A 284239-nucleotide genomic window follows, 5' to 3' on the forward strand; every position below is an offset into this window, starting at 1 on the left:
TTCTTAAACAGACACACAGGACCAGTCTCCACTTCCTGTTCTTTCTTAAACAGACACACGGGTCCACACTGCTTCCCAAATGGCACCCTAATCCCTACATAGTTAATTACTTTTAAACGTATCCCTATGGGCCCTGGTTAACAGTAGTGAACTATATAGGGAATAGTAGCCCATTTGGGAAGTAGCCTCTCTCTCTCTTTTCATCTGACTGTTTGCTGTTTGACCTCAGTCAATATGGGTGTGACATGGCCTGGGATATGAGAGGATTGGCAAGCACACGTACCTACAAGTGCACGCCCGCATAGACACACCTAAGTGCAAGTACCCATGCTCTGCACACACACACACACACACACACACACACCTACCTGTAAGTATGCACAAACACGTACGCACACAAAAAACACTTTATTTATGATTTATTTTTCATAATATATATTTTTTTAAGAATCTATGGATTACAGCGGAACATTTCTGGGAACAGTTCATCAATCAATTGATCAATTGTCTCCTTTATCAGCGATCAATTGCACTGCTGATTGACATAAGGAAATACTAGAAAACCATCCAGTTTAATTCAGTTTGACTAGCGGTGGTTCAAGGGACAAAAGAAAAAAGGCTAATATCTGAGTAGAAAAATGCACATATATATCTCATCTGAAATCATAATCTCTAAAACTCTACAGGAATTTGAAAAAAAACTCTCAAGATGTTAATTCAAGTTGGCTCGTCATGTTGTTCTAACTGTGCTATTTAATCACATACATATTCAGCGTCGCATGAAAAAAAAAAAAAAAAGATACCATTTTTTTTGTTCCCGATAGAACACCTTTCTCTACGTGCCCACTGATCCTGTGTATTCAGGTCAGGACAATAACTTCTGAAAGAGTAGCCTACCTAGAACCAAGTTAGACAACGCCCCTGAATGTCTACGCCATAAATTTCACCCTATTCCCTATGTACTGGGGCCTCTGGTCAAAAGTAGTGCACTATAATAGGGAATAGGGTGCCTTTGCCCATAGGACTCTGGTCAAAAGTAGTGCACTATATAGGGAATAGGGTGCCATTGCCCATAGGACTCTGGTCAAAAGTAGTGCACTATATAGGGAATAGGGTGCCATTGCCCATAGGACTCTGGTCAAAAGTAAGTGCACTATATAGGGAATAGGGTGCCATTTGGGATGTATTTGACATAAATGCTAGTAACATAGATGATATGTATAATGCTATTTTAGGACGTGTGTAGACAGAGTCTTGCTGGATGCAGTTGAAAGAGCGGCCAGCCACAGCTGCTGAGTTGCTGCCGTGAGACTAGCATTGAACATGAGCCAATCGCAATGAGGGTGAAATTATACAGTGAAGCATTGGCTATGGTATGAAGAACAGTATTGGCTGTGGTATGAAGAACAGTATTGGCTATGGTATGAAGAACAGTATTGGCTGTGGTATGAAGAACAGTATTGGCTATGGTATGAGGAACAGTATTGGCTGTGGTATGAGGAACATTTTCTATGCTATGAAGAACAGTATTTTCTATGGCATGAAGGACAGTATTTTCTATGGCATGAAGGACAGTATTTTCTATGGTATGAAGGACAGTATTTTCTATGGCATGAAGGACAGTATTTTCTATGGTATGAAGGACAGTATTTTCTATGGCATGAAGGACAGTATTTTCTATGGTATGAAGGACAGTATTTTCTATGCTATGAAGGACAGTATTTTCTATGGTATGAATAACAGTATTTTCTATGGTATGAAGAACAGTATTGGGTGACACAGCACTGCTGGAATGATGGAGCTGATAACCAATAACAATGAAGAAACTGTGTTACCCCTTCCAAAACACACGATTTTTGTATATACACCTGGATAGGTGCTGTTTTACAGCAGTAGTACAGCTCGCCTGGAACAAATTCAGGGTAAGTGCCCTGCTCAAGGGCACATCAGCAAATGTTTCACTTTATCATCTGAAGTATTTGAACCAGCAACCTTTCAGCTACTGGTCCGACACGCTAACCACTAGGCTACCTGCCACCTTGTTTTTACAAACTGTCCCCTGTTCCCTTTAAAGTGCACTACTTTTGACCAGGACTCTGGTGCCAGTTATGAATAGGGTCCCATTTGGGACGCTTATAATATATCATAACAAAGGTTTTGTTTCAAGTTTTGAATGGGATCTCTTGAATCTGAGAGAGTAAAGTTGGACAGTTATTCAAAGCAATACAATTGTAACTGCTCCGTTTCAACCAAAGCTCCTTCACAAAATACTATATTGTTCAATTCCTATCGATTCCAACAAAAAAAAGTATTGCAAAAGATTATAGAGAAACAAGAGAGAGAATTTCTTCAAATTTTTTATTTTTTTCAAATGTATATTTGAAACGCATGTATTTGAGTTTCTTTACTCTCTAAAACTCTGTTATAAATGTATTTTGTTGGGGAACAGGACCATGGTGAAACCACCCTGCCCAATCATAACAAATCCATAGATTAGGGCCCAATGAATCAATTTCAATTGACTTATTTCCATATATGAACTGTAACTCAATAAAATCGTGAAATTGTTGCATGTTGCGTTTTGTATTTTTGTTTTGTATCATTTGAATGTCCCGGATTTAGTTTACTATGTTATGTCCCCCTGAGTCAAGTTGCATTGGATGGGCAGAGACAGAAAGGGAGACTACGGCCACTCCCTTCTACACCTCCCGTTACCTCCCGCCCTCTATTCCTCCCTTTATCCAAGACCAGTAGCCCTACCCGTTCGCATGTCCAACCATTCTGCATCGCCCGGAGCAACAGCCACGCAGACTAGAAAAAAAAGGCAACACGCACTCTCTAAGGGGAGAGAGTGAGAAGGGAGGGGAGAGAGAAAAACGCCCTGGACACGGAGGGAGACTCGGGTTGATAGAGAAAGACAAGTATTTTAGAAGTGAGAAAGAACGTTTGATTGGGAAGAAGAAGACGTGCTTTTATCGACTGCTGGGACAGCAGGAGGGGAAGAGGACATTGCCAACGATGCTCAAGTTGCTGTGTTGAAGTTGTTGCAGCTCAGACTGCTCAGGTAAAAACAACAATTTACTTTTGTCATCACAATTTTAATTTAGATGATTTTTAACATTTTATGATGGTGATGGTATCATATCTGGTAAACTCCCCCAAAAAGTTATAATGCATATGTTTAAATGACGTGGCAATCGTGCTGTTTTAAAGCTAAATTGACATACCAATTTTGAAAATATGAATGATAGTCTTTCACCACAGTAACTGAAGAGGAAGGGTGGTGGTCCGCGGTGCTACTTTGTTTTCTCGTTCAAAGTTCTGTAACGTAGAACACGAGATGAAGTGGGTGTGTGTCCCCACCCACATGAACGGTGACATGGGTCTCACTTCTCATTTCACTCTCTGTTACGGTGCACTAAATACAGCTGACTGGGGTATATGAAGCGACGCCACTCACGTGAAGGACTTACATGCCAGACTAATTTAAGTTTCCCGGGGATGTGTTATACCATTAAAAAAAAAAAAACTTGCAAATGTACTGCCTAGTCCGGTTGTGATTTCATCTCAGCAACGTGGATATTGATATTCTTATCCTAACCCTGCCCTGCACGCAGTAAAGAAAAAAGAGAGTTGTTTAAAGAAACCGCCCCAAACATCATCATTGATGTAAAACCTGTCAAGTTAAATGATATTTGTTCTATTTGCCTCTAATCTATCAAGTCGAGTGTTTGTGTTGAGTATGAGTAATTATTTGCTAAGAAATGGCTATCAGTAAAGGCAGTTCGCCATAAAGCGTTTTAAGATCGCCTACAGACTTGGGTGTGGATTCTACTCTCTTACAAGTCCTTCACCTCCTCCTTCTTCTGGTTCAGGGAGGCGCACCAAGGGAAGAGAGAGAAAAAGAATTGCACACAATCTGCAATCATGTACAGAAGTCTTAGAACAACATATTTATAACCCATCTTCACGAAACCAACGGGTTTCAGAGTGTAATATAGTAACGGGTAATATAGTATAACAAAAAACGGTACATTTCGAATTTAGCAACAAACAAAAAAGTTTTCTCAGTTTAACGTGTTGACATGGGTGGAGTTTTACGGACTTTCTCGCTCGCAGTTTTAAGTCGATTCGTTTTATCCTGGGATTCTAGCCAGGGTGGAGAGAGAGAATTTAGGAGGGTGGGTGGGGTATGGTAATGGAATGTAGTGGTTAGGAAATACTTACTAATTGAAACCAGGTCTGAGGAAAAGAGGGGAAAATAATCAAGACTCCTGCAGCTCATAGAGACATCGTTTAAAAACAAATATCGAGCTCAGAAACGAAGATACAGAATGTGTTTGAATAACAGAACAACTACGCTGTTGTAACTTCAGGCGTGTATTAACCTTGAAGAGTTATGATCAAACGAAACAGACACGTTTTTCTTTGTTTCTTCATCACAATAGACATAGATAGAGATGTAGCGACATTGATCCCTCAAACATTATGCTTTGTAATAGTTGGGTGGAAATTCATATTTTTAAAAGCTTTCCCTTCCCCCTTCTGCCACACCCTGGCCGACGTTCTTCTGTGAAACAGCAAGGAAAAGAATAGCGCTCTCCCAGAGAACACTCGCTATAGGATGTCACCAGAGCCAGCGAGCTCACACAGAATGCCTTAAAGCTGTAAAAGAATAGCGCTCTCCTAGAGAACACTCGCTATAGGATGTCACCAGAGCCAGCGAGCTCACACAGAATGCCTTAAAGCTGTAAAAGAATAGCGCTCTCCTAGAGAACACTCGCTATAGGATGTCACCAGAGCCAGCGAGCTCACACAGAATGCCTTAAAGCTGTAAAAGAATAGCGCTCTCCTAGAGAACACTCGCTATAGGATGTCACCAGAGCCAGCGAGCTCACACAGAATGCCTTAAAGCTGTAAAAGAATAGCGCTCTCCCAGAGAACACTCGCTATAGGATGTCACCAGAGCCAGCAAGCTCACACAGAATGCCTTAAAGCTGTAAAAGAATAGCGCTCTCCCAGAGAACACTCGCTATAGGATGTCACCAGAGCCAGCGAGCTCACACAGAATGCCTTAAAGCTGTAAAAGAATAGCGCTCTCCCAGAGAACACTCGCTATAGGATGTCACCAGAGCCAGCGAGCTCACACAGAATGCCCGAAAGCTGTAAAAGAATAGCGCTCTCCCAGAGAACACTCGCTATAGGATGTCACCAGAGCCAGCGAGCTCACACAGAATGCCTTAAAGCTGTAAAAGTCTAACGTTCTCCAATTGTTCCTGTCGAAGTGATGGGCTGTATGGTCGGTCAAGTCACACAGTGGCAATGTGTAACTTTTTGGGCAACCCTACCGAATTCACATAGATATTTGTGCTATAGATCTGTCATTGGGGCGGCAGGTAGCCTAGTGGTTAGCGCGTTGAGCCAGTAACTGAAAGGTTGCTGGATCGAATCCCGAGCTACAAATCTGTTGTTCTGCCCCTGAACTGGACTGTTCCCTGGAAGCCTGTCATTGTAAATAAGAATTTTTCTTCACCGACTTAAATTATTATTTTTTTAAACAAAATCATTCAACTTGAAAGCAAGTCGTAGATCTGTTCTATGTGTGCTATTTCTATGCTGCCAGTTCTTAAGTTTTGTTTTTGTGTCTTTAGGTTTTTGTAATTGAGCTTAAAACAGCTGAGAATACTATATATTTTGTGATGGGAAATATATTTCACAGTGATTTTAGATAGCACAAGCAATTTCTCAAGCAAGAATTTTGCAAGGTCTGTCTGGGAGTGGTCTGAGTGGGGAAGGGGAAACTGAAAACTAGCTGTTATTGGCAGAGAAATGTGGAACCGCCTGGTGATGTCACCTGGCAGGCCAAAACGCCATCCCAACAAAATAGGCTGTAATTTTTGTCCATTTTTTCCCCAACAGCTCTAACACTAAACGGGAATTTTCACCATTTTCACAAATTCACAATATTATTCCAACCCCATAGTGTGGCGACACAGTAAAATCACATTTTTCACTGTATTAGACCTTTAAATGTAAACTTTGTTATTATTGTGAAGGTATGTAAAAGTATAGCCTATACACTGTATTCAGTGTTTTGAACAGTTAATTTGACTCGGTAGTTCTTGTTCAAAACAGAGAATATAGTAAGTGTCAAATATGGATTGGAAAAAAGTAAGCAATAATTTAAGAAAACCTCAGATTCAGAACAGAGCCTTTCGTGACAACCCCCTGACATTGTTATTTACTCATGTGTTCTATCTATCCAGTGGACATGGAATTCGTAGAACACTCATCATTGTATTCCAACAAGCCTGCCACCACAGCTTTCCTCTGCCAACTGTTGATAGCAGAGGAGAGGAGTGGCATTCTCACTGTGCCAGTGTGAGATGGAAAGAGCCCAGACTCTCGCACACTTCCTTTTTACATTTCCTCATCACGGGCCCATTCGAAAGGGGGAGAGAGAGGGAGAGAGAGGGGGGAGGGAGAGGGGAGAGAGGAGGGAGAGGGGGGAGAGAGAGAGAGAGAGAGAGAGAGAGAGAGAAGAGAGAGAGAAAACTAAAAGATAATTACTTGACACATTGGAAAGAATTAACAAAAAAACAGAGCAAACTAGAATGCTGTTTGGCCCTAAACAGAGAGTACACAGTGGCAGAATACCTGACCACTGTGACTGACCCAAACTTAAGGAAAGCTTTCACTATGTACAGACTCAGTGAGCATAGCCTTGCTATTGAGAAATGCCGCCGTAGGCAGACCTGGCTCTCAAGAGAAGACAGGCTATGTGCACACTGCCCACAAAATGAGGTGGAAACTGAGCTGCACTTCCTAACCTCCTGCCAAATGTATGACCATATTAGATACACATATTTCCCTCAGATTACACAGACCCACAAAGAATTTGAAAACAAACCCAATGTTGATAAACTCCCATTTCTACTGGGTGAAATTCCACAGTGTGACATCACAGCAGCAAGATTTGTGACCTGTTGCCACAAGAAAAGGTCAACCAGTGAAGAACAAACACCAATGTAAATACAACCCATATTTATGTTTATTTATCTTCCCTTTTGTACTTTAACCATTTGTACGTCGTTACAACACTGAATATAGACACAATATGACATTTGAAAGGTCTTTATTATTTTGAGAATGTCTTGTGGAACTTCTGTGAGTGTAATGTTTACTGTTGCTTTTTATTGTTTATTTCACTTTTGTTATTATCTCCTTCACTTGCTTTGGCACTGTTAACATGCCAACAAAGCCCTTTACATTGAAATTGAATTGTGAGAGAGAGAGATTTTATTTTAACACTTGTATTCATCTCTGTGTCTGATTGTTCCCTGGGTGTTTTAATTGTAGATAATTGGGCCATTTAAGTCATTGATTTGATTTATCACATAGATTTCACACCTGGTGCCCTGAAGCAGCCGTCCGTCCATCAGAATTGGTGAAATAAGGACTAGAAGTGTACAGTAATACGTTATTGATCCCAACTTGGGAAATTGTTGGCTAAAAGCTCCAATATTGTGGGGGTTTTCCTCCCCCTCTGTGTAACTGTAAACCCATCTAAAAAAATCTCTCTTGACTCATGAACTTACGCTACATATACATGAGTACACTGAGAATATAATACACTGAACAAAAATATAAACACAACATGTAAAGTGTTTGTCCCATGTTTCATGAGCTGAAATAAACGATCCCAGAAATGTTCCATACTGCACAAAAAAGCTTATTTCTCTGAATCTTCATTGACAAACATTGGCAGTAAGAATGGCTTTACTGAAGAGCTCAGTGACATTCAACGTGGCACCGTCATAGGATGCCACCTTTCCAACAAGTCAGTTCGGCAAATTTATGCCCTGGTAAAGCTGCCCTGGTCAAATGTAAGCGTGGTTATTGTGAAGTGGAAACATCTAGGAGCAACAACGGCTCAACCGCAAAGTGGTAGGCCACACAAGCTCACAGAACGGGATCGGCGAGTGCTGAAACGCGCAGCGCGTAAAAATCTCCTGTCCTCGGTTGGAACACTCACTATCGAGTTCCAAACTGCCTCTGGAAGCAACGTCGGCACAATAACTGTTCATCAGGAGCTTCCTGAAATGGGTTTCCATGGCTGAGCAGCCGCACGCACACCAGCCTAAGATCACTATGCACAAGCGTTGGCCGAAATGGAGTCTGGAGCAGTGGACTCTGGAGCAGTGGACTCTGGAGCAGTGGACTCTGGAGCAGTGGAAACTGGAGCAGTGGAAACTGGAGCAGTGGACTCTGGATCAGTGGAAACTGGAGCAGTGGACTCTGGAGCAGTGGACTCTGGAGCAGTGGAAACTGGAGCGATGAATCACGCTTCACCATCTGGCAGGCTAGGTCCCTTAGTTCCAGTGAAGGGAAATCTTAACGGTACAGCATACAATGACTTTCTAGATGATTCTGCGCTTCCAACTTTGTGGCAACAGTTTGGGGAAGGCCATTTCCTGTTTCAGCATGACAGTGCCGCCACGCACAAAGCGAGGTCCTAAAAAAATTGTTTGTCAAGTTCGGTGTGGAACAACTTGACTGGCCTGCACAGAGCCCTTACCTCAGCCCCATCGAACACCTTTTGTGATGAATTGGAACGCCGACTATGAGCCAGGCCTAATCGTCCAACATCAGTGACCTGAGCGAAGACCCAAAGTCCCTGCACCAATGTTGCAACATCTAGTGGTAAGACTTCCCAGAAGAGTGGAGGTTGTTATCGCAGTACCGGGGGGAGCATTAATAACTCCTTATTAATGCCTGTGATTTTAGAATGAAATGTTTGACGAGCAGGTGTCCACATACCTTTGGTCATGTAGTGTATTTTGCCATAATGAACTGTAGCAATGTTCATGACAATAATGATTTAAAAATACCTCTTTCAGACTGAGTGATTGTACACAGATTTCCAGAGAGCCACTCCCTCCTCAGCCCTCCCTGCCTAGCCCTTCCTCCTCCCCCATCCTCCTACCCACTCCCCAATCTTTCCCCCTTCCCACTTACCTCCCCTCCTTCATCCCCACTCCTGCCCCATTCCCCACTCACTGCCACCCCATTCCCTCCCTCACCACCCCCCCCACTCTCACCTCCCTACTCCCTCCTCCCCACCCTCTCCCTCCTCCTCCCCACTCCATCCTGCCCCTTCCCACTTACCTCCCCTCCTTCATCCCCACTCCTGCCCCATTCCCTCCCTCACCCCCACCCACTCTCACCTCCCCACTCCCTCCTGCCCCTCCCCACTTTAAACAATACAAAACATTCATATACAAACGAGAACATACAGATGCTCACCAACATCCACAACATCACCTCTGCCCAGACCCACCTGCTCACACCCCTCATCCACAGCACCCACACCCCTCATCCCCAGCGCCCACACCCCTCATCCCCAGCGCCCACACCCCTCATCCCCAGCGCTCACACCCCTCATCCCCAGCGCCCGTATCTCTCTCCGCCACATGGCCTCAAACTGCACCATTTAGTTTCTCTCCGTCGCCCACAAGCACTTTCAACATTTAGATATTAAAGTATTTGACCTTTTCCATTGTGTTAACGATGGAGGATTTTAAGTATCGAACCAACCTATCGGGTACCTCACTGCATCCTCATACACCATGTCTTGAAATATGCAGAAAGAGAGAGTTACACTGAGTCCGCAAAACATTAGGAACACCTTTCTACTATGGAGTTGCACCCCCTTCTGCCCTCAGAACTGCCCATTTTGCCCTCAGAACCGCCCCTTTTGCCCTCAGAACCACCCCTTTTGCCCTCAGAACCGCCCCCTTTGCCCTCAGAACCGCCCCTTTTGCCCTCAGAACCGCCCTCTTTGCCCTCAGAACCGCCCCTTCTGCCCTCAGAGCCGCCTCAATTCGTCAGGGAAATGGACTCTACAAGGTGTCGAATGGCATTCCACAGGTATGCTGGCCCAGGTTGTCTCCAATGCTTCCAACACTTGTGTCAAGTTGGCTGGATATCTTTTGGGTGGTGGAACATTCTTGATACACACGGGAAACTGTTGAGCGTGAAAAACTCAGCAGCGTAGCAGTTCTTGACACACTCAAACCGGTGCGCCTGGCACCTACTACCATGGCCCATTTCAAAGGTACTTAAATATTGTGAGTTGCCCATTCACCTTCTGAATGTCACACATACACAATCCATATCTAAAGGCTTAAAAATCATTCTTTAACCTGTTTCCTCTCCTTCATCTACACTGATTAAAGTGTATTTTACATATTTTAAATCAATAAGCTTTCATCTGGGTTCACCTGGTCAGTCTACGTCATGTTCCCAATCAAATCAAATCAAATCAAAATGTATTTGTCACATGAGCCCGAATACAACAGGTGTAGTAGACCTTACAGTGAAATGCTGAATACAACAGGTGTAGTAGACCTTACAGTGAAATGCTGAATACAACAGGTGTAGTAGACCTTACAGTGAAATGCTGAATACAACAGGTGTAGGTAGACCTTACAGTGAAATGCTGAATACAACAGGTGTAGTAGACCTTACAGTGAAATGCTGAATACAACAGGTGTAGGTAGACCTTACAGTGAAATGCTGAATACAACAGGTGTAGTAGACCTTACAGTGAAATGCTGAATACAACAGGTGTAGGTAGACCTTACAGTGAAATGCTGAATACAACAGGTGTAGTAGACCTTACAGTGAAATGCTGAATACAACAGGTGTAGGTAGACCTTACAGTGAAATGCTGAATACAACAGGTGTAGTAGACCTTACAGTGAAATGCTGAATACAACAGGTGTAGGTAGACCTTACAGTGAAATGCTGAATACAACAGGTGTAGTAGACCTTACAGTGAAATGCTGAATACAACAGGTGTAGGTAGACCTTACAGTGAAATGCTGAATACAACAGGTGTAGTAGACCTTACAGTGAAATGCTGAATACAACAGGTGTAGGTAGACCTTACAGTGAAATGCTGAATACAACAGGTGTAGTAGACCTTACAGTGAAATGCTGAATACAACAGGTGTAGGTAGACCTTACAGTGAAATGCTGAATACAACAGGTGTAGTAGACCTTACAGTGAAATGCTGAATACAACAGGTGTAGTAGACCTTACAGTGACATGCTGAATACAACAGGTGTAGTAGACCTTACAGTGAAATGCTGAATACAACAGGTGTAGTAGACCTTACAGTGAAATGCTGAATACAACAGGTGTAGTAGACCTTACAGTGAAATGCTGAATACAACAGGTGTAGTAGACCTTACAGTGAAATGCTGAATACAACAGGTGTAGTAGACCTTACAGTGAAATGCTGAATACAACAGGTGTAGTAGACCTTACAGTGAAATGCTTACTTACAAGCCCTTAACCAACAGTGCAGTTTTAAGAAAGAATAAGTGTTGAGAAAGTATTTACTAAATAAACTGTAGTAAACAATAATTTTAAAAAAAATTTAAAAAAAATAAAAGAGCAACAACAGTAGTGAGGCTATATACAGGGTGTTACGGTACAGAGTCAATGTGGAGGCTATATACAGGGTGTTACGGTACAGAGTCAATGTGGAGGCTATATACAGGGTATTACGGTACAGAGTCAATGTGGAGGCTATATACAGGGTGTTACGGTACAGAGTCAATGTGGAGGCTATATACAGGGTGTTACGGTACAGAGTCAATGTGGAGGCTATATACAGGGGGTACCAGTACAGAGTCAATGTGGAGGCTATATACAGGGTATTACGGTACAGAGTCAGTGTGGAGGCTATATACAGGGGGTACCGGTACAGAGTCAATGTGGAGGCTATATACAGTGTGTACCGGTACAGAGTCAATGTGGAGGCTATATACAGGGGGTACCAGTACAGAGTCAATGTGGAGGCTATATACAGGGTATTACGGTACAGAGTCAGTGTGGAGGCTATATACAGGGGGTACCGGTACAGAGTCAATGTGGAGGCTATATACAGTGTGTTACGGTACAGAGTCAATGTGGAGGCTATATACAGGGTATTACGGTACAGAGTCAGTGTGGAGGCTATATACAGGGGGTACCGGTACAGAGTCAATGTGGAGGCTATATACAGTGTGTTACGGTACAGAGTCAATGTGGAGGCTATATACAGAGGGTACCGGTACAGAGTCAATGTGGAGGCTATATACAGGGGGTACCGGTACAGAGTCAGTGTGGAGGCTATATACGGGGTGTTACGGTACAGAGTCAATGTGGAGGCTATATACAGGGGGTACCAGTACAGAGTCAATGTGGAGGCTATATACAGGGTATTACGGTACAGAGTCAGTGTGGAGGCTATATACAGGGGGTACCCGTACAGAGTCAATGTGGAGGCTATATACAGGGGGTACCAGTACAGAGTCAGTGTGGAGGCTATATACAGGGGGTACCAGTACAGAGTCAATGTGGAGGCTATATACAGGGGGTACTGGTACAGAGTCTATATACAGTGTGTTACGGTACAGAGTCAATGTGGAGGCTATATACAGGGTATTACGGTACAGAGTCAGTGTGGAGGCTATATACAGGGGGTACCGGTACAGAGTCAATGTGGAGGCTATATACAGTGTGTTACGGTACAGAGTCAATGTGGAGGCTATATACAGAGGGTACCGGTACAGAGTCAATGTGGAGGCTATATACAGGGGGTACCGGTACAGAGTCAGTGTGGAGGCTATATACAGGGGGTACCAGTACAGAGTCAGTGTGGAGGCTATATACAAGGGGTACCAGTACAGAGTCAATGTGGAGGCTATATACAGGGGGTACCAGTACAGAGTCAATGTGGAGGCTATATACAGAGGGTACCGGTACAGAGTCAATGTGGAGGCTATATACAGGGGGTACCGGTACAGAGTCAGTGTGGAGGCTATATACGGGGTGTTACGGTACAGAGTCAATGTGGAGGCTATATACAGGGGGTACCAGTACAGAGTCAATGTGGAGGCTATATACAGGGTATTACGGTACAGAGTCAGTGTGGAGGCTATATACAGGGGGTACCCGTACAGAGTCAATGTGGAGGCTATATACAGGGGGTACCAGTACAGAGTCAGTGTGGAGGCTATATACAGGGGGTACCAGTACAGAGTCAATGTGGAGGCTATATACAGGGGGTACCAGTACAGAGTCAATGTGGAGGCTATATACAGGGGGTACCGGTACAGAGTCAATGTGGAGGCTATATACAGGGGGTACCAGTACAGAGTCAATGTGGAGGCTATATACAGGGGGTACCAGTACAGAGTCAATGTGGAGGCTATATACAGGGGGTACCGGTACAGAGTCAATGTGGAGGCTATATACAGTGTGTTACGGTACAGAGTCAATGTGGAGGCTATATACAGGGTATTACGGTACAGAGTCAGTGTGGAGGCTATATACAGGGGGTACCGGTACAGAGTCAATGTGGAGGCTATATACAGTGTGTTACGGTACAGAGTCAATGTGGAGGCTATATACAGAGGGTACCGGTACAGAGTCAATGTGGAGGCTATATACAGGGGGTACCGGTACAGAGTCAGTGTGGAGGCTATATACAGGGGGTACCAGTACAGAGTCAGTGTGGAGGCTATATACAAGGGGTACCAGTACAGAGTCAATGTGGAGGCTATATACAGGGGGTACCAGTACAGAGTCAATGTGGAGGCTATATACAGGGGGTACCGGTACAGAGTCAATGTGGAGGCTATATACAGGGTGTTACGGTACAGAGTCAATGTGGAGGCTATATACAGGGGGTACCGGTACAGAGTCAATGTGGAGGCTATATACAGAGGGTACCGGTACAGAGTCAATGTGGAGGCTATATACAGGGGGTACCAGTACAGAGTCAATGTGGAGGCTATATACAGGGGGTACCGGTACAGAGTCAATGTGGAGGCTATATACAGGGTGTACCGGTACAGAGTCAATGTGGAGGCTATATACAGGGGGTACCAGTACAGAGTCAATGTGGAGGCTATATACAGGGGGTACTGGTACAGAGTCAATGTGGAGGCTATATACAGGGGGTACTGGTACAGAGTCAATGTGGAGGCTATATACAGGGGGTACTGGTACAGAGTCAATGTGGAGGCTATATACAGGGTGTTACGGTACAGAGTCAATGTGGAGGCTATATACAGGGGTACTGGTACAGAGTCAATGTGGAGGCTATATACAGGGGGTACTGGTACAGAGTCAATGTGGAGGCTATATACAGGGTATTACGGTACAGAGTCAATGTGGAGGCTATATACAGGGGGTACCGGTACAGAGTCAATGTGGAGGCTATATACAGGGGGTACCGGTACAGAGTCAATGTGGAGGCCATATACAGGGTGTACCGGTACAGAGTCAATGTGGAGGCTATATACAGGGGTACCAGTACAGAGTCAATGTGGAGGCTATATACAGGGGGTACCAGTACAGAGTCAATGTGGAGGCTATATACAGGGGGTACCAGTACAGAGTCAATGTGGAGGCTATATACAGGGGGTACCAGTACAGAGTCAATGTGGAGGCTATATACAGGGGGTACCAGTACAGAGTCAATGTGGAGGCTATATACAGGGGGTACCGGTACAGAGTCAATGTGGAGGCTATATACAGGGGGTACTGGTACAGAGTCAATGTGGAGGCTATATACAGGGGGTACCAGTACAGAGTCAATGTGGAGGCTATATACAGGGGGTACCAGTACAGAGTCAATGTGGAGGCTATATACAGGGGGTACCAGTACAGAGTCAATGTGGAGGCTATATACAGGGGGTACCAGTACAGAGTCAATGTGGAGGCTATATACAGGGGGTACCCGTACAGAGTCAATGTGGAGGCTATATACAGGGGGTACCAGTACAGAGTCAATGTGGAGGCTATATACAGGGGGTACCAGTACAGAGTCAATGTGGAGGCTATATACAGGGGGTACCAGTACAGAGTCAATGTGGAGGCTATATACAGGGGGTACCAGTACAGAGTCAATGTGGAGGCTATATACAGGGGGTACCAGTACAGAGTCAATGTGGAGGCTATATACAGGGGGTACCAGTACAGAGTCAATGTGGAGGCTATATACAGGGGGTACCAGTACAGAGTCAATGTGGAGGCTATATACAGGGGGTACCAGTCCAGAGTCAATGTGGAGGCTATATACAGGGGGTACCAGTACAGAGTCAGTGTGGAGGCTATATACAGGGGGTACCAGTACAGAGTCAATATGGAGGATATATACAGGGGCTACCAGTACAGAGTCAGTGTGGAGGCTATATACAGGGAGTACCGGTACAGAGTCAATGTGGAGGCTATATACAGGGGGTACCGGTACAGAGTCAGTGTGGAGGCTATATACAGGGGTTACCAGTACAGAGTCAGTGTGGAGGCTATATACAGGGGGTACCAGTACAGAGTCAGTGTGGAGGCTATATACAGGGGGTACCAGTACAGAGTCAATGTGGAGGCTATATACAGGGGGTACCAGTACAGAGTCAATGTGGAGGCTATATACAGGGGGTACCAGTACAGAGTCAATGTGGAGGCTATATACAGGGGGTACCAGTACAGAGTCAATGTGGAGGCTATATACAGGGTGTACCAGTACAGAGTCAATGTGGAGGCTATATACAGGGGGTACCAGTACAGAGTCAATTTGGAGGCTATATACAGGGGGTACCAGTACAGAGTCAATGTGGAGGCTATATACAGGGTGTACCAGTACAGAGTCAATGTGGAGGCTATATACAGGGGGTACCAGTACAGAGTCAATGTGGAGGCTATATACAGGGGGTACCGGTACAGAGTCAATGTGGAGGCTATATACAGGGGGTACCGGTACAGAGTCAATGTGGAGGCTATATACAGGGGGTACCGGTACAGAGTCAATGTGGAGGCTATATACAGGGGGTACTGGTACAGAGTCAATGTGGAGGCTATATACAGGGGGTACTGGTACAGAGTCAATGTGGAGGCTATATACAGGGGGTACTGGTACAGAGTCAATGTGGAGGCTATATACAGGGGGTACTGGTACAGAGTCAATGTGGAGGCTATATACAGGGTGTTACGGTACAGAGTCAATGTGGAGGCTATATACAGGGGGTACTGGTACAGAGTCAATGTGGAGGCTATATACAGGGGGTACTGGTACAGAGTCAATGTGGAGGCTATATACAGGGTATTACGGTACAGAGTCAATGTGGAGGCTATATACAGGGGGTACCGGTACAGAGTCAATGTGGAGGCTATATACAGGGGGTACCGGTACAGAGTCAATGTGGAGGCCATATACAGGGTGTACCGGTACAGAGTCAATGTGGAGGCTATATACAGGGGTACCAGTACAGAGTCAATGTGGAGGCTATATACAGGGGGTACCAGTACAGAGTCAATGTGGAGGCTATATACAGGGGGTACCAGTACAGAGTCAATGTGGAGGCTGTATACAGGGGGTACCAGTACAGAGTCAATGTGGAGGCTATATACAGGGGGTACCAGTACAGAGTCAATGTGGAGGCTATATACAGGGGGTACCAGTACAGAGTCAATGTGGAGGCTATATACAGGGGGTACCGGTACAGAGTCAATGTGGAGGCTATATACAGGGGGTACTGGTACAGAGTCAATGTGGAGGCTATATACAGGGGGTACCAGTACAGAGTCAATGTGGAGGCTATATACAGGGGGTACCAGTACAGAGTCAATGTGGAGGCTATATACAGGGGGTACCAGTACAGTGTCAATGTGGAGGCTATATACAGGGGGTACCAGTACAGAGTCAATGTGGAGGCTATATACAGGGGGTACCCGTACAGAGTCAATGTGGAGGCTATATACAGGGGGTACCAGTACAGAGTCAATGTGGAGGCTATATACAGGGGGTACCAGTACAGAGTCAATGTGGAGGCTATATACAGGGGGTACCAGTACAGAGTCAATGTGGAGGCTATATACAGGGTGTACCAGTACAGAGTCAATGTGGAGGCTATATACAGGGGGTACCAGTACAGAGTCAATGTGGAGGCTATATACAGGGGGTACCAGTACAGAGTCAATGTGGAGGCTATATACAGGGGGTACCAGTACAGAGTCAATGTGGAGGCTATATACAGGGGGTACCAGTACAGAGTCAATGTGGAGGCTATATACAGGGGGTACCAGTCCAGAGTCAATGTGGAGGCTATATACAGGGGGTACCAGTACAGAGTCAGTGTGGAGGCTATATACAGGGGGTACCAGTACAGAGTCAGTGTGGAGGCTATATACAGGGGGTACCAGTACAGAGTCAATATGGAGGATATATACAGGGGCTACCAGCACAGAGTCAGTGTGGAGGCTATATACAGGGAGTACCGGTACAGAGTCAATGTGGAGGCTATATACAGGGGGTACCGGTACAGAGTCAGTGTGGAGGCTATATACAGGGGGTACCAGTACAGAGTCAGTGTGGAGGCTATATACAGGGGGTACCAGTACAGAGTCAGTGTGGAGGCTATATACAGGGGGTACCAGTACAGAGTCAATGTGGAGGCTATATACAGGGGGTACCAGTACAGAGTCAATGTGGAGGCTATATACAGGGGGTACCAGTACAGAGTCAATGTGGAGGCTATATACAGGGGGTACCAGTACAGAGTCAATGTGGAGGCTATATACAGGGGGTACCAGTACAGAGTCAATGTGGAGGCTATATACAGGGGGTACCAGTACAGAGTCAATGTGGAGGCTATATACAGGGGGTACCAGTACAGAGTCAATGTGGAGGCTATATACAGGGGGTACCGGTACAGAGTCAATGTGGAGGCTATATACAGGGGGTACCAGTACAGAGTCAATGTGGAGGCTATATACAGGGGGTACCGGTACAGAGTCAATGTGGAGGCTATATACAGGGGGTACCAGTACAGAGTCAATGTGGAGGCTATATACAGGGGGTACCGGTACAGAGTCAATGTGGAGGCTATATACAGGGTGTACCAGTACAGAGTCAATGTGGAGGCTATATACAGGGGGTACAAGTACAGAGTCAATTTGGAGGCTATATACAGGGGGTACCAGTACAGAGTCAATGTGGAGGCTATATACAGGGTGTACCAGTACAGAGTCAATGTGGAGGCTATATACAGGGGGTACCAGTACAGAGTCAATGTGGAGGCTATATACAGGGGGTACCGGTACAGAGTCAATGTGGAGGCTATATACAGGGGGTATCAGTACAGAGTCAATGTGGAGGCTATATACAGGGTGTTACGGTACAGAGTCAATGTGGAAGCTATATACAGGGGTACCAGTACAGAGTCAATATGGAGGCTATATACAGGGGGTACCAGTACAGAGTCAATGTGGAAGCTATATACAGGGGGTTAAAGTATAGAGTCAATGTGGAGGCTATATACACGGGGTACCAGCACAGAGTCAATGTGGAGACTATATACAGGGGGTACCAGTACAGAGTCAATGTGGAGGCTATATACAGGGGGTACCAGTACAGAGTCAATGTGGAAGCTATATACAGGGGGTACAAGTATAGAGTCAATGTGGAGGCTATATACACCGGGTACCAGCACAGAGTCAATGTGGAGACTATATACAGGGGGTACCAGTACAGAGTCAATGTGGAGGCTATATACAGGGTGTACCGGTACAGAGTCAGTGTGGAGGCTATATACAGGGGGTACCGGTACAGACTCAATGTGGAGGCTATATACCTGGGGTACCAGCACAGAGTCAATGTGGAGGCTATATACAGGGGGTACCAGTACTGAGTCAATGTGGAGGCTATATACAGGGGGTACCAGTACAGAGTCAATGTGGAGGCTATATACATGGGGTACCAGCACAGAGTCAATGTGGAGGCTATATACATGGGGTACCAGCACAGAGTCAATGTGGAGGCTATATACAGGGGGTACCAGTACTGAGTCAATATGGAGGCTATATACAGGGGGTACCGGTACAGAGTCAATGTGGAGGCTATATACAGGGGGTATCAGTACAGAGTCAATGTGGAGGCTATATACAGGGTGTTACGGTACAGAGTCAATGTGGAAGCTATATACAGGGGTACCGGTACAGAGTCAATATGGAGGCTATATACAGGGGGTACCAGTACAGAGTCAATGTGGAAGCTATATACAGGGGGTTAAAGTATAGAGTCAATGTGGAGGCTATATACACGGGGTACCAGCACAGAGTCAATGTGGAGACTATATACAGGGGGTACCAGTACAGAGTCAATGTGGAGGCTATATACAGGGGGTACCAGTACAGAGTCAATGTGGAAGCTATATACAGGGGGTACAAGTATAGAGTCAATGTGGAGGCTATATACACCGGGTACCAGCACAGAGTCAATGTGGAGACTATATACAGGGGGTACCAGTACAGAGTCAATGTGGAGGCTATATACAGGGTGTACCGGTACAGAGTCAATGTGGAGGCTATATACCGGGGGTACCGGTACAGAGTCAATGTGGAGGCTGTATACAGGTGGTACCAGTACAGAGTCAATGTGGAGGCTATATACAGGGGGTACCAGTACAGAGTCAATGTGGAGGCTATATACAGGGGGTACCGGTACAGAGTCAATGTGGAGGCTGTATACAGGGTATTACGGTACAGAGTCAATGTGGAGGCTATATACAGGGTATTACGGTACAGAGTCAATGTGGAGGCTGTATACAGGGGGTACCAGTACAGAGTCAATGTGGAGACTATATACAGGGGGTACCAGTACAGAGTCAATGTGGAGGCTATATACAGGGGGTACCAGTACAGAGTCAATGTGGAGGCTATATACAGGGGGTACTAGTACAGAGTCAATGTGGAGGCTATATACAGGGGGTACCGGTACAGAGTCAATGTGGAGGATATATACAGGGGGTACCAGTACAGAGTCAATGTGGAGGCTATATACAGGGGGTACCGGTACAGTGTCAATGTGGAGGATATATACAGGGGGTACCAGTACAGAGTCAATGTGCGGGCGCACAGGTTAGTCGAGGTATGTGTACATGATGGTAGAGGTATCAGGTAGCCATTTGGCAAGCTGTACAGGAGTCTTATGGCTTGGGGGTAGAAGCTGTTAAGAAACTTTTTGGACCTAGACTTCGTGCTCCGGGAACCGCTTGCCACGCAGTAGCAGAGAGAACAGTCTATGAGTGGGTGGCTGGAATCGTTTGCAATTTTTAAGACAATCCTCTGACTGGTATAGAGGTCCTGGATGGCAGGAAGCTTGGCCCCAGTGAGGTACTGGGCCATACGCACTACCCTCGGTAGTGCCTTGCGGGTAGGAGCCCAAGCAGTTACCGTACCCGGCAGTGATGCAACCAGCTCTCGATGGTGCAGCTGTATAACTTTTTGAGGATCTGGGGACCCATGCCAAATCTTTTCAGTCTCTTGAGGGGGAATAGGCATTTTCGTGCCCTCTTTACGACTGTCTTGGTATGTTTGGACCATGTTAGTTTGTTGGTGAAGTGGACACCAAGGAACTTGAAGCTCTCAACCTGCTCCACTACAGCCCCGTTGATGAGAATGGGGGTGTGCTCGGTCCTCCTTTTCCTGTAGGCCACAATCATCTCCTTTGTTTTGATCACGTTGAGGGAGAGCTTGTTATCCTCTCCCCACACCGCCAGGTCTCTGACCTCCTCCCTATAGGCTGTCTCATTGTTGTCGTTGATCAGGCCTACCACTGTTGTGTCATCAGCAAACTTAATGATGGTGTTGGAGTCGTGATTGGCCATGTGGTCATGGGTGAACAGGGTGTACAGGAGGGGACTGAGCACAAACCCCTGGGGAGTGCAGTGTTAGGGATCTGGGTGGCAGATGTGTTGCTACCTACCAACTGGAAGCCCATCATCCAGTTGCAGTTGCAGTTGCAGGTTTTTAGGGCACTATGGTGGTGTTGAATGCTGAGCTGTGTTCCCTTTGTCCAGGTGGGAAAGGGCAGTGTGGAGTGCAATAGAGATTGCATCATCTGTGGATCTGCTGGGGCGGTATGCAAATTGTAGTTGGTCTAGGGTTTTTGAGATAATGGTGTTGATGTGAGCACTTCATGGCTACAGATGTGAGTGCTACGGGTCGGTAGTCATTTAGGCAGGTTACCTTGGTGTTCGTGGGCACAGGGACTATGGTGGTCTGCATGAAACATGTTGGTATTACAGACTAGGTCAGGGACAGGTTGAAAATTTCAGTGAAGACGCTTGGTCAGCGTGTGCTCGGAGTGCATTACCTGGTAATCTGTCTGGCCCTGCGGCCTTGTGAATGTTGACCTGTTTAAATGTCTTACTCACACCGGCTATAGAGACTGTCACCCGGAACAGCTGGTACTCACACAGTAGTCCGGAACAGCTGGTGCTCTCATGCATGCTTCAGTGTTGCTTGCCTCGAAGTGTGCATAGAAGTAATTTAGCTGGTCTGGTAGGCTCGTGTCACTGGGCAGCTCGCAGCTGTGCTTCCCTTTGTAGTCCGTAATAGTTTCCAAGCCCTGCCACATCCGATGAGCGTTGGAGCCGGTGTAGTAGGATTCAATCTTAGTCCTGTATTGACGCTTTGCCTGTTGGATGGTTCGTCGGAGGGCATTGCATGATTTCTTATAAGCGTCCATGTTAGAGTCCGTTAGAGCCGTTAGAGTTCCACGGCTTCTCGTTGGGGTATGTATGTATGGTCACTGTGGGGGCAACGTCATCAATGCGCTTATTGATGAAGCCAGTGACTGATGTGGTGCATTGAGGACAATGCCGTCTGGAAGAATCCAGTCTGTGCTAGCAAACAGTACTGTAGCTTACCATCTGCGTCATCTGACCACTTTGGTATTAAGCGAGCCACTGCTACTTCCTGCTTTAGTTTGAGCTTGTAAGCAGGAAGCAGGAGTATAGAGTTATGGTCATATTTGCCAAATGGAGGGTTGAGGGAAAGCTTTGTACGTGTCACTGTGTGGAGTAAAGGTGGTCTAGAGTTTTTTTTCTCCTCATGTTGTAACGTGCTGGTAGAAATTAGGTAAAACTTATTTAAGTTTCTCTGCATTAAAGTCCCTGGCCACTAGGAGCACTGCCTCCTCGCTCAGCCACGACTAGGTGAAACATAAGATATTACTGTTTTTAATGTCCCGTTGGTAGGATAGTCGGAGCTCATCCAGTTTATTATCGAATGATTGCACGTTGGCTATTATAACTGATGGTAGAGGTGGGTCACCCACTCGCTGTCAGATGCTTTCAAGGCACCTTGACCTACGACCCCTATATTTCTGTCTCTCCTTCATGCGAATGACGGGGATTTGGGCCTTGATTGGTATCTGAAGTAAATCCTTTTATTTTTTTTATTTTTTTTTATCCTCCATCTCCTCCAGCACCATTATACCCCCTCCTAATGTCATGTTCCTAATGTTTTGTACACTCTGCATTTTGGTCAGTCCAATTTTTTAAATTTAAATTCTGTTTTGGAAATCAATGTATTTCCCATTTATAGTTTATATGCCAATTTATTGGCGAATTCACAAAAGCTATCCAAGGATTGTTCCATAGGGTTGTGTTTTAAGGGAGTGATATTGGTTCTTGTTGAATATGTTTCATTTGAAGTTGTTAATGTTCTTTATCATTTGAAAATAGACAAGTGAAAAGATTCTGGGGATGAGCATGCACATCTTCAATATGTACCCATTTTCCCCCTTTAGTGCATTTAACTAAGTTTATTTCTCAAGTTAAAGCCCTGGGTGGTGAGCAGATACAATTTCAAGTCTGGAAGGTTAAAACCACCTCAGACTTATTAGGAAGATGTAAAACCTTCCTTTATATTCCATGAGTTTTATTTGTATGCATTACCGTGTATACATTACCATGTATACATTACCATGTATACATTACCATTAACATACATTACCATGTATACATTACCATGTATACATTACCATGTATACAGTCCTTATCTGTTGATGTATTTTGATGAGCATTTGGAAACAAAATGTAAATCATTTCAATAAAATGATTTATTATTGATCAATGTTATGCTTTACGGTTTGAGGTTTTTCACACCATGCACTGTAGAAGAATCACATTGGCCTCTGTCGATCTACAACATTTTCACATTTGCTTATACAAAACCATATGCAAAAACAAAGGGGGGAGCAAAACATTGAGACAATTCTGTTTGATAGCATTGGGATAATTCAGTATGTCTATTCTCCTTAGCTTAGGTTGTGTGTCCCAAATGGCACCCTATGCACTTCATAGTGCACTACTTTAGACCAGAGTCCATAGATCCTTAACCAAATCTTGCCACTCACCAGTATTTAATTGTTTGTTGATTAGTGTTCTTTATCACGAACCACTTTTCAATCTATTCTTGATAGTTGTCTTCAATCAATCAACTTAAGTTCCTTTCAGATACGAGACTAACTCTCTAAGTGTTTACCAGATACGAGACTAACTCTCTAGGTATTTACCGGATACGAGACTAACTCTCTAGGTGTTTACCGGATACGAGACTAACTCTCTAGGTGTTTACCAGATACGAGACTAAATCTCTAGGTGTTTACCAGATACGAGACTAACTCTCTAGGTGTTTACCAGATACGAGACTAACTCTCTAGGTGTTTACCAGATACGAGTTTAACTCTCTAGGTGTTTACCAGATACGAGACTAACTCTCTAGGTGTTTACCAGATACGAGACTAACTCTCTAGGTATTTACCAGATACGAGACTAAGTCTCTAGGTGTTTACCAGATACGAGACTAACTCTCTAGGTGTTTACCAGATACGAGACTAACTCTCTAGGTGTTTACCAGATACGAGACTAACTCTCTAGGTGTTTACCAGATACGAGACTAACTCTCTAGGTGTTTACCAGATACGAGTTTAACTCTCTAGGTGTTTACCAGATACGAGACTAACTCTCTAGGTGTTTACCGGATACGAGACTAACTCTCTAGGTGTTTACCAGATACGAGACTAACTCTCTAGGTGTTTACCAGATACGAGACTAACTCTCTAGGTGTTTACCAGATACAAGACTAACTCTCTAGGTGTTTACCAGATACGAGACTAACTCTCTAGGTGTTTACCAGATACGAGACTAACTCTCTAGGTGTTTACCAGATACGAGTTTAACTCTCTAGGTGTTTACCAGATACGAGACTAACTCTCTAGGTGTTTACCAGATACGAGACTAACTCTCTAGGTATTTACCAGATACGAGACTAAGTCTCTAGGTGTTTACCAGATACGAGACTAACTCTCTAGGTGTTTACCAGATACGAGACTAACTCTCTAGGTGTTTACCAGATACGAGACTAACTCTCTAGGTGTTTACCAGATACGAGTTTAACTCTCTAGGTGTTTACCAGATACGAGACTAACTCTCTAGGTGTTTACCAGATACGAGTTTAACTCTCTAGGTGTTTACCAGATACGAGACTAACTCTCTAGGTGTTTACCAGATATGAGACTAACTCTCTAGGTATTTACCAGATACGAGACTAAGTCTCTAGGTGTTTACCAGATACGAGACTAACTCTCTAGGTGTTTACCAGATACGAGACTAACTCTCTAGGTGTTTACCAGATACGAGACTAACTCTCTAGGTGTTTACCAGATACGAGTTTAACTCTCTAGGTGTTTACCAGATACGAGACTAACTCTCTAGGTGTTTGAATCACATTGGCCTCTGTCGATCTACAACATTTTCACATTTGCTTATGCAAAACCTTATGCAAAAACAAAGGGGGGAGCAAAACATTGAGACAATTCTGTTTGATAGCATTGGGATAATTCAGTATGTCTATTCTCCTTAGCTTAGGTTGTGTGTCCCAAATGGCACCCTATGCACTTCATAGTGCACTACTTTAGACCAGAGTCCATAGATCCTTAACCAAATCTTGCCACTCACCAGTATTTCATTGTTTGTTGATTAGTGTTCTTTATCACGAACCACTTTTCAATCTATTCTTGATAGTTGTCTTCAATCAATCAACTTAGGTTCCTTTCAGATACGAGACTAACTCTCTAAGTGTTTACCAGATACGAGACTAACTCTCTAGGTGTTTACCAGATACGAGACTAACTCTCTAGGTATTTACCAGATACGAGACTAAGTCTCTAGGTGTTTACCAGATACGAGACTAACTCTCTAGGTGTTTACCAGATACGAGACTAACTCTCTAGGTGTTTACCAGATACGAGACTAACTCTCTAGGTGTTTACCAGATACGAGTTTAACTCTCTAGGTGTTTACCAGATACGAGACTAACTCTCTAGGTGTTTACCAGATACGAGTTTAACTCTCTAGGTGTTTACCAGATACGAGACTAACTCTCTAGGTGTTTACCAGATACGAGACTAACTCTCTAGGTGTTTACCAAACTGGAGAGTCTATACGGCTCCTTGGCACAATCAGGTACAGAGATCCATTCAGTGACGATGATTGTAGTTGCCTAACATGACGCAACCAAATGAAGAAAGAAAGAAAAGTGATTCTGTTTTGTTTCTGGACCCTGTGCTGACATGCTCTGAGTTTGCAGGCAGCACACAGAGAGGCTGGGTAGAGTGAGTGGAGGTCATTTCTTTGGAGTTAGTCACTGTGGGAGAGGTACAGAGGAGAGACTGGGCTCCGGTCCAGCTGGCCTGACAGCGCTATCAAGTAATGTGTGAGACTGGAGCCCAGGGTGGGGCCTGCTCAGCCCTGTAGAGCACAGCACCCAGCCCAGAGTGGGGCCTGCTCAGCACTGTAGAGTATAGCACCCAGCCCAGAGTGGGTCCTGCTCAGCACTGTAGAGCATAGCACCCAGCCCAGAGTGGGGCCTGCTCAGCCCTGTAGAGCATAGCACCCAGCCCAGAGTGGGGCCTGCTCAGCCCTGTAGAGCACAACACCCAGCCCAGAGTGGGGCCTGCTCAGCCCTGTAGAGCACAACACAACACCCAGGCCTGTTGCCTAGCCCATTGGTTGCTCTCTTAGCAACCTAGCAAGCACTGAGAGGCTAGGGTGTCTAACCCTGTAGCCTGTTGCTACAAGCTCTTAGCAAGCAAACAACCTTCACTGAGACAGGACTCGAGGCAAGGTGGGGCCCAGCCTCGTAGCACAGCACTGCACCGCATAGCACCCAGCCCAGGGTGGGTCCTGCTCAGCCTTGTAGAGCACAACACCCAGCCCAGGGTGGGTCCTGCTCAGCCCTGTAGAGCACAACACCCAGCCCAGGGTGGGTCCTGCTCAGCCCCGTAGAGCACAACACCCAGCCGTTTAGCCTGTTGCCCCCACTACTGTAAGTCTCTCTGGATAAGTGCACCTGCTAAATGATGTAAATGTAAAAAAGCTAGCACTGCCTGAGGTGGGACTTGTAGCCTAGCCCGTTTCTCCATTCCCTTAGCACGTAAGCTAGCACTGAGATGGTGGTAAGACTGGAGGCACATAGAAATCAATCTATTTGTTTGACTGACTAGAACGGGGAAAATTTGACAGTACACTCATGGGTACAATCAATATTCTAGTCAGTCTAATTCCCGGCCCAGGCCCCATGCCCCACACTCCCTTTAGCAAGCTAGCTAGCGCCTCTCCTCTGTGTGCACTGCAGTGATTGTGATCATTAAAACAGTAGTGTTTCCTTTTATAAACCAACCTGAAGCAGTGACTTTGGTGTTTCTCAGAACATCTCTGTAACTGTTATTCCAGTCGCGTTGCTTTGCCTAATGGTGCTTTACCATGTAGGTGTGACCAATAGTACACAGTGTTTTGGATTTGTGACGCCCGTGTAACAAGTCAATGCCAAGTCAAGGTTGACATGTTCCTATGTTAATTAATAGCAATCGTGGCAAGAGCCCATTTATGTGGTCAGGAAATGTTTCCAAACAGACATAAAAACAACCAAATGCAAATCAGATCAACCAAATCTTACCCAAATCTTCTTAATTGAACGGATTCCAGACAGACGCACGTTTATGGAATTCCTTGAGACTCACCGTCTTACCTATGGTATGATGTTGATCTCCCCCCTTGTGACAGGAGGCAAATTAATACAAATGAATGACAGCTGTCATACCCTGAGTCTCTCTATGCAAACACAGTGACAATCCAACCTCGTATCGCTTGGCGTTTATCACTACTGGCCTATCTATTTCAGTAGCCGGGCAACCAACTAGCTAGCTACGCCAACAATAAAAGCAGTAAGGATAGGAAGAGGTTTTTAGCTTGGTGGTGGTGTGATGAAAGACCTTTTTTAATGAGGGTTTGAAAAGAGAGAAACACTTGTTGGATCCGTTAACCAAACTCCTAGCTCACAGGTGGCTATTCGCTATAGACAACAACATGTAGCTATGACGCGCTTGGTTTCTGCTCTTCTGCAACTTCAAACGGGTAAGCACAAACGGAACACCGGAGTGATAGATAACTATAAATCTAGCGAAGATGCAGTTTGTTAACACAATGCAAATTTAACTGTTTTATGGGTCAAAGGTTTGTGTTTGGAGTTGATCCTAAAAACCGGTTCATCCTGTTTTAAGTAATACATCAAAATCCTGTAAAGATTTTCCCCTTTTCACCGTTTACTAAAACTTTTACTTCTGTTTTTCAACTGCCAGTGAAAGAGTCTGTAAACTGTAAACACACAGTTATTTTCTGTAATTTTCTTGGACGTAAAGAACAGTTCAGCTGTTCACCACAACAAGGGAGGAGGCAGCAGACTAATGACAGTTGTTCAAAAAAACACAACTTGTCTTTAAAGAATTTGACTGTGTGGGGGTGGGGGTGGGGGGGGGGGGGGCAGGTTGTCACTAGTCCATGCCTGTCTGTGAGGAATCCAGTCCACCAGTTGGTGTTTTTGCTCAAGAGGAAAGACTCTTCTTTGTTTCACAGTACCCTCTTCTAGTCAAAGTGGATACCTTCAAACGTAGATAGGAATTGTGAACTAAGCCGGATGGAAGGCACTTGACATACAACGTACCAAGGTTCAGCTTTTTACTGTCGAGACAAATGGCAAAGTTTAATTGGAAAATATCAATACCAAAGCAGTTGGCTAGCATAATGCTTAAACAATTAGATCTTTATTATTGACTTCAAGCTCCAAGCTTAAAGGCACTGCTGAAAAGGACCATTGTCATTCAGGAAAACAGAATTCTCCAGATACTTTATGAATCATCAATCAGATATTTCTTCATCTTCAGACATGTGCTAGTACTGTGAGATCCAAACATATTGGGACAGTAAGCAGGTTTCCATCCAACCTTTTTATGTATATAAAGTACATGTGGGATGAAAAATGTCCCGACAGGCCTGATGGGAAACAGAAAAAGGTTCAAAATGTCGACAAAACTAAATACGCTTAGACAAGGTGGGATCTTTATGTGTTAGTAAAATTAATTATGCGAGAAATGTCGTTGGAAATATATACACTACCGTTCAAAAGTTTGGGGTCCTTTACAAATGTCCTTGTTTTTTGAAAGAAAACCACTTTTTTTTTTGTCCATTAAAATAACATCAAATTTATCAGAAATACAGTGTAGACATTGTTAATGTTGTAAATGACTATTGTAGCTGGAAACGGCTTATTTTTAATGGAATATCTACATAGGCGTACAGAGGCCCATTATCAGCAACCATCACTCCTGTGTTCCAATGGCACGTTGTGTTAGCTAATCCAGGTTTTATTTTCAAGCTAATTAATCCAAGTTCATCATTTTAAAAGGCTAATTGTTCATTAGAAAACCCTTTTGCAATTATGTTCGCACAGCTGAAAACTGGTGTCCTGATTAAAGAAGCAATACAACTGTCCTTCTTTAGACTAGTTGAGTATCTGGAGCATCAGCATTTGTGGGTTCAATTACAGGCTCAAAATGGCCTGAAACGCGTCAGTCTATTCTTGTTCTGAGAAATTAAGGCTAGAAGGCCAGGATCACATATACAGTGCCTTGCGAAAGTATTCGGCCCCCTTGAACTTTGCGACCTTTTGCCATATTTCAGGCTTGCACGCCCAATTTTTCAGTTTTAGATTTTTTTCAAAAAGTTTGAAATATTCAATAAATGTCATTCCACTTCATGATTGTGTCCCACTTGTTGTTGATTCTTCACAAAAAAATACAGTTTTATATCTTTATGTTTGAAGCCTGAAATGTGGCAAAAGGTCGCAAAGTTCAAGGGGGCCGAATACTTTCGCAAGGCACTTGTATGAATAGTATATGTTTCCAAACACTTCTAAATGAATGTGTATGATTATGGATAATGAATTGTGAATAATGATGAGTGAGACACCAATATCACCCCCCCCCCCCCCCCCAAAAAAAAATGTTAACCTCTCACCAATACAATAAAGCGAGGTTAGTATGTGTGGGGGTACAGAGATGAGGTAGTCATTCAAAAAATAATGTTAAACACTATTATTTGAACATTGATCTATGTAACTTATTATGTGACTTGTTAAGCAAATCTTTATTCCTGAACTGATTTAAGTTTGCCATAACAAAGTGGTTAAATACTTATTGACTCAAGACATTTCAGCTTTTCATTTGTAATTAATTGGTATATATTTCGAAAAAGATCATTCCACTTTGACATTACGTGGGTATTGTGTGAAGGCCAGTGACAGCCCCCCCCCAAAAAAAATCTCTCTATTTAATCCATTTTAAATTGAGGTTGTAAATAAACAAAATGTGGAAAAATTCAAGGAGTGTGAATACTTTCTGCAGATACTATAACCTCCAGCGAGACGCTAACTGTTACATTAGCCTCTAAGGCTAGTCGCTAGTTGTTTCTAACATGTTAATAGACGTGAACTGAGAGTGAATCTTGGCTAAACGTATTAGCAGACACATGCAGACATCAGAACTAGGCCTAAGGCAGACAGCAGCTGGGTATGTGAGGTCTGTGTACAAGCCAAGGTGTTGACTCCCCAGGTGGAGCAGTCTAAGTAAAGGACCTCGTGACTGTTTTTTGTTTGAGACTGTTTTGGTGACATTTGATAGTCCAGCGATGTGTTCAAGTTGTGGTTTGAACATACTAGTGTTGCGTTGGGAAAACTGAAATGACCCAGCTGTCATGCGTCGCGTCTTTCTGGTTGTGTTGAGTGATCTGTGGTACATATTTAAAATGGTGTGGCTGCCTGCTATGGTCTGCCACATAATTCACATTAAGATTTATGTTTATATATTTACCCGCTGGGCAAAGACCTCAGTTTAAACGTCTAGTTTTGACTTATATTTGGTTGAGTTGTCCACTAACGTGAATTTAATGTGAAATCAACAAAACATTTCACCATGTCGCTGGATGTAGGGTAAAAGTTAGGCGGGAAAAAAAGACGAAATGCTTTGATTTACTTTGATGACTTTTTTGCAAATTGAATCAGTTTTCCACATTGATTCAGCGTCGTCACCAATGTTCCCTCTAATTTCTTTCGGCACTGAGAAAATGAACAATGTTGATTCAACCAGTTTGTGTCCAGTGGGTATTGGAATCTAGAATCTCTCTAGGCTGTAGGCTTATAGAAAGAAACACCCGTCTACTAACCACAGGTCCTGGCAATCATCATTACCTACACCTGTTCTCCTTTACTACACACAACCAGTTTGTGTCCAGTGGGTATTGGAATATAGAATCTCTTGCTCCACCTGTACCACTTTCAGTATTTAGATGTGTTGAAAACATGCTTGACTCTTTACAGATGAGCTGATACAGTATATATACAGCAGTATGTGGGCACCCCTTCAAATTAGAGGATTCGTCTATTCATCAGCCACACCCGTTGCTGACAGGTGTATAAAATTTGAGCACACAGCCCATTCTCTCTTAGGTGTAGGTCCATTCTCTCTGAGGTGAAGGTCCATTCTCTCTGAGGCAAAGGTCCATTCTCTCTGAGGCGAAGGTCCATTCTCTCTGAGGCGAAGGTCCATTCTCTCTGAGGCGAAGGTCCATTCTCTCTGAGGCGAAGGTCCATTCCCTCTGAGGCGAAGGTCCATTCTCTCTGAGGCGAAGGTCCATTCTCTCTGAGGCGAAGGTCCATTCTCTCTGAGGCGAAGGTCCATTCCCTCTGAGGCGAAGGTCCATTCTCTCTGAGGCGAAGGTCCATTCCCTCTGAGGTGAAGGTCCATTGCATTGTTATGAAGACACAATCAGAACACACTGAAGATGTGTGACCTAGTCATGTAGATATCCCTGGAGCAGTAGCATATTAAGGCGGGCATAGGTTTTGAATTGGTTTCTATGTCTGTCCGAAAGCCATGAATGAATGTGTGTTGACGTTGGTTGTTCTCTTGTGTGAGTAACATATGCAAGAGAGACGTGTGGACGTGAGAATGAACCTAACTAGTCGATCAATCAATGTGATTAACTCCTATTCCTCTTCTCTCTCCGTGTGTCCCTTTGTTAACAGACAAACAGGAAGCAAAGAGACAGAGCCCTTGGCCTTGCTTGAGCAATCCAAAGTACGTAAGTGTCCTTCATTCAAAGATATAGTCCTCCAAGATGTTGACCACAACACGACACGAAACACATGTTACTGTAAACCCCCTTAATATGAAATGGCCAGTCAAGCCCTGCCAGTCAAGCCCTGCCAGTCAAGCCCTGCCAGTCAAGCCCTCCCAGTCAAGCCCTGCCAGTCAAGCCCTGCCAGTCAAGCCCTGCCAGTCAAGCCCTGCCAGTCAAGCCCTGCCAGTCAAGCCCTCCCAGTCAAGCCCTGCCAGTCAAGCCCTGCCAGTCAAGCCCTGCCAGTCAAGCCCTCCCAGTCAAGCCCTGCCAGTCAAGCCCTGCCAGTCAAGCCCTGCCAGTCAAGCCCTGCCAGTCATGCCCTGCCAGTCAAGCCCTGCCAGTCAAGCCCTGCCAGTCAAGCCCTGCCAGTCAAGCCCTCCCAGATTACACTGTTTTAACTGTTGGTAGTAGCAGCTGTTGCAGGATCATTTTTTAAAACTGAGGAGTCAAGGTCGTAAGTCTAAGGAATACCAAACCGCCAAACCGTACGCAAACAATGTCGCCAACAAGGGAGGAAGGAAAGAGGCGTATGCAGAAATGTTCTGTGGTCAGAAAGAGGCGGGTTAGCTAACTAACTGGTTAGGAGCTGCCATTGTCAGAAACCAGAAGCTTTCTGGTTGGGTGGTCTCGTGTTCCCTGCAGGCCTTCACTCATAGCACAGTTACACAGCAAACTACAATGATGTATAACGCTCATCTCCTTCCCTCCAATTCCTCCCCAATTCTCTTCTTTGATCCTTTTGTGGCCACATTTTTTACTCTCATGTCTCCATTGAGCACATTTTGATGAGCTCATCGTTTGATTAGAAGATGTTTTGCAGTCAAGGCACAGAGAGACACAAATGGAAGAATGTTGTTTGATTGTTGTTGGTTTTTGTTGCTTTCTATCACTGCTTGTCTGTCGAATGATTCCATGACCACAACAAGTCTTGTTCACAGTTTTCTTTATCACTCAACCTGGTCATTTGACTTTACATAACAGCAATTATACAATTGTCTCTCTCTCTCTCCCTCTCTCTATCTCTCTCTCTCTCTCTCTCTCTCTCTCTCTCTCTCTCTCTCTCTCTCTCTCTCTGTCTCTCTCTCTGTCTCTCCCCCCCCCCCTCTCTCTCTCTCTCTCTCTCTGTCTCTCTCTCTCTGTCTCTCTCTCTGTCTCTCTCTCTCTGTCTCTCTCCCCCCCCCCCCCCCCCTCTCTCTCTCTCTCTCTGTCTCTCTCTCTCTCTGTCTCTGTCCCTGTCGCTCTCTCTCTCTCTCTGAGTCTCTCTCTCTCTGTCTCTGTTTCTCTGTCTCTCTCTCTCTCTGTCTCTCTCTGTCTCTCTCTCCCCCCCACCCCCCTCTCTCTCTCTCTGTCTCTGTCCCTGTCTCTCTCTCTCTGTCTCCCCCCCCCCCCCTCTCTCTCTCTCTCTGTCTCTGTTTCTCTGTCTCTCTCTCTGTGTCTCTCTGTCTCTCTCTCTCTGTGTCTCTCTGTCTCTCTCTCTCTCTCTCTGTCTCTGTCTCTCTGTCTCTCTCTCTCTCTCTCTGTGTCTCTCTGTCTCTCTCTCTCTCTCTCTCTCTCTGTCCCTCTGTCGCTGTCTCTCAATTCAATTCAAGGAGCTTTATTGGCATGGGAAACGTGTTAACATTACCAAACCAAGTGAGGTAGATAATATACAAAAGTGAAAATAACAATAAAAATGAACAGTAAACATTACACATACAGAAGTTTCAAAAAAATAAAGACATTACAAATGTCATATTATGTATATATACATTTAACAGTGTACAAATGGTTAAGGTACAAGGGAAAATAAATAAGTATAAATATGGGTTGTATTTACAATGGTGTTTGTTCGTCACTGGTTGCCCTTTTCTCGTGGCAACAGGTCACAAATCTTGCTGCTGTGATGGAACACTGTGGTATTTCACCCAGTAGATATGGGAGTTTATCAAAATTGGATTTGTTTTCGAATTCTTTGTGGATCTGTGTAATCTGAGGGAAATATGTGTCTCTAATATAGTCACACATTTGGCAGGAGGTTAGGAAGTGCAGCTCAGTTTCCACCTCATTTTGTGGGCAGTGTGCACATAGCCTGTCTTCTCTTGAGAGTCATGTCTGCCTACGGCGGCCTTTCTCAATAGCAAGGCTATGCTCACTGAGTCTGTACATAGTCAAAGCTTTGAGTCAGTCACAGTAGTCAGGTATTCTGTCACTGTGTACTCTCTGTTTAGGGCCAAATAGCATTCTAGCTTGCTCCGTTTTTTTGTTAATTCTTTCCAATGTGTCAAGTAATTATCTTTTTGTTTTCTCATGATTTGGTTTGGTCTAATTGTGCTGCTTGTCCTGGGGCTCTGTGGGATGTGTTTGCGTTTGTGAACAGAGCCCCAGGACCAGCTTGCTTAGGGGACTCTTCTCCAGGTTCATCTCTCTGTAAGAGATGGCTTTGTTATGGAAGGTTTGGGAATCGCTTCCTTTTAGGTGGTTGTAGAATTTAACTGCACTTTTCTGGATTTTGATAATTAGTGGGTATAGGCTTAATTCTGCTCTGCATGCATTATTTGGTGTTCTACGTTGTACACGGAGGATGTTTTTGCAGAATCCTGCATGCAGAGTCTCAATTTGGTGTTTGTCCAATTTTGTGAAGTCTTGGTTGGTGAGCGGACCCCAGACCTCACAACCATAAAGGGCAATGGGCTCTATGACTGAAGTATTTTTAGCCAGACCCTAATTGGTATGTTGAATTTTATGTTCCTTTTGATGGCATAGAATGCCCTTCTTGCCTTGTCTCTCAGATTGTTCCCAGCTTTGTGGAAGTTACCTGTGGCGCTGATGTTCAGGCCAAGGTATGTATAGTTTTTTTGTGTGCTCTAGGGCAACGGTGTCTAGATGGAATTTGTATTTGTGGTCCTGGCCACTGGACCTTTTTTGGAACACCATTATTTTGGTCTTACTGAGATTTACTGTCAGGGCCCAGGTCTGGCAGAATCTGTGCAGAAGATCTAGGTGCTGCAGTAGGCCCTCCTTGGTTGGTGACAGAAGCACCAGATAATCAGCAAACAGTAGACATTTGACTTCAGATTCTAGTAGGGTGAGGCCGGGTGCTGCAGACTTTTCTAGTGCCCGCGCCAGTTCGTTGATATATATGTTGAAGAGGGTGGGGCTTAAGCTGCATCCCTGTCTCACCCCACGGCCCTGTGTGAAGAAATGTGTGTGTTTTTTTTGTTGCCAATTTTAACCGCACACTTGTTGTTTGTTTGCATGGATTTTATAATGTCGTATGTTTTACCCCTAACACTACTTTCCATCAATTTGTATAGCAGACCCTCATTCCAAATTGAGTCAAAGGCTTTTTTGAAATCAACAAAGCATGAGAAGACTTTACCTTTTTTTTGGTTTGTTTGGTTGTCAATTAGGGTGTGCAGGGTGAATCTTCTCTCTCTCTCTCTCTCTCTCTCTCTCTCTCTTTCTGCCTCTCTGTGTCTCTCTCTCTCTTTCTGTCTCTGTCTCTTTCTGTCTCTCTCTCTCTCTGAGTCTCTCTTTCTCTCTCTGTCTGTCTCTCTCTCTCTCTCTTTGTCTGTCTCTCTGTCTCTGTCTCTTTCTCTGTCTCTCTCTCTGTCTCTCTCTCTGTCTGCCTCTCTGTCTCTTTCTCTGTGTCTCTCTCTGTGTCTCTGTCTCTCTCTGTCTCTGCCTCTGTCTCTCTCTCTCTCTCTCTCTCTGTCTCTCTCTCTCTCTCTGCCCCTCCCAGTACTCCCTGCCAGGAATATGTCAAAGGAAAATACTTCTCTAGATCATAAAGCATTGTTCCAGAAGGGGGAGGGGGAAGGGCACATTACACACATTTGATGTTATGAAACCTCAAGGACTGTTGTAGCAATAGAGAGTAATAGGAGTGAGAGTTGGGTGTGGTGTGGCCGTAGGTTACTTTTTAACGTGAGAGATGAGATGAGGGCGGGACGTAGAGAAGAATAATGAGAGCTGTATAACCCGAGCCGGGAGCTGTTGGTTTCTCCCTCCATCTGCTTTTGTAAATAACTCCTGAGTGCCAACAATAATAATGGGGCTTGTTTGAGAGTTAGGGCAGCATAGTTTTCATGGGTCTCTCATATCCTGAAAGTCTCTAAGCAGACAGAGATAAGCTCTGAAACACATGGGAAACAGTCATTGCAAAAGCAAATGGGACATGATGCAGAGTGTTTTTGTGTGGCTTTATTGATGATTTCTAATTCATCTGATGAATGCAATGCACATGTTGGTGTTTGGGTGTTCGGGCTCTCACATGGCGCGGGGTGTTCAGGCTCTCACATGGCGCGGGGTGTTCGGGCTCTCACATGGCGCGGGGTGTTCGGGCTCTCACATATGGTTTCGTTGACTTTGAGAATCTCACACACAGACACAAGCACACACACACACACACACACACACTCTGTATTGTTTGTTTCATTTACTTAGAATATATTTTGGTCGCGATACTAAGGGCCCTGTTACTAGCTAGGATCCGTTTTAGATTGTGTAATTAGCTAGCATGCAGTGTCAGTTGACCTGATGTCACGCGGGACTAGGTGCGTGAGGGAAGAATCAGCAGAGAGTTCCACAGGAAGAGGTGCACTTTAATCTGGCACAAAAAGCAATGCTCACAACACAGGGACCAACCCACAACACAGGGACCAACCCACAACACAGGGACCAACCCACAACACAGGGACCAACACACAACACAGGGACCAACCCACAACACAGGGACCAACCCACAACACAGGGTACCAACCCACAACATAGGGACCAACCCACAACACAGGGACCAACCCACAACACAGGGACCAACCCACAACACAGGGACCAACCCACAACACAGGGTACTAACCCACAACACAGGGTACCAACCCACAACACAGGGACCAACCCACAACACAGGGACCTACCCACAACACAGGGACCAACCCACAACACAGGGACCAACCCACAACACAGGGTACTAACCCACAACACAGGGTACCAACCCACAACACAGGGTACCAACCCACAACACAGGGTACTAACCCACAACACAGGGTACTAACCCACAACACAGGGTACTAACCCACAACACAGGGACCAATCCACAACACAGGGACCAACCCACAACACAGGGTACCAGGTCCAGAACATGAACACACCTAAATAACACACACACGTAACACAAGAATAATCCCTTCACAAAACAAGGGCGGGTATATGCACTTTAAATAAGGAAGCCCATCAGGCACACACAAATAGACACAGGTGCAACTAATAAGACAAAACAAACAGACAAACGAAAAAGGGATCGGTGGCGGCTCGTAGGCCGGTGATGACGACCGCTGAGCACCGCCCGAAACAGGCAGAGGAACCAACTTCGGCGGAAGTCGTGACACCTGAGTGCAATTTGATCTTCATGAGTTAATTAGATCACGTGTCTTTGATGAAAAGCACCCTGTAGTGTACTACTTTTGATGGGTCCTGGTCAAAAGTATTGCACTATGTAGGGAATAGGGTGTCATTTGGGATGCGTCGTTGCCTTGTTAAAGTCACTCCCTTTAGCTGGACTGGCTGTGATGTTGTGTTACTGGAGGAGTTGAAAGCTTTTATGATACTTATATGTCATAGAGTACCTGTAGTATGATTCACAATACCCCCCATAAAATATAATGTATAATCATTCCCCTGTGGTCAGGTTCCCCCCTCTTTCTTGAAAGTGACCAAACAACTGTTAAAAAAAGCAATCTTCAAATGTCCTTGGATTTCATGCATTCAGCAATATTCCCAATCACAAGAGATCAAGGGTTGTGTCCCAAATGACCCCCTATTCCAAGGTCTATTTATGAACTGGTTTTAATTGGACGACATTGGCCGAAAGCTGGGGAGAATAATATATTTACATTGCATTCTATTGAGTCTTTTGGGTGGCAGGGTAGCCTAGTGGTTAGAGTGTAGAGGAGGCAGGGTAGCCTAGTGGTTAGAGTGTAGAGGTGGCAGGTAGCCTAGTGGTTAGAGTGTAGAGGTGGCAGGTAGCCTAGTGGTTAGAGTGTAGAGGCGGCAGGTAGCCTAGTGGTTAGAGTGTAGAGGTGGCAGGTAGCCTAGTGGTTAGAGTGTAGAGGTGGCAGGTAGCCTAGTGGTTAGAGTGTAGAGGCGGCAGGTAGCCTAGTGGTTAGAGTGTAGAGGTGGCAGGTAGCCTAGTGGTTAGAGTGTAGAGGTGGCAGGGTAGCCTAGTGGTTAGAGTGTAGAGGTGGCAGGGTAGCCTAGTGGTTAGAGTGTAGAGGTGACAGGGTAGCCTAGTGGTTAGAGTGTAGAGGTGGCAGGTAGCCTAGTGGTTAGAGTGTAGAGGTGGCAGGTAGCCTAGTGGTTAGAGTGTAGAGGTGGCAGGGTAGCCTAGTGGTTAGAGTGTAGAGGTGGCAGGGTAGCCTAGTGGTTAGAGTGTAGAGGTGGCAGGGTAGCCTAGTGGTTAGAGTGTAGAGGTGGCAGGTAGCCTAGTGGTTAGAGTGTAGAGGTGGCAGGGTAGCCTAGTGGTTAGAGTGTAGAGGTGGCAGGGTAGCCTAGTGGTTAGAGTGTAGAGGTGGCAGGGTAGCCTAGTGGTTAGAGTGTAGAGGTGGCAGGTAGCCTAGTGGTTAGAGTGTAGAGGTGGCAGGTAGCCTAGTGGTTAGAGTGTTGGACTAGTAACCGGAAGGTTGCAAGTTTAAACCCCTGAGCTGACATCTGTCGTTCTGCCCCTGAACAGGCAGTTAACCCGTCATGGAAAATAAGAATTTGTTCTTAACTGACTTGCCGAGTTAAATAAAATAAAAATAAATAAACCATGGGCTTGTATCCTCTGTTTACTTCGTTTTTAAGATGGAATTCAATGCTTTTATCGTCAGGATGAAGCATTTTATTTTAGATTATTAGATTCATTCTTGTTCAGGAGAGTGGCCTGCTCTGTGGCTTTGACTGAAATGGCAACATATAGGGATCTTTTTTAAATTAGTGCACTACGTAGGCAATAGGATACCATTTTTGACACAGCCTGTGTCATATCCAGAGAGAGGCATTATGTAGATGTGTAGTTGATGTGGTTTTGGCGGTATCCAGATTGTCATACCGAAATATTCAGTAATATTGGCACTGAACACAAGGGGCACTTTTTTCAAACTCCACTGAGTCTCTGTAATCATAAGGTTAGCAATGCTAACAAGTACATGTCAAAACCTATAGGAAATGCTAGCTAAATGCTTACGTGTGCATTGCGGACATTTTATACAGTCTCTGACATAAACTGTTTTGCAGGACAAACATCTCAGCCCATAAAGTTATACAAGTAACTAAAAAATGCATCTCACAGTTTGCTGCTCATAACAAATATTAGACAGCATGGTTCTTTATTCAGGAGCGGATTCTCTACTGTTGCAAAGAGAAGCTTCATTTTTCAAGAAGCTAACCAACCAGATAACTACTAGTTAGTAAACCAAATTCACAACTGCAGAACATTAAGCATAGTTTAGACAGTTAACTTAATAGTTATAATATCTAGCTGGTAAACATTTAGTTGTGAATTCTGTACTGTAGCTCCCGAGTGGCGCAGCGGTCTAAGGCACTGTATCTCTGTGGAAGAGGTGTCACTACACTCCCTGGTTTGAATCAAGGGCTTTATTACATCTGGCCGTGATTGGGAGTCCCATAGGGCGGTGCATAATTGGCCTGGCTAGGCCGTCATTGTAAATAAGAATTTGTTCTTAACTAACTTGCCTAGTTAAAAAACAAAGAAAAAATAGGCTGAGAGGTTAAGGAAACCAAACACTGACCTTCAATTAGACTATTGAATGACAATACTGAGAGAAAGTAGAGGGGAAAATCAATAGCAAATTTTCTGCTCTTTTGTATAAGGAATTTGATGTTTCAGAGATAAAAGGCTGACAAGACCGAGATAAATCTAGGACTATCGAGCTCCACTTGAAATAAAACAAAACATATATAGATGACCTGGCATGTGCTGCACAATAGTGCATGACTCACAAGGCTCCTTGTCTCTCTGTAGTTGTGTGCTTGTAAACAAACACCATGTGACTGGGTACTATGGGTAAGCTTTATAATGTACAATAATGTGACAGGTGAAATGAAGAACCTGATCTTCTTTATCTTCTAATGTATTGCACAAGTTGACTGCAGGTAATTTACTTTAAAAGTAGCTTAAAATATTAAAATGTGTGTGTGTGTATATATACATATATATATATATATTATTATCACTGTCATGTTTAGTCATTTATCACCTACTACACCAGACTTGACCTGCCGTTGTTAGCCAGATACTTTACCAATACAGACACCAGTACTGTAAAATAACTTGAAAAGATGGAATGGAAAACCATATATTTTTAACACCTCTCCTTGTTTATGTAATGATAGCAGGCATACGTTTCAAATGAGTGTGATGGTGGGGGAGAGTGGTACATGGCGCAGATTCAAACTTGTGTGTGTGTGTGTGTGTGTGTGTGTGCTTGTGTCCCAAATGGCACCCTATTCCATTTATAGTGCACTACTTTTGACGACTGGGGCCCCGTAGGGAAAGTTGTTCATTAAATAGGGAGTAGTGGATCATTTGGTAACAGCTCTTCTTCCCTGGTTATTATTTTTCTCTCTCAGCAGGTCGTTATCTTGCAGAGCAGTGTGGATCTAGTACCATTATAGCTATGTACAGTTGAACTTTATTCAGTGAATATATATATATATATATATATATATAGGTTCACCTTGGCTTCAGTTACTCTATGCTCATGCTACTGATGAATTTACCAGTTTAACTTGCAATTGTTGTATTTATAGTGGTGAAAAAAATGGTATGGTATGGAAACATACATTTTTTGTTTGAAACTATTATGCAAAAATGGAATTAGGCAAGATAGTTTATGAACAGGGGAACATATGCATGTTTATTTCATAGAGCTATGGAGAAATATAGCAAATGAAGCCATAGATCTATGGAGAAATATAACAAATGAAGCCATAGATCTATGGAGACATATAGCAAATGAAGCCATAGATCTATGGAGACATATAGCAAATGAAGCCATAGATCTATGGACACATATAGCAAATGAAGCCATAGATCTATGGACACATATAGCAAATGAAGCCATAGATCTATGGAGACATATAGCAAATGAAGCCATAGATCTATGGAGACATATAGCAAGTGAAGCCATAGATCTATGGACACATATAGCAAATGAAGCCATAGATCTATGGAGACATATAGCAAATGAAGCCATAGATCTATGGAGACACATATAGCAAATGGAGCCATAGATCTATGGAGACATATAGCAAATGAAGCCATAGATCTATGGAGACATATAGCAAATGAAGCCATAGATCTATGGAGACATATAGCAAATGGAGCCATAGATCTATGGAGACACATAGCAAGTGAAGCCGAAGCCATAGATCTATGGAGACAAAAAGCAAATGAAGCCATAGATCTATGGAGACATATAGCAAGTGAAGCCATAGAACAGAATGAACAGATTGTTACCTGTAGCCACTACAGAACATAGTATTAACAGATTGTTACCTGCACCATTCTGACACATAGGAAAGGAAGAGATAAAAAGCTGGAGGGTACTTAATAAGAGACTGTGGTTCCATCCGTAATGACACCCTATGTCCTATATAGTGCACTACTTTTGACCAGAATGGCACCCCATGTCCCATATAGTGCACTACTTTTGACCAGAATGGCACCCTATGTCGTATATAGTGCACTACTTTTGACCAGAATGGCACCCTATGTCCCATATAGTGCACTACTTTTGACCAGAATGGCACCCTATGTCCCATATAGTGCACTACTTTTGACTAGGACCCATAGGGCTAAAAGTAGTGCGCTATATAATGAATACGGTGCCATTCTGAATTTAGCCTATTTATGCACCATTCACTGTGCATATAGCCTAGCTGTTAGTCAAACATATAGGCTAATGGAGCATTCTAAATGCAGCACACTAAATGCAGCATACTAAATACAGCATACTAAATGCAGCATACTAAATACAGCATACTAAATGCAGCATACTAAATACAGCATACTAAATGCAGCATACTAAATGCAGCATACTAAATACAGCATACTAAATGCTGAATACTAAACGCATCATACTAAATGCAGCACACTAAATGCAGCATACTAAATGTGGCATACTAAATACAGCATACTAAATGCAGCATTCTAAACGCAGCACACTAAATGCAGCATTCTAAATGCAGCACACTAAATGCAGCATACGAAATACAGCATACTAAATGTGGCATACTAAATACAGCATACTAAATGCAGCACACTAAATGCAGCACACTAAATGCAGCATACTAAACGCGGCATTCTAAATGTGGCATACTAAATGCAGCACACTAAATGCAGCACACTAAATGCAGCATACTAAATGCAGCATTCTAAATGCAGCATACTAAATGCAGCATACTAAATACAGCATACTCTATCTATATCTAGATGTAGATCAGATGTGACTGGTAACAACACGCATGATGCCCATGGCAATAAGTTAACAATGACACAGTCTCAGAGAGATATTCTGGATTCCATCCCTCTCCTCAGAGAAACTCAGACAGACGACAGACATTTTAATTAGTGTGTCTGATCTGAGTGTCTAATCTGAGCACCGCAGGAATCTGACAGTGGGTGTTGGCTTGGAGCGAAGGAGTGTGGGTTCTCTCTCTCTCTCTCTCTCTCTCTCTCTTTCTCTCTTTCTCTCTCTCTCTCTCTGTCTCAATTCAATTTAAGGGCTTGTTAAATTGAGGTCCTGTTAAATGATTGCCTTGGGAAATAGATAATAAAATAGATAATAGACTAAAGTTAAATAAACAATAATTGTTTTTATTTTTTAAATGGAACGTGTTCCCTCTTCTATAGATTGATTGGACCAAATGGATCACAAATCGGGGAACCCTGTTCTATAGATTGATTGGACCAAATGCATCACAAGTCGGGGAACCATGTTCTATAGATTGATTGGACCAAATGCATCACAAGTCGGGGAACCCTGTTCTATAGATTGATTGGGCCAAATGGATCACCAGTTTAGTATGCTGTCTGAGGTGTACTCCACCTCTAGTCTCTTCTGCGTCCCAAATGGCACCCTATTCCCTGCCTAGATCTCCAGTTACCCATAGTGCTCTAGTGCTGTGGCAGTACATGTGACAGTAAATATGATTAGGAGGGAAGGTGATCAAATCAATGGGGGAAAATGACACAAAACAAATCAAGAAAACAACATGTGATAAAATGGCAAAAAAATAAAAAGTGGTTTGCGGTATTCTCAATTGTGATCCCAAGATTGTGAGATAAAGATTTAGAAAACTTGTTGGATTCCTAGTTGTGACTTCCCTGGTTCCCTCCCTGCTTGCTTTGTGGTTATGACAACTCAACGAAAACAGAGATAATCACTCAGTGGCATGACTCATATCCTGTTGCTTTTGTTATATCCTGTTGATAGAATTGAGCGCATGGTCAGGGGTACATAATTACAAATCATTTGTAGACTGCAAATGGACTGCAAGAAGCACAAACAGATATAATATGTGACTAAAACTGAATTATTTCAAAACTGGCTTACATTTGTATGAGATCACGCGTCTCTCTAGGTGTCGTAGTGGTGTGTTGGTAAAGTACTGAGTGTTTCTGCAGGCTAGGCGTCGTAGTGGTGTGGTGGTAAAGTACTGAGTGTTTCTGCAGGCTAGGCGTCGTAGCGGTGTGGTGGTAAAGTACTGAGTGTTTCTGCAGGCTAGGCGTCGTAGTGGTGTGGTGGTAAAGTACTGAGTGTTTCTGCAGGCTAGGCGTCGTAGTGGTGTGGTGGTAAAGTACTGAGTGTTTCTGCAGGCTAGGCGTCGTAGTGGTGTGGTGGTAAAGTACTGAGTGTTTCTGCAGGCTAGGCGTCGTAGTGGTGTGTTGGTAAAGTACTGAGTGTTTCTGCAGGCTAGGCGTCGTAGTGGTGTGGTGGTAAAGTACTGAGTGTTTCTGCAGGCTAGGCGTCGTAGTGGTGTGGTGGTAAAGTACTGAGAGTGTTTCTGCAGGCTAGGTGTCGTAGTGGTGTGGTGGTAAAGTACTGAGTGTTTCTGCAGGCTAGGCGTCGTAGCGGTGTGGTGGTAAAGTACTGAGTGTTTCTGCAGGCTAGGCGTCGTAGTGGTGTGGTGGTAAAGTACTGAGTGTTTCTGCAGGCTAGGCGTCGTAGTGGTGTGGTGGTAAAGTACTGAGTGTTTCTGCAGGCTAGGCGTCGTAGTGGTGTGGTGGTAAAGTACTGAGTGTTTCTGCAGGCTAGGCGTCGTAGTGGTGTGGTGGTAAAGTACTGAGTGTTTCTGCAGGCTAGGCGTCGTAGTGGTGTGGTGGTAAAGTACTGAGTGTTTCTGCAGGCTAGGCGTCGTAGTGGTGTGGTGGTAAAGTACTGAGTGTTTCTGCAGGCTAGGCGTCGTAGTGGTGTGGTGGTAAAGTACTGAGTGTTTCTGCAGGCTAGGCGTCGTAGTGGTGTGGTGGTAAAGTACTGAGTGTTTCTGCAGGCTAGGCGTCGTAGTGGTGTGGTGGTAAAGTACTGAGTGTTTCTGCAGGCTAGGCGTCGTAGTGGTGTGGTGGTAATGTACTGAGTGTTTCTGCAGGCTAGGCGTCGTAGTGGTGTGGTGGTAAAGTACTGAGTGTTTCTGCAGGCTAGGCGTCGTAGTGGTGTGGTGGTAAAGTACTGAGTGTTTCTGCAGGCTAGGTGTCGTAGTGGTGTGGTGGTAAAGTACTGAGTGTTTCTGCAGGCTAGGCGTCGTAGCGGTGTGTTGGTAAAGTACTGAGTGTTTCTGCAGGCTAGGTGTCGTAGTGGTGTGGTGGTAAAGTACTGAGTGTTTCTGCAGGCTAGGTGTCGTAGTGGTGTGGTGGTAAAGTACTGAGTGTTTCTGCAGGCTAGGCGTCGTAGTGGTGTGGTGGTAAAGTACTGAGTGTTTCTGCAGGCTAGGCGTCGTAGGCGTCTATTATACGTGGGAACACTTGGAGCAGATATCCTGGTGATTTGTGTCGTGTGTGTGTCCAACAATGAAAATGTTGGAACATGGATGCCCAAATACAACCACCCTGCTGAATCCTACTGTATGGGTTGATTGGACCAAATACAACCACCCTGCTGAATCCTACTGTATGGGTTGATTGGACCAAATACAACCACCCTGCTGAATCCTACTGTATGGGTTGATTGGACCAAATACAACCACCCTGCTGAATCCTACTGTATGGGTTGATTGGACCAAATACAACTACCCTGCTGAATCCTACTGTATGGGTTGATTGGACCAAATACAACCACCCTGCTGAATCCTACTGTATGGGTTGATTGGACCAAATACAACCACCCTGCTGAATCCTACTGTATGGGTTGATTGGACCAAATACAACCACCCTGCTGAATCCTACTGTATGGGTTGATTGGACCAAATACAACCACCCTGCTGAATCCTACTGTATGGGTTGATTGGACCAAATACAACCACCCTGCTGAATCCTACTGTATGGGTTGATTGGACCAAATACAACCACCCTGCTGAATCCTACTGTATGGGTTGATTGGACCAAATACAACCACCCTGCTGAATCCTACTGTATGGGTTGATTGGACCAAATACAACCACCCTGCTGAATCCTACTGTATGGGTTGATTGGACCAAATACAACCACCCTGCTGAATCCTACTGTATGGGTTGATTGGACCAAATACAACCACCCTGCTGAATCCTACTGTATGGGTTGATTGGACCAAATACAACCACCCTGCTGAATCCTACTGTATAGGTTGATTGGACCAAATGGATCACCAGTTGGGGAACCCTGTTCTATAGATTGATTGGACCAAATGCATCCCCGGTCGGGGAACCCTGTTCTATAGATTGATTGGACCAAATGGATACGGCCACAGAACTCTTTTATATAATGTAATGTGAGTTGGCTAAACTTAAAATAGTAAGGAAACCGATTTGCCTCGATTCAATTAAGTTAGGTGAACGTATCTCTCCTGAGTCAATTGGACCCCGAATGGATACAGCCACACTGTATAACATACAAGTCTATATGTTTATGTTCATGTGCACCACAATCGTTCAATGTTGCCTGTGATTAAGTTGACTCACAGTACAGCATTCATCGGAAAGTTCTTTCCATAAAGGTCAGGAATGAACATTGAACACTGGACACTGGATAGTTCTTCTTCACAGGCTGTGTCCCAAATGGCACCCCGGACCTTGGCCCAAAGTAGTGTACTATGTATGGAATAGGGTGTAATTTGGTGACGCACACAACACAGTCTTCTTGATGAATTAGGGTGTCCTCTTTGAAAAAACGGACATAATTGTCTGTCAAGACTCTAAAGCAATGGTGTAACATAGGCCTCCGCTGTCTGCGTAGGTGGAGGTTGATACAGCACAGACATATAATTATGTAATTACAAAGGGGTGGGATGTTGGAGGAGTTGACATTAACGAAACAATGGGTTATCTGTCCCCAATGTGTGTGTTGGACGGGACAGGCATTCACCCTGGCAAGTAAAATGATGTAAACAAATCACTTTCATGCTGTGTTTTATTTTGTAGCATTCTGTTTTGTTTTTGTGATGTGTATTACATTAATTCCATGGCTATGAATATTGTAGATGGATTTTTTTTTTAACAGTATAACTTTAGACCGTCCCCTCGCCCATACCCGGGCGCGAACCAGGGACCCTCTGCACACATCTAACAACAGTCACCCCACGAAGCATCGTTCCACCATCGCTCCACAAAAGCCACGGCCCTTGCAGAGCAAAGGGGGAACTACTACTTCAAGGTCTCAGAGCAAGTGACGTCACCGATTGAAACGTTATTTAGCGCGCACCACCGCTAACTAAGCTAGCCGTTTCACATCCGTTACATCAGCACCACCGCTAACTAAGCTAGCCGTTTCACATCCGTTACATCAGCACCACCGCTAACTAAGCTAGCCGTTTCACATCCGTTACATCAGCACCACCGCTAACTAAGCTAGCCGTTTCACATCCGTTACATCAGCACCACCGCTAACTAAGCTAGCCGTTTCACATCCGTTACATCAGCACCACCGCTAACTAAGCTGGCCGTTTCACATCCGTTACATCAGCACCACCGCTAACCAAGCTAGCCATGTCACATCCGTTACATCAGCACCACCGCAAACTAAGCTAGCCGTTTCACATCCATTACATCAGCACCACCGCTAACTAGCTAGCTATTTCACATCCGTTACATCAGCACCACCGCAAACTAAGCTAGCCGTTTCACATCCATTACATCAGCACCACCGCTAACTAGCTAGCTATTTCACATCCGTTACATAGGTCTACTGTATATTTGACTTTTCAAATGGTACAGTTCCATTGTGAGAAAGGGGAGAGCGTTATAGGGTGCAAGTGATGAGTTATAAAGCCACGTATGTTTTTGATTGTCCTCCCTGTCAAAGTGCATTATATCTCAACGTGGTCTCAAGAGCATTTTTCGTTATTATTCTGTAAGTAAATTATAATTCGTATGATACAGTATGTTATGAATTGCATATCGTACAATATGTTACGAATTACAAATCGTACAATATGTTACAAATTTGCTAAACATTGTGTCTACCGTTAGCTAGTTGGCTAACGTTAGCTCTAGGGGTTAGGGTTAAAGTTAAGGTTAGGGGAAGGTTGAGCTAAAATGCTAAATAGTTGCAAAGTCGCTAATTAGCTAAAATGCTAAATTTGTCTGTGATGAGATTTTGAGCATGCAACCTTATGGGTCGCTAGATGTTTTTTGCGTTCTACCCCTACCCATCCACCCTGACCAACCAGCTTCCTTTATATTGTTGCCTTAAGTAACCTATCTTTACGTAACCATACCGACCGTAACGTACTCATTCGAGTGTCCCGGATTTACTTTTACTATGTTACGTCTAGTCTATTGAGACCAGGCTGCATATTATAATTTTTTAAATATATTTTTTTAACCTTTATTTAACTAGGCAAGTCAGTTAAGAACAAATTCTTATTTTCAATGACGGCCTAGGAACAGTGGATTAATAAATGCCTGTTCAGGGGCAGAACGACAGATTTGTACCTTGTCAGCTCCAATACACATGAACATGTTGTCTGTTGCGTCACAGGGTTTAGCAGTCACAGTTCATTTCCTAAAAACTTGCCTTGATAAACCTGTGAAATCAAAAGGGTAGGATCCACTAATCTACTAAATGTACTTCTCAGTTCAGACATATTATTTGTAGGCTTTCACAACCTTGGAACACATCTTGAACCCAGCAAAGTGACGATAGTTACAAATGAACAGGTCAATTTCACAACAAATCGTTGACAGAGAATAAGTCTGTCAGGAGTCACACCAGGGGCGCTACATAAAAACACGGGAAATGACAGTTTGGTCTTACCTTGACTGAGCTATTTCTATAGGGCCTGATGCCGTGTGTACAAAACAAGAGGTTTGGTTTATGTATGTGTGCGTATGTGTGCTTGTGTGTGTGTGTTTTATTTATACAAGACTGTACGTGTGTGTGTGTCTGTGTGTGTGTGTGTGTGTGTGTGTGTCTGTGTGTGTGTGTGTGTGTGTGTGTGTGTGTGTGTGTGTGTGTGTGTGTGTGTGTGTGTGTGTGTGTGTGTGTGTGTGTGTGTCTGTGTGTGTGTGTCTGTGTGTGTGTGTGTCTAAAGAATGGAAGCTACAGCCATCATTGTTCTCAGTATTGACATTGGAGTGTAAAGCTTCAGGATCAGGCAGCTTTCCTCAGGGTAAGGGTGTGGTCTCAGTCCAACTCCAACCAAATTTCCACAAAAACACAGCACAGGAGAGAAATAGAGGGAACTGAGAATTGGATGGTTATATAAGACAAGGCAGTACTACTCACCTACCCAGAGTTTTAGCGCCATCTAATGGCCATTGCATTATAGCAAGAACTTGTTGTAACCATGCATTGAGAGACAGGTAAAACATGGCTTTCATAAAAGCAGATGCACATGCAAATATGGCAGGTGCCTTACATTTTGTACACATTTTAACAGGTTTTTTTTTTACAGAATGGTTTGCTGTAGCTTGTTCATGAACCAACAGTACTGATGTTATCTCATGTTTTGTTTTTCAGTAAAACCAAGGCAGAAACAAACCACACCAGAGCATAGGCAAAGGACAAGGAAAAACAAAGGTATTTCACCTACTTAGAAATCACCTTAAGAAATACTATAGTCTTTGTTTGCATTTTATCTTCTATTTCATGTGATTTGTTTTCTCTCTCTCTCTCTCTCTCTCTCTCTTTCTCTCTCTCTCTCTCTCTCTCTCTCTCTCTCTCTCTCTCTCTCTCTCTCTCTCTCTCTCTCTCTCTCTCTCTCTCTCCCCTTCTCTCTCCCCCCTCTCCCCTTATCCCCCTCCCTCTCTCTCTCCCCCCTCCCCCCTCTCCCCTTATTCCCCCTCTCTCTCCCCCCTCCCTCTCTCCCTTCTCTCTCCCCTTCTCTCTCTACCTCTCTCTCTTCCCCCTTCTCTCTCCCCCTCTCCCCTTCTCTCCCCCTCTCTCTCTCTCCATGCCTTCTCTCTCTCTCCCCCTCTCCCTTATTCCCCCTCTCTCTCCCCCTCTCTCTCTCCCCCCTTCTCTCTCCCCCCCCCTTCTCCCCCTCTCTCTCCCAGCCTTATCTCTCCCCCTCTCTCTCCCCCACCTTCAATCACCCTCTCTCATCCTCTCCCCTTCTCCCCCCTCTCTCCCCCACCTTCTCTCTCACCCTCTCCCCCCTCTCTCTCTCCCTGCCTTCTCTCTCCCCCTCTCCCTCTCTCTCCCCCACCTTCTCCCCCCTTATCTCTACCCCTTTCTCTCCCCCCTTTTCTCTCCCCCTCTCCCCCCCTCTATCTCTCTCCCTGCCTTCTCTCTCCCCCTCTCCCTCTCTCTCCCCCTCTCCCCCTCTCTCTCCCCCCACCTCCCCCCCTCTCTCCCCCACTCCTTCTCTCTCCCCCACTCCCCCTCTCTCTCCCCCACTCCTTCTCTCTCCCCCACTCCTTCTCTCTCCCCCACTCCTTCTCTCTCCCTTCTCTAAAGTCCAGCCCATGAACTAACTTAATGTTGTTATTCTTCAATGCATCTTTGAGATTCTTCTTGTATTGAAAAAGCCCTATTGAACAGATATCGTTATTAAAGGATGGCTGAAGAGGAGGAAACCAGGGAGGTGCTCTTCTCTGACTGGTCGGGTCCAGAGAAACAGGGAATGACCCTTGAGCAGTCAGGTGAAGGAGAGATCTATGTCAAAGAGGTGAAAATGGAGTCGCCTGCTGGACGCACTGGAAGAGTACACGAGGGTATGTAACGGAGTTAGCATTGCTCTTCTGTAAGGTATTCATTAACCTTAATTAATTTCTACAGTTACTTAAGCTCCTGATATCTTATAATTGATGTAAGTTGATATACAGTAAGATTTGTGCTCTACGGGAGGTGGGAGGTGCTCTACGGATTTTAACATGGTATCAATGCTCTCTTGTGTCCTTCCCCTAAAGGTGATCAAATTGTGGGTGCCACCATCTATTTTGACAACATGAGTTCCGAGGAGACAGCGGAGCTCCTCAAGACCTTAAACAAACACAAGGTTGGACTGAAACTACAGAACAAGGACAAGTCACCATGCCGCTCCCCCATGGGCACTCTGTCACCCAGCCGATCCCCAATGGGCACTCTGACATATGAAGGGAAGGGAAGGTTTGGAGGCTCCAGCCAAGGCAGTATCCTGGTATGTAGCTATGTTTACTGTGCAAGAAATGACAAGTGTATTTACTTGTGTGATGGTGCGGCAAAGATTGGACTTTTACAGGATTTAAAAAAACTTTTCAGTAGCTTTTTTGTGAACACCAGGATTGGGGTAAATTCTATTTCACTTCCAGTCAATTCAGGAAGTACACTGGAATTCCAATTATCTTCAATGGTTTTGTAACGAGGAACATTTAGAATTGTAATTAGAATTAGGTTTACTTTCGGAATTCACTGGAATTGAAATTTAATTGAACCCCAACTCTAGTGAACACAGACTTCTTGAAAACAAACTATACACATATCTTCTTAAATATACTCACTTCCATATCGAATGTTCATACTGTATATTTTCAACAATAGTATTATTACCTAATGTAATACATTTATTATTATTATTATCATTATTATTAATTTATTATTATTTATTTACTGCGATTACTGATTTCACCTTATTTTGACGAGAACAGAGTGGGGAGGATGAAGATTACAAGAGAATATATTCCAAGAAGATTAAGCCCCGGCTGAAGTCTGAGGATCTGGCGGAGGGCGTGGACATCCATACGGAACGCCACAGCAGCACCAGCACCGACGGCAGCACGATCACCACCGTCACCCGTCGCATCACTACCTACTCTGTAGACATGCCAGGGGGCGTGGACGAGCAGCTTGATCTAACCAGCCCAGAGTTTAAAGGGCAACGGTACGAGCAGTCAGGAGGGGGCAGCTCGACTCAAATCCGAGTTTTACACGGAAGCGGAAGCTCTTCAGGTGTAGGAGGTGGATTGGAGGGGGGGGATTTTGAACTAGGAGGTGATGGTGTTTCCTTCACTGGGCCGCATGTAACTAGCTCTTCTGAGAAGCACTGGAGCACTGGAGGGGTGAAGACCACCAATGTAACGAGGGAGATAGAGGGCGGAGATGGTGGAGCAGCAGGGATCAGATTCAAAGGACCTAGCTTTGGAATGTCGGGGGTGAAGGGTCAGCGGGAGTTCGGCCTCTATAGAGGGGGTCAGCAGGGAGACGGGAGCTTTCAGGTTTCAGGTGACTCAGCTGACGACCAGGCAGGATCAGTCAATGTCACGGCACCTGGAAAAACAACAAATATTTCATCCAGCTCCATATCAATGGGTAAAGGGGAGGTGAGAGGAGTAGACGTTCATTTGTCTGGTAGAGGCAGTGCAGACTGGCAGGGTAGGGTCGGAGGTTCAGTACCTGGAATAACTATTAGTGATCAACAGATGAGAGAGTCTGGGAGCGTCGGTCACTCCGGAGTCAACCAGGGTGGGGTTTCCTTACCCAGCATGCCAGGCATTGATGCAGGGTTGAATGGAGGCAAGATATCAACAGACATAAGAGCGCAAACACTTGACATCAATAACCCAGGCATAAAGGAGTCTGGCTCAGTGAAAACGTCTGTAAAAGGACCATCGGTAAAAGGAACAACAATTGAAAATGAAAGCAAACTTAAAGGTGGCATCAAAATGCCATCATTTGGACTGAACATTGCAGGTACAGAAAGCGATGGAGATGTTAAACTACCGAAGGTGAAGGGTAGTGTAGATGTTTCGGTTCCCGGGGTAGATGTAGATGTATCAGCCCCATCGATGAATGTTAAAGAAGGAAAGAAGATAGGTGGTATTGATATCAAAGCACCCAAAGTAGACATTAAAGTTTCAGGTGTTGATGTTCATGATCCAGAAGGAAGTTTCAAGATACCCAAAGTAAAGATGCCATCATTTGGAATCAAAGAAGCGGGACGTGTCAACCTACCAAAAACCGACATTGACATCAAGCCTCCCAAAGTAGAAATTAAAGGTCCAGAACTGGACACTGAAGGCCCAGATGGCAAAATCAAAGGGTCAAAATTCAAGATGCCGACAACATCAGGACCAAACATCTCAATGCCTGATGTGGACTTCAACCTGAAAGGTCCAAAGATGAAGGGAGATGTTGATGTGTCAGGGCCCAAGATAGAAAGAGACCTCAAATCACCCAAAGTAGACATAGAGGGGCCAGATCTTGACATTGAAGGTTCAGGAGGATTTAAGATGCCAAAGATGAAGATGCCATCATTTGGATTCAAAGGTCCTAAATTGGAGGGTCCAGATGTTGATGTTAACCTGCCAACAGCTGATATAGACATCAAAGCGCCCAAAGTGGACATTAAAGGTCCAGAACTTGACATTGAAGGCCCTGATGGTAAAATCAAAGGGCCGAAATTCAAGATGCCGTCAATGTCAGGACCAAAGATCTCCATGCCTGATGTGGACTTCAATCTGAAAGGTCCCAAGATGAAGGGAGCTGTTGATATGTCAGGAGAACTTAAAGCACCCAAAGTAGACATTGAAGGTCCAGATCTTGACATTGAAGGTCCAGATGGAAAAATCAAAGGGCCAAAAGTCAAGATGCCATCAGTTTCAGGACCGAAGATCTCCATGCCCGATGTGGACTTCAATCTGAAAGGTCCAAAGATGAAAGGAGATTTCGACGTGTCAGGGCCCAAGATAGAAGGAGACCTCAAAGCACCCAAAGTAGACATAGAGGGGCCAGATCTTGACATTGAAGGTTCAGGAGGATTTAAGATGCCAAAGATGAAGATGCCATCATTTGGATTCAAAGGTCCTAAATTGGAGGGTGCAGATGTTGATGTTAACCTGCCAACAGCTGATATAGACATCAAATCGCCCAAAGTAGACAATAAAGGTCCCGAACTTGACATTGAAGGTTCAGGAGGATTTAAGATGCCAAAGATGAAGATGCCGACTTTTGGAATCAAAGGTCCTAAACTGGAGGGTCCAGATGTGGATGTCAAACTACCTAAAGGTGACATTGAAATAAAGGGACCCAACGTTGACATCAAAGGTCCAGAACTGGACATTGAAGGCCCTGATGGAAAAATCAAGGGCCCACAATTCAAGATGCCTTCCATATCAGGACCAAAGATCTCAATGCCTGACATGGACATCAACCTTAAAGGGCCAAAGATGAAGGGTGATGTGAATGTGTCAGTGCCAAAGATAAAAGGAGACCTCAAAGCACCCAAAGTAGACATAGAGGGGCCAGATCTTGACATTGAAGGTTCAGGAGGATTTAAGATGCCAAAGATGAAGATGCCATCATTTGGATTCAAAGGTCCTAAATTGGAGGGTCCAGATGTTGATGTTAACCTGCCAACAGCTGATATAGACATCAAAGCGCCCAAAGTGGACATTAAAGGTCCAGAACTTGACATTGAAGGCCCTGATGGTAAAATCAAAGGGCCGAAATTCAAGATGCCGTCAATGTCAGGACCAAAGATCTCCATGCCTGATGTGGACTTCAACCTGAAAGGTCCCAAGATGAAGGGAGATGTTGATATGTCAGGAGAACTTATAGCACCCAAAGTAGACATTGAAGGTCCAGATCTTGACATTGAAGGTCCAGATGGAAAAATCAAAGGGCCAAAATTCAAGATGCCATCAATTTCAGGACCGAAGATCTCCATGCCTGATGTGGATTTCAACCTAAAAAGTCCAAAGATGAAGGGAGATTTCGACGTGTCAGGGCCCAAGATAGACGGAGACCTCAAAGCACCCAAAGTAGACATAGAGGGGCCAGATCTTGACATTGAAGGTTCAGGAGGATTTAAGATGCCAAAGATGAAGATGCCATCATTTGGATTCAAAGGTCCTAAATTGGAGGGTCCAGATGTTGATGTTAACCTGCCAACAGCTTATATAGACATCAAAGCGCCCAAAGTGGACATTAAAGGTCCAGAACTTGACATTGAAGGTTCAGGAGGATTTAAGATGCCAAAGATGAAGATGCCGTCTTTTGGAATCAAAGGTTCTAAATTGGAGGGTCCAGATGTTGATGTTAACCTGCCAAAAGCTGATATAGACATCAAAGCACCAAAAGTGGACATTAAAGGTCCAGAACTTGACATTGAAGGCCCTGATGGTAAAATCAAAGGGCCGAAATTCAAGATGCCGTCAATGTCAGGACCAAAGATCTCCATGCCTGATGTGGACTTCAACCTGAAAGGTCCCAAGATGAAGGGAGATGTTGATATGTCAGGAGACCTTAAAGCACCCAAAGTAGACATTGAAGGTCCAGATCTTGACATTGAAGGTCCAGATGGAAAAATCAAAGGGCCAAAATTCAAGATGCCATCAATTTCAGGACCGAAGATCTCCATTCCCGATGCGGACTTCAATCTGAAAGGTCCAAAGATGAAAGGAGATTTCGATGTGTCAGGGCCCAAGATAGAAGGAGACCTCAAAACACCCAAAGTAGACATAGAGGGGCCAGATCTTGACATTGAAGGTTCAGGAGGATTTAAGATGCCAAAGATGAAGATGCCATCATTTGGATTCAAAGGTCCTAAATTGGATGGTGCAGATGTTGATGTTAACCTGCCAACAGCTGATATAGACATCAAATCGCCCAAAGTGGACATTAAAGGTCCAGAACTTGACATTGAAGGTTCAGGAGGATTTAAGATGCCAAAGATGAAGATGCCGTCTTTTGGATTCAAAGGTCCTAAATTGGAGGGTCCAGATGTTGATGTTAACCTGCCAAAAGCTGATATAGACATCAAAGCGCCAAAAGTGGACATTAAAGGTCCAGAACTTGAAATTGAAGGTCCAGATGGAAAAATCAAAGGGCCGAAATTCAAGATGCCATCAATTTCAGGACCGAAGATCTCCATGCCCGACGTGGACTTCAATCTGAAAGGTCCAAAGATGAAAGGAGATTTCGATGTGTCAGGGCCCAAGATAGAAGGAGAACTGAAAGCACCCAAAGTAGACATTGAAGGTCCAGATGTTGACATTGAAGGTTCAGGAGGATTTAAGATGCCAAAGATGAAGATGCCATCATTTGGATTCAAAGGTCCTAAATTGGAGGGTCCAGATGTTGATGTTAACCTACCAAAAGCTGATATAGACATCAAAGCGCCAAAAGTGGACATTAAAGGTCCAGAACTTGACATTGAAGGCCCTGATGGTAAAATCAAAGGGCCGAAATTCAAGATGCCGTCAATGTCAGGACCAAAGATCTCCATGCCTGATGTGGACTTCAATCTGAAAGGTCCCAAGATGAAGGGAGATGTTGACATGTCAGGAGAACTTAAAGCACCCAAAGTAGACATTGAAGGTCCAGATCTTGACATTGAAGGTCCAGATGGAAAAATCAAAGGGCCAAAATTCAAGATGCCATCAATTTCAGGACCGAAGATCTCCATGCCCGATGCGGACTTCAATCTGAAAGGTCCAAAGATGAAAGGAGATTTCGATGTGTCAGGGCCCAAGATAGAAGGAGACCTCAAAGCACCCAAAGTAGACATAGAGGGGCCAGATCTTGACATTGAAGGTTCAGGAGGATTTAAGATGCCAAAGATGAAGATGCCATCATTTGGATTCAAAGGTCCTAAATTGGATGGTGCAGATGTTGATGTTAACCTGCCAACAGCTGATATAGACATCAAATCGCCCAAAGTGGACATTAAAGGTCCAGAACTTGACATTGAAGGTTCAGGAGGATTTAAGATGCCAAAGATGAAGATGCCGTCTTTTGGATTCAAAGGTCCTAAATTGGAGGGTCCAGATGTTGATGTTAACCTACCAAAAGCTGATATAGACATCAAAGCGCCAAAAGTGGACATTAAAGTTCCAGAACTTGAAATTGAAGGTCCAGATGGAAAAATCAAAGGGCCGAAATTCAAGATGCCATCAATTTCAGGACCGAAGATCTCCATGCCCGATGTGGACTTCAATCTGAAAGGTCCAAAGATGAAAGGAGATTTCGATGTGTCAGGGCCCAAGATAGAAGGAGATCTCAAAGCACCCAAAGTAGACATTGAAGGTCCAGATGTTGACATTGAAGGTTCAGGAGGATTTAACATGCCAAAGATGAAGATGCCATCATTTGGATTCAAAGGTCCTAAATTGGAGGGTCCAGATGTTGATGTTAACCTACCAAAAGCTGATATAGACATCAAAGCGCCAAAAGTGGACATTAAAGGTCCAGAACATGACATTGAAGGCCCTGATGGTAAAATCAAAGGGCCGAAATTCAAGATGCCGTCAATGTCAGGACCAAAGATCTCCATGCCTGATGTGGACTTCAATCTGAAAGGTCCCAAGATGAAGGGGGATGTTGATATGTCAGGAGAACTTAAAGCACCCAAAGTAGACATTGAAGGTCCAGATCTTGAAATTGAAGGTCCAGATGGAAAAATCAAAGGACCAAAATTCAAGATGCCATCAATTTCAGGACCGAAGATCTCCATGCCCGATGTGGACTTCAATCTGAAAGGTCCAAAGATGAAAGGAGATTTCGATGTGTCAGGGCCCAAGATAGAAGGAGATCTCAAAGCACCCAAAGTAGACATTGAAGGTCCAGATGTTGACATTGAAGGTTCAGGAGGATTTAAGATGCCAAAGATGAAGATGCCATCATTTGGATTCAAAGGTCCTAAATTGGAGGGTCCAGATGTTGATGTTAACCTACCAAAAGCTGATATAGACATCAAAGCGCCAAAAGTGGATATTAAAGGTCCAGAACTTGACATTGAAGGCCCTGATGGTAAAATCAAAGGGCCGAAATTCAAGATGCCGTCAATGTCAGGACCAAAGATCTCCATGCCTGATGTGGACTTCAATCTGAAAGGTCCCAAGATGAAGGGAGATGTTGATATGTCAGGAGAACTTAAAGCACCCAAAGTAGACATTGAAGGTCCAGATCTTGACATTGAAGGTCCAGATGGAAAAATCAAAGGGCCAAAATTCAAGATGCCATCAATTTCAGGACCGAAGATCTCCATGCCTGATGTGGATTTCAACCTAAAAGGTCCAAAGATGAAGGGAGATTTCGACGTGTCAGGGCCCAAGATAGAAGGAGACCTCAAAGCACCCAAAGTAGACATAGAGGGGCCAGATCTTGACATTGAAGGTTCAGGAGGATTTAAGATGCCAAAGATGAAGATGCCATCATTTGGATTCAAAGGTCCTAAATTGGATGGTGCAGATGTTGATGTTAACCTGCCAACAGCTGATATAGACATCAAATCGCCCAAAGTGGACATTAAAGGTCCAGAACTTGACATTGAAGGTTCAGGAGGATTTAAGATGCCAAAGATGAAGATGCCGTCTTTTGGATTCAAAGGTCCTAAATTGGAGGGTCCAGATGTTGATGTTAACCTACCAAAAGCTGATATAGACATCAAAGCGCCAAAAGTGGACATTAAAGGTCCAGATCTTGAAATTGAAGGTCCAGATGGAAAAATCAAAGGGCCGAAATTCAAGATGCCATCAATTTCAGGACCGAAGATCTCCATGCCCGATGTGGACTTCAATCTGAAAGGTCCAAAGATGAAAGGAGATTTCGATATGTCAGGGCCCAAGATAGAAGGAGAACTGAAAGCACCCAAAGTAGACATTGAAGGTCCAGATGTTGACATTGAAGGTTCAGGAGGATTTAAGATGCCAAAGATGAAGATGCCATCATTTGGATTCAAAGGTCCTAAATTGGAGGGTCCAGATGTTGATGTTAACCTACCAAAAGCTGATATAGACATCAAAGCGCCAAAAGTGGACATTAAAGGTCCAGAACTTGACATTGAAGGCCCTGATGGTAAAATCAAAGGGTCGAAATTCAAGATGCCGTCAATGTCAGGACCAAAGATCTCCATGCCTGATGTGGACTTCAATCTGAAAGGTCCCAAGATGAAGGGAGATGTTGACATGTCAGGAGAACTTAAAGCACCCGAAGTAGACATTGAAGGTCCAGATCTTGACATTGAAGGTCCAGATGGAAAAATCAAAGGGCCAAAATTCAAGATGCCATCAATTTCAGGACCGAAGATCTCCATGCCTGATGTGGATTTCAACCTAAAAGGTCCAAAGATGAAGGGAGATTTCGACGTGTCAGGGCCCAAGATAGAAGGAGACCTCAAAGCACCCAAAGTAGACATTAAAGGTCCAGAACTTGACATTGAAGGTTCAGGAGGATTTAAGATGCCAAAGATGAAGATGCCGTCTTTCGGATTCAAAGGTCCTAAATTGGATGGTGCAGATGTTGATGTTAACCTGCCAACAGCTGATATAGATATCAAAGCGCCAAAAGTGGACATTAAAGGTCCAGAACTTGACATTGAAGGCCCTGATGGTAAAATCAAAGGGCCGAAATTCAAGATGCCATCAATGTCAGGACCAAAGATCTCCATGCCTGATGTGGACTTCAATCTGAAAGGTCCCAAGATGAAGGGGGATGTTGATATGTCAGGAGAACTTAAAGCACCCAAAGTAGACATTGAAGGTCCAGATCTTGAAATTGAAGGTCCAGATGGAAAAATCAAAGGGCCAAAATTCAAGATGCCATCAATTTCAGGACCGAAGATCTCCATGCCCGATGTGGACTTCAATCTGAAAGGTCCAAAGATGAAAGGAGATTTCGATGTGTCAGGGCCCAAGATAGAAGGAGATCTCAAAGCACCCAAAGTAGACATTGAAGGTCCAGATGTTGACATTGAAGGTTCAGGAGGATTTAAGATGCCAAAGATGAAGATGCCATCATTTGGATTCAAAGGTCCTAAATTGGAGGGTCCAGATGTTGATGTTAACCTACCAAAAGCTGATATAGACATCAAAGCGCCAAAAGTGGACATTAAAGGTCCAGAACTTGACATTGAAGGCCCTGATGGTAAAATCAAAGGGCCGAAATTCAAGATGCCGTCAATGTCAGGACCAAAGATCTCCATGCCTGATGTGGACTTCAATCTGAAAGGTCCCAAGATGAAGGGGGATGTTGATATGTCAGGAGAACTTAAAGCACCCAAAGTAGACATTGAAGGTCCAGATCTTGAAATTGAAGGTCCAGATGGAAAAATCAAAGGACCAAAATTCAAGATGCCATCAATTTCAGGACCGAAGATCTCCATGCCCGATGTGGACTTCAATCTGAAAGGTCCAAAGATGAAAGGAGATTTCGATGTGTCAGGGCCCAAGATAGAAGGAGATCTCAAAGCACCCAAAGTAGACATTGAAGGTCCAGATGTTGACATTGAAGGTTCAGGAGGATTTAAGATGCCAAAGATGAAGATGCCATCATTTGGATTCAAAGGTCCTAAATTGGAGGGCCCAGATGTTGATGTTAACCTGCCAAAAGCTGATATAGACATCAAAGCGCCAAAAGTGGACATTAAAGGTCCAGAACTTGACATTGAAGGTTCAGAAGGATTTAAGATGCCAAAGATGAAGATGCCGTCTTTCGGATTCAAAGGTCCTAAATTGGAGGGTCCAGATGTTGATGTTAACCTACCAAAAGCTGATATAGACATCAAAGCGCCAAAAGTGGACATTAAAGGTCCAGAACTTGACATTGAAGGCCCTGATGGTAAAATCAAAGGGCCGAAATTCAAGATGCCGTCAATGTCAGGACCAAAGATCTCCATGCCTGATGTGGACTTCAATCTGAAAGGTCCCAAGATGAAGGGAGATGTTGATATGACAGGAGAACTTAAAGCACCCAAAGTAGACATTGAAGGTCCAGATCTTGACATTGAAGGTCCAGATGGAAAAATCAAAGGGCCAAAATTCAAGATGCCATCAATTTCAGGACCGAAGATCTCCATGCCTGATGTGGATTTCAACCTTAAAGGTCCAAAGATGAAGGGAGATTTCGACGTGTCAGGGCCCAAGATAGAAGGAGACCTCAAAGCACCCAAAGTAGACATAGAGAGGCCAGATCTTGACATTGAAGGTTCAGGAGGATTTAAGATGCCAAAGATGAAGATGCCATCATTTGGATTCAAAGGTCCTAAATTGGAGGGCCCAGATGTTGATGTTAACCTGCCAACAGCTGATATAGACATCAAATCGCCCAAAGTGGACATTAAAGGTCCAGAACTTGACATTGAAGGTTCAGGAGGATTTAAGATGCCAAAGATGAAGATGCCGTCTTTTGGATTCAAAGGTCCTAAATTGGAGGGTCCAGATGTTGATGTTAACCTACCAAAAGCTGATATAGACATCAAAGCGCCAAAAGTGGACATTAAAGGTCCAGAACTTGACATTGAAGGCCCTGATGGTAAAATCAAAGGGCCGAAATTCAAGATGCCGTCAATGTCAGGACCAAAGATCTCCATGCCTGATGTGGACTTCAATCTGAAAGGTCCCAAGATGAAGGGAGATGTTGATATGTCAGGAGAACTTAAAGCACCCAAAGTAGACATTGAAGGTCCAGATCTTGAAATTGAAGGTCCAGATGGAAAAATCAAAGGGCCAAAATTCAAGATGCCATCAATTTCAGGACCGAAGATCTCCATGCCCGATGTGGACTTCAATCTGAAAGGTCCAAAGATGAAAGGAGATTTCGATGTGTCAGGGCCCAAGATAGAAGGAGATCTCAAAGCACCCAAAGTAGACATTGAAGGTCCAGATGTTGACATTGAAGGTTCAGGAGGATTTAAGATGCCAAAGATGAAGATGCCATCATTTGGATTCAAAGGTCCTAAATTGGAGGGTCCAGATGTTGATGTTAACCTACCAAAAGCTGATATAGACATCAAAGCGCCAAAAGTGGACATTAAAGGTCCAGAACTTGACATTGAAGGCCCTGATGGTAAAATCAAAGGGCCGAAATTCAAGATGCCGTCAATGTCAGGACCAAAGATCTCCATGCCTGATGTTGACTTCAATCTGAAAGGTCCCAAGATGAAGGGAGATGTTGATATGTCAGGAGAACTTAAAGCACCCAAAGTAGACATTGAAGGTCCAGATCTTGACATTGAAGGTCCAGATGGAAAAATCAAAGGGCCAAAATTCAAGATGCCATCAATTTCAGGACCGAAGATCTCCATGCCTGATGTGGATTTCAACCTAAAAGGTCCAAAGATGAAGGGAGATTTCGACGTGTCAGGGCCCAAGATAGAAGGAGACCTCAAAGCACCCAAAGTAGACATAGAGGGGCCAGATCTTGACATTGAAGGTTCAGGAGGATTTAAGATGCCAAAGATGAAGATGCCATCATTTGGATTCAAAGGTCCTAAATTGGAGGGTGCAGATGTTGATGTTAACCTGCCAACAGCTGATATAGACATCAAATCGCCCAAAGTGGACATTAAAGGTCCAGAGGTTGACATTGAAGGTTCAGGAGGATTTAAGATGCCAAAGATGAAGATGCCGTCTTTTGGATTCAAAGGTCCTAAATTGGAGGGTCCAGATGTTGATGTTAACCTACCAAAAGCTGATATAGACATCAAAGCGCCAAAAGTGGACATTAAAGGTCCAGAACTTGACATTGAAGGCCCTGATGGTAAAATCAAAGGGCCGAAATTCAAGATGCCGTCAATGTCAGGACCAAAGATCTCCATGCCTGATGTGGACTTCAATCTGAAAGGTCCCAAGATGAAGGGAGATGTTGATATGTCAGGAGAACTTAAAGCACCCAAAGTAGACATTGAAGGTCCAGATCTTGAAATTGAAGGTCCAGATGGAAAAATCAAAGGGCCAAAATTCAAGATGCCATCAATTTCAGGACCGAAGATCTCCATGCCCGATGTGGACTTCAATCTGAAAGGTCCAAAGATGAAAGGAGATTTCGATGTGTCAGGGCCCAAGATAGAAGGAGATCTCAAAGCACCCAAAGTAGACATTGAAGGTCCAGATGTTGACATTGAAGGTTCAGGAGGATTTAAGATGCCAAAGATGAAGATGCCATCATTTGGATTCAAAGGTCCTAAATTGGAGGGTCCAGATGTTGATGTTAACCTACCAAAAGCTGATATAGACATCAAAGCGCCAAAAGTGGACATTAAAGGTCCAGCACTTGACATTGAAGGCCCTGATGGTAAAATCAAAGGGCCGAAATTCAAGATGCCGTCAATGTCAGGACCAAAGATCTCCATGCCTGATGTTGACTTCAATCTGAAAGGTCCCAAGATGAAGGGAGATGTTGATATGTCAGGAGAACTTAAAGCACCCAAAGTAGACATTGAAGGTCCAGATCTTGACATTGAAGGTCCAGATGGAAAAATCAAAGGGCCAAAATTCAAGATGCCATCAATTTCAGGACCGAAGATCTCCATGCCTGATGTGGATTTCAACCTAAAAGGTCCAAAGATGAAGGGAGATTTCGACGTGTCAGGGCCCAAGATAGAAGGAGACCTCAAAGCACCCAAAGTAGACATAGAGGGGCCAGATCTTGACATTGAAGGTTCAGGAGGATTTAAGATGCCAAAGATGAAGATGCCATCATTTGGATTCAAAGGTCCTAAATTGGAGGGTGCAGATGTTGATGTTAACCTGCCAACAGCTGATATAGACATCAAATCGCCCAAAGTGGACATTAAAGGTCCAGAGGTTGACATTGAAGGTTCAGGAGGATTTAAGATGCCAAAGATGAAGATGCCGTCTTTCGGATTCAAAGGTCCTAAATTGGAGGGTCCAGATGTTGATGTTAACCTACCAAAACCTGATATAGACATCAAAGCGCCAAAAGTGGACATTAAAGGTCCAGAACTTGACATTGAAGGTCCTGATGGTAAAATCAAAGGGCCGAAATTCAAGATGCCGTCAATGTCAGGACCAAAGGTCTCCATGCCTGATGTGGACTTCAATCTGAAAGGTCCCAAGATGAAGGGGGATGTTGATATGTCAGGAGAACTTAAAGCACCCAAAGTAGACATTGAATGTCCAGATCTTGAAATTGAAGGTCCAGATGGAAAAATCAAAGGGCCAAAATTCAAGATGCCATCAATTTCAGGACCGAAGATCTCCATGCCCGATGTGGACTTCAATCTGAAAGGTCCAAAGATGAAAGGAGATTTCGATGTGTCAGGGCCCAAGATAGAAGGAGATCTCAAAGCACCCAAAGTAGACATTGAAGGTCCAGATGTTGACATTGAAGGTTCAGGAGGATTTAAGATGCCAAAGATGAAAATGCCATCATTTGGATTCAAAGGTCCTAAATTGGAGGGTCCAGATGTTGATGTTAAGCTACCAAAAGCTGATATAGACATCAAAGCGCCAAAAGTGGACATTAAAGGTCCAGAACTTGACATTGAAGGCCCTGATGGTAAAATCAAAGGGCCGAAATTCAAGATGCCGTCAATGTCAGGACCAAAGATCTCCATGCCTGATGTTGACTTCAATCTGAAAGGTCCCAAGATGAAGGGAGATGTTGATATGTCAGGAGAACTTAAAGCACCCAAAGTAGACATTGAAGGTCCAGATCTTGACATTGAAGGTCCAGATGGAAAAATCAAAGGGCCAAAATTCAAGATGCCATCAATTTCAGGACCGAAGATCTCCATGCCTGATGTGGATTTCAACCTAAAAGGTCCAAAGATGAAGGGAGATTTCGACGTGTCAGGGCCCAAGATAGAAGGAGACCTCAAAGCACCCAAAGTAGACATAGAGGGGCCAGATCTTGACATTGAAGGTTCAGGAGGATTTAAGATGCCAAAGATGAAGATGCCATCATTTGGATTCAAAGGTCCTAAATTGGAGGGCCCAGATGTTGATGTTGACCTGCCAACAACTGATATAGACATCAAATCGCCCAAAGTGGACATTAAAGGTCCAGAACTTGACATTGAAGGTTCAGGAGGATTTAAGATGCCAAAGATGAAGATGCCGTCTTTCGGATTCAAAGGTCCTAAATTGGAGGGTCCAGATGTTGATGTTAACCTACCAAAAGCTGATATAGACATCAAAGCGCCAAAAGTGGACATTAAAGGTCCAGAACTTGACATTGAAGGCCCTGATGGTAAAATCAAAGGGCCGAAATTCAAGATGCCGTCAATGTCAGGACCAAATATCTCCATGCCTGATGTGGATTTCAACCTAAAAGGTCCAAAGATGAAGGGAGATTTCGACGTGTCAGGGCCCAAGATAGAAGGAGACCTCAAAGCACCCAAAGTAGACATAGAGGGGCCAGATCTTGACATTGAAGGTTCAGGAGGATTTAAGATGCCAAAGATGAAGATGCCATCATTTGGATTCAAAGGTCCTAAATTGGAGGGCCCAGATGTTGATGTTGACCTGCAAACAACTGATATAGACATCAAATCGCCCAAAGTGGACATTAAAGGTCCAGAACTTGACATTGAAGGTTCAGGAGGATTTAAGATGCCAAAGATGAAGATGCCGTCTTTCGGATTCAAAGGTCCTAAATTGGAGGGTCCAGATGTTGATGTTAACCTACCAAAAGCTGATATAGACATCAAAGCGCCAAAAGTGGACATTAAAGGTCCAGAACTTGACATTGAAGGCCCTGATGGTAAAATCAAAGGGCCGAAATTCAAGATGCCGTCAATGTCAGGACCAAATATCTCCATGCCTGATGTGGACTTCAATCTGAAAGGTCCCAAGATGAAGGGAGATGTTGATATGTCTGGAGAACTTAAAGCACCCAAAGTAGACATTGAAGGTCCAGATCTTGACATTGAAGGTCCAGATGGAAAAATCAAAGGGCCAAAATTCAAGATGCCATCAATTTCAGGACCGAAGATCTCCATGCCCGATGTGGACTTCAATCTGAAAGGTCCAAAGATGAAGGGAGATTTCGATGTGTCAGGGCCCAAGATAGAAGGAGACCTCAAAGCACCCAAAGTAGACATTGAGGGGCCAGGTCTTGACATTGAAGGTTCAGGAGGATTTAAGATGCCAAAGATGAAGATGCCATCATTTGGATTCAAAGGTCCTAAATTGGAGGGTCCAGATGTTGATGTTAACCTGCCAACAGCTGATATAGACATCAAAGTGCCCAAAGTGGACATTAAAGGTCCAGATCTTGACATTGAAGGTTCAGGAGGATTTAAGATGCCAAAGATGAAGATGCCGTCATTTGGATTCAAAGGTCCTAAATTGGAGGGTCCAGATGTTGATGTTAACCTACCAAAAGCTGATATAGACATCAACGCGCCAAAAGTGGACATTAAAGGTCCAGAACTTGACATTGAAGGCCCTGATGGTAAAATCAAAGGGCCGAAATTCAAGATGCCGTCAATGTCAGGACCAAAGATCTCCATGCCTGATGTGGACTTCAATCTGAAAGGTCCCAAGATGAAGGGAGATGTTGATATGTCAGGAGAACTTAAAGCACCCAAAGTAGACATTGAAGGTCCAGATCTTGACATTGAAGGTCCAGATGGAAAAATCAAAGGGCCAAAATTCAAGATGCCATCAATTTCAGGACCGAAGATCTCCATGCCTGATGTGGATTTCAACCTAAAAGGTCCAAAGATGAAGGGAGATTTCGACGTGTCAGGGCCCAAGATAGAAGGAGACCTCAAAGCACCCAAAGTAGACATTGAAGGTCCAGATCTTGACATTGAAGGTCCTGATGGTAAAATCAAAGGGCCGAAATTCAAGATGCCGTCAATATCAGGACCGAAGATCTCCATGCCTGATGTGGACTTCAATCTGAAAGGTCCAAAAATGAAGGGAGACGTGGACATGTCTGTGCCAATGATTGAAGGTGACCTGAAATCACCCAAAGTTGATATTGAAGGGCCAGATGTTGACATTGACGTTTCAGGAGGATTTAAGATGCCAAAGATGAAGATGCCCTCTATTTCTGGCCCCAAAATGTCGATGCCTGATATTGATTTCAATCTCAAAGGTCCAAAGTTCAAGGGGGGAGTTGAGGGAGAAATCAGTACACCCAAAGCTGAATTTGAGGGATTGGATATCTCAATTGAGAGTCCTGACATTACACCAAAGAAGTCTAAGTTCAAAATGCCAAAGTTTGGATTCGGAGGGCCAAAAGTCAAGTCTCCTGAGGTTGATGTAAATCTAGCAAAAGTAGATATTAATGTCAAAGGACCAAAAGGTAGTGTTTCAGACCTTGAGCTTGATGTTGGGGCTACCAGCCCTAAGGTCAAAGGATCCAAGTTCAAAATGCCAAAATTTGGATTCAGAAGCCCGAAAGTAGAGATACCAGATATAGATATTAACATACCTAAATCTGATGTCGGCATTAAGGGACCCAGTGTTGACATTAAAGTTCCGGAAATTGACATTGAATGCCCTGATGGCAAAATCAAGGGCCCAAAATTCAAGATGCCATCAATATCAGGACCAAAGATCTCTATGCCTGATATGGACTTTGACCTGAAAGGTCCAAAGATGAAGGGAGATGTGGACATGTCTGTGCCAATGATTGAAGGAGAACTCAAAGCACCCAAAGTAGATATTGAAGGTCCAGATGTTGACATTGAAGGTTCAGGAGGATTTAAGATGCCAAAGATGAAGATGCCATCATTTGGATTCAAAGGACCCAAACTGGAGGGGCCAGATGTTGATATCAACCTTCCTAAAGCTGACATTGATATTAAGGGTCCCAACGTTGACATCAAAGGTCCAGAACTGGACATTGAAGGCCCAGATGGTAAAATCAAAGGGCCGAAATTCAAGATGCCTTCCATATCAGGACCAAATATCTCCATGCCTGATGTGGACTTCAACCTGAAAGGTCCAAAGATGAAGGGAGATGTTGATATGTCAGGAGACCTCAAAGCACCCAAAGTAGACATTAAAGGTCCAGATGTTGACATCGAAGGTTCAGGAGGATTTAAGATGCCAAAGATGAAAATGCCATCCTTTGGATTCAAAGGACCTAACCTGGAGGGTCCGGATGTCGATCTCAACCTACCTAAAGCTGACATTAATGTTGAAGGTCCAGAAATTGACATTGAAGGGTATGATGGTAAAATCAGAGGGCCAAAATTCAAGATGCCTTCAATGTCAGGACCAAAGATATCAATGCCAGATATGGATTTCAACCTGAAAGGTCCAAAGGTAAAGGGAGATTTTGATGTGTCAGTCCCCAAGATCGAAGGAGACCTCAAATCACCCAAAGTAGACATTGAAGGTCCAGATGTTGACATTGAAGGTTCAGGAGGATTTAAGATGCCAAAGATGAAGATGCCATCATTTGGATTCAAAGGACCCAAACTGGAGGGGCCAGATGTTGATATCAACCTTCCTAAAGCTGACATTGATATTAAGGGGCCCAACGTTGACATCAAAGGTCCAGAACTGGACATTGAAGGCCCAGATGGTAAAATCAAAGGGCCGAAATTCAAGATGCCTTCCATATCAGGACCAAATATCTCCATGCCTGACATGGACTTCAACCTGAAAGGTCCAAAGATGAAGGGAGATGTTGATATGTCAGGAGACCTCAAAGCACCCAAAGTAGACATTAAAGGTCCAGATGTTGACATCGAAGGTTCAGGGGGATTTAAGATGCCAAAGATGAAAATGCCATCCTTTGGATTCAAAGGACCTAACCTGGAGGGTCCGGATGTCGATCTCAACCTACCTAAAGCTGACATTAATGTTGAAGGTCCAGAAATTGACATTGAAGGGTATGATGGTAAAATCAGAGGGCCAAAATTCAAGATGCCTTCAATGTCAGGACCAAAGATATCAATGCCAGATATGGATTTCAACCTGAAAGGTCCAAAGGTAAAGGGAGATTTTGATGTGTCAGTCCCCAAGATCGAAGGAGACCTCAAAGCACCCAAAGTAGATATTGAAGGTCCAGATGTTGACATTGAAGGTTCAGGAGGATTTAAGATGCCAAAGATGAAGATGCCATCATTTGGATTCAAAGGACCCAAACTGGAGGGGCCAGATGTTGATATCAACCTTCCTAAAGCTGACATTGATATTAAGGGTCCCAACGTTGACATCAAAGGTCCAGAACTGGACATTGAAGGCCCAGATGGTAAAATCAAAGGGCCGAAATTCAAGATGCCTTCCATATCAGGACCAAAGATCTCCATGCCTGATGTGGACTTCAACCTGAAAGGTCCAAAGATGAAGGGAGATGTTGATATGTCAGGAGACCTCAAAGCACCCAAAGTAGACATTAAAGGTCCAGATGTTGACATCGAAGGTTCAGGGGGATTTAAGATGCCAAAGATGAAAATGCCATCCTTTGGATTCAAAGGACCTAACCTGGAGGGTCCGGATGTCGATCTCAACCTACCTAAAGCTGACATTAATGTTGAAGGTCCAGAAATTGACATTGAAGGGTATGATGGTAAAATCAGAGGGCCAAAATTCAAGATGCCTTCAATGTCAGGACCAAAGATATCAATGCCAGATATGGATTTCAACCTGAAAGGTCCAAAGGTAAAGGGAGATTTTGATGTGTCAGTCCCCAAGATCGAAGGAGACCTCAAAGCACCCAAAGTAGATATTGAAGGTCCAGATGTTGACATTGAAGGTTCAGGAGGATTTAAGATGCCAAAGATGAAGATGCCATCATTTGGATTCAAAGGACCCAAACTGGAGGGGCCAGATGTTGATATCAACCTTCCTAAAGCTGACATTGATATTAAGGGTCCCAACGTTGACATCAAAGGTCCAGAACTGGACATTGAAGGCCCAGATGGTAAAATCAAAGGGCCGAAATTCAAGATGCCTTCCATATCAGGACCAAAGATCTCCATGCCTGATGTGGACTTCAACCTGAAAGGTCCAAAGATGAAGGGAGATGTTGATATGTCAGGAGACCTCAAAGCACCCAAAGTAGACATTAAAGGTCCAGATGTTGACATCGAAGGATCAGGAGGATTTAAGATGCCAAAGATGAAAATGCCATCCTTTGGATTCAAAGGACCTAACCTGGAGGGTCCGGATGTCGATCTCAACCTACCTAAAGCTGACATTAATGTTGAAGGTCCAGAAATTGACATTGAAGGGTATGATGGTAAATTCAGAGGGCCAAAATTCAAGATGCCTTCAATGTCAGGACCAAAGATATCAATGCCAGATATGGATTTCAACCTGAAAGGTCCAAAGGTAAAGGGAGATTTTGATGTGTCAGTCCCCAAGATCGAAGGAGACCTCAAATCACCCAAAGTAGACATTGAAGGTCCAGATGTTGACATTGAAGGTTCAGGAGGATTTAAGATGCCAAAGATGAAGATGCCATCATTTGGATTCAAAGGACCCAAACTGGAGGGGCCAGATGTTGATATCAACCTTCCTAAAGCTGACATTGATATTAAGGGGCCCAACGTTGACATCAAAGGTCCAGAACTGGACATTGAAGGCCCAGATGGTAAAATCAAAGGGCCGAAATTCAAGATGCCTTCCATATCAGGACCAAATATCTCCATGCCTGACATGGACTTCAACCTGAAAGGTCCAAAGATGAAGGGAGATGTTGATATGTCAGGAGACCTCAAAGCACCCAAAGTAGACATTAAAGGTCCAGATGTTGGCATCGAAGGTTCAGGGGGATTTAAGATGCCAAAGATGAAAATGCCATCCTTTGGATTCAAAGGACCTAACCTGGAGGGTCCGGATGTCGATCTCAACCTACCTAAAGCTGACATTAATGTTGAAGGTCCAGAAATTGACATTGAAGGGTATGATGGTAAAATCAGAGGGCCAAAATTCAAGATGCCTTCAATGTCAGGACCAAAGATATCAATGCCAGATATGGATTTCAACCTGAAAGGTCCAAAGGTAAAGGGAGATTTTGATGTGTCAGTCCCCAAGATCGAAGGAGACCTCAAAGCACCCAAAGTAGATATTGAAGGTCCAGATGTTGACATTGAAGGTTCAGGAGGATTTAAGATGCCAAAGATGAAGATGCCATCATTTGGATTCAAAGGACCCAAACTGGAGGGGCCAGATGTTGATATCAACCTTCCTAAAGCTGACATTGATATTAAGGGGCCCAACGTTGACATCAAAGGTCCAGAACTGGACATTGAAGGCCCAGATGGTAAAATCAAAGGGCCGAAATTCAAGATGCCTTCCATATCAGGACCAAAGATCTCCATGCCTGATGTGGACTTCAACCTGAAAGGTCCAAAGATGAAGGGAGATGTTGATATGTCAGGAGACCTCAAAGCACCCAAAGTAGACATTAAAGGTCCAGATGTTGACATCGAAGGTTCAGGAGGATTTAAGATGCCAAAGATGAAAATGCCATCCTTTGGATTCAAAGGACCTAACCTGGAGGGTCCGGATGTCGATCTCAACCTACCTAAAGCTGACATTAATGTTGAAGATCCAGAAATTGACATTGAAGGGTATGATGGTAAAATCAGAGGGCCAAAATTCAAGATGCCTTCAATGTCAGGACCAAAGATATCAATGCCAGATATGGATTTCAACCTGAAAGGTCCAAAGGTAAAGGGAGATTTTGATGTGTCAGTCCCCAAGATCGAAGGAGACCTCAAAGCACCCAAAGTAGACATTGAAGGTCCAGATGTTGACATTGAAGGTTCAGCAGGATTTAAGATGCCAAAGATGAAGATGCCATCATTTGGATTCAGAGGACCCAAACTGGAGGGGCCAGATGTTGATATCAACCTTCCTAAAGCTGACATTGATATTAAGGGCCCCAATGTTGACGTCAAAGGTCCAGAACTGGACATTGAAGGCCCAGATGGTAAAATCAAAGGGCCGAAATTCAAGATGCCGTCAATGTCAGGACCAAAGATCTCCATGCCTGATGTGGACTTCAACCTGAAAGGTCCAAAGATGAAGGGAGATGTTGATATGTCAGGAGACCTCAAAGCACCCAAAGTAGACATTAAAGGTCCAGATGTTGACATCGAAGGTTCAGGAGGATTTAAGATGCCAAAGATGAAAATGCCATCCTTTGGATTCAAAGGACCTAACCTGGAGGGTCCGGATGTCGATCTCAACCTACCTAAAGCTGACATTAATGTTGAAGGTCCAGAAACTGACACTGAAGGGTATGATGGTAAAATCAGAGGGCCAAAATTCAAGATGCCTTCAATGTCAGGACCAAAGATATCAATGCCAGATATGGATTTCAACCTGAAAGGTCCAAAGGTAAAGGGAGATTTTGATGTGTCAGTCCCCAAGATCGAAGGAGATCTCAAATCACCCAAAGTAGACATTGAAGGACCAGATGTTGAAGGTTCAGGAGGATTTAAGATGCCAAAGATGAAGATGCCATCATTTGGATTCAGAGGACCTAAACTGGAGGGTCCAGATGTGGATCTTAACCTACCTCAAGCTGATATTGACATCATGGTACCTAGTGTTGACATTTCACGTACAGATCTCGACATCAGAGGTCCTGATGCAAAGTTGTCAGGTGGTTCCCTTGATATGGGAAGTCCCAGTTTCAATTTTGAAAAACCAGACATCAAGTTTCCAAAGTTCAAAGGTCCCATGTTTGGTATTAAGTCCCCAGAAGTTGAAGGTCCTGAACTGAATATTTCTCACAGAACGATTGACGTGAAAGCACCTGAGGTTGACCTTAACCTTGGGGATGCAAATATCAAAGGACCTAAATTCAATGCACCAAAGATCCATATGGGAGGAAAGAGCCCCAAATTAGATGTTCATTTGCCAGAGGTCGACAGTAGTCTAGAAGCCCCTGATGTTGACGTTCATGTCAAAGGAAAGAAAGGCAAATTCAAACTACCCAAAATCAAAGGGAAAGCAAAGAAACCTGATGTCGATATTGACCTTGAAACATCAGGTGTAGATTTAGATGTTGACTCTCCTGAGCTTCACCTGAAAGGAGCAAAAGTTAAGAAACCTTTCTTTGGAAGACTGCATTTCCCCGATGTGGAATTTGATGTAAAATCTTCCAAAGTTAAAGGTGACTTGTCATCTGGGAGTCTACAAGCTAACATTGGGGGCCCAGATGTAAACGTGGAAGTCCCAGATGTAAAAACTAAGTCTAACATGAAATTTCCAGGGATGAAAATCAAAGGGCCCCATGTAAATGTCCCTGATGTTGACGTAAATGTGAACGGGCAAAATCTGAAAGGAGAGGCAAATCTCTCAGGAGGTTTTAAAGGTCCTAAGACAGATATTGGAGGAGGAGTAGAAGTAGACTCAAATGTTTCAGGATTCAGTGGACTACATTTCCCAGAGGGACACGTATCATTCCCCAAAATCAGTGTTCCAAAGTACCATGGACCAGAGATGGGAGTAGATGTTGATGCAGGGTTAGAAGCAGGGGCAGGAGCAGGGTTAGCAGTGGGGGGTGAGAAGGTTGATGTGCAGACTTCTTCGGTTATTGGTAGAGTTAGTTCTCCGAGCCTGGAGTTGCACGGCCCAGACGTGAAGAACAGTGGTGGTAAAGTGAATGTGAAGATGCCAAGGTTCGGTTTTGGCAAGTCAAAAGCAAAGGGAGGTAGTGCAGCAGATATTAGCTTTCAGGGGCCGGACGCTGAACTGGGAGCCGGTGGCGGCGTTAAGGGCTCCAAAGAGTTGAGTTTAAGTCATGGGGAGTTAGTAAGTGGCAAGTTGTCTGTAGAGGGAGGATCTGGGCATAGTGTGTCCCCTAAGAGCAAGTCAGCCTCACTGGATCTTTTTAAGAAATCAAGGCATCGGTCTTCCTCTGTGGCGAGTGACGATGGAGATCTGGCTGTGTCTTCCCCCTCAAGTCACTTAAGTGCCGAGGGTGGCGACATCTCTGTTGATGTTGGGGGGGCCAAGGTGAAAGGAAAGAAGAGCAAGTCAAAGTTTGGCACCTTTGGTGGTTTTGGCTCAAAGTCGACGGGCTCATATGAAGTGACACTGGGTGAAGACAATGAAGAGAGAGTAGAGGGAAGTGGTGGTGTATCTCTCCCCTCTAAAAAGTCGAGAATCGCCTCGTCTTCCAGCAGCGACAGTGGGTCAAGAGGTGGTTTCCATTTCCCAAAACTTGACTTTTCCATGTCACCAAAGAAATGAATGAATTGTTGAGGCTAATTATAAACTCTCCTGTATACTACCCAATTATCTTCTCCATATACACAACAGCCCTATCTGCTCAAGAATTTAAAACTTGACAGATGAGTTCACATCTCATCTCAATGTACCATTACATGTGTTTTATTCCCTTAGGACTTTCTCCACACATTTTACTTATTACATATGGGGGTACATGACATTGTTCAGACTTCAATTTAACTGTAAATAAGATGAATCTGTATTGTAATATTAAGTATTGTCTTTTGTACATAGTCAAAATTTATTGAGCATAAATCTCACCAAATTCATACCAATAGTGCCTCACATGTTTAGTCCCATTGTTGTATTGCATTCTGTTAAAATGCATTTTGTCAAGATTAGGTATTTTTATATCCAGGGTTCTATTGCACAAAAAATAGTATAGATTCAATTGTTATTTTTAAGAAAAGTATGTTTATACACACAGACACACAGCAAAAAAACAACAACCTCAATAACTACTTTTCGTTTTTTATGTATGAAATGATTGACTTTTGTTTTTGAAACTTTGGATATGTAATTGTTGCAGAAGCTTATTTACTCAACATAAAGCCGTCCCTGTATACCAATGCAGTTAGAGACCATAATTGCAAATAAAAACAATGTTTCTGTTTACTAATAAATTCTATCTACTGTTGTTATTCATCTTTGAGAGAGAGCAGGCATTTTTTATATATTTTTTACATCCAATTTGATCATTACAATTCGTCCCTTTTCGCTTCAAAACCTTTAATTTGAATTCTGCTCAAATGCCAAAATGGAAGATGCACATTAAAAAATAGTACACCATATGCTGAAGAATCCATTTTCATTTTGTACAATCAAGATATTTAAAATGTAAAGAAGCAAATCATGACATTCTCTCTCTCTCTCCTCTCTCTCTGTCTCTGTCTCTCTCTCTCTCTCTCTCACCATCTCTCTCTCTCTCTCTCTCTCTCTCTCTCACCATCTCTCTCTCACCATCTCTCTCTCACCATCTCTCTCTCTCACCATCTCTCTCTCTCTCTCTCTCTCTCTCTCTCTCTCTCTCTCTCTCACCATCTCTCTCTCTCTCTCTCTCTCTCTCTCTCACCATCTCTCTCTCTCTCTCTCTCTCTCTCTCTCTCACCATCGCTCTCTCTCTCTCTCTCTCTCTCTCTGTCTCTCTCTCTCTCTCTCACCATCTCTCTCTCTCTCTCTCACCATCTCTCTATTTCTCTCCCTCACTGTCTCACTTAATGCAAGTCTCTGGTGTTTGGTTACACTAAAGAAAATGTATGATTATCATGAATAAAGAGTCATGCTATATTTGTACCTGTATAGCAAAATAAATATTTGCAATGTTAATAACAGAGAAAGAAAGCAAAAAAAAATGTAATTTGCTTTTATTTGATTTGAGTTTATTGTGTCTCATGTTTTCATTCTGCAAAATAAATCAAATAAACGGTTAACATACCAATTGTCCCTGATTTTATTTTATATCACCGTCTTTATCATCCCCACCCCATTATTTAACAATGTCACGCCCTGATCTATTTCACCTGTCCCTGTCTCCACCCCCTCCGGGAGTTGCTTATTCCCCAGTGTATTTATCCCTGTGTTTCCTGTCTCTCTGTACCAGTGTATTTATCTCTGTGTTTCCTGTCTCTCTGTACCAGTGTATTTATCCCTGTGTTTCCTGTCTCTCTGTACCAGTGTATTTATCCCTGTGTTTCCTGTCTCTCTGTACCAGTGTATTTATCCCTGTGTTTCCTGTCTCTCTGTACCAGTGTATTTATCCCTGTGTTTCCTGTCTCTCTGTACCAGTGTATTTATCCCTGTGTTTCCTGTCTCTCTGTACCAGTGTATTTATCCCTGTGTTTCCTGTCTCTCTGTACCAGTGTATTTATCCCTGTGTTTCCTGTCTCTCTGTACCAGTGTATTTATCCCTGTGTTTCCTGTCTCTCTGTACCAGTGTATTTATCCCTGTGTTTCCTGATTCTCTGTGCCAGTGTATTATCCCTGTGTTTCCTGTCTCTCTGTACCAGTGTATTTATCCCTGTGTTTCCTGTCTCTCTGTACCAGTGTATTTATCCCTGTGTTTCCTGTCTCTCTGTACCAGTGTATTTATCCCTGTGTTTCCTGTCTCTCTGTACCAGTGTATTTATCCCTGTGTTTCCTGTCTCTCTGTACCAGTGTATTTATCTCTGTGTTTCCTGTCTCTCTGTGCCAGTGTATTTATCCCTGTGTTTCCTGTCTCTCTGTGCCAGTTCGTCTTGTATGTTAGTCAAGTCAGCCAGCGTGTTTGTCCCGTACTCCTTTTGCTATTCTCTTTTGAAAGTCCTCCCGGTTTTGACCCTTGCCTGACTCTGGACTTCTTTCCCTCCTGCCTGCCCTGACCTTGACTCTGCCTGCCCTGACCTTGATTCTGCCTGCCCTGACCTTGATTCTGCCTGCCCTTCGGTACCTTTTGGACTCTGAACTGGTTCTGACCCTTTTGCCTGTCCTCGACCATTCTCTTGCCTTCCCCTATTGGATGAATAAACATTGTAAGACTCCAACCGTCTAACCTCCTGCGTCTGCATCTGGGTCTCGCCTTGTGTCATGATAAACAATAATATTACACAACCTAATATGTTTAGACATATAGCGGATACATGACATGGAAAAATACCACATGAAGGACTATGCTGTCAGGAAATCACACTGAGGCTCTCCTATAGAGTACAGAGCAGTCAACCACACCTCATGGAGTGTAGTACGCTTTCAGAGAACGGGGGGGCGTGTCTATTTGGAGAGAGGACTTAACGGTGATGTTGAAACGGTTTTACAAAAGTATTAATATTACTACATGTGGCAAGAGGAGGAGGCAGAGTTGTGGTTAACTTATTGAGAAATGGCTATAAGGCCTGCATCCCCTTTTTCCCTATATAGTGTACAACAGAGAGTATAGTGACTCAGTCAGTGAGAGGAAGACTATTTTCATCAACTAACTTTTTTCTTTGAGACTTGTTGTTGTGAGTGTGTTGTTTTAGATCAGCATCAAACAGCTGTACTCTTTACTAATTGGATGAGAGAGAGAGAGAGAGGGAGAGAGAGACAGAGAGAGAGGGAGAGAGAGATGGAGAGAGAGAGAAGGAGAGAGAGAGAGAGAGAGAGAGAGGGAGAGAGAGAGGGAGAGAGAGGGAGAGAGAGAGGGAGAGAGAGACAGAGAGAGAGAGGGAGAGAGAGAGAGAGAGAGAGAGAGGTAGAGAGGTAGAGAGGGAGGGAGAGAGAGAGAAGGAGAGACAGAGAGAGAGAGAGAGAGAGAGAGAGAGGGAGAGATAGAGCAGAGGGTTAGAGAGAGACACAGAGACAGAGAGAGAGAGAGACACAGAGAGATAGGGAGAGAGCAGAGGGAGAGAGAGAGATAGAGAGAGAGAGAGAGAGAGAGAGATAGATAGATAGAGCAGAGGGAGAGACAGAGAGAGAGAGAGAGACAGAGAGAGGGATAGAGCAGAGGGTTAGAGAGAGACACAGAGAGAGAGGGAGAGAGTAGAGAGAGAGAGATATAGAGCAGAGGGTTAGAGAGCAGAGAGGGACAGAGACAGAGAGAGAGAGAGAGCAGAGGGTTAGGGAGATAGAGAGAGAGAGAGCAGAGAGGGACAGAGAGAGAGAGAGACAGAGAGAGAGAGAGAGCAGAGGGTCAGAGAGAGAGTGAGAGCAGAGGGTTAGAGAGAGACACAGAGAGAGATGGAGAGAGTAGAGAGAGAGAGATAGAGCAGAGGGTTAGAGAGAGAGAGAGAGAGAGAGAGAGAGAGAGAGAGAGAGAGAGAGAGAGAGCAGAGGGTCAGAGAGAGAGACAGAGAGAGAGAGAGAGAGAGAGAGAGAGAGAGAGCAGAGGGTCAGAGAGAGAGAGAGACAGAGAGAGAGAGAGACAGAGAGAGAGAGAGACAGAGAGAGAGAGGGTGTGAATTATAAATGTGTTGCATTTTGATTGTTTGCTGACTGATCAGTATTAATATTACTACATGTGGCAAGAGGAGGAGGCAGAGTTGTGGTTAACTTATTGAGAAATAGCTATAAGGCCTGTATTCCCTATTCCCTAAATAGTGCACTGCTTTTGACAAGAGCCCTAAGGGTCCTGGTCAAAAGAAGTGCACTATATAGGTGATGGGGTGCTATTTGGGACATATTCTGTATGTAGTATAGCTGTAGCCTACCATTGCCCACACAGTGTTTTGGCAAGAACACAGGAAGTCTTCCCTGTTCCTGGTTGTTTGAATGTAATTGTTGTAGAGGAAGGAACTCTTCAGGAATTTCCTTTAAAAGAGGAAAGTGCTCTTTTCCTTTTGTGAAGCCAAAATATTTGTCAGCTAAAGAGGACATTGGGAACTAAAAACTACAATGGAACATTTCATTGGAGACTTGTAGTAGTTTGGTGTAGTGCTGGTTTGCAAGACTTTTAGAGACATCCAGATACCAAATAGTCGGTTAGAGAGGAAAATAAGACCGTCTGGATGAAAGAACCAGCGGGATTCCTTTGACAGGTAAGAACTATGTTCTGTTTTTGAAGTTAGTGACTAGACGTGTAACACTTGAGCTACATCACGAGGTGTAGACTTCTTTCTTTCTTATAATTTTATCTAATAACATTTGTCACTATTTTTGTCACTGAGGATACTCATAATACTTAAATCATTACCGTGTTTAGGGTTTCTCTGACATGAGCTTCAAATAAATTCCCATTGCCCTGTGTCCTTTCCCTTGGCTTGGCTTGACCGTCCACCATTATTAATAAACTATATTACTAAATGTCTTAGTATTGATCCAAGGAAAAACCTCAGATGCCCAGACACAAACTGCACATTAAATGTAGTTTTTTCATACATTTTTCCCTCCTGACGTCCAGAGTCCCACATGTCCCCCTTTTCCCCATATAGTGTACTACAGAGAGTATAGTGACTCAGTCAGTGAGAGGAAGCCTATTTTCATAAACAAACTTTTTTCTTTGAGACTCGACGTTGGGAGTTGTTTCAAATAACCTTAAAGACTGATTGTTGCATTTAAATTGTCAGTGAGAGACAGAGACAGAGAGCCAGAGAGAGAGAGACAGAGAGAGCCAGAGAGAGCCAGAGAGAGCGAGACAGAGAGAGAGAGACACAGAGAGAGAGACAGAGACAGAGAGAGAGAGACAGAGAGAGAGAGAAAGGGAGAGAGCAGAGGGAGAGAGAGAGAGAGAAAGAGACAGAGGGTGTGTGAATTATAAATGTGTTTATTTTAATTTGCTGTCTGATCTGCCTGGACTTGATGCATATGAACAATGGTGAATTATATTTTGAATCAACCAGAGCATACAGTACTCATACACATTTTTATTTTATTTTTTTTAATTTTTATTTAACCTTTATTTAACCAGGCAAGTCAGTTAAGAACACATTCTTATTTTCAATGATGGTCTAGGAACAGTGGGTTAACTGCCTGTTCAGGGGCAGAACAACAGATTTGTACCTTGTCAGCTCGGGGGTTTGAACTCGCAACCTTCCGGTTACTAGTCCAATGCTCTAACCACTAGGCTACGCTGCCGCCTCATGACATGAGTCTTGAACAATACCGAGAATCTATTACAACAAGTATAACAGAAATCACAGCTTGGTAAAAAAATATCATAGCTAATTCATAGCATTTCTCTATACAACTTATTTTGTCAAATACTAAAGAACGAGGCAGAGATTCAATTCCATTGACTTTGTTAGCTATGTACCTTTTCAAGGCAATGTTTCCGCATTCACAGAGAAGCATTCACAGAGAAGCATTCACAGAGAAGCATTCACAGAGGAGCATTCACAGAGAAGCATTCACAGAGAAGCATTCACAGAGGAGCATTCACAGAGAAGCATTCACAGAGGAGCATTCACAGAGGAGCATTCACAGAGAAGCATTCACAGTGGAGCATTCACAGAGGAGCATTCACAGAGGAGCATTCACAGAGAAGCATTCACAGAGGAGCATTCACAGAGGAGCATTCACAGAGAAGCATTCACAGAGGAGCATTCACAGAGGAGCATTCACAGAGGAGCATTCACAGAGGAGCATCCACAGAGAAGCATTCACAGAGGAGCATTCACAGAGGAGCATTCACAGTAAATACTGCATATTACATTTAAATGTCAAATGCGCTATAACACAGATTGGATTGAATTCCAGGCTGAACCTTTCTCTCTCTCTCTCTCTCTCTCTCTCACACACACACACACACACACACACACACACACACACACACACACACACACACACACACACACACACACACACACACACACACACACACACACACACACACACACACACACACACTGTCACCACCAGGTTGCCTAGTGGTTAGAGAAGATGTCGTCCTTGACTCCTGCAGGAATGAAATTAGTTATTGAGGATAGTGCAACACATTCATTGGCGTTAATTGTATTAGCTTGCCTGCTCTTTATCTTGCCAGCTAAACAGATAACACTGTTAGAATGTGGTATTGTTTTGTTTTAAGGTAGGAAAATGTGTTGATAATAAAGTGATATCATTACAATTCAGTTTCAGATCCATTGTATTTACAGTCTATTGCTCTTTTTCAGCTTCAGTTTTCAGCTTCAGTTTTATGTAGTTTAAGAGAACGTACACTTTCTTAGGCAATTCTATTGCCGTTGGGTCACCAATGCTAGGTACTGTAACAGGTCGTCATTGTAAATAAGAATGTGTTCCTCTTGAATGTTATGGCAAAATGTATAGTTCTGCCTAAATAGACAAAAGTAATTATGTTTCCTGAGATGGCCATAAACAATAACTGGTAATGCTGGATAGTTCTAGAAAGGTCTGGAATTCACCTTTCACAGAAACAAATATTATAAATTGGTGAGGTGTTGTCACTTCATGTATTTAGTAGAAATATGAAAATAAATAAAAAAACATCAATCACAACATCATATATAGTTTTTTTCCCTATTCAACAAAAGTGGGAAAGGGGTTTAAATTACTTAAGTGCTTTCTAAATATAGCAGTAATCAAATCATAAACAACTTACTATAAGATTGAACCTGTCATTCAGGGCAGGTGGGGTAGATACCCACCCAGTGGCGACCTGTCATTCAGGTCAAGTGGGGTAGATACCCACCCAGTGGCGACCTGTCATTCAGGTCAAGTGGGGTAGATACCCCCCCAGTGGTGACCTGTCATTCAGGTCAAGTGGGGTAGATACCCACCCAGTGGTGACCTGTCATTCAGGTCAAGTGGGGTAGATACCCCCCCAGTGGTGACCTGTCATTCAGGTCAAGTGGGGTAGATACCCACCCAGTGGCGACCTGTCATTCAGGTCAAGTGGGGTAGATACCCACCCAGTGGCGACCTGTCATTCAGGTCAAGTGGGGTAGATACCCCCCCAGTGGTGACCTGTCATTCAGGGCAGGTGGGGTAGATACCCACCCAGTGGCGACCTGTCATTCAGGTCAAGTGGGGTAGATACCCACCCAGTGGCGACCTGTCATTCAGGTCAAGTGGGGTAGATACCCCCCCAGTGGTGACCTGTCATTCAGGTCAAGTGGGGTAGATACCCACCCAGTGGCGACCTGTCATTCAGGTCAAGTGGGGTAGATACCCACCCAGTGGTGACCTGTCATTCAGGTCAAGTGGGGTAGATACCCCCCCAGTGGTGACCTGTCATTCAGGTCAAGTGGGGTAGATACCCACCCAGTGGTGACCTGTCATTCAGGGCAGGTGGGGTAGATACCCACCCAGTGGTGACCTGTCATTCAGGTCAAGTGGGGTAGATACCCATCCAGTGGCGACCTGTCATTCAGGTCAAGTGGGGTAGATACCCACCCAGTGGTGACCTGTCATTCAGGTCAAGTGGGGTAGATACCCACCCAGTGGTGACCTGTCATTCAGGTCAAGTGGGGTAGATACCCACCTGTTTTGAGCCCCAGCTGTTTAGCAAAACAATAACTGTTTTGTGCTTGTTTTTCATGTTGTTTTGGCATTAATATGTGTCACATATCAGTTTGCAAACAACGGGGAAAAAAAGGACAAATTAATTACTTAATAAAGCCACATACAAATATGGTCTCTTTTTTGCTTTCTTGAGTAAGGCAGCTCCAAAATGCAGCTGTTTCAGCCTAGCTCAGTGCTTTCTGTAGTTAAGGCAGCTCCAAAATGCAGGTGTTTCAGCCTAGCTCAGTGCTTTCTGTAGTTAAGGCAGCTCCAAAATGCAGCTGTTTCAGCCCAGCTCAGTGCTTTCTGTAGTTAAGGCAGCTCCAAAATGCAGCTGTTTCAGCCCAGCTCAGTGCTTTCTGTAGTTAAGGCAGCTCCAAAATGCAGGTGTTTCAGCCTAGCTCAGTGCTTTCATTAGTTAAGGCAGCTCCAAAATGCAGGGGTTGGTAATGTTGTCTAGTTGCGCTGTGATTGCCTCAGTGTTCTGTCACTCATAGGGACACTACGTCACCATAAATTCTACGGGAAGAAAATTCAAGCCCATTGGGTGCTGCCGTAGAGTTACATTAGAAGTGCCCATCCAAAAAGGCTCAAGGTCATTGGCCACAGATAAAATTACGTCATATCACGTTATATCTACAGTAGCTTTGATTGGACTGACCATGTCAACATTATACTTTCAAAATCTAGCTAGCATCATCATGATTCAAGTCAACAATATACTGGCAAATCCTTTTCCATCCTTGTCATATGAAAAGGAATTATGAAGAGAAATTATAGATAAAATGTATTGGTGCTCATCTGACATTGGGCATAAACACTACACAACAAGTTGGAAATCGCAAATTCATCAAAGAGTGGTTTGGAAGGAATCCGTGGCTAACTGCAAGCATTGCATAGCTATTCAGTGGAGTGGGTGTGTCATCCAAGTCTGGGTTTAAGGTTCTCTTCTCCAAGCTTAAAAGGATAAACCTTCAACATTGGCCATGCTGTCAATCCAGCATGACTTTCTGCCACTTTCAGAACACCTGGAAACTTCAGTGAGTTCAAGACAACTGGGAACTTGGAAAAAAACGAGCTTCGACTGGGAAAATATGTTTTAAACGGTCATCCAACTCGGGAACTCGGGCCTCTTTCTAGAGCTCCAACATCATGATTTGACCTTGTTTTTTTCAGAGAATGCCAGACTTTGATGACAACATTTGCCCACGAAGGACCACTGCGCCACCTTCCTGTTCAACTGAGCCCAGCACAACAAGGTGAGTCCAAAAATGTATGTACAGTACGCTGCTGCATAGATTATGTAATATGCCAGGGAGATATGTATACTGTTACTAAGAAAGTAATACTAAGTGTATGTTGTGTAGCAAGCGGTTAGTAGCACATGTGCCTCATCCTAAGGATTTGGCCCATTTCCCCTCATAATTTAGCCTACTGTTCTGACTTGGTGGGGCACATGTAGCCTATAGCCTGTTTTAGAGAAATGTCATCATTGAATATTGTAAGAGCTTTCATTGTCTGCTTATATGCCCCCTATATTTATCCTGCGGTTCTGACTTCCTGTACAGGGAGAATACTGTAAGAACGGCTGAACAAATAGTTATATTGACTATATCTGTCAGAGCTCGCTCATGAATTACTTATTTGAAATAATGGCTTGCCTCTTATCCGCTCATTGTCCCCTTATGCCATAGTTTGTCTCAATTGTAGGTAGAAACCACATTTGTTTTAGCAACTCAGCCATATCAGCTAGGTTTTTTTTAAAGGCAGTAAATGAGGCTGAATGAACTGTTTCGCTGCAAGACAAGGCTCTGCTAATAGCCAGGTGTAGCAGTGGTATGGTGTTGGGACTGCCGTTGGGACTCTGTTGTTTGGACAGCTTTATGTAGGCCCTAACAGTTTGTGGGTCTACTCCAATTAATGTATTGTTTAGTGTTGTGTAGATTTCGTCCGTCTCTGACTAAGAGAAAGTGATCGAATTTCAATTCTACAAAATTATTTAGTATCTTTTCATATTGAGAGCTCTAAATTCGGCGGCGAATCACAGCAGGATGAAAAGCCGATTTCTGGATTTGCTAGACTGTCACCTTTCATATGTAGTCTTCCGGGCTGGGTTCTGTCAGGAAAGGCCAGAAAAGGTGACATGTCTTTCCCTATGCAAAAGTGGGGTGTGAAACCTGACACTTGAAGTCAGGTCCACTGACAGAGTGGTGGAGGAGAGCAGCTTCCTGGAACTGTAAAGGTACTGGACCCGACAACGTTCACAGAACCTTTATTTAACTTGGCAAGTCAGTTCAGAACAAATTCAAATTTCACAATGACAGCCTATCCCGACCAAACACTCCCCTAACCCATGACAATGCTGAGCCAATTGTGCGCCACCCGATCACGGTCGGTTGTGATACAGCCCGGGATCAAACCAGGGTCTGTAGTGACACCTCTAGCACTGAGATGCAGTGCCTTAGACCGCTGCGCCACTCAGGAGCCCTGCCGGAACCAGTGCAGAACCGCTCAAATAGGGAGGGGACTTAACATCTAAGATTGACTTAGCTGAAGTGATTTTCTATTAACTGTACAAACTGTCCTAATTTAGCTGGACCCCAGGAAGAGTAGCTGCTGCTTTGCCAGCAGCTAATGGGGATCCATAATAAACCCCAGGAAGAGTAGCTGCTGCTTTGCCAGCAGCTAATGGGGATCCATAATAAACCCCAGGAAGAGTAGCTGCTGCTTTGCCAGCAGCTAATGGGGATCCATAATAAACCCCAGGAAGAGTAGCTGCTGCTTTGCCAGCAGCTAATGGGGATCCATAATAAATACAAATACAAGTCAATATAGGTGAAATAAAAGTCAGTGAAGAAAACATCCCTTTATAGAAACATCCCTTTGAACAGGTCAAAGTGCAGAACATATTTATTCAAGGAGGCTTGTAGTGTTACCCTTTGATAATTAGATCTCATCAATTAGTGTTGTAGCTAAGACCACTTGGGGTAATTATGAAAGGGTAACAATGTATCATGGTCTCGTGATTAAGACGTCTCCCGTCGACAAAAAATAAGTCCTTTTTGTTTAGGAAAATGAGATCACTATTTACCTTTATTTAACCAGGCAAGTCAGTTAAGAACAAATTCTTATTTTCAATAACAGCCTAGGAACATTTGGATAACTGACTAGTTCAGGGGCAGAATGACAGATTTGTACCTGGTCAGCTGGGGGTATTTGAACTTGCAACCTTCCAGCTACTAGTCCAAAGCTCTAACCACTAGGCTACCCTGCCGCCCCACAGGATACAGTTGCTTTAGGACTGACTCTTTTCACACACAAGGATTAAGCCCTAGTCCCAGACTAAAATGCCTGTTTTGAGCTGTCTTAACTCAAAGAGACTTGCACAGACTTATCTTAAAATAGTCGTAGATTTAGCCTGTTCTGGATTAAACAAAGTACAAGGATTAGAGCTACTCCATGACTAAATTAAAGCTTAAATTAATCTTGCAAAGAGGCAGGTTTAACTTCTGCTTCAGTGCTGTTTGTGAGGGAGCCTGGACTATTTGTAATACCTAATTGAAGACCAACATGCACTACAGAGGCCAGCCAGACTAGTACTTGTGGATAGGAGTAATCCATTAAACTATACTTTGATGAAATAGCTTTTCGAGACCACTTTCGTATGAACAAAGAAACGTATTGGAGATAATATCTTTGCTTGAGCCTAGAATTTCCTCTCTGTCTCAAAGGGGATAGTCATTACCCAATTCTCTCCAAGTTCTGATCACTTTGAGGTTTTTGGCATCTGGAATCATTCATCGTGAAACTGGTGATTTGTGTGGTGCCATTGATGCAACTATGTGTAGAATAGTTCAAAGTCTGCAGGGGGCCATTTTGCGAACTGAGGAGTCTTTACATCTAGTTTCCTGATGCTGCTGGCCAAGCCAACTATAAAGTCTGCAGGGGGCCATTTTGTGAACTGAGGAGTCTTTACATCTAGTTTCCTGATGCTGCTGGCCATGCCAACTATAAAGTGCAATTCGATGAATATGGTACACTTCCCAGGAGTGATTGACTGGTTAGATGGATGTCATGTTCCCATCAAGTGTCCATCAACTCCTAATGCTGAGGGGTTCAGGAACCGTAAGAACTGGTTCTCCATCAACTCCTGATGCTGAGGGGTTCAGGAACCGTAAGAACTGGTTCTCCATCAATGTCCAAGGTGTATACACTCCCAATTTAGAGTTTTTCAAACATTGTTGCCCAGTTTCAGAGAGGAAACCAACAGCAATGTGCTCATACTTAACCTAATCAGGCATAACATAGGTGTTCTCATTTAGGTTTATTTACCTTACTCCATGACTCCATAGTCTCCAACGAACTAAGCATTTAGGTTGATTTACCTTACTCTATGACTCCATAGTCTCCAATGAACTAAGCATTTAGGTTTATTTACCTTACTCTATGACTCATAGTCTCCAACGAACTAAGCATTTAGGTTTATTTACCTTACTCTATGACTCATAGTCTCCAACGAACTAAGCATTTAGACTTATTTACCTTACTCTATGACTCATAGTCTCCAACGAACTAAGCATTTAGGTTTATTTACCTTACTCTATGACTCATAGTCTCCAACGAACTAAGCATTTAGACTTATTTACCTTACTCTATGACTCCATAGTCTCCAACGAACTAAGCATTTAGGTTTATTTACCTTACTCTATGACTCATAGTCTCCAACGAACTAAGCATTTAGACTTATTTACCTTACTCTATGACTCCATAGTCTCCAACGAACTAAGCATTTAGACTTATTTACCTTACTCTATGACTCATAGTCTCCAACGAACTAAGCATTTAGACTTATTTACCTTACTCTATGACTCCATAGTCTCCAACGAACTAAGCATTTAGACTTATTTACCTTACTCTATGACTCATAGTCTCCAACGAACTAAGCATTTAGACTTATTTACCTTACTCTATGACTCATAGTCTCCAACGAACTAAGCATTTAGGTTTATTTACCTTACTCTATGACTCATAGTCTCCAACGAACTAAGCATTTAGACGTATTTACCTTACTCTATGACTCATAGTCTCCAACGAACTAAGCATTTAGACTTATTTACCTTACTCTATGACTCCATAGTCTCCAACGAACTAAGCATTTAGACTTATTTACCTTACTCTATGACTCATAGTCTCCAACAAACTAAGCATTTAGACTTATTTACCTTACTCTATGACTCATAGTCTCCAACGAACTAAGCATTTAGACTTATTTACCTTACTATATGACTCATAGTCTCCAATGAACTAAGCATTTAGGTTTATTTACCTTACTCTATGACTCATAGTCTCCAACGAACTAAGCATTTAGACTTATTTACCTGACTCTATGACTCATAGTCTCCAACGAACTAAGCATTTAGGTTTATTTACCTTACTCTATGACTCATAGTCTCCAACGAACTAAGCATTTAGACTTATTTACCTTACTCTATGACTCCATAGTCTCCAACGAACTAAGCATTTAGACTTATTTACCTTACTCTATGACTCATAGTCTCCAACGAACTAAGCATTTAGGTTTATTTACCTTACTCTATGACTCATAGTCTCCAACGAACTAAGCATTTAGACTTATTTGCCTGACTCTATGACTCATAGTCTCCAACGAACTAAGCATTTAGGTTTATTTACCTTACTCTATGACTCATAGTCTCCAACGAACTAAGCATTTAGACTTATTTACCTTACTCTATGACTCCATAGTCTCCAACGAACTAAGCATTTAGACTTATTTACCTTACTCTATGACTCATAGTCTCCAACGAACTAAGCATTTAGGCTTATTCACCTTACTCTATGACTCATAGTCTCCAACGAACTAAGCATTTAGACTTATTTACCTTACTCCATTACGTTCATGAAAGATACTTAATTAACTTAACTAGTTAACTAGTTTAACTAGTACACTTTAAGGCCGAACTCCTGGCTTAATCGACGCCCTGTCTGTGAAACTGGTCCGGCACGTGTAAATGTGTTACCTATTGTAAAGTATTTCACTCATTGAAAACTTCATCAGTGGAACTTTTCATTCTGAATACGTTACAGTATACGTGGTACAATGCTTTTGAACATGAAGTCTAGAAATGTTAAGTTATTCGATGATACTTTGCAGAGGGAAAATTCCTGTTTAATAATTTAATATCTGTGGCCCCCTTGGATATAGTTAGATAGAAGGGGTGTCAAGCAGAAACATAACAAAATAATGATCCTTGTACTCCACACGTGACCTGGCATCCCTGCTGTTACTTGCATAGATTTAACATGCAGCATACAATGTATTAGACATATGAAGTAAATCTTACGGCTTCTACTTTTTCTATTTATTTTTATTTTTATAAAAATGTACTGTATGGTGGAAATTAAAGTCACAGTAGCATCAAATCTAAGGGAGCTATGCTATATGACATGGTTGGGGTCAATTCCATTTCAATTCCAAGTCAATTCAGAAAGTAAAATGAAATTCCAAGTCAAAATGTTTCTCCAATAAGAAGCAATGAAGATCATTTGAATGTGAATGTCCGTGTATTTCCTGAATTGACAGGATTTAAATGAAATTGACCTCAACCTTACTCTATGAGAAGAGATACAGTTCCGCTGACTAGAGGCTTAAAATGTATAGTTAACATGATTTTTGAATGACTACCTCAACTCTGTACCACCACACATACAATTATCTGTAAGGTCCCTCGGTCAAACAGTGAATTTCCAACACAGATTCAACAACAAAGACCAGGGAGGTTTTCCATTGCCTCACAAAGAAGGGCACCTATTGGTAGATGGGTAAAAACAACAAAGGCAGACATTGAATGTCCCTTTGAGCATGGTGAAGTTATTAATTACACTATGGATGGTGTACCAATACACCCAGTATACAATACAAAGATAGACGCGTCCGTCCTAACTCAGATGCGCGAGAGGAAGGAAACCGCTCAGGAAAGGAAACCTAACTCAGATGCGTGAGAGGAAGGAAACCACTCAGGGATTTCACCATGAGGTCAATGGTGACTTTAAAACAGTTACAGAGTTTAATGGCTGTGACAGGAGAAAACTGAGGATGGATCAACAACATTGTAGTAACTCCACAATACTAACCTAAATGACAGAGTGAAGAGAAGGAAGCCGGGACATAAAAAAATAATCCAAAACATGCATCCTGTTTGCAATAAGACACTAAAGTAAAACTGCAAAATGTTTTAATTTATGTCCTGAATACAGAGCGTTATGTTTGGGGTAAGTCCAACACAACACATCACTGAGTACCACTCTTCATATTTTCAAGCATGGTGGTGGCTGCATCCTGTTATAGGTACGCTTGTCATCCGCAAGGACTAGGGAATTGTTTATGATAAAAAAATAAACGGAACACAAGCTAAGAACAGGCAAAATCCAAGACAAAAATCAGGTTCAGTCTGCTTTCCAACAGACACTGGAACACCAATTCACCTTTCAGCAGGACCTTTAACACAAGGACAAATAGACAACAGAGTTGCTTGCCAAGATGACATTGAGTGTTCTGTAGTTGCATAGTTACAGTTTTGACTTACAGTTGAAGTCAGAAGTTTACATATACTTAGGTTTGAGTCATTAAAACACATTTTTTCAATCACTCCACAAATTTCTTGTTAACAAACTATAGTTTTGGCAAGTCTGTTAGGACATCTACTTTGTGCATTGACACAAGTCATTTTTCCAACAATTGTTTGCAGACAGATTATTTCACTTATAATTCACAGGATCACAATTCCAATGGGTCAGAAGTTTACATACACTAAGTTGACTGTGCTTTTAAACAGCTTATAAAATTCCTGAAAGTGATGTCATTGCTTTAGAATCTTCTGATAGGCAAATCATTTGAGTCAATTGGAGGTGTACCTGTGGATGTATTTCAAGGCCTACCTTCAAACTCAATGCCTCTTTGCCTGACATCAGGGTAAAATCAAAAGAAATCAGCCAAGACATCCAGAATGAAAATTGTAGACCTCCACAAGTCTGGTTCATCCTTGGGAGCAATTTCCAAACACCTGAAGGTACCACATTCATCTGTACAAACAACAGTATGCAATTATAAACACCATGGGACCACGCAGCCGTCATACCGCTCAGGAAGGAGACGTGTTCTGTCTCCTAGAGATTATCGTACTTTGGTGCGAGAAGTGCAAATGAACCCTAGACCAACAGCAAAGGACCCTGTGAATATTCTGGAGGAAACAGGTACAAAAGTATCTATATCCACAGTAAAACGAGTCCTATATTGGCATAACCAAAATGGCGTAGCAGTGCAGACGCTGCTTGTCGTTCTTCCGTTTACATTTAGTCTTTTTTGTCTTTTGTTTAAAATATATTTCAATTATTTTCAATCCCTTTTTTCCATTTTTAAATTAAATATACTTTCCGTCTATATATATATATATACTATCACATTCACCCAATGTGATACGGATCCGCTATTTTTAGACCTTATAGCCAGAACCTCCATCAGATGCTAACCAGCTAATTAGCTACTAGCTATTTTGTCATTGTTAGCCACTGCTAGCGGCCTTTACCTTTTGCACCAACAACAGCCACTTTTAGCCTGGATAACACTTCCCAGCCTGCCAGCAACGGACTGTTTCCTCCACTGCAACACCGGATTCCTGCCATAAGCCCTGGAGCATTAATCCTGATCATCACAGCTAGCTAGCTGCTACCGAGTGGCCCAGCCCCGAAGCTAGCTTTGAGCCAGGCCCACCTACTGGCCTGCTTAGTGATCACTCGGCTACACAGCTGATGCCTCCCGGACTCTTCACTAACACGACCAGAATCCAATACTCCACCGGTTTCTTGCCGTACGCTCTGGGCCTTTGCATCGGATCAGCGCTGCCACCGAGTGGCTATATTGGCTAGCGCCCTTGTCCCGAAGCTAGTACCAGTTAGCCGCGAGCCAGGCGCATCTCCCGGCTAGCAAACGAAATTACTCCAGCTACAATACCTCTTTTGCCAACTGACCAGGACCCCTCTGTCGACACAGAGCCCGGCCGTTCCATCACGACTGGTCTGCCAATGTAACTCCATCTGTTGTGTCCTCAACCGGCCTTTGCCTGACGTCGGAGCAGACGTTTCTACTAGCCCCAGCCTGCTATCTTTATTTGGACGCCGTGTCTCCCGCTTGCTAGCATAATAACAACTACCCAGCGGCTTCCCTGTTTCATCTATTGCTGTTCACTGGACCCTATGATCACTTGGCTACATAGCTGATGCCTGCTGGACTGTTCAATAATTCACGGAACTCAATTTTTTTCTGTCGGCCCCAGCCTCGAACTCAGGCCCTGTGTGTAGTTAAATGACCCTCTCTGCACATTCATCACCATTTTACCTGTTGTTGTTGTCTTAGCTGATTAGTTGTTGTTGTCTTACCCGTTGTTGTCTTAGCTAGCTCTCCCAATCAACACCCGTGACTGCTTTATGCCTCGCTTTATGTCTCTCTCTAATGTGTCTTGTACACTGTTGTTTAGGATAGTTATCATTGTTTTAGTTTACTGCGGAGCCCCTAGTCCCACTCAACATGCCTCAGATACCTCCTTTGACCCACCTCCCACACATGCGGTGACCTCACCCAGCATAACTAGTGCCTCCAGAAATGCAACCTCTCTTATTGCCACTCAAAGATTAGGTTTACCTCCAGTGTACTTGCACCCTACCATACCCCTGTCTGTACATTATGCCCTGAATCTATCATACCGCGCCTAGAAATCTGCTCCTTTTATTCTCTGACCTCAACGCACTAGATGACCAGTTTTTATAGCCTTTAGCCTGTACCCTCATCCTACTCCTCCTCTGTTCCTCGGGTGATGTGGAGGTTAACCCAGGCCCTGCGTGTCCTCAGGTGCTCTCATTTGTTGACTTCTGTTACCACAAAAGCCTTGGTTTCATGCATGTTAACATCAGAAGCCTCCTCCCTAAATTTGATTTACTCACTGCTTTAGCACACTCCGCCAACCCTGATGTTCTTGCCGTGTCTGAATCCTGGCTTAGGGAGGCCAATTCTGAGATTTACATCTCCAACTACAACATTTTCCGTCAAGATAGAACTGCCAAAAGGGGGTGGAGTTGCAATCTACTTCGGAGATAGCCTGCAAAGTTCTGTCATACTTTCCAGGCCTATGCCTAAACAGTTCGAGCTTCTAATTAAAAAAATGAATCTCTCCAGAAATAAGTCTCTCACTGTTGACACCTATTATAGACACCCCTCAGCTCCCAGCTGCGCACTGGACACCATATGTGAATTGATTTTCCCCCATCTATCTTCAGAGTTCCATCTGTTAGGTGACCTAAACTGGGATATGCTTAACAACCCGGCAGTCCTACAATCCAAGATAGAGGCTAGGTATAAATATAAGTCTCCAACTGCCTTGTTCAGGGGCAGAATGACAGATTTGTACATTGTCAGCTTGGGGATTTGAACTTGCAACCTTTTGATTACTAGCCCAACGCTCTAAACACTAGGCTACCCTGCCGCCCCAATAAGGCTCTCAGCTATCACTCCAGTGTTAATTTGCTAAATTGTAATTACTTTGCTACTATTATCTATTTATTGCCTTACCTCCTCATGCCATTTGCACACACTGTATATAGACAAAAAATGTTCTATTGTGTTATTGACTGTACACTTGTTTATTCCATGTGCAACTTTGTTGTTGTCTGTGTCACACTGCTTTGCTTTATCTTGGTCACAGTTGTAAATTAGAACTTGTTCTCAACTGGCCAACATGGTTAAATAAAGGTGAAATAAAAAAATAAAAAATAACCTGAAAGGCCGCTCAGCAAGGAAGAAGCCACTGCTCCAAAACCGCCATAAAAAAATTGGTTTGCAACTTCACATGGGGACAAAGGTCGTAATTTTTTGAGAAATGTCCTCTAGTCTAATGAAACAAAAATAGTTTATGTTTGGCCATAATGACCATTGTTATGTTTGGAGGAAAAAGGGGGAGGCTTGCAAGCCGAAGAACACCATCCCAACTGTGAAGCACGGGGTGGCAGCATTATGTTGTGGGGGTGCTTTGCTGCAAAAGGGACTGGTGCACTTCACAAAATAGATGGCATCATGAGGAAAGTAAAATGATGTGGATACAGTGCCTTGCGAAAGTATTCGGCCCCCTTGAACTTTGCGACCTTTTGCCACATTTCAGGCTTCAAACATAAAGATATAAAACTGTATTTTTTGTGAAGAATCAACAACAAGTGGGACACAATCATGCAGTGGAACGACATTTATTGGATATTTCAAACTTTTTTAACAAATCAAAAACTGAAAGATTGGGCGTGCAAAATTATTCAGCCCCCTTAAGTTAATACTTTGTAGCACCACCTTTTGCTGCGATTACAGCTGTAAGTCGCTTGGGGTATGTCTCTATCAGTTTTGCACATCGAGAGACTGACATCTTTTCCCATTCCTCCTTGCAAAACAGCTCGAGCTCAGTGAGGTTGGATGGAGAGCATTTGTGAACAGCAGTTTTCAGTTCTTTCCACAGATTCTCGATTGGATTCAGGTCTGGACTTTGACTTGGCCATTCTAACACCTGGATATGTTTATTTTTGAACCATTCCATTGTAGATTTTGCTTTATGTTTTGGATCATTGTCTTGTTGGAAGACAAATCTCCATCCCAGTCTCAGGTCTTTTGGAGACTCCATCAGGTTTTCTTCCAGAATGGTCCTGTATTTGGCTCCATCCATCTTCCCATCAATTTTAACCATCTTTCCTGTCCCTGCTGAAGAAAAGCAGGCCCAAACCATGATGCTGCCACCACCATGTTTGACAGTGGGGATGGTGAGTTTAGGGTGATGAGCTGTGTTGCTTTTACGCCAAACATAACGTTTTGCATTGTTGCCAAAAAGTTCAATTTTGGTTTCATCTGACCAGAGCACCTTCTTCCACATGTTTGGTGGCTTGTGGCTTGTGGCAAACTTTAAACAACACTTTTTATGGATATCTTTAAGAAATGGCTTTCTTCTTGCCACTCTTCCATAAAGGCCAGATTTGTGCAATATACGACTGATTGTTGTCCTATGGACAGAGTCTCCCACCTCAGCTGTAGATCTCTGCAGTTCATCCAGAGTGATCATGGGCCTCTTGGCTGCATCTCTGATCAGTCTTCTCCTTGTATGAGCTGAAAGTTTAGAGGGACGGCCAGGTCTTGGTAGATTTGCAGTGGTCTGATACTCCTTCCATTTCAATATTATCGCTTGCACAGTGCTCCTTGGGATGTTTAAAGCTTGGGAAATCTTTTTGTAACCAAATACGGCTTTAAACTTCTTCACAACAGTATCTCGGACCTGCCTGGTGTGTTCCTTGTTCTTCATGATGCTTTCTGCGCTTTTAACGGACCTCTGAGACTATCACAGTGCAGGTGCATTTATACGGAGACTTGATTACACACAGGTGGATTGTATTTATCATCATTAGTCATTTAGGTCAACATTGGATCATTCAGAGATCCTCACTGAACTTCTGGAGAGAGTTTGCTGCACTGAAAGTAAAGGGGCTGAATAATTTTGCACGCCCAATTTTTCAGTTTTTGATTTGTTAAAAAAGTTTGAAATATCCAATAAATGTCGTTCCACTTCATGATTGTGTCCCACTTGTTGTTGATTCTTCACAAAAAGAATCACGCCCAATTTTTCAGTTTTTGATTTGTTAAAAAAGTTTGAAATATCCAATAAATGTCGTTCCACTTCATGATTGTGTCCCACTTGTTGTTGATTCTTCACAAAAAAATACAGTTTTATATCTTTATGTTTGAAGCCTGAAATATGGCAAAAGGTCGCAAAGTTCAAGGGGGCCGAATACTTTCGCAAGGCACTGTATATTGAAGCAGCATCTCAAGACATCAGTCAGGAAGTTGAAGCTTGGTTGCAAATATGTCTTCCAAATGAACAATGACCCCAAGCATACTTCCAAAGTTGTGGCAAAATGGCTTAAGGACAACAAAGTCAAGGTATTGGAGTGGCCATCACAAAGCCCTCCATCACAAAACCTCAATCCTATAGAAAATGTGTGGGCAGAACTGAAAAAGTGTGTGCGAGCAAGGAGGCCTACAAACCTGACTCGGTTACACCAGCTCTGTCAGGAGGAATGGGCCAAAATTCACCCAACTTATTGTGGGAAGCTTGTGGAAGGCTACCCAAAACATTTGACCCAAGTTAAACAATTTAAAGGCAATGCTACCAAATACTAATTGAGTGTATGTAAACTTCTGACCCACTGGGAATGTGATGAAAGAAATAAAAGCTTAAATAAATAATTTCTCTACTATTATTCTGCCATTTCACATTCTTAAAATAAAGTGGTGATCCTAACTGACCTAAGACAGGGAATGTTTACTAGGATTAAATGTCAGGAATTGTGGAAAAACTGAGTTTAAATGTATTTGGCTAAGGTGTATGTAAACTCCCGATTTGTAAATCTTCTTGAAAATCTACAGCAAGACTTGAAAATGGCTTTCTAACAACCAACTTGACAGAGCTTGAATAATTACAAATAGAATCATGTGCAAACATTCTACCGTCCAGGTGTGCAAAGCTCCAATAGACTTACCCAGAAAGACTCACAGCTGTAATCACTGCCGAAGGTGATTCTAACATGTATTGACTCAGGGGGTTGAATATTTATCCAGATGTGTTTAAAAATATATATATACATATTTTCTTTTACAAATGTTTTTTTTTTTAAATCCATTTTGACATTACATAGTATTTTGAGTAGATCGTTGACAAAACGTTTCAATAAAAGCAATTTTAATCGCACTTTCTGACACAACAACATGTGGAAAAGTAAAGGGGTATGAATACTTTCTGGAGGCACAGTAAATATTTGAGAGGTGATAAAATATTCAAGGCTTAGACAAAATGATAATGAATCAAGACTAAAACAATATGTCTTGATTCATTATAATTTAGTTTGAGCTTTTATTCATTCTAATTTAAATTTAGCTTTGCGATTCATTGTCATTTAGTTTAGCTTTGCTTCATTATCATGTTGTTTTAGCCTTGATTCATTATCATTTAGTTTGAGAGAGAGAGAGAGGGAGAGAGAGAGAGAGAGAGAGAGAGAGAGAGAGAGACAGGGAGAGAGAGAGGCAGAGAGAGAGAGAGAGAGAGAGAGAGAGAGAGAGAGAGAGAGAGAGAGAGAGAGAGAGAATTGTTTAATATTTTCTTGGCCCGTCAGTGTAACGGTCAACTGATGGCTCACAGCATATGAATAAGTCATTGTGTGTAGTAGCTACAAGAGCTGTAAATTCCTCCTCTCCTCTGTATATAAGGCTGCGCTACAAACATGGCACCCTGTTCCATATTTGGTTCACTACTTTTGACCAGGGCCCATAGGGCTCAGGTCAGAAGTAGTGCACTATATAGGCAATAGGGTGCCATTTGGGATGTACCCCTTTATATACAGAGCATGAGGCTAGGAGAAAGATGAGACACACTGCTGCAGCACATTGAAATCTACTGTCAACAGTCAGCAAGGCTATCTGTCCCTCTCAGCAGCATGTACGAGCAAGAAATCATTCATCTTTGCTGGTGTACAGTATAAAAAGCATTCATATTTGAACGCACAGGAGCATATTGACAAAGGAAATTGCATACTGTAAATACGATATACTTTATGTAACACTTTACAATAAGGTACCCTTTAAAAAAATAACTGTTAATAACGGAATTATAAACCCTTTATAAACGCTTTATAAAAGGTACGTTATTGTAAAGTGTTACCCATATTTAATGGTATATATCTCCAGATACTGATATGGGATTATTGTAAAGTGTTACCCATATTTAATGGTATATATCTCCAGATACTGATATGGGATTATTGTAAAGTGTTACCCATATTTAATGGTATATATCTCCAGATACTGATATGGGATTATTGTAAAGTGTTACCCATATTTAATGGTATATATCTCCAGATACTGATATGGGATTATTGTAAAGTGTTACCCATATTTAATGGTATATATCTCCAGATACTGATATGGGATTATTGTAAAGTGTTACCCATATTTAATAGTATATACTGTATCTCCAGATACTGATATGGGATTATTGTAAAGTGTTACCCATATTTAATAGTATATATCTCCAGATACTGATATGGGATTATTGTAAAGTGTTACCCATATTTAATGGTATATATCTCCAGATACTGATAATGGGATTATTGTAAAGTGTTACTCATATTTAATGGTATATATCTCCAGATACTGATATGGGATTATTGTAAAGTGTTACCCATATTTAATAGTATATACTGTATCTCCAGATACTGATATGGGATTATTGTAAAGTGTTACCCATATTTAATAGTATATATCTCCAGATACTGATATGGGATTATTGTAAAGTGTTACCCATATTTAATGGTATATATCTCCAGATACTGATAATGGGATTATTGTAAAGTGTTACTCATATTTAATGGTATATATCTCCAGATACTGATATGGGATTATTGTAAAGTGTTACCCATATTTAATGGTATATATCTCCAGATACTGATATGGGATTATTGTAAAGTGTTACCCATATTTAATAGTATATACTGTATCTCCAGATACTGATATGGGATTATTGTAAAGTGTTACCCATATTTAATAGTATATATCTCCAGATACTGATATGGGATTATTGTAAAGTGTTACTCATATTTAATAGTATATATCTCCAGATACTGATATGGGATTATTGTAAAGTGTTACCCATATTTAATAGTATATATCTCCAGATACTGATATGGGATTATTGTAAAGTGTTACTCATATTTAATAGTATATATCTCCAGATACTGATATGGGATTATTGTAAAGTGTTACTCATATTTAATAGTATATATCTCCAGATACTGATATGGGATTATTGTAAAGTGTCACTCATATTTAATAGTATATATCTCCAGATACTGATATGGGATTATTGTAAAGTGTTACTCATATTTAATAGTATATATCTCCAGATACTGATAATGGGATTATTGTAAAGTGTTACCCATATTTAATAGTATATATCTCCAGATACTGATATGGGATTATTGTGAAGTGTTACCCATATTTAATAGTATATATCTCCAGATACTGATATGGGATTATTGTAAAGTGTTACCCATATTTAATAGTATATATCTCCAGATACTGATATGGGATTATTGTAAAGTGTTACCCATATTTAATGGTAAATACTGTATCTCCAGATACTGATATGGGATTATTGTAAAGTGTTACCCATATTTAATAGTATATATCTCCAGATACTGATATGGGATTATTGTAAAGTGTTACCCATATTTAATGGTAAATACTGTATCTCCAGATACTGATATGGGATTATTGTAAAGTGTTACCCATATTTAATGGTATATACTGTATCTCCAGATACTGATATGGGATTTGGGAAAGCATATGACTTCTGATTTCAGTTTATGATTCATGGCTTAAAATATTGATGTTACTGCCATACATATGTATTTGTTATTCAATCTATGCAATATAACAGCATTAATATATCCAGTATGTTGACAAGGTTTTAATAAATACAGTATGTTGACAAGGTTTTAATAAATACAGTATGTTGACAAGGTTTTAATAAATACAGTATGTTGACAAGGTTTTAATAAATACAGTATGTTGACAAGGTTTTAATAAATACAGTATGTTGACAAGGTTTTAATAAATACAGTATGTTGACAAGGTTTTAATATATACAGTATGTTGACAAGGTAATAATAAATACAGTATGTTGACAAGGTAATAATATATACAGTATGTTGACAAGGTAATAATATATACAGTATGTTGACAAGGTTTTAATAAATACAGTATGTTGACAAGGTAATAATAAATACAGTATGTTGACAAGGTAATAATATATACAGTATGTTGACAAGGTAATAATATATACAGTATGTTGACAAGGTTTTAATAAATACAGTATGTTGACAAGGTAATAATATATACAGTATGTTGACAAGGTAATAATATATACAGTATGTTGACAAGGTAATAATATATACAGTATGTTGACAAGGTTTTAATAAATACAGTATGTTGACAAGGTTTTAATAAATACAGTATGTTGACAAGGTTTTAATAAATACAGTATGTTGACAAGGTTTTAATAAATACAGTATGTTGACAATATATTAATAAATACAGTATGTTGACAAGGTAATAATATATACAGTATGTTGACAAGGTTTTAATAAATACAGTATGTTGACAAGGTTTTAATAAATACAGTATGTTGACAATATATTAATAAATACAGTATGTTGACAAGGTAATAATATATACAGTATGTTGACAAGGTAATAATATATACAGTATGTTGACAAGGTTTTAATAAATACAGTATGTTGACAAGGTTTTAATAAATACAGTATGTTGACAATATATTAATATATACAGTATGTTGACAATATATTAATATATACAGTATGTTGACAAGGTTTTAATAAATACAGTATGTTGACAAGGTTTTAATAAATACAGTATGTTGACAATATATTAATATATACAGTATGTTGACAAGGTTTTAATAAATACAGTATGTTGACAAGGTTTTAATAAATACAGTATGTTGACAAGGTTTTAATAAATACAGTATGTTGACAATATATTAATATATACAGTATGTTGACAAGGTTTTAATAAATACAGTATGTTGACAATATATTAATATATACAGTATGTTGACAAGGTTTTAATAAATACAGTATGTTGACAAGGTTTTAATAAATACAGTATGTTGACAATATATTAATATATACAGTATGTTGACAAGGTTTTAATAAATACAGTATGTTGACAAGGTTTTAATAAATACAGTATGTTGACAAGGTTTTAATAAATACAGTATGTTGACAATATATTAATATATACAGTATGTTGACAAGGTTTTAATAAATACAGTATGTTGACAAGGTTTTAATAAATACAGTATGTTGACAAGGTTTTAATAAATACAGTATGTTGACAAGGTTTTAATAAATACAGTATGTTGACAAGGTTTTAATAAATACAGTATGGTGACAAGGTAATAATATATACAGTATGTTGACAAGGTTTTAATAAATACAGTATGGTGACAAGGTAATAATATATACAGTATGGTGACAAGGTAATAATATATACAGTATGTTGACAAGGTTTTAATAAATACAGTATGGTGACAAGGTAATAATATATACAGTATGTTGACAAGGTAATAATATATACAGTATGTTGACAAGATAATAATATATACAGTATGGTGACAAGGTAATAATATATACAGTATGTTGACAAGGTTTTAATAAATACAGTATGGTGACAAGGTAATAATATATACAGTATGGTGACAAGGTAATAATATATACAGTATGTTGACAAGGTTTTAATAAATACAGTATGGTGACAAGGTAATAATATATACAGTATGTTGACAAGGTAATAATATATACAGTATGTTGACAAGGTTTTAATAAATACAGTATGTTGACAATATATTAATATATACAGTATGTTGACAATATATTAATATATCCAGTATATTGACAATATATTAATATATACAGTATGGTGACAAGGTAATAATATATACAGTATGTTGACAAGGTAATAATATATACAGTATGTTGACAAGGTAATAATAAATACAGTATGTTGACAATATATTAATATATCCAGTATATTGACAATATATTAATATATACAGTATGTTGACAAGGTATTAATATATCCAGTATATTGACAAGGTTTTAATATATACAGTATGGTGACAAGGTAATAATATATACAGTATGGTGACAAGGTAATAATATATACAGTATGGTGACAAGGTAATAATATATACAGTATGGTGACAAGGTAATAATATATACAGTATGTTTACAAGGTATTAATATATCCAGTATATTGACAATATATTAATATATACAGTATGGTGACAAGGTAATAATATATACAGTATGGTGACAAAGGTAATAATATGAACAGTATGTGGTCAAGATATTAACATAGAGTGCGTTGACAAGGTGTGACTGTCTGTGTCAAAATAAACCACATGAAATGCTTAAAGGGGCATTCTTTGGACTTTTAAATGACTTACATTGTTGTTGATTGAATCTGACATTTCCCCTTTCCTGTTCTGTCCTTTGGTTATAATGTCATTAGTAGACCTCCTGTCCATACAGTAACAACTATAATGCAGGAGCACAAATAACATGTCACTATAGAAACCACAACTACAGAGCTCGTGGTCTGTCTGTGGCGTCCACATCTAACTCGGCATTGCACATCGTTCCTTCATTATCGAAATCAATTACTTCACTAGCCTTTTTTGGGCATGTTGAATTTTTTTCTGATCACTAATTTCTCATTTCCCATAAAGAGCGACAAGAATCACTGTGGACAATGTACCATACTGCAACTTATACTATACTGTTATTTTCCTATGCTGTGGATGTTGTCAAGATCGATTGAATTGTCCTCAGATTACCCTGCACACTATATCAAACCATCTCTTTATTCCTTACCCTAAAGTCTACATCCAGGACCATGTGATACAGGAAGCGGCTACATGTCTACATCACTTATTTACATTTTAATCTGCATTTATTTTACAAGTAAGAATTTGATGTCTTTGAAAACTGATCAGCAGTGGCAGCTTATCGACCTTGACGGATCATCACTAACGCTGCGTTTCTACCAGTATGAGGAGGACTGAACGGAGAGAATCATTATTCTGCATGGTTGAGTGCCTGCATTGAGAGATAGAGCCTCTTTCCCTATGGGATGCCGTGAGACGTGGGGGGGGGGGGGGGACAGTAGTGTGTAGGCAGATGTGATGTGATGTGTGTTTGTGTGTGTGTGTGCATCTTGTATGATAGCATAGCGTGAGGCTTTCGGTGAGGAACACTACTTCTAGAGATGGAGGATATAGTGCTGTTGTTCTTTTCTTCCCTTCCTCAGAGAAGAGATGATTTACTTGGTTAAGCTGTGACCTCATCATGCTGTGTGTATATGATAGCCACCCCCTTCTCCCTCTCTCTCCCCCTCCCTTTGGTGAGGGGATGGGGCTGCCTAGTCCAACATTATGGGATGGGCATTTCTGTTTCGGTTCTTCTGTGTGCGTGTGCAGTGAGGACGCGGAGCGAGTGAGCGAGACCAAGAAGACAAGCGAGGGAGGGAGAGAACGTGTGTCATGTATGTGCTTTAACTGAGCTAACAGGGAGCAGCAGGAGGAACATCAGCTGAAACAGAGAGAGATACATAGAGAGAGAGAGAGACATAGAGAGAGAGCGAGAGAGAGAGAGAGAGAGAGAGAGAGACAGAGAGAGAGAGACATAGAGATAGACTGAGGGAGAGAGAGAGAGAGCCATAGAGAGAAAGAGAGAGAGAGAGAGAGAGAGAGAGAGAGAGAGACATAGAGAGAGAGAGAGAGAGAGAGAGACATAGAGAGAGAGAGACATAGAGAGAGAGAGAGCCATAGAGAGAAAGAGAGAGAGAGAGAGAAAGAGAGAGAGAGAGAGACAGAGAGAAGAGAGAGTTGGAGAGAGGAGGAAAATAAGCCCAGGCACAGGGAGACAAAAGCTGCAGAGAGAGAGAAGACTGTTACCTTCTTGCCCTCCACTAAAAGAACAACGGAGGAGGAGGAGGAAGAAGACAAAAGGAGGAGGGAGGCGTACAGTACTGAACATACTGGAACAGAATTCATAGGCTCCTTTTTCATTACCCTCCTCCATGTTTTAGGGGGATTCTACACTAGTGCATTTGACTGCTGCCTTCTACTTCATCTCTAAAAAGAAAGAAAGAGAGGAAGAAAGAAAGAGGAGGATGTCGGGGAAGAAAGAGTTTGACGTGAAACAGATCCTCAGGCTGCGTTGGCGCTGGTTTAGTCATTCATCCCAGAGTTCTGCCGGTGGTGGAGGAGGAGGAGGAGGAGGTGGAGGAGGAGGTGGAGGAGGAGGAGGAGTAGGATACCTCCAGGGGAGCTTTGATCACAGAGGGACCCCAGTCCAGGGCAGGCTGAAGAGTCACTCCCGGGACCGAGGTGGCAGCGGAGGGGGACTCTGGAAGCAGAACAGCAACAGTCCGGTCCATAGTATCTTGGCCCCCACGCCTGTCTATGTCAGAGCCAGTAATCAATCATGGCACCAGCAGAACATTATTCAGCACCTGCAGCAGCAAGGTGGCCACGAGCTGCCTAAGAACAGCAGCTCACCTAACAACACCAGGAAGGAGGACTGCTCCAAGAGCAGCCGGGAGAATGTGAAGAGTGTAGAGGAGTCCTCGGAGACGGAAGCAAGACACAGGTATGGCAACGCAAGAGACACGTATTGATGGAACTGAGTCGAAACAATCATAGTCAGATTAAGAACCAAGTTCGGTAAAGCCAGAGGCAGTTGTATATTCCAAGAGGTGACTGCTTTAGCACCTTGTTTACATCTACAGTAGGTCAGTGGTGTAAATGACTTAATAAGTAAAACTACTGGAAAGTATTACTTACAGTATATTGTTTTCTGGGGTATCTGTACTTCACATTACTATTTATATTGTTGACAGCTTTTACTTATACTTCATACATTTTCCCCGACACCCAAAAGTACTTGTTACATTTCGATCTAATTCGCACACTTACCAAGAGAACATCCCTGGTCATTCCTACACATGCGTCATTTGTAAATGATGTCTGTGTTGGAGTGTGCCCCTGTCTTTCCATAAATCAATAAAAACTAGAAAATGGTGCCGCCTGGTTTGCTTCATATTTTATTAATTATATATTATATTATAATTATATATTTATTATATATTTATTATATTATAATTATATATTTATTATATATTTATTATATTATAATTATATATTTATTATATTATAATTATATATTTATTATATATTTATTATATATTTATTATATTATAATTATATATTTATTATATTATAATTATATATTTATTATATATTTATTATATTATAATTATATATTTATTATATTATAATTATATATTTATTATATTATAATTATATATTTATTATATTATAATTATATATTTATTATATATTTATTATATTATAATTATATATTTATTATATATTTATTATATTATAATTATATATTTATTATATATTTATTATATTATAATTATATATTTATTATATATTTATTATATTATAATTATATATTTATTATATTATAATTATATATTTATTATATTATAATTATATATTTATTATATTATAATTATATATTTATTATATTATAATTATATATTTATTATATATTTATTATATTATAATTATATATTTATTATATTATAATTATATATTTATTATATATTATTATATATTTATTATATTATAATTATATATTTATTATATATTTATTAATATATTTTGAAATGACTTACACTTTTAGCAATTACATTTACTTTGAATACTTTAGTATATTTAAAACCAAATACTTTTAGATTTTTTTATAAATTTTACTGGGTGACTTTCACTTTTACTTGAGTCATTTTCTATGAAGGTACCTTTACTTTTACTCATGGATACTTTTTCCAACACTGCAGTAAGCTATGGTGGAGGTTCACAAAACAAGTCTGCATTGACAAATTGCAAAATGTTAGCCTGCCATTATTCCAAATAGGTGAAAGCCTAAATTCAGTTGCATTATTTTGTGAGTCCATTTTTGTAACATTTGTTTCATTATTACGATACTTATTGTCAGTCAAATACAAATACAATTATCAGATTTTATTTTGTATTTTGTTGTTTTATTTATGGGTAATTTTCAGCATGAGTTAACATTGTATATGGATACAGTTCCCCATAATTAACTATACAGTTCACCATGATGATTAACTATACAGTTCCCGATGATGATTAACTATACAGTTCCCCATGATGATTAACTATACAGTTCACAATGATAATTAACTATACAGTTCCCCATGATGATTAACTATACAGTTCCCCATGATGATTAACTATACAGTTCCCCATGATGATTAACTATACAGTTCCCCATGATGATTAACTATACAGTTCCCCATGATGATTAACTATACAGTTCCCCATGATGATTAACTATACAGTTCCCCATGATGATTAACTATACAGTTCCCACTAATTAACTATACACTTCCCCATAATTAACTATACAGTTCACCATGATGATTAACTATACAGTTCCCCATGATGATTAACTATACAGTTCCCCATGATGATTAACTACACAGTTCCCCATAATGAACTATACAGTTCCCCATGATGATTAACTATACAGTTCCCCATGATGATTAACTATACAGTTCCCCATGATGATTAACTATACAGTTCCCCATGATGATTAACTATACAGTTCACCATGATGATTAACTATACAGTTCCCCATGATTAACTATACAGTTCCACATGATTAACTATACAGTTCCCCATGATTAACTATACAGTTCCCCATGATTAACTATACAGTTCACCATGATGATTAACTATACAGTTCACCATGATGATTAACTATACAGTTCACCATGATGATTAGCTATACAGTTCCCCATAATTAACTATACAGTTCTCCATGACTAACTATACAGTTCCCCATGATTAACTATACAGTTCCCCATGATGATTAACTACACAGTTCACCATGATGATTAACTATACATTTCCCCATGATTAACTATACATTTCCCCATGATTAACTATACAGTTCCCAATGATTAACTATACAGTTCCCCATGATTAACTATACAGTTCCCCATGATTAACTACACAGTTCGCCATGATTAACTATACAGTTCCCCATGATGATTAACTATACAGTTCCCCATGATTAACTATACAGTTCCCCATGATGATTAATTATACAGTTCCCCATGATGATTAATTATACAGTTCCCCATGATTAACTATACAGTTCCCCATTATTAACTATACAGTTCCCCATGATGATGAACTATACAGTTCACCATGATGATTAACTATACAGTTCCCCATGATTAACTATACAGTTCCCCATGATGATTAACTATACAGTTCCCCATGATGATTAATTATACAGTTCCCCATGATTAACTATACAGTTCCCCATGATTAACTATACAGTTCACCATGATGATTAATTATACAATTCCCCATGATTAACTATACAGTTCCCCACGATTAACTATACAGTTCCTCATGATTAACTATACAGTTCCTCATGATTAACTATACAGTTCCCCATGATGATTAATTATACAGTTCCCCATGATTAACTATACAGTTCCCCATGATTAACTATACAGTTCCCCACAATTAACTACACAGTTCGCCATGATTAACTATACAGTAGCTAATAAATGAGCTGTGTAGCTACTGAAGCCCAACTGGTACAGCTGCCTTTATAACTCACCTGGGGCGTAGTTCACTCACACTCTACAGGACAAAGATACACAAACCAATAGAATATCTTAAAATTATTCATTGGATGTTACAGTCGTCATGCATGGTATCACAGACGACTTTGTGCTTTTGTGCAGATAAGGCTTCCTAAGCCTTTTGCTTTATTCCTGTGAGAATAAAGAAGTATATATATTCAGTTTGACTCAACACGGTCCTCAGCTCAGACAACAGCAGCAACAGAGACTTTAGTGCACGTTTTAATGTATTCATCCTGTGAGTTAAAGTGGTTACAGGACAAACACCCATTACATCAGAGAGAGGAGAGAACACAGTCACAGGCAGACAGACAGGCTTTAGAAAACAGAAAGATAGAGAGGAGAGAACACAGTAACAGGCAGACAGACAGGCTTTAGAAAACAGAAAGAGAGAGAGGAGAGAACACAGTCACAGGCAGACAGACAGGCTTTAGAAAACAGAAAGAGAGAGAGGAGAGAACACAGTCACAGGCAGACAGACAGGCTTTAGAAAACAGAAAGAGATAGAGGAGAGAACACAGTCACAGGCAGACAGACAGGCTTTAGAAAACAGAAAGAGAGAGAGGAGAGAACACAGTCACAGGCAGACAGACAGGCTTTAGAAAACAGAAAGAGAGAGAGGAGAGAACACAGTCACAGGCAGACAGACAGGCTTTAGAAAACAGAAAGAGAGAGAGGAGAGAACACAGTCACAGGCAGACAGACAGGCTTTAGAAAACAGAAAGAGAGAGAGGAGAGAACACAGTAACAGGCAGACAGACAGGCAGACAGAGAGAGAGAGAGAGAGACAGAGACAGAGAGAGAGAGACAGAGAGAGAGAGACAGAGAGAGACAGAGAGAGAACGAGAGAGAGACAGACAGACAGACAGACAGACAGACAGGCCTTATGAAACAGTGAGAGAGAAAAGAGAAGGACAAATGCATGAATATTAATTATCCACACTAGAGGATCAAAATATGACAGTTCTTATGAAAATAGTTTATGAAAATTGTTCTCCAGAATCATAGTAATATATCAGATTGTGATATTAAACTCCCACTCCCATATATCTTTTTTATGCTTTATCCGTTTGCTAGTTCATCTCTGGCATATTATTTTTTTCATAAAGTAACCTATAAAAAGGATCGTGTTCAAATACATACTTGGGAGTTTGTGGGTGTGTTATCTTATGTTACTGAGTACAATTTTTAGCTCATTGTATATTCCAGGTGATTTCTGGGGCGATATCTTGTTCTGCTTGTGTTGTCGCAGGGACGTTAACAGGTGTTGCTATTGAAAGGTAAAGCACTAAAGGCCAATCAGAGATGAAGAGGGCCTGTTTCCCTTTAATTGATTGGTTGTCCCTAATGTCCCTAGTGGCTAGAATGACGTCGTGTACAGTCAACTTTCTGGGACATAGACATGTCTTATAAATGCTTGTTAATCTAACTGCAGTGTCCAATCAACAGTGGCTATTACAGTGGAAAAAAATACCTTGCAATATCTTGCTCTGATTGGTCATCCTGAGGGTCCCAGAGATAAAATGTAACATCGTTTTTTTTAAATAAAATCAATTTTAAGTTCAAATGTAGGGTCTAACATTAATAGTGTTACCAATATTAAAAGTGTTACCAGTATCAATAGTTTTACCAATATTAATAGTGTTACCAACATTAATAGTGTTACCAATATTAATAGTGTTACCAATATTAACAGACTGTTACCAATATTAATAGTGTTACCAACATTAATAGTGTTACCAACATTAATAGTGTTACCAATATTAATAGTGTTACCAACATTAATAGAGTTACCAATATTAACAGACTGTTACCAATATTAATAGTGTTACCAATATTAACAGACTGTTACCAATATTAATAGTGTTACCAACATTAATAGTGTTACCAACATTAATAGTGTTACCAATATTAATAGTGTTACCAATATTAATAGAGTTACCAATATTAACAGACTGTTACCAATATTAATAGTGTTACCAATATTAACAGACTGTTACCAATATTAATAGTGTTACCAATATTAACAGACTGTTACCAATATTAATAGTGTTACCAATATTAACAGACTGTTACCAATATTAATAGTGTTACCAATATTAATAGTGTTAACAATATTAACAGACTGTTACCAATATTAATAGTGTTACCAATATTAACAGACTGTTACCAATATTAATAGTGTTACCAATATTAACAGACTGTTACCAATATTAATAGTGTTACCAATATTAATAGTGTTAACAATATTAACAGACTGTTACCAATATTAATAGTGTTACCAATATTAACAGACTGTTACCAATTTTAATAGAGTTACCAATATTAACAGACTGTTACCAATATTAATAGTGTTACCAATATTAACAGACTGTTACCAATATTAATAGTGTTACCAATATTAACAGACTGTTACCAATATTAATAGTGTTACCAATATTAATAGTGTTAACAATATTAACAGACTGTTACCAATATTAATAGTGTAACCAACATTAACAGACTGTTACCAATATTAATAGTGTTACCAACATTAATAGTGTTACCAATATTAATAGTGTTACCAACAGTAATAGTGTTACCAATATTAATAGTGTTACCAATATTAATAGAGTTACCAATATTAACAGACTGTTACCAATATTAATAGTGTTACCAATATTAACAGACTGTTACCAATATTAATAGTGTTACCAATATTAACAGACTGTTACCAATATTAATAGTGTTACCAACATTAATAGTGTTACCAATATTAACAGACTGTTACCAATATTAATAGTGTTACCAATATTAATAGTGTTACCAATATTAACAGACTGTTACCAATATTAACAGACTGTTACCAATATTAATAGTGTTACCAACATTAACAGACTGTTACCAATATTAATAGTGTTACCAACAGTAATAGTGTTACCAATATTAATAGTGTTACCAATATTAATAGAGTTACCAATATTAACAGACTGTTACCAATATTAATAGTGTTACCAATATTAACAGACTGTTACCAATATTAATAGTGTTACCAATATTAACAGACTGTTACCAATATTAATAGTGTTACCAACATTAATAGTGTTACCAATATTAACAGACTGTTACCAATATTAATAGTGTTACCAATATTAATAGTGTTACCAATATTAACAGACTGTTACCAATATTAATAGTGTTACCAACATTAATAGTGTTACCAACATTAATAGTGTTACCAACATTAACAGACTGTTACCAATATTAATAGTGTTACCAACATTAATAGTGTTACCAATATTAACAGACTGTTACCAATATTAATAGTGTTACCAATATTAATAGTGTTACCAATATTAATAGAGTTACCAATATTAACAGACTGTTACCAATATTAATAGTGTTACCAATATTAACAGACTGTTACCAATATTAATAGTGTTACCAATATTAACAGACTTTTACCAATATTAATAGTGTTACCAACATTAATAGTGTTACCAATATTAACAGACTGTTACCAATATTAATAGTGTTACCAATATTAACAGACTGTTACCAATATTAATAGTGTTACCAACATTAATAGTGTTACCAACATTAATAGTGTTACCAATATTAATAGTGTTACCAACATTAATAGTGTTACCAATATTAATAGTGTTACCAATATTAATAGTGTTACCAACATTAATAGTGTTACCAATATTAACAGACTGTTACCAATATTAATAGTGTTACCAATATTAACAGACTGTTACCAATATTAACAGACTGTTACCAATATTAACAGACTGTTACCAATATTAACAGACTGTTACCAACATTAATAGTTTTACAAACATTAATAGTTTTACCAATATTAATACAGTTACAGAGTCTCCCACATGCCTTTTGGCGAACACCAAATGTGTTTGTTTATTTTTTTCTTTAAGCAATGGCTTTCTTCTGGCCACTCTTCCGTAAAGCCCAGCTCTGTGGAGTGTACGGCTTAAAGTGGTCCCATGGACAGATACTCCAATCTCCACTGTGGAGCTTTGCAGCTCCTTCAGGGTTATCTTTGGTCTTTTTGTTGGCTCTCTGATTAATGCCCTCCTTGCCTGGTCTGTGAGTTTTGGTGGGCGGCCCTCTCTTAGCAGGTTTGTTGTGGTGCCATATTCTTTCATTTTTTTTAATATAATGGATTTAATGTGGGATGTTCAAAGTTTCAGATATTTTTTATAACCCAACCCTGATCTGTACCTCTCCACAACTTTGTCCTTGACCTGTTTGGAGAGCTCGTTGGTCTTCATGGTGTTGTTTGCTTGGTGGTGCCCCTTGCTTAGTGGTGTTGCAGACTCTGGGGGTGAATACATATGCACACACCACTTTTTCGTTTTGAATTTTTAGAATTTTTTTCTTCATTTCACTTCACCAATTTGGACTATTTTGTGTATGTCCCATTACATAAAAATCTATTTAAATTACAGGTTGTAATGCACCAAAATGGTAAAAACGCCAAGGGGGATGAATACTTTTGCAAGGCACTGTACATGTACAAATGACCTCAATTACCACTACTAACCTGTACCCCCGCACATTGACTCGGTACAGGTGCCCCCTCTACATAGGGCTTGTAAGCAAGCATTTCATGATAAATTCAGCGCATGTGACAAATAAGATTTGATTTGAGACATAGACAAATGGTTAAATCACTAACCTAGCTCCTCCTCCCCTCACACAGCACATAGACAGATGTTAAATCACTAACCTAGCTCCTCCTCCCCTCACACAGCACATAGACAGATGTTAAATCACTAACCTAGCTCCTCCTCCCCTCACACAGCACATAGACAGATGTTAAATCGATAACCCAGCTCCTCCTCTCCTCGCACAGCACATAGACAGATGTTAAATCACTAACCTAGCTCCTCCTCCCCTCACACAGCACATAGACAGATGTTAAATCACTAACCTAGCTCCTCCTCCCCTCACACAGCACATAGACAGATGTTAAATCACTAACCTAGCTCCTCCTCTCCTCACACAGCACATAGACAGATGTTAAATCACTAACCTAGCTCCTCCTCTCCTCACACAGCACATAGACAGATGTTAAATCACTAACCTAGCTCCTCCTCTCCTCACACTGCACATAGACAGATGTTAAATCACTAACCTAGCTCCTCCTCCCCTCACACAGCACATAGACAGATGTTAAATCACTAACCTAGCCACTCCTCCCCTCACACAGCACATAGATAGATGTTAAATCACTAACCTAGCTCCTCCTCTCCTCACACAGCACATAGACAGATGTTAAATCACTAACCTAGCTCCTCCTCTCCTCACACTGCACATAGATAGATGTTAAATCACTAACCTAGCTCCTCCTCCCCTCACACAGCACATAGACAGATGTTAAATCACTAACCTAGCTCCTCCTCCCCTCACACAGCACATAGACAGATGTTAAATCACTAACCTAGCTCCTCCTCCCCTCACACAGCACATAGACAGATGTTAAATCACTAACCTAGCTCCTCCTCCCCTCACACAGCACATAGACAGATGTTAAATCACTAACCTAGCTCCTCCTCCCCTCACACAGCACATAGACAGATGTTAAATCACTAACCTAGCTCCTCCTCCCCTCACACAGCACATAGACAGATGTTAAATCACTAACCTAGCTCCTCCTCTCCTCACACAGCACATAGACAGATGTTAAATCACTAACCTAGCTCCTCCTCTCCTCACACAGCACATAGACAGATGTTAAATCACTAACCTAGCTCCTCCTCCCCTCACACAGCACATAGACAGATGTTAAATCACTAACCTAGCTCCTCCTCCCCTCACACAGCACATAGACAGATGTTAAATCACTAACCTAGCTCCTCCTCCCCTCACACAGCACATAGACAGATGTTAAATCACTAACCTAGCTCCTCCTCCCCTCACACAGCACATAGACAGATGTTAAATCACTAACCTAGCTCCTCCTCCCCTCACACAGCACATAGACAGATGTTAAATAACTAACCTAGCTCCTCCTCTCCTCACACAGCACATAGACAGATGTTAAATCACTAACCTAGCTCCTCCTCTCCTCACACAGCACATAGACAGATGCTAAATCACTAACCTAGCTCCTCCTCTCCTCACACAGCACATAGACAGATGTTAAATCACTAACCTAGCTCCTCCTCTCCTCACACTGCACATAGACAGATGTTAAATCACTAACCTAGCTCCTCCTCCCCTCACACAGCACATAGACAGATGTTAAATCACTAACCTAGCTCCTCCTCCCCTCACACAGCACATAGAAAGATGTTAAATCACTAACCTAGCTCCTCCTCTCCTCACACAGCACATAGACAGATGTTAAATCACTAACCTAGCTCCTCCTCTCCTCACACTGCACATAGACAGATGTTAAATCACTAACCTAGCTCCTCCTCCCCTCACACAGCACATAGACAGATGTTAAATCACTAACCTAGCTCCTCCTCCCCTCACACAGCACATAGACAGATGTTAAATCACTAACCTAGCTCCTCCTCCCCTCACACAGCACATAGACAGATGTTAAATCACTAACCTAGCTCCTCCTCCCCTCACACAGCACATAGACAGATGTTAAATCACTAACCTAGCTCCTCCTCCCCTCACACAGCACATAGACAGATGTTAAATCACTAACCTAGCTCCTCCTCTCCTCACACAGCACATAGACAGATGTTAAATCACTAACCTAGCTCCTCCTCTCCTCACACAGCACATAGACAGATGTTAAATCACTAACCTAGCTCCTCCTCCCCTCACACAGCACATAGACAGATGTTAAATCACTAACCTAGCTCCTCCTCTCCTCACACAGCACATAGACAGATGTTAAATCACTAACCTAGCTCCTCCTCCCCTCACACAGCACATAGACAGATGTTAAATCACTAACTTAGCTCCTCCTCTCCTCACACAGCACATAGACAGATGTTAAATCACTAACCTAGCTCCTCCTCCCCTCACACAGCACATAGACAGATGTTAAATCACTAACCTAGCTCCTCCTCTCCTCACACAGCACATAGACAGATGTTAAATCACTAACCTAGCTCCTCCTCTCCTCACACAGCACATAGACAGATGTTAAATCACTAACCTAGCTCCTCCTCCCCTCACACAGCACATAGACAGATGTTAAATCACTAACCGAGCTCCTCCTCCCCTCACACAGCACATAGACAGATGTTAAATCACTAACCTAGCTCCTCCTCCCCTCACACAGCACATAGACAGATGTTAAATCACTAACCTAGCTCCGCCTCCCCTCACACAGCACATAGACAGATGTTAAATCACTAACTTAGCTCCTCCTGTCCTCACACTGCACATAGACAGATGTTAAATCACTAACCTAGCTCCTCCTCTCCTCACACAGCACATAGACAGATGTTAAATCACTAACCTAGCTCCTCCTCTCCTCACACAGCACATAGACAGATGTTAAATCACTAACCTAGCTCCTCCTCTCCTCACACAGCACATAGACAGATGTTAAATCACTAACCTAGCTCCTCCTCTCCTCACACAGCACATAGACAGATGTTAAATCACTAACCTAGCTCCTCCTCTCCTCACACAGCACATAGACAGATGTTAAATCACTAACCTAGCTCCTCCTCTCCTCACACAGCACATATACAGATGTTAAATCACTAACCTAGCTCCTCCTCCCCTCACACAGCACATAGACAGATGTTAAATCACGAACCTAGCTCCTCCTCCCCTCACACAGCACATAGACAGATGTTAAATCACTAACCTAGCTCCTCCTCTCCACACACAGCACATAGACAGATGTTAAATCACTAACCTAGCTCCTCCTCTCCTCACACAGCACATAGACAGATGTTAAATCACGAACCTAGCTCCTCCTCCCCTCACACAGCACATAGACAGATGTTAAATCACTAACCTAGCTCCTCCTCCCCTCACACAGCACATAGACAGATGTTAAATCACTAACCTAGCTCCTCCTCTCCTCCCACAGCACATAGACAGATGTTAAATCACTAACCAAGCTCCTCCTCCCCTCACACAGCACATAGACAGATGTTAAATCACTAACCTAGCTCCTCCTCTCCTCACACAGCACATAGACAGATGTTAAATCACTAACCTAGCTCCTCCTCCCCTCACACAGCACATAGACAGATGTTAAATCGATAACCCAGCTCCTCCTCTCCTCGCACAGCACATAGACAGATGTTAAATCACTAACCTAGCTCCTCCTCCCCTCACACAGCACATAGACAGATGTTAAATCACTAACCTAGCTCCTCCTCCCCTCACACAGCACATAGACAGATGTTAAATCACTAACCTAGCTCCTCCTCTCCTCACACAGCACATAGACAGATGTTAAATCACTAACCTAGCTCCTCCTCTCCTCACACAGCACATAGACAGATGTTAAATCACTAACTTAGCTCCTCCTGTCCTCACACAGCACATAGACAGATGTTAAATCACTAACCTAGCTCCTCCTCCCCTCACACAGCACATAGACAGATGTTAAATCACTAACCTAGCTCCTCCTCTCCTCACACAGCACATAGACAGATGTTAAATCACTAACCTAGCTCCTCCTTCCCTCACACAGCACATAGACAGATGTTAAATCACTAACCTAGCTCCTCCTCCCCTCACACAGCACATAGACAGATGTTAAATCACTAACCTAGCTCCTCCTCCCCTCACACAGCACATAGACAGATGTTAAATCACTAACCTAGCTCCTCCTCCCCTCACACAGCACATAGACAGATGTTAAATCACTAACCTAGCTCCTCCTCTCCTCACACAGCACATAGACAGATGTTAAATCACTAACCTAGCTCCTCCTCCCCTCACACAGCACATAGACAGATGTTAAATCACTAACCTAGCTCCTCCTCCCCTCACACAGCACATAGACAGATGTTAAATCACTAACCTAGCTCCTCCTCTCCTCACACAGCACATAGATAGATGTTAAATCACTAACCTAGCTCCTCCTCCCCTCACACAGCACATAGACAGATGTTAAATCACTAACCTAGCTCCTCCTCTCCTCACACAGCACATAGACAGATGTTAAATCACTAACCTAGCTCCTCCTCTCCTCACACAGCACATAGACAGATGTTAAATCACTAACCTAGCTCCTCCTCCCCTCACACAGCACATAGACAGATGTTAAATCACTAACCTAGCTCCTCCTCTACTCCCATGAATATGTATTGATTACTCTGTATCTGTTTTCAATTATTATTTTTTATTATTCATCTGTACAGCACTTATTCGATCAGTGAAACATTGTAGGATGAGTTGTATTGGAATTAAACATACATATAACATTACATGTAGTGTAAATGTAAATATAAACATTTTATATTTTTATATGAAACATCATCAGCAAGCACATATTTAAAAGCAAGTTTTCTCTCAGGCTGCATGCTGTTTAATGTAGTGAACTACAGTGTCTTCGGAAATTATCCAAATCCCTTGATATTTCCCCCCCCCCACATTTTTGTTAAGTTACAGCCTTTTTCTAAAATGAATTAAATAGTTTTTTCCCCTCATCAATCTACAAACAACAACAATACCCTATAATGCTAAAGCAAAAACGTCTTTATAAAAATGTTTGCTAATGAAATATCCCATTTAAATAAGTATTCAGACCCTTTACTCAGTACTTTGTTGAACAACCTTTGGCAGCGATTACAGCCTCGAGTCTTCCTGGGTATGACGCTACAAGCTTGGCATCATAATCTCTCTGGCTGAGTGCTTGGCCATGTGTTAACAGCCTGGCCGCACCTCACTGTTTACCTGTCTGACCATCTCACACAAAACCATGCCAATCCTCCTGACTTACAGTGCATTTGGAAAGTATTCAGACCCCTTGACTTTTTCCACATTTTGTTACTTTACAGCCTTATTCTAAAATTGATTACATTGTTGTTTTTTTTTACTCATCAATCTACACGCAATACACCATAATGACAAAGCAAAACTGTTTTTGGGACATTTTTGCAAATTCGTTAACAAAAAATAAAAAAATGAAATATCACATTTACATAAGTATTCAGACCCTTTACTCAGTACTTTGTTGAACAACCTTTGGCAGCGATTACAGCCTCGAGTCTTCCTGGGTATGACGCTACAAGCTTGGCACACCTGTATTTGGAGAGTTTCTCCCATTCTTCTCTGTAGATCCTCTCAAACTCTGTCAGGTTGGATGGGGAGCATTGCTGCACAGCTACTATTTTCAGATCTCTCTAGAGATGTTCGATGGGGTTCAAGTCCGGGCTCTGGCTGGGCCACTCAAGGACATTCGGAGACTTGTCCCCGAAGCCACTCCTGCGTTTTCTTGGCTGTGTGCTTAGGGTCATTGTCCTGTTGGAAGGTGAACTTTCATAAGGGTATGAGGTCCTGAGTGCTCTGGGGCAGGTTTTCATCAAGGATCTCTCTCTACTTTGCCTCGATCCTGACTAGTCTCAGTCCCTGATGCTGAAAACATTCCCACAGCATGATGCTGCTACCTTCATGCTTCACTGTAGGGATGGTGCCAGGGTTTCCTCCAGACGTGACACTTGGCATTCAGACCAAAGAGTACAATCAGACCAAAGAGTACAATCAGATCAGAGAATCTTGTTTCTCATGGTCTGAGATTCTTTAGGTCCCTTTTGGCAAACTCCAAGTGGGCTGTCATTTGCCTTTTACTGAGGAGTGGCTTTCGTCTGGCCACTCTAACATAAAGGTGTGATTGGTAGAGTGCTGTGGAGATGGTTGTCCTTCTGGAAGGTTCTTCCATCTCCACAGAGGAACTCCAGAGCTCTGTTAGAGTGACCAAGGCCCTTCTTCGCCGACTGCTCAGTTTGGTCGGGCGGCCAGCTCTAGGAAGAGTCTTGGTGGTTCCAAACTTCTTCCATTTAAGAATGATGGAGGCCACTGTGTTCTTGGGGATCTTCAATGCTGCAGAAATTTGTTGGTACCCTTCCCCAGATCTGTTCCTCAACACAATGACTGTTTCGAAGCTCTACAGACAATTCCTTCGACCTCATGGCTTGGTTTTTGCTCTGACATGCACTAATAACTGTTGGACCTTAAAGAGACAGGGTTGTGCCTTTCTAAATCATGTCCAATCAATTGAATTTACCACAGGTGGACTCCAATGAAGTTGAAAACACATCTCAAGGATGATCAATGGAAACAGGATGCACCTGAGCTCAGTTTCGACCCTCTGTCTTTATCATTATGGGGTATTTTGTGTAGATTCTTCACGATTTGTATTTATTTAATCCATTTTAGAATAAGGCTGTAACCTAATAAAATGTGGAAAAAGTCAAGGGGTCTGAATAACTTTCTGAAGGCAATTTATATCTAATATGGTAAAGTCTTTGTTGTGAAGATGGTGGGCAGGCAGTGCTCTAAGTGAACTATATCTAGTATGGTAACGTCTTTGGGTAGGCAATGCTGTAGAACACTTGAACTGCTCGTTCAATGAACTGGTTATTATGTTAATTATCTGGACTCAAACAGAATGGGTCAATCAGGATCAAAAACACAGCTGATTCATTTTTCTCTCGCTGCTTTATGGTATTCTTCCAAGATGAACAAATGGTCCTTTGTGGCTCAGTTCATTGAGACTGGCGCTTGAATCACCAGGGTTGTGGGATTGATTCCCGAGTGGAACCAGTATGGAAAAAGTTACAAAAAAATGTATCCACTCATTACTGTAAATTGCTTTGATGAGAGTGTCTGCTAAATTATGTAAATCCCCTGTTACTCTGTGTTATTCTACCATGAGGATCGAATTCCCTGTTACTCTGTGCTATTCTACCATGAGGATCGAATCCCCTGTTACTCTGTGTTATTCTACCATGAGGATCGAATCCCCTGTTACTCTGTGCTATTCTACCATGAGGATCGAATCCCCTGTTACTCTGTGCTATTCTACCATGAGGATCGAATCCCCTGTTACTCTGTGTTATTCTACCATGAGGATCGAATCCCCTGTTACTCTGTGCTATTCTACCATGAGGATCGAATCCCCTGTTACTCTGTGTTATTCTACCATGAGAATCAAATCCCCTGTTACTCTGTGTTATTCTACCATGAGAATCAAATCCCCTGTTACTCTGTGCTATTCTACCATGAGGATCGAATCCCCTGTTACTTTGTGTTATTCTACCATGAGGATCGAATCCCCTGTTACTCTGTGCTATTCTACCATGAGGATCGAATCCCCTGTTACTCTGTGTTATTCTACCATGAGAATCAAATCCCCTGTTACTCTGTGTTATTCTACCATGAGGATCGAATCCCCTGTTACTCTGTGTTATTCTACCATGAGGATCGAATCCCCTGTTACTCTGTGCTATTCTACCATGAGGATCGAATCCCCTGTTACTCTGTGCTATTCTACCATGAGGATCGAATCCCCTGTTACTCTGTGTTATTCTACCATGAGAATCAAATCCCCTGTTACTCTGTGTTATTCTACCATGAGGATCGAATCCCCTGTTACTCTGTGTTATTCTACCATGAGAATCGAATCCCCTGTTACTCTGTGTTATTCTACCATGAGAATCAAATCCCCTGTTACTCTGTGTTATTCTCAATCATCTCTAATGAAATTCCATGAGCTCCCTCAGTGGCCCATGATAAGGGGCCGTTTTAGTGAACTCCTCAAAAATGTAATGACCTTCCAAGTTGACAGTACAGTGCAGATCAGATAACATAGATATGATGTATTTAAAATATATATATCTTGTAATATCAAGTCAATAATATCTATCCCAGGATGGAGAGATAAACAGTTGATTGGAGATGTATTTTAATGCATGGTGGAATTTGTCTATTATATATCATTTATTTAACTAGGCAAGTAAGTTAAGAACAAATTCTTATTTTCAATGATGGCATAGGAACAGTGGGTTAACTGCCTTGTTCAGGGGCAGAACGACAGATTTTTACCTTGTCAGCTCTGGGATTTGATCTAGCAACTTTCCAAGTTACTAGTCTAACGCTCTAACCGCTAGGCTACGTGACTCTAACCGCTAGGCTACCTGCCTCTAACCACTAGGCTACCTGCCTCTAAACGCTAGGCTACCTGCCTCTAAATGCTAGGCTACCTGCCTCTAACCGCTAGGCTTTGTGACTCTAACCGCTAGGCTATGTGACTCTAACCGCTAGGCTACGTGACTCTAACCGCTAGGCTACCTGCCTCTAAACGCTAGGCTACCTGCCTCTAAACGCTAGGCTACGTGACTCTAACCGCTAGGCTACCTGCCTCAAACCGCTAGGCTACGTGACTCTAACCGCTAGGCTACCTGCCTCTAACCGCTAAGCTACCTGCCACTCGATCATTGGTTTCACACGCATCAAAAGCTAAGCGAATACATGTAGTATTTAATAAAGATATTCACATTAATTCCCTCTACCATCTGGGTGATGATCCAATTACTTTTCACATCATCAATTGGTTGACGTGTAATTTCGGACAATCACATAAATCTACCAAATGAATAATCTGGATGTCAAAAAACATGAATTCCAGTCTCTTGCCACCTGCACATTCAAGTCATAGTCATTAGTCTTAGTTCCTCTCAATAAACCCACCACAAACCAATACATCACAGTGTACCATTGGATTTCTCCTTGGACCACTTGGATTTCTCCACATCACTGACATCCAAACGACCTCTCATTGCTGCCAAACAAAAACAACTTCTCATCAACCTGCTTTCTCTGAAAATATACGACACAACCCAAAAGAAATCGAAAACCCTGACCCCTTTCCTTATAACATTCTAACAAGAGGTTTGAGTCAGCAGCTGTTACCATGAATGATATCTCAATTCCACCCTCAATCGCCTTGGAAGAGAAATACCACCACCATCTCCCTGTCAATGGCAGTAACTCAGTTGTTTTTCACGATGGCTTATAGGCTCTCAGTTGGTGGTTGACACCCAGTCTGACGTTAAGATCAATATAAAACATGGAGAATAAGCGAGCAGTAGGAGGATGTATTACCTAGTAAAGAAAGGGAATTGTTAATTTGCAAGTTACGAAAAAATCTAACAATCCCTTTTCCAATTAAAATGTTATGTTTGTATCCTTTAAATGTGTTGCTAGGGACCTTTCCAAACAGGTATATGTAGGAGCTGTTTTATTGTGAGTCTAATACGTTAAATGTGTTGCTAGGGACCTATCCCAACAGGTATCCCCGTGGGAACAGTCTTATTGTGCATATTTTGCCAACTAGGTAAAACGGTGTGCTAACACCTGCTAATTTTCCACTTAAATATGCATTTCCCCTTTCCTGAAGTCACACAGGCCTCAGCAGAGTAACCATATAGGTGATCTATGAATGTGGAATGCAAACCTCACTAAGGAATTGAATGTAGTTTTCACTACCAAGGTAAAACCTATATTTCTACATGCGATACATTTTCAGCATATTTTATACACACACACACATATGACATATCAGCAAGCACTATGAACACTCACTCTCCTGTAAATATGAACGGTTGAAACCACTAAAGGGTCGCAGATGGCCTAGAAGTTTAGAGAGTTGGGCCCGTAATCGGAAGTTCGCTGGTTTGAGTCCCCGAGTCGACTAGATTCTATTTTTTTTTTTACTGCCGATGTGCCCTTGAGCAAGGCTCTTAAACCCCTAGTTGCTCTGGATAAGAGTGTCTACTAAATGAGTCAAATGTAAATACATGTCTGATTCTATGCCTCTTCATTTAAACCAAACTGACATACTATGAATCAATATCTTACCAGCTGTGTCCTACATTTTCTATCAAGGCTGTGGAGACGTTACGCTGACAAGACGACTTTACTGACACGCTTTGCAACACGCAGCGTTGTCTCAAATAGCACCCTATTCCATATACAGGGCACTTCCATTGACCAGAGAATAGGGTGCCATTTGGGACGCTATGGTCCCTGGTCAAAGGAAGTGTATTATAGGAAACAGGGTGCAACAAGCGGTGTTCATAATAGCAGGGAGGGAGAGATACAGTATATTGATACAGTATATTGATACAGTATATTATTATACTATATTGATACAGTATATTAATACAGTATACTGATGCAGTATACTGATATAGTATATTGGTACAGTATATTGATACACTATATTGATACAGTATATGGGTACAGTATATTGGTACAGTATATTGATACAGTATATTGATACAGTATACTGATACAGTATATTGGTACAGTATATTGATACAGTATATTGATACAGTATATTGGTACAGTACATTGGTACAGTATATTGGGGCAATAACCCTTCTCCAATGGGCCAGCCAATGCCCCTGGTAGATACAGACACAAAGAGACCTGATACCTCTGGTAGATACAGACACAACGAGACCTGATACCTCTGGTAGATACAGACACAACGAGACCTGATACCTCTGGTAGATACAGACACAAAGAGACCTGCACCTCTGGTAGATACAGACACAAAGAGACCTGATACCTCTGGTAGATACAGACACAAAGAGACCTGATACCTCTGGTGATACAGACACAAAGAGACCTGATACCTCTGGTAGATACAGACACAAAGAGACCTGATACCTCTGGTAGATACAGACACAAAGAGACCTGATACCTCTGGTAGATACAGACACAAAGAGACCTGATACCTCTGGTGATACAGACACAAAGAGACCTGATACCTCTGGTAGATACAGACACAACGAGACCTGATACCTCTGGTAGATACAGACACAACGAGACCTGATACCTCTGGTAGATACAGACACAACGAGACCTGATACCTCTGGTAGATACAGACACAAAGAGACCTGATACCTCTGGTAGATACAGACACAAAGAGACCTGATACCTCTGGTGATACAGACACAAAGAGACCTGATACCTCTGGTAGATACAGACACAACGAGACCTGATACCTCTGGTAGATACAGACACAAAGAGACCTGATACCTCTGGTAGATACAGACACAAAGAGACCTGATACCTCTGGTGATACAGACACAAAGAGACCTGATACCTCTGGTAGATACAGACACAACGAGACCTGATACCTCTGGTAGATACAGACACAAAGAGACCTGATACCTCTGGTAGATACAGACACAAAGAGACCTGATACCCGACAAAAAAAGATCTGTGGTTGTGCTCTAAACCAGATACTCCTGGTAGATACAAACACAAAGAGACCTATTGCAAAGGTACTTACTGTCCCTCTTCAATAGGAACTTACTGTACCTCTTCAATAGTAACTTACTGTACCTCTTCAATAGTAACTTACTGTATCCTGAAACAATGCCTAGGTATTGTGGCATTAAGAATTCTTGATGGAGTTTTCAAAAGATGCTCCTAGTTTAGAGGCTAATTTAATGGCTGATGAACAACACCATTCTGAAAAGAAAATAAACGCCTCATGGAAATGTACAGCTCCCTAGAGCGCTGTTCCAAAGCAATTAGTGTCCTGGAGATTGGTAGGCATGAAAAATCCTTACAGCGTTCCTTTGAGCCTAAACAGGAGGTGATACATCTAGGTTTTACAGCCTCGGTCCCTTATTCAGTCTAGTTTAGTGTTGCCAACCAAGGTTGTGTCCCAAATGGCCCCCTATAGTCCCTGGTCAAAAGTAGTTCACTATATAGGGAATATGGTGCTATTTGGAATGAGCTCAAGACTCTCTGAGTCACACAGGGATAAATGTGACAGGGCAATAAATTACAGCAGTATTACCCATAAAGCATCCCAATAAATGTTTATACTATAGGCTGTGGACCCGGCTTCCTATGTACAGTTGACGACAGAAGTTTACATACACTTAGGTTAGAGTCATTAAAAGTAGTTTTTCAACCACTCTACACATTTCTTGTTAACAAACTATAGTTTTGGCAAGTCGGTTAGGATATCTACTTTGTGCATTGACACAATACATTTTTCCAACAATTGTTTACAGACAGATTATTTAACTTATAATTCACAGGATCACAATTCCAGTGGGTCAGAAGTTTACATACACTAAGTTGACTGTGCACTTCAACAGCTTGGAAAATTCCAGAAAATGGTGTAATGGCTATAGAAGCTTCTGATAGGCAAATTGACATCATTTAAGTCTATTGGAGGTGTACCTGTGGATGTATTTCAAGGCCTACCTTCAAACTCAGTGACTTTTTGCTTGACATCATGGGAAAATCAAAAGAAATCAGCCAAGACCTCAGAAAAAAATTATAGACCTCCATCCTTGGGAGCAATTTCCAAACGCCTGAAGGTACCACGTTCATCTGTACAAACAATAATTTGCAAGTATAAACACCATGGGACCATGCAGCCATCATACTGCTCAGGAAGGAGACACGTTCTGTCTCCCAGAGATGAACGTACCTTGGTGCGAAATGTAAATCAATCCCCGAACAACAGCAAAGGATCCTGTGAAGATGCTGGAGGAAACAGGTACAAAAGTATCTATATCCACAGTAAAATGAGTCCTATATCGACATAACCTGAAAGGCCGCTCAGCAAGGAAGAAGCCACTGCTCCAAAACCACCATAAAAAAAAGCCAGACTACGTTTTGCAACTGCACATGGGGACAAAGACATAATTTTTGGAGAAATATCTTTTGGTTTGATTAAACAAAAATAGAACTGTTTGGACATAATGACCATCGTTATGTTTGGAGGAAAAAGGGGGAGGCTTGCAAGCTGAAGAACACCATCCCAACCGTGAAGCATGGGGGTGGCAGCATCATGCTGTGTGGGTGCTTTGCTGAAGGAGGGATTGGTGCACTTCACAAAATAGATGGCATCATGAGGTAGGAAAATTATGTGGATATATTGAAGCAACAAAGTCAAGGTATTAGAGTGGCCATCACAAAGCCCTGACCTCAATCCCATAGAAAATATGTGGGCAGAACTGAACAAGTGTGTGAGAGCAAGGAGGCCTACAAACCTGACTCAGTTACACCAGCTCTGTCAGGAGGAATGGGACAACATTCACCCAACTTATTGTGGGAAGCTTGTGGAAGGCCACCAGAAATGTTTGACCCAAGTTAAACAATTTAACGGCAATGCTAACAAATACTAATTGAGTGTATGTAAACTTCTGACCCACTGGGAATGTGAAGGAAGAAATAAAAACTGAAATAAATCATTCACATTTTTAAAATAAAGTGGTGATCCTAACTGACCTAAATTAGGGAATGTTTACTTGGATTAAATGTCAGGAATTGTGAAAAACTGAGTTAAGATGTATTTGGCTAAGGTGGTACGTAAACTTCCGATTTCAACTATATAAAAAGAAATGCATTCAGCAAAGTTAGTTTGACAGAATTTTGTTCCTGAAAAGAGGAAAGCGACCGTTGTCCAGTGTGTGTGAATTCTGTTCCTGAAAAGAGGAAAGCGACCGTTGTCCAGTGTGTGTGAATTCTGTTCCTGAAAAGAGGAAAGCGACCGTTGTCCAGTGTGTGTGAATTCTGTTCCTGAAAAGAGGAAAGCGACCGTTGTCCAGTGTGTGTGAATTCTGTTCCTGAAAAGAGGAAAGCGACCGTTGTCCAGTGTGTGTCTGTTCCTGTTCTCTTTTCATATGGTGATGTGGACTGATATATAACGTCATAGATGTTGACATTTCTTACAGTCTCCATGTACAGTGTTGTTCTTTGAAAACTATGAATCTCCTCATAGATAAAAAGCTTTTAGGATCAGTTAATTCCCCCTGAGAGTTGAGATTGTTTACGCAGTGTAACAAACAACTTAAATGTCAGCAAGTGGATTTTATCCCTTGAAGGACACTAAAGTAACTGGTCTGAATTATTTGCCACAAATCTGAAGGATTATTTTGACTCTGTAAAACAGCATGTAATCTGCCGGTCTATGGGGAGCGGGGCTCAGAATACAGCATTAACACAATACTGTGAAGGGGAAGCCAGCTCAATTGCTTAGTCCATGTCTATTAAAAAAACACGTTTTGTTTTGGCAGGCGGGGCGGATTTGCTCAGATTGTCAACAGACTGTCCCACTGGAGTTTAGCGCTCAGTTTCTTTACCACTTAGGTACGCAGTTTAGTTGTTAGACTTTTAATCTGGCTCAGACTGGTGGGGAAAGAAGACGGTTTAGTCAATATAAATGATGTTTGACTGCCGCATAGCAAGTTGTGTTTCATCAAATCAATATAATTGTGTTACTTTGATTGTGATACAATATACCTTTTAGGTCTGCTAGGTTCACCCTTCGCTCCAAAAAGGTTATTTGTCTGTCCCCGTAAGAGAACCCATCTTGTTTCCAGGTACAACTCTTTTGGGTTCCAGGTAGAACCCTTTAGGGTTCCATGTAGAACCCTCGGTGTAAAGGGTACTACGTGGAACCCAAAAGGGTTCTACCCAGAACCAAAATGGTTCTACTCAAAGTGTTTTCTTTGGGACAATCGTAGAACCCTTTAAGATTCTAGATAGCACCTTTTTTCTAAGAGTGTATGCTGTATCCAACTTCTCATACTTGGTTAAACAAAACATTACAGTGATGCTGTAGGTCTCTCAGTTTTTGTTTATAGTGGGGGAGGGTTCTACCAAATGGGAATTGCGTTCCACTTATAAAATAATATGTTATTCACAGTTCATATGTGGTTCATAAAAATGCTGATATAAGTTGCATTATATGGTCATATAACTTCTTCCATGTAGGGCTATAACCATGATTACTTACACATATCCTTCTTCTTCTTCTGATTCTCACCCCCCCTCCTCCTCTTCCTCCTCTTCCTCCTCCTACTCCAGGATGTGCTCCAACGGCTCAGATGAGTTCTTCCAGGCTACAAACCACGCGGAACAGACCTTTCGCAAGATGGAGACTTATTTTCAGCACAAGCAGCTGTGTGATGTTGTCTTGATAGCAGGAGATCATAAGATCCCAGCTCACAGGCGAGTGCATGCTGCTCTTCTTAAATGTAATTACACCTGGTGAAATACTGGCTCTGCTATACTGGCTCTGTTCCAAGTGACACCCTTATTCCCTGTAAAGTGCACTACTTTTGACCACGGACCATAAGGCTCTGGTTAAAAGAAGGGCACTATATAGGGAATTTGGTGCCATTTGGGACATAGCCTATATGATTCATCTGGATCAATAATATTATGATAGCCACCTGTGGGAATCTTTTCACTGATTACCACCATAGATAACACAAGACTTAGATTATTAGTTCAATCAATTTTTACTATCTAATAAAACAAGGCTGCTCTTATTTCAGAAGGGCTTCAGATAGCAATTTGAGGGTCCAGAAAATCCAGAGGAATTTGTATTTATTTATTTAACCTTTATTTAACTAGGCAAGTCAGTTAAATAACAAATTATTATTTACAATGACGGCCTAGGAACAAGTGGGTTAACTGCCTTGTTCAGGGGCAGAACGACAGATTTTTACCTTGTCAGCTCAAGGATTCAATCTAGCAACCTTTCGGTTACTGGCCCAACGCTCTAACCGCTAGGCTACCTGCCGGACCTACACTCTAACCACTAGGCTACCTGTCTCCCCTACACTCTAACCACTAGGCTACCTGCCGCACCTACACTCTAACCACTAGGCTACCTGTCTCCCCTACACTCTAACCACTAGACTACCTGTCTCCCCTACACTCTAACCACTAGGCTACCTGCCGCCCCTACACTCTAACCACTAGGCTACCTGTCTCCCCTACACTCTAACCAATAGGCTACCTGCCGCCCCTACACTCTAACCACTAGGCTACCTGCCGCCCCTACACTCTAACCACTAGGCTACCTGCCGTCTCTACGCTCTAACCACTAGGCTACCTGTCGCCCCTACACTCTAACCACTAGGCTACCTGCCGCCCCTACACTCTAACCACTAGGCTACCTGCCGCCCTAACGCTCTAACCACTAGGCTACCTGCCACCCCCACGCTCTAACCACTAGGCTACCTGCCGTCTCTACGCTCTAACCACTAGGCTACCTGTCGCCCCTACACTCTAACCACTAGGCTACCTGCCGCCCCAACACTCTAACCACTAGGCTACCTGCCGCCCCTACACTCTAACCACTAGGCTACCTGCCGCCCCTACACTCTAACCACTAAGCTACCTGTCTCCCCTACACTCTAACCACTAGGCTACCTGCCGCCCATACACTCTAACCACTAGACTACCTGTCTCCCCTACACTCTAACCACTAGGCTACCTGCCGCCCCTACACTCTAACCACTAGGCTACCTGCCGCACCTACACTCTAACCACTAGGCTACCTGTCTCCCCTACACTCTAACCACTAGACTACCTGTCTCCCCTACACTCTAACCACTAGGCTACCTGCCGCCCCTACACTCTAACCACTAGACTACCTGTCTCCGCTACACTCTAACCACTAGACTACCTGCCGCCCCTACACTCTAACCACTAGGCTATCAGTTTCCCCCACACTCTAACCACTAGGCTACCTGTCTCCCCTACACTCTAACCAATAGGCTACCTGCCGCCCCTACACTCTAACCACTAGGCTATCAGTTTCCCCCACACTCTAACCACTAGGCTACCTGTCTCCCCTACACTCTAACCAATAGGCTACCTGCCGCCCCTACACTCTAACCACTAGGCTACCTGCCGCCCCTACACTCTAACCACTAGGCTACCTGCCGTCTCTACGCTCTAACCACTAGGCTACCTGTCGCCCCTACACTCTAACCACTAGGCTACCTGCCGCCCCTACACTCTAACCACTAGGCTACCTGTCGCCCCTACACTCTAACCACTAGGCTACCTGCCGTCTCTACGCTCTAACCACTAGGCTACCTGCCGCCCATACACTCTAACCACTAGACTACCTGTCTCCCCTACACTCTAACCACTAGGCTACCTGCCGCCCCCACACTCTAACCACTAGGCTACCTGCCACCTCTACACTCTAACCACTAGGCTACCTGTCTCCCCCACACTCTAACCACTAGGCTACCTGTCTCCCCCACAAACAGGAATGACTGTTAACTGAGTGGGTGAAGAAACAACAGAAAAACATGTTGCATGGCCTAAACAGTGCAATCAGTGAAAAAAACGAGTCATGACTCCTTGCCATAAGCATTCATAAAACACTTAGTACAAAGCGTAATACGACACGATCATTACACATGCATTTACAAAAGTTTTTATTATCTGCTCTGTAGAGGACAGACCATAATATCCTCTGTTTCATTTAATAACACATTTCAAAGAAAATTCATTTCCTTGTGCTAGCAGATTTTGATTACTCTCCACTTCAGTTCTTACATTAGCAGACTTGTGAAGCAAACCAGACGGAGACATTAACACGATTAGAGCTCCTGAGTCTTGTCTCTATTAGAAATCATTGTAAATGTTGTTTATGAGATACTTTCATTTGTAGTTTTTCACATGCTGCTTGAACAAAATAGGATGTAGTCAAGGGGAACACAAAGGGTTGTTAGGGGCGGTTAGAGAATCACTGAGCTGAACATCCACTGAAACACCCAGCCAGTCAGCCATTCTACCTGTAAATCACTGAGCTGTGTCCCAACATCATCTGAAACACCCAGCTAGCCAGTCAGCCATTCTACCTGTAAATCACTGAGCTGTGTCCCAACATCATCTGAAACGCCCAGCCAGCCAGACAGCCTACCTTTCTACCTGTAAATCACTGAGCTGTGTCCCAACATCCTCTGAAACACCCAGCCAGCCATTCTACCTGTAAATCACTGAGCTGTGTCCCAATATCAATACCCAGAAAGCCAACCAGTCAGCCAGCCATTCAACCTTTTAAAAAAATCTAATAAAATCCCAATGTTTTGGTCACATACACATATTTAGCAGATGTTATTGTGGGTGTAGCGAAATGCTTGTGTTCCGAGCTCCAACAGTACAGTAATATTTAACAATTCACAACAACACACGCAAATCTAAAAGTAAAAATATATAAATATTAGGATGGGGCGGTAGGGTAGCCTAGTGGTTAGAGTGTTGGACTAGTAACCGAAAGGTTGCAAGTTCGAATCCCCGAGCTGACAAGGTACAAATCTGTCGTTCTGCCCCTGAACAAGGCAGTTAACCCACTGTTCCTAGGCCGTCATTGAAAATAAGAATTTGTTCTTAACTGACTTGCCTAGTTAAATAGAGGTAAAATAAATAAAAAAGGACAAGTAATGTCTGAGTGGCATTGACTAAAATACAGTAGAAAGTAGTATATACATATGAAATTAGTAAAACAGTATGTAAACATTAAAGTGACCAGTGATTCCATGTTTATTATGTACATAAGGCAGTGGTAGCCAGTAAAATAATGGAATTAAGAAATATATAAATATTAGTAATAATAATATCTATATAATATACACATAAAGATCTAATTGCCATTTCAGCCGGCTAGAAATGGATATTTAACAGTCTGATGGCCTTGAGATAGAACCTGTTTTTCAGTCTTTCGGTCTCTGCTTTGTTACACCTGTAATGACCTCGACTTCTAGAACAGGCCGTGACTCTGGTGGTTGATATCCTTGATGATCTTTTTGTCTTTCCTCTGACATTGGGTGCTGTAGATGTCCTGAAGGGCAGGCAGTGCGCCCACGGATATGTGTTGGGCAGACTGCACCACCTGCAACCACAGGGCTCTCCTGAGGGTGGTGCAGTCTGCCCAACACATCACCGTGGAGAGCTCTCTGGAGAGCAGGTGGTACAGTTGCCGTACCAGGCGGTGATACAGCCCGACAGGATGCTCTGTAAAAGTTTGTGAGGGTCTCAAGGGGCTCGAAAAAGTTTACGTGGAAAAGTTTGTGTGCGTGGACCATTTCAGATTGTCAGTGACGCCGAGGAAATTGAACCTTTTCACCTTCTCCACTGCGGCCCCGTCGATGTGGATAGGGGCGTGTTCTCTCTGTTGTCTCCTGAAGTCCACGATCAGCTGCTTCATTTTGTTGATGTTGAGGGAAGGGTATTTTCCAGAGCCCTCACCTCCTCCCTGTAGGCTGTCTCATCATTGTTGGTAATCAGGCCTACTACTGTTGTGTCATCTGCAAACTTGATGATTGAGTTGGAGGCGTGCGTGACCACGCAGTCACAGTCATTGTTGAACAGGGAGTACAGGAGGGGGCTGAGCACACACCTTTGTGGGGCCCCAGTGTTGAGGGTCAGTGTAGTGGAGATGTTGTTTCCTACATTCTCCACCTGGAGGAGGCCCGTCAGGTTTCCAGGATCTAGTTGAACAAGGTGGGGTTCAGACCCAGGGTCCCGAGCTTAATGATGAGCTTGGAGGGTACTATGGTGCTGAATGCTGAGCTGTAGTCAATTAACAGTATTCTTACATAGGTATTCCTCTTGTCCAGGTGGGATAGGGCAGTGTGCAGTGCGATATTGATTGCATCATCTGTGGATCTATTGGGGTGGTATGCAAATTGAAGTGAGTCTAGGGTGTCAGGTAAGGTGGAGGTGATATGATCCTTAACTAGCCTCTCAAAGCACTTCATGATGACAGAAGTGAGTGCTACGGGGCGGTAGTCATTTAGTTCAGTTACCTTTCCTTTCTTGGGTACAGGAATAGTGGTGGATATCTTGAAGCAAGTGGGGACAGCAGACTGGGATATGGAGAGATTGAATATGTCCGTAAACACGCCAGCCAGCTAGGGACACCGTCTGGGCCGGGAGCCAAGGGTTAACATGCTTAAATGTCTTACTCACGTCAGTCACGGAGAAAGAGAGCACAGAGTCCTTGGTAGTGGGGCCGCATCGGTGGCACTGTGTTATCCGTTATCCTCAAAGCGGGCGAAGAAGATGCTTAGTTTGTACGAGAGCGAGATGTCGGTGTCCGCGATGTGGCTGGTTTTCCGTTTGTAAACCGTGATTGTCTGTAGACCCTGCCACATACGTCTTGTGTCTGAGTCATTAAATTGCAACTCCACTTTGTCTGACGTTTTGCCTGTTTCATTGCCTTATGGAAGGAATAATAATAAGAAAATAAAATAAATAAAATAATAATTGCAGTGTTTGTATTCAACCATTTTCCCAGTCACCGTGCCATGGTTAAATGCGGTGGTTCACACTTTCAGTTTATCTGTTCACGGTTTTGGTTTGGGTAGGTTTTAATATTCACAGTGGGAACAACATCCCCTATACACTTCAGAACGGTAGATTTGTACCTTGTCAGCTTGGGGATTTGATCCAGCAACCTTTCGGTTATTGGCCCAACGCTCCAACCACCTGTCTACCTGCCGCCCCACTATACGTTATCACAATTACACCATGAGTAGTTAATCATGAAACATACACCACCGCCTGTCTTCGTCCCAGAGAGTTCTTTATTCCTGTCTGTGTGATGTACTGAGCCCAACTGGCTGTATGGAAGGGGACAGTATATCCAAAAAAAGATGTGATTCCTAGAAACAGCGTATGTTACATTCCCTGATGTCGCTCTGGAAGGAGATCCTCGCCCTGAGCTCGTTTACTTTATTGCCCAGGGATTGAATATTAGTGAGTAAAATATTGGATGGTGTGCAGCCTCTGGGATAAGTTCAATTGCCCTAGGGGTTACAAACAAACGATCCATTTCGGGAAAGTCGTGTTTCTAGTCGTAATGCTGGTGAGTTACCGCAGCTCTGCTATCCAAAAGTTATTTCCATCTGTATGTAATAATTACACACAAAATGTTCTGGGCTAATAATGTAAGAAATGGCAACAAAACAACCTAAGTTGCTTAGGAGCTAGGTGCAGAGCTGCCATGTCTGTCGGCACCATCTTCTTAAAAATCACTGAGCTGAGGTGGGCTATATTTGAAAACATGGCACCAAAACTGTTCAAACAGGTTGTGCTATTCGATGATATACCACCTGGTATACTGTCTGTCTGATATACCACCTGGTATACTGTCTGTCTGATTTACCACCTGGTATACTGTCTATCTGATATACCACCTGGTGTACTGTCTGTCTGACATATCCCCTGGTATACTGTCAGTCTGACATACCACCTGGTATACTGTCTGTCTGACATACCACCTGGTATTCTGTCTGTCTGATATACCACCTGGTATTCTGTCTGTCTGACATACCACCTGGTATTCTGTCTGTCTGATATACCACCTAGTATTCTGTCTGTCTGACATACCACCTAGTATTCTGTCTGTCTGACATACCACCTGGTATACTGTCTGTCTGATATACCACCTGGTATACTGCCTGTCTGACATACCACCTGGTATTCTGTCTGTCTGATATACCACCTGGTATTCTGTCTGTCTGATATACCACCTGGTATTCTGTCTGTCTGTCATGGAACAGCATTTGGATAGTAAATACAGGCCATAGTATAACAGTTAAACTTGCAACTCAAACTCAGAGCATTTGGTTACATTCCTGGTCGAATTAGCTTTTGTACACCAGGACAGCTTCTCAGCTCTGTCACATCTCCCTCTCAGCTCTCTCACAGCTCCCTCTCAGCTCCCTCACATCTCCCTCTCAGCTCCATCACAGATCCCTCTCAGCTCCCTCTCAGCTCCCTCACATCTTCCTCTCCGCTCCATCACAGTTCCCTCTCAGTTCCCTCACATTTCCCTCTCAGCTTCCTCTCAGCTCCCTCTCAGCTCCCTCACATCTCCTTCTCAGTTCCCTCTCAGCTCCCTCTCAGCTCCGCCACATCTCCCTCTCAGTTCCCTCTCAGTTCCCTCTCAGCTCCCTCACATCTCCCTCTCAGCTCCATCACAGTTCCCTCTCACCTCCCTCACATCTCCCTCACATTTCCCTCTCAGCTCCCTGTCAGCTCCATCACAGTTCCCTCTCAGCTCCCTCTCAGCTCCCTGTCAGCTCCCTCACAGTTCCCTCTCAGCTCCCTCTCAGCTTCCTCACAACTCCCTCAGCTCCCTGTCAGCTCCATCACAGTTCCCTGTCAGCTCCCTGTCAGCTCCATCACAGTTCCCTGTCAGCTCCCTCACAACTTCCTCTCAGCTCCCTGTCAGCTCCCTGTCAGCTCCATCACAGTTCCCTGTCAGCTCCCTCACAGTTCCCTCTCAGCTCCCTCTCAGCTCTATCAGCATGCCTTTATGTAACGGATAATCAATGCACATGAAGACGTCAATACAAGGCTGTTGGTTGTGTTGTGTGTGTAGACTGATCCTTAGTGCAGTGACTGTGTCCCCCAAATGGCACCCTATTCCCTCTACAGTTATATACTGTAATGCACTACTTTTGACCAGAGAGTAAACAGGGAATAGCGTACCATTTGTGACGGGCCCTCTGATTTATTTGCTGGTTGTTGCTGTGCAGACAAGTCCTTAGTGCAGTATCTGACCACTACTTGGTTGTTGCTGTGTGCAGACTGGTCCTTAGTGCGGTATCTGACCACTACTTGGTTGTTGCTGTGTGCAGACTGGTCCTTAGTGCAGTATCTGACCACTACTTGGTTGCTGCTGTGTGCAGACTGGTCCATAGTGCAGTCTCTGACCACTACTTGGTTGTTGTTGTCCTATACAGATTGGTCCTCAGTGCAGTATCTGACTACTTTGCTGCCATGTTCACCAGCGACGTGAGAGAGGCCAAACAGGAGGAGATCAAGATGGAGGGGGTGGATCCAGAAGCCTTGAGATCTCTGGTCCACTTTGCCTACACTGGTGAGTACTCCGCAACACTCATTTATGTATCTCAAATGGCACCCTATTTCCTATGTAGTGCACTACTTTTGACCAGGGACCGTATCCGGAATGGCACCCTATTTCCTATGTAGTGCACTACTTTGTTTTTAGTAAATGTATTCCCCTGTGCCCCAGGCCTGGTGATGTTTTTAGTAATTGTATCCCCTGTGCCCCAGGCCTGGTGATGTTTTTAGTAATTGTATCCCCTGTGCCCCAGGCCTGGTGATGTTTTTAGTAAATGTATCCCCTGTGCCCCAGGCCTGGTGATGTTTTTAGTAAATGTATCCCCTGTGCCCCAGGCCTGGTGATGTTTTTAGTAAATGTATCCCCTGTGCCCCAGGCCTGGTGATGTTTTTAGTAATTGTATCCCCTGTGCCCCAGGCCTGGTGATGTTTTTAGTAAATGTATCCCCTGTGCCCCAGGCCTGCTGATGTTTTTAGTAAAAGTATCCCCTGTGCCCCAGGCCTGGTGATGTTTTTAGTAATTGTATCCCCTGTGCCCCAGGCCTGGTGATGTTTTTAGTAATTGTATCCCCTGTGCCCCAGGCCTGCTGATGTTTTTAGTAAATGTATCCCCTGTGCCCCAGGCCTGGTGATGTTTTTAGTAATTGTATCCCCTGTGCCCCAGGCCTGCTGATGTTTTTAGTAAATGTATCCCCTGTGCCCCAGGCCTGGTGATGTTTTTAGTAATTGTATCCCCTGTGCCCCAGGCCTGCTGATGTTTTTAGTAAATGTATCCCCTGTGCCCCAGGCCTGCTGATGTTTTTAGTAAATGTATCCCCTGTGCCCCAGGCCTGGTGATGTTTTTAGTAATTGTATCCCCTGTGCCCCAGGCCTGCTGATGTTTTTAGTAAATGTATCCCCTGTGCCCCAGGCCTGCTGATGTTTTTAGTAATTGTATCCCCTGTGCCCCAGGCCTGCTGATGTTTTTAGTAAATGTATCCCCTGTGCCCCAGGCCTGGTGATGTTTTTAGTAAATGTATCCCCTGTGCCCCAGGCCTGCTGATGTTTTTAGTAAATGTATCCCCTGTGCCCCAGGCCTGGTGATGTTTTTGAGCTAATAATACACTCTACTTCCATTGTTCTCCGTGACAACATATCTTGTTAATGTTGCAGGTGTCCTTGAATTGAAGGAGGAGACCATAGAGAGTTTATTGTCTGCAGCCTGCCTTCTGCAGCTCTCACAAGTCATTGAGGTCTGCTGTAACTTCCTCATGAAACAACTCCATCCATCTAACTGCCTGGGGATACACTCCTTCGCTGATGCCCAGGGATGCATGGATTTGCTCAATGTGGCCCACAACTACACTATGGTAGGAATCTAACCAGGTTTACACAGCCTAAACAGTCTGTTGCTATTTACATATTTTAATATTTTCCTTTTGGAGGTTGCGTTAGTGTAAGGGTTTTCGTCTTCCTCTTCTGACGAAGAGGAGTAGTAGGAAGGATCGGAGGACCAATGCGCAGCGTGTTAGGTGTCCATATTGTATTTAATATGAACACTGAACACTTGAACAAAAACAATAAAACGACAAAACGAACAGTCCTGAACGGTGAAACAAAACACAGAACAGAAAATAATCACCCACAACTCAAAGGTGAAACCAGGCTACCTAAGTATGGTTCTCAATCAGGGACAACGTTTGACAGCTGCCTCTGATTGAGAACCATACCAGGCCAAACACAGAAATCCCAAATGATAGAAAAAGGAACATAGACTACCCACCCCAACTCACGCCCTGACCATACTAAAACAACGACATAACAAAAGAACTAAGGTCAGAACGTGACAGTTAGGTCTACATCACATTGTTAGGGTTGGATGACCATTGAATGCTTAGCTAAAATGCAAATATCCATTTAAACTTTAGGATTTTATTTAAAAACGTTTGGTCAAGGTTAGCTATTTTGAGACATATCATCTAACATTTTGAGAGGTAGTTATTTATTTCACACATTTTCTACGGGATCAAGAAGATGCCGTATTCGCTAGATAATGTCCCCGGCCGTCCCCGGCTGACGGAGTAAACAACTTATGGAGATAGCTGTTATCTCCGTTATCTCCTGAAAGACATCTGCTAGGCTCTGTTTAAATAGAGCTCTGTCCAGAACAGTGAGGTTCATCTAATCACAACACTAGCACGACCGCTTCCTGTTCAATCCCACCAATAAAGAACATGGAGGAAGCGTCCCAAATGGTACCTTATTTACTAGATAGTGCACTACCTTTGACCAGAGCCCATAGTGCACTACATAGGGAATAGGGCGTCATTTGGTACACAGACCACGAGTCACAGAGCTTCCTGTACCACTGTCCTCTGGGTTCTGAATCAACAGCTTGTTATTTTGATAAGGATATTTTTGTCGCTAGTTTACGCCGGACGGATGTTCTATGTTTTCTGACATTCTGTTCCTTTGTGAGGGAAGTGTCATTTTTTTCTCCTGTAAGTGTCCTAAACCTTGCCCTGCTATCTTTTCGCCCCGTTGTTAAAGTCCTCATGTTAGATTTCAGTAGGCTACTCCCAGAATTAGTCTACTTTTAAAAAAACGACCAGTTCAGACTAGTCCACTTTTATTCATGCTAGCATTTCTGTTTCAAACTTAACAAACTTAACCAAAGCAGCAGATTTTGAATTATGATGTGGGTTTTTTTCTCGCCACAAACCTCTTCATCTTCTCATCTTCATCTCTCCTTCTTCTAATTGTGTTTCTTCACACAACTTTTCTCCACTGCTCTTGTTTCTCAAACAGTTACTTACTGCAGGCTTGTCTTCTTGTATAATGAATGGGTGGGTATGAAATGGTCAAAAAGTGGTCAAAAAGTAGTGCACTATATAGGGAATTAGGGTGCCATTTCTGAGTCACGCTTTGTTTTTAAATGTCTGGGAATCGAAGAGTCTGCAGTGTAGCTAGCGTAATTCATGTGTTCAATTTGTTGTCAGCATTCTGGCTGATGGTAATTACAAATAATGAATCTATACCAATGTCAAACAACATCGGTATAGATGTTCCTACAGTGTGTAGGAAGTACGATCTCCTCCTTCTGAATTACCAGAACAGATCGATGAAGGAGACTCATTTCATTAGGCTTATCACTGCTAAGATCCTAAACCAAGACTCATGATAGATTCTGTGAGCCAACTATAATTTGAAACGGATTAATGATCAATAGCATGCTTGTTTTTTTTCAGAATTGTTAGGCACTTGCCCCAAAGCAAATGTTAAATGTGTCAAAATGTGTATTCTTGCTGGTGCAATAAATAGCAGCTCAGGGTTCCCTGTTATGTTGAACATTACAGAGCAGCATAAAGGGATTTAATATAGAATCATCTCTATAATGATATTATCCAGAGAGAGTCCTTGAAAAGGCTCGTAGAGGCAATCACACAAAGCCATACTGTATATATATATATATATATATATATATATATATACACATATTGCACGTGATGATGGCCAACGGAATGGAAGTTTAATCTATATAAATATGTATAGCGAGCTCCAGATTGAACATACTCTCTATTTTCTAAACTAGCCCCAATGTGACTGTTGCTGTGTATTTGACCTCATACGGACTAAGTTTAAGACCACAGTTAATCACTTGCTATGCAATGATTTTTATGAATTACATTTCTGGCAGTGTGTTGTCACTATGTTCTCGACTAGCATAGAGATCTGGCAACACGATTAATCTGTGGTAAATGCAGAAGACACATTTCAGTTGAATGCATTCAGGTGTACAACTGACCCAGTATCCCTCTTTCCCTTCCCTTCTGTGGCTTAGCTGTCATGTTGGCCCATGTTAGCGACATTGATGTTACAATGAGCTGTTCATTAGGTTTAAATAAGTTCACCGCCCGATTTATCCACCAATTCCTTCCTGTGTCAGTAAAATACGGAGAATCAATCAACCGAGAAACAAACGAGGCTCCGTATTGACTGTATATTTAGCTCCTGAGACAGACAGCTCAGGCCGTTTCTTAATACTGTTCTCCGTGAATGTAGAATTATACTCCCGATTTTCAATATATAGAAAATGTTGTTGTTGTTGTAAACACAGTTAAACCATCTACTAGTAAGACGTTTACACTAGATCCACGAAACCGATTTATCGACCTAACGTATGTATTTTGTTACCCAAACGGACAGATGGAAACGAGCCCAGCGTTTTTCACGACCGTCATCTGTAAGGTTGGGTTGCAGTATTTCCCCATTTCCAGTAACTCCTCCTCCCTGATTACATCCCTGTTTCAGGAGCACTTCATAGAGGTGATTCAGAACCAGGAGTTTCTCCTGCTTCCTACTGCTGAGATCGTCAAACTCTTGGCCAGTGACGACATAAACGTACCAGATGAGGAGACCATCTTCCAGGCTCTGATGACGTGGGTGCGGTTCGACGTTGAGCATCGCCAGCAGGACCTTGGGGTTCTCCTGGCCTACATCCGCCTGCCTCTTCTACCTCCACAGGTGGGCAGTCAGTAGGTTATCAATGACTTCATCACAAATGGTACCCTCTTCTACCTCCACAGGTGGGCAGTCAGTAGGTTATCAATGACTTCATCACAAATGGTACCCTCTTCTACCTCCACAGGTGGGCAGTCAGGAGGTTATCAATGACTTCATCACAAATGGTACCCTCTTCTACCTCCACAGGTGGGCAGTCAGTAGGTTATCAATGACTTCATCAAAACTAGACTGGAAAAGATGGTGGACTGAACACAACAGTGTAGCTCACCTCAAGATAAAAACATAATATTCAATATCGGTAAGTTAGACTAAATATTAGCACTTCACAATCTTGTGGGTAATAAAGTTCAATCTGGATACCAACACAAAACAAATCATAAGGCCAGATAAATATATCGACACATATTATGAAAACAACCAACACCCAAAGGTGACGGAGAGTAAGAGAGGGGAACCTATTTCAAAACGAAAACGTGACTCTTCTACAGACACAGACGATTTAATCTTTTCACCACCGGGAATGGTAAAGGTGGAAACCCATCTGTTAAAATCAATAAATGACAAACTGGGTATACTTGAACTAGTCAGTAAGGATATAAAAGAGTTGAAGGCCTCGAGATGAGTGACGAAAAAGCTGCAACATTGGAGAAAGACACTAACAAGCTAAAAGGGACAGTCAATAAGATTGAAACCGAAGTTAATAAACTTAAAAAGGAGAACATCGTTCTGAGAGAAGCCTTACTGGACATACAGACTAGATCCATGAGAGAGAATCTGCTACTTACAGGTATCCAAGAGAAAGAAGGAGAAGCTCCTGAATCTGTAGTTAGAGAGTTCCACCTTACAGCGCTTCAGATCCCATGTGAAGCTATCGACAAAATCCAACTCGAAGGGGTACACCGTTTCGAATAGAGAGGGCAGAGGTATGAACGCCCCAATCGTTACAAAATGTGCTTTCTTTAAAGATAAAATAATGGTTAAAAGCCTGGGTAAAAGACTTGAATGATCAGTTCCAGAAGGAAATTACAGAACGGCGGTCTGTAGTTCTGTATCCAATATTCAAGGAAAATAGATTGAAAGGGGAAAGAGTAGCTCTAGTAGTCAATAAACTGTATATTGATAACCAATTGTTCAGAGACACAAAGATCTACTCTATGTCTATTCTAAAAGTTCCAAAGTTCTCATAGAGGAGGCAAATAATGAAACACACAATACTAGCCATGGTATGAATTGTTATAATACCAAACAATATATAGCTTTTCTATCTATCGTGAAATATAACTGATTGGAACACAAAATCACTAATTAAACATGGAGATGAAAACACAGCTGACAGAAGGCGCAGTATGTGGGTATGTGTGGATGTATTGAGATGGATGGTGTGTGTTTTATGGTGTTTGGGAAAAGTGTGGCGTTAAGTGAGTGAGAAAGGACACGGATATATATCCCAGATCCAATGTATGTCTGTGAGCAGGGGTTGTGAAAGAGCTTTCAATGTTGTGCAGATATATTTTATAATGAATTATACATCTTTTTTTATTTATTTATTTATTGTCCTATCATGGTGGAACTGCATTTTAAAATAAATTATAAATCTAATTTATATAATGTCCTATCGTGGGGAACTCAATTTTAAAAATAAATTATACGTCTAATTTATTTATTTATGGTCCTATCTAGATGGAACGGTCCACTACCTAAACCCGAGACACCTACCTGAACAACCCAGATACTAAGGAGAAGTCCCAATCTGTTTTATGGGCCTGCTGTAAGCTGCCTGTATGCAGACAAAATGTTGTCAGAGACCTTCTAGAGCAGCACCGCCCCCTCACGATCCTGAGCCTGCCTGGCAGGGTTGGTCCTGCAGAGCCAGAGCCCCCTGATGGGAGAGCATAATAGCATAACCACCGGTGTGGTGCACCCACCCAGGAAGTGTCAGTGCTGGCAACACTAGCTGCAGTAACCCATGGGAAGGGGGGGTCACACTCAGACATTCAGAGAGGGGGCATATTATTGTGGCCCTGGTGACACAAAATCAAAGGTCTGACTGCACGAAGATGCCAGGGAATATGGTGACTACGGGGGGACCATGTGTGGGTGTTTCAGCTGAAGGGGGTGTTTATCTGTCCTCCATCGCCAAGGATGGTTAATCTATCAATCAAATCTCCCCATTTCTGCCTTTTTTTTTGCTCAGTCTTGCAGGCCTTCTCATACAGCTGCAACTGTACACGCATTTGTAAATCAAGACCTTTCTTGAGTTGGGCTCTGGGATGGTGCAACTGTTGAGAATCTGAGTCTACGGTTGTTGTGGGGGAAAGAGGTTGTGTGTGTGTGTGTGTGTGTGTATCCCACAACTGTTGCGAGAGAGTAAAAGATGTTAGGGACAACATAGTATGAATCACAATAATTGTTTGCAAAAACAGTAATAATTGCTTGCCATAATGTAATTCTGGTAATGTTGAGACCGGTAGGAGGTAAAAATCCTTTACATAAGATGCCTATATTACTACAAATATTAATAGCTATATTATGGAAATGAAGATAAATAGTTTTTTTTTTTTTTTTAAATATACACACTACCGTTCAAAAGTTTGGGGCCACTTAGAAATGGTTGAATGTTGTTACTGCTTCCTGGTTAAATGTTGTTACTGCTTCCTGGTTGAACGTTGTTACTGCTTCCTGGTTGAATGTTGTTACTGCTTCCTGGTTAAATGTTGTTACTGCTTCCTGGTTGAATGTTGTTACTGCTTCCTGGTTGAATGTTGTTACTGCTTCCTGGTTGAATGTTGTTACTGCTTCCTGGTTGAATGTTGTTACTGCTTCCTGGTTGAATGTTGTTAATGCTTCCTGGTTGAATGTTGTTACTGCTTCCTGGTTGAATGTTGTTACTGCTTCCTGGTTGAATGTTGTTACTGCTTCCTGGTTAAATGTTGTTACTGCTTCCTGGTTGAATGTTGTTACTGCTTCCTGGTTGAATGTTGTTACTGCTTCCTGGTTGAATGTTGTTACTGCTTCCTGGTTGAATGTTGTTAATGCTTCCTGGTTGAATGTTGTTACTGCTTCCTGGTTGAATGTTGTTACTGCTTCCTGGTTGAATGTTGTTACTGCTTCCTGGTTGAATGTTGTTACTGCTTCCTGGTTGAATGTTGTTACTGCTTCCTGGTTGAATGTTGTTACTGCTTCCTGGTTAAATGTTGTTACTGCTTCCTGGTTAAATGTTGTTACTGCTTCCTGGTTGAATGTTGTTACTGCTTCCTGGTTGAATGTTGTTACTGCTTCCTGGTTGAATGTTGTTACTGCTTCCTGGTTGAATGTTGTTACTGCTTCCTGGTTAAATGTTGTTACTGCTTCCTGGTTGAATGTTGTTAATGCTTCCTGGTTGAATGTTGTTACTGCTTCCTGGTTGAATGTTGTTACTGCTTCCTGGTTAAATGTTGTTACTGCTTCCTGGTTACATGTTGTTACTGCTTCCTGGTTGAATGTTGTTAATGCTTCCTGGTTGAATGTTGTTACTGCTTCCTGGTTGAATGTTGTTACTGCTTCCTGGTTAAATGTTGTTACTGCTTCCTGGTTGAACGTTGTTACTGCTTCCTGGTTGAATGTTGTTACTGCTTCCTGGTTGAATGTTGTTACTGCTTCCTGGTTGAATGTTGTTACTGCTTCCTGGTTGAATGTTGTTACTGCTTCCTGGTTGAATGTTGTTACTGCTTCCTGTTTGAATGTTGTTAATGCTTCCTGGTTGAATGTTGCTCATGCTTCCTGGTTGAAAGACATACATTTAGCTTATACAATGTAATAATTTAAAAAATATATATATTATTTTCTTGTTGTGTTGTTTCCTACGTATTTGTATGCTGCACTCACCATTGTCCTTTGGGGATAATAAAGATTTACTGAACTGAACTCCTCTTTAATTCCAGCTCCTAGCTGACCTGGAGAACAACACGATGTTCTCAGATGACCTGGAATGCCAGAAGCTTCTAATGGAAGCCATGAAGTACCATCTGCTGCCAGAGCGTCGCCTCATGTTCCAGAGCCCCAGGACTAAACCCAGGAAGTCCACCGTAGGAGTACTCTACGCTGTGGGAGGCATGGATGCTACCAAGGGTTAGACCTACTCTGCATTCCCTACTCCCTAATGTATATAGTGCACTAGGCCCATAGGGCTCCGGTCAAAAGAAGCGCCCTATATAGGGGTTTGCGTCCCAAATGGTACCCTACTCCCTATAGAGTGCACTACTTTTGACTAAAGCCCGATGTAGTGAATAGGGTGCCATTTCAGGTGCATCGGTAGTCTTGTTGGAGTTTGCCCCAGTGTGAGACATAAAGCTCAGTACATCCATTATGTCTATTGAACCCTAATGGCTTGCTACTATTAATAAAAGCCCACAGGTTTTGATCAATGAGCCCCATTACCAAGATGGACGCCCGCTATAACGTGTGACGCCACCGTCGATCTCCCGACCACGGCGACCCTTTTATTGTTACAGACTTCAGGTCTATTTTGGATACTAATGTAATGCAGCTCAATCCACACGACGGAGGTTAACCCTTTCATTCCACGGACTAAAACTATTTATTTATCTGATACTAAAATGGATCCTATAGTAGTTTAGATATGCATTCAATAGAGCACATTACAAAGTGTGTTTGAGAAACACACTATATTAAATCATAGGTGTTTAATCAAACAGTATGATAGATATGGAGGGTAATAGGAATCAGAACAGAATATAATTCAATGCTAAACCTCTTTAAACCTGCTTAACCTGAACAATTAATCAAAATGGCCACACGGACTATTTACATTGACCCCCCCCCCCCTTTGTTTTTACACTGCTACTACAGTATCTATCAAATCAAATCAAATCAAATTTTATTTGTCATATACACGTGGTTAGCAGATGTTAATGCGAGTGTAGCGAAATGCTTGTGCTTCTAGTTCCGACAATGCAGTAATAACCAACAAGTAATCGAACTAACAATTCCAAAACGACTACCTTATACACACACAAGTGTAAGGGGATAAAGAATATGTACCTAAAGATATATGAATGAGTGATGGTACAGAGCGGCATAGGCAAGATACAGTAGATGGTATCGAGTACAGTATATACATATGAGATGAGTATGTAAACAAAGTGGCATAGTTAAAGTGGCTAGTGATACATGTATTACATAAAGATGCAGTAGATGATATAGAGTACAGTATATACGTATACATATGAGATGAATAATGTAGGGTATGTAAACATTATATTAGGTAGCATTGTTTAAAGTGGTTAGTGATATATTTTACATCATTTCCCATCAATTCCCATTATTAAAGTGGCTGGAATTGAGTCAGTGTGTAGGCGTCCCAAATCTAGTCACTTTACCCCTACCTACATTCACAAATGACCTCAACTAACCTGCACCCCCTGCACATTGACTTCATACCAGTACCCCCTGTATATAACCTCCTTATTGTTATTTTATTGGGTTACTTTTTATTACGTTTTTTTACTTTAGATTATTTAGTAAATATTTTATTAACTCTATTTCTTGAACTGCGTTGTTGGTTTAGGACTTGTAAGTAAGCATTTCACGGTAAAGTCTACACCTGTTGTATTTGGCGTATGTGACAAATATACTTTTTGGGGGGGGAGGGTCACCTGAAGTCGTCAGCATCGCCCTTGTCTGTTCCTATAGGATCTATAGATCTCCTTGTCTGTTCCTATAGGATCTATAGATCTCCTTGTCTGTTCCTATAGGATCTATAGATCTCCTTGTGTGTTCCTATAGAATCTATAGATCTCCTTGTCTGTTCCTATAGGATCTATAGATCTCCTTGTCTGTTCCTATAGGATCTATAGATCTCCTTGTCTGTTCCTATAGGATCTATAGATCTCCTTGTGTGTTCCTATAGAATCTATAGATCTCCTTGTGTGTTCCTATAGAATCTATAGATCTCCTTGTGTGTTCCTATAGGATCTATAGATCTCCTTGTGTGTTCCTATAGGATCTATAGATCTCATTGTCTGTTCCGATAGGATCTATAGATCTCCTTGTGTGTTCCTATAGGATCTATAGATCTCCTTGAGATCCCCTTGTATGTTCCTATATAATCTATAGATCTCCTTGTGTGTTCCTATAGAATCTATAGATCTCCTTTTGTGTTCCTATAGGATCTATAGATATCCTTGTGTGTTCCTATAGGATCTATAGATCTCCTTGTGTGTTCCTATAGGATCTACGACCATAGAGAAGTATGACCTGCGGACCAACACGTGGATCCAGGTGGGGGTGATGAACGGCCGGAGGCTGCAGTTCGGGGTGGCAGTGATCGACGACAAGCTGTACGTGGTGGGGGGCCGAGACGGGCTGAAGACTTCCAACATGGTGGAGTGTTACAACCCTTTCAACAATGTCTGGTCCACCATGCCTCCCATGTCTACACACAGACACGGACTCGGTGGGTTTACTGTTAATTAAACAATTACAATTCATACCTATCCCATTGTAACACAAACTCAGTGGGATTACAATTCATAGCTGTACTATTGTAGCACAAACTGTTCCTATGTAAAACCTTGGCAGGCTTCCGTACGCCTGCTCTGATTGTCTCTTTTCCCTGGCCATTTCTCATACGTTTCATATCAGAGGAATGGTTCGATTCACAGTTGAAACAGGTCTATGGGTGTGAACTGAGGCGATGTAGTCAAGTATTCATCTCACTTGTCTGTGGTTGGCTTTTCTGAGATATGGGTGAACACGTTTGCCCCAGAGATTACAGTGAATAGTATTACCTTAGTCTCCTTTGATCGGGGGGCTGTAGCAGATAGCTCTCGTACTTTGCTTGTGGTGAGCACGGTTTAACTGGGAAGATGTGAGGAGCTACATAGCCTCCCTGCTAAGGCTACGTCCTGTTGTGTGCATTCAGAAAACAAGGAACTACTTATTCATATTTCAAATCAACAATAACTGTTTGTGTTTTTTAAATGGCGATTTCAGTTGAACTGTTATTCATACGGAATGTAGAATGTTTACAGGTGCAGTTCCCTTTAGAGTAATGTTGAAATCTAACGTAGTATTAGAAAGGTGGCAGGGAGCCTAGAGGTTAGAGTGTAGAGGTGGCAGGGAGCCTAGAGGTTAGAGTGTAGAGGTGGCAGGGAGCCTAGTGGTTAGAGTGTAGAGGTGGCAGGGTAGCCTAGTGGTTAGAGTGTAGAGGTGGCAGGGTAGCCTAGTGGTTAGAGTGTAGAGGTGGCAGGCTAGCCTAGTGGTTAGAGTGTAGAGGTGGCAGGGTAGCCTAGTGGTTAGAGTGTAGAGGTGGCAGGCTAGCCTAGTGGTTAGAGTGTAGAGGTGGCAGGGTAGCCTAGTGGTTAGAGTGTAGAGGTGGCAGGGTGGCCTAGTGGTTAGAGTGTAGAGGTGGCAGGGTAGCCTAGTGGTTAGAGTGTAGAGGTGGCAGGGTAGCCTAGTGGTTAGAGTGTAGAGGTGGCAGGGTAGCCTAGTGGTTAGAGTGTAGAGGTGGCAGGGTAGCCTAGTGGTTAGAGTGTAGAGGTGGCAGGTAGCCTAGTGGTTAGAGTGTAGAGGTGGCAGGGTAGCCTAGTGGTTAGAGTGTAGAGGTGGTAGGGTAGCCTAGTGGTTAGAGTGTAGAGGTGGCAGGGTATCCTATTGGTTAGAGTGTAGAGGTGGCAGGCTAGCCTAGTGGTTAGAGTGTAGAGGTGGCAGGGTAGCCTAGTGGTTAGAGTGTAGAGGTGGCAGGCTAGCCTAGTGGTTAGAGTGTAGAGGTGGCAGGCTAGCCTAGTGGTTAGAGTGTAGAGGTGGCAGGGTAGCCTAGTCGTTAGAGTGTAGAGGTGGCAGGGTAGCCTAGTGGTTAGAGTGTAGAGGTGGCAGGTAGCCTAGTGGTTAGAGTGTAGAGGTGGCAGGGTAGCCTAGTGGTTAGAGTGTAGAGGTGGCAGGTAGCCTAGTGGTTAGAGTGTAGAGGTGGCAGGGTAGCCTAGTGGTTAGAGTGTAGAGGTGGCAGGGTAGCCTAGTGGTTAGTGTAGAGGTGGCAGGTAGCCTAGTCGTTAGAGTGTAGAGGTGGCAGGGTAGCCTAGTGGTTAGAGTGTAGAGGTGGCAGGGTAGCCTAGTGGTTAGAGTGTAGAGGTGGCAGGGTAGCCTAGTGGTTAGTGTAGAGGTGGCAGGTAGCCTAGTGGTTAGAGTGTAGAGGTGGCAGGGTAGCCTAGTGGTTAGAGTGTAGAGGTGGCAGGGTAGCCTAGTGGTTAGAGTGTAGAGGTGGCAGGGTAGCCTAGTGGTTAGAGTGTAGAGGTGGCAGGGTAGCCTAGTGGTTAGAGTGTAGAGGTGGCAGGGTAGCCTAGTGGTTAGTGTAGAGGTGGCAGGGTGGCCTAGTGGTTAGAGTGTAGAGGTGGCAGGGTAGCCTAGTCGTTAGAGTGTAGAGGTGGCAGGGTAGCCTAGTGGTTAGAGGGTAGAGGTAGCAGGGTAGCCTAGTGGTTAGAGTGTAGAGGTGGCAGGGTAGCCTAGTGGTTAGAGTGTAGAGGTGGCAGGGTAGCCTAGTGGTTAGAGTGTAGAGGTGGCAGGGTAGCCTAGTGGTTAGAGTGTAGAGGTGGCAGGGTAGCCTAGTGGTTAGTGTAGAGGTGGCAGGGTGGCCTAGTGGTTAGAGTGTAGAGGTGGCAGGGTAGCCTAGTGGTTAGAGTGTAGAGGTGGCAGGGTAGCCTAGTGGTTAGAGGGTAGAGGTGGCAGGGTAGCCTAGTGGTTAGAGTGTAGAGGTGGCAGGGTAGCCTAATGGTTAGAGTGTAGAGGTGGCAGGGTAGCCTAGTCATTAGAGTGTAGAGGTGGCAGGGTAGCCTAGTGGTTAGAGTGTAGAGGTGGCAGGGTAGCCTAGTGGTTAGAGTGTAGAGGTGGCAGGGTAGCCTAGTCATTAGAGTGTAGAGGTGGCAGGGTAGCCTAGTGGTTAGAGCATTGGACTAGTAACCGGAAGGTTGCAAGTTCAAACCCCCGAGCTGACAAGGTACAAATCTGTCGTTCTTCCCTGAAAACCATTCCCCTCTGTGACCCCCAGCAATAACACAGTTGTTTTATATCCTGTTTGGAGAACAGACCTGTGTGACATCTTTCTAATACTACGTTGGCCCTGGTCTGCCTGGTGCTGGATGGGCGGTTTTGTATGGACTATTATGGATGGGCTATTATATTGGTTCCATTAAACCAAACAAATGGGAAATTATATAATTTTTTGAAATGATTTAAAATAGTACTAGAACCCAAGTCTGTTTTAAGATAATAGAATCGACTACATTTGTTCAGTGTTCAGTTCCACACAATGGTGACCCATCTAACAGCACTTCAACTGTTCTAGAATGAGCATTGTGGTTGATGCCTCTGGTTGAGCATCTTACACACACACACACACACACGGATGCACGCACGCACTCACACACACACGCACAAACAGACAGACAGACAGGCAGACAGACACAAAGTCTTGAACAGCTAACCTTGTGGGGACACACAATTGAGTCCCTTTCGAAATTATATTTTCCCTAACCCCTAACCCGTACTCTTACCCTAACCCAAAAACCTAACCCTAACTCCTAACCCTAAAACAAACCCTAGATCCTAACCATAAACCTAATTCTAACCCTAACACTAATTCTAACCTTAACCCTAAACCCCCTTAGAAATAGCATTTGACCTCGTGGGGACTAACAAAATGTCCAAGTTTTGTTTGTTTACTATTCTTGTGGACACACACACACACACACACACACACACACACACACACACACACACACACACACACACACACACACACACACACACACACACACACACACACACACACACACACACACACACACACACACACACACAGTGTATGGTTGATGGTTCCCTCCTCTTTGTAACTCTCCAGGTATAACAGTGTTGGAGGGCCCCATGTATGCAGTAGGCGGCCATGATGGATGGAGTTACCTGAATACGGTGGAGAGGTGGGACCCCCAGGCTAGACAGTGGAACTACGTGGCAAGCATGTCCACCCCACGCAGCACCATGGGAGTCACCGCACTCAACGGGAAGTAAGTGGCTGTACTAAAACATTATGACAGTATCAGTTGTTACTAAATCACAAGCTTTATTTATGACATAACTCACCAAATGAAATGGAGAATTTCTTACGTATATACTGTACACACTAGAAGCTAATAACCAACACAACAGGAAGACTCAGTTCTGTTTCTTGTTATGTAAAACATTTTGGTTAAGGTCTAATCTTCGTATAAAAACAATAAGTATTTTCTTTGTGTGTAAGCCTGGGCTTAGACTACCACAGCTCTACGTTACATAATGGCACACAACAAAGTGCTGTTTTGCAGTGTGTTTTCACTCTATAAAACCTTTTTCGATTTTCTTCCTTGCATCTGGGTGAAAAATAGAAAACAAGGAAGGAAGATGTTTCTACAATCCTTTATCCCTCTCTGCTAAGGAAGGAAGATGTTTCTGCAATCCTTTATCCCTCTCTGCTAAGGAAGGAAGATGTTTCTACAACTCTTTATCCCTCTCTGCTAAGGAAGGAAGATGTTTCTACAACCCTTTATCCCTCTCTGCTAAGGAAGATGTTTCTACAATCCTTTATCCCTCTCTGCTAAGGAAGATGTTTCTACAATCCTTTATCCCTCTCTGCTAAGGAAGATGTTTCTACAACCCTTTATCCCTCTCTGCTAAGGAAGATGTTTCTACAATCCTTTATCCCTCTCTGCTAAGGAAGATGTTTCTACAACCCTTTATCCCTCTCTGCTAAGGAAGATGTTTCTACAACCCTTTATCCCTCTCTGCTAAGGAAGATGTTTCTACAATCCTTCATCCCTCTCTGCTAAGGAAGGAAGATGTTTCTACAACCCTTCATCCCTCTCTGCTAAGGAAGATGTTTCTACAACCCTTTATCCCTCTCTGCTAAGGAAGATGTTTCTACAACCCTTTATCCCTCTCTGCTAAGGAAGGAAGATGTTTCTACAATCCTTTATCCCTCTCTGCTAAGGAAGTAAGATATTTCTACAATCCTTTATCCCTCTCTGCTAAGGAAGGAAGATATTTCTACAATCCTTTATCCCTCTCTGCTAAGGAAGGAAGATATTTCTACAATCCTTCATCCCTCTCTGCTAAGGAAGATGTTTCTACAACCCTTTATCCCTCTCTGCTAAGGAAGATGTTTCTACAACCCTTTATCCCTCTCTGCTAAGGAAGGAAGATGTTTCTACAATCCGTTATCCCTCTCTGCTAAGGAAGATGTTTCTACAATCCTTTATCCCTCTCTGCTAAGGAAGATGTTTCTACAACCCTTTATCCCTCTCTGCTAAGGAAGGAAGATGTTTCTACAATCCTTCATCCCTCTCTGCTAAGGAAGATGTTTCTACAATCCTTTATCCCTCTCTGCTAAGGAAGATGTTTCTACAACCCTTTATCCCTCTCTGCTAAGGAAGGAAGATGTTTCTACAATCCTTTATCCCTCTCTGCTAAGGAAGATGTTTCTACAATCCTTTATCCCTTTCTGCTAAGGAAGATGTTTCTACAATCCTTTATCCCTCTCTGCTAAGGAAGATGTTTCTACAATCCTTTATCCCTCTCTGCTAAGGAAGACATTTCTACAACCCTTTATCCCTCTCTGCTAAGGAAGGAAGATGTTTCTACAATCCTTCATCCCTCTCTGCTAAGGAAGGAAGATGTTTCTACAACCCTTCATCCCTCTCTGCTAAGGAAGACATTTCTACAACCTTTTATCCCTCTCTGCTAAGGAAGGAAGATGTTTCTACAATCCTTCATCCCTCTCTGCTAAGGAAGATGTTTCTACAATCCTTTATCCCTCTCTGCTAAGGAAGATGTTTCTACAATCCTTCAACCCTCTCTGCTAAGGAAGATGTTTCTACAATCCTTCATCCCTCTCTGCTAAGGAAGATGTTTCTACAACGCTTCTTCCCTTTCTGCTAAGGCAACCTGGGATTCTCCCTCCCTTAAAAGACAATACTTTCTAGGAATGACCGACACAACATTTCTTGAAGAGAAATGAGCATCAATTTCTGAGCAGCATCCAAAGTCAAATTTGTAACGCTTTTATGGTCCTTACAGATTGTTTGCAGTTGGCGGTCGGGACGGGAGCTCGTGTCTGCGGTCGATGGAATGCTTTGATCCACACACCAACAAGTGGAGTATGTGTGCCCCCATGGCGAAGCGGAGAGGAGGGGTGGGTGTGGCCACGTACAACAGCTTCCTCTATGCTGTGGGTGGTCATGATGCCCCGGCGTCCAACCACTGCTCCAGGCTATCAGACTGTGTAGAGAGGTAAACAACCACTGCTCCAGACTCTCAGACTGTGTAGAGAGGTAAACAACCACTGCTCCAGATTCTCAGACTGTTTAGAGAGGTAAACAACCACTGCTCCAGACTCTCAGACTGTGTAGAGAGGTAAACAACCACTGTCCCAGACTCTCAGACTGTGTAGAGAGGTAAACAACCACTGCTCCAGACTCTCAGACTGTTTAGAGAGGTAAACAACCACTGTCCCAGACTCTCAGACTGTGTAGAGAGGTAAACAACCACTGCTCCAGACTCTCAGACTGTGTAGAGAGGTAAACAACCACTGTCCCAGACTCTCAGACTGTGTAGAGAGGTAAACAACCACTGCTCCAGACTCTCAGACTGTTTAGAGAGGTAAACAACCACTGTCCCAGACTCTCAGACTGTGTAGAGAGGTAAACAACCACTGCTCCAGACTCTCAGACTGTGTAGAGAGGTAAACAACCACTGTCCCAGACTCTCAGACTGTGTAGAGAGGTAAACAACCACTGCTCCAGACTCTCAGACTGTGTAGAGAGGTAAACAACCACTGTCCCAGACTCTCAGACTGTGTAGAGAGGTAAACAACCACTGCTCCAGACTCTCAGACTGTGTAGAGAGGTAAACAACCACTGTCCCAGACTCTCAGACTGTGTAGAGAGGTAAACAACCACTGTCCCAGACTCTCAGACTGTGTAGAGAGGTAAACAACCACTGCTCCAGACTCTCAGACTGTGTAGAGAGGTAAAAAAAAAAAACACTGCTCCCAGACTGTGTAGAGAGGTCAACAAACATAGTTTTACTCTACAGTATGGCTGCGTTTCGATTCTTGGGACTTGCACACTTCCTGAAAATGCATTCAACAATGGTGGAAACTCCCTCCTAGCCAAGGCGTACACCAATCCAATGCTTTTAAATCCATTGCAGAAAGGGAAGTGTACACTTTGGGGAGGAGGGCAGAATGTAGCCTATGTCAGTACTGTACTAGAGCAACACAAAAAAAGTCTACATAGTTTTTTCCAACTGTTATAGACTCATGAATTTTATGACGATGAAGTATACCTATACATATGGAGACACAGAGGACATTTTAGGTTGTGGTGCTTTCTGAGACTTTGGCTGTGTTCGAGAGCATTAAAACTGTGACGTATCATGGGTGATATAAGACTGAGTAGTTCATTTTGATGCAAGGGGGTTTGGTACTAGTCTGTCTCTACACGACTTTAACGTCGGCTGCAACGCGCCCATTGGGTTTGTTTGAAGTTGCAGCTGACGGTGCAGGCGACTGCCGACAGACTGATCTACAACAACAAAAAACATTGCGTCATAAATAACTACTCATTATTATTTGTAGATCAGTCAGTCAAGTCACAATTTACACACAATGCATCACATTTTTTTATGCTCTCTAACATGGCCATTGTCTCTGTCTGTCTGTATGTACAGGGCAAACCCAAGACACGTCATTCTTTCCATGGGAGTTGGTTTTAGCAGTGTGATTATCTGGCTTCTGCCACCCTCTGCTGGCCATTTTGTAATAAAAAAAAAATCTGCCTGTATCTGATACACACTGCACAGAAACCATCATGTCAAAACAATTCAATTGAAGAAGAAAAAAATACAAAAAAATAAATCACAAGATATTGTTGAATTCATCCATATACAAGTTGTGCTCTTTGCTCTGTATCTGGGGTGGCAGGGTAGCCTAGTGGTTAGAGTGTTGGACTAGTGACCGGAAGGTTGCGAGTTCAAACCCCCGAAAACCTGACAAGGTACAAATCTGTCGTTCTGCAGTTAACCCACTGTTCCTAGGCTGTCATTGAAAATAAGAATTTGTTCTTAACTGACTTGCCTGGTAAAATAAATAATATCTCAGGGCTCACTATACTTCTACAGATATTTCCCATTACCCTTCTGTGTCACTGCAGGTATGATCCCAAAACAGACACATGGACCACGGTATCCTCTCTGAGTGTCCCCAGGGATGCTGTAGGTATCTGTCTGCTAGGAGACAGGCTATATGCTGTCGGAGGATACGATGGAACGTCCTACCTGAACAGTGTTGAGTCCTATGATGCACAGAACAATGAATGGACTGAGGTAACTTGAATCAGCCTGGTACAATTCCTTACTGTTAAAAATCTATTTTTAAAACAGACTGTATGACCTTTAATCAACCTGTACTGTATGTATCCAATAGGAGGTCAATCTCAACATCGGAAGGGCTGGAGCCTGTGTTGTAGTTGTGAGAATACCTTGAGGACTACAACTCCCTACAACGCCCTGGAATGACACACAGGAAACCGGATATGATGTCACCACTGATGTCGCTAAGAATATGTTTTTTTTTCTACTGTAAAGGCAAACCTATATTGCATTCCTCACAAACCATTGTTTCTATCAACAGTGATTTTCATTGTCCAAGGATTTTCTCTTTGATTCTGAGAATGTACTTTACCATATCTACGGATCAACAATCTACATAGTAGTGGTTAAAAAAGTAGGAAACTCTGCCACACTCTTGTTGATATGGTCTGTCAGAAAATAATGTTTTCTATATGATACAAAGAAAGAAATGACATTTAACCCATAAGAGTTGAAACCCTGTCTAAGCCAGGGGAGGGGGATTTTACGACCCATTTATGCCTGCTGTTAGCCAATACAAACGCATTGAATAACAGATTCACCACATGGAACAACAGACAGGATAGTCCCAAAACAAAATGTCCTGTATCTGTCTGTCCTGTATCTGAGAGATATAAGAAAGATCAGGAAGAATTAGGTTTTTGTTTTTTTAACATGTATTTAACCCCCTCCTTTCTATTTTTGTTGTTGCACTGAACAGTCTAAGCAGGTGGGGGGGGGGGGGGGGGGGGGGTCTACGAAGCTATATGGAATTGTTTTAAGAAGGTCATACCAAGGGTCATTTAGCTATTTTATTTAGAATTTTAAGACCCCTTGAAGTATCAAAAAATTATTAAAAAAAATAAAAATTGATTAACATTTTTTATTTGGCCTTACTGCTATTAGCCAAAACAAACATTGAAAAACAGATTCACTACATAGAACAAAAAAAAATCTAAAGGAAGTTTGTTCTGAAGTGTCTTTCCTATATCTTAGAGGTATAAGAAAGAAAAACATGTGTTATTTTTGGCACTGAACAGTCTCTATATACAGTATACTTCCAAACATTTTATTCAACTGATACCGGGGGACTTTCAGACGAGTCTTACGAGACATTTACGTGGTAATGAGAGTCTCACCTTTACACAGATGGGTTATATTAGTGTGTAGCCCAAACTGTTCGAATGCTACAGACAGCAGTTGGCAGATCGGCTGTACCGAGTTCAGAGAAGTCCTAAGAAACTTGTGCGGGTTTGTAGAGCCAAATGAAGAACACCATCATGTGTGTGAGAGTCTCATCCTTACATAGAGGGGTCATAATAGTTTGGACGTTGCATGAGATTTTGTGAAACAACATGTTTGTTTTTTTGGGGGGGGGGGGTCTCATGGTCTGACAAGCATCAGTCTAGCTCTGTCGAAATAGGTTAAACTGACCGATTTTGATTGGAGTTTGTTGTATTATGCTAATTAGATATCCGACAGGTGCAATTGATACTTTTACATTTATACAGTACCATTCTATATTTGTCTCATCACATATTAATATTTTTTTGATTCATATTCTAAAATATATATCTCTCTTTTAGCCAACTGGAAATGAATACCTCTCTGTTGATAACTGGTTCATTTCCTATCTGGACGAAGGTGCTCTGTACCAATGATTTCTACTCTTGGACAAACAGTTTTTTAAGAAAGACCACTGTGAATAATACTGAAGATGATGAGTTTGTAAAGTACAACACCGGGATGCTTTGTCAGACCAATTTGAGGAAGTTACTCATAATGGATATCGTTTTTTTTAGAAAGGAAAGAAATCTAAATGACATTTTTCAAAATGTTTTTTCTCTTCTTTTTGTTCTCTTGGAAGCTAAAAGTTTAAATGTTTTGTGTCATGTTTTAAAAATTAAGTTTACACAATCGTGAATATATAGATATATCATATTGATATTTCGCATTACTGTAAAGATTGTTTGCAAGTTTGTCAAAATTGCAGTCATCTTTATAACCTCACATCATTCCTAAACCATTATTGTCATCTCCAGATGTTGGTTTTTATTATTTTGGCATTCTAGTTAATATTACGTTGTAAATTAAACAATATGCCGTTCCTTTTTCCATTTGACTTATAAATATACTGTGGGCTGGTTTCCCAGACACAGATTAAGTCTAGTCTTGTACTAAGATACACTTTCAATGGAGAATCTCCATGAAACACATTTGTTTTTGTTTAGGCCTAGACCTCGGCTTTTATCTGTGTCTGGGAATCCGGCCCTGTATGACATTGAGAACATTACTAAAGCTTTGAGTTACTACGTTATCACCATGTGTACAGACTCTTTCACAACATGGCCTGTTGAGTTCATCTGTAACAACAGGACTTTATTCTGTTTACACTGAGGATCGTTCAGCTTGGAATATTACAAATATATTGACATGCTCTGAGGCCAAATGTAGATTTTTATCCTGATTTTTACACTGCGTACAGATCTAGAAATAAAACGACTTCATTGTCCTCTTTTGTGTCTGTATGTTGCCCTGGATATGAGTTTCTGCTATTTTTAGCCCCGTTCATACCTGGTATTTACAAGACTCCTTTCTCATGATTTTTTGTCAATATTCTGATTGTGCCCACATTTTTAGACAGGTGTAAACGATTAACAGACACATCTTCCTGACCACATGTGAAGACGGATCTAGACGGTGAAACCATTTAAATCAGAATGATCAAAATCATTGACAGGTGACACCATTGACATTTATGGCTTCAATGTCAAAAAAAATGAATAAATAAGTATTATTTAGAAAAATGTATCTGTTAAATGATTAGCATACAAGGAAATCTGGTCACAAAGCAGACACTGAATGGACAAGAGACACCTTTTAATACCATGTCTAGAGGTGACAATCCTTGATCAGATTAGTGATTGGATCATATTGATCAGATCAGGAAACCCACATGTTAGCGCAAGATGTAAACTACGCTTATGGGACAAGGTAGGAACCATGTTTCCCAGGGAAGGTATCTGTGTCATTATGGCGTCTGTGACAGCAGTTTAAAGTAGTACATTTTGTTCCTCTTTTGTGTTTGAAAAAAAAGTGTAAGTGGGGTCCAAGCACCTCCCTTCAGGTGATTGTCTTTCAGTTGTACGTCAGATACTTTTGACAAGGAAACCAATTTAAAGGGCAAATTATTTTTTTCTGGGGGAAATGTAGGACCTTAATTTGATCATTTCTTTCTCTGCAGGAAAATGTACAAGTTGGAGTGTATTTGATGCTTAAAAAAAAGCTTTTGAAGTTTGTAATTTCCACTTTGAAAACTCATTGTTATCAAATCAAATCAAAGTTCATTTGTCACGTGCGCCCTAACCAACAGTGCAATTTGTAAGTAAAACATAGATATTAGGTGAACAATAGATAAGTAGGAAAATAAAAAAACAACAGTAAAAAGACAGTGGAAATAACAGTAGCAAGGCTATATACAGTAGAGAGGCTATATACAGTAGAGAGGCTATATACAGTAGAGAGGCTATATACAGTAGCAAGGCTATTTACAGTAGAGGCTATATACAGTAGAGAGGCTATATACAGTAGCGAGGCTATATACAGTAGAGGCTATATACAGTAGAGGCTATATACAGTAGAGGCTATATACAGTAGAGGCTATATACAGTAGAGGCTATTTACAGTAGAGGCTATATACAGTAGAGAGGCTATATACAGTAGCGAGGCTATATACAGTAGAGAGGCTGTATACAGTAGAGGGGCTATATACAGTAGAGAGGCTATATACAGTAGAGAGGCTATATACAGTAGAGAGGCTATATACAGTAGAGAGGCTATATACAGTAGAGGGGCTATATACAGTAGAGAGGCTATATACAGTAGAGAGGCTATATACAGTAGAGAGGCTATATACAGTAGAGAGGCTATATACAGTAGAGGGGCTATATACAGTAGAGAGGCTATATACAGTAGAGAGGCTATATACAGTAGCAAGGCTATTTACAGTAGAGAGGCTATATACAGTAGAGAGGCTATATACAGTAGCGAGGCTATATACAGTAGAGAGGCTGTATACAGTAGAGGGGCTATATACAGTAGAGAGGCTATATACAGTAGAGAGGCTATATACAGTAGCAAGGCTATTTACAGTAGAGAGGCTATATACAGTAGGGAGGCTATATACAGTAGAGAGGCTATATACAGTAGAGAGGCTATATACAGTAGGGAGGCTATATACAGTAGAGAGGCTATTTACAGTAGAGAGGCTATATACAGTAGAGAGGCTATATACAGTAGGGAGGCTATATACAGTAGGGAGGCTATATACAGTAGGGAGGCTATATACAGTAGAGAGGCTATTTACAGTAGAGAGGCTATATACAGTAGAGAGGCTATATACAGTAGGGAGGCTATATACAGTAGGGAGGCTATATACAGTAGGGAGGCTATATACAGTAGGGAGGCTGTATACAGTAGAGGGGCTATATACAGTAGAGGGGCTATATACAGTAGAGAGGCTGTATACAGTAGAGAGGCTATATACAGTAGAGGGGCTATATACAGTAGAGAGGCTATATACAGTAGGGAGGCTATATACAGTAGAGAGGCTATATACAGTAGGGAGGCTATATGCAGTAGAGGGGCTATATACAGTAGAGGGGCTATATACAGTAGAGAGGCTGTATACAGTAGAGAGGCTGTAGACAGTAGGGAGGCTATATACAGTAGGGAGGCTATATACAGTAGGGAGGCTATATACAGTAGCAAGGCTATATACAGTAGAGAGGCTATATACAGTAGGGAGGCTATATACAGTAGGGAGGCTATATACAGTAGGGAGGCTATTTACAGTAGGGAGGCTATATACAGTAGAGAGGCTATATACAGTAGGGAGGCTATATACAGTAGAGAGGCTATATACAGTAGGGAGGCTATATACAGTAGAGAGGCTATATACAGTAGGGAGGCTATATACAGTAGGGTGGCTATATACAGTAGGGAGGCTATATACAGTAGAGAGGATATATACAGTAGAGAGGCTATATACAGTAGGGAGGCTATATACAGTAGGGAGGCTATTTACAGTAGAGAGGCTATATACAGTAGGGAGGCTATATACAGTAGGGAGGCTATATACAGTAGGGAGGCTATTTACAGTAGGGAGGCTATATACAGTAGGGAGGCTATATACAGTAGGGAGGCTATATACAGTAGGGAGGCTATATACAGTAGGGAGGCTATATACAGTAGAGAGGCTATATACAGTAGGGAGGCTATATACAGTAGCAAGGCTATATACAGTAGAGGGGCTATATACAGTAGGGAGGCTATATACAGTAGGGAGGCTATATACAGTAGGGAGGCTATATACAGTAGAGAGGCTATATACAGTAGGGAGGCTATATACAGTAGGGAGGCTATATACAGTAGGGAGGCTATATACAGTAGGGAGGCTATATACAGTAGAGAGGCTATACACAGTAGGGAGGCTATATACAGTAGGGAGGCTATTTACAGTAGAGAGGCTATATACAGTAGGGAGGCTATATACAGTAGGGAGGCTATATACAGTAGGGAGGCTATATACAGTAGAGAGGCTATTTACAGTAGCAAGGCTATATACAGTAGGGAGGCTATATACAGTAAAGAGGCTATTTACAGTAGCAAGGCTATATACAGTAGGGAGGCTATATACAGTAAAGAGGCTATTTACAGTAGCAAGGCTATATACAGTAGCAAGGCTATATACAGTAGGGAGGCTATATACAGTAGGGAGGCTATATACAGTAGGGAGGCTATATACAGTAAAGAGGCTATTTACAGTAGCAAGGCTATATACAGTAGCAAGGCTATATACAGTAGGGAGGCTATATACAGTAGGGAGGCTATATACAGTAGGGAGGCTATATACAGTAGGGAGGCTATTTACAGTAGAGAGGCTATATACAGTAGGGAGGCTATATACAGTAGAGAGGCTATTTACATTAGAGAGGCTATATACAGTAGGGAGGCTATATACAGTAGAGAGGCTATTTACAGTAGAGAGGCTATTTACAGTAGAGAGGCTACATACAGTAGAGAGGCTATTTACAGTAGAGAGGCTATTTACAGTAGAGAGGCTATATACAGTAGAGGGGCTATATACAGTAGAGAGGCTATATACAGTAAAGAGGCTATATACAGTAGAGAGGCTTTATACAGTAGAGAGGATATTTACAGTAGAGAGGCTATATACAGTAGAGGGGATATATACAGTAGAGAGGCTATATACAGTAGAGAGGCTGTATACAGTAGAGAGGCTATATACAGTAGAGAGGCTATATACAGTAGAGAGGCTGTATACAGTAGAGAGGCTATATACAGTAGAGAGGCTGTATACAGTAGAGGGGCTATATACAGTAGAGGGGCTATATACAGTAGAGAGGCTATATACAGTAGAGAGGCTGTATACAGTAGAGAGGCTATATACAGTAGAGAGGCTGTATACAGTAGAGAGGCAATATACAGTAGAGAGGCTATATACAGTAGGGAGGCTATATACAGTAGGGAGGCTATTTACAGTAGAGAGGCTATATACAGTAGGGAGGCTATATACAGTATGGAGGCTATTTACAGTAGAGAGGCTATATACAGTAGGGAGGCTATATACAGTAGAGAGGCTATTTACAGTAGAGAGGCTATTTACAGTAGAGAGGCTATATACAGTAGGGAGGCTATATACAGTAGGGAGGCTATTTACAGTAGAGAGGCTATATACAGTAGGGAGGCTATATACAGTAGGGAGGCTATATACAGTAGGGAGGCTATTTACAGTAGGGAGGCTATATACAGTAGGGAGGCTATATACAGTAGGGAGGCTATATACAGTAGGGAGGCTATATACAGTAGGGAGGCTATATACAGTAGAGAGGCTATATACAGTAGGGAGGCTATATACAGTAGCAAGGCTATATACAGTAGAGGGGCTATATACAGTAGGGAGGCTATATACAGTAGGGAGGCTATATACAGTAGGGAGGCTATATACAGTAGAGAGGCTATATACAGTAGGGAGGCTATATACAGTAGGGAGGCTATATACAGTAGGGAGGCTATATACAGTAGGGAGGCTATATACAGTAGAGAGGCTATACACAGTAGGGAGGCTATATACAGTAGGGAGGCTATTTACAGTAGAGAGGCTATATACAGTAGGGAGGCTATATACAGTAGGGAGGCTATATACAGTAGGGAGGCTATATACAGTAGAGAGGCTATTTACAGTAGCAAGGCTATATACAGTAGGGAGGCTATATACAGTAAAGAGGCTATTTACAGTAGCAAGGCTATATACAGTAGGGAGGCTATATACAGTAAAGAGGCTATTTACAGTAGCAAGGCTATATACAGTAGCAAGGCTATATACAGTAGGGAGGCTATATACAGTAGGGAGGCTATATACAGTAGGGAGGCTATATACAGTAAAGAGGCTATTTACAGTAGCAAGGCTATATACAGTAGGGAGGCTATATACAGTAGGGAGGCTATATACAGTAGGGAGGCTATATACAGTAGGGAGGCTATTTACAGTAGAGAGGCTATATACAGTAGGGAGGCTATATACAGTAGAGAGGCTATTTACAGTAGAGAGGCTATATACAGTAGGGAGGCTATATACAGTAGAGAGGCTATTTACAGTAGAGAGGCTATTTACAGTAGAGAGGCTACATACAGTAGAGAGGCTATTTACAGTAGAGAGGCTATTTACAGTAGAGAGGCTATATACAGTAGAGGGGCTATATACAGTAGAGAGGCTATATACAGTAAAGAGGCTATATACAGTAGAGAGGCTTTATACAGTAGAGAGGATATTTACAGTAGAGAGGCTATATACAGTAGAGGGGATATATACAGTAGAGAGGCTATATACAGTAGAGAGGCTGTATACAGTAGAGAGGCTATATACAGTAGAGAGGCTATATACAGTAGAGAGGCTGTATACAGTAGAGAGGCTATATACAGTAGAGAGGCTGTATACAGTAGAGGGGCTATATACAGTAGAGGGGCTATATACAGTAGAGAGGCTGTATACAGTAGAGAGGCTATATACAGTAGAGAGGCTGTATACAGTAGAGAGGCAATATACAGTAGAGAGGCTATATACAGTAGGGAGGCTATATACAGTAGGGAGGCTATTTACAGTAGAGAGGCTATATACAGTAGGGAGGCTATATACAGTAGGGAGGCTATTTACAGTAGAGAGGCTATATACAGTAGGGAGGCTATATACAGTAGAGAGGCTATTTACAGTAGAGAGGCTATTTACAGTAGAGAGGCTATATACAGTAGAGAGGCTATTTACAGTAGAGAGGCTATTTACAGTAGAGAGGCTATATACAGTAGAGGGGCTATATACAGTAGAGAGGCTATATACAGTAAAGAGGCTATATACAGTAGAGAGGCTTTATACAGTAGAGAGGCTATTTACAGTAGAGAGGCTATATACAGTAGAGGGGATATATACAGTAGAGAGGCTATATACAGTAGAGAGGCTGTATACAGTAGAGATGCTATATACAGTAGAGAGGCTTTATACATTAGAGAGGCTATATACAGTAGAGGGGCTATATACAGTAGAGGGGCTATATACAGTAGAGAGGCTATATACAGTAGAGAGGCTGTATACAGTAGAGAGGCTATATACAGTAGAGAGGCTATATACAGTAGAGGGGATATATACAGTAGAGAGGCTACATACAGTAGAGAGGCTGTATACAGTAGAGAGGCTATATACAGTAGAGAGGCTATATACAGTAGAGAGGCTATATACAGTAGAGGGGCTATATACAGTAGAGGGGCTATATACAGTAGAGAGGCTATATACAGTAGAGAGGCTGTATACAGTAGAGAGGCTATATACAGTAGAGAGGCTATATACAGTAGAGAGGCTGTATACAGTAGAGAGGCTATATACAGTAGAGAGGCTTTATACATTAGAGAGGCTATATACAGTAGAGAGGCTATATACAGTAGAGAGGCTGTATACAGTAGAGAGGCTATATACAGTAGAGAGGTATATATACAGTAGAGAGGCAACATACAGTAGAGAGGTTATATACAGTAGAGAGGCTATATACAGTAGAGAGGCTGTATACAGTAGCGAGGCTATATACAGTAGAGAGGCTATATACAGTAGAGAGGTCATATACAGTAGCGAGGCTATATACAGTAGCGAGGCTGTAGACAGTAGCGAGGCTATATACAGTAGAGAGGCTATATACAGTAGAGGCTATATACAGTAGAGAGGCTATATACAGTAGAGAGGCTGTAGACAGTAGCGAGGCTATATACAGTAGAGAGACTATATACAGTAGAGGCTATATACAGTAGAGAGGCTATATACAGTAGAGGCTATATACAGTAGCGAGGCTATATACAGTAGAGGCTATATACAGTAGAGGCTATATACAGTAGGGAGGCTATATACAGTAGAGAGGCTATATACAGTAGAGGCTATATACAGTAGGGAGGCTATATACAGTAGAGAGGCTATATACAGTAGAGGCTATATACAGTAGAGAGGCTATATACAGTAGAGGCTATATACAGTAGCGAGGCTATATACAGTAGAGGCTATATACAGTAGAGGCTATATACAGTAGGGAGGCTATAACAGTAGAGAGGCTATAACAGTAGAGAGGCTATACAAGTAGCAAGGCTATAACAGTAGCGAGGCTATATATAGGCACTGGTTAGTCAGGCTGATTGAGGTAGTATGTACATGTAGATATGGTTAAAGTGACTATGTATATATGATGAACAGAGAGTAGCAGTAGCGTAAAAGAGGGTTTGGCGGGTGGTGGGTTGAGGGACACAATGTAGATAGTCCGGCTAGCAAATGTGTCATTGACCGGTTAGCCGGGCAAATTGAGGTAGTATGTACATGTAGGTATGGTTAAAGTGACTATGTATATATGATAAACAGAGTAGGAAGGTGTTCCTAATGTTTTGTATAATCAGTGTATGTTTAGATGGAAACCACCCTAGTACAGGATAACACCAGTTATTCCTAGCTGTTACTTGAACCAAAAAAACAGCATCAATCCATAATAGGAATGAGAATATATGAAAAATGAAACAATTCTCCTTGACGTCGACCGATGATGATTTTTCAACACCAAATACCGATTATTGGAGGACCAATATTTGTAATAATGACAATTACAACAATACTGAATGAACACTTATTTAAACTTAATATAATACATCAATAAAATCAATTTAGCCTCAAATAAATACTGAAACATGTTCAATTTGGTTTAAATAATGCAAAAACAAAGTGTTGGAGAAGAACGTAAAAGTGTAATATGTGCTGTGTAAGAAAGCTAACGTTTCAGTTCCTTGCTCAGAACATGAGAAGATATGAAAGCTGGTGGTTCCTTTTAACATGAGTCTTCAATATTCCCAGGTAATACGTTTTAGGTTGTAGTTATTATAGGACTATTTCCCTCTATACCATTTGTATTCCATTAACCTTTGACTATTGGATGTTCTTACAGGCACTTTAGTATTGCCAGTGTAACAGTATAGCTTCCGTCCCTCTCCTCACTCCTACCTGGGCTCGAACCAGGAACGCATCGACAACCGCCACCCTTGAAGCAGCGTTACCCATGCAGAGCAAGGGGAACAACTACTCCAAGTCTCAGAGCGAGTGACGTTTGAAACGCTATTAGCTCGCACCCCGCTAACTAGATAGCCATTTCACATCGGTTACACCAGCCTAATCTCGGGAGTTGATAGGCTTGAAGTCATAAACAGCGCAGTGCTTGAAGCGCAGTGAAGAGCTGCTGTCAAAACGCACGAACGTGCTGTTTGAATGAATGCTTATGAGCCTGCTGGTGCCTACCACCGCTCAGTCAGACTGCTCTATCAAATCATAGACTTAATTATAACATAGTAACACACAGAAATACGAGCCTTGGGTCATTAATATGGTAGAATCCGGAAACGATCATTTCGAAAACAAAACGTTTATTCTTTCAGTGAAATACGGAACCGTTCCGTATTTTATCTAACGTTAGTCTAAATATTCCTGTTACACTGCACAACCTTCAATGTTTTGTCATAATTACATAAAATTCAGGCAAATTAGTTCGCAACGAGCCAGGTGGCCCAAACTGTTGCATATACCCTGACTCTGCGAGCAATGAACGCAAGAGAAGTGACACAATTTCACCTGGTTAATATTGCCTGCTAACCTGGATTTCTTTTAGCTAAATACGGAGGTTTAAAAATATATACTTCGTTGTATTGATTTTAAGAAAGGCATTGGTGTTTATGGTTAGGTACACATTGGAGCAACGACAGTCTTTTTTCGCGAATGCGCACCGCATCGATTATATGCAATGCAGGACACGCTAGATTAACTAGTAATATCATCAACCATGTGTAGTTAACTAGTGATTATGATTGATTGATTGATCGTTTTTTATAAGATAAGTTTAATGCTAGCTCCTCATGAGGCAGGTGGTTAGAGTTGGACTAGTCAACCGAAAGGTTGCAAGTTCAAATCCCCAAGCTGACAAGGTACAAATCTGTCGTTCTGCCCCTGAACAGGCAGTTAACCCACTGTTCCTAGACCAGTTAACCCACTGTTCCTAGACCAGTTAACCCACTGTTCCTAGGCCGTCATTGAAAATAAGAATGTGTTCTAAACTGACTTGCCTAGTTAAATAAATGTTAACTAAATGTTAAACAATTCGGCCAAATCGATGTCCAAAAATACCAACTTCCGATTGTTATGAGAACTTGAAATCGGCCCCAATTAATCTGCCATTCCGATTAATCAGTCGACCTCTAGACTACAGTATCTGTGTACTTGTCACCTATTTCTTTTTTCTAGTTTGAAAGAGGTCTCCGATAACAGTCATTTATGTATGAAAGGTTTGTTCTACAACATTTTTTGCATATGAAAAATGCTCTGAAAGCTGAAAGCACTCCTGAAGTACTCTGTCTCTTTGAACACTCCATGTGCTCAGACTAGCCATTCTACACAGGCAGGAAGACATCCATTTATCTGCTTTGTCTTTAAAAGAAACTGTTTCTGGATTGCGAAGATGGTGTTTATTATGATGTCGTTGTTGTCTGTAAACACATGTAAGAGCTCTCTGTAATATTGAGTGGTTCTCTGTAATATCGACATGAATAGTGCTCTCCAAATGCGCTCCAGATGTTGGTGTTATATTTTAAAGCACCAGTAGAGGGCACTGTTGTATTGTGGAGGACTTGCTGATACAGACCCACTGCAGACTGGGGAAATCAAAGATCCCAGTCTACCACTACTGTTAGCAAGAAACGTCAACCTGAATTAAGTGAACCAAGGACAAAAGTTTCAGCTAATAACCCTGCATAATTATTGAGGTACTGTGATGAAATATTAGGAAATTGGATGCTACGTTTTTTGAGTTTTTAAATGAGCCTCTTACTGAGTTATAAGAATTATAACTCAAAGCCAAGTTAAATTTGGACTGGATAGATCTAGCACATCTGGTATGGAAGAGATCCTAAACAGATATCACACTCTATAGCTTTTACTGATGTCCTTTAGCACAGGCTTCCAATTTCAAGTGCTAATTCCAACTTCACCCCCAAAAATCCTTGACGCATGCAATCTATATGTTTATCTTGTTGAATGGAGACATTACTAATATGTACAATATGTTTTAGCTCTAATTCTACTTCAACAAACAGGTGGTCTGAAAGGCTTTAAGCCCTTAAAGCCTTTACAAAGACATGGGAATCACTGACACATTCACACTGACATTTGAGATTTTTTGAGCCACAGATTTCAACTCTTTTCGTCAATATGATACATAAAAGGGAAGAAAAAAACGCCCATCTTGATATTGACATATTGTGAAGTTGACCAATGTCAAAAAAATACCTATCAAACACAGCGTGTGTTTATTTCTCAAAGAGAAAGGAGGAGAGAAAATGGATAAGAAATCACAGTGGTGTAGAGTGTGGTGGTCATGTTGGCATCACAACACATGGAGCAGATGGGGGGGGGGGACCCATCTATATTCATGGTCTCTGTGATGTGATGGAGATCTTCATATTCATGAATAAAGGACTTGAAGAAAATCCCATCTGATGAAGAGGGCTGGAGGAGAACTAGATGCCAAGCAGTGCTTTTCTGTCTGTAATGTGCTGCCTTAAAATACATATTAGCAAAGCATCACATCATGTTGGATATCAGAATAAAGCATCACATCATGTTGGATATCAGAATAAAGCATCACATCATGTTGGATATCAGAATAAAGCATCACATCATGTTGGATATCAGAATAAAGCATCACATCATGTTGGATATCAGAATAAAGCATCACATCATGTTGGATATCAGAATAAAGCATCACATCATGTAGGATATCAGTCAGAATAAAGCATCACATCATGTTGGATATCAGAATAAAGCATCACATCATGTTGGATATCAGAATAAAGCATCACATCATGTTGGATATCAGAATAAAGCATCACATCATGTAGGATATCAGAATAAAGCATCACATCATGTAGGATATCAGTCAGAATAAAGCATCACATCATGTTGGATATCGGTCAGAATAAAGCATCACATCATGTTGGATATCAGAATAAAGCATCACATCATGTAGGATATCAGTCAGAATAAAGCATCACATCATGTTGGATATCAGTCAGAATAAAGCATCACATCATGTTGGATATCGGTCAGAATAAATGATCACATCATGTTGGATATCAGTCAGAATAAAGCATCACATCATGTTGGATATCAGAATAAAGCATCACATCATGTTGGATATCAGAATAAAGCATCACATCATGTAGGATATCGGTCAGAATAAAGCATCACATCATGTAGGATATCAGAATAAAGCATCACATCATGTTGGATATCAGAATAAAGCATCACATCATGTTGGATATCAGAATAAAGCATCACATCATGTAGGACATCAGAATAAAGCATCACATCATGTAGGATATCGGTCAGAATAAAGCATCACATCATGTAGGATATCAGAATAAAGCATCACATCATGTTGGATATCAGAATAAAGCATCATATCATGTAGGATATCAGAATAAAGCATCACATCATGTTGGATATCGGTCAGAATAAAGCATCACATCATGTTGGATATCGGTCAGAATAAAGCATCACATCATGTTGGATATCGGTCAGAATAAAGCATCACATCATGTAGGATATCAGAATAAAGCATCACATCATGTTGGATATCAGTCAGAATAAAGCATCACATCATGTAGGATATCAGTCAGAATAAAGCATCACATCATGTTGGATATCAGTCAGAATAAAGCATCACATCATGTTGGATATCGGTCAGAATAAAGCATCACATCATGTTGGATATCGGTCAGAATAAAGCATCACATCATGTTGGATATCGGTCAGAATAAAGCATCACATCATGTAGGATATCAGAATAAAGCATCACATCATGTTGGATATCGGTCAGAATAAAGCATCACATCATGTAGTATATCAGAATAAAGCATCACATCATGTAGGATATCAGTCAGAATAAAGCATCACATCATGTTGGATATCAGTCAGAATAAAGCATCACATCATGTTGGATATCAGAATAAAGCATCACATCATGTTGGATATCAGAATAAAGCATCACATCATGTAGGATATCGGTCAGAATAAAGCATCACATCATGTTGGATATCAGAATAAAGCATCACATCATGTAGGATATCAGTCAGAATAAAGCATCACATCATGTTGGATATCAGTCAGAATAAAGCATCACATCATGTTGGATATCGGTCAGAATAAAGCATCACATCATGTAGGATATCAGTCAGAATAAAGCATCACATCATGTTGGATATCAGTCAGAATAAAGCATCACATCATGTTGGATATCAGAATAAAGCATCACATCATGTTGGATATCGGTCAGAATAAAGCATCACATCATGTTGGATATCAGAATAAAGCATCACATCATGTAGGATATCAGTCAGAATAAAGCATCACATCATGTTGGATATCGGTCAGAATAAAGCATCACATCATGTAGGATATCAGTCAGAATAAAGCATCACATCATGTAGGATATCAGTCAGAATAAAGCATCACATCATGTTGGATATCAGAATAAAGCATCACATCATGTTGGATATCGGTCAGAATAAAGCATCACATCATGTTGGATATCGGTCAGAATAAAGCATCACATCATGTAGGATATCAGAATAAAGCATCACATCATGTTGGATATCAGAATAAAGCATCACATCATGTTGGATATCAGAATAAAGCATCACATCATGTTGGATATCAGAATAAAGCATCACATCATGTTGGATATCAGAATAAAGCATCACATCATGTTGGATATCAGAATAAAGCATCACATCATGTAGGATATCAGAATAAAGCATCATATCATGTAGGATATCAGTCAGAATAAAGCATCACATCATGTTGGATATCGGTCAGAATAAAGCATCACATCATGTTGGATATCAGAATAAAGCATCACATCATGTTGGATATCAGTCAGAATAAAGCATCACATCATGTAGGATATCGGTCAGAATAAAGCATCACATCATGTAGGATATCAGTCAGAATAAAGCATCACATCATGTTGGATATCAGTCAGAATAAAGCATCACATCATGTTGGATATCGGTCAGAATAAGCATCACATCATGTTGGATATCAGTCAGAATAAAGCATCACATCATGTTGGATATCAGAATAAAGCATCACATCATGTTGGATATCAGAATAAAGCATCACATCATGTAGGATATCGGTCAGAATAAAGCATCACATCATGTAGGATATCAGAATAAAGCATCACATCATGTTGGATATCAGAATAAAGCATCACATCATGTTGGATATCAGAATAAAGCATCACATCATGTAGGACATCAGAATAAAGCATCACATCATGTAGGATATCGGTCAGAATAAAGCATCACATCATGTAGGATATCAGAATAAAGCATCACATCATGTTGGATATCAGAATAAAGCATCATATCATGTAGGATATCAGAATAAAGCATCACATCATGTTGGATATCGGTCAGAATAAAGCATCACATCATGTTGGATATCGGTCAGAATAAAGCATCACATCATGTTGGATATCGGTCAGAATAAAGCATCACATCATGTAGGATATCAGAATAAAGCATCACATCATGTTGGATATCAGTCAGATTAAAGCATCACATCATGTAGGATATCAGTCAGAATAAAGCATCACATCATGTTGGATATCAGTCAGAAAAAAGCATCACATCATGTTGGATATCGGTCAGAATAAAGCATCACATCATGTTGGATATCGGTCAGAATAAAGCATCACATCATGTTGGATATCGGTCAGAATAAAGCATCACATCATGTAGGATATCAGAATAAAGCATCACATCATGTTGGATATCGGTCAGAATAAAGCATCACATCATGTAGTATATCAGAATAAAGCATCACATCATGTAGGATATCAGTCAGAATAAAGCATCACATCATGTTGGATATCAGTCAGAATAAAGCATCACATCATGTTGGATATCAGAATAAAGCATCACATCATGTTGGATATCAGAATAAAGCATCACATCATGTAGGATATCGGTCAGAATAAAGCATCACATCATGTTGGATATCAGAATAAAGCATCACATCATGTAGGATATCAGTCAGAATAAAGCATCACATCATGTTGGATATCAGTCAGAATAAAGCATCACATCATGTTGGATATCGGTCAGAATAAAGCATCACATCATGTAGGATATCAGTCAGAATAAAGCATCACATCATGTTGGATATCAGTCAGAATAAAGCATCACATCATGTTGGATATCAGAATAAAGCATCACATCATGTTGGATATCGGTCAGAATAAAGCATCACATCATGTTGGATATCAGAATAAAGCATCACATCATGTAGGATATCAGTCAGAATAAAGCATCACATCATGTTGGATATCGGTCAGAATAAAGCATCACATCATGTAGGATATCAGAATAAAGCATCACATCATGTTGGATATCGGTCAGAATAAAGCATCACATCATGTAGGATATCAGTCAGAATAAAGCATCACATCATGTAGGATATCAGTCAGAATAAAGCATCACATCATGTTGGATATCAGAATAAAGCATCACATCATGTTTGATATCGGTCAGAATAAAGCATCACATCATGTTGGATATCGGTCAGAATAAAGCATCACATCATGTAGGATATCAGAATAAAGCATCACATCATGTTGGATATCAGAATAAAGCATCACATCATGTTGGATATCAGAATAAAGCATCACATCATGTTGGATATCAGAATAAAGCATCACATCATGTTGGATATCAGTCAGAATAAAGCATCACATCATGTAGGATATCAGTCAGAATAAAGCATCAAATCATGTAGGATATCAGTCAGAATAAAGCATCACATCATGTTGGATATCAGTCAGAATAAAGCATCACATCATGTTGGATATCAGAATAAAGCATCACATCATGTTGGATATCAGAATAAAGCATCACATCATGTAGGATATCAGAATAAAGCATCACATCATGTTGAATATCGGTCAGAATAAAGCATCACATCATGTTGGATATCGGTCAGAATAAAGCATCACATCATGTTGGATATCGGTCAGAATAAAGCATCACATCATGTAGGATATCAGAATAAAGCATCACATCATGTTGGATATCGGTCAGAATAAAGCATCACATCATGTTGGATATCATTCAGAATAAAGCATCACATCATGTTGGATATCGGTCAGAATAAAGCATCACATCATGTTGGATATCGGTCAGAATAAAGCATCACATCATGTTGGATATCGGTCAGAATAAAGCATCACATCATGTTGGATATCAGAATAACGCATCACATCATGTTGGATATCAGAATAAAGCATCACATCATGTAGGATATCGGTCAGAATAAAGCATCACATCATGTTGGATATCAGAATAAAGCATCACATCATGTAGGATATCAGTCAGAATAAAGCATCACATCATGTTGGATATCAGTCAGAATAAAGCATCACATCATGTTGGATATCGGTCAGAATAAAGCATCACATCATGTTGGATATCAGAATAAAGCATCACATCATGTTGGATATCAGAATAAAGCATCACATCATGTTGGATATCAGAATAAACCATCACATCATGTAGGATATCGGTCAGAATAAAGCATCACATCATGTTGGATATCAGAATAAAGCATCACATCATGTAGGATATCAGTCAGAATAAAGCATCACATCATGTTGGATATCAGTCAGAATAAAGCATCACATCATGTTGGATATCGGTCAGAATAAAGCATCACATCATGTTGGATATCAGAATAAAGCATCACATCATGTAGGATATCAGTCAGAATAAAGCATCACATCATGTTGGATATCAGAATAAAGCATCACATCATGTTGGATATCAGAATAAAGCATCACATCATGTTGGATATCAGAATAAACCATCACATCATGTAGGATATCGGTCAGAATAAAGCATCACATCATGTTGGATATCAGAATAAAGCATCACATCATGTAGGATATCAGTCAGAATAAAGCATCACATCATGTTGGATATCAGTCAGAATAAAGCATCACATCATGTTGGATATCGGTCAGAATAAAGCATCACATCATGTTGGATATCAGAATAAAGCATCACATCATGTAGGATATCAGTCAGAATAAAGCATCACATCATGTTGGATATCGGTCAGAATAAAGCATCACATCATGTAGGATATCAGAATAAAGCATCACATCATGTTGGATATCGGTCAGAATAAAGCATCACATCATGTAGGATATCGGTCAGAATAAAGCATCACATCATGTAGGATATCAGAATAAAGCATCACATCATGTTGGATATCAGAATAAAGCATCACATCATGTTGGATATCAGAATAAACCATCACATCATGTAGGATATCGGTCAGAATAAAGCATCACATCATGTTGGATATCAGAATAAAGCATCACATCATGTAGGATATCAGTCAGAATAAAGCATCACATCATGTCGGATATCAGTCAGAAGATAGCATCACATCATGTTGGATATCGGTCAGAATAAAGCATCACATCATGTTGGATATCAGAATAAAGCATCACATCATGTAGGATATCAGTCAGAATAAAGCATCACATCATGTTGGATATCAGTCAGAATAAAGCATCACATCATGTTGGATATCAGAATAAAGCATCACATCATGTTGGATATCGGTCAGAATAAAGCATCACATCATGTTGGATATCAGAATAAAGCATCACATCATGTAGGATATCAGTCAGAATAAAGCATCACATCATGTTGGATATCGGTCAGAATAAAGCATCACATCATGTAGGATATCAGAATAAAGCATCACATCATGTTGGATATCGGTCAGAATAAAGCATCACATCATGTAGGATATCGGTCAGAATAAAGCATCACATCATGTAGGATATCAGAATAAAGCATCACATCATGTTGGATATCAGAATAAAGCATCACATCATGTTGGATATCAGAATAAAGCATCACATCATGTTGGATATCAGAATAAAGCATCACATCATGTAGGATATCGGTCAGAATAAAGCATCACATCATGTTGGATATCAGAATAAAGCATCACATCATGTAGGATATCAGTCAGAATGAAGCATCAAATCATGTAGGATATCAGTCAGAATAAAGCATCACATCATGTTGGATATCAGTCAGAATAAAGCATCACATCATGTTGGATATCAGAATAAAGCATCACATCATGTTGGATATCAGTCAGAATAAAACATCACATCATGTTGGATATCGGTCAGAATAAAGCATCACATCATGTTGGATATCAGTCAGAATAAAGCATCACATCATGTTGGATATCGGTCAGAATAAAGCATCACATCATGTTGGATATCGGTCAGAATAAAGCATTACATCATGTAGGATATCAGAATAAAGCATCACATCATGTTGGATATCAGAATAAAGCATCACATCATGTTGGATATCAGAATAAAGCATCACATCATGTTGGATATCAGAATAAAGCATCACATCATGTTGGATATCAGTCAGAATAAAGCATCACATCATGTAGGATATCAGTCAGAATAAAGCATCAAATCATGTAGGATATCAGTCAGAATAAAGCATCACATCATGTTGGATATCAGTCAGAATAAAGCATCACATCATGTTGGATATCAGAATAAAGCATCACATCATGTTGGATATCAGAATAAAGCATCACATCATGTAGGATATCAGAATAAAGCATCACATCATGTTGGATATCGGTCAGAATAAAGCATCACATCATGTTGGATATCGGTCAGAATAAAGCATCACATCATGTTGGATATCGGTCAGAATAAAGCATCACATCATGTAGGATATCAGAATAAAGCATCACATCATGTTGGATATCGGTCAGAATAAAGCATCACATCATGTAGGATATCAGTCAGAATAAAGCATCACATCATGTTGGATATCATTCAGAATAAAGCATCACATCATGTTGGATATCGGTCAGAATAAAGCATCACATCATGTTGGATATCGGTCAGAATAAAGCATCACATCATGTTGGATATCGGTCAGAATAAAGCATCACATCATGTAGGATATCAGAATAAAGCATCACATCATGTTGGATATCGGTCAGAATAAAGCATCACATCATGTTGGATATCGGTCAGAATAAAGCATCACATCATGTAGGATATCAGAATAAAGCATCACATCATGTTGGATATCGGTCAGAATAAAGCATCACATCATGTAGGATATCAGTCAGAATAAAGCATCACATCATGTTGGATATCAGTCAGAATAAAGCATCACATCATGTTGGATATCAGAATAAAGCATCACATCATGTTGGATATCAGAATAAAGCATCACATCATGTAGGATATCGGTCAGAATAAAGCATCACATCATGTTGGATATCAGAATAAAGCATCACATCATGTAGGATATCAGTCAGAATAAAGCATCACATCATGTTGGATATCAGTCAGAATAAAGCATCACATCATGTTGGATATCGGTCAGAATAAAGCATCACATCATGTTGGATATCAGAATAAAGCATCACATCATGTTGGATATCAGAATAAAGCATCACATCATGTTGGATATCAGAATAAACCATCACATCATGTAGGATATCGGTCAGAATAAAGCATCACATCATGTTGGATATCAGAATAAAGCATCACATCATGTAGGATATCAGTCAGAATAAAGCATCACATCATGTTGGATATCAGTCAGAATAAAGCATCACATCATGTTGGATATCGGTCAGAATAAAGCATCACATCATGTTGGATATCAGAATAAAGCATCACATCATGTAGGATATCAGTCAGAATAAAGCATCACATCATGTTGGATATCAGTCAGAATAAAGCATCACATCATGTTGGATATCAGAATAAAGCATCACATCATGTTGGATATCGGTCAGAATAAAGCATCACATCATGTTGGATATCAGAATAAAGCATCACATCATGTAGGATATCGGTCAGAATAAAGCATCACATCATGTTGGATATCAGAATAAAGCATCACATCATGTAGGATATCAGTCAGAATAAAGCATCACATCATGTAGGATATCAGAATAAAGCATCACATCATGTAGGATATCAGAATAAAGCATCACATCATGTTGGATATCGGTCAGAATAAAGCATCACATCATGTAGGATATCAGTCAGAATAAAGCATCACATCATGTAGGATATCAGAATAAAGCATCACATCATGTTGGATATCAGAGTAAAGCATCACATCATGTTGGATATCAGAATAAAGCATCACATCATGTAGGATATCAGTCAGAATAAAGCATCACATCATGTTGGATATCAGAATAAAGCATCACATCATGTTGGATATCGGTCAGAATAAAGCATCACATCATGTTGGATATCAGAATAAAGCATCACATCATGTTGGATATCGGTCAGAATAAAGCATCACATCATGTTGGATATCAGAATAAAGCATCACATCATGTTGGATATCAGAATAAAGCATCACATCATGTTGGATATCAGAATAAAGCATCACATCATGTTGGATATCAGAATAAAGCATCACATCATGTTGGATATCAGTCAGAATAAAGCATCACATCATGTTGGATATCAGAATAAAGCATCACATCATGTTGGATATCGGTCAGAATAAAGCATCACATCATGTTGGATATCAGAATAAAGCATCACATCATGTTGGATATCGGTCAGAATAAAGCATCACATCATGTTGGATATCAGTCAGAATAAAGTATCACATCATGTTGGATATCAGAATAAAGCATCACATCATGTTGGATATCAGAATAAAGCATCACATCATGTTGGATATCAGAATAAAGCATCACATCATGTTGGATATCGGTCAGAATAAAGCATCACATCATGTTGGATATCGGTCAGAATAAAGCATCACATCATGTTGGATATCGGTCAGAATAAAGCATCACATCATGTAGGATATCAGAATAAAGCATCACATCATGTTGGATATCGGTCAGAATAAAGCATCACATCATGTAGGATATCAGTCAGAATAAAGCATCACATCATGTTGGATATCATTCAGAATAAAGCATCACATCATGTTGGATATCGGTCAGAATAAAGCATCACATCATGTTGGATATCGGTCAGAATAAAGCATCACATCATGTTGGATATCGGTCAGAATAAAGCATCACATCATGTAGGATATCAGAATAAAGCATCACATCATGTTGGATATCGGTCAGAATAAAGCATCACATCATGTTGGATATCGGTCAGAATAAAGCATCACATCATGTAGGATATCAGAATAAAGCATCACATCATGTTGGATATCGGTCAGAATAAAGCATCACATCATGTAGGATATCAGTCAGAATAAAGCATCACATCATGTTGGATATCAGTCAGAATAAAGCATCACATCATGTTGGATATCAGAATAAAGCATCACATCATGTTGGATATCAGAATAAAGCATCACATCATGTAGGATATCGGTCAGAATAAAGCATCACATCATGTTGGATATCAGAATAAAGCATCACATCATGTAGGATATCAGTCAGAATAAAGCATCACATCATGTTGGATATCAGTCAGAATAAAGCATCACATCATGTTGGATATCGGTCAGAATAAAGCATCACATCATGTTGGATATCAGAATAAAGCATCACATCATGTTGGATATCAGAATAAAGCATCACATCATGTTGGATATCAGAATAAACCATCACATCATGTAGGATATCGGTCAGAATAAAGCATCACATCATGTTGGATATCAGAATAAAGCATCACATCATGTAGGATATCAGTCAGAATAAAGCATCACATCATGTTGGATATCAGTCAGAATAAAGCATCACATCATGTTGGATATCGGTCAGAATAAAGCATCACATCATGTTGGATATCAGAATAAAGCATCACATCATGTAGGATATCAGTCAGAATAAAGCATCACATCATGTTGGATATCAGTCAGAATAAAGCATCACATCATGTTGGATATCAGAATAAAGCATCACATCATGTTGGATATCGGTCAGAATAAAGCATCACATCATGTTGGATATCAGAATAAAGCATCACATCATGTAGGATATCGGTCAGAATAAAGCATCACATCATGTTGGATATCAGAATAAAGCATCACATCATGTAGGATATCAGTCAGAATAAAGCATCACATCATGTAGGATATCAGAATAAAGCATCACATCATGTAGGATATCAGAATAAAGCATCACATCATGTTGGATATCGGTCAGAATAAAGCATCACATCATGTAGGATATCAGTCAGAATAAAGCATCACATCATGTAGGATATCAGAATAAAGCATCACATCATGTTGGATATCAGAGTAAAGCATCACATCATGTTGGATATCAGAATAAAGCATCACATCATGTAGGATATCAGTCAGAATAAAGCATCACATCATGTTGGATATCAGAATAAAGCATCACATCATGTTGGATATCGGTCAGAATAAAGCATCACATCATGTTGGATATCAGAATAAAGCATCACATCATGTTGGATATCGGTCAGAATAAAGCATCACATCATGTTGGATATCAGAATAAAGCATCACATCATGTTGGATATCAGAATAAAGCATCACATCATGTTGGATATCAGAATAAAGCATCACATCATGTTGGATATCAGAATAAAGCATCACATCATGTTGGATATCAGTCAGAATAAAGCATCACATCATGTTGGATATCAGAATAAAGCATCACATCATGTTGGATATCGGTCAGAATAAAGCATCACATCATGTTGGATATCAGAATAAAGCATCACATCATGTTGGATATCGGTCAGAATAAAGCATCACATCATGTTGGATATCAGTCAGAATAAAGTATCACATCATGTTGGATATCAGAATAAAGCATCACATCATGTTGGATATCAGAATAAAGCATCACATCATGTTGGATATCAGAATAAAGCATCACATCATGTTGGATATCAGTCAGAATAAAGCATCACATCATGTTGGATATCAGAATAAAGCATCACATCATGTTGGATATCGGTCAGAATAAAGCATCACATCATGTTGGATATCAGAATAAAGCATCACATCATGTTGGATATCGGTCAGAATAAAGCATCACATCATGTTGGATATCAGAATAAAGCATCACATCATGTTGGATATCGGTCAGAATAAAGCATCACATCATGTTGGATATCGGTCAGAATAAAGCATCACATCATGTTGGATATCGGTCAGAATAAAGCATCACATCATGTTGGATATCAGAATAAAGCATCACATCATGTTGGATATCAGAATAAAGCATCACATCATGTAGGATATCAGAATAAAGCATCACATCATGTTGGATATCGGTCAGAATAAAGCATCACATCATGTTGGATATCGGTCAGAATAAAGCATCACATCATGTAGGATATCAGAATAAAGCATCACATCATGTTGGATATCGGTCAGAATAAAGCATCACATCATGTAGGATATCAGTCAGAATAAAGCATCACATCATGTAGGATATCAGTCAGAATAAAGCATCACATCATGTTGGATATCAGAATAAAGCATCACATCATGTTGGATATCAGAATAAAGCATCACATCATGTTGGATATCGGTCAGAATAAAGCATCACATCATGTAGGATATCAGAATAAAGCATCACATCATGTTGGATATCAGAATAAAGCATCACATCATGTTGGATATCAGAATAAAGCATCACATCATGTTGGATATCAGAATAAAGCATCACATAATGTAGGATATCGGTCAGAATAAAGCATCACATCATGTTGGATATCAGAATAAAGCATCACATCATGTAGGATATCGGTCAGAATAAAGCATCACATCATGTTGGATATCAGTCAGAATAAAGCATCACATCATGTAGGATATCAGTCAGAATAAAGCATCAAATCATGTAGGATATCAGTCAGAATAAAGCATCACATCATGTTGGATATCAGTCAGAATAAAGCATCACATCATGTTGGATATCAGAATAAAGCATCACATCATGTAGGATATCAGAATAAAGCATCACATCATGTTGGATATCGGTCAGAATAAAGCATCACATCATGTTGGATATCAGAATAAAGCATCACATCATGTTGGATATCGGTCAGAATAAAGCATCACATCATGTTGGATATCGGTCAGAATAAAGCATCACATCATGTTGGATATCGGTCAGAATAAAGCATCACATCATGTTGGATATCAGAATAAAGCATCACATCATGTTGGATATCAGAATAAAGCATCACATCATGTAGGATATCAGAATAAAGCATCACATCATGTTGGATATCGGTCAGAATAAAGCATCACATCATGTTGGATATCGGTCAGAATAAAGCATCACATCATGTAGGATATCAGAATAAAGCATCACATCATGTTGGATATCGGTCAGAATAAAGCATCACATCATGTAGGATATCAGTCAGAATAAAGCATCACATCATGTAGGATATCAGTCAGAATAAAGCATCACATCATGTTGGATATCAGAATAAAGCATCACATCATGTTGGATATCAGAATAAAGCATCACATCATGTTGGATATCGGTCAGAATAAAGCATCACATCATGTAGGATATCAGAATAAAGCATCACATCATGTTGGATATCAGAATAAAGCATCACATCATGTTGGATATCAGAATAAAGCATCACATCATGTTGGATATCAGAATAAAGCATCACATAATGTAGGATATCGGTCAGAATAAAGCATCACATCATGTTGGATATCAGAATAAAGCATCACATCATGTAGGATATCGGTCAGAATAAAGCATCACATCATGTTGGATATCAGTCAGAATAAAGCATCACATCATGTAGGATATCAGTCAGAATAAAGCATCAAATCATGTAGGATATCAGTCAGAATAAAGCATCACATCATGTTGGATATCAGTCAGAATAAAGCATCACATCATGTTGGATATCAGAATAAAGCATCACATCATGTAGGATATCAGAATAAAGCATCACATCATGTTGGATATCGGTCAGAATAAAGCATCACATCATGTTGGATATCGGTCAGAATAAAGCATCACATCATGTAGGATATCAGAATAAAGCATCACATCATGTTGGATATCGGTCAGAATAAAGCATCACATCATGTAGGATATCAGTCAGAATAAAGCATCACATCATGTTGGATATCAGAATAAAGCATCACATCATGTTGGATATCGGTCAGAATAAAGCATCACATCATGTTGGATATCAGAATAAAGCATCACATCATGTTGGATATCGGTCAGAATAAAGCATCACATCATGTATAATATCAGAATAAAGCATCACATCATGTTGGATATCAGAATAAAGCATCACATCATGTTGGATATCAGAATAAAGCATCACATCATGTTGGATATCAGTCAGAATAAAGCATCACATCATGTTGGATATCAGAATAAAGCATCACATCATGTTGGATATCAGAATAAAGCATCACATCATGTAGGATATCAGAATAAAGCATCACATCATGTTGGATATCGGTCAGAATAAAGCATCACATCATGTTGGATATCAGAATAAAGCATCACATCATGTAGGATATCAGTCAGAATAAAGCATCACATCATGTTGGATATCAGAATAAAGCATCACATCATGTTGGATATCAGAATAAAGCATCACATCATGTAGGATATCAGTCAGAATAAAGCATCACATCATGTTGGATATCGGTCAGAATAAAGCATCACATCATGTTGGATATCAGTCAGAATAAAGCATCACATCATGTAGGATATCAGAATAAAGCATCACATCATGTTGGATATCGGTCAGAATAAAGCATCACATCATGTTGGATATCGGTCAGAATAAAGCATCACATCATGTTGGATATCAGAATAAAGCATCACATCATGTAGGATATCAGAATAAAGCATCACATCATGTTGGATATCAGAATAAAGCATCACATCATGTTGGATATCAGAATAAAGCATCACATCATGTTGGATATCAGAATAAAGCATCACATCATGTTGGATATCAGAATAAAGCATCACATCATGTTGGATATCAGAATAAAGCATCACATCATGTAGGATATCAGAATAAAGCATCACATCATGTTGGATATCGGTCAGAATAAAGCATCACATCATGTAGGATATCGGTCAGAATAAAGCATCACATCATGTTGGATATCAGAATAAAGCATCACATCATGTAGGATATCAGAATAAAGCATCACATCATGTAGGATATCAGAATAAAGCATCACATCATGTTGGATATCGGTCAGAATAAAGCATCACATCATGTAGGATATCAGTCAGAATAAAGCATCACATCATGTAGGATATCAGAATAAAGCATCACATCATGTTGGATATCAGAGTAAAGCATCACATCATGTTGGATATCAGAATAAAGCATCACATCATGTAGAATATCAGTCAGAATAAAGCATCACATCATGTTGGATATCAGAATAAAGCATCACATCATGTTGGATATCGGTCAGAATAAAGCATCACATCATGTTGGATATCAGAATAAAGCATCACATCATGTTGGATATCAGAATAAAGCATCACATCATGTTGGATATCAGAATAAAGCATCACATCATGTTGGATATCAGAATAAAGCATCACATCATGTTGGATATCAGAATAAAGCATCACATCATGTTGGATATCAGTCAGAATAAAGAATCACATCATGTTGGATATCAGAATAAAGCATCACATCATGTTGGATATCGGTCAGAATAAAGCATCACATCATGTTGGATATCAGAATAAAGCATCACATCATGTTGGATATCGGTCAGAATAAAGCATCACATCATGTTGGATATCAGTCAGAATAAAGCATCACATCATGTAGGATATCAGAATAAAGCATCACATCATGTTGGATATCAGAATAAAGCATCACATCATGTTGGATATCGGTCAGAATAAAGCATCACATCATGTTGGATATCGGTCAGAATAAAGCATCACATCATGTTGGATATCAGAATAAAGCATCACATCATGTTGAATATCAGAATAAAGCATCACATCATGTAGGATATCAGAATAAAGCATCACATCATGTTGGATATCGGTCAGAATAAAGCATCACATCATGTTGGATATCGGTCAGAATAAAGCATCACATCATGTTGGATATCAGAATAAAGCATCACATCATGTTGGATATCAGTCAGAATAAAGCATCACATCATGTTGGATATCAGAATAAAGCATCACATCATGTTGGATATCAGAATAAATCATCACATCATGTAGGATATCAGAATAAAGCATCACATCATGTTGGATATCGGTCAGAATAAAGCATCACATCATGTTGGATATCAGAATAAATCATCACATCATGTAGGATATCAGTCAGAATAAAGCATTACATCATGTTGGATATCAGAATAAAGCATCACATCATGTTGGATATCAGAATAAAGCATCACATCATGTTGGATATCGGTCAGAATAAAGCATCACATCATGTTGGATATCGGTCAGAATAAAGCATCACATCATGTTGGATATCAGAATAAAGCATCACATCATGTAGGATATCAGAATAAAGCATCACATCATGTTGGATATCGGTCAGAATAAAGCATCACATCATGTTGGATATCGGTCAGAATAAAGCATCACATCATGTTGGATATCAGAATAAAGCATCACATCATTTTGGATATCAGTCAGAATAAAGCATCACATCATGTTGGATATCAGAATAAAGCATCACATCATGTTGGATATCAGAATAAATCATCACATCATGTAGGATATCAGAATAAAGCATCACATCATGTTGGATATCGGTCAGAATAAAGCATCACATCATGTTGGATATCAGAATAAAGCATCACATCATGTAGGATATCAGTCAGAATAAAGCATCACATCATGTTGGATATCAGAATAAAGCATCACATCATGTTGGATATCAGAATAAAGCATCACATCATGTAGGATATCAGTCAGAATAAAGCATCACATCATGTTGGATATCAGAATAAAGCATCACATCATGTTGGATATCAGAATAAAGCATCACATCATGTAGGATATCAGTCAGAATAAAGCATCACATCATGTTGGATATCGGTCAGAATAAAGCATCACATCATGTTGGATATCAGTCAGAATAAAGCATCACATCATGTAGGATATCAGAATAAAGCATCACATCATGTTGGATATCGGTCAGAATAAAGCATCACATCATGTTGGATATCGGTCAGAATAAAGCATCACATCATGTTGGATATCAGAATAAAGCATCACATCATGTAGGATATCAGAATAAAGCATCACATCATGTTGGATATCAGAATAAAGCATCACATCATGTTGGATATCAGAATAAAGCATCACATCATGTTGGATATCAGAATAAAGCATCACATCATGTTGGATATCAGAATAAAGCATCACATCATGTAGGATATCAGTCAGAATAAAGCATCACATCATGTTGGATATCAGAATAAAGCATCACATCATGTTGGATATCGGTCAGAATAAAGCATCACATCATGTTGGATATCAGAATAAAGCATCACATCATGTTGGATATCGGTCAGAATAAAGCATCACATCATGTATAATATCAGAATAAAGCATCACATCATGTTGGATATCAGAATAAAGCATCACATCATGTTGGATATCAGAATAAAGCATCACATCATGTTGGATATCAGAATAAAGCATCACATCATGTTGGATATCAGTCAGAATAAAGCATCACATCATGTTGGATATCAGAATAAAGCATCACATCATGTTGGATATCAGTCAGAATAAAGCATCACATCATGTTGGATATCGGTCAGAATAAAGCATCACATCATGTTGGATATCGGTCAGAATAAAGCATCACATCATGTTGGATATCGGTCAGAATAAAGCATCACATCATGTTGGATATCGGTCAGAATAAAGCATCACATCATGTTGGATATCGGTCAGAATAAAGCATCACATCATGTTGGATATCAGTCAGAATAAAGCATCACATCATGTAGGATATCAGAATAAAGCATCACATCATGTTGGATATCAGAATAAAGCATCACATCATGTTGGATATCGGTCAGAATAAAGCATCACATCATGTTGGATATCGGTCAGAATAAAGCATCACATCATGTTGGATATCGGTCAGAATAAAGCATCACATCATGTTGGATATCAGAATAAAGCATCACATCATGTAGGATATCAGAATAAAGCATCACATCATGTTGGATATCGGTCAGAATAAAGCATCACATCATGTTGGATATCGGTCAGAATAAAGCATCACATCATGTTGGATATCAGAATAAAGCATCACATCATGTTGGATATCAGTCAGAATAAAGCATCACATCATGTTGGATATCAGAATAAAGCATCACATCATGTTGGATATCAGAATAAATCATCACATCATGTAGGATATCAGAATAAAGCATCACATCATGTTGGATATCGGTCAGAATAAAGCATCACATCATGTTGGATATCAGAATAAAGCATCACATCATGTAGGATATCAGTCAGAATAAAGCATCACATCATGTTGGATATCAGAATAAAGCATCACATCATGTTGGATATCAGAATAAAGCATCACATCATGTAGGATATCAGTCAGAATAAAGCATCACATCATGTTGGATATCGGTCAGAATAAAGCATCACATCATGTTGGATATCGGTCAGAATAAAGCATCACATCATGTTGGATATCGGTCAGAATAAAGCATCACATCATGTTGGATATCAGAATAAAGCATCACATCATGTAGGATATCAGAATAAAGCATCACATCATGTTGGATATCAGAATAAAGCATCACATCATGTTGGATATCAGAATAAAGCATCACATCATGTTGGATATCAGAATAAAGCATCACATCATGTTGGATATCAGTCAGAATAAAGCATCACATCATGTTGGATATCAGAATAAAGCATCACATCATGTTGGATATCAGAATAAAGCATCACATCATGTTGGATATCAGAATAAAGCATCACATCATGTTGGATATCGGTCAGAATAAAGCATCACATCATGTTGGATATCGGTCAGAATAAAGCATCACATCATGTTGGATATCGGTCAGAATAAAGCATCACATCATGTTGGATATCGGTCAGAATAAAGCATCACATCATGTTGGATATCAGTCAGAATAAAGCATCACATCATGTAGGATATCAGAATAAAGCATCACATCATGTTGGATATCAGAATAAAGCATCACATCATGTTGGATATCGGTCAGAATAAAGCATCACATCATGTTGGATATCGGTCAGAATAAAGCATCACATCATGTTGGATATCGGTCAGAATAAAGCATCACATCATGTTGGATATCAGAATAAAGCATCACATCATGTAGGATATCAGAATAAAGCATCACATCATGTTGGATATCGGTCAGAATAAAGCATCACATCATGTTGGATATCGGTCAGAATAAAGCATCACATCATGTTGGATATCAGTCAGAATAAAGCATCACATCATGTTGGATATCAGAATAAAGCATCACATCATGTTGGATATCAGAATAAAGCATCACATCATGTAGGATATCAGAATAAAGCATCACATCATGTTGGATATCGGTCAGAATAAAGCATCACTTCATGTTGGATATCAGAATAAAGCATCACATCATGTAGGATATCAGTCAGAATAAAGCATCACATCATGTTGGATATCAGAATAAAGCATCACATCATGTTGGATATCAGAATAAAGCATCACATCATGTAGGATATCAGTCAGAATAAAGCATCACATCATTTTGGATATCAGAATAAAGCATCACATCATGTTGGATATCAGAATAAAGCATCACATCATGTAGGATATCAGTCAGAATAAAGCATCACATCATGTTGGATATCGGTCAGAATAAAGCATCACATCATGTTGGATATCAGTCAGAATAAAGCATCACATCATGTAGGATATCAGAATAAAGCATCACATCATGTTGGATATCGGTCAGAATAAAGCATCACATCATGTTGGATATCGGTCAGAATAAAGCATCACATCATGTTGGATATCAGAATAAAGCATCACATCATGTAGGATATCAGAATAAAGCATCACATCATGTTGGATATCAGAATAAAGCATCACATCATGTTGGATATCAGAATAAAGCATCACATCATGTTGGATATCAGAATAAAGCATCACATCATGTTGGATATCAGAATAAAGCATCACATCATGTTGGATATCAGAATAAAGCATCACATCATGTTGGATATCAGAATAAAGCATCACATCATGTTGGATATCGGTCAGAATAAAGCATCACATCATGTTGGATATCGGTCAGAATAAAGCATCACATCATGTTGGATATCAGAATAAAGCATCACATCATGTAGGATATCAGTCAGAATAAAGCATCACATCATGTAGGATATCAGAATAAAGCATCACATCATGTAGGATATCAGAATAAAGCATCACATCATGTTGGATATCGGTCAGAATAAAGCATCACATCATGTAGGATATCAGTCAGAATAAAGCATCACATCATGTAGGATATCAGAATAAAGCATCACATCATGTTGGATACCAGAGTAAAGCATCACATCATGTTGGATATCAGAATAAAGCATCACATCATGTAGGATATCAGTCAGAATAAAGCATCACATCATGTTGGATATCAGTCAGAATAAAGCGTCACATCATGTAGGATATCAGTCAGAATAAAGCATCACATCATGTTGGATATCAGAATAAAGCATCACATCATGTAGGATATCAGTCAGAATAAAGCATCACATCATGTATGATATCAGTCAGAATAAAGCATCACATCATGTTGGATATCAGAATAAAGCATCACATCATGTTGGATATCAGAATAAAGCATCACATCATGTTGGATATCAGAATAAAGCATCACATCATGTTGGATATCAGAATAAAGCATCACATCATGTTGGATATCAGAATAAAGCATCACATCATGTAGGATATCAGTGAAAGCCGCTATAAATGTACACATCCAATGTTAAACTCCCAGAACATACATTGGTAAACTGTGATTGTAATATGGATTATGTGATTTTGTCTAGTATCAAACACACAGCAAGACATGAGGTCAAGGGTCGGTGGGTTAGCCAGCCAAAGGGAAAGTAGAATTAGCTATACAACTCTTTTTACATTGTAGGCCTGTTTTCTTTAACCTAAAAACAATCAGTTTGAACTAGTCAAAATGTCTGGTTAAATGATATCCATGACAACAGTGGCGATAGAACAGACACAATGCCGTTCCACAATGGCACCCTATTCCCTACGTAGTGCACTACTTTAGACTAGAGCACGTATGACCCCTGGTCAAAAGTAGTGCACTATAAAGGGAATAGGTTGCCATTTGGGACACAGGCACAGCTTTCACGGTCCGCAGATACCTAGAGAGACAGCTGGATCTCTGATCAAAGACTGTGGATAAGTGCTGTAGAATGTCTCCCCCCCCCCTCCTCTCTCCTCTCTAAGGTCGGTTGAATACATTGTCACCTCATTATCTTTGAAAAAATAAATAAAATAGGAGCGATGTCTCTCACCATAAAGTGAGCCGGCGGTAGATTGGCCGAGTACAGTCTCATTATCCCAGTAAGATATATAATACACATCACCAGAGGTTAAAGGGGGGGGACCTGCATCAGTGATTTTGAACAGATAGACATCCTCTGCAGAGATGGTACACCTTATGGACTCGCTTGTGGTTGTACCTCGGTATGACTGTGTACAACATCTAAATGACCTTACATATAGGCTTAGATGCAGTCAAAACAGCTCATAAAAGTCGGTCACTGGTATGAATCCTTGGTAGAACTGTGATACAGATGCCACATACCCTTTGAAAAGAGACATAGTGATGTATTGGTGTGTATTCTCAGAAAATGCGTTATTCTAAGGGGAAGGCTTTAGATATATATATATACACCAGAATTCCTATAATATCCTTCAATATTATATACAGTACCAGTCAAAAGTTTGGACAGACTTACTCATTACAGGGTTTTTCTTTATTGTTACTATTTTCTACATTGTGGAATAAAAGTGAAGACATCAAAACTATGAAATAACACATATGGAAAAATGTAGTAACCAAAAAAGTGTTAAACAAATCTAAATATATTTTATATTTGAAATTCTTCAAAGTAGCCACCTTTTGCCTTGATGACAGCTTTGCACAATGTTGGCATTCTCTCAACCAGCTTCATGGGGTAGTCACCTGGAATGCATTTCAATTAACAGGTTTGCCTTGTTAAACGTTTATTTGGGGTATCTTTTCCTTCTTAATGCATTTGAGCCAATCAGTTGTGTTGTGACAAGGTACGGGTGGTATACAGAAGATAGCCCTATTTGGTAAAAGACCAAGTCCATATGATGGAAAAAACAGCTGAAATAAGCAAAGAGAAACGACAGTCCATCATTACTTTAAGACAAGAAGGTCAGTCAATTCGGGAAAATGTCAAGAACTTTGAAAACTTTTTCAAGTGCAGTTGCAAAAACCATCAAGTGCTATGATGAAACTGGCTCTCATGAGGACCGCCACAGGAGAGAAAGATGCAGTCTTCTACTGCAGAGGATAAGTTCATTATAGTTCCCAGCCTCAGAAATTGCAGCCCAAATAAATGCTTCACAGAGTAACAGTAACAGACACATCTCAACATCAACTGTTCAGAGGAGACTGTGTGAATCAGGCCTTCATGGTCGACTTGCAGCAAAGAAACCAATACTAAAGGACACCAATAAGAAGAAGAGACTTGCTTGGGCCAAGGAACATGAGCAATGAACCGGTGGGAATCTGTGAGATTTTTGTCCAAATTTGAGACTTTTGGTTCTAAACGCAGTGTCTTTGTGAGATGCACAGTAGGTGAACGGGTGATCTCTGCATGTGTGGTTCCCACCGTGAAGCATGGAGGAGGTGGTGTGATGGAGTGGATGTGCTTTACTGGTGACACTGTCAGTGATTTATTTATAATTCAAGGCACACTTAACCAGCATGTCTACCACAGCATTCTGCAGCGATATACCATCACATCTGGTTTGCGCTTAGTGGGACTATCATTTGTTTTTCAACATGACAATGATCCAACACACCTCCAGGCTGTGTAAGGGCTACATGACCAAGAAGGAGAGTGATGGAGTGCTGCATCAGATGACCTGGCCTCCACAATCACCCGATCTAAACCCAATGGAGATGGTTTGGGATGAGTTGGACCGCAGAGTGAAAAGGAAAAGCAACCAACAAGTGTTCAACATATGTGAAAACTCCAGCAAGACTGTTGGAAAAGCATTCCAGGGGAAGCTGGTTGAGAGAATGCCAAGAGTGTGCAAAGCTTTCATCAAGGGATGTCACGTTCTGACCATCATTCGTGTGTGTTTTCCTTGTTTTAGTGTTGGTCAGGACGTGAGCTGGGTGGGCATTCTATGTTGTGTGTCTGGTTTGTCTATTTCTATGTTTGGCCTGATATGGTTCTCAATCAGAGGCAGGTGTTAGTCATTGTCTCTGATTGGGAACCATATTTAGGTAGCCTGTTTTGTGTTGGGTTTTGTGGGTGATTGTTCCTGTCTTTGTGTTTGTTACACCAGATAGGACTGTTTTGGTTTTTCCACGTTTCTTGTTTTGTAGATTGTTGTACTTTCATCTTTATTAAAGATGCACAAAACTAACCACGCTGCATTTTGGTCCGCCTCTCTTTCCCCAGAAGAAAACCGTTACAGAATCACCCACCAACCAAGGACCAAGCGGCGTGGTAAACAGAGGCAGCAGCAACAGCAGCAGCAGGAGAAGCGACAGGTGCAGCAGCAGCAACAGCAGCAGCAGGAGAAGCGACAGGTGCAGCAGCAGCAACAGCAGCAGCAGGAGAAGCGACAGGTGCAGCAGCAGCAACAGCAGCAGCAGGAGAAGCGACAGGTGCAGCAGCAGCAACAGCAGCAGCAGGAGAAGCGACAGGTGCAGCAGCAGCAACAGCAGCAGCAGGAGAAGCGACAGGTGCAGCAGCAGCAACAGCAGCAGCAGGAGAAGCGACAGGTGCAGCAGGAGCAACAGCAGCAGCAGGAGAAGCGACAGGTGCAGCAGCAGCAACAGCAGGAGAAGCGACAGGTGCAGCAGCAGCAACAGCAGCAGCAGCAAAGGCAGCAGCAGGAGATGCAACAGAGACAGCTGCAGCAGCAGCAGTGGGAGAGGCTGCACTATTTGGAGAAATGGACTTGGGAGGAGATCCTTGACGGGAAAGGACCCTGGGCAGAGCCAGAAGAAAAACGTTACAAGGGAAAGGGTGGCTACTTCGAAGAATCTAAACTATTAAATATGTTTTGATTGGTTTAACACTTTTTTGGTTACTACATGATTCTAAATATGGTATTTCATAGTTTTGATGTCATCATTATTATTCTACAATGTAGAAAATAGTAAAATGAAGGAAAACCCTTGAATTAGTTGTTATTGTATTTGGGTTGCTATAACATTTGGTTTGATGTGACTTTGATGATTTAGGCATGGTTTTTTTAAGCATTCCATAGGCCCTACCACTCTCATTGTTTCACTATTAGCAATGAAAGTGCTGGCTGTGGAGTAAGCAAATAGAGAAAACTAAGCCATATTTTTGGTCATTGTCTCTCAGTATCAATCAATCAACTACTTTTTTTGTCAATTAAAATGAAGTTTAATTTAAAAAATGTATTTTTTTTACCACAAAAATATCACTCAATGTTAATTCACTTCAAAATTCTGAAAATGTAATCATGCAACAATGAAACGACAGTAAATCATCTTTTAGTACGTATTTGGAATGTATTTTGGAAAAAAGTTTCACGTTATTTAAGGGGAAAATGTATAGTTTAATATGACAGAATATGCAAATTAACATTATTTACAGTTGAAGTCAGAAGTTTACATACACTTAGGTTGGAGTCATTAAAACTCGTTTTCTACCATTCCACAAATTGCTTGTTAACAAACTATAGTTTGGCAAGTCGGTTACGACATCTACTTTGTGCATGACACAAGTAATTTTTCCAACAATTGTTTACAGACAGATTATTTAACTTATAATTCACTGTATCAAAATTCCAGTGGGTCAGAAGTATACATATACTAAGTTGACTGTGCCTTTAAAAAGCTTGGAAAATTCCAGGAAATTATGTCATGGCTTCAGAAGCTTCTGATAGGCAAATTTACATAATGTGAGTCAATTGGAGGTGTACCTGTGGATGTATTTCAAGGCCTACCTTCAAACTCAGTGCCTCTTTGCTTGACATCATGGGAAAATCAAAAGAAATCAGCCAATACCTCAGAAAACAAATTGTAGAACTTTACAAGTCTGGTTCATTCTTGGGGGCAATATCCAAATGCCGGAAGGTACCACATTCATCTGCACAAACAATAGTACGCAAGTATAAACACAATGGGACCACGCAGTCGTCATACCGCTCAGGAAGGAGACGCGTTCTGTCTCCTAGAGATGAACGTACTTTGGTGCAAAAAGTGCAAATCAATCCCAGAACAACAGCAAAGGACCTTGCGAAGATGCTGGAGGAAACAGGTACAAAAGTATCTATATCCACAGTAAAACCAGTCCTATATCGACATAACCTGAAAGGCCGCTCAGCACGGACAAAGCCACTGCTCCAAAACCGCCATAAAAATCCAGACAACGGTTTGCAACTGCACATGGTGTCACGTTCTGACCTTTATTTCCTTTGTTTTGTCATTATTTAGTATGGTTTACGTATTAAAAGAACCATGGACACTTACCACGCCGCATATTGGTCCTCTGATCCTTTTCGCCTCTCCTCTTCAGATGAAGAGGCAGAATCACCCACCCAACTCGGACCAAGCGGCGTGGTAAACAGCAGCGACGACAGCAGCAGCAGCAGCAACAACAGCGGCCAGCATCACAGGACTCCTGGACATGGGAGGAGATACTGAACGGAGAGGGACCCTGGGCACAGGCTGGGGAACATCGCCGCCCCAAAGCAGAGCTGGAGGCAGCGAAAGCTGAGCGGCGGCGGTATGAGGAGGCAGCACGGCATTGCGACAGGTACGAGAGGCAGCCCCAAATTTTTTTTTGTGGGGGGCAGACGAGGTGTGGTACTAAGCCAGGTAGCAGGCCTGAGCTCACCCCTCGTGCTTATTATAAGCAGTGCATTACTGGTCAGGCACAGTGTTATGCGGTTAAGCGCACGGTGTCGCCAGTGCGTGCCCATAGCCCGGTGCGCTATAGGGCAGCCCCCCGAAAGTGCCATGCGAGTGTGGGCATCGAGCCAGGGCGTATGGTGCCTGCTCAGCGGGTCTGGTCGCCGGTACGCAGTTTTGGTCCAGGGTATCCTGCGCCGGCTCTGCGTACTGTGTCTCCGGGGCGCTGGGAGGGTGCAGTGCGTCCTCTGCCTGCGCTCCGCTCGTGCCGGGCAAATGTGGGAATGGAGCCTAAGGGAGAGGTGCATGTAGTGAGCACTAGATCTCCCGTGCTTACCCACAGCCCGGTTCAACCTGTGCCTGCACTCTGGAGGGTCCGGGCTAGAGTAGTTGTCCAGCCTGGGGAAGTGGTGCCAAGATTGCGCACCAGAGCTCCAGTGCTCCCCCATGGCCCGGTCCTTCAGGTGCCTCCTCCTAACACCAAGCCTCCTGAAGGTCTCCCCAGCCTGGTGGTTCCTGTGGCAGCCCCACGCACCAGGCTGTCTCTCTGTCTCCTCCCTGCAGGTGGTCCTGTCTGTCCGGCGCTGCTGCCGGAGTCTCCCGCCTGTCCAGGGCTGCTGCCAGAGTCTCCCGCCTGTCCGGCGCCGCTGCCGGAGGCTCCCGCCTGTCCGGCGCCGCTGCCGGAGCCCCTCTGCCCAGAGCTGCCCTTCTGCCCAGAGCTGCCCCTCTGTCCCGAGCAGCTGCCCCTCTGCCCAGAGCAGCTGCCCATCTGTCCCGAGCAGCTGCCCCTCTGTCCCGAGCTGCCCCACCTCTGTCCCGAGCTGCCCCTCTGTCCCGAGCTGCCCCACCTCTGTCCCGAGCTGCCCCTCTGTCCCTCTGTCCAGTGGGGTCATTGAGAAGGGTGGCCATGGTGAGAAAGCCACGGAGGCGGACAATAAGGCGGACTAAGACAATGGTGAGGTGGGGCCCGCGTCCCGCGCCAGAGCCGCCACCGCGGACAGACGCCCACCCAGACCCTCCCCTATAGGTCAAGGTTTTGCGGCCGGAGTCCGCACCTTTGGGGGGGGGGGGGTACTGTCACGTTCTGACCTTTATTTCCTTTGTTTTGTCATTATTTAGTTTGTCTATGTTTGTTTTTCTATGATTTGGGTATTTCTATGTTTCGGCCTAGTATGGTTCTCAATCAGAGGCAGGTGTCATTAGTTGTCTCTGATTGAGAATCATACTTAGGTAGCCTGGGTTTCACTGTGTGTTTGTGGGTGATTGTTCCTGTCTCTGTGTTTTGCACCAGATAGGGCTGTTTTGGGTTTCACACGTTTCTTTTTTTGTAATCAGTTGTTCATGTGTACTTTTACGTATTAAAAGAACCATGGACACGTACCACGCCGCATATTGGTCCTCTGATCCTTTTCGCCTCTCCTCTTCAGATGAAGAGGAGGACGACCGTGACACATGGGGACAAAGATTGTACTTTTTGGAGAAATGTCCTCTGGTCTGATGAAACAAAAATAGAACTGTTTGGTCATAATGACCATCGTTATGTTTGGAGGAAAAAGGGGGAGGCTTGCAAGCCGAAGAACACCATCCCAACCGGATGGTGGCAGCATCATGTTGTGGGGGTGCTTTGCTGCAGGAGGGACTGGTGCACTTCACAAAGTAGATGGCATCATGAGGTAGAATAATTATGTGTATATATTAAAGCAACTCATGACATCAGTCAGGAAGTTAAAGCTTGGTCGCAAATGGGTCTTCCAAATTTCCAAATGAACAATGACCCCAAGCATACTTCAAAAGTTGTGACAAAATGGCTTAAGGACAACAAAGTCAAGGTATTGGAGTGGCCATCACAAAGCCCTGACCCCAACCCAATAGAAAATTTGTGGGCAGAACTGAAAAAGCGTGTGAGAGCAAGGTGGCCTACAAACCTGACTCAGTTACACCAGCTCTGTCAGGAGGAATGGGACAAAATCCACCCAACTTATTGTGGGAAGCTTGTGGAAGGCTAGCCGAAACATTTGACCCAAGTTAAACTATTTAAAGGCAATGCTACCATTATACTATTTGAGTATATGTAAACTTCTGACACAGTCGGAATGTGATGAAATAAATAAAAGCTGAAATAAATAATTCTCTCTACTATTATTCTGACATTTCAAATTCACAAAATAAAGTGGTGATCGTAACTGACCTAAAACAGGGAATTTTTGCTAGGATTAAATGTCAGGATTTGTGAAAAACTGAGTTTAAATATATTTGGCCTAGGTGTATGTAAACATCCGACTTCAACTGTACATGTGTAAGAATGTTTTGATGAGTATTCAGTTGATATATTGCTATGACTGTAGCTTTTTCCAATAGTTTCTTCTTGTGGTCAAAACGACCCCAGTTGGTAATCAGGAAGTATTCAGATCCCTTGACTTCTTCCACATGTTGTTACATTACAGCCTGATTCTAAAATTGATTTAAAAAAATGTTTCCCTCATCAATCTACACACAATATCACATAATGACATCACAATATCCCTTAATGACATCACAATATCACATCATGACAAAGCAATTTTTGGGGGGCAAATGTATTAAAAATGAAACATCTCAAATACACATATACAGTACATACTGTAAATATTCAGACCCTTTACTCAGTACTTTGTTGAAGCACCTTTGGCAGCAAATACAACCTCATGTCTTCTTGGGTATGACGCTACAAGCTTGGCACACCCGTATTTGGGGAGTTTCTCCCATTCCTATCTGCAGATCCTCTCAAGCTCTGTCAGGTTGGATGGGGAGCGTCACTGCACAGCTTTTTTTCAGGTCTCTCCAAGATGTTTGATCGTGTTCAAGTCTGGGCTCTGGCCAAGCCACTCAAGGACATTCAGAGACTTGTCCCGAAGCCACTCCTGCATTGTATTGGCTGTGTGCTTAGGGTTGTTGTCCTGTTGGAAGGGGAACCTTCGCCCTGTGTTGGAAGGTGAACATTCGCCCTAGTCTGAGGTCCTGACCGCTCTGGAGCAGATTTTCATAAAGGATCTCTCTGTACTTTGCACCTTTCATGGCTGCTATGAAAGTTAACGCTGTTTATGCATGATCAGGGGTGTATTCATTCCGGGATTCTTCCGATGGCATTGAAGAACACCACATCTGCCACTGGCTTTATCAATAAGTGCATCAAGGAAGTCGTCCCCAGAGTGACTGTACGTACATACCCCAACCAGAAGCCATGGATTACAGGCAACATTCGCACTGATCTAAAGGGTAGAGCTTCCGCTTTCAAGGTCCCGGGACTCTAACCCGGAAGCTTATAAGAAATCCTGCTATGCCCTGCGACTATAGGAAAAGGAGGACTGAGCACGCCCCCATTATCATCGACGGGGCTTTAGTGGAGTAGTTTGAGAGCTTCAAGTTCCTTGGTGTCCACATCACCAACACACTAGAATGGTTCAAACAGACCAAGACAGTCGTGAAGAGGGCACGACAAAGCATGTACCCCCTCAGGAAATGAAAAAGATTAGGCATGGGTCCTGAGATCCTCAAAAGGTTCTACAGCTGCAACATCAAGTGCATCCTGACTGGTTGCATCACTGCCTGGTACGGCAATTGCTCGGCCTCCGACCGCAAGTCGGGGGCGGCAGCGTAGCCTAGTGGTTAGAGCGTTGGACTAGGAACCGGAAGGTTGCGAGTTCAAACCCCCGAGCTGACAAGGTACAAATCTGTCGTTCTGCCCCTGAACAGGCAGTTACCCCACTGTTCCTAGGCCGTCATTGAAAATAAGAATGTGTTCTTAACTGACTTGCCTGGTTAAATAAAGGTAAAAAAAAAAAAATCACTTCAGAGGGTAGTGCGTATGGCCTAGTACATCACTGGGGCTAAGCTGCCTGCCATCCAGGACTTTATACCAGACGGTGTCAGAGGAAGGCCCTAAAAATTTACAAAGACCCCAGCCACCCCAGTCATAGACTGTTCTCTCTGCTACCGCACGGCAAGCAGTACCGGAGTGCCAAGTCTAGGACAAAAAGGCTTCTCAACAGTTTTTACACGCAAGCCATAAATAAGACTGTTAAATAGTTAACCAAATAGCTACCTTGACTATCTGCATTGAACTCTCTTGACTCATCACATATTGTGCTGCTACTGTTTGTTATCTATCCTGTTGCCTAGTTACTTTATCCCTACCTATATGTGCATATCTACCTCAATGACCTCATACCCCTGCATGTCAACTCAGTACTGGTACCCGGTGTATATAACCAAGTTATTGTTACTCATTGTGTATTTACTCCTTGTGTAATTATTTTTCTATTTTCTTTCTCTCTGCATTGTTGGGAAGGGCCCGTAAATAAGCATATCACGATTAGTCTACACCTGTTGTTTACGAAGCATGTGACAAATAAAATGCAATTTTATTTGACCTGCATGATGGATGTCAGATCAGAATGAATCCTGATGGATATCAGATCAGAATGAATCCTGATGGATGTCAGATCAGAATGAATCCTGATGGATGTCAGATCAGAATAAATCCTGACGGATGTCAGATCAGAATGAATCCTGATGGATGTCAGATCAGAATGAATCCTCCTATCCCATAGTTTTAACTTGCAACCATCCAGACAGGCAGGGTTTGAATTTATGCACGGGAAGAGGCCTGTCAGGGCGATAGATGATAATATGGACACTGGCTTTCTGTTTGTCAAGATTTACATTTCTCTTCCTTTTCCCTTGAAGCTTCCAGCCAGCCGCTGTCAAGCAGCTTGCTGCCAATACGCCTGAGAACCTAAATTCAACATTTGTGGACTTCTCACAGGCATGAATGCAATTAGACTGCTTTGTGAGTGTAAAACGTCCCTTTGCATAAACCATGACGCAGTGCGATCTATCATTTTAATGGGCCTCAACTTTCCTGAGGGACATTCTGTCATTTTGTGGTTTGCTGTTTGATGTTGTCTACGCCCTCTACTTGACAATAAAAAGTTTGAAGCGAATATACTAGTGATGAAAGCTGAATGGCAGTGTGGGGTATACTCTGCAACGATTTACAAAGATCCAGACTTTTCCTATCAGTTTGTTCGCCAACTTCCTCTTCCAGAGAACGTACTGTATCTTACCGGTCAATACCATCCCCGGTACAGTACACTTAATAGAATAACACACATTTTTATTATTCCTTCCAAGGACAAATAACCCAACATTGTGATTTTAGTTTTTCTTCATCTCCTTCAAAACATCTAAGAAAGACCATTGTTAGCTTTATATCGCAATTGCATCTGATAGGTGTGTTACCTAACTAAAATAGCCCACTTTCTCATCCCGCTGTCTGTGGCCCACCTCTGCAACACATTTGGTACAGAAATGCCAAGCAGAACTTAATCACTTCCTTTGTCAGAGTGGTTGGCTTTCTTTCCAGACCCATTGCTCACGACCGAGTCCCAGTTGGCACCCTATTTTCTCTATAGTGCGCTACATTTGAGCGCTATGACCCTGTGGGCCCTGGTCAACAGTAATGCACTATATATACAGCATAGTGAATAGGGTGCCATTTGGGACGGTTTTTCTACTGCTTTTGTTAGTGAAGATGAACGAGTCATGACAATTAAAGCCGGGGGCCATTAGTTCCTCTCAATGGAAGGTTAGGTCTCATGTTTAACAGCCTGAGGGAAGAAGAGCTCTACAGGGCTACACCGTCTACATTTCTCATCCATCCCATAATAGAGAGACTTACAATTGAGGGGAGAAACACGTTAAAACTCTGCTTCAAGGATAGCTAGCATAGGTAGATCAAATAAGGCTGTTGAAGATGATATATTGGAACTTCAACACAGATGACATGTACACAATCCTAATTCAATACTACATGTAAGACATGTAAGTAAAAAAATAAATGATAAGCAACATATTCTTGAGCTGCAACTACGAGGATGTAGTGGCGGCGACGGAAAAACTCAAGCTTAAGTTACAGTGTTCTTGCTTCAGGATATTTGTGTAAAAGTACCTCCAGGATCTGAACAGCAGCACACAGGATTGACTTAATCAGTTTTTCAGAGCATTTTGATTCTTGCTATACGTCTGGCTAATGGAATCACTCAGACAAACCCCCACACTGCAGACACGGTGGGTGCCAGTAGACCTGCACCCTCCTTAATGCTACTACACGTTTTACAGGTGAGAAAACCTGAACCCTCCTTAATGCTACTACACGTTTTACAGGTGAGAAAACCTGAACCCTCCTTAATGCTACTACACGTTATACAGGTGAGAAAACCTGAACCCTCCTTAATGCTACTACACGTTTTACAGGTGAGAAAACCTGAAACCTCCTTAATGCTACTACACGTTATACAGGTGAGAAAACCTGAACCCTCCTTAATGCTACTACACGTTTTACAGGTGAGAAAACCTGAACCCTCCTTAATGCTACTACACGTTTTACAGGTGAGAAAACCTGAACCCTACTTAATGCTACTACTTTTATACAGGTGAGAAAACCTGAACCCTCCTTAATGCTACTACTTTCATACAGGTGAGAAAACCTGAACCCTCCTTATACTTATCCTGCCTGCTTCTGTTTAAATCTCTGAATCTGGTAAATAAAAAAAAAGCCGAATCTTGGTTGTTAACAATTTAAGAGATTATTTTGATGCTACTACACGTTTTACAGGTGAGCTCTAGCTATGCTGCTACGTTGTGGAGTAACGCCTGCATATCGCAGAGCTTTCAGCTTGGGGAAGCACTTTCCTTTCAAATTCAGCCTTGAGGCTCTCAGCTTCACATCTCAGCCCTGTTTTTTTTTTACTTACATAAATTTCAAATCATTTAAGAAAAATATACATTTTGAAAGATGTAGCTAGTAGGCTGAGAATATTCTTCACACGCAAAGCTCCAACTAGAGAGCAGTGATTATAGAAATGTCTCTCCATGAAAAGGGGATAGCTTGGCTTAAACCAATGGACAGGTCAGATCAATCCTCAAACCAATTTGTCCAATTGTCAGAAACAATAAGGCTTTTGGATATGTGACCAAGAAGAAAATACGAAAAACTGGATAAATTGAGGCATCTTGCGGACACTATAGTAAATGGAGACTGTCAAACTGTATTCAATCTGAGACATCCTGAGTGACTGTATTCAATCTGAGACATCTTGAGTGACTGTATTCAATCTGAGACATCCTGTGTGACTGTATTCAATCTGAGACATCCTGAGTGACTGTATTCAATCTGAGACATCCTGTGTGACTGTATTCAATCTGAGACATCCGGTGTGACTGTATTCAATCTGAGACATCCTGAGTGACTGTATTCAATCTGAGACATCCTGTGTGACTGTATTCAATCTGAGACATCCTGAGTGACTGTATTCAATCTGAGACATCCTGAGTGACAGTATTCAATCTGAGACATCCTGAGTGACTGTATTCAATCTGAGACATCCTGTGTGACTGTATTCAATCTGAGACATCCTGTGTGACTGTATTCAATCTGAGACATCCTGAGTGACTGTATTCAATCTGAGACATCCTGAGTGACTGTATTCAATCTGAGACATCCTGAGTGACTGTATTCAATCTGAGACATCCTGTGTGACTGTATTCAATCTGACACATCCTGAGTGACTGTATTCAATCTGAGACATCCTGTGTGACTGTATTCAATCTGAGACATCCTGAGTGACTGTATTCAATCTGAGACATCCTGAGTGACTGTATTCAATCTGAGACATCCTGTGTGACTGGATTCAATCTGAGACATCCTGAGTGACTGTATTCAATCTGAGACATCCTGTGTGACTGTATTCAATCTGAGACATCCTGAGTGACTGTATTCAATCTGAGACATCCTGTGTGGCTGTATTCAATCTGAGACATCCTGTGTGACTGGATTCAATCTGAGACATCCTGTGTGACTGGATTCAATCTGAGACATCCTGTGTGACTGTATTCAATCTGAGACATCCTGAGTGACTGTATTCAATCTGAGACATCCTGAGTAACTGTATTCAATCTGAGACATCCTGTGTGGCTGTATTCAATCTGAGACATCCTGTGTGACTGTATTCAATCTGAGACATCCTGAGTGACTGTATTCAATCTGAGACATTCTGTGTGACTGGATTCAATCTGAGACATCCTGTGTGACTGTATTCAATCTGAGACATCCTGTGTGACTGTATTCAATCTGAGACATCCTGAGTGACTGTATTCAATCTGAGACATCCTGAGTGACTGTATTCAATCTGAGACATCCTGTGTGACTGTATTCAATCTGAGACATCCTGTGTGACTGTATTCAATCTGAGACATCCTGAGTGACTGTATTCAATCTGAGACATCCTGAGTGACTGTATTCAATCTGAGACATCTTGAGTGACTGTATTCAATCTGAGACATCCTGTGTGACTGTATTTAATCTGAGACATCCTGTGTGACTGTATTCAATCTGAGACATCCTGTAGGACTGTATTTAATCTGAGACATCTTGTGTGACTGTATTCAATCTGAGACATCCTGAGTGACTGTATTCAATCTGAGACATCCTGTGTGACTGTATTCAATCTGAGACATCCTGTGTGGCTGTATTCAATCTGAGACATCCTGTGTGATTGTATTCAATCTGAGACATCCTGTGTGACTGTATTCAATCTGAGACATCCTGAGTGACTGTATTCAATCTGAGACATCCTGAGTGACTGTTTTCAATCTGAGACATCCTGTGTGATTGTATTCAATCTGAGACATCCTGTGTGACTGGATTCAATCTGAGACATCCTGAGTGACTGTATTCAATCCGAGACATCCTGAGTGACTGTATTCAATCTGAGACATCATGTGTGACTGGATTCAATCTGAGACATCCTGTGTGACTGGATTCAATCTGAGACATCCTTAGTGACTGTATTCAATCTGAGACATCCTGTGTGACTGTATTCAATCTGAGACATCCTGTAGGACTGTATTCAATCTGAGACATCCTGAGTGACTGTATTCAATCTGAGACATCCTGTAGGACTGTATTCAATCTGAGACGTCCTGAGTGACTGTATTCAATCTGAGACATCCTGAGTGACTATATTAAATCTGAGACATCCTGTGTGACTGTATTCAATCTGAGACATCCTGAGTGACTGTATTCAAGCCGAGACATCCTGTGTGACTGTGTTCAAGCCGAGACAACATTTAGGACAGTGTACAGCATATCCTTCACAGTGATTTACAGAGAAAGCATGTTTGAGAGTGGTCGCCTTACCCAGCCAGCAGGATCTATGCAACCAGCGCTCTGTGCTCTGAAAGATGTTTCCTCTTTAAGTCTCCTGTGTGGCATGTTAAGCAGTGGTAATCTTCCTGCCGCAGTGCAGACAATACATTCCTGTATAACTAGGCATCACCTTGGCATCGCACCTGGATACAGTATCACAATTGGCTGGGCATGGGCTGTCTGACTACCAAATGGCACCCTATATTGTGCACTACTTTTGACCAGGGCCCCTTGGGGGGCCCATAGGGCTCAGGTCCAAAGTAGTGCACTATGTAGGGAATAGGGTGCCATGCGTGTCTAATTTCCTGTTCAGTTTGGAGTCAGACCATGCCTTCCAACAAAATCAACATATGTCATAAATGTTATACACCAAGGGATGAGATCACAGTGTGAGCCTTGTCTACGGCTACGCAGGGACGTGCTCTGTACTTCAAAAACTGCACTGCATTTCAGTCGTCTGCGCGTCGATTCATCTACCTCTCGCAAACAATGCAGCTCTTCTGGAATTACAAATCTGAAGGCTCTGTTTTCTTCCCCATTCCCCAAAAGCTTAATATTGTGCCATGTGGAGAATGATGTAACAGGGAGACACAGCAAGTGGTGTTCCAGCTTAGGATGATGCTGGGACGAGGAGGCTCGCAGGGTGTCGATTACTGTATATCATCAAGAATGAAACTTTTACCACACAAATCTCCAGTGAGATTAGAAATACTTAGAAATAAAAAAGTCACCTTTATTTAACTCGACAAGTCAGTTAAGAACAAATTCTTATTTTCAATGACGGCCTAGGAACAGTGGGTTAACTGGTCTAGGAACAGTGGGTTAACTGGTCTAGGAACAGTGGGTTAACTGGTCTAGGAACAGTGGGTTAACTGGTCTAGGAACAGTGGGTTAACTGGTCTAGGAACAGTGGGTTAACTGCCTTGTTCAGGGACAGAACGACAGATTGTTTTTACCTTGTCCGCTAGGGGATTTGATCTAGCAACCTTTCAGGTTACTGGCTCAACGCTCTAACTACTAGGCAATCTGCCACCCATGTGTGAGTTTGGGAGTGTGAGTATGATAACATAAATTAAGAGCTGGTTCATGAGGTTATTAGCACCGCAGTCAATGGCTCTGAAAGTGATCACAGACAGAACTCTCATACTTGTTTGACAAACAGAAAAGCTAGATTTGGAACACACTGTAGCTAAAAGAAGAAAGAAATTGTATTATTCACAGTTACTGTGGAACGACACACAGCTGACAGGAGTCATCCACACCATGTGTGAGTTTTGATATACAGTATTTTGTCTCTATTCCCGAGAGCGATATTAAACTATGGAATTGTTATTTTATAAGGACAGAAACCAGGCAGCCATTATTGAAGAACCATCCTATTAAGATGTATTCATTGATGATTGTTTTGCCTCCAAGTGGTTTCAGTTTTTCAGATCTGTAATCTCCGTTCCCTAAAAATATTACGTTTTGACTGCTCTTAAAAACCTATATTGATTAACAAGTTTAGCCCAAGGCTAGCTATGAACTGGGTTGGATGAATGCAGAGGAGAGGGACATTTAAACATCATTTAAACACATAGAAGTACGTTTATAGAATCCATGAGGCAGTGAATGGAAGTATGATATTTCTATTTTAACACGTGAAGCGCATTTAATTTAAATAATTAAATAACTAATAACTAATTTTGTCGTCATGTGAATTTAAAATTGAAATATCTCTGCCATTATAAAGTCATGCCCCCCCCCCTCTGACAGAGAGGAAAGGAATTAAACTGTGCTTTAAAATAAAACAAAACTTTATTTGTTAGGTGCCGAATAAAACAGGCGCCGAATACAACCTTACCGGGAAATGCTTACTTACAAGCCCCTAACCAACAATGCGGTCCAAGAAAGAGTTAAGGATATATTTACCGAATAATCTAAAGTAAAAAATAATAAAAAGTAACGCAATAAAATTTGATTAATTGTTCAGCAGTCTTATGGCTTGGGGGTAGAAGCTGTTAAGGAGCCTTTTGGTCCTAGACTTGGCGCTCAGGTACCGCTTGTCATGCGGTAGCAGAGAACAGTCTATGACTTGGGTGGCTAGAGTCCTTGACAATTTTTGGCGCTTTCCTCTGACACTCCTAGTATATAGGTCCTGAATGGCAGGAAGATTGGTCCCAGTGATGTACTGGGCCGTACACACTACCCTCTGTAACGCCTTATGGTCAGATGCCGAGCAGTTGCCATAGCAGGTGGTGATGCAACCAGTCCGGAAGCTCTCGATGGTGCAGCTGTAGAAGTTTTTGAGGATCTGGGGACCCATGCCAAATCTTTTCAGTCTCCTGAGGGGGAAAAGGTGTTGTCGTGCCCTCTTCACAACTGTCTTGGTGTGTTTGGACCATGATAGTTTGTTGGTGATGTGGACACCAAGGAACTTGAAGCTCTTGACCCGCTCCACTACAGCCCTGTTAATGGGGGCCTGTTCGGCCCGCTCCACTACAGCCCTGTTAATGGGGGCCTGTTCGACCCGCCTTTTCCTGTCGTCCACGATCAGCTCCTTTGTCTTGATTACATTGAGAGAGAGGTTGTTGTCCTGGCACCACACTGCCATGTCTCTGACCTCCTCCCTATAGACTGTCTCATCATTGTCGGTAATCAGGCCTACCACATCATTAAATCTATTGATGGTGTTAGAGTCGTGTTTGGCCACGCAGTCGTGGCTGAACAGGGAGTACAGGAGGGGACTAATCACGCACCCCTGAGGGGTCCAGGTGTTGAGGATCAGCGTGGCAGACGTGTTGTTGCCTACTCTTACCACCTAGGAGGCAGCCCGTCAGGAAGTCCAGGATCCAGTTTCAGAGGGAGGTGTCCCAGGGTCCTTAGCTTAGTGATGAGCTTTGAGGGTACTGTGGTGTTGAACGCTGAGCTGTAGTCAATGCATAACATTCTCACATAGGTGTTGCTTTTGTCCAAGTGGGAAAGGGCAGTGTGGAGTGCGATTAAGATTGTGTCATCTGTTAATCTGTTCGGACGGTATGCGAATTGGAGTGGGTCTGCGGTATCCGGGAGGATGCTGTTGATGTGAGCCATGACTAACCTTTCAAAGCACTTCATGGCTAACAAAGTGCACAATATTATACAGACATGGAGTATAGCTACAACTGTTTTACCAGCCATGATTTTGACAATCTTTACAATTATATTCACCCCTCCTGCCTTGTTCAATATATACATATCTCCCTATGTTATGGTGACACTGAAAGGCCATGTAGAGAGAAGTCCCTCTACGTTTTCCCTCTGAGTTTTGTGTCCCAAATGACACTCTATTCCCCATATAGTGCACTTCTTCTGACCAGGGCCCATAGGGATTTGCTCAAATATAGTGCACTACATGGGAAATAGGGTGCCATTTGGGATGCAACAAAAGTCCTTTTTGATTCAGTGCGACTACGGTAGGAAGTCAAATTACAGCAGATCCTGGTAACATCCTTTTTTGCTATTCATGGTATTTCATTACCATGGCTTATTGGACACAAAGAAGCGGAGGGAGCCAGGGGCATTTCATTTCATGCTCTGTCTCCTAACCTCCAGATGTTCACCTCTACATAATCTACTGATACTAGTACATTTAGTGGCTTACTGGCTCATACAGGTAGTGGCTTAATGGCCCATACAGATAGCGTCTTAATAGCCCATACAGGTAGCGGCTTACTGGCTCATACAGGTAGTGGCTTAATGGCCCATACAGATAGCGTCTTAATAGCCCATACAGGTAGCGGCTTACTGGCCCATACAGGTAGCAGCTTAATGGCCCATACAGGTAGCGGCTTAATGGCCCATACAGGTAGCTGCTTACTGGCCCATAAAGGTAGCGGCTTAATGGCCCATACAGATCGCGGCTTAATGGCCCATACAGGTAGCTGCTTACTGGCCCATAAAGGTAGCGGCTTAATGGCCCATACAGATCGCGGCTTAATGGCCCATACAGGTAGCTGCTTACTGGCCCATAAAGGTAGCGGCTTAATGGCCCATACAGATAGCGGCTTAATGGCCCATACAGGTAGCGTCTTAATGGCCCATACAGGTAGCGTCTTAATGGCCCATACAGGTAGCGGCTTACTTGCCCATACAGGTTGTGGCTTAATGGCCCATACAGATAGCGTCTTAATGGCCCATACAGGTTGTGGGTTTATGGCCCATACAGGTAGCGGCTACTGTGATAGAAGGATAACCTACACCCACTGTGATAGAAGTATATAAGTATAACCTACACCCACTATGATAGAAGTATAGAAGGATAATCTACACCCACTGTGGTAGAAGTATAGAAGGATAATCTACACCCACTGTGGTAGAAGTATAGAAGGATAATCTACACCCACTGTGGTAGAAGTATAGAAGGACAATCTACACCCACTATGATAGAAGTATAGAAGGATAATCTACACCCACTATGATAGAAGTATAGAAGGATAATCTACACCCACTGTGGTAGAAGTATAGAAGGATAATCTACACCCACTATGGTAGAAGTATAGAAGGACAATCTACACCCACTATGATAGAAATATAGAAGGATAATCTACACCCACTATGATAGAAGTATAGAAGGATAACCTACACCCACTATGATAGAAGTATAGAAGGATAATCTACACCCACTATGATAGAAGTATAGAAGGATAATCTACACCCACTGTGGTAGAAGTATAGAAGGATAATCTACACCCACTATGATAGAAGTATAGAAGTATAACCTACACCCACTGTGATAGAAGTATAGAAGTATAACCTACACCCACTGTGATAGAAGTATAGAAGTATAACCTACACCCACTGTGATAGAAGTATAGAAATATAATCTACACCCACTGTGATAGAAGTATCATCTACACCCACTGTGATAGAAGTATCATCTACACCCACTGTGATAGAAGTATCATCTACACCCACTGTGATAGAAGTATAGAAGTATAACCTACACCCACTGTGATAGAAGTATAATCTGCACCCACTGTGATAGAAGTATAACCTACACCCACTGTGGTAGAAGTATAACCTACACCCACTGTGGTAGAAGTATAACCTACACCCACTGTGGTAGAAGTATAACCTACACCCACTGTGACAGAAGTATCATCTACACCCACTGTGATAGAAGTATAGAAGTATAACCTACACCTACTGTGGTAGAAGTATAACCTACACCCACTGTGATAGAAGTATAACCTACACCCACTGTGATAGAAGTATAATCTACACCCACTGTGATAGAAGTATAGAAGTATAACCTACACCCACTGTGATAGAAGTATAACCTACACCCACTGTGATAGAAGTATAACCTACACCCACTGTGATAGAAGTATAGAAGTATAACCTACACCCACTGTGATAGAAGTATAGAAGTATAATCTACACCCACTGTGATAGAAGTATAGAAGTATAACCTACACCCACTGTGATAGAAGTATAACCTACACCCACTGTGATAGAAGTATAACCTACACCCACTGTGATAGAAGTATAGAAGTATAATCTACACCCACTGTGATAGAAGTATAGAAGTATAATCTACACCCACTGTGATAGAAGTATAGAAGTATAATCTACACCCACTGTGATAGAAGTATAGAAGTATAATCTACACCCACTGTGATAGAAGTATAGAAGTATAACCTACACCCACTGTGATAGAAGTATAGAAGTATAATCTACACCCACTGTGATAGAAGTATAGAAGTATAACCTACACCCACTGTGATAGAAGTATAACCTACACCCACTGTGATAGAAGTATAACCTACACCCACTGTGATAGAAGTATAACCTACACCCACTGTGATAGAAGTATAATCTACACCCACTGTGATAGAAGTATAGAAGTATAATCTATACCCACAACATTTTGACATCTGCTTATTCATCATCAGTCTTACCAACCACACCCAGATGTTTTCTCTCAAGGGCCTTGGTTAGTTAATGATGTTCTTCTTCTCCAGGCCTGTGAACTGGGCTTCCAGGCACAGTCCTCCCTATCTGTCTGGATAGCAGGCCTGGATATCCTAAAGTTGACTCTGAACTAAGGTACATCCTCTGACAGACTAAGTCACAGCTGCTGCAGCCCCACCCCTGCTCATCTGTCCGCAGTAGAGCATGGCTTTGAACAGACTATTACCCCAACACAGCACCAGGGAAGACTATCAGGACCAGAGGAACACTTCTCTCAAGCCAGGGAAGACTATCAGGACCAGAGGAACACTTATCTCACACCAGGGAAGACTATCAGGACCAGAGGAACACTTCTCTCACACCAGGGAAGACTATCAGGACCAGAAGAACACTTATCTCACACCAGGGAAGACTATCAGGACCAGAGGAACACTTATCTCACACCAGGGAAGACTATCAGGACCAGAGGAACACTTCTCCCACACCAGGGAAGACTATCAGGACCAGAGGAACACTTCTCTCAAGCCAGGGAAGACTATCAGGACCAGAGGAACACTTCTCTCACACCAGGGAAGACTATCAGGACCAGAGGAACACTTCTCTCACACCAGGGAAGACTATCAGGACCAGAGGAACACTTCTCTCACACCAGGGAAGACTATCAGGACCAGAGGAACACTTCTCTCACACCAGGGAAGACTATCAGGACCAGAGGAACACTTCTCTCACACCAGGGAAGACTATCAGGACCAGAGGAACACTTCTCCCACACCAGGGAAGACTATCAGGACCAGAGGAACACTTCTCTCACACCAGGGAAGACTATCAGGACCAGAGGAACACTTCTCTCACACCAGGGAAGACTATCAGGACCAGAGGAACACTTCTCTCACACCAGGGAAGACTATCAGGACCAGAGGAACACTTCTCCCACACCAGGGAAGACTATCAGGACCAGAGGAACACTTCTCTCACACCAGGGAAGACTATCAGGACCAGAGGAACACTTCTCTCACACCAGGGAAGACTATCAGGACCAGAGGAACACTTCTCTCTCACCAGTTGGTGGGAATAAATGAATCAAGCCATTACATTAGTGGTTGATAATTCCTCAGATGAAAATACTAAATATAAAATAAAAAAGGATGCTAGGCTAGCTAGAGCTAGACTACTCATCACCACCAATTATTGCTGTCTGGCCCTAAGTCACGACTCTCTGAGACGTTGTTACATTACTGACCCATTGACAACATCCGGGAAGTAAGAAATAAAGAGAGAAAGATAGAAAGAAAGAGAGAACGAGGGAAAGAAAGAGAGAAAGATAGAAAGAAAGAGAGAAAGATAGAAAGAAAGAGAGAACGAGGGAAAGAAAGACAGAAAGAGGGAAAGAAAGAGAGAGAGGGAAAGAAAGAGAGAAATAGGGAAAGAAAGAGAGAACGATAGAAAGAAAGAGAGAAAGATATAAAGAGAGAAAGAGGGAAAGAAAGAGAGAACGATAGAAAGAGAGAAAGAAAGAGAGAAAGAAAGAGAGAAAGAGAGAAAGAGAGAAAGAAAGAGAGAAAGATAGAAAGAGAGAAAGAAAGAGAGAAAGAAAGAGAGAACGATAGAAAGAGAGAAAGAAAGAGAGAACGAGAGAAAGAGAGAAAGAAAGAGAGAACGAGGGAAAGAGAGAAAGAGAGAAAGAAAGGAGAAACACTTTTCCCTTTTAATACACTGGTGCTTGTATGCTCATGAATAAATGGTATAATTGTTTTATCGGGATGTTCGTCAAATCCCTCCACCTGGTCCAGATCCTAGAGTCTCATGACTCATTTCAGTGAACACCTGTGATAAAATAATGAACTTGCAATCCTTCGTCTGAATGTTTGAAATCAATCTTCACGAGGACTTTAATCCCGTTGATTTGTTCCATTTCTTTTACAGGTAGTTCTTTCTTTTATATCTGACGAGCGTCTGTCTACGGGTTCATCTTTCAGTTCAATAAGATCTATTGTAGTAGAATAAACAAGCACATGTTACAAATACCCTCTGAATTTTCATCAATCTACAAATAGATGCAATTTTCTAATCAATCTACAAATAGATCAGGCATTCAAATAGATGCAACAGAAGGTCAAAATCTGGGGCTCTGGCTGTGGGCATCTTCAGTCCGAGGGGAAGGAATTATCATGTATTTTTAGCTCCATAATAGATGTACATGTGTAACTGTTTTCGTCCTCCTCTTCTGGGGAAGGATCGGACCAATACGCAGCCTGGTAAGTGTCCATGTTAAATCTATTCAATAACTGAACACTGAAACACAAAGTAAACAACCAAAACAGTTCTGTCTGGTGGCAGACACACAAAGCCAGAAAACAATCACCCACAACCAAAAATGGGGGGAAAACAGGCTACCTGAGTATGATTCTCAATCAGAGACAACGATTGACAGCTGCCTCTGATTGAGAACCATACTAGGCCAAACACATAGAAATACAACACACAGAACAAAACAACATAGACTACCCACCCCTCTGATTGAGAACCGTACCAGGCCAAACACAGAGAAATACAACATAGAAAAAAAAACATAGACTACCCACCCCTCTGATTGGGAACCATACCAGGCCAAACACATAGAAAAACAACATAGACTACCCACCCCAACTCACGCCCTGACCAAACTAACACACAGAGACATAATAAAGGAACTAAGGTCAGAACGTGACAATATGGCGATAAAGGATATCCTTGTTTTACATCTTTATGAAGATAATATTTGATGATGATAATATTGTCTGAAAATGACCATTATTTATATAACAATGAGAGTTTGATTACATGTGTTTAAGTTCATTTTTCAGTAAATTTATTCCCGATAAAATGATTTTTAATACTCCAGTTAAAGGGGATACAATAAATCAATGTTTTATGATTTGCAAATGTATCCATCATCCTACAAAAAGAACAGAGACATCTTTGTGAAAGAACACTTGTGTTACTTCTTCTTGCTTTGGTACGGTCCGACAGGTGAAGTTCTTCGCTTACGTATCTCTACACTATAATTCCAACGATGGCACTTCATTTCAACTCATCACTGACTCAACCTTTCTTCAGGTACCTTGGCAAGGGAAAGGCGATACACATCTGGATGGTTTGACTGTAATCCCCCTGGATAGAAATCTACATTGACAAAAGGACAACAGTAAATCATATTCACCCTAATCCCCCTTGACAGATTCAGGACATGCTTTTCATTAACGCAAAAGTGGATAACAGAGCAATAAGCACTGTTTCAGAGTTGACTTAAATCCTTTAAAGCTAATAGAAACATTCAACATTCCTCCTGTGTCGTTTGATAGCTGGCGTCTGCCCGAGCTTAAGACAATACAGATACTACGCTTACAAAGCTTCCCGTGCCACAGTTTTCTATGTTTTCATATGAATTGAACAACAGAAGGAGGAAAGTAAATGTTTTACTCTACGAGCCATGTCAACTGTATTTTCCTTAAGATTGGCCCTGCTCAAGTTTGGAAGACATCAACGCAAAGACCTCTGACGTCTATTTTCTGTTTCGATCTGGGGAAACTAAGTAATTCCAGTGAGCCATGTTGTTATAGCTGGAAATCATTTGCAATACCTTTCTGAAATTATGGCACATGTCAGTCACGGAGAGTGACCTGCAGTAATCAAAGGTTACATGGTAGACCACACACACACACACACACACACACGCACGCACACACACGCACGCACGCACGCACACACACACACGCACACACGCACGCACGCAGACGCTCGCACACACACACGCACACACGCGCACGCGCGCGCGCACGCACACGCACACGCACACACACACACACACACACACGCACACACACACACACACACCTTTGGATTGGTCGCGCAAAGGTAATGTTTAGAGCTCTGTTCTGAAAGCCTTCTCCACTCACTAGGACTCAAACGTCAGTAGCCTAGCGTACTTTCCAACGTAACAGAAACATGCAAAACAGGCAATTACGCTGTCCAGATCAGTTGGTGTCAGTCCAAGAGACATGCAGACACAGCAAGTTGGTTCCTGAGCAATGTTTCTGCAAGCAAATTGCACCGTTTACTAAAGATAGATAGATATATGAATTCAGACGATACCATAAAAAAAGAACATTACATTGACCATTGTGATGCTGTCCTTGAATTTGAGATGCATAAGTTGACTCTGAGGCCTTCAAATAGAAGTGAAACATATTAAATGGATGATGGAAATATAATTTCCTATTCTAAGCATTTTTTTGTATTTTTTTTTTTTAACCTTTATTTAACCAGGTAGGCTAGTTGAGAACACCTTTATTTAACCAGGTAGGCTAGTTGAGAACACCTTTATTTAACCAGGTAGGCTAGTTGAGAACAAGTTCTCATTTGCAACTGCGACCTGGCCAAGATAAAGCATAGCAGTGTGAGCAGAGGTTAATGAAAAACTCTTTTTGCATTTGTTTCATTAGTTCGTTGTTGACATAGTCCTAAAATGTTTTGCTTGTCAGCAATCTCGTTTTCAAGATATGTAACTTTCAAAATACATAAATAATCCCTGTATGATGCGTTTTGCATCATATGATGCTGCAATTTACATCAAATAAGTCAATTCCAAAATTCTGAATTGAGCCCAACCCTGGCAACCCTACCCAGAAACCCCAAAATGGTCAAATGAATGAACTTAGAATAGGAGGAGTGTGGTTTGCTATTGGTAACTTACATTTTGGGGGCGTTCTCTGCTGTGGATAACACGTTTAAGAGACATTTTCACAATATTAGAATGGAGCAAGGTGACCCAACCAATCACCTGTCTCATTTGGTGCTGGACTACCATTAGCGAAAACCGGGTTTACAAACATTCATGAATCTGAACGACTGAAGAAGTGAATAACACTGTCAGATCTATAGGTTACTGTGTGTGTTCAAAAATGTGCTGGATAAAACATGTGTAGGATAGTGATCAAGCAACACCTCCAATGTGCCTCCAATGTGCAGGGTGAGCCTCATTGTTGCGTAATATCAAACTAAAATCTTGCAAACTGGATCGAAATGTGTCTGGTTCCACTTACAAGAGTGACAATACAATATAACAATTGACCCTAAAATTACCGTGCTCTGAAATGTCACGTTAATGGTTACATCAATTGCAACAAAGCTGAAGTTGTTGGATTGCATGAGGAATATACCATCAATCCCCAAGTAATCCATAACACAGCCATGCACTTGTACCAGGCTGTAATTTCCATTTCAATATGTGATTACAGCAGGAGTCATTGAGTGAATTCAAATACCAGTTTTCCTTCTCAGACGTGCTGTTATTTCTGCAAGCCAGATGAATGCTTAAATTGTGTTTATTTACATTTCAGCTCCCAAGTTGTACAGTTGTGCTCTCGCGTTCTGTACATTGGAAACATTTTGTGGCGATCGATTTATTTTAATTTGTACTTATCCTAGTTTGATATCACACCATACCATACCAAACATACCAAACATACCATACCATACCATACCAAACATACCATACCATACCATACCATACCAAACATACCATACCATACCATACCATACCATACCAAACATACCATACCAAACATACCATACCAAACATACCATACCATACCATACCATACCAAACATACCATACCATACCACACCATACCATACCATACCATACCACACCATACCATACCATACCAAACATACCATACCACACCATACCATACCATACCACACCATACCATACCAAACATACCATACCAAACATACCATACCATACCAAACATACCATACCAAACATACCATACCATACCATACCAAACATACCATACCAAACATACCATACCATACCAAACATACCATACCATACCATACCAAACATACCATACCAAACATACCATACCATACCATACCAAACATACCATACCATACCATACCACACCATACCATACCACACCATACCATACCATACCAAACATACCATACCACACCATACCATACCATACCAAACATACCATACCATACCATACCATACCATACCACACCATACCATACCATAACATACCATACCATACCATACCACTCCACACCACACCACACCACACCGTTCCATACCATACCACACCATATCACACCACACCATACCATACCATACCACACCACATCATACCATACCATACCACACCATACCATACCATACCACACCACACCACACCATACCACACCACACCATACCACACCACACCACACCATACCAAACATACCATACCATCACACCATACCATACCACACCATACCATACCATATCATACCAAACATACCACACCATACCACACCACACCATACCACACCATACCATACCGTACCATACCACACCACACCACACCACACCACACCGTACCATACCATACCACACCATATCACACCACACCATACCACACCACATCATACCATACCATACCACACCACACCATACCACACCATACCTCTAACCTAGTGGTTAGAGTGTTGGACTAGTAACCGAAAGGTTGCAAGTTCAAATCCCCAAGCTGACAAGGTACAAATCTGTCGTTCTGCCCCTGAGCAGGCAGTTAACCCACTGTTCCTAGGCCGTCATTGAAAATAAGAATTTGTTCTTAACTGACTTGCCTGGTTAAATAAAGGTTAAATAAAGGTTAAATAAAGGTTAAATTAAAAAATACCATACCATACCATACCAAACATACATTACTGCAGTTGCATGCCAAAATGTCTTTCAAAAATCTTTCAAATATTATCAGAAGATAAACATTTGATACAGTAGAATCATGTAGATACAGTAGAATCATGTAGATACAGTAGAATCACGTAGATACAGTAGAGTAATGTAGATACAGTAGAATCATGTAGATACAGTAGGATCACGTAGATACAGTAGGATCACGTAGATACAGTAGAGTAATGTAGATACAGTAGAATAATGTAGATACAGTAGAATCATGTAGATACAGTAGAATCACATAGATACAGTAGAATCATGTAGATACAGTAGAATCACGTAGATACAGTAGAATCATGTCGATACAGTAGAATCACATAGATACAGTAGAATCACGTAGATACAGTAGAATCATGTAGATACAGTAGAATCACGTAGATATAGTAGAATCACGTAGATACAGTAGAGTAATGTAGATACAGTAGAATCATGTAGATACAGTAGAATCACATAGATACAGTAGAATCACGTAGATACAGTAGAATCACGTAGATACAGTAGAATCATGTAGATACAGTAGAGTAATGTAGATACAGTAGAATCACATAGATACAGTAGAATCACATAGATACAGTAGAATCATGTAGATACAGTAGAATCATGTAGTTACAGTAGAATCACGTAGATACAGTAGAATCACATAGATACAGTAGAATCATGTAGATACAGTAGAATCATGTAGATACAGTAGAATCACATAGATACAGTAGAATCATGTAGATACAGTAGAATCATGTAGATACAGTAGATACAGTAGAATCACGTAGATACAGTAGAATCATGTAGATACAGTAGAATCATGTAGATACAGTAGATACAGTAGAATCATGTAGGTACAGTAGAATCACCTAGATTTTTGAAAACAATTGTTTTACCTTTATTTAACCAGGTAAAACCCATTGAGGTTAAAAACGTCTTTCGCAAAGGGCGACCTGGCAAGAAGTCAAAACACGGAAATAGCAGCGTGTCCATAAAATATTACCGAAAAGTACAAAATACACACAAAAGACAAAGTGTCACAAGTTACCGGTGCAATTTAAAATCAGAGTCTTAAAAACAGACAAGGACATTAACTCCCCTAACTAGATACAGTAGAATCACATAGATACAGTAGAATCAAATTGGACTGAAGTCTCAAATACTAACAGATGACTTACTCATGTATACAAATCTTTCAAACGTTACACTACATGCCCGACAGCCATTGTCTCCCTTATAATGACAACCTTGATATGCAAATGTTTTACACGTCTCAAGTGTTTTTTTCTGACAGACACAGACGGAGAAAGAGAACGAGTCTGATGTTTATGTAAATCCTATCCTGTTGTGGACAGGAACAGTTTCTTCAGATGTAGCAATACAAAGAAGAAAAAAGCACAGATGAGATCAGCTCGTCTGTTTTGTAGACAGCTCTCCGTCCCAATTGGCACCCTATTAACTCTCTAGTGCACTACTTGTAGTGCACTTTGTAGGGAAAAGTACACCATTTTGGTATGCACTTGTGTCCTCTGCATCTGGTATCAATGCATGTATAGCATATCAAGATGAAAGGTTGTTTTTATTGATGGACGTTTACCACAGGGAATGTGGTTTCAAACAAAGCACAAGGTACTAATTATTCAAAGACATAATGTTAGATTCCATTGTGTCCTCTCTAAGCTTCAACTTTGAGAACATTCAATTGCCATGGGGGAACATGTTGGCTTAGTAGGGTTGTGTTGGTCTGCCTTAGAGCATGAGGTGAAAACACAGTCAATTGGGGATTGTTAGCAGTGAGAGACCAGTCAATCGTAACATTCCATCTCATATTGTACATTCTTAGAACCAAACATTTTCAGAAATGATCGATTCCACTCCATTCCAATAAAGCAGAAGACTAGTTTCTGCTGAACATCTGTGTACAATAAAGTCTTCTTCTTCTTCTTCTTTGTCTTCTTCTTTTTCTCTGTCTTCTTCTTTGTCTTCTTCCTCTCTGTCTTCTTCTTCTCTGTCTTCTTCTTCTTCTCTGTCTTCTTCTTCTCTGTCTTCTTCTTCTTCTTTGTCTTCTTCTTCTCTGTCTTCTTCCTCTCTGTCTTCTTCTTCTTTGTCTTCTTCTTCTTCTTCTTTTTCTCTGTCTTCTTCTTCTTCTTTGTCTTCTTCTTCTCTGTCTTCTTCTTCTCTGTCTTCTTCTTCTTTGTCTTCTTCTTCTTCTCTGTCTTCTTCTTCTCTGTCTTCTTCTTCTCTGTCTTCTTCTTCTCTGTCTTCTTCTTCTTTGTCTTCTTCTTTGTCTTCTTCTTCTCTGTCTTCTTCTTCTCTGTCTTCTTCTTCTTTGTCTTCTTTGACTTCTTCTTTGTCTTCTTCTTTGTCTTCTTCTTCTTCTCTGTCTTCTTTGTCTTCTTTGTCTTCTTCTTTTTCTTCTGAGTATGTATTACTACAGTACATTTTGCACAGCAGAAACTTCTTTTAAAGTGAAAGACTACGCCACTTGGTAATTTAAAAACAAAATGTCAGCAACTTGGTTTGAAAGAGATAATCTGAATAAAACATTGCCAGTAAATTCAAGACTTTAAATTCTAATCAATGATGGGGAACTAAAGACTGTGTGAATGAACCGCACTCCAACCTATGCATCCCAAATGACACCCTTTCCCCTATATAGTGCACTACTTTTGACTAGGGTTAATCAGCAGTAGTGCACTATAAAGGGAATAGGGTGCCATTTGGGACACATCCCAAAAAGCTGAGCTGACTTGTTAGTGGGAGAGCAACAGCAGAGCAAGAGCCTGGTGGTGACAAAACCATGGAATCGGCTGTTCTGTCCTCTGTCGCCTCTCCTCGTTTTCCGATTCACTTCCTCCACGTCGTTAAGAGATGTGAGTTTTGTTCTGGTTTGATACACCATCTAATGAGAGCTACTAAGATCCCTGTTGAAATTTTGTTCTAATAATGCACTCCAAAGCCTTAGAATGATGACTATTTCCACTAACTCCCATTCTGTGGTTGATGACTATTTCCACTAACTCTCATTCTGTGGTTGATGACTATTTCCACTAACTCCCATTCTGTGGTTGATGACTATTTCCACTAACTCCCATTCCGTGGTTTATGAATATTTCCACTAACTCCCATTCTGTGGTTGATGACTATTTCCACTAACTCCCATTCCGTGGTTGATGACTATTTCCACTAACTCCCATTCTGTGGTTGATGACTATTTCCACTAACTCCCATTCCGTGGTTGATGACTATTTCCACTAACTCCCATTCCGTGGTTGATGAATATTTCCACTAACTCCCATTCTGTGGTTGATGACTGTTTCCACTAACTCCCATTCCGTGGTTGATGAATATTTCCACTAACTCCCATTCCGTGGTTGATGACTGTTTCCACTAACTCCCATTCTGTGATTGATGACTATTTCCACTAACTCCCATTCCGTGGTTGATGAATATTTCCACTAACTCCCATTCCGTGGTTCCCTTCCTTCATTCACCTCTTGTCTGTTCTCTCCTTTTCCACTTTAATTATTGCCGAGTTCAGCTGTATTGGGGAAGATATTTGGACAATCTGGATAGACTGACTTGGTCTTTGAATTTGAGGAGCAGCATTAGGTAATAGTGCTATTGTAGTCACTGTACCCTGACATGGTCAATCTCACCTTTGAAAGGAGAACAAGATAGAGATGAACCCTGGCTGCTGGACATCATTTTTGGATCACTTTGGGGCAATACATCTCATGTAGCTCAAAACATGTGTTTGAGGCATGAACCTGCTGTACAGTATGTGAGGAGAATTTAAATTTGAATTCTATCAACAAAAAAAAAAAGGTCTGTTTTATGATTTGACCTTGGTTTGATTGAGTAGCACCTTGGTATACTGAAAACAACACACAGAAACATTGTCTAATGTGCTAGCCTGTATAGGTTCTGTTATATTAGAATGCATGTTGACATTCTAGTCTGTCTCCATAGAGGTTCTGTTATATTAGAATGCATGTTGACATTCTAGTCTGTCTCCATAGAGGTTCTGTTATATTAGAATGCATGTTGACATTCTAGTCTGTCTCCATAGAGGTTCTGTTATATTAGGATGCATGTTAAGATGCTAGCCTGTATAGGTTCTGTTATATTAGGATGCAAGTTGACATTCTAGTCTGTCTCCATAGAGGTTCTGTTATATTAGGATGCAAGTTGACATTCTAGTCTGTCTCCATAGAGGTTCTGTTATATTAGGATGCATGTTAAGATGCTAGCCTGTATAGGTTCTGTTATATTAGGATGCATGTTGACATTCTAGTCTGTCTCCATAGAGGTTCTGTTATATTAGAATGCATGTTGACATTCTAGTCTGTCTCCATAGAGGTTCTGTTATATTAGGATGCATGTTAAGATGCTAGCCTGTATAGGTTCTGTTATATTAGAATGCATGTTGACATTCTAGTCTGTCTCCATAGAGGTTCTGTTATATTAGGATGCATGTTGACATTCTAGTCTGTCTCCATAGAGGTTCTGTTATATTAGGATGCATGTTGACATTCTAGTCTGTCTCCATAGAGGTTCTGTTATATTAGGATGCAAGTTGACATTCTAGTCTGTCTCCATAGAGGTTCTGTTATATTAGGATGCATGTTAAGATGCTAGCCTGTATAGGTTCTGTTACATTAGGATGCATGTTGACATTCTAGTCTGTCTCCATAGAGGTTCTGTTATATTAGGATGCATGTTAAGATGCTAGCCTGTATAGGTTCTGTTACATTAGGATGCATGTTGACATTCTAGTCTGTCTCCATAGAGGTTCTGTTATATTAGGATGCATGTTAAGATGCTAGCCTGTATAGGTTCTGTTACATTAGGATGCATGTTGACATTCTAGTCTGTCTCCATAGAGGTTCTGTTACATTAGGATGCATGTTGACATTCTAGTCTGTCTCCATAGAGGTTCTGTTATATTAGGATGCATGTTAAGATGCTAGCCTGTATAGGTTCTGTTATATTAGGATGCATGTTAAGATGCTAGCCTGTATTCATATACATAGATTATGTTATAAACTAGACAGCTGGCACACAGTAGAGTATTGTGTCGGGACAGAATCAGGATGTGTTCCCTGACCTGAGTCACAATACGGTAGCTGTTTAAAACTTCTCCGTGGGCTTTAATGTTATCTGTTATGAAGATGAAGCATGACGCTCCCCTCCCTCCCTCCCTCCCTCCCTCCCTCCCTCCCTCCCTCCCTCCCCTCCCTCCCTCCCTCCCTCCCTCCCTCCTAGGGCTCTGGGCTTTATGTATTAGCTATAGAGAGAACTGGTTGGTATTCCACTTTGAAGTCCAGAATTGTGTCTGCTCCTTGATGTTTGATTGTATCTCTGCAAATACATGTATATGCAAATTCACAGATATCAGTCTTTGCTCCAGGCAAAATAAGACAACAGTGGTTTGAATTCTGAAAAGGTAGGCTCTGTGGGCTCTCCTCCCCCCTCTAAGATAATACAATTTGGTGATCTATAAATTCTCACTAAATCTATTCTCCTGTTCAACGACTCTGACATTTCTAAATGTGCATTGTGCATTTTCCTTCGGGTCAAATCTATAATCTGCTGCAATTGTATCACACAAAGTATTCCCAAGAGGTCATAATCAAAGTGAACATGCCATGAATTCAGTACGTGGCTCATGTGAGGTAAAATGTTTTTTTTTCTCTCACACTTGTTATTCATTCCAGGCCTAAGGGCCCTAGTCAACCAACGGCAGTATAACTCTAGCTATTCATTCCATAGCAATGCATTGACAATCCAAAGCATACTATAAATATTAGCATTTTTTGTCTCACTTGACTCAGGTGGTTTTCCTGGAAAAAAACAGAGGTAAAATATCTGTTGAAATAACAGAATCCATTTGTGCAGGTTGTGTTGGTTGCTATTGTGAACCAAGATGTTAGACTCCCATGCTAGCAGCTTTGCAATTCATCTAGTGGGATTGACTCTCTCTCTCCTCCTCCTCCTTATATCTCCTCCGTCTCCGTGCCCTCTCTGAGATCACCTCTTCCAGAGGGAAGGTATGCTACAATAGTGTCCTCCACTTGCTGTACATTGAATTGATTGAGTATAGGATAAGAGTCCCATTTATGAATCACAGCAATTGCCTGAAACTCTTCAATGTGCCCAGGTGGTTTTACATCAGAATTCCCCTCCTAAGAGGGTGAACTATTCACAGAATGATATAATCAGGCAGGTACATTCTGCATCTGCTATGATCTATCTATTTTCAGATATGATAGATCTATTTTGGCACCTTATTCTCTATATAGTGCACTACGTTTGTATGGGTCTTGTTCAAACGTAGTGCACTACACATGGAATAGGCTATCATTTAGGACTTAACCTGCTGGTTACACATGGTGCATCTTCATGACATTTAAAAAAAAACGCTTGTCCTTTCATTGTGGCTGACTGTATGCATTTGAACAGCGGTGGCGATAGGTTACTCTTTCTAATCTTAGCTATTAATCTACCTTGACATGATCATTTACCGTCCACTCTATTTCAGACATCTGGGTTGAACCTCGTCTCAGCAGGGGTAGGTAGCTGGCTCCGTGGAGTGTGACAAAACCCCCAGCGAAACAAAAGGCACCTGCTTTCTATGAAATGTCTGTCAAGACGATAAGGTCGTTAACAGAACATGACTAGGGCCCTCTCTCTCTCTCTCGCATTGTGTCACTGTATTACATTTGACAAGTGGAGGGGATTTTTTTTTATTTTTTATGGATGAACAAAGTAATTTCCCTCTTGTAATTAATACTAAAGAATGTGTAGACAGTCTTTTTCAGAGGAGACAGATGTGTTCATGGTTTCCGTGCGTGGCAATGAAAGGGGTCCCTGGCTGTCATATGGAGGTTGTATCAATGTTTAATCCTGATTAAAGAAGTGATCCTCCTGGGCAGGGTTCCATTCTCCCATTAAATACTACTGTGGTTTTAAACCTTAAGAGAACGGCAAAAAACAAAAACAAAAACAAAAACATGGCACCCTATTCTATTTATTCTCTTTATGTTGATAAAGATATGTTGATTTAGCAACCTGGTGACAGATATTCATATGACTTATTCAACATAGTTCATTTCCGGATGAGACCCTTGATTAAACTTGCAGTTTCTGTCCTGAAATGGACACCGTAAGCCACCACAAGTCTGAGCTGACACAGCCAAGTTCAAGTACCGGCTGTGTCTTGGTATTGGTGTTTTGATACATTCCAGACACAACATATCGCAATTCAGAGGTATTGGGGGTAAGATTTAGCAAACATTTTCGTATGGAAACCAATACCACCAAATAATGTTCTACTCTGTATGCTTTCCAGGTAGTAAAGTACTTAAGGTACTTAAATGTACTTGGGGTGGCAGTAGCCAGTAGCCTAGTGGTAGGCAGTAGCCTAGTGGTTAGAGCATTGGACTAGTAACCGGAAGGTTGCAAGATCAAATCCCCAAGCTGACAAGGTACAAATCTGTCATTCTGCCCCTGAACAGGCAGTTAACCCACTGTTCCTGGGCCATCATTGAAAATAAGAATTTGTTCTTGGGCTAGTTAAATAAAAGTTGAAGTACTACTTAAAATCTTATTTTGGGTATCTTTACTTTACTATTTATATTTTTGACAACTTTTACTTTTACTTCACTACATCCCTAAAGAAAATGATGTACTTTTTACTCCATACGTTTTCCCTGACACCCAACAGTACTCATTACATTTTGAATGCTTAGCAGGACAGCAAAATGGTCCAATTCACACACTTATCAAGATAACATCCCTGGTCATCTCTACTGCCTCTGATCTGGTGGACTCACTAAACAGGGAACATCCCTGGTCATCTCCACTGTCTCTGATCTGGTGGACTCACTAAACAGGGAACATCCCTGGTCATCTCTACTGCCTCTGATCTGGTGGACTCACTAAACAGGGAACATCCCTGGTCATCTCCACTGTCTCTGATCTGGTGGACTCACTAAACAGAGATCATCCCTGGTCATCTCTACTGTCTCTGATCTGGTGGACTCACTAAACAGAGAACATCCCTGGTCATCTCTACTGTCTCTGATCTGGTGGACTCACTAAACAGGGAACATCCCTGGTCATCGCTACTGCCTCTGATCTGGTGGACTCACCAAACAGAGAACATCCCTGGTCATCCCTACTGCCTCTGATCTGGTGGACTCACTAAACAGGGAACATCCCTGGTCATCTCTACTGCCTCTGATCTGGTGGACACACTAAACAGGGAACATCCCTGATCATCTCTACTGTCTCTGATCTGGTGGACTCACTAAACAGGGAACATCCCTGGTCATCTCTACTGCCTCTGATCTGGTGGACTCACCAAACAGAGAACATCCCTGGTCATCCCTACTGCCTCAGATCTGGTGGACTCACTAAACAGAGAACATCCCTGGTCATCTCTACTGTCTCTGATCTGGTGGACTCACTAAACAGAGAACATCCCTGGTCATCTCCACTGTCTCTGATCTGGTGGACTCACTAAACAGAGATCATCCCTGGTCATCTCTACTATCTCTGATCTGGTGGACTCACTAAACAGAGAACATCCCTGGTCATCTCCACTGTCTCTGATCTGGTGGACTCACTAAACAGAGATCATCCCTGGTCATCTCTACTGTCTCTGATCTGGTGGACACACTAAACAGGGAACATCCCTGGTCATCTCTACTGTCTCTGATCTGGGGACTCACTAAACAGAGAACATCCCTGGTAATCTCTACTGTCTCTGATCTGGTGGACTCACTAAACAGAGATCATCCCTGGTCATCTCTACTGTCTCTGATCTGGTGGACTCACTAAACAGAGAACATCCCTGGTCATCTCTACTGTCTCTGATCTGGTGGACTCACTAAACAGAGAACATCCCTGGTCATCTCTACTGTCTCTGATCTGGTGGACTCACTAAACAGGGAACATCCCTGGTCATCTCTACTGTCTCTGATCTGGTGGACTCACTAAACAGGGAACATCCCTGGTCATCTCTACTGTCTCTGATCTGGTGGACTCACTAAACAGAGAACATCCCTGGTCATCTCTACTGTCTCTGATCTGGTGGACTCACTAAACAGAGAACATCCCTGGTCATCTCCACTGTCTCTGATCTGGTGGACTCACTAAACAGAGATCATCCCTGGTCATCCCTGCCTCTGAAGCACACATGCTTTGTTTGTAAATTATGTCTGAGTGTTGGAGTGTGTCCCTGGCTATCTGTAAATGATGTCTGAGTGTTGGAGTGTTCCCCTGGCTATCTGTAATGATGTCTGAGTGTTGGAGTGTGCCCCTGGCTATCTGTAAATGATGTCTGAGTGTTGGAGTGTGCCCCTGGCTATCTGTAAATTATGTCTGAGTGTTGGAGTGTTCCCCTGGCTATCTGTAAATTATGTCTGGGTGTTGGAGTGTTCCCCTGGCTATCTGTAAATGATGTCTGAGTGTTGGAGTGTGCCCCTGGCTATCTGTAAATGATGTCTGAGTGTTGGAGTGTGCCCCTGGCTATCTGTAAATGATGTCTGAGTGTTGGAGTGTTCCCCTGGCTATCTGTAAATTATGTCTGAGTGTTGGAGTGTGCCCCTGGCTATCTGTAAATGATGTCTGAGTGTTGGAGTGTACCCCTGGCTATCTGTAAATTATGTCTGGGTGTTGGAGTGTTCCCCTGGCTATCTGTAAATTATGTCTGAGTGTTGGAGTGTACCCCTGGCTATCTGTAATAATGTCTGAGTGTTGGAGTGTTCCCCTGGCTATCTGTAAATTATGTCTGGGTGTTGGAGTGTTCCCCTGGCTATCTGTAAATTATGTCTGAGTGTTGGAGTGTTCCCCTGGCTATCTGTAAATTATGTCTGGGTGTTGGAGTGTTCCCCTGGCTATCTGTAAATGATGTCTGAGTGTTGGAGTTTTCCCCTGGCTATCTGTAAATGATGTCGGAGTGTTGGAGTGTACCCCTGGCTGTCTGTAATGATGTCTGGGTGTTGGAGTGTGCCCCTGGTTATCCGCAAATACAAATAAATAAAATAAATTGTGCCGTCTGGATTGCTTAATATAATGAAAGTGAAATTATTTATACGTTTTTAACTTTTGACACTTAAGCAGATTTCAAACCAAATACTTTTAGACTTTTACTCAAGTAGTATTTTACTGGAGTCATTTTCTAGTTAGGATATCTTTGCTTTTACTCAAGTAGTATTTTACTGGAGTCATTTTCTAGTTAGGATATCTTTGCTTTTACTCAAGTAGTATTTTACTGGAGTCAGTTTCTAGTTAGGATATCTTTGCTTTTACTCAAGTAGTATTTTACTGGAGTCATTTTCTAGTTAGGATATCTTTGCTTTTACTCAAGTAGTATTTTACTGGAGTCATTTTCTAGTTAGGATATCTTTGCTTTTACTCAAGTAGTATTTTACTGGAGTCATTTTCTAGTTAGGATATCTTTGCTTTTACTCAAGTAGTATTTTACTGGAGTCATTTTCTAGTTAGGATATCTTTGCTTTTACTCAAGTAGTCTTTTACTGGAGTCATTTTCTAGTTAGGATATCTTTGCTTTTACTCAAGTAGTATTTTACTGGAGTCATTTTCTAGTTAGGATATCTTTGCTTTTACTCAAGTATGGCAATTGGGTACTTTTTCCACCACTGTAAGGGTTTTCTAGTGGTGATGAAGGAGAGTCGGACCAAACTGCAGCGTTTGACCAGGGCGTGACAACCACTGCTTCTAGGATAAGCTGTTCTATAAACACAACCACATGTCTTTTCCACAAAGGGCTGCTCTTTTCATTTTAAAAACTCTGTCAGCCATGTAGATATTGGGTTACTTATATCTATCTCTACTGTATGTGCAACCCCAACCCCCAACCCCAACCCCCAGCCCCAACCTCAACCTCAACCCCCAACCTCAACCTCAACCCCCAGCCCCAACCTCAACCCCCAGCCCCAACCTCAACCCCAGCCCCAACCTCAACCCCAACCCCCAGCCCCAACCCCCAGCCCCAGCCCAACCTCAACCCCCAGCCCCAACCTCAACCCCCAGCCCCCAGCCCCAACCTCAACCCCCAGCCCCAGCCCCCAGCCCCAACCTCAACCCCAACCCCAGGCTGCATGTGACTGTAACATACCTCTATGAGACATTGATTATACATCAGCTTAGTATGCCGCACTGCAGACTGGAAAGGCAACCTGAAGCCCCCAATCAATAAGAGCTGGACCTGGGAAGCAGCATTCTGTCAAGTCCGCCGGAAAGAGGGGAGTACTGCCTATTCTACTCCTTAATGCCCAGGGCCTAACCTGTCAGGCAAAGTACTGCCTATTCTACTCCTTAAGGCCCAGGGCCTAACCTTTTCAAAAGCCAGGTGATGAGGAAGCTCATCGTTTCTAATAAGAAATTAGTGATCTAACGGTCAGCTAACGGTCAGCTGGACTGAGCTGTGTTGTGTTGAGAAGGGAAAGAGGAGACTGGAAGAGTGAAAAGTGCCACATAGTATCTGTTAGAGTCTAGGAAGATACATGTTTTATACATGTCTTATAAGTATCTGTTAGAGAATAGCAATATACATGTTTTGTAAGTATCTGTTAAAGTCTAGAAGATACATGTTTTATAAGAATGTGTTTGATGCTAGGAAGATACATGTTTTGTAAGTATTTGTTAGAGGCTTGGAAGATACATGTTTTATATGTTTATATTAGAGGCTAGGACGATACATGTTTTATATGTTTATATTAGAGGCTAGGACGATACATGTTTTATATGTTTATATTAGAGGCTAGGACGATACATGTTTTATATGTTTATATTAGAGGCTAGGACGATACATGTTTTATATGTTTATATTAGAGGCTAGGACGATACATGTTTTATAAGTATCTGTTGAGGCTAGGAAGATACATGTTTCATAAGTGGTGGATGTAAATGCTTTGCAAAGTTATGCAATGAAGAGTGTGCTGATCGACAAGAGTGAAAAGTGCCAATTAGTGTCTCTCCCCAAGAGACTACAGGTAGAGATACATGTTTATGTATTCTAAGTCGTGTTGCCAAAGATGCACAAAGAGATGTTCAAATATGTGCATTTGTATTTGTATGTACTATCGATCCCCCCCCCAGCTACTCTTCCTAAGGGTTACTATGGCTCCCCATTTGTTGCTAACAAGGCAGGAGCTACTCTTCCTGGTGTCCAAACACATTCAAGTACTTACATCACACATACAACAAAAGATAAAACAGTAGATCATATAACATTATTACACCACTATATATCTACAATATAAAATGTATGATACCACCATACAATGTTATTTTCAATATGCAGTACCAGTCAAAAGTTTGGATACATCTACTCATCCAACGGTTTTTCTTTATGTTTTACTATTATCTACATTGTAAAATAATAGTGAAGACATCAACACTATGAAATAACACATATGGAATCATGTAGTAACCAAAAAAGTGCTAAACAAATCAAAACATATTTTATATTTGAGATTCTTCAAAGTAGCCACCCTTTGCCTTGATGACAGCTTTGCACAATCTTGGCATTCTCTCAACCAGCTTCACCTGGAATGCTTTTCCAACAGACTTGAAGGAGTTCCCACATATGCTGAGCACTTGTTGACTGCTTTTCCTTCACTCTGCGGTCCAACTCCTCCCAAACCATCTCAATGGGGTTGAGGTTGGGTGAATGTGGAGGCCAGGTCATCTCATGCAGCACTCCATCCCTTCTCCCCATCTTAGCTACTGTTGTATCAACATGTTTTGACCATGACAATTTACAATCCAGGGTTACTTCATTAAAGAACACCCTCTGTGTTCTGTTAGACAGGTAACTCTTTATCCACAATATAGCAGGGGTGTAAAGCCAGAACACACCTGTTTTTCCAGCAGCACATAATGTCAAAAGCAGCACTGAAAGTCTAACAAAACAGCCCCTACTATCTTTTATTATCAATTTCTCTCAGCCAATCATCAGTCATTTGCGTAAGTGCTGTGCTTGTTGAACTTCCTTCCCTCTAAGCATGCTGAACATTTGTTGTTCATTTTTTTTACTGTAAAATAGCATTGTATCTGGTCAAACACAATTATTTTCCAAAAGTTTACTAAGGGTTGGTAGCAGGCTGATTGGTTGGCTATTTGAGCCAGTAAAGGGGGCTTTACTATCAGAATGACCTTTGCTCTCCTCCAGGCCTGAGGACACACACTTTATTTTATGCCTGTATTAAAGAGATGGCAAATAGGAGTGGCAATACAGTCCACTCACGTTACGGAATTCAAAACTACAACGCTTGTCTTTCATAATTTGTTCAGATATACATAGATGTGTAGTGTCAGAGTTTGTTGCTGGCATGTCATGCCTAAGTTTGCTAAATCTTGTCAATAAAAAAAATCATTAAAGTAGTTGGTAACATCAGTGGATTTTGTAATGAATGAGCCATCTGATTCAATAAATGATGGAGCTGAGTTTGCCTTTTTGCCCAAATTTTAATTTAAGGTATGTTGGTCTGCAAGAGTGAAAAGTGCCAAGTAGTATCGAGTAGAGATTACATCTGTATTCTAAGTGGTGGATGGATGATGCACTAAATGATGTGTTTCCGAAGATGAAATATATCTCATATCAGTCAGTTTCACAGTTTGAATTGTGAGAAATTGGATATTAGGTTTTAAATAATAAAATTGTCCTCACTCCTCTTCTTAGCAACCTGTGAGGAGAGGATGTAGCAACTAACACACACGAAGAGGTGTTGCTGATATTTAAGATAAAAAGGGATATTTTAACAAAGAGACTGAACTTGAGGAAGGAAATATACCTGTTATATAATTTGAAAGAATCCATTCTGTCTTCAATGAAAGTATGTTTCCTGTGAGAATGATGAATCTCTGCAATTGACAGAAACAGATTCATATTTAATTATCATTGTAATTACATGCACTTTAGTCATTTAGAAGAAGACGGATGGGAAATCATTAGGAGCCCTTTGAAATCCAGATGTTTGTTAAATTATGTCTCTATGAACAACATTGTTCAATAGATTGCCAGAATATGTGCTTACTGTGAAACTCTGTAATTGATCCTCTAACTGATCTAAACTGGTAAAAAATAGCCCGTTCCTGCTGTGAAACGAAAAGATTTTACTGATTTCTCTTCTTCTTCTGTGGTTTATACCCCCCTGTCAAATCCAGATGAAGAATATTCAGCAAAAAGTTATACATCATCTCACAGAAAATGTATGAAATGTCAAAAGGTTTAATAATTATCAAATTATGGCAATACTCTAACAAAGCATGTAAGGGTAATGTCCTGTGATTTCCTTTGGTACAGTAGGTAATCAAAGGTACTGATAAAAGAAAAGATTCCTTTCTTTCTGCTTGTCCTCAGACACAAATCTCTCTTGAGGCTGATAACAATTCTGGGGGATGATTTCCATGCTCCAATTAGTACCTATTGTACAGTTCATTGGTTAGATCTAACAGTCCCACATCCCTATTTAGCATAGAAAGAGTATTACTTACTGTACGACTGTGTGACCAAAAGTAGAACCATAACAGAGCTGTGTTGGAATATAGTTCTGAGAATCCTCAGAACATTCTTTTCTGACCGGTTAAACCAGAGCAGATCACATTGCCTTACAGTCATTTCTCTTGCTATTGTTTCCAAATATACAACAGAAAGCTCAACAGGAAAAAAACGCTGATCACTGGTTAATTCAAAGTAAAGGCATTCACTTTTTTAAAACTTTGAAACCAGAAATGATTCCCAACAGCTTACTCTGGTTCCATGGATTTGTATTGAATCATTTGCATGCCGGATGCATTTAGTCTCTCCTTCTCTTCTGGTAGTGGACTACAGTACTCCACACAGTTAGAACACCCTAGACACCACCCAGATGTACAGTACCAGTCAAAGTTTGGACACACTTACTCATTCAAGGGTTTTTCTTTACTTTTACTATTTTCTACATTGTAGAATAATAGTGAATATATCAAAACTATAAAATAACACATATGGAATCATGTAGTAACCAAAAAAAGTGTGAAACAATCAAAACATATTTTATATTTGAGATTCCTCAAAGTAGCCCCAGCTTTGCACACACTTGGCATTCTCTCAACCAGCTTCACCTGGAATGCTTTTCCAACCGTCTTGAAGGAGTTCACACATATGCTGAGCACTTGGTGGCTGCTTTTCCTTCACTCTGCGATCCAACTCATCCCAAACCATCTAAATTGTGTTGAGGTTGAGTGATTGTGTAGGCCAGGTCATCTGATGCAGCACTCCATCACTCTCCTTCTTGGTCAAATATCCCTTACAAAACCTGGAGGTGTATTGGATCATTTTCCTATTAAAAAACAAATGATAGTCCCACTTGGCACAAACCAGATGGGCTGGCGTATCGCTAAAGAATGCTGTGGTAGCCATGCTGGTTAGGTGTGCCTTGAATTCTAAATAAATCACAGACAGTGTCACAAGTAAAGCACTCCCACACCATCACACCTCCCCCTCCATGCTTCACGGTTGGAAACACACATGTGGAGGTCATCCTTCTCTGCGTCTCACAAAGACACTGCGGTTGGAACCAAAAATCTCAAATTTGGACCAAAGGACACATTACCACTGGTCTATTGTCCATTGTCTCTTCTTCTTATTGGAGTCCTTTAGAAGTGTTTTTTTTTGCAGTAATTCGATCATGAAGACCTGATTCACGCGGTCTCCTCAGTTGATGTTGAGATGTGTCTCTTACTTGAACACACCGAAGCATTTATTTGGGCTGTAATTACTGAGGCTGGTAACTCTATTGAACTTATCCTCTGCAGCAGAGGTAACTCTGGGTGTTCTTTTCCTGTGGGGGTCCTCATGAGCGACAGTTTCATCATAGGGCTTAATGGTTTTTGCGACTGCACTTGAAGAAACTTTCAAAGTTCTCATTAAGAAAGGAGGACCAATGCACTCCTTATATAACAAAAAATGCCTGTATGGCATGTTCAATAGAAACATAGTTGTAAAAATCTGACGCGTTTCGGCTGCATGGCCTTCATCAGGGAGTACAAAGAAATAATACAATGTCCTCTTTTGAACAGCTTTTCCAATTAGCCCTAATTGGAAGAGGGAGTGGTCACAAAATTGATTGGACACTACCTAGTAAGCAATACTACACACATTAAAAAGTGAAATACTGTAGCTATGCTCTGAAAAAAGTTCTTCAAACTTTCCGGATTGACTGACCTTCATGTCTGAAAGTAATGATGGACTGTCGTTTCTCTTTGCTTATTCGAGCTGTTCTTGCCATATTATGGACTTGGTCTTTTACCAAATATATTTTGTGTATACCACCCCTACCTTGTCACAACACAACTGATTGCCTTAAACGCATTAAGAAAAAAATACATTTAAAAAATTGAATTTTTAACGAGGCACACCTGTTATTTGAAATGCATTCCAGTTGACTACCTCATTAAGCTGGTTGAGAGAATGCCAAGAGTGTGCAATGCTGTCATCAAGGCAAACGGTGGCTACTTTGAAGAATCTCAAATATAAAATATATTTTGATGTGTTTAACTCTTTTTTGCTTAGTACATATTTCCATATGTGCTTTTTCATAGTTTGATGTCTTCACTATTATTCTACAATGTAGAATAGGGTTATCCTCCAATGGAAGCCAAGCTCTACATGGCTCTCCTCCAATGGAAGCTACGCTCTACAGGGTTATCCTCCAATGGAAGCTAAGCTCTACAGGGCTCTCCTCCAATGGAAGCTAACCTCTACAGGGTTCTCCTCCAATGGAAGCTAAGCTCTACAGGGTTCTCCTCCAATGGAAGCTAACCTCTACAGGGCTCTCCTCCAATGGAAGCTAACCTCTACAGGGTTCTCCTCCAATGGAAGCTACCCTCTACAGGGTTCTCCTCCAATGGAAGCTACCCTCTACAGGGTTCTCCTCCAATGGAAGCTAACTACAGGGTTCTCTTCCAATGGAAGCTAACCTCTACAGGGTTCTCCTCCAATGGAAGCTAACTACAGGGTTCTCTTCCAATGGAAGCTAACCTCTACAGGGTTCTCCTCCAACAGAAGCAATAATTTCCCTCTACTTGCAGTAAGAGCGGGAGGGTGCACTTTAAGCCACTGTAAACAGCATGTGGCTGTATGTGGTGCAATTGAATCGTTACAGTCTTATGAAGGATGACTGTGACCATTATGTCTAATGTGAATGCAGTGTTTCTAAATGTGTCCCAGCATGCAGTGCACCACAAACCACCCATAGAGAAGTTGGTCACGTCTTTGACAAAACAACTCTGTTTATATAAAAAGGAAATATTGAACTTTTTTCAGTCTCATTTTAAAAAGATATAACTGCCCTCTCCCACACAAAAAAATCTGAGTAGTTGATTTTGATCAGACAGTCGTTGTAAAAGCACAACTCTATAAAAACGGTAGCCAATACTTTCCAAATCCTTCTCATGCCAATGAACATGTCTTGATTCATTCACTATCAACAAATTCGCATAATGCCTCAGAACCATATCCACAACAGTACTGAGCTCTCCGACCTAATCTCTCCTCCAAGAGTCAAGAGAGCACGTTTGATGCAACGTCACTAGGTGGCAATATGGTAACACAAACCATGCCTGCTGTAATAAATCCCCAGGCCACACTGTGAATATAAATTGATAATGTGTATTAACAGTATAAAGGTATAGGGTATTTTACATTAGGTACAAAAATACAGGATTTGGTACTTGATAAACCATAAATTAAATTAAATAGCAAGTGTTATCGGTAATGTGTGTGGCTTTTTATTTTATACTCATGTCTGATTCTCTCAATGCATTAATCTACTTTGATTTTATGACAGAGTAGAAATTGTGGACATGCACCTAACCGATCAATAATATCCTTATTTAGATAATCAAATGAGTGTAAAAACTATTTCACAATGTAATCCATATCTTTACTCTAAAAGTAGAGGGTATTTGAGCGAGAAATAGTAGCCTATCAGTATGATCATGTTTGGCGTTGAGATGTGGTCTGGCTGGTGTAACATTTGGCTTTGCAAGGGTCCGCTGAGAGCTCTCTTTTCCCTCTCCTGAGCCAGTGAAAGTGTCAGATCTGAACCAGGGAAAGTGAGGGATCTGAACCAGGGAAAGTGACAGATCTGAACCAGGGAAAGTGTCAGATCTGAACCAGGGAAAGTGTCAGATCTGAACCAGGGAAAGTGTCAGATCTGAACCAGGGAAAGTGACAGATCTGAACCTGGGAAAGTGACAGATCCTAGAATGGGAGAGGAGCTGGCAATGCACGTCAAAGCTCTCAGTGATTTCCAAAGAGCAATTGAAAGTTGGCATTAAATAATCGCTACACACACACAAAAATAAAAACAGACAGCAGTAGTATTCACAAAACATATAATACATCTTATTTATTAGGGGAGGTATTTATTAGGGGAGGGGGGGGGATCCTTTTGAAAGGCTGTGTGTGAATTTATTTGACCAATTCCTCAAGCTAGTTTTCAATTTTTTTGTGTGTGTTTTATGTTTCGGCATTAGTTTTGTGTTTCAGTTAATCATTTCCCACTATTTAATAACCAGTGAAATACAGTGAATGTATAAACATTACATCTATTCTTCTGTCTCTTTTGTATGAACTAATTCTCTTTCTATTCTTGAAGAATCACCGTTGTGAGTGACCAGGCGTGATTTATCCAGTGACTACTGCTGTATGATTTGAACAGTACTGCTGGGTCCAGATAAAACTTTTATTTTTAAACACTTCTTAATTAAGAAGACATTTCTTCTTAAACTGCCATTTTTTCCTTAACTATAGCGAAATTGCTATTCCTCAACAAAAGTTATTGGAAATGTTCGTATGTTATTTCCTATGTTTCTCCGTAAGAAAAAAAAAAGAAATGGGATTCTTGAAAACAATGTTTTGTGGATGTGTCCCAAATGGCACACTATTCCCTATATTATAGTGCACTACTTTTGACCAGGTTCCATAGGGCTCCCATATAATTCTGGTCAAAAGTAGTGCACTATAATATAGGGAATTAGGCTGCCATTTGGGGTGAGAGCTGTGTGAGTTCTGCCAACCCCACAGATCATGGAGTTAGCCCCGTAAACAACGAGCTATGACTTCTTCTTGGAAATACACTTAACTTTAGGACGGCTAAACCCTAGTCTCGTGACAAATTCGTGACAAATTCAAATCCATACTTTTGTAACCATTAACTTATTCTTGGGCAACTTCGAGACATAAAGCAGATAAATAACATGGAATAAAATGGAAATATCAACACTATTACAGTGGACCAAATCCTATCATCCCTGTCACATCGGCTTATTCATTGGTGTCAAAGCACATCACTAAATGTCAATGCCACATAAGATATTCACGAAGTTCCTAAGAAAAACGATGAATTGCTAAGAGCATTTTGAAGAATTGCACTTACAAAACAATCTTATGAACTTTTTTTATTTTTTTTTCCTTTTCACGTAGAATTTTCTGAATCCGGCCCATTGTGTCAAGATGTTGACGCAAGCCATGACTATTTCTGTATGGTTTGAAGAACATGTCGTCCCCCCCCCCTCCCGATGGAGTTATAAGGCTGAATGGCATAACACAATACATGACATGTACTCTATAAGAGCCATACAGCTTTACAACATTACTAAAGTACATTGAGTGCATAGTTTAAGGTTTACAGAAAAAATCTTGAATTACTTTAGCTCGTTCAGTCACATCAGCATTGTCTCCTCTCTTCACGCCGTCCTTCCTCTATTCTCTATGGGGGCTCCTGAGTGGCGCAGCCATCTAAGGCACTGCATTTCAGTGCAAGAGATGTCACTACAGACCTTGGTTCAATTCCAGGCTGTATCACAACTGGCCGTGATTGGGAGTCCCATAGGGCGGTGCACAATTGGCCCAGCATCATCTGGGTTTGGCCGGGGTAGGTCGAAAATGTTGTTAATTGAGGATTACACTGTTTTCCCCCCCCAATTTCGCCTAAAATGATATAACCAAATCTAATTGTCTGAAGCAAGGATATATAAATATTATTGATATCATTTGAAAGGAAACACTTTGAAGTTTGTGGAAATGTGAAATGAATGTAGGAGAATATAACACATTAGATCTGGTAAAATATAATACAGTGAAATGCAAAACAAAGGCCACAATGTATTATTCCAGTTTAGATTTTGGCCACCAGATGGCAGTAGTGTATGCGCAAAGTTTTAGACTGATCCAATGAACCATTACATTTATGTTCAAAATATTGTATCAAGTCTGCCCAAATGTGCCTAATTGTTTTATTGATATATTTTGAAGTTCATAACTGTGCACTCACCTCAAACAATAGCATGGTATTCACTATAATAGCTACTGTAAATTGGATGGTGCAGTTAGATTAATAAGAATTTAAGCTTTCTGCCCATATCAGATATGTCTATGTCCTGGGAAATGTTCTCATGCTAATCACATTAGCGCATGTTAGCTCAACTGTCCCATGGGGGGGGAGGTCACAGATCCCGCAGAGGATTTATTAACTAGTCAAGTCAGTTATGTAAAGGTTAAATAAAATAATTACTGATGGTGTCTTTGTGATGGTGTGAGAGTCAAGCAGTGTGCTCACGCTGTGTCGTGCTTCCTTCAGAGCTTCCTTCAGAGCTTCCTTCAGAGCTAGTCTTAGCACGGTTCTACCTCTTCCTCATGCTGAATGATCATATATTTCATCATCTGAAAAACAAGCAAAACACATCTAAGGCCTTTAATAATGGAAGTCCCCAGAGTCACTTTGTCTCACCCCCCCATACAACGCAGTTAAAAAAGAAGCACTATCAGCAGTACACACATCTTTTCCAAAATGACTCACAGAGTGAAGCCACTGTGTTAGCCTAGCCTACTGCAAATAAATATGACAACTCTATTGATATACTTTGTGAATAATCAATGTTAAAAAAAAAAAATACCTTGTCGTATTGTTATCGTATTGTAAAAGCAGGGGGAATAAACGTAATCATTTAATTAGACACTGCAGTACTCAGACATGGAGCAGCCGACTGTGATCAATACATAATAAGATCCGATATCAATTAGGTACCTCTTCAACCGGGCCAGCAGTATGGACACAGTGTGACTAACACTAAGTTAGTCCCGGAGGGAGCCATTGTAGCTCCAACTAACGACTAAGCTGAACTCTGGATGAATTACCCTTTCTGGGTTGTTTCGTCGTAGCTGTATATGTGGTTTCTCCTCTGACTAGGTGTAGGTGGAACTTCCATCTACTACAATTATCCAATGAAGCCATGTTGGCAGAGTTTCTGAAAACTGCCCTTGGATTTGAGATAACATTGTTGTCTGCTGCCAAAGACAACTAGAAAGATGTGCAGTCAAAATCAATTAATTACATTGTATTTATAAAACCCTTTGTTTTACATTAGCAGTGCTACAGTGATACAGAAACCCAGGTTCAACCCCCCCCCCCCCCCCCCCCCCCCCAACCAACAGGCAATACAGATGTGGGAACAGGATTCATCTACGTGTTCTAATACATGGATAAATGGCAACACGTATGTAATACAGCTCTATCATTTACTCAATATAGTATACATTTATACTGGTCTTCATCAGGCAATCAGTAGATGATTACAATTCAAACCCTGAAACAAAAATGTATTATAAAAAAAAGGAGGTAGGAGGAATAGAAGTTGAAATGTTTCAACCAAAAAAAACATCAACCGCCGTTTTTCTGCAACACCCCAACCATGTAGGACTGAGGCAGGGAGGTAGGGATGGTAGGGGGAGTCACTGAAGCAAAGACAGAGCGTGAACTAGAATGATTGAGGTTACATAGGTGACCTCATAAACTAAAATCCATGGCAGATTCCCAAGGTGGAACGTTGAATTATGCTGTCATTAAAAAGGACAGGTCCAGTTGCCAAGGTTAGTATGTAAAGTATAATCACCTGCCTTTCCCTCATCCAGTCTCTCATTAGTCCTTTTCATGGGCCAACTGAGATTATACCTTGAACTTCCTTTGCTATCACTAAGTCCCCACTGGGGATGGCTGTGAATGGCTCCGCTAGGGCCATTTATATCCAGATATCTCAGGTCTGGTAGGCAGGTCTACCGCTGCCTGGTGACTATGTGGATGTGTCCCAAATGGCACACTATTCCCTATATTATAGTGCACTACTTTTGACAAGGTTCCATAGGGCTCCCATATAATTCTGGTCAAAAGTAGTGCACTATAATATAGGGAATTAGGCTGCCATTTGGGGTGAGAGCTGTGTGAGTTCTGCCAACCCCACAGATCATGGAGCTAGCCCCGTAAACAACGAGCTATGACTTATGGCCATGTTACGTCCTCGTTTACACAAAGGACCTCTGGAGATGGCCCTCTAGCGTGTATCAATGTGTTAGAATAGTGATAGCGTAGCAGTAAGTGCTACAACATATATAATAGAATAGTGTATATAATGTACATCATGTAAAACAGAATAACTCTAGGTGCAATAACAGTATAATACCATGTATAATAACAGTATAATAACAGTAGTGCTTCTACACCTGCATTGCTTGCTGTTTGGGGGTTTTAGGCTGGGTTTCTGTACAGCACTTTGAGATATCAGCTGATGTACGAAGGGCTATATAAATACATTTGATTTTGAGTATATCATGTACAATAACATGTATAATTACAGTATAATAACAGTACATACAGTATAATAACAGTGTATGTATATTAACAGCATATAAAAAGTATAATAACAGTGTAATAAAATATTATCTCATGTATAATAACAGTATAATAACAGTGTCATACCAATAGTATATCATGTATAATAACAGTGTAATAACAGTGTCATACCAATAGCATATCATGTATAATAACAGTGTAATACCAGTGTAATACCAATAGTATATCATGTATAATAACAGTGTAATACCAATAGTATATCGTGTATAATAACATGTATAATAACAGTGTAATAACAGTGTAATACCAATAGTATATCATGTATAATAACAGTGTAATAACAGTGTAATACCAATAGTATATCATGTATAATAACAGTGTAATACCAATAGTATATCATGTATAATAACAGTGTAATACCAATAGTATATCATGTATAATAACAGTGTAATAACAGTGTAATACCAATAGTATATCATGTATAATAACAGTGTAATACCAATAGTATATCATGTATAATAACAGTGTAATACCAATAGTATATCATGTATAATAACAGTGTAATACCAGTGTAATACCAATAGTATATCATGTATAATAACAGTGTAATACCAATAGTATATCATGTATAATAACAGTGTAATACCAATAGTATATCATGTATAATAACAGTGTAATAACAGTGTAATACCAATAGTATATCATGTATAATAACAGTGTAATACCAGTGTAATACCAATAGTATATCATGTATAATAACAGTGTAATACCAATAGTATAACATGTATAATAACAGTGTAATACCAATAGTATAACATGTATAATAACATGTATAATAACAGTGTAATAACAGTGTAATACCAATAGTATATCATGTATAATAACAGTGTAATACCAGTGTAATAACAGTGTAATAACAGTGTAATAACAGTATAATAACAGTGTAATACCAATAGTATGTCATGTATAATAACAGTGTAATACCAATAGTATATCGTGTATAATAACATGTATAATAAGTGTAATAACAGTGTAATACCAATAGTATATCATGTATAATAACAGTGTAATAACAGTGTAATACCAATAGTATATCATGTATAATAACAGTGTAATACCAATAGTATATCATGTATAATAACAGTGTAATACCAATAGTATATCATGTATAATAACAGTGTAATACCAATAGTATATCATGTATAATAACAGTGTAATACCAGTGTAATACCAATAGTATATCATGTATAATAACAGTGTAATACCAATAGTATATCATGTATAATAACAGTGTAATACCAATAGTATAGCATGTATAATAACAGTGTAATAACAGTGTAATACCAATAGTATATCATGTATAATAACAGTAATACCAATAGTATATCATGTATAATAACAGTGTAATACCAATAGTATATCATGTATAATAACAGTGTAATAACAGTGTAATACCAATAGTATATCATGTATAATAACAGTGTAATAACAGTGTAATACCAATAGTATATAATGTATAATAACAGTGTAATACCAATAGTATATAATGTATAATAACAGTGTAATACCAATAGTATATCATGTATAATAACAGTGTAATACCAATAGTATATCATGTATAATAACAGTGTAATACCAGTGTAATACCAATAGTATATCATGTATAATAACAGTGTAATACCAGTGTAATACCAATAGTATATCATGTATAATGAATGACATGTATAATAACAGTGTAATACCAATAGTATATCATGTATAATAACATGTATAATAACAGTGTAATAACAGTGTAATACCAATAGTATATCATGTACAATAACAGTGTAATACCAATAGTATATCGTGTATAATAACATGTATAATAACAGTGTAATAACAGTGTAATACCAATAGTATAGCATGTATAATAACAGTGTAATAACAGTGTAATACCAATAGTATATCATGTATAATAACAGTAATACCAATAGTATATAATGTATAATAACAGTGTAATACCAATAGTATGTCATGTATAATAACAGTGTAATACCAATAGTATATCATGTATAATAACAGTGTAATACCAATAGTATATCATGTATAATAACAGTGTAATAACAGTGTAATACCAATAGTATATAATGTATAATAACAGTGTAATACCAATAGTATATAATGTATAATAACAGTGTAATACCAATAGTATATCATGTATAATAACAGTGTAATACCAATAGTATATCATGTATAATAACAGTGTAATACCAATAGTATATCATGTATAATAACAGTATAATAACATGGATCTAAGTGCAATAAAAGTGTGCAATAACACACCCTCATGTTTGTCATGGAAGTGTCAAGGAAATACACTGTCATGACAATACATATTTCAACCATGTCTGGACATTAAGATGACTCTTATTAATCTCAATCAATATGCACATGTGAAATGGTCCTATTCAATCAACGGGAATGCTCCGTTTTTGAATGGTTTAAACTTGACCATTCTGGCAGGGGGTACTGATCAGGCTGGACAGACACACACGGTTGTTCATTTGGCAGCCTGGAGAGATAACGCCTAATATCATTGTTCACACATGTAATATAGAATATTAGGGTATAATTTTATAACACCAAATATGCATCTGAACAGACATGTTTATCTTTGCACCTAGTAATGATATATTTAGCCACTACTCACACAACTACTATATCTGCAGTGTTATCCACTGCAAAGAGTGGAATTACATTTCAAGACGGGCAGCAAAATGACAAACACTTGAAACCGTGAGTGTTACTGGTGGCGAATGGTTCACAGGGTTGGTGATGTTTCTTCTATAGGAAGAATTGTATATTCCTACTGGGAAATGTCTCGCACAACAGCACATGTCATATAAGAACAATACAGCATTTTGATGACAGAGAGGATATGACATCACTAGTTCCTCTAAAGACAAGAGAAGATACTTGTGTAGCTCCTTGAGGCTGCATTCAAAATAAGGCCTTTGAACAATTAATGTAAGCTTGTGCGAGTACAAAGGGGAAGATCATGTGCTACAGGCTAATTGAGAGGTGCTCCGCTATACATTACCATGGATGTGTTGTCTAGAGGTGCTCCGCTATACATTACCATGGTCGGGTTGTCTAGAGGTGCTCCGCTATACATTACCATGGATGTGTTGTCTAGAGATGCTCTGCTATACATTACCATGGTCAGGTTGTCTAGAGATGCTACTCTATACATTACCATGGTGGGGTTGGGACTAAGCAGCTAATGTAGTTACAGTAGGTGTATCTATCTTATATACCACAAAGGCCTATACTATACTAACTAGCTAATGCTACTCTATACATTACCATGGTGGGGTTGTCTAGAGATGCTACTCTATACATTACCATGGTGGGGTTGTCTAGAGATGCTACTCTATACATTACCATGGTCGGGTTGTCTAAAGATGCTACTCTATACATTACCATGGTCAGGTTGTCTAGAGATGCTCTGCTATACATTATCATGGTCAGGTTGTCTAGAGATGCTACTCTATACATTACCATGGTCGGGTTGTCTAGAGATGCTACTCTATACATTACCATGGTCGGGTTGTCTAGAGATGCTACTCTATACATTACCATGGTCGGGTTGTCTAGAGATGCTCTGCTATACATTACCATGGTCGGGTTGTCTAGAGATGCTACTCTATACATTACCATGGTGGGGTTGTCTAGAGATGCTACTCTATACATTACCATGGTGGGGTTGTCTAGAGATGCTCTGCTATACATTACCATGGTCAGGTTGTCTAGAGATGCTACTCTATACATTACCATGGTGGGGTTGGGACTAAGCAGCTAATGTAGTTACAGTAGGTGTATCTATCTTATATACCACAAAGGCCTATACTATACTAACTAGCTAATGCTACTCTATACATTACCATGGTGGGGTTGTCTAGAGATGCTACTCTATACATTACCATGGTGGGGTTGTCTAGAGATGCTACTCTATACATTACCATGGTCGGGTTGTCTAAAGATGCTACTCTATACATTACCATGGTCAGGTTGTCTAGAGATGCTCTGCTATACATTATCATGGTCAGGTTGTCTAGAGATGCTACTCTATACATTACCATGGTCGGGTTGTCTAGAGATGCTACTCTATACATTACCATGGTCGGGTTGTCTAGAGATGCTACTCTATACATTACCATGGTCGGGTTGTCTAGAGATGCTCTGCTATACATTACCATGGTCGGGTTGTCTAGAGATGCTACTCTATACATTACCATGGTGGGGTTGTCTAGAGATGCTACTCTATACATTACCATGGTGGGGTTGTCTAGAGATGCTACTCTATACATTACCATGGTGGGGTTGTCTAGAGATGCTTCTCTATACATTACCATGGTCGGGTTGTCAATTGAAGGTTTTCTTTCTCTGTGAACATGACTTTCTTTCTGAAGACATACCTTTCACTGTAGCGAGAGACTTGTCAACCAAAGCCATTTCGTCATTAACTACAAAAGTCTCAGCAAGTTGTGACATTAGACCTACAGTACCTACTTTCTGAATGTGTGATCCATAATCAAACACATTGAAGATGTTTTGATTTACAGTTGTTTTGTTTGGCTATCAAGAGAAAGCTCACCAGGATTATAGTCCAACATATCGTATTCTCTTTCAACTTTTAGCATTTGCATGAAGCGGCTGTTGGCACGAAGTACGTATGTCTCTGAGCATGTAATATTAATCGATCATGGCAGCAGGACAGGCTTTATTTTGAGTCCCAAATGGTAACCTATTACCTATATAGTGCGCTGCTTTTGAGCAGGGCTCATAGGTCTCTGGTCAACAGTAGTGCACTAGAATGTAGGGAATAGGGTTCCATATACTTTGGCTTCTCTGTGATTCCTTACAAATCCTTAATATGCAAATGTCATCATGTTTAAAGGCTTACCTAACAGGTGCTTTTGTTGGGCGGGTTTTGTTAAACTGTGGCATAATTCATTATGTGGCAACCTAAACCTGGTATTAAGGTTGATATGCTAGAAATCATGCTAAGTATAATGCAATGCTATGTGTTAAATGACTCATGTAGTTTCCTGATTTGACTCAAGCTTCCAAATACAACCATAGCGTAGCTAAATTAGCTAGTTAGTATAGTATAGGCCTTTGTGGTATATAAGATAGATACACCTACTGTAACTACATTAGCTGCTTAGTACCTTTTTAGCTAGCTAGATCAACAAATCACACTAATGTCCACTAGCCAGCCAACTAGCTAGTTAGTATAGGCCTTTGTAGTATATAAGATAGATATGCCTAGCTATGCTAACTGCTTGGTACCTTTTTAGCTATCTATATCAACTAATCACACTAATATCTGCTAGCCAGCCAACTTGTTTGTTAAATTAACAAAAACTTAGAAACATGTACATTTAAACATAGCCATACTGCCATGTCGTTGTTTTGAAGGTATTCTGGATACCTGGTCAAGATAGATCAACCAATATTAGATGATATCGATTTATTTTATATGTCATAAACTCAAAACACATACTCTCTTTCAAAACAAGAACCACACATGAATTAGTTTCACTAACGTACATTTAAAAGAAAGTTTAGGTAGGAAGGCCTATTCTTTTGAAACAAAAATTGGAATTCACGTGTTCTCCTAAGACTACGTTGTCTGACTGATGCCGTTTATTAATGATTCAGAGCTGAACTTTACATTGTGCTGACACCAGAGATGGGATGGCTAAACTGTGAATTAAGCCTTAAAATCCCTTCGATTCCTCCTGGCAGAAGACTTGCTCCATCACTGATTCTGCAACTCCTCCTCCTCCCCAAAACAAGGAGACCTACTTTATACACATCCAATTTTTTTAAACCTTTATTTAACTAGGCAAGTCAGTTAAGAACAAATTCTTATTTTCAATGATGGCCTAGGAACAGTGGGTTAACTGCCTTGTTTAGGAGCAGAATGACAGATTTGTACCTTGTCAGCTCGGTGATTTGAACTTGCAACCTTTCGGTTACTAGTCCAACGCTCTAACCACTAGGCTACCCTGTCGCCCCAATAAGGCTCTGGTCAAAAGTAGTGCACTACATATGGAATAGGGTGCCATTTGGGACTCATACCCTATGTAGGCTGCATGCGCTCCCCGTCCATCCAGCTACCTGTTAAAAATCGTGCGTAATGAAAAAGCAGAATGTCACCGTGTCTCTCTGCGAGACAAATTATATATTTTCCTTCTGTAAAAGGAGAGGGAAAAAAAAGTCACTTAAGCACAAGTGCAGATCACATTTAATTAGAAAGAGGGGATTTAAATTGCCATGCATCAAACACTGTGGTGATGACCAAATGGAAGGAACTTGGGGCCATGGGCCAACGTTTCCATGAGCTGCCTCACAACCACCGAAATCCTTTGAGCTATGGAGGTCAATAAGGTCACAGCACAGCCACCTTCATTAATTATGACCCAGGGTTCAACAAACCATCAGAATCTCAATGACCAACAGGGGGGTGTGGCCCAAATGGCACCCTATTCCCTATGGGCTCCGGTCAAAAGAAGGGCACTATATAGGGAATAGTGTGCCATTTAGGATTCAGACATGATCTATTCTATTCTGAGGAAGATACAATAAAATAGCACTAAAACAAATTTCCAGTTTTAAATCCATCTTGTCAAAGAGGTTTTTGAATCTATTAAAAACATTTTTATTTCATTTTTATGTATCTCCTTTGAATTAATTTGACAGTATTGTCTATTTCGTATACATGGTAGGATTGTTATGTGGTGGTCAGATAATTCATCTTATTTTGGGAACGAGGACGGAGTGAGATGTTCGTCGACCGGGTCTGTCGCTAACGAATCCATTTTCAACGTTTCTGTGGAGAAGCGGCAGCAGGTAATTTGTTCATGACTGTTAACCTGTCAAAGTGGGTGCATATTTTTACCACTTAGCTGACACCTTTTGTTGGTGGAGTGATTTTACTCTCATTATGTCTCACCGACCCATCAATAATAACCCCACAGCTGTCAAAGTCCATTAATGTACATCTACACGAGAAAGAGTTCAAATATTCATATTCATATTCAGGCATATCAATTTTCATAGTGCTGCTCTGTGAGATGGATTGGACAGACGTTTAAAATGAACCATTTTTTTTACGAATCAATTGTGAGACAGGAACACACAACCATAGCTATTGGATCAAGGTCAAATATTATCCATACTTCTCTTATCTCTAGCGTTAGACAGCTTACTTCTGTTTTTGAAAAACAAATAATTGTATATACGTTCTCGTGTCTCGAAATACATTGGGAGAAAATGGTATTCTCCCAATATTGACGAAATACTTTTTTGTGCAAGTTGGGGTTCTTCTTACACATCAATACTGATATTAGACTATATTGAAGACTATAATACTTGTCTTGTATTTTCAACATCTGAGAAGAAATTGCAATTTACTTCCGACTCGTCACAATCCAATATACTGTGAGAATACATTGGGAAATTCCTCCAACCCATGACAATCTTATACAGCTCTAAAGTAAAGCTCTCTTTAGTCACATCCAATGTATAAAAGAGTCTCCGTGTATTGAACATCTCTCCAGAATATCTGCAAGAAAGCACTACCAGTACAGCACCTTCAGCGTTTTCAAGACTATAATGCTTCGGGAAGACTAAGTGCTTATTGCAACACTGCACCAGGTATAAACATGCAACGTACGAGATTCACAGGTCCCACATTGACATTTAATTAATATTCCGCGGCCATATTGTCTATACTTATGAACTCAGCAGAGAAAAAGTGAAATTAATTCACCAGCTACGACCATGTTTCATAATCCTCCAGGTAGTTCCAGGATGTAGTGACTAGGAATCCTGGATATAGTGACTAGGTATCCTGGATATCCAGGATGTAGTGACTAGGAATCCTGTATATCCAGGATGTAGTGACTAGGTATCCTGGATATCCAGGATGTAGTGACTATGTATCCTGGATATCCAGGATGTAGTGACTAGGTATCCTGGATATCCAGGATGTAGTGACTAGGAATCCTGTATATCCAGGATGTAATGACTATGTATCCTAGATATCCAGGATGTAATGACTATGTATCCTAGATATCCAGGATGTAGTGACTAGGTATCCAGGATGTAGTGACAGGTATCCAGGAGGTAGTGACTAGGATGTAGTGACTAGGAATCCTGGATATAGTGACTAGGTATCCTGGATATCCAGGATGTAGTGACTAGGTATCCTGGATATCCAGGATATAGTGACTATGTATCCTGTATATCCAGGATGTAGTGACTATGTATCCTGGATATCCAGGATGTAGTGACTATGTATCCTGGATATCCAGGATGTAGTGACTATGTATCCTGGATATCCAGGATGTAGTGACTATGTATCCAGGATATCCAGGATGTAGTGACTATGTATCCAGGATGTAGTATACTATGTATCCAGGATGTAGTGACTAGGTATCCTGGATATCCAGGATGTAGTGACTAGGATGTAGTGACTATGTATCCTAGATATCCAGGATGTAGTGACTATGTATCCTGGATATCCAGGATGTATTGACTATGTATCCTGGATATCCAGGATGTAGTGACTATGTATCCTGGATATCCAGGATGTAGTGACTATGTATCCTGGATATCCAGGATGTAGTGACTATGTATCCAGGATGTAGTGACTAGGTATCCTGTATATCCAGGATGTAGTGACTAGGAATCCTGTATATCCAGGATGTAGTGACTAGGAATCCTGTATATCCAGGATGTAGTGACTAGGTATCCTGGATATCCAGGATGTAATGACTATGTATCCTAGATATCCAGGATGTATTGACTAGGTATCCTGTATATCCAGGATGTAGTGACTAGGTATCCTGTATATCCAGGATGTAGTGACTAGGTATCCAGGATGTAGTGACAGGTATCCAGGAGGTAGTGACTAGGATGTAGTGACTAGGAATCCTGGATATAGTGACTAGGTATCCTGGATATCCAGGATGTAGTGACTATGTATCCTGGATATCCAGGATATAGTGACTATGTATCCTGTATATCCAGGATGTAGTGACTATGTATCCTGGATATCCAGGATGTAGTGACTATGTATCCTGGATATCCAGGATGTAGTGACTATGTATCCAGGATATCCAGGATGTAGTGACTATGTATCCAGGATGTAGTATACTATGTATCCAGGATGTAGTGACTAGGTATCCTGGATATCCAGGATGTAGTGACTAGGATGTAGTGACTATGTATCCTAGATATCCAGGATGTAGTGACTATGTATCCTGGATATCCAGGATGTATTGACTATGTATCCTGGATATCCAGGATGTAGTGACTATGTATCCTGGATATCCAGGATGTAGTGACTATGTATCCTGGATATCCAGGATGTAGTGACTATGTATCCAGGATGTAGTGACTAGGTATCCTGTATATCCAGGATATAGTGACTAGGTATCCAGGATGTAGTGACAGGTATCCAGGAGGTAGTGACTAGGATGTAGTGACTAGGTATCCTGGGTATAGTGACTAGGTATCCTGGATATCCAGGATGTAGTGACTAGGATGTAGTGACTAGGTATCCTGGATATCCAGGATGTGGTGACTAGGATGTAGTGACTAGGTATCCTGGATATCCAGGAGGTAGTGACTAGGATGTAGTGACTAGGTATCCTGGATATAGTGACTAAGTATCCTGGATATCCAGGATGTAGTGACTAGGATGTAGTGACTAGGTATCCTGGATATCCAGGGTGTGGTGACTAGGTATCCTGGATATCCATGATGTGGTGACTAGGTATCCTGGATATCCAGGGTGTGGTGACTAGGTATCCTGGTTATCCAGGAGGTAGTGACTAGGATGTAGTGACTAAGTATCCCTGATATAGTGACTAGGTATCCTAGATATCCAGGATGTAGTGACTAGTATGTAGTGACTAGGTATCCTGTATATCCAGGATGTAGTGACTAGGAATCCTGTATATCCAGGATGTAGTGACTAGGAATCCTGGATATCCAGGATGTAGTGACTAGGATGTAGTGACTAGGAATCCTGGATGTAGAGACTAGGTATCCTGGATATCCAGGATGTAGTGACTAGGTATCCTGGATATCCAGGATGTGGTGACTAGGTATCCTGGATATCCAGGATGTGGTGACTAGGTATCCTGGATATCCAGGAGGTAGTGACTAGGATGTAGTGACTAAGTATCCTGGATATAGTGACTAGGTATCCTAGATATCCAGGATGTAGTGACTAGGATGTAGTGACTAGGTATCCTGGATATCCAGGATGTAGTGACTAGGATGCAGTGACTAGGTATCCTGGATATCCAGGATGTAGTGACTAGGAATCCTGGATATCTAGGATGTAGTGACTAGGATGTAGTGACTAGGAATCCTGGATGTAGTGACTAGGTATCCTAGATATCCAGGATGTAGTGACTAGGTATCCTGGATATCCAGGATGTGGTGACTAGGTATCCTGGATATCCAGGATGTGGTGACTAGGATGTAGTGACTAGGTATCCATGATATCAAGGATGTAGTGACTAGGTATCCTGGATATCCAGGATGTGGTGACTAGGATGTAGTGACTTAGGTATCCTGGATATCCAGGATGTAGTGACTAGGTATCCTGGATATCCTGGTGTTCTAGGACTGCGTCCCAAAAGGCTCCTTATTCCCTACACAGTGCACTACTTTTGACCAGATTCCTGATGAGAAGTAGTGCACTACAGTATGTATGGAATAGTGTGTCATTTGGTATGCATCCTGGGTATCTCCTAGTATGTACAGTATCTTAACAACAACACCATCTTATCCCTGAGGTCTTCATGTGATTTAAGGCGTCCACATGCTTCCCAGCCGTAACAGTTCGCAAGAGTTTGTTCATACATAGTGATGTTTTAGGTTAGTTTTGGACTTCGGTAAAGGGTTTTTTCGGCTGTTTGGGTAGACCATTTTTTTCTTCCTAGAGGCAAGCCGAAGTCTACACCCCTTCATCAGTGATTGGTCAACAGAAGGGATTTCTCTTTGTTGTTATCCAATAAGAATTACTGCACCAAACATCTTAGTTAGGACACCAAACCTCTTAATTAAGGACAGATTTCTTGAGTTATCTTAGATTAATTATGACTATATTGAGGAAGTGTATACTGGCTACGGCATCTCAAAATGGCCAAACAGTACTATTGACACTCTTTTCTTGTTTACCAAGCAAATGTATTTTAAGGGAGAAAGTAAGCACTTTGGATAGGCGCCAGACAAACTGAAGCCATTAGGGTCCTGTCTAGCTAGGCTCTCCCATGGGTTAATGGACCCATCCCTAAGTCCCATACCAACCCCCTGCCACCTACCTACCGAGTTCTGCACTTCCTCCACCCTAAGCCCATATTCCTCATTATCACTGTGTTCCATGAGAGAAGATTGATAGATACACGGAGGTATCACACAGAAGAGATACACGGAGGTATCACACAGAGGAGATACGTGGAGGTATCACACAGAGGAGATACATGGAGGTATTACAGGCATAGGGGAGATTAGTCCAAAATATCTTGTGAACAGAACACTCTCTCACACCAGGAACCAGGTGATATGATGCACTACTGTAGAACTCCTTAATAAAGGCACAATCAGCAATTTGTTTTGTTTTATCTATGTTTACTATTGATTGCAGAGTTCTACTGACGTTACAAATACCTGATTGCAGCCGTTTACTGAGGCGATTAAGTCCTTTTAAGGATTGGTTTGGCAACAAAGGGACAACAGTCTTAGACGACAGGGACCTTAAAAGCCTTTCCTGGAGCCAATGGACCAGAGGACTAAGAACAGACTCAATCCTCCTACTTCAACAATTGATACAACCAGGATCAATGGACAGCACAAACAACAATCCATGTCCACACAGGCATGCTCACATGGGCAAGCTTGCACAGGCACGTTCGCACATATCCTGTCCACAATTGTCCCCAAGATAATAGATACAACAACAACTTACCATTTGTTGGTCCACTTGAGGCCGTTGGTGCATAGCAAAAACAAAAGGCCAAAGGTTTTTAGTAAGATTTGTAGATGGCTAATGCAATAGTCAATACATATTTGTTCAGAATATTCTTAAATACATCTGCAAGGTAATGGCTGACGTTATTATAGGCCAACATATTCCGCTCTACATTTTCAGAGGGAAAATATGATTTTAACTTCATACGACTTTGACAAATAAGACGGTTTATAACAATGACTTTTATTTACCTAAGTAGCGTGTCAATTAAAATTGTTCTCCACATGTTTCATGCCATCTTGTCAGTTTAACCCTATTGATTTGTTATTGATATTTCTAATGTACAGGACCTGCTGTTCTTTTGTTGTCACGACTCCCACCGAAGGTGGCTCCTCTTCCTGTTTGGGCGGCACTCGGCGGTCGTTGTCACCGGTCTACTAGCTGCCACCAATCCCTTTTCTGTTGGTTTTGTCTTATTACACCGGTTTCTTGTTTAGGTTTTTAGTTGGGCTATTTAAGCCGGTAAGGTCCGCCTGCTCTTTGGGCTTATTTTTCCTCTGTGTATGTTTGTGGTCGTGCGTTTCCCTTTGTTTTTCTTCCGGACTGGTTGGGTCCTGGTTTTGGGCCGGTCTTGTATGTGCGCCCGGTATTGGCATGACCATTTTTCTCTGTGCCGGAATAAAACATTGTTCCGTACCTTCTGCTTCCTGCGCCTGACTCCGCACCCACTACGCCTCAAGTGCGTTACATTTGTATTGATATACCCTAGTCTGCCTGGTCTGACACAGCTTTAGACTGCTACAGTATATTTGACCCATCTCCAGTTTAGATGCTTTAGAAAATCCTTTATAAGCAAATTCACAGCACAGATGTTTTAAAAGTTGTGCTCTAAAGTTGTGCTTCTCTCCGGTGACCTTTGAACCACCCCAGATTGACTGTTCCTAATATACTGTGGTGTGTGTCCCAAATAGCACCCTATTTCCTATAGAGTACAGTTTTTTGACCGAAAGTAGTACACAATATAGTACACTTTATTGGGAATAGGTTGTCATTTGGGATACAACCTTTGCTTGAGTGAGAATGGATTCCCTCCAATGAAGTTTTTTTTTTTATCACAGAATCTCCTGTCTAGCATTTACCGGACCTGACATGGTAACAATGGGAGATGAGCTGACTGGCTACTTCCTTCTAGAGGCCTTGTCAGACCAATCAAAAAATAACTTTGTTCAAAGCCCTGTGGGATCCCTCGCTTTTGTTGCGCCAGGAAATCAAGCAGTAGGACACCCTATCTAGGTTAACAGAGGCTTGGGCCATAGAAATATAATCTCTAGAATGGTCCGTGTACCGACATGTATGTATAACTGATAGATGCGCCCACACACTCTACATGCTAATGTCGGACCCGTTAGACAAGCTGTCGCCATTGGCGTCGGCTAACGGGGATCCTAATAAATCTAATTAAATCTAATTGCTGTGGTCTGATGGGCTTTAATTCATTCTAGTAATTCTATTTCTATGGTTGATTCATCACATTGCTCATGTTTGAGGCAGTCATACTGTAAATATCTAGTATTGTGTTGGTATAATAATGAATAACATTTCCTCTCAAAATAAACCACTAAGACTTAGATTTAATCTGGTCCTCTTTACATTAATGACCGAACATCTGTAGCGTTTACCGTGAAAGGTGCAAAGTTGAAAAGGGGTGATCAGATTGACTCAAGCCCTTGTTCAGCATGTTTTCTATTCCAGTATGATGGAATCACATCATTATCATCTGGTCCCGTCTTAGACACTTCAAATTTCTGAGAAGAAACATTAGAGCCCGTCTTTAAGCAGCCAGTTTGCCTTTTATGATTTGAGTCCAGTTTTTCAGGAAATTATCCATATTTAATAAATTGTAGGAAATAGTACACTTTATAGGGAATAGGTTGTCATTTGGTTACATCCACAAATCCCTACTATTGGGCAGTCCATTCAAAAGCACTATGAAGTAAATTGTAGATGTATTGTACTTCTGGAGGATTTTGACTAAAAGACGAGCAAATCATAAGGGACTGGGATTCCAGGAACGATGGGTAGAGTTCCAGAACCATAGAGTTCTGCTGTCATAAGGGACTGGGATTCCAGGAACGATGGGTAGAGTTCCAGAACCATAGAGTTCTGCTGTCATAAGGGACTGGGATTCCAGGAACAATGGGTAGAGTTCTAGAACTATAGAGTTCTGCTGTCATTAGGGACTGGAATTCCAGGAACGATGGGTAGAGTTCCAGAACCATAGAGTTCTGCTGTCATAAGGGACTGGGATTCCAGGAACGATGGGTAGAGTTCCAGAACCATAGAGTTCTGCTGTCATAAGGGACTGGGATTCCAGGAACGATGGGTAGAGTTCCAGAACCATAGAGTTCTGCTGTCATAAGGGACTAGGATTCCAGGAACAATGGGTAGAGTTCCAGAACCATAGAGTTCTGCTGTCATAAGGGACTGGGATTCCAGGAACGATGGGTAGAGTTCCAGAACCATAGAGTTCTGCTGTCATAAGGGACTGGGATTCCAGGAACGATGGGTAGAGTTCCAGAACCATAGAGTTCTGCTGTCATAAGGGACTGGGATTCCAGGAACGATGGGTAGAGTTCCAGAACCATAGAGTTCTGCTGTCATAAGGGACTGAAATTCCAGGAACGATGGGTAGAGTTCTAGAACCATAGAGTTCTGCTGTCATAAGGGACTGAAATTCCAGGAACGATGGGTAGAGTTCCAGAACCATAGAGTTCTGCTGTCATAAGGGACTGAAATTCCAGGAACGATGGGTAGAGTTCCAGAACCATAGAGTTCTGCTGTCATTAGGGACTGGAATTCCTGGAACGATGGGTAGAGTTCTAGATCTATAGAGTTCTGCTGTCATTAGGGACTGGAATTCCTGGAACGATGGGTAGAGTTCTAGAACCATACAGTTCTGCTGTCGTTCTAGTTATAAAAAGGCCTGCTATTGTGAATTGAACCAAGCTATTCATGTAAACCTATTCATCTGCACCTCTGTACCTCTGTGATTTCAGAAATGATAGACCCATACTTCTTCTGTAGTTCTGTTTGTGATATTGAAATTCTAACAACATACGTGTGTTAAATATACTTCTTTAGGAAAAGAATGGAGGGGAGGCATGACTTTGAAAACATTTCAGAGATATTTCAACATTTAAATTCATATGCAGTCAAAATGACTGCCTTGATGCTTCTAGAAAGGCCTACCACAAAGTGCTTCATGTGGGTCTATTCGTCCGCACCAAACCTCTGTAGTCTCTAAGTAGTCTGTTCACACAATATCTCCAAATGTAAGATGGCCCTGGCAGCCAATCTTCCACAAAATGATGAGTCACTTAGTAATCAGCATGAAGAGGTTCCACTGAATGAGAACAAATAATACCTTTCTCTGTGAGGGCTTTTTATGATTGGGAGGTATGTCATCACCTCACTTGAATTCCCTCTGTGACCAAGACAGATGTACAGACAGACAGACAGACATGGTCCGAAATATCAACACGCTTATTGTTAACAGTTCTGTGAAGAAAGAAGAAGATAGAAGTAGAAGAAGAACAAGTAGAAGGAGGAAGAGGAGAAGAAGTAGAAGAAAGAGGAAGAGAAGAAGAAGAAGAGGAAGAAGAGGAGAAGAAGAAGGAGGAAGAGGAAAGAAGTGGAAGAAAGAGGGAGAAGAAGAAAGAGGAAGAGAAGAAGGAAGAAGAAGAGGAGGAAGAGGAGAAGAAGAAGAAAGAGGAAGAGGAGAAGAAGAAGAAAGAGAAATAGAAGGAAGAAGAAGAAGAAAGAGGAAGAGAAGAAGAAGGAAGAAGAGAAGAAGAAGGAAGAAGAGGAGGAGGAGGAGGAGGAGGAGGAGGAGAAGGAAGAAGGAGAAGAAATTATTAAAGGAATGGTGTTTTGTAACAACTCCACTGTAGACTGTCTGACTTACTTGTCGGAGTTATCTTAGCTTCCTTACTGCCCTGTCAAACAAGATGGCCAATTAGCCTCAAGTTGATGCTTGCAGACAGAGTCCTTTTTTAGGAATGTTACATCTTTAGAAAAATCGCCATTACATGTCATATCGAGAGATGATTGTACCTGTGGACAGGGTTCTGGTAACCATTGCACTTAACCGATTCACAGAGCCTCTGTCCACCTCCTGATATCATCTTGTTAAGACGTGTATTGAATGACATCAAAAGGTTCTGCCGGAGCTAGATGGACAAGCACAAGCACAAAACACATAAGTGACAATAGGTGTAAAAAAGTTGCCATGGAAACAAATAACGGCAGAGAGATCTCCGGGCATAGAATGAAGAAGACAGGGAAGACAGGAGTGGCTGTTTAGATTCAAAACGTGTTACAATGCCTGAATGATCCCACACATCCTTGTAAAGAGTTGAACAGGCTAGCACGCTACTCTAGCCACCTCGACGACTCCTCCTCCTCCCTGTCCCAATGTCTACGACTGATTCTCAGAATGCTGCCTGAGATTCAAGCGTTACAATACAATTTACAATATATTTAATTTAGCAAACACTTTTATCCAAAGTGACCTACCGTGTTGGAAAAGGATCACAGCAGTGATTGAATAAGGGTATGAGGCTTGACCAGTGCAGGACATGATTTGAATGGGAAGACAAAAAAAAATAACACAACACACGACACGGTTGGACTAACTCATTCTTAGCTCTCTAGTCTAAGCAATTAGTAAATAATTCTACATACAATAATGAAAGAAAATTGATAAGGGTACTCACAGTGCTTGGAGAGGGTACATTCAATGTTTTATTTATTCTACCTTTATTTAACTTGGCAAGTCAGTTAAAAACAAATTCTTATTTTCAATGACAACCTAGGAACAGTGGGTTAACTGCCTGTTCAGGGGCAGAATGACAGATTTGTACCTTGTCAGCTCGGGGGTTTGAACTTTCAACCTTCCGGTTACTAGTCCAACACTCTAACCACTAGGCTACCCTGCCGCCTCTACACTCTAACCACTAGGCTACCCTACCGCCTCTACACTCTAACCACTAGGCTACCCTGCCGCCTCTACACTCTAACCACTAGGCTACCGTGCCGCCTCTACACTCTAACCACTAGGCTACCTGCCACCTCTACACTCTAACCACTAGGCTACCCTGCCACCTCTACACCCTAACCACTAGGCTACCTGCCACCTCTACACTCTAACCACTAGGCTACCCTGCCACCTCTACACTCTAACCACTAGGCTACCCTGCCACCTCTACACTCTAACCACTAGGCTACCCTGCCACCTCTACACTCTAACCACTAGGCTACCCTGCCACCTCTACACTCTAACCACTAGGCCACCCTGCCACCTCTACACTCTAACCACTAGGCTACCTGCCACCTCTACACTCTAACCACTAGGCTACCCTGCCACCTCTACACCCTAACCACTAGGCTACCTGCCACCTCTACACTCTAACCACTAGGCTACCCTGCCACCTCTACACTCTAACCACTAGGCTACCCTGCCACCTCTACACTCTAACCACTAGGCTACCCTGCCACCTCTACACTCTAACCACTAGGCTACCCTGCCACCTCTACACTCTAACCACTAGGCCACCCTGCCACCTCTACACTCTAACCACTAGGCTACCTGCCACCTCTACACTCTAACCACTAGGCTACCCTGCCACCTCTACACTCTAACCACTAGGCCACCCTGCCACCTCTACACTCTAACCACTAGGCTACCCTGCCACCTCTACACTCTAACCACTAGGCTACCCTGCCACCTCTACACTCTAACCACTGGGCTACCCTGCCGCCCCGGAGAGAGTGGATGAGCGGGCACATGCGACGTGGCTTCAGTTCATGTCAGGAGAGAGTTGACAATGGTAGTGGTCATCACTTCTTAATCAGGGAACAGGGGGGGGGGGGGGGGGGGGGGTAGCAGAAACATTTCATTACAGCTGTGTCATCGTAGGTTTCGACAATGAGTTTAAAAGTTAAACACAGACATCTCAGAATTCCCAAAGTCAAACACAGACTGCGCCATATCGCCCACTTGACACATCAAGAAACGTTCCTGAATATATAAAGCCCTGATCGTCCACATACCTGATGACAACTGCAAGCAGAATGGTGGCGCCAAAGGTCCCAGAGCGGTGGGGCAATTTTTACTCCCTTGGGTACTGGAGTTTTTCCTTATTGTTAACCTATCTAGGAAAATTCTGGACCCTATAAAAAGGTATGACAGTGATTAAATCAGCTGTTAAAAAGGTTTTATATGGGCTATGATGGGACCACCACTCAATTTGCAGCTACCTTATATTGGTTCATATTCGTTATATTTAAGACTAGATTAGGAGGGGGGGGGGGGAGATTTCCTCTACCCAGACACAACAACTGATAGACAATATAACTCACAGGGCTGAGCTTTATGCATGTCTGCAACTTTAAACCTTATAAAGCAATTTACTCACATCTGTCATCACAATTATGTTGATTGATTCATTTCAGTTAATCATTTTGGATTTTAAAAAAACGTATAGACAGCCTAGCCAGCCCAATTCTGAATATAAACTACATTTGATCACATTTACATTTTCTCCTGACACACAAATGGACTATAAATACACGTTACCAATTAGTTCACCCTGACCAGATGGACAGGGTGCATAGACTGTATGCAGCTGCTCTTATTAGTAGCCTACAGTTTATCAGACTGATAAAATTGTCTCGTTTTCATCCCATACAGCATGTCAGATTTCTGATGTTTAGGTGTAGCCTAGCCTGCTGCAACATTTATGTCGTGAGTTTTTGCTGGTGTCTGTCCGGAGTGATTATGTATTACCATGGGCTCCTGAGTGGCTCGACGGTCTAAGGCACTGCATCTCGAGTGCTAGAGGCGTCACTACAGACAGGGTTTGGCCGGTGTAGGCCGTCATTGTAAATACGAATATGTTCTTAACGAACTTGCCTGGTTAAAAAATATATATTTGTTGAATAAGTACTGGAGGAAAGTGGAAAACCTACTAGAGCTTACATGAAAAAATGCGGCGCGTCAACCCCTTCTCTTTAATCTAACTTGTAATGGATGATGCGATTAAGCTATTAAATCATTCAGAATTTTATTCGACATCCCAGAAAAAAGTTTGATATGTTCAGCAAGTAATGCATTATAACATACAATTACCTCAGCAATTACCTCCTTTTAGTTGCCCTTGTTGGCGGCACATTCCCTTTCGTCGTGTCCTCTAACGCGTAATAATCGATGCATATTTTCCCCAGAAGCTTGAATCTGATGTGGCCATTTATTATCTCCCTGCTTTAGTTTAAGCCATTTAGCTGAACGGTCGATGTTCTTCAGGTCACCGTACCCACCTTTTGACCAAGGCTCAGACTTTCCAAAATGCAGGCAAGGACAGCAATACAGGCGGCTTGACAAAAGGCTCCCTGTTAACCAGCTATACTTTTGATACCAGTTGGAATTGAATGCCCTCACCTTTTCAACCTTCTTCATGAAACTGATCTCAGGCAGAGGTCGACGCTCACTTTTAATTCTCACCTTTACCGTGTACCCCAGAGAATGAGAGTGGTTCTTCAACGACAGCCATTCTGGCGGAGAAAACTGCACACTCGCGCTGGTAACGTTAGCTAGCTAACTACTGAAGTTAGCAAGGTACATTTTAAATAAATTACACTAACTGGAAACAAAAAAAAACGTTACAAAACCCCCCCAAAATAATTTGAATATACCTCCTCCAATCTCCTGTAATTTGAAAAAATGTATTTGAATGGAATAATATCCTAAAAATGCTCAACTATCACTCTACACTCCTAATTAAGGTTCAACCTTTTTTTCTTTCAATTCTCACCTAAAATGACATACCCAAATCTAACTGCCTGTAGCTCAGGCCCTGAAGCAATTATATGCATATTATTGGTTCCATTTAAAAGGAAACACTTTGAAGTTAGTGGAAATGTGAAATGAATGTTGGAGAATATAAAGTTGAAGTCAGAAGTTTACATACACTTAGGTTGGAGTCATTAAAACTCGTTTTTCAACAACTCCACACATTTCTTATTAACATACTATAGTTTTGGCAAATTGGTTACGACATCTACTTTGTGCATGTCACAAGTAATTTTTCCAACCATTTTCTACAGACAGATTATTTCATTTATAAATCACAGACATATTATTTCACTTATAATTCACTGTATCACAATTCTAGTCGGTCAGAAGTTTACATACACTAAGTTGACTGTGCTTTAAACAGCTTGGAAAATTCCAGAACATGATGTCATGGCTTCAGAAGCTTCTGATAGGCTCATTGACATCATTTGAGTCAATTGGAGGTGTACCTGTGGATGTATTTCAAGGCCTATCTTCAAAATCAGTGCCTCTTTGCTTGATATCATTGGGAAAATCTAAATAAATCAGCCAAGACCTCAGAAAGTAAATTGTAGTCTGGTTCATCCTTTGGAGCAATTTCCAAACGTCTGAAGGTACCACGTTCATCTGTACAAACAATAGTACGCAAGTATAAACACAATGGGACCACGCAGCCGTCATACCTCTCAGGAAGGAGACGCGTTCTGTCTCCTAGAGATGAACGTACTTTGGTGCAAAAAGTGCAAATCAATCCCAGAACAACAGCAAAGGACCTTGTGAAGATGCTGGAGGAAACAGGTACAAAAATATCTATATCCACAGTAAAACGGGTCCTATATCGACATAACCTGAAAGGCCACTCAGCAAGGAAGAAGCCACTGCTCCAAAACCGCCATGAAAAAGCCAGACTACGGGTTGCAACTGCACATGGGAACAAAGATTTCATTTTTTGGAGAAATGTCCTCTGGTCTGATGAAACAAAAATAGAACTGTTTTGCCATAATGACCATCGTTATGTTTGGAGGAAAAGGGGAATGCTTGCAAGCCCGAAGAACACCATCCCAACCGTGAAGCACGTGGGTGGCAGCATCATATTGTGGGGGTGCTTTGCTGCAGGAGGGACTGGTGCACTTCACAAAATAGATGGCATCATGAGGATGGTAAATTATGTGGATATATTGAAGCAACATCTCAAGACATCAGTCAGGAAGGTAAAGCTTGGTCACAGATGGGTCTTCCCGAATGGACAATGATCCCAAGCATACTTCCAAAGTTGTGGCAAAATGGCTTAAGGACAACAATGTCAAGGTATTTGGGTGGCCATCACAAAGCCCTGACCTCAATCCTATAGAACATTTGTGGGCAGAACTGATACTATTTGAGTGTATGTAAACTTCTGACCAACTGGGAATGTGATGAAAGAAATAAAAGCTCAAATAAATCATTCTCTCTACTATTATTCTAACATTTCACATTCTTAAAGTAAAGTGGTGATCCTAACCTAAGACAGGGAATTTTTACAGGATTAAATGTCAGGAATTGTGAAAAACTGAGTGGAAATGTATTTGGCTAAGGTGTATGTAAACTTCCGACTTCAACTGTAAGTCTATGGAAGGGGGTGAGGCCTACGAGCCTCCTAGGTTTTGTATTGAAGTCAATGTAGCCAGTGGAGGATCGACGCTAGCTGTCCTCCGGCTACACTATGGTGCTACCCTACAGAGTGCTGTTGAAGTTACTGTAGACCTTCATTGCAAAAGTGTATTTTAATAAATTATTTGGTGACATTAATATATTTAGTTTTTATCTAGAAAGGATACATGTTTTAATGTTTCAGTATGTTATTATTATTATTTATGAAAATTATTATTATTTATTTATTTAATTATTTATGAAATTTCACTGTGGAGGATGGTCCTCCCCTTCTTCCTCTGAGGAGCCTCCACTGGTGAATACATTTCTTATGTATAGGTGGCCCCGGAAATGGATCCACTATCCTGGTGTTGCAAGAGCCATGCTTTACACACTGACTGAGTTGACTGAGGACCACGCATTAGGCTTACAAATATGGACTTTCTTTATTGGCAATAGTCAGTGTATTACCTAAACCAGTGTAGCTCTGTAGGGGAATTATTAGTATACTGGATAAAGCCTCTGTCCCAAGTGACACCCTATACCCTGTTTAGAACACGGGTCAAAATTGTGCACTAAATAGGGAATAGGGTGCCATTTGGGACGAATCCTGTTAATTGTGATAATGTCAAGGTGTGTTTCTAGAGAAAAGGCCATCACATGTAATGTGAAAGACAGAGTGAATTATAGGAGCTGGTTTGCACACTTTTATCACGATCTGTCAAAGTAGATTATTACAGACATGAGTGATTCCCTGATTTTCATTTAATCTGCCTCCGAGATGCTACTCACCATTTATGATCTCATATTGTTTTATTGAACATGCATTGTGCCTCTCTGGCAATACCAATTTTTACGGCTCCGCAGTAAATTTCTCCAGTTTTTAGAAATGAAATCTTGTACGGTATTGCTTAAAAATACTTTTGCATATAATACATATGACGGAAGGGGCTTTATAAGGGCTTTAATATTATGGAAGGGGCTTTAATAGGGCGGAAGGGGCTTTAATAGGATGGAAGGGGCTTTAATATGATGGATGGGGATTTAATAGGGCGGAAGGGGCTTTAATAGGGCGGAAGGGGCTTTAATAGGATGGAAGGGGCTTTAATATGATGGAAGGGGCTTTAATATGATGGATGGGGATTTAATAGGGTGGAAGGGGCTTTAATAGGTCGTAAGGGGCTTTAATAGGGTGGAAGGGGCTTTAATAGGTCGTAAGGGGCTTTAATATGATGGATGGGGATTTAATAGGGCGGAAGGGGCTTTAATAGGTCGTAAGGGGCTTTAATATGATGGAAGGGGCTTTAATATGGCGGGAAGGGGCTTTAATATGGCGGAAGGGGCTTTAATATGATGGAAGGGGCTTTAATATGATGGAAGGGGCTTTAATATGATGGAAGTGGTGGAAGTGGCTTTAATAGGGTGGAAGGGGCTTTAATAGGTCGTAAGGGGCTTTAATATGATGGAAGGGGCTTTAATAGGGCGGAAGGGGCTTTAATATGATGGAAGTGGCTTTAATAGGGTGGAAGGGGCTTTAATATGATGGAAGTGGCTTTAATAGGGTGGAAGGGGCTTTAATATGATGGATGGGGATTTAATAGGGCGGAAGGGGCTTTAATAGGTCGTAAGGGGCTTTAATATGATGGAATGGGATTTAATAGGGCGGAAGGGGCTTTAATATGATGGAAGGGGCTTTAATAGGATGGAAGGGGCTTTAATATGATGGATGGGGCTTTAATGTGATGGAAGTGGCTTTAATAGGGTGGAAGGGGCTTTAATAGGTCGTAAGGGGCTTTAATATGATGGAAGGGGCTTTAATAGGGCGGAAGGGGCTTTAATATGATGGAAGTGGCTTTAATAGGGTGGAAGGGGCTTTAATATGATGGAAGTGGCTTTAATAGGGTGGAAGGGGCTTTAATAGGGCGGAAGGGGCTTTAATATGATGGATGGGGCTTTAATAGGGAGGAAGGGGCTTTAATATGATGGATGGGGCTTTAATAGGGCGGAAGGGGCTTTAATAGGTCGTAAGGGGCTTTAATATGATGGATGGGGATTTAATAGGGCGGAAGGGGCTTTAATAGGTCGTAAGGGGCTTTAATATGATGGAAGGGGCTTTAATAGGGCGGAAGGGGCTTTAATATGATGGAAGTGGCTTTAATATGATGGAAGGGGATTTAATATGATGGAAGTGGCTTTAATATGATGGAAGGTGCTTTAATAGGGTGGAAGGGGCTTTAATAGGTCGTAAGGGGCTTTAATAGGGTGGAAGGGGCTTTAATAGGTCGTAAGGGGCTTTAATAGGGCGGAAGGGGCTTTAATATGATGGAAGTGGCTTTAATATGATGGAAGGTGCTTTAATAGGGTGGAAGGGGCTTTAATAGGTCGTAAGGGGCTTTAATATAATGGAAGGGGCTTTAATAGGGTGGAAGGGGCTTTAATATGATGGAAGGGGCTTTAATAGGGTGGAAGGGGCTTTAACGTGATGGAAGGGGCTTTAATAGGGCGGAAGGGGCTTTAATAGGGCGGAAGGGGCTTTAATAGGGCGGAAGAGGCTTTAATAGGGTGGAAGGGGATTTAATAGGGTGGAAGGGGCTTTAATAGGGCGGAAGGGGATTTAATAGGGCGGAAGGGGCTTTAATAGGGCGGAAGGGGCTTTAATATGATGGAAGGGGCTTTAATATGATGGAAGGGGCTTTAATATGATGGAAGGGGCTTTAATATGCAGACATTTAAGCAGTAGCAGTGCGTGGGTAAAATAACTGGGGAAGCCAAGAAAAGAAAAAGCGTGTTGTGATGATTGTGTTGTTTGTTCTTTAACCTCGTAGTTCATATGCCTTGGCACCTTGATATATAGGCCTAAGGCCAAGACAATAAGAAGACACAGTGGCAGAATAAATTCAACTACATCTTTGTAAGGATCGGCATTCCGTCAACGGGACAGTTGTAAATCATGCAGAGCGTTTTGTCAAGATCGCAGATTTCAGAGTAACAACAAATGTCGGAACATAGAAGTGTCTTATATCGTCTGAAAGCTTAAATTCTTGTTAATATAACTGCACTGTCCAATTTACAGTAGCTATTACTGCGAAAAAATGCCATGCTATTGTTTGAGGAGAGCTCCTAACAACAAAACAGTTTTTTCACCGGGATAGGTTCGATAAATTCACTTCTGATTATGAAAGGTGTACTTACATTCTAAAATCTTGCTCTGATTCATCATCCAAAGGGTCTCAGAGATATTATGTGAGATATTATTATGTGTCGTTTTGTTAGATAAAGTCATTTTTCATATCCTAAAAAAGGTCCATATAGCATGCACAATCGATTTTGTATTTCCACTCGTTCAATTTGCAAAGAAAGGAATCTGTGAAAATCTCACCCTAAACGTTGTTTCAACGAGTCAAATCATGTTCGTATCTATTCCTCAGAGATCATAGAAGCTAACAAGACTTCGCTAGTTCATTAGGGTTGTAGTATATCCTATAAGACACCATAATTGGTCAGAGAGCGAAGCCTTCATGGCACGCCGATGACGGGGGCGGCCATCACTAGAACGACTGTATCTTTGTCAAATAAGCACCAATCGGGGTCAAACAAAGCTAGCGAGATAGCCATTGAGCTGGAATTTATGGGAGTATCCAGAAACCATGTATATGTCGTAAGGTGTAGATTCTAACCTTTTAATTTTGGACAAAAATTATAAGGATATTCAGAGTCATATGAAAACTGGTTGTTTTGCAAATGTTGCACTTATAATATGGCTACTAATACTTGGAAAGCTAAATCAAAGTCCAGGCATACAGATTTTACAATATTATTGGCGAAAAATGTAATATGAATGCGAATGTCTCCTTCACGAGTTTCCCAAATGTACCTGGGGACTTCACACTAAAAGTCTTGAGGATCAGTCATACTCCAAGTTATTTATCTGAAACTTTGCACATACACAGCTGCCATCTTGTGGAAACTATCGGAATTACGACCAGAGTGATAGCTATAACAGTGACCTTTCTTTTGCATTTCAAAGATGGTGGTAAAAAAACACAGGTAGTTTTTTTCTTTGTATTTTTTTCTACCATATCTATTGTGTTATATTCTCCTACATTCAATTCACATTTACACAAACTTCAAATTGCGTCCTTTCAAATGGTACCAATAATATGCACATCCTTGCTTCAGGGCCTGAGATACAGGCAGTTAGATTTGGGTATGTCATTTAGGTGAAATTTGAAAAAAAGTGGGGGGGGGGGGGGGGGGGCTATCCCAAGAAGTTTTTTAAGTGCTAGACAACATGACTAAGAAATTCACTTTTTGTGAGAAAATATAAATAATGGGTTGGGTATAATCCAATACAACACAACAGAGTGAAACCCTCTGTATTTTCAAGTTTTGTGGTGGCAGCATCATGTTATGGGTATGCTTATCATCGGCAGGGACTGGGGAGTTTGTCAGAGGAAACCCCATCTCAGTCTTCTGAAAACTTTACCTTGCGATAGTTTTCATTTTTCAGTAAAACAATTACACAGATTTTTATGCAGATGACAAACCAGAATGGATTTCCAAGAGGTATTGAGTGTTCCTCACGGGTCTAGTCTCAGTCCTGACTTAAATATGCTTTAAAAAGAGACAAAGTTTAAATATCACTGTCCATCAATGATCCCCAACCAAATGTAATGAGCTTGAGAAAGTAAAAAAAAATAAAAACTGACTGACCAGGTGAATCCAGGTGAAAGTTATAATATCTTATTCACGTAACTAGATGAGGGGGAGGAGACAGCTTAAAAAATTATTGTTAAGCCTTGAGACAATTTAGAAATGGATTGTGTATGTGTGCCATTTAAAGGGTGAATGGGCAAGATGCAATATTGATATGCTTTTGAACAGGGGTATGGTAGTAGGTACCAGGCACACCGGTTTATGTAAAGAACTCCAAAGCTACTGGGGTTTTCACACTTTTGTGTGTATCAAGAACGGTCCACCACCCAATGCTCATCCAGCCAACTTGACACAACTGTGGGAAGCATTAGAGTCAACATGGGCCACTATCCCTGTGGAGCGCTTTCGACACCTTGTAAAGTCCATGCCCTGACTCAATATTAGGAATTTGTTACCAAATGTTTGGTATACTCAGTGTATGTTGCCCTAAGAGTTGTGCAAAGTTGGTAGAATCGTAATGAAAATTATTCACAGCTTTGATGGCTGTAAAGCTACTTCCACCAAGTATTACCTCAGGGGGTGAAGACTATTATGATATTTATTAAAATAACTTTATTTCCCTTAGAAAATGTGGAGTTGTGTAGATCTGTCAGAAAAAAATATGATTTAATATTTTTTTATATTTCATTTTAAGTCAGCAACAGTAGACTTTCTATAGGCACATACAGAGCCTACGGAAAGTATTCAGACCCCTTGACTTTTTCCACATTTTGTTACGTTACAGCTTTATTCTAAAATGTGTTCTAATGTGTTTTTCCCCCAATATCTATATACACACACACAATCCCTACACACTCCCTAATGATAAAGCAAAAACTGTTTTTTAGAAAATGTAGCTAATTTATTTAAAATGACATAAAATATATATATAACAATGACTTGCAAAATAATTCACCCCTTGGCATTTTTCCTATTTTGTTGCCTTACAACCTTGAATTAAAATAGATTTTTGGGGGGTTTAATTTGATTTACACAAACGAGAAATAAGACTGAAAAACAGAAAACTTGAGTTTGCATAACTATTCAACCCCCCAAAGTCAATACTTTGTAGAGCCACCTTCAGCAGCAATTACAGCTGCAAGTCTCTTGGGGTATGTCTCTATAAGCTTGGCACATCTAGCCACTGGGATTTTTGCCCATTCTTCAAGGCAAAACTGCTCCAGCTCCTTGAAGTTGGATGGGTTCTGCTGGTGTACAGCAATATTTAAGTCATACCACAGATTTTCAAATGGATTGAGGTCTGGGCTTTGACTAGGCATTCCAAGACATTTAAATGTTTCCCCTTAAACCACAGTGTTGATTTAGCAGTATGCTTAGTGTCATTGTCCTACTGGAAGGGGAACCTCAAATCTCTGGAAGAGTGAAACAGGTTTCCCTCCAGAATTTCCCTGTATTTAGCACCATCCATTAATCCTTCAATTCTGACCAGTTTCCCAGTCCCTGCCGATGAAAAACATCCCGAAAGCATGATGCTGCCACCACCATGGTTCACTGTGGGGATGGTGTTCTCGGGGTGATGGGAGGTGTTCAAGCTGTCTACCGACGGTGTTCGGTGTTCTCGGGCGATGAGAGGTGTGGATTTGCGCCAGACATAGCGTTTTCCTTGATGGCCAAAAAGCTCAATTTTAATCTCATCTGACCAGAGTACCTTCTTCCATATGTTTGGGGAGTCTCCCACATACCATTTGGCGAACACCGAACATTTTTGCTTATTTTTTTCTGGCCACTCTTCCGTAAAGCCCAGCTCTGTGGAGTGTACGGCTTAAAGTGGTCCTATGGACAGATATATCACCCTGCATACCACGCTTCTGAAGCTAAGCAGGTTTGGTCCTGGTCAGTCCCTGGATGGGAGACCAGATGCTGCTGGAAGTGATGTTGGAGGGCCAGTTGGAGACACTCTTTCATATGGTCTAAAAAATATCCCAATGCCCGAGGGTAGTGATTGGGGACACTGCCCTGTGTAGGGTGCCGTCTTTCGGGTGGGACGTTAAACAGCTGTCCTGTCTCTCTGCGATCATTAAAGATCCCATGGCACTTATCGTAAGAGTAGGGGTGTTAACCCCGGTGTCCTGGCTAAATTTCCAATCTGGCTATCAAACCATCACGGTCACCTAATAATCCCATTTGCAATTGGCTCATTCATCCCCCTCCTTTCCCCTGTAACTATTCCCCAGGTCGTTGCTGCAAGTGAGAACGTTGTTCTCAGTCAATTTACCTGGTAAAATAACGGATACATAAAAATCCTCCAACCTCCGCTGTGGAGCATCTCCTTCAGGGTTATCATTGGTCTCTTTGTTGCCTTCTCTGATTAATGCTCTCCTGGTCTGTGAGTTCTGGTGGGCGGCCCTTTCTCTTGGCAGGTTTGTTGTGGTGCCGTATTCTTTCAATTTTTTAATAATGGATTTAATGGTGCTCCATGGGATGTTCAAAGTTTCTGATATTTTTTTATAGCCCAACCCTGATCTGTACTTATCCACAACTTTGTCCCTGACCTGTTTGGAGAGCTCCTTGGTCTTCATGATTGCCACTTGCTTGGTGGGGCCCTTGTTTAATGGTGTTGCAGACTCTGGGGCCTTTCAGAACTGGTGTATATATATACTGAGATCATGTGACACTTAGATTGCACACAGGTGGACTTTATTTAACTAATTATGTGACTTCTGAAGGTAATTGGTTGCACCAGATCTGATTTAGGGGTTTCACAGCAAAGGGGGTGAATACATATATACAAGCACCACTTTTCCATTTTTTACTTTTGAGAATTTTTTGAAAGAAGTCTTTTTTTAAAAATTTCACTTCACCAATTTGGACTATTTTGTCCATAATGTCCATTATATGAAATCCAAATAAATAAAAATCCATTTACATCACAGATTGTAATGCAACAAAATAGGAAAAATGCCAAGGGGGGGTTAATCATTTTGCAAGGCACTGTATTAAGACCCTTTACTCAGTATTTTGTTGAAGAACCTATGGCAGTGATTACAACATTGAGTCTTCTTGGGTATAATGCTACAACTTACAGCTGCATTTGGGGAGTTTCTCCCATTCTTCTATGCAGATCCTGTCAAGCTCTGTCAGGCTGGATTTGGAGAATTGCTGCACAGCAATTTTCAAGTCTCTGCAGAGATGTTCGATTGAGTTCAAGTCCGGGCTCTGGCTGAGCACTCAAGGGAATTCAGAGACTTGTCCCGAAACCACTCCTGCGTTGTCTTGACTATGTGCTTTTTAGGCTTTTTGTCCTGTTGGAAGGTGAACCTTCGGTCCTGAACGCTCTGGAGCACGTTTTCATCAAAGATCACTCTGTACTTTTCTCCTTTCATCTTTGCATCGATTTTGACTTGTCTCCCAGTCCCTGCTGCTAAAAAACATCCCCACAGCATGCTGTTGCCACCACTATGCTTCACCATAGTGATGTTGCCAGGTTTCCTCCAGACATGCCACTTGGTATTCAGGCCAAATAGTTCAAGCTTGGTTACATCAGAACAGAGATTCTTGTTTCTCATGGTCAGGAGTCTTTAGGTGCCTTTTGGCAAACTCCAAGCGTGCTGTCATGTGCCTTTTACTAAGAAGTCGCTTCCGCCTGGCTACTACCATGAAGGCCTGATTGGTGGAGTGCTGCAGAGATGGTTGTCCTTCTGGAAGGTTATCCCATCTCCACAGAGGAACTCTAGAGCTCTGTCAGAGTGACCATTGGGATCTTGGTGACCAGGATCTTGGTCATCTCCCCCAATTGCTCAGTTTGGCTTGGCGACCAGCTCTATGAAGAGTTTTGGTGGTTCATAACTTCTTCCATTTAAGAATGATGGTGGCCATTGTGTTCTTGGGGACCTTCAATGCTGCAGGCATTTTTCCTTCCCCAGATCTGTGCCTCAACACAATTCTGCCTCGGAGCTCTACGAACAATGCCTTTGACCTCATGGCTTGGTTTTTGCTCTGACATGCACTGTCAACTGTCGGAATTTACAGGTGTGTGCCTTTCCAAAATCATGTCCAAACTATTGAATTTACCACAGGTGGACTCCAATCAAGTTGTAGAAACATCTCAATGATGATCAATGGAAACAGGATCCACCTGAGCTCAATTTTGAGTCTCATAGTAAAGGGTCTGAATATTTATGTAAATAAAGTTTTTATTTTATTTTTTATATGGGGCATTTTGTGTCGATTGCTGACGAAAAAAATCATATTGAATCCATTTTAGAATGAGGCTGAATACTTTCCGAAGGCACTGTATCTTAATATATTGTTTTCTGTAACCACTTGAGGAGATCCTTAAGTAATGATATTTGCGTTAGCTTTTGGTGACTTCATGTTGCTAGTTGTCAGATGCCCAGTTTCACAACTTACAGTCATTTTACTTCTAATGGGGGACAGACCTAGGACCTGTGAGGGAATCTTCCAATATCAGACTGTTAGTCTAATAAAGTTCTTATGGGGGACAGACCTAGGACCTGTGAGGGAATCTTCCATGTGAGAATACTAGGTTTAATAAATCAAAAGCACATTTTGAACTGATTAAAAGGATGATAAATTAGTCTCAATCCAAAAGTGCGTCCAGACAGGGACCTTTGGGCTCTGTGAATTCAGATCCAACTCTCCTTATTCAATAAGGTTACGATTAAAAGTTTATCAATTGTTAGAAATTGTATGACCATAGAAAATTAGTGTTTTATTCATTCTATTGCATCTGTTTTTGAACTTATGTAAAGAGTTTCATACAGAGTTTCCCAGCTCTCTGCCTTTGCAGCTTCTTGCCACCAAACCAAATTAGATAAATCGCAAACATCAGATTTAACTCGTCATAAATTGAAGTCTGAATCCTGCACCATGAAACACAATAGATAGCTTGCATCCTGATAACACCCTAATCTCCTGTTTTCATGTCAGATAGCTTGCATCCTGATAACACCCTAATCTCCTGTTTTCATCTGTCAGATAGCTTGCATCCTGATAACACCCTAATCTCCTGTTTTCATCTGTCAGATAGCTTGCATCCTGATAACACCCTAATCTCCTGTTTTCATGTCAGATAGCTTGCATCCTGATAACACCCTAATCTCCTGTTTTCATCTGTCAGATAGCTTGCATCCTGATAACACCCTAATCTCCTGTTTTCATGTCAGATAGCTTGCATCCTGATAACACCCTAATCTCCTGTTTTCATCTGTCAGATAGCTTGCATCCTGATAACACCCTAATCTCCTGTTTTCATGTCAGATAGCTTGCATCCTGATAACACCCTAATCTCCTGTTTTCATGTCAGATAGCTTGCATCCTGATAACTTCATGATCACCTGTTTTCATCTGTCAGATAGCTTGCATCCTGATAACACCCTAATCTCCTGTTTTCATGTCAGATAGCTTGCATTCTGATAACACCCTAATCTCCTGTTTTCATGTCAGATAGCTTGCATCCTGATAACACCCTAATCTCCTGTTTTCATGTCAGATAGCTTGCATCCTGATAACACCCTAATCTCCTGTTTTCATGTCAGATAGCTTGCATCCTGATAACTTCATGATCACCTGTTTTCATCTGTCAGATAGCTTGCATCCCGATAACACCCTAATCTCCTGTTTTCATGTCAGATAGCTTGCATCCTGATAACTTCATGATCACCTGTTTTCATCTGTCAGATAGCTTGCATCCTGATAACACCCTAATCTCCTGTTTTCATGTCAGATAGCTTGCATCCTGATAACTTCATGATCACCTGTTTTCATCTGTCAGATAGCTTGCATCCTGATAACACCCTAATCTCCTGTTTTCATGTCAGATAGCTTGCATCCTGATAACTTCATGATCACCTGTTTTCATCTGTCAGATAGCTTGCATCCTGATAACACCCTAATCTCCTGTTTTCATGTCAGATAGCTAGCATCCTGATAACATCATGATCACCTGTTTTCATCTGTCAGATAGCTAGCATCCTGATAACACCCTAATCTCCTGTTTTCATCTGTCAGATAGCTTGCATCCTGATAACTTCATGATCACCTGTTTTCATCTGTCAGATAGCTAGCATCCTGATAACACCCTAATCTCCTGTTTTCATCTGTCAGATAGCTAGCATCCTGATAACACCCTAATCTCCTGTTTTCATCTGTCAGATAGCTAGCATCCTGATAACACCCTAATCTCCTGTTTTCATCTGTCAGATAGCTAGCATCCTGATAACACCCTAATCTCCTGTTTTCATCTGTCAGATAGCTAGCATCCTGATAACACCCTAATCTCCTGTTTTCATCTGTCAGATAGCTAGCATCCTGATAACACCCTAATCTCCTGTTTTCATCTGTCAGATAGCTAGCATCCTGATAACATCCTAATCTCCTGCTTTCATCTGTCAGATAGCTAGCATCCTGATAACACCCTAATCTCCTGTTTTCATCTGTCAGATAGCTAGCATCCTGATAACACCCTAATCTCCTGTTTTCATCTGTCAGATAGCTAGCATCCTGATAACACCCTAATCTCCTGTTTTCATCTGTCAGATAGCTAGCATCCTGATAACACCCTAATCTCCTGTTTTCATCTGTCAGATAGCTAGCATCCTGATAACATCCTAATCTCCTGCTTTCATACAGCAGCAACACCTGTGTTTTATAGAGTCATTCATTGGTTAGTTTGTTCCTTCTCAAGCCTAGATGTTTATCTTTATTGATGTTGCTTGTCTATGAGATATACTGTAGGTTACAGACTGTATGTCGGTTGTATAAGGAGATAAAAGTAATCAGATGATATATTGCCAGATGGTGGTCATTTATATTAAACCATACATTCATCACCTCATAGTGGTCAAAGACAAGACACCCCCCCCCCTCAAGGGTTGGAACAGAACAACCTACAAATGATGAAGATTTGAGCCCACTCGTGCCCTGGGTGGACTTTTACGTTGAAAATATCTCATTAGGGCTAGAAAAGTTATATTTTCTCTCTGGCACAAAGAACTATTAGTTTAGTAGTTATTGGAGCAGTAATACTTGTGAATGATGAAAATGGTCGGTGAACTACAGGCATTGCCCGACTTATCAATTTAATAAATTGGATGATTTTCACCCTGTTAATATATCGTTCAAGGCAAACTCATATTTAATACATGTTTTTATTTCCCTTGGCAAAACTGTGTTTCTTTGATCCCACTGCAAGGCTGTGCATAAAGGATCATAAGGAATTGTGCCATTAGGATCAAAGATCAGCTGGTTACTCATTAAACACACACATGTAGGTCTCTCTGGACAGTCCACACACAAAAAAAGAAAAAAAGATTGTTGGTTAAAATAAGGATGAGAAAATGTATTTGAAAAACCTAATATCCTGATTTTTTTTCTTCTTCTTCGACCTACCAAATAGCTTCTGTGTGTGAATGGTAATAATCAGGCTGTACATTTGGCATGTATCACAAGTCAATCGTCAAAAGCATCATGCTTGTTAGGGTCTGTGCTTGGGGCTAGGAGCAGTTTGGGAAAAGACCAGAGACATTTAAAAACAGTCTTCAATTCAAGTTCTTTGTTTCTAGCCATTTTGAGCCTGTAATTGAACCCACAAACTGATGTAGATATTCCATTAAAAATCAAACGTTTTCAGCTACTATAGTACATGCTCCCTCTCCGGCCTCTAGGTCACCAGGCTGCTCGTTATGGCGCACACCTGTCACCATCGTTACACGCCACCTGCGCATCCTCAGACTCACCTGAACTCCATCATCTCCTTGATTACCTTCCCTTATTGTTTCTGTTTCAGTGTTTAGTCGTGTGTTGTTTGTGCTGTTTGTTTTGTTTTATGTTGCATTTATTTAGAAAAAAACTCCATTTGGTTCCTTCCCCAGGGGTTATTGTTTCTGTTTCAGTGTTTAGTCGTGCATTGTTTGTGCTGTTTGTTTTGTTTTATGTTGCATTTATTTAGAAAAACACTCACTCCCTGAACTTGCTTCCCGACTCTCAGCGCACATCGTTACACATTGACAACATTAACAATGTCTACACTGTATTTCTCATCAATTTGATGTTACTTTAATGGACATTTTTTTAAAAATTTTCTTTCAAAAACAAGGACATTTCTAAGTGACCCCAAACTTCGGAACAGTAGTGTAAATATTTCATAATATCAAGAATATTGTCATTTTGATAGAACAGGTTTCATTCATAAATTGAATTATAATTGTGTTTTTTTTATATAAAGTGCTTGAAATGAATACTTCTATAACTGCACCTTTTCTGCGTGTTATTGAATGTAGCTAGTGCCTTTAATAGGCTCTTTGGAAATATAAGATTGTATGATGAAGTCCTCCATCTTGGGAACTCATCACCTCTAATCCCCCATGTCTTGTTAAATGGCAGCCCAGGAGAGATGGATTGGCCTCTCAAAGCAGATGGTGCCAACAGCAACAGGCAGAGACCCTTCTGATCCACTGCACTAATGATCCTCAACTTAAAACACACACATACACAGACAGACAGACACTCTCATGGTCGGAGAGTTCCTTTTGGCAAACTCCAAGCGGGCTGTCATGTGCCTTTTACTGAGGAGTGGCTTCCGTCTGACCACTCTACAATAAAGGCCTGATTGGTAGAGTGCCGCAGAGATGGTTGTCCTTCTGGAAGGTTCTCCCATGTCCACAGAAGAACTCTAGAGCTCTGTCAGAGTGACCAACGGCTCCTTGGTCACCTCCTTGACCAAAGCCCTTCTCCCCTGATTACTCAGTTTAGCCGTACGGCTAGATCTAGGAAGAGTCTTGGTGGTTCCATTTAAGAATGATGGAGGCCACTGTGTTCTTTGGGACCTTCAACACTGCAGACATTTTTTGGTACCCATCCCCTGATCTGTGCTTCGACACAATCCTGTCTCAGAGCTCTTCAGACAATTCCTTCGACCTCATGGCTTGGTTTTTCCTCTGAAAATGCACTGTCAACTGTGGGACCTTATATAGATAGGTGTGTGCATTTCCAAATCATGTCCAATCAATTCAATTTACCACAAGTGGATTTCAATCAAGTTGTAGAAACAGCTCAAGGATGATCAATGGAAACAGGATGCACCTGAGTTCAATTTCGAGTCTCATATCAAAGCGTTTGAACTCTTCTGTAAATACATGCAATATTTTTATTTTTAATAAATGTGCAAACATTTCTAAAACACTGTTTTTGCTTTGTCATTATAGGGTATTGTGTGTAGATTGATGAGGGGAAAAAATATTTAATCCATTTTAGAATACGCCTGAAACGTAACAAATTGTGGAAAAGTTAAAGGGGTCTGAATACTTTCCGAATGTACTGCAGTATGTCCCCTCGGGCATATTATGACCACATTTGTACCTCTGCCCCCAGCCCATGAACTACGACCACCGTAACCCACCTGTAACCTGTCCATCTTCAGTAACCAGAGTAACCTACCCGTAACCTGTCCATCTTCAGTAACCAGAGTAACCCACCTGTAACCTGTCGATCTTCAGTAACCAGAGTAACCCATCTGTAACCTGTCCATCTTCAGTAACCAGAGTAACCCACCTGTAACCTGTCCATCTTCAGTAACCAGAGTAACCCACCTGCAACCTGTCCATCTTCAATAACCAGAGTAACCCACCTGTAACCTGTCCATCTTCCTGAACCAGCGTAACCCACCTGTAACCTGTCCATCTTCAGTAACCAGAGTAACCCACCCGTAACCTGTCTATCTTCAGTAACCAGAGTAACCCATCTGTAACCTGTCCATCTTCAGTAACCAGAGTAACCCATCTGTAACCTGTCTGTCTTCAGTAACCAGAGTAACCCACCTGTAACCTGTCCATCTTCAGTAACCAGAGTAACCCACCCGTAACCTGTCCATCTTCAATAACCAGCGTAACCCGCCCGTAACCTGTCCATCTTCCTGGTCCAACAGTTTAACCAGGCGCAACCTGTCCATCTTCCTGATCCAGCAGTTTAACCCACCCGTAACCTGTCCATCTTCCTGATCCAGCAGTTTAACCCACCCGTAACCTGTCCATCTTCCTGGTCCAACAGTTTAACCAGGCGCAACCTGTCCATCTTCCTGATCCAGCAGTTTAACCCACCCGTAACCTGTCCATCTTCCTGATCCAGCAGTTTAACCCACCCGTAACCTGTCCATCTTCCTGATCCAGCAGTTTAACCCACCCATAAACTGTCCATCTTCCTGATCCAGCAGTTTAACCCACCCATAACCTGTCCATCTTCTCTTTATGAACTAGAGTAACCCACCTGTAACCTGTCCATCTTCCTGAACCAGCAGTAACCTTTCCATCTTCCTGAACCAGCAGTTTAACCAGCTGTAACCTGTCCATCTTCCTGAACCAGCAGTAACCTGTCCATCTTCCTGAACCAGCAGTTTAACCATCCGTAACCTGTCCATCTTCCTGAAACAGCAGTTTAACCAGCCGTAACCTGTCCATCTTCCTGAACCAGCAGTAACCTGTCCATCTTCCTGAACCAGCCGCAACCTGTCCATCTTCCTGAACCAGCAGTAACCTGTCCATCTTCCTGAACCAGCCATAACCTGTCCATCTTCCTGAACCAGCAGTTTAACCAGCCGTAACCTGTCCATCTTCCTGAACCAGCCGTAACCTGTCCATCTTCCTGAACCAGCCGTAACCTGTCCATCTTCCTGAACCAGCAGTAACCTGTCCATCTTCCTGAACCAGCCATAACCTGTCCATCTTCCTGAACCAACAGTAACCTGTCCATCCTCCTGAACCAGCAGTAACCTGTCCATCTTCCTGAATCAGCAGTAACCTGTCCATCTTCCTGAACCAGCAGTAACCTGTCCATCTTCCTGAACCAGCCGTAACCTGTCCATCTTCCTGAACCAGCAGTAACCTGTCCATCTTCCTGAACCAGCCATAACCTGTCCATCTTCCTGAACCAGCAGTTTAACCAGCCGTAACCTGTCCATCTTCCTGAACCAGCAGTTTAACCAGCCGTAACCTGTCCATCTTCCTGAACCAGCCGTAACCTGTCCATCTTCCTGAACCAGCCGTAACCTGTCCATCTTCCTGAACCAGCAGTAACCTGTCCATCTTCCTGAACCAGCCGTAACCTGTCCATCATCCTGAACCAGCCGTAACCTGTCCATCTTCCTGAACCAGTGTTATACTAAGACCATTGTTCAAGTGAGCCATGACGGAGAGGAAAGGTGTTTACTTTCCAAATGGCACCCTATTTCCTTAATAGTGCACTACCTTTTCACCGGTCCGTAGCAGCTATATAGGGAATAGAGTGCTGTTCGGGACACACCAGGTGATTCAGTAGCACGTCACTGAAACTAGTAGCCTGGAGCGCCAGGCAGCAAAAAGATGAATTCCAACAGATTTATTTCAAACACAGATCGATACCTCCGGAGTTTCCTTTTTGTTTTTGTCTCAATCAAAGGCATCAATGAAACAAAAAAGTCATGATTTAGTTATTACCACCCTGATTGGCTGGCTAGCAGTGTGATTAACAGTGATAACTCAGTAGAATCAATAGAGAACCAGCCCTAGTCTCTTTCCCAAATAGCACCCTATTCCCTATATAGTGCACTACTTTTGATAGGTCAAAGGCAGTGCACTATATAGGGAATAGGGTGCCATTTGGGACTCAGGTCTAATGTTAATTTAGGAGCAGTGGCTTAATCAGACTCTGAATAATAGGGTCCCACAGTTCCAGTTTTAGTGAGGCCTTTTTGTTCTCTGAGATTGTTCGGCAAGGGAACAGAAACTAATTTGCTCAAATGAAGAATGTCTTGCAAGCATAAATCATGTTTCCTAATTCCTTTACTAATGCCACATAACGCAAACTGTCTGCTGTTTAAAGATCACACACTAGAGACAATAACAGAAGTTCACAGTGCTGATCACACACTAGAGACAACAACAGACAGTACAGCACAATGCCACTGTTTGAGGTACAATCATTTTACGTATCAATTACTATAATTTAAATTCATTTAATTATGTTAAGTCACTGTATCTGTTATCACATTATAAGCTTGGTGGTTAAAGCCCTAAATGCTGATTGGCTGACATCGGACCGTGTACCCCAGGTATGACAAAACATGTATTTTTACTGCTCTAATTACATTGGTAACCAGTTCATAACAGCAATAAGGCACGAGGGGGATGTGGTATATGGCCAATATACCATGGAAAAGGGCTGTATCCAGTACCATGTTAGTCACTGTACCATGTTAGTCACAGTACCATGTTATATCACTGTACCATGTTAGTCACAGTACCATGTTAGTCACAGTACCATGTTATATCACTGTACCATGTTAGTCACAGTACCATGTTAGTCACAGTACCATGTTATATCACTGTACCATGTTAGTCACAGTACCATGTTAGTCACAGTACCATGTTATATCACTGTACCATGTTAGTCACAGTACCATGTTAGTCACAGTACCATGTTATATCACTGTACCATGTTAGTCACAGTACCATGTTAGTCACAGTACCATGTTATATCACTGTACCATGTTAGTCACAGTACCATGTCATATCACTGTTAAGTCACAGTACCATGTTATATCACTGTTAGTCACAGAACCATGTTAGTCACAGTGCCATGTTATATCTCTGTTAGTCACAGTACCATGTTATATCACTGTTAGTCACAGTACCATGTTATATCACTGTTAGTCACAGTACCATGTTATATCACTGTTAGTCACAGTACCATGTTATATCACTACCATGTTAGTCACAGTACCATGTTATATCACTACCATGTTAGTCACAGTACCATGTCATATCACTACCATGTTAGTCACAGTACCATGTCATATCACTGTTAAGTCACAGTATCTACTCACGTTATGGCACTGTAAACACAAAGTAGTAAATTCACAAAACACAATATTTTCCACAATGTTTGTGCACAACCTACAACAATGACTTTAAACATTGAGATCACACACAGCCATACCCAGTACACACCTTAAACCCCTTCAGTCTCAAGGTGTTGCTACTGGCATCAACCCCCTGGAGAGGGTTTGACATTTTAGCTGTGTGTCTGAGGGTTCTGGTTTGTCTGAGGCCAGCAGCAGTACAGAACCATCACATTATATGGCACACCATATTTCATTAAAGAGGAATTACACTCAAATCTAAATTTGTTCGTTTTCTTCCAGACCTAATTTCGATTTTAATTTAATATAATTTAAGCTTCGACGTAGACTAAAAAAAATCAAGTATATTTGTTTCTCAATGAATAATTGTAATTTTGAAAGTAAATTCAATTGATTGGACATGATTTGGAAATACACACACGTCTGTATAAGGTCCCACAGTTGACAGTGCATTTCAGAGCAAAAACCAAGCCATGAGGTCAAAGTAAATGTCCGTAGAGCTCTGAGACAGGATTGTGTCAAGGCACAGATCTAGGGAAGGCTAACAAAAAATGTCTGCAGTATTGAAGGTCCCCAAGAACACAGTGGCCTCCATCATTCTTAAATGGAAGAAGATTGGAACAACACAGAATCTTCCTAGTGCTGGCCACCTGACCAAACTGAGCAATCAGGGAGAAGGGCTTTGGTCAAGGAGGTAACAGAGCTCTAGAGATCCTTTGTGGTCATGGGAGAACCTTCCAGAAGGACAACCATCTCTGCAGCACTCCACCAATAAGGCCTTTTTTTGTAGAGTGGTGTCCCTCCTCAGTAGAAGGCACGTGACAGCCCGCTTGGAGTTTGCACCTAAAGGACTCTCAGACCAACAAAAACAAAGATAGGAAACAAGAAACAAGATTCTCTGGTCTGATTGTGACACCCTTATCTGTTTCACCTGTCCTTGTGATTGTCTCCACCCCCTTCCAGGTTTCGCCCATCTGTGTATTTATACCAGTGTTCTCTGCTTGTCTGTTGCCAGTTCATCTTGTTTGTCAAGTCAACCAGCGTCTTTGTTATCAGCTCCTGGTTTTCCCAGTCTCTCTTTTTTCTCTCCCTCCTGGTTTTTGACCCTTGCCTGTCCTGACTCTGAGCCCACCCGCCTGACCACTCTGCTTGCTCCTGACCCTGATCCTGCCTGCCGACCTTTGCCCCACCTCTGGATTGTTGACCTCTGCCTACCCTGACCCTGAGCCTGCCTGCTGACCTGTACCTTTGCCCCATCTCTGGTTTACTGACCCCTGCATGCCTTGACCTCTCTATTGCCTGCCCCTGTTGGACATTTAAACCACTGTCAATTTGACATGTCTGCATCTGGGTCTTACCTTGATTCCTGTTTCTGATTAAACCAAGATTGAACTCTTTGGTCTGAATGCCAAGCGTCACGTCTGGAGGAAACCTGGCACCATCCCTACGGTGAAGCATGGTGGTGGCAGCATCATGCTGTGGGGATGTTCTTCAGTAGCAGGTTCCAGAAGACTAGTCAGGATCGTGGGAAAGATGAACGGAGCAAAGTACGGAGAGATCCTTGATGATAACCTGCTCCAGAGTGCTCAGGACCTCAGACTAGGGGGAAGGTTCACCTTCCAACAGGACAACGACCCTAAGCACACAGCCAAGACAACACAGGAGTTGTTTCTGGACAAGTCTCTAAATGTCCTTGAGCAGTCCAGCCAGAGCCTGGACTTGAACCCGATCTAACATCTCTGGAGAGAACTGAATATAGCTGTGCAGCGACGTTCCCCATCCAACCTGACAGAGCTTGAGAGGATCTGCAGAGAAGAATGGGAGAAACTCCCCAAATACCAGGTGTGCCAAGCTTGTAGCGTCATACCCAGTAGCACTCGAGGCTGTAATCGCTGCCAAAGGTGCTTCAACAAAGTACTGAGTAAAGGGTCTGAATACTTATGTAAATGTGATATTTCATTTTTTTATTTTTTGTTAACGAATTTGCAAAAATGTCCCAAAAACAGTTTTGCTTTGTCATTATGGTGTATTGCGTGTAGATTGATGAGTAAAAAAAACAACAATGTAATCAATTTTAGAATAAGGCTGTAAAGTAACAAAATGTGGAAAAAGTCAAGGGGTCTGAATACTTTCCAAATGCACTGTAAGTCAGGAGGATTGGCATGGTTTTGTGTGAGATGGTCAGACAGGTAAACAGTGAGGTGCGGCCAGGCTGTTAACACATGGCCAAGCACTCAGCCAGAGAGATTAATGGTTTTGACTGTGTGGCATCAGAGTGACTGAAGATCAGTAAAAACGTAATTGGGTTGAGCCATATATGGGCATAGTCAGACAGCTGCTCATAGCAGGAGCCAATCCCACACTGTCTTCATCCCTGACACACTTCCAGTGGTTCTTTAGGTAAAGATTATCACGTCCAGAAACAGAGGAAATGCCTTAATAAACACACCAAAAACATATTTTTCATTATTTTGAAGAACAAGTTAACATTTAGCAACATTTCAAACGATAATGTGCTAGTGCTGTGCAATTAATTGAAATGTCAGTTATTTTAAATTTTTTAAATAACTAACTGACTGATGTTGGTTGAATTTTTTTTTTTTTTTTGTGAACTCAATGCCGCTCATTGCACAGTTTCTCTAGAGACAAATCAGATCCAGGCCAAACTGTTTGTTGTAGTAAGGAGTTGTAGTTTCCAACAGGTGAATATTTTACATAGTTTAGCACAAAAAAACTTGGTACTTTACTACAATGCCGGTCTGTGTGTTTTTTTTATATAGCTCCTACGGAAGAGACGAAATAATGTGTGGATTGTGAGGGGATGTGGTGAGCAGTTGTTGCTTTGGGAGGAATCTCTACCAAGATCTAAGTGTTTGATATCTATTCAGAAGTCATAAAAGTATGACTTATTTACTTTGAAGAACTACAAAATAGTGATTTCTGTCAGACAGAACACAGGCAACATCTTCATATTAAATATGAGATGATGACTTGGAATCAAATCGTAAAGTCATCAAATAAAACAAATGGAAATTGTACACAACGACTGAAATGTATTAAAGTAATGGGAATCAATGACGGTGAATAAATGATAAGTAACAAAGGACAGTCACTGCCATCATGACACTCTTACCTACACAATGCACATTTTAAAAAACAAATGAAAAATAAAAAAAACGATTTTTTTGAAATGTATGTATCAAACCGAAATCGAACAGACCTCAAAAATATCTAATTGCTCAGCACTACTTGTTGTTCTTTATAAAAAAATATTTAAAAAAAGAATATATAGATGAACAGATTCTCTACAAAAGGGCACTTATCAAATATTGCATGTTCTGCCTCGGGAACATATGCAGAACTAGTGCTGCTTCTAAGGATACTTCCACTGTGAATGAGAGTCAAGATAAACTTTTGCTGCCAAGTACTCAACACTTCCAGTTCTGCCTCCACCCCTGAACTCTTTTGACATCTACGTGCTCCTCTAATTCCACCAAAGTCCTGTGGCAGATGTTATGAAATCATGTAAATTTATTGGTGACATTGAGACACATTTTTTCCCCTTCTTTGCGATTCAAATGAGTGTCACCCTGCTTCCTCACCCTGCTTCGACGCTAAACGGTTCACGTATTGGTTGGCAGTGGCAGCCTCTCAGCCGCTCCACCAACAGCTGTGACCCCTTGCAGGAAGTCAGGCATCCCACTTCCTGTAGCAAGCTGTGCCACTGGCTCATGGCCGGGGATGGCATTCTAATTGGTGTCCTCTCACCTTTGAAACCGCGATGCGAAATCTCTGACAGTTCTTGGCAGCAGGAAGACTTCAACTGTCCTTGAAGAAAAGACAAAAAAAAAAAGTCCGATCAGATGCAAATAGAAGTTAAAACATTCAAAGACAAAGTGTTTTAAAGGAAAAGTAACGTTGAAGGAGGTTGTGGAGACTACAGAGGAGACTACAGAGGAGACTACAGAGGAGACTACAGAGGAGACTACAGAGGAGACTACAGAGGGTGGACTAGGCAACTGAAAGGAGAGAGGTGAGAAGGAACTGGCTCATACCGACGTTTGTCAGATGGGTCGAAGATATTGACCGGCTCCTTTAAATTAGGGCTTTATTCAAACCGTAGAGTTGAAGATCCTGTTTATAGCACGATTGACAATTAAAAGGCAATGTTCCCGCGGTCGCAGAGACTGCATTCGACGGTAAACGCAGCACAACGTCAGTACTATTAGAAATGACCTTAACATTTTGACACTGATCTTCATGCGATACGGATTGAATCCACACCTTATTTGGTTTCATCTCTGCTAGTGGTTAGAATCCCTAAATCACTCTGTTATGCAAATAAATAAGATAATTTTCACTGTGTATTATAAGAGAGGATTAAACGTTGGGAATCAGGTGTAAGTGGAATTTAACAATTCAACGTCATCATCTACACCTTGTACATCTTCGGCTGTCCCTATATGAGACCTCCAGTTAGAACCCTTTTGGGTTCCCTCTGTGGAAAGGGTTCTATACGGGTTCTATACGGAACCCAAAAGGGTTCTACCTGAAAAAGGGTTCTACCCGGAACAAAATAGGGTTATTCAAAGGGTTCTCAAACGAGCACAGCAAAATAACCCTTTTAGGTTCTAGATAGCAAAAATGTTTCTAAGAGTGTAGTGTAGGATTGATGGCTGGTTCTGTTCACTTTAGAAGGCCTGAATGTGTGATTTATCTGTGTGCGCTGACGAGTAGAATCAACAGCATCAACAACAATGCCCCTCCTATCCTAAATCAAATCACATGTTATTGGTCACATACACGTGTTTAGCAGATGTTATTGCGGGTGTAGCGAAATGCTTAAACATGTTTAGGGTAAGTAATGATTTGGTTCTGTATAAACCAATAAACCTTCTAATAAAAATACAATTACAAAGAAAAGTATTTGAATTAAAAGTAAAAGTAATGTAAACACAACCTTTAGTTGATGTTTTACAGGAGTAGATACACATCAATTAGTTTAGCAACGAGCAGGGTAAATAATACGGGGATTAAAGTTACACGGAATAATCATAACGTGTCACTACATTATCGTTTACATTATGTTTACATCCTCATCTTCACAGTACATCGCTTGGCGTCAGTCACAAACAATTAACACATGCGATTTAAGTATCTACGGCACATTGAAGGGATATCAGAGATGTAAAAAATAAAAAATAAAAGGGGATTTAATATCAACTACACTGTCTGCACTTTGTACTTTATCAGATGGTGCACTGGGGGAAAAGAACACTATCTACTCTGTTAAGAGGAAGCCCTTGGGTATCAAACATCTTAAATGTCAGAGCCAGGCTAAATTTAAAGAGTAAATTATTCATGTGACCCCGGCAGAGGCAGAACGGGAGGTTACCGCCAAGACTCATAAGCAGAGGGGTGAAAACTGACAGCAAAGCAGCACCAGAGAACACGTGTCACAAATGGCATCCTATTCCCTATTAAGTGCACTACTTTTGACCAGATCCCTATGGCATTCCCTATGGGCCCTGCTTAAAAAGTAGTGCACTAAATAGGGAATAGGGTCCCATTTGAGACCACACAATAGTCTTCAGAACCCGGTTTAGAGAGGGAGGGTGGGGCGGGGGGGGGGGTTCAGCGTTTCAGCAGCTGTTACAGCAAGCAGGGGGAGTGACCTGCTCACTAAACCATAAATAAGTGTTGGATAATATGCAGAAGGGTTATCTCTAAGAAGAGTAGTAGTACTTGGAGTTATGGTGGCACCTTGGGAGGTGATGACTGGAGATGAGAGGCGTTTTGAAAGACTTGTTTTGGTAATCAGTGGATGTATTGGAGGGGGAGTGGTTTCACCTCTCCTAGGCAATCAGCAATTAGTACAGGGAGGTGGGCTCTCCATCTCTCCTAGGCAATCAGCAATTAGCACAGGGAGGTGTGCTCTCCACCTTTGCTAGGCAATTAGCAATTAGTGTTAGTACTTCAGTCTCCCTTGGTTTATCAGCAGCAGGTTTGTTGCAAAATTGTGACGGTTCTGTTGAGTTGGTGAAGGGAGAAGAGAGCGAGGCTCCTCACTTCATTATCTTATCGAGTTGTTTTATGATCATCTCATTTTGCAGCTTTGTCAACTGTCTTTTCTATACCTGTTCACTCCTCTCCCTGTAGGCTTTACAGACACTCCCCACCCTTGGCTGCAACCCTTCTAATTTGGTGTACCCTGCGCTCACTGCCCATGTGGAATTCCTGGTCTTTGGCAACATTTGGAACTGCAGATCTGCAGGTCAGGAACACTTAATTCATCTCAGCCTACGCTGCCCTTCAGTGCCTTTTATTTTTTTGGGGCCCTGATGGAAACATGGATCACCCCAGAGAACACTGCTACTCCAGGTAGCCTTCATCTGATGACGTTTTCTCTCATAGTCCGAGAGTATCTAGTCGATGTGGTGACGGCACAGGTCTACTTATTTCTCTGGAGACTCTCTTCTCTCCCTCTCTCAACTGTCCATCTATCGCCCACCAGGTGCCCTGGGAGAGTTCCTCGATGAGCTTGACACCTTGATAAGCTAATTTCCCAACGATGGCTCACCATTCTTCGTACTTGGCGACTTGAATCTGCCGACGTCTGGCTTTTTTAAAATTCATTTTTTTACCCTTCCTTTCCTCTTTTGACCTCACCCTTTCCCAATCCCCTCCCACTTTCCCAGTCTCCTCCCACTTTCCCAGTCCCCTCTAACTCACAAGGCATGCAATACACTTCACCTAGAGAACACGTGGGGTTGGTTTACTAGAGGCTGTTCACCTACTAATCTCGCTGCAAACCCCCACTCCAGGTCTCTGATCACTACTTTGTTTTCCTTTTCTGTCTATCTTTCCTCCAACCCTAATCACTCAGCCCCTACCCAGATGGTCATACGCCATCGCAATCTTCTCTCTCCCACTCTCTCCTCATCTATCCTATCATCTCTCCCTTCTGCTAAATCCTTCTGTCTCCTGATTCTGCCTCTTCGACCCTACTCTCCTCCCTTTCCTCATCCTATGACTTGCACTGTCCCCTTTCCCCCCGGCCGGCTCGGCCCACCTTTCCTGCTCCGTGACTGACTCATTGCCCTGGGGGAGTTTACAGGACAAAGCTGCGGGCAGCTGAGTGAAAAACGGAGGCCCTATCGTCCTTTCACTCCATCGTCTGAACCTTCTCTTCCTCTGTATCTGCTGCTAAAGCCACTTTCTACCACTTTAAAGACAACTTCTCTATGCATTGACCTTTCTCCCCTCTCTACCAGATGACCTCCTGCGAATAGTGAGGTCTGACTGGCCGACAACCCCCATCCACCTCCCTTCTACAGACCATCTCCTGAGACCTTCTCCCATTTTCCTCACTTCCCTCATCAACTCATCCCTGACCATTTGTGGCGTCCCCTCTGACTTTAAAATGGCCTGAGCCGCTCCCCTCAAGAAACCAACACTTGACTCCTCTGACGTCAAACTATAGACCTGCCTTCCTTTTCTTTCCAAAACACTTGAGCATGCTGTCTCTGATCAACTTTCTCGTTATCTCTCTCAGAATGATCTTCTTGATCCTATCCAGGCAGGCTTCAAGACGGGTCACTCAACCGAGACTGCAAGGTAGGAAGCCTAGTGGTTAGAGCGTTGGGCCAGTAACTGGAAGGTTGCTGGATCGAATCTCAGAGCTGACAAGGTAAAAATCTGATCTGCCCCTGAGCAAGGCAGTTAACACACTGTTCCCCCGGGCGCCGACGACGTGGATGTTGATATAAGGCAGCTTCAGAGGGGTTGGGTTAAAACATGGAAAACACGTACAACTGAAACAACTAACTAGATATCCCTTTCGTTTCTATTTGTCACGGGGGGGATCTCCGCATTGCCAAAGCCGTCTCTCTCCTCTGTTCTCATCCTCCTAGATCTCTCTCTCCTCTGTTCTCATCCTCCTAGATCTCTCTCTTTCTCCTCTGTTCTCATCCTCCTAGATCTCTCTCTTTCTCCTCTGTTCTCATCCTCCTAGATCTCTCTCTCTCTCCTCTGTTCTCATCCTCCTAGATCTCTCTCTCTCCTCTGTTCTCATCCTCCTAGATCTCTCTCTCTCTCCTCTGTTCTCATCCTCCTAGATCTCTCTCTCTCTCCTCTGTTCTCATCCTCCTAGATCTCTCTCTCTCTCTCTCCTCTGTTCTCATCCTCCTAGATCTCTCTCTCTCTCCTCTGTTCTCATCCTCCTAGATCTCTCTCTCTCTCCTCTGTTCTCATCCTCCTAGATCTCTCTCTCTCTCCTCTGTTCTCATCCTCCTAGATCCTCTCTCTCTCCTCTGTTCTCATCCTCCTAGATCTCTCTCTCTCTCCTCTGTTCTCATCCTCCTAGATCTCTCTCTCTCTCCTCTGTTCTCATCCTCCTAGATCTCTCTCTCTCTCTCCTCTGTTCTCATCCTCCTAGATCTCTCTCTCTCTCTCTCCTCTGTTCTCATCCTCCTAGATCTCTCTCTCTCTCTCTCCTCTGTTCTCATCCTCCTAGATCTCTCTCTCTCTCTCTCCTCTGTTCTCATCCTCCTAGATCTCTCTCTCTCTCTCTCCTCTGTTCTCATCCTCCTAGATCTCTCTCTCTCTCTCTCCTCTGTTCTCATCCTCCTAGATCTCTCTCTCTCTCTCTCCTCTGTTCTCATCCTCCTAGATCTCTCTCTCTCTCTCTCCTCTGTTCTCATCCTCCTAGATCTCTCTCTCTCTCTCTCTCCTCATCTGTTCTCATCCTCCTAGTCTCTCCTCTCCTCTCCTCTCTCCTCCTCTGTTCTCATCCCTCCTAGATCTCTCTCTCTCTCCTCTCTCCCTCTGTTCTCTATCCTCCTAGATCTCTCTCTCTCTCTCTCCTCTGTTCTCATCCTCCTAGATCTTCTCTCTCTTCCTCCCTCTCTCTCTCCTCTGTTCTCATCCTTCCTAGATCTCTCCTCTCTACTCTCTCTCCTCCTGTTCTCATCCTCCCTAGAATCTCTCTCGTCTCCTCTCCTCTGTTCCTCATACCTCCTAGATCTCTCTTCGTTCTCTCTCTCTCTGTCTCATCCTCCTAGATGCTCTCTCTCTCTCTCTCCTCGTTCTCACATCCTCCTAGATCTCTCTCTCTCTCTCCTCTGTTCTCATGCCTCCTAGATCTCCTCTCCTCTCTCTCCTCTGTTCTCATCCTCCTAGATCTTCTCTCCTCTCTCTCTCCCTCTGTTCTCATCCTCCTAGATCTCTCTCTCTCTCTCTCCTCTCTCCTCTGTTTCTCAATCCTCCTAGATCTCGCTCTCTCTCTCTCCTCTGTTCTCATTCCTCTCCTAGATCTCTCTCTCTCTCTCCTCCTCTGTTCTCATCCTCCTAGATCTCTCTCTCTCTCTCTCTCCTCTGTTCTCATCCTCCTAGATCTCTCTCTCTCTCTCTCTCCTCCTGTTCTCATCCTCCTAGATCTCTCTCTCTCTCTCTCCTCTGTTCTCATCCTCCTAGATCTCTCTCTCTCTCTCCTCTGTTCTCATCCTCCTAGATCTCTCTCTCTCTCTCCTCCTCTGTTCTCATCCTCCTAGATCTCTCTCTCTCTCTCTCCTCTGTTCTCATCCTCCCTAGATCTCGCTCTTCTCTCTCTCCTCCTCTGTTCTCATCCTCCTAGATCTCTCTCTCTCTCTCTCTCTCTCTTCTCCTCTGTTCTCATCCTCCTAGATCTCTCTCTCTCTCTCTCTCTCTCTCTCTCTCTCTCCTCTGTTCTCATCCTCCTAGATCTCTCTCTC

General features: G+C 41.5%; 2 protein-coding genes across 10 annotated transcripts; both read left to right on the forward strand.

Annotated features, from left to right (window-relative positions):
* Positions 1 to 2744: 2744 nt before the first annotated feature.
* On the forward strand, positions 2745 to 74344 carry ahnak (AHNAK nucleoprotein). 8 transcript variants are annotated; one of them, XM_031789520.1, is made up of 7 exons: positions 2745 to 3064; positions 31325 to 31376; positions 48548 to 48607; positions 49571 to 49743; positions 49939 to 50168; positions 50656 to 59395; positions 59555 to 74344. In XM_031789520.1, the coding sequence occupies exons 4-7, from the start codon at positions 49587 to 49589 to the stop codon at positions 72865 to 72867; spliced, it is 22440 nt and encodes a 7479-aa protein (XP_031645380.1). In that variant the 5' UTR covers positions 2745 to 3064; positions 31325 to 31376; positions 48548 to 48607; positions 49571 to 49586; the 3' UTR covers positions 72868 to 74344. The 8 variants fall into 8 exon arrangements, with proteins under 8 accessions (XP_031645380.1, XP_031645384.1, XP_031645383.1 ...); XM_031789524.1 differs by having other exon boundaries at positions 2770 to 3064; positions 31325 to 31380; positions 49558 to 49743; XM_031789523.1 differs by having other exon boundaries at positions 2770 to 3064; positions 31325 to 31380.
* A 7684-nt stretch (positions 74345 to 82028) lies between these two features.
* LOC109877766 (kelch-like protein 4) lies at positions 82029 to 154355 on the forward strand. Of its 2 annotated transcripts, XM_031789529.1 has the most exons (12): positions 82029 to 82073; positions 101633 to 102195; positions 125093 to 125236; positions 132790 to 132926; positions 134063 to 134259; positions 137201 to 137413; positions 141334 to 141520; positions 143643 to 143867; positions 147306 to 147468; positions 149513 to 149725; positions 151648 to 151819; positions 151920 to 153987. In XM_031789529.1, the coding sequence occupies exons 2-12, from the start codon at positions 101717 to 101719 to the stop codon at positions 151977 to 151979; spliced, it is 2190 nt and encodes a 729-aa protein (XP_031645389.1). In that variant the 5' UTR covers positions 82029 to 82073; positions 101633 to 101716; the 3' UTR covers positions 151980 to 153987. The 2 variants fall into 2 exon arrangements, with proteins under 2 accessions (XP_031645389.1, XP_031645388.1); XM_031789528.1 differs by lacking the exon at positions 82029 to 82073 and having other exon boundaries at positions 101349 to 102195; positions 151920 to 154355.
* The last annotated feature ends 129884 nt before the right edge of the window (positions 154356 to 284239 follow it).

This window comes from Oncorhynchus kisutch, linkage group LG15 (assembly GCF_002021735.2).
Source record: "Oncorhynchus kisutch isolate 150728-3 linkage group LG15, Okis_V2, whole genome shotgun sequence".
Taxonomy (NCBI): domain Eukaryota; kingdom Metazoa; phylum Chordata; class Actinopteri; order Salmoniformes; family Salmonidae; genus Oncorhynchus; species Oncorhynchus kisutch.

Bases quoted from the DNA above. Each gene is read 5' to 3' on its own strand.
- ahnak (XM_031789520.1), top strand. From the start codon at position 49,587: ATGGCTGAAGAGGAGGAAACCAGGGAGGTGCTCTTCTCTGACTGGTCG. The intron at 49,744-49,938 runs GTATGTAACGGA...CTTCCCCTAAAG, and splicing joins CACTGGAAGAGTACACGAGG to GTGATCAAATTGTGGGTGCC. The intron at 59,396-59,554 runs GTTCAGAAGGAT...TTGACATTGAAG, and splicing joins TCCAGAACTTGACATTGAAG to GCCCTGATGGTAAAATCAAA.
- LOC109877766 (XM_031789529.1), top strand. From the start codon at position 101,717: ATGTCGGGGAAGAAAGAGTTTGACGTGAAACAGATCCTCAGGCTGCGT. The intron at 134,260-137,200 runs GTAGGAATCTAA...TCCCTGTTTCAG, and splicing joins TGGCCCACAACTACACTATG to GAGCACTTCATAGAGGTGAT. The intron at 147,469-149,512 runs GTAAGTGGCTGT...TGGTCCTTACAG, and splicing joins GTCACCGCACTCAACGGGAA to ATTGTTTGCAGTTGGCGGTC.